The 288,358-nt window shown below is 35.8% G+C and overlaps 1 protein-coding gene, 1 non-coding gene and 1 pseudogene across 3 annotated transcripts; 2 read left to right on the forward strand and 1 right to left on the reverse strand.

Annotated features, from left to right (window-relative positions):
- Positions 1–12,171: 12,171 nt before the first annotated feature.
- Positions 12,172–128,979, forward strand: KLHL4 (kelch like family member 4). 2 transcript variants are annotated; one of them, XM_063084049.1, is made up of 11 exons: positions 12,172–12,593; positions 84,866–85,033; positions 85,422–85,558; positions 89,125–89,321; positions 94,370–94,582; positions 97,252–97,438; positions 102,259–102,483; positions 103,911–104,073; positions 105,851–106,063; positions 124,874–125,045; positions 128,914–128,979. In XM_063084049.1, the coding sequence occupies exons 1-11, from the start codon at positions 12,172–12,174 to the stop codon at positions 128,977–128,979; spliced, it is 2,163 nt and encodes a 720-aa protein (XP_062940119.1). The 2 variants fall into 2 exon arrangements, with proteins under 2 accessions (XP_062940119.1, XP_062940120.1); XM_063084050.1 differs by lacking the exon at positions 128,914–128,979 and adding an exon at positions 126,483–126,542.
- On the reverse strand, positions 98,942–99,152 carry LOC134368718 (U2 spliceosomal RNA; annotated as a pseudogene).
- A 63,739-nt stretch (positions 128,980–192,718) lies between the features above and the next one.
- On the forward strand, positions 192,719–192,826 carry LOC134368801 (U6 spliceosomal RNA). The gene has a single exon (XR_010022503.1). It is a non-coding gene; the product is annotated as a U6 spliceosomal RNA (small nuclear RNA).
- The last annotated feature ends 95,532 nt before the right edge of the window (positions 192,827–288,358 follow it).

Genomic DNA, 288,358 nt, shown 5'->3' on the forward strand with positions numbered 1-288,358 from the left:
CTGCATGTCTGTGGAAGAGGACCAGAAATCTGGAGCAGAGCAAACAAATGTTGGAGGGCGATGGAGGGAGGCTGGGTTGCAGGCTTCATTCATTTCCTCACTTTGCCTTTGGCCATCGCCTACCAGGCCAGAGCAGAGTCCTGCAGACCTTTGTTGAGTTGGCCTCACAGCCCTTGCTCAATCCTTGCCCTTCTCCCTCAACCCGAGGTAATAACTCATCTGCTTTCTGTCACTGTAGAGTACATTTGTCTTTTCTAGAGTTCCACGTAAATGCAATCATAGTGTTTCCTCTTTTGTGCCTGGTTTCTTTTGTTTAGCATAAGTTTATTTAAAAATTATTTATTTTTTTGGCCATGAAACAAGTCTTGATACATTTAATAAGACTAAGATCGTAGAAAATATGTTCTCTGACCACAAAACAGAAGAAAATTTAGAAAGTTCACAAATGTGTGGAAATTAAACATCTGTGAAGGTTAATTCTAAGTGTCAACTTGATTAGATCAAGGAATGCTTAGAAACCCGGTAAAGCTATCTTTTTAGGTATGTCTTTGAGGGTTTTTCCAGCAGAGATTAGTATGAGAGGCTGAGTGGACTAAATGGAAAAGACCCTCCTCAATGTGGGCAAGAACCATCCAATTCGCTGGGGGCCTGGAGAGAGACAGAAAATAAAATGTGAAGCTCTCTGTCTATCTCTTGGAGCTGGGACACACCCTTCCCTCCTGTCCGTAGATGTCAGAGCTCGAGACTCTTTGGCTTTTGGTTCCAGGACTTACACCAAGGACACCATTGGCTTCCCTTTGAGGCATTTGGACTTCGAATGAGCAATGCTATTGGTATCCAGTTTGCAGATGGCCTGTCATGGGACTTTTCTTCATAATTGCGTGACCTAATTCCCCTAATAAAACCACTCATATATTTATAACATATCCTATTGATTCTCTCTCTCTGGAGAACCCTGACTAATAAATACAACATCACTTTCCTAAATAAACAATGGATAAAAAGAAATATCATAGGGAAATTAGAGAGTACTTTGAGATCAAAATGAAAGGGCAACATATTAAAATTTATAGGATGCAGGGCTCAGGCAGTGCTTAGAGGAAAATTTATTCTTGTAAACACCTATATTAAAATGCTACGTTCTTTTTTTAAGGTGTTAATCTTTGTGTAAATTTTCTACTTCACATCCTGAATTTTGTTTGTTTGTTTGTTTAATTGTGTTGTCTAACTGAGTCTTCTCCTATCTCAGTGAGTTTCCTTAAAATTGTTGCTTGGAAATCCTTTTCAGTCATTTGAAGGTTTCCTGCTCTATAGGACCTGGTATTTGAGAATTACTGCATTCTTTTGGTGGTAGCATATTTTCTTGGGTTTTCATATTTCTAGTATCTCTACATTGATGTCTGGTCATTTGGTAGAGCAGTTGCTTGCTCTATTACTCTGGAGTGGGCTCTGAGGAGAGAGACGTCCTCTTCTTTTTCTAGTCTCCACTGGTGACTCTCCTTGTATCAACGTACTTGAGTGTCTGGTGGGAGGGTCATCCGCCTCCACCCAGATGCAGGCAAAAAACAGAGCATGCTCAACGTCCTTAGACAGGAGCTGAGAGCCAGCCTCCTCCACCTGGAAATGGGCAAGAGAGCATACACTGAGTCATTAGGCAGAAGCTTAGGCCAGCCCCTCTTCTTGGAACCAGGCAAGAGAGCGTTGCTGGGGTCTTAAAGCAGGAGCCAAGGGCAGCATCCCCATGAGCACACCAAAAATACCACTTATGCACAGGCGGTCCACAACAGCCACCACCACTCCCATGGCTGCCACAAAAGCAGTAGATGCTGTGGCAGTAGCCACAGCCACTATGCAGGTGGCCCACTAGACACTCAAATACATTATTCACCTTTTATATGAGATAATTATAACCCCCTTTTAACCATTATAACTCTTAACCACCCTTTCAATCATCCCAATATGTCTGCCCAGTCCATTAGCCAGCAATTTACTTAGCATTGAGGATTATGGATTTTCTCTATTTTTTTCATAACAATCCATGACATATATAGATGAGTTCAAAGAAATCTTTCCAACAATAAAAATCCTCTGAAATAATGGTTTTGCAATGAGAAATTTTATTTTTACATTGCCTATTTCTAGACGGTTATAAACACCTTATAGATTAAATTGCTTTTATTCACAACATCTCACAAGCTCGAGAAAGGATATATTGTTTGTTTGTTTGTTCACTTTCTTTTATAAAAGGAAAACCTGAGGTACAAAACAGTTTTTATGATATTTCTCACACAAGAAGTCAGTAAGGGAACTGAGAATAGGATCAATTCAAAGATGTCCCTTTAGATGACTGTGCTGCTTCCAATTTATGTCATTTTTTATTGTAGAAATATCCCTAAAGCCAGATGCTGTGATAAACTTAGGCTGTTTGTTTTCAAATGGAATTTTGCTCAGAACATTTCAACTATAATCTATAAGCCTTCCATAGAGTTCATTATTTCTGCATGACCAAGTAGGCACTAATCAGTTTTGAAAGAAATAAAACTGTAAATTGAGCTCTTAAATTATTACTAACTTCAATATATAAATGTTTGCTCAGCCTTGATTTTAATTGACGTTTCCAGTTACCTGTAGAAAGCTTCAGGTAAGTGTTTGCATTTGTGCACACAGTTTCATCTGTTGTCACAATTTATATCTCCAAGGCAGCTAGCAATGCTGTTTACATAATGTGTAACTTGTGAGATTTCTTCAGTCTGTACCTCAGTATTTTAATAGGTAATTAGTATAAAAAATGACTCATGAAATGTGCTTTACCTGTTGCTATTTAGATAAAACAATGTAATATCTAAGCAGATACTAAACACAGAATTATCCTTAAAGCCTCGGACCTTGCAGCCATGAGCTTAGTGTTCTGTTCTATGTAACCGTATAATTTTAAATTGTATTGAAACTACTTCAACTTTTACTATGCCTAATTCATCTAGATTTTCATATAACAAATTTAATCTGCCTTTTTCCTAATTCTGTATCACTTTAACTTTACAATCTAGGCTGAGAATCCTAGCTTCTTACTAAACACATTTCCTAAACTCTTCTCACTCTCTCGCTTTCTTTTTCTCTCTACTCCACCTCTGACAGCCATCTTCCTGTGAGCTGATCCGCTCACAGACTTCTAATTATCAACTCTACTTTGACAATTCGCAAATCTTCAATTCCACGCTTGATCTCTTTATGGAACTCCAGATCCAAATTCAAAAAACAACTGAACATATTTATGCTGGTATTTCACTGAGATATCAAATTCAACCTATTCCAAACTGAACTTATCATTTTGAAATCTCCGCTTTCTCATTCCACCTGAAAAGTCATTCCTACTTCTGTATCTCATACTTCCTCATCGACTTCTCAGTTACTAAGAGAAAAAATCAAATCATTGTTTTTGATTCATGTCTTCATATCAGCATACATATGTAATCAGTCGTCAGAACCTGTTGATGCTGCCTCATGATTTCTTTCACGTGTTTATTCAGCTTCTTATTTCTGTCAATCTGGTTCAAGTCCCTGTCATCTCGTGTCTATGCTATTGCAGCAGCCTCCTGATTTTCAATTTTCCTCTTTTCTCTGTAATTCATTCTTTACATAATTACTATGTTTATATTCCTAAATTCAGGTTTTAGGAAGATTTGAATCTTCCTAAAATATTATTCATGGACGTATTTCATGTTGCTTTTTATTGTAGCTATTGTTTTTTGATGTTTTCACCTATTTGGTCACAAGCCTTTTGAAAAAATGGACTATAAATATTTTTTATTACCCAGCAATGCTTTATTTATAATTGATAAATATTAACGTAGTTTTGAGGATCCATGGAATGAAAATATTTATAGAGATAGTGAATCGATTTATACTCAATTTTTCTGAAGTTATTTATAGTAAACTTTTATTCTTAATTGAACTGCCAAATATAAATCTAAACATATATTGGCAACTTTTTTGTGAAAGACAAATTGCCAAAATGAAGTCGGATATTAATGTAAATGTCTTCTGTATGTAATGACTATGAGAATGTAAAAAATACATGTGCATATGTGTGTATTCCTTGAATAAATTTCTTAATTCATTTAGCAAAGTGTGTTGCTAAACAGACAACCATCATTTTGAAGACCTGGCTTGTATGTTTATACAACTGAGATAGACTTTAGTAGAGACTCTAGTTTTTTTACTTTCTTAAATTTCTCACTATCTGAAATCAATGTGTTTGTTTGACTGTGTTTATGTGCGTGCCTATTAGCATATAAATAAGCCTATGTGCTTGTGTTTGGGTCTCTGTGCTTATATGTGTACTCCTGTAATGGTGAAAAATTATCAAATTATCTTATTGACTATTTGACAGAGAGTTTACTACTTGAAGTTTTGGGGTTTTTTTTAATCTAAGAGACATGATTGAGTTTATGTTATATGTATGTATGTCTCTGCATTTTTAAAAGCACATTCACACATGAAATCTGCATTGCAGCATTTGTATTTATGAAAGACTATATACTGTTCTATACAGTATGTTGTATATCTTTTTATTATATTGGAATTTCTAAATTGTCATTCAATTTTTCCCAGGAATTTTCTTATTTTCCAAAAGTTTTATAAATTAACTTTAATTAAAATCCTTGTGGAATTCAGGCCTTGACTTATCTGTAACTGTGGATATATTAACCCAAATTATTATATGTAATTCAAATCCAGCATTTGCCTGCTTCAGTTGGATCATATGTTGTTTTTCATCAAATATGAAGTATCCAGCATTTGGAAGCAGACTTCTAAAAAGGGTAAAAAACAGCCTTCAAGGGAAAGAGCTCTGTTGAAAATAGCATCCACCCTCCCCCCACACCACACACACACACACACACACACACACACACAACTGCTGTTCTGAAATTGTATGCTACATTCTTCTTTTCAAGTTTTTATTTTGAAATGAAGAGACATTCTTCAGTTTAAAATAGCAAAAATTATCCCAGTTTTATTGCTTATGATTAAATTTAATGTGTACAATTAACTAGCTTTTTAATGAATTCAATCTTGATGGTAGACAATTTTGGATAATTTGGATATTCTTTCCTCCATAACAGGTCTGGTAGGTTTGGAGATTTAGTACTTCTGGGTGATGTTCTCAGTTTTCCATTTGATTTGGTCTTGGAACTGAATCTAAATAATTTTAATATGAATTTTTGTCTTAGCAAATCAATATCTTTACATTTTACTTTCTTATAACGTGATAAAAAATGAATAAGAATAAATTATTTTTCTTTTTACTGATTTTATTTTTTTCTGTGTGCATAATTTTTTATACCTACTCAAAAACTAAGCATTTAGAAAGGGTAGGAATAAAGGATTATATTTTACTGAACATTAAAGTGGGTTATGACTACATGTACAAATATTTGTGATATTGAAAATGTGTTTATTTATGATGGCAAACATTAAAAGATTTCTTAAATTTATATAATTTAATAACAGTGTCCATGTCTACATTTATGCTCAGGTTCACATTACTGAAAGCCAAGATAATTATTTTAAAAAACATTTATTTTATTTTGTCAATATACAATGTGGTTGATTATTGTGGCCCATTACTGAAGCCTTCCTCCCTCCTCCCTCTCCCCACTCCCTGCCTAACAACCTCATATCTGTTTGCTTGTGGTATCAAATTCAAGGAATTGTAATTATTGTGTCTTCTCCCCGCACCCTCCCCAGTTTATTTGAGTATTTATTTATTTAATTTTTAGCTCCTACAAATAAGTGAGAACATGTGATATTTCTCTTTCTGTGCCTGACTTGTTTCACTTAATCTAATTCACTCTAGCTCCATCCATGTTGTTGCAAATGGCAGTATTTCATTCTTTTTTTTAGCAGAGTAGTATTCCATTGCATAGATATACCACATTTTCTGTATCCACTCATCTAATGATGGACATTTGGGCTGGTTCCAACTCTTAGCTATTGTAAATAGTGCTGCAATGAACATTGGAGAACAGGTATACCTTCGACTTGAAGATTTCCACTCCTCTGAGTATATTCCCAGAAGTGGGATAGATGGGTCATATGGGAGATCTATCTGAGATTGTTTGAGGAAACTCCATACCATTTTCCACAGAGGCTGCACCATTTTTCAGTCCCACCAACAATGTATGAGTGTTCCTTTTTCTCCACAACCTCTCCAGCATTTATCATTCACAGTCTTTTGGATATTAGCCATCCTAACTGGGGTGAGATGGTATCTCAGTGTGGTTTTGATTTGCATTTCCTGAATGCTGAGTGATCTTAAGCATTTTTTCATGTGTCCGTTGTCCATTCACATACCTTTCTTTGAGATATGCCTATTTTTCTCTTTTGCCCATTTTTTAATTGAGTTACTTGTTTTTGTTGTTGTTGTTGATGATGTAAAGTTGTTTCAGTTCCTTGTATATTCTGGATATTAATCCTTTGTCAGATGTATATTTCGCAAATATTTTCTCCCACTCTGTTGGTTGTCTTTTAACTCTGTTAATTGTTTCTTTTGTGCAGAAGCTATTTATTTTGATATAATGCCATTTGTTTATTTTTCATTTAGTTGCCTGTGCTTTTGGTGTCATATCCATGAAGTCTGTGCCCAGTCCTACTTCCTGAAGTGTTTCTCCAATGTTTTCTTTAAGAAGTTTTATTGTTTCAGGGTGTATGTTTAATTCTTTAATCCGTTTTGAGTTGATTTTAGTATATGGTGACAGATATGTTTCTAGTTTCATTCTCCTATATATGGATATCCAGTTGTCCCAGCACCATTTGCTGAAGAGGCAGTTTCTTCCCCAGTGTATAGGCTTGGTGCCTTTGTCAAAGATCAGATGGCTGTAGGTGTCTGGGTTGACTTCTGGATTCTCTATTCTATTCCATTGATCAGTGTCTGTTTTTAGGCGAGTACCATGCTGTTTTGGAATTATAGCTTTGCAGTATAATTTAAAGTCAGGTAGTGTTATGCCTCCAGCTTTATTTTTTTTTGCTCAGAATTGCTTTGGCTATTCATGGTCTTCTGTTATTCCACATAAATGTTAGGATAGTTTTTTCCAGTTCAGAGAAAAATGTCATTGGAATTTTGATGTGGATTGTATTGAATTTGTAGATCACTTTGGGTAGTATGGACATATTCACAATCTTAATTTTCCAATGCAAGAGCACGGGATATCTTTCCATCTTCTTGTGTCCTCTTTAATTTCTCTCAACAGTGGTTTGTAGTTCTCATTACAGAGATTTTTCACATCCTTGGTTAACTCAATTCCTAAGTATTTTATTTTTTTTTGGTGGCTATTGTAAAGGGCTAACTTTCTTGATTTCTTTTTCTGCATGCTCAGTGTTGGAGAATAGAAATGCTACTGTTTTTTGTGTGTTGATTTTGTATCTTGCAACATAGCTGAAATCATTTATCAACTCTAAGAGTTTTTTTGCAGAGGGCTTAGGATATTTGATATACAGGATCATGTCATCTGCAAACAGGGACAGTTTGACTTCGTCTTTTCCAATCTGGATGCCCTTTATTTCCTTCTCTTCTCTGATTGCTCTGGCTAGTACTTCCAACACTATGTTGAATAGGAGTGGGCATCCTTGTCTAGTTCCTGTTCTTAAAGGAAATGCTTTCAGCTTTTTCCCATTCAAGGTGATATTGGCTGTGGGTTTATCATATATGGCTTTAATTACATTGAGATACTTTCCATCTATACCTAACTTGTAGAGAGTCTTTATCATGAGCAAGTGTTGAATTTTATCAAATGCTTTTTCAGCATCTATAGAGATGATCATATGGTCCTTGTGTTTAATTTTATTGATATGGTCTGTCACATTTATTGATTTGCCTATGTCGAACCAACCTTGCATCCCTGGGATGAATCCCACTTGATCATGCTGTATAATTTTGCATATGTGTTGCTGGCCAAGATATTTTTATAAACTTTTTTCTATGGCTAAAATCTTGATTCTCAAAACACTGGAAACAGTCCTGTTTAACTGAAAGTTTAATTTAATGTAAACAGAAAAAATTTAATTCAAGGTAATCAGTTTTTGGAATAACTGGTATTTTCCTTCTCCTACACACTGCTACCACAGCATAAAGATAAACTCTTCTTTATACGAGTAAGATCTTGCAGGCAGCTAAAGATCTGAAACTAAAATATATATTAAAATATGGCTCACCAGAAAGATTTAGGAATTACGAACACAGAGATCACTATTCAAACCTATAGGTAAAGAAAGCTTATATGGCGGTTATTATAAAGGGGTAAAGCAGTGGGACAAGGCTGAAACGTGGCACCTTCCCATAGGTAGATATCTGGTTGGGTAAGAGAGAGTAATGGAAATTAATGCACTGACAGAAGGATAGAGAGCTACGGTACAAGTATATGATGAAAGATATAAAGGAGGTTTCAAAAAAGATGGGATGGTCAAGTGCTGAGCCCAGCACATAGTAAGCATTCAATAAGTCTGTGTTGAATGAATGAATGTATGAATTAATGAATAAACAAACAAACAAACAAACAAATAAATAAATAAATGGGAAAAACTCTGTCAAGGAAATAAGAAATGAGAAGAAATAGTTGTATTCAACTAAGGCCACATTGTTGGTTACTTTAAAACACAGTTTCTTAAATTGTCTGTGGGCCACCTACAAAGGGTGACTTAAAGTGCTCACTGGATTTCCAGACCCTACCTCAAAACCAGTGAATCATAATCTGCATTTTTAACAAGTAACTGATGTAAAGCCTTGGCTCACTAAAGTTGGAGAACAGTTGCATTAGAACGAACAGTTTCAATATTGAGATAGAGACGTCATTCAGATTTAGTGGAAATTAAGAAGGTAATAAATGGGGAGGATTTGGGAAATGCTACTGTACCACACTCCTAATTAATTATGAAATGGAGTGAAAAGGGGATTAAAATCAAGTGATGATCTTTCAAACTTGGGTTAGCCTTCAAGCAGGTGTCTTCAAACATTGTTGCTCCGTATACCCATGTACAGCCTGATATGATAGGGAATTCACATCTGAAATAGTCAATCTTAAACAGGATGCAATTCCTACAATAGGTGAATGTTCATATTTCAAAATTAATTTTTAAATAACTTTTCCAAATATATTCAATAAGATCTAAATATTGTGGTGATTTGACACACTTATAATTCATTTAATAACACATGAAAACATTTTTTAATTAGCAGCAGAAATTTTAAATAGTTCATTTTCTCCTTGAAGTTGTATTTTCATTCTGCTTTTCTAGAATGATCGTTGCCTAATGTAATATATTTTTGCTTAGAAGTGTTTTATTGATTACTTTATTGTAATTTCTGCAACAAAAAATATAAATTGAAATTTTTAAAAAATTTCTTTGATGCTAAATATTTTTATTGAAGAAGCATTACAGTTATTAATATGCAATTAAACAAAACAACATAGATGTATTTTATATTTTGTAAAAACGTCAAACAAATAGTAAAATTTTATTGGGAATGCATCATTAATGAGACAGATGGAGACAATTTTCTACTCAGTTTATGTATTAATAATTAATATTACTTTTTGTTAGAATAGGATAGAAATCAGCATCAATTAATTTATTTTTGTTTGTTTGTTTTTACATATGTGTGCTATGAGAAAATTTGTTCACCTAAATAAGTGGACGAAGTTTTATTATAGCAATGTCTCTCCATTCTTTGATTTCTTTTCTCAAGGGTCAGGATATTGCCTGTGACCAAGAATCGACATTAATATTTCTATTTCTTTCATCATTTTGCTGTAATTTCTGGTGCCATGATTTAGGACATGGTTGTTCTAAAGTCGTGTGTTTAGTACACAAGCTTTTGAAATCAGACACTGGTTTTGTTTTGCCTGTTTTAATGCTGCCCAGTGTGGCTCATGCCAAGTGAATAGTTCCACCAGAGGATCATGATAGGTTCTTTATGTGCAGCTTTTAATGCACGAAAGCCTACGACTATGTTATTTTTCTTTAGTTGTGTGAGCAGATAATATGCGAAAGAAATAAAGTATTCCCAAGTACATTTGAATACTGTTAGGTGCTATAGCATCCTAATAGCTGACTAATTTAGTTTGCTGGCAAGGATTTTGGTCAGAATACAACATTAAGAGAAGTCATGGCTATTAAGTTGCCCTGAATATTCAACTGGCTTGCAGGCTTGTTCCCCCATCTGCATAATCAGTAGTTATTTAGACGGGTATTTTAGCTCTATTGCTATTTTGCATTTTTCTTTCATTTTAAAATTCCAGTATTCATTGAGAAAGTAATTTCAGTAATTTCATGTGATAATAAATTCCATTAGAATTTGTCATTCATTAATTCTATATAGATTAAATATTATTAAGTGCAAGGTACATAATAAGGCAATGGGAAGGAAATGATGGATAAGACATGGTTCCTATCCCCAGACATTTTCTTCATTTCTGATTGAATATGCTTAAATCTTTCCGTCACGCTTTGTGAGATATTCTCTTCACTTTTTTTCTAGGATTTCTATATAATTTCTTAGTCATTCTACAATTCTGTGCCCAAGATCATGAAAAATGGCCATAAATGGCATACTTTTTTTTAAAAAGTACATTCTCATGAAATTCATACAGAGTATTGTATTGTCAAAATTTAGATCTTGACCAATATTAGTTAATCTTCATCATATTGTCATAGGTACACTGACAAATACACAATTATATCAAAATCACAACAAGCTCAGGGAACATATAAAATGAGATTATAGACTACTAGTATCCCATCTATTGCATGTTGGTGCTGGTGGAAACTTAGAAATCCATTCAGCCTCTTCATATTGTATATAAAGAAACTGAGATACAAAGAAGCAAAGTGACTTGTCTAAGGTAACATAGCTCGTTATTAATAACGCCAGACTATTTTTCCCCTTATCACCTACCTGTATGCATGACATGAGAGCTAGATAGAGTTCAAACTAAATTTCAAAATGACATTGGTAAATGCGTTCCTGATACATGACTGTCTGTTGTAGAAGCATTTACCTCTGTACAAAGCAGTGATTCTGATTCATATCTCAAAGTACTTTGGACACAGTTGTTACTGAACAGTGCAACTATTTGGAGTTAAATTAAAAACATGCCCTGTTGCATCCTCTCCTACAGACTTTTGAACAAAGAAAATACACCTTTAACACTGCCTGTGAAAGTAGAGGTCATGATAAGGAGGTGTTTATACAGGCACAGAGCCAGAATGGACTATTCGTTTTCAATTTTTGATCACCAAGAGAAAACATTTCTTTTAACTTAAAAAGCTTAGAAAAGCACTGTTCTCTTCCTTCATATGTAGGCTTAAAATATCATTTCTACATCCCCTAATGGTGTGTTTGTGCATGTGTGTGTTTATTCATGGGTAATCAACACCTATATTTCTGAAATTGTTCAGGTTTTCAAGTAAAGGTTTATATAGAGACATTTACATATTCAGATGAACCTCGTAAATAATAACTAAAAACCTTCACACCTGCACGAGGGGGCTGATGACAAGATGCTTTTCCTTAAAGAACCACTTTCAAAATTTCCATAAGAAGAACCCCAAAATAGATCATAATGAATTCTTCTGTCACAGATTCTCCTAGGACAAAGTGGCACATTTTTAGAAGTGAGCTGCCAAGAAATGAATCTGGCAGAGGGAGGGGAGAGTGGAAGAAATCTAGAAGGAAGTGAATTTAAACACTTTGCTTTTGCTCACTTGCCTGGATTTAAGCTGCAGCTGCTGTACTTAGTGTACAGTACTGAAGAAGCTGGGTTAGATATTTGCAAGTCCAGATTGGGGGGCTACGAGCCTGCAAATCTAGCAGCTGGAGTGTGTTGTGGTAGCTGCTTTCCTGTGCTAAGCTGATTTACTTGTTTAAAGTCTGACCTCATCATCCTGTCAGTATGGGTTCCCACCTACACTGTTAGCTGCAGCTTTCTGCTTTAGCTAGAAGGCTAGAAGTATACACAGTATACCATAGGCAGCGGGGGAGGGGAGAGAAAGCAAGAAAGACTGCTCTCTCTGCATTTGTGCTTTTGTTAGTTCTACAGAAGAGGCAGAGTAACACAAGATAACAAAGGCTCCGTTTCCTTTCTATGAGAGAAGGCTTTTGTCTTTCCTCCAAGAATGTCAGTGTCCCGCAAGAAAGAGTTTGATGTGAAACAGATCCTCAGGCTACGTTGGAGGTGGTTTAGTCATCCTTCTCAAGGTTCGCCCAACACTGGAAGCTGCCTTCAGCAGGAAGGATATGAGCATAGAGGGACCCCAGTTCAGGGCAGGTTAAAGAGCCACTCTCGGGACAGAAACGGACTGAAGAAAAGCAACAGTCCTGTCCACCACAACATACTGGCACCAGTGCCAGGACCGGCCCCTGCTCATCAAAGAGCCCTTCAGAATTGGCACCAACAAAACCTGACAGAACATCTTCAAGCAAATGAAGATACTCCTAAAGAAGTTCCAGAAAGGAATTTGTTCAAAGAAGCTTCTGAGAAACACTCACAAGATTTGGAGATGATGGCTGACAACAAAACAGAAAATTCTACAGCAAGGTAGGAGTTTTTGGTCGCATAATTGAAAGCTACAGCCTAGGTTAACTTGTTTAGTGCTTAGAGAGTGTTATAATAATCTCTGAATTTGTATGCAGCCAAGAAACCCCGTCTCCTAAATTTACAAAGAAAAATAGCAATAATACATATATTTTGATAGTTAATAGGAATTTATTTTTAGGGTTGTGAGTTTACTTCTGTAAAACTGCCCTTCCATTAAAATTCTGTTTCACTTCTAAGAGATGTTTATTATACTTACGTTCTGCAGATATCCTCTGTGACTTATTGTTGCACAAATATAGTTGTGATTGCTGTTATCCAAATAGTTGTGATTCTTTATGCCAGTGTAATGAATCACACAAAACTCTTTCTGACTTAGTTAGGCCAACTTTGACAAAATAGAAGCTCTGAGTGCTCAGCACATGCTTATCTGTTCCTTTGTACATAGTTGCTATATTGACTCTTGAAACTGTTATTTTTATGTTAGACTATGAAACACCTTCTTTTGGCATTTGAGGTTCATTCCAAGTTGTGTTACTTTCATAGTTTGCAACCATGAAAATATTGCATGTAAAACGAGTAATAAGATGCTGCCTACAGCAGTGAGATCTTAAAGTAGGAAATGGAACACGTCAGCTATTTCAGGATATTAAAATGGAATAAGAAGTGATAGTATAGTGTAGTTTGGGTTAATTCATAAAGTATTTAATTTTATCTTTATTTTTATGTCCATAAGTGTTGTTTGAGTGGAAGAACATTATGTTCTCTTCTCTAATATTGTCAAATATATCTTAACCTAGTGAAACTTTACTTGTTTTTTCTTTTCCACTATAGGAAATTTTTATTTTCCCCATATGTTTTAGACACAATTGATGGTCTTAGTAATGTAATTAAATTGTAGAAGTGCTACAGAAAAAGAAGTATTTTTAATTTGTTTTAAATCATCTAACAGTTCAACATAAAGCTATGCTAATTTATTTGGAAATCTGGATATTTGGCATACTATGTCTCTAAATAAGGATAGAGGAGAAGGACTGGCAAATTTGCTTCTTGATGTAAGTTCTCACAATTCATCTGCCTGACAGTGTCTTGCTTCCATAAATTCAAAACAATATCAGAAGAAAAATCAGCATAACAACATTATGGCAAAAGACAAGTCTGTGTGAAATGATGTCTTTATAGGAACTTAGTCTTGTTGAAATGTAAACTTGCAGAAGATTTTGTAAAATAACTTTAAGTATAATATTACATTGCCTGTGATATAGGTTTCTCAAGAAATAAAGCTTGTGTTTGTGAATTTTCCTAAATATTTTGTGATTACTTAAGAAAATTCTATATAACTGTTGAGATTGCAAGTTGTATTTGGCCCAGCTAATAGGACTTTCAAAGTAATATAGAGTCCATACTTTTAGATTCAGCAGAATTTCAATTATCTCTCCTTACAATGAACAACAGTTTTAAAAACTGCTGAATTTTGACGTTAATAAATTAATTTAAGTCTGTTGTAGAGAAGTTTAAATTTCCCACTGTGACTTCCTAATAAAATTATTTAAGGATCCATGAATTGATTTTCCAGCATGGGAATATTTACAATAAATTAAATACTAGAAAAAAATGCTGGATAAAATGTCAAAGGTAATGAGTCACCAAGTGACATTTTTAAAACATATATTTCTGTTTTGATTTTATCTCTGACATTTTTCATGTTGTAAAGAAATTTTCTGTTAATTATCCTAGGGTTTCAGTGGAAAGTTAATATTTTCTAAAAGTAAATGCATGAAGTGTTTTTATAGATGTGCCAAGGATATCTGAAGCATAAGGGAAGGGGCAAATTGAGGACCTTATTAATTCAAGTATGATGGTTTATTATGGTCTCTTTCATTACCCATTCTGAATCTCCATGTCTTTGTCCAGAAGAGGGTGAGAAGGAGCTTTCTGATGTCTTGCTTCTCTAATGCTAGGAAAGGGTCTTGACAAATTGGCAGCAGCCTGACATCTCCTCAATATAACTGTTGTTGTTTAAAAAGGAAAGAAAACAGTAGTTAGAGTGGAGAGTTATCACACTAATACAAATGGGCTCTGATACCGGGGTCAAAGCCATCCCACTTTCTACAAATATTAAAAGGAATGAATAGAAAGTGGACTAAATTCCAAACATGCGTGAAGACAGAGTCACCCACCATTAGTCCTCCAAAAGATATTAATGCCAGTATATTAAAGTTATATTAATATGTTGGCTTGGGGATTTAAAAATCCAAATGTATTCCTATGCAATTGAATTATAAGTAGTATGTAGTGCATTTAGGAACAGCTCTACATCATGGTCCCATGCTGTGACTCTGCACATGCCAGTATGACTGTCTTCAGGGACCTGGGCTCAATTATCATTTTCTTTTTGTCCTAGTGATCTACTAACTGTATCTTTGCTTCCCTATAACCACCTTGCTCAAGTGTCCTTTCCCTTTCTTTATTTTAACTATAGCACTTCAACAAAAAGAATACATATTTTAACAATATATTATGGCCATGATTTCTATATGACAAAATATTTAGTTACGGAATATATGTGTGTGTATTTATATGTAATTGATCGTAAATAAGTTATTGCATAAGTACACAGGTGGATGTCATAGTGTTTATGCAACATTATGCTAAATTGCATTTGCTAAAACACATGCACTTATCTCCTCATTGTGTTTGAAGACACTGAATAAAATGCAGATGACCTGTTTTTTGTTTTTTTTTTAATTTTATTATGTCGATATACATTGTGGCTGATTATTGTTGCCCATCACAAAAACCTGCCTCCCTCCTCCCTCCCTCCCCCAACAATGTCCTTTCTGTTTGCTTGTTGTATCAAATTCAAGTAATTGTGGTTGTTATATCTTCTTCCCCCGCCCCGGGTTTTTTTTTTTTTTTTGTGTGTGTGTGTGTGTGTGTGTGTGTGTGCGTGTGTGTGAGTTTATATATTAATTTTTAGCTCCCACCAATAAGTGAGAACATGTGGTATTTCTCTTTCTGTACCTGACTTGTTTCACTTAATATAATTCTCTCAAGGTCCATCCATGTTGTTGCAAATGGCAGTATTTCATTCATTTTTATAGCTGAGTAGTATTCCATTGTGTAGATGTACCACATTTTCCGTATCCACTCATCTGATGATTGACATTTGGGCTGGTTCCAACTCTTGGCTATTGTAAAGAGTGCTGCAATGAACATTGGGGAACAGGTATACCTTCGACTTGATGATTTCCATTCCTCTGGGTATATTCCCAGCAGTGGGATAGCTGGGTTGCATGGTAGATCTATCTGCAATTGTCTGAGGAACCTCCATACCATTTTCCATAGAGGCTGCACCATTTTGCAGTCCCACCAACAATGTATGAGAGTTCCTTTTTCTCCGCAGCCTCGCCAGCATTTATCGTTCAGAGTCTTTTGGATTTTAGCCATCCTAATTGGGGTTAGATGGTATCTCAGTGTGGTTTTGATTTGCATTTCCCGGATGCTGAGTGATGTTGAGCATTTTTTCATATGTCTGTTGGCCATTTGTATATCTTCCTTAGAGAAATGCCTACTTAGCTCTTTTGCCCATTTTTTAATTGGGTTGCTTGTTTTCTTCTTGTAAAGTTGTTTGACTTCCTTATATATTCTGGATATTAATCCTTTGTCAGATATATATTTTGCAAATATTTTCTCCCACTCTGTTGGTTGTCTTTAACTCTTTTAATTGTTTCTTTTGCTGTGCAGAAGCTTTTTAGTTTGATAAAATCCCATTTGTTTATTTTTCCTTTGGTTGCCTGTGCTTTTGGGGTCGTATTCATGAAGTCTGTGCCCAGTCCTATTTCCTGAAGTGTTTCTCCTATGTTTTCTTTAAGCAGTTTTATTGTTTCATGGTGTATATTTAAATCCTTAATCCATTTTGAGTTGATTTTAGTATACGATGAGAGGTATGGATCTAGTTTAATTCTCCTGCATATGGATATCCAGTTATCCCTGCACCATTTGCTGAAGAGGCAGTCCCTTCCCCAGTGAATAGGCTTGGTGCCTTTGTCAAAGATCAGATGGCAGTAAGTGTGTGGGTTGATTTCTGGATTCTCTATTCTATTCCATTGATCAGTGTGTCTGTTTTTATGCCAGTACAATACTGTTTTGGTTATTATAGCTTTGTAGTATAGCTAAAAGTCAGGTAGTGTTATGCCTCCAGCTTTATTTTTTTTTTGCTCAGCATTGCTTTGGCTATGCGTGGTCTTTTATTATTCCATATAAATGTCTGGATAGTTTTTTCCATTTCTGAGAAAAATGTCTTTGGAATTTTGATGGGGATTGCATTGAATTTGTATATCACTTTGGGTAGTATGGACATTTTCACTATGTTGAATCTTCCAATCCAAGAGCATGGGATATCTTTCCATCTTCTTGTATCCTCTCTAATTTCTCTCAGCAGTGGTTTGTAGTTCTCATTATAGAAATTTTTCACCTCCTTGGTTAACTCAATTCCTAAGTATTTTATTTTTTTGGTGGCTATTGTAAATGGGCAGGCTTTCTTGATTTCTCCTTCTGCATGTTCACTATTGGAGAATAGAAATGCTACTGATTTTTGTGTGTTGATTTTGTATCCTGCTACTGTGCTGAAATCATTTATCAATTCCAAGAGTTTTTTTGTAGAGGTTTTAGGCTGTTCGATATATAGGATCATGTCATCTGCAAACAGGGACAGTTTGACTTCATCTTTTCCAATCTGGATGCCCTTTATTTCCTTCTCTTCTCTGATTGCTCTGGCTAGTACTTCCAACACTATGTTGAGTAGGAGTGATGAGAGTGGACATCCTTGTCTACTTCCTGTTCTTAAAGGAAAAGCTTTCAGCTTTTCCCCATTCAGGATGATATTGTCAGTGGGTTTGTCACAGATGGCTTTAATTATGTTGAGATACTTTCCCTCTATACCTAACTTATAGAGGGTCTTTGTCATGAATGAGTGCTGAACTTTATCAAATGCTTTTTCAGCATCTATAGAGATGATCATATGGTCCTTGTGTTTGACTTTATTAATATGGTGTATCACATTTATTGATTTGCAAATGTTGAACCAACCTTGCATCCCTGGAATGAATCCCATTTGATCGTGGTGAATAATTTTACATATGTGCTGCTGTATTCTGTTTGCTAGTATTTTAGTGAGGATTTTTGCATCTATATCCATCAAGGATATCGGCCTGTAGTTTTCTTTTTTGGTTATATCTTTACCTGGTTTTGGTATCAGGATGATGTTTGCTTCATAGAATGAGTTTGGGAGATTTGCGTCCGTTTCAATCTTTTGGAATAGTTTGCAAAGAATCGGTGTCAATTCCTCTTTGAATGTTTGGTAAAATTCTGCTGTGAATCCATCTGGTCCTGGGCTTTTCTTCGTTGGGAGCCTTCTGATAACAGCTTCAATCTCCTTTATTGTTATTGGTCTGTTCAGATTTTCTACGTCTTCACGGTTCAGTTTTGGGAGCTTGTGTGTGTCCAGAAATTTATCCATTTCCTCCAGATTTTCAAATTTGTTGGCGTATAGTTGTTTATAGTAGTCTTGAATGATTCCTTGTATTTCAGATGAATCAGTTGTAATATCGCCTTTTTCATTTCTAATTTTTGTTATTTGAGTCTTCTCTCTTCTTTTTTTTGTTAGCCATGCTAATGGTTTGTCAATTTTATGTATCTTTTCAAAAAACCAACTTTTTGATTCGTTGATCTTTTGAATTGTTTTTTAGTTGTCAATTTCATTCAGTTCTGCTCTGATCTTAATGATTTCTTTCCTTCTGCTAACTTTAGGTTTGGAATGTTCTTGTTTTTCTAGTTCTTTAAGGTGAAGTGTTCTGTTGTTCACTTGCCATCTTTCAATTCTTCTGAGGTGAGCATTTAATGCAATAAATTTCCCCCTTAATACTGCTTTTGCAGTATCCAACAGGTTTTGGTATGATGTATCTTTATTTTCATTAGTTTCAATAAATTTTTTGATTTCCTGCTTGATTTCTTATTGGACCCATATGTCATTAAGTAGAATGCTGTTTAATTTCCATGTTTTTGCAGAGTTTCGTTTGTTATTAATTTCTAGTTTTAATCCATTGTGATCTGAGAAAATACATGGGATAATTCCAATTTTTTAAAATTTATTGAGACTTGATTTGTGACCTAGTATGTGATCTATCCTGGAGAATGATCCATGTGCTGATGAGAAGAATGAATATTCTGAGATTGTTGGATGGAATGTTCTGTAGATATCTGCCACTTCCAATTGGTCTAGAGTCTTGTTTAGATCTTGTGTTTCTCTACTGATTCTTTGCCTAGATGATCTGTCTAATATTGACAGTGAGGTGTTCAGGTCCCCTGCTATTACGGTATTAATGTCTATTTCCTTCTTTAGTTCTAATAGAGTTTGTTTTATAAAACTGGCTGCTCCAACATTGGGTGCATACGTATTTATGATTATTATGTCTTCTTGATGGATCAGTCCTTTTATCATTAAGTAGTGTCCCTCATTGTCTCTTCTTATGGTTTTTAGTTTAAAGTCTATTTTGTCAGATATAAGAATAGCTACTCCAGCTCGTTTTTCTTTTCTGTTTGCATGGTAAATCTTTTTCCATCCTTTCACTCTTAGTCTGTGTGAATCTTTATGGGTGAGGTGGGTCTCTTGAAGGCAGCATATAGTTGGGTCCTCCTTTTTAATCCAGTCAGCCAGTCTGTGTCTTTTGATTGGGGAATTTAAGCCTTTTACATTAAGAGTTGTTATTGAAAGGTGTTGATTTATTCCTAGCATTTTATTGGTTGTTTGGTTGTCTTAGGTGTCTTTTGTTCCTTGCTTTCTGATTTACTGTTTGGTTTCTGTGTTTGTTGGTTCCTTAGGTTGTAGATAGCATTTTTGTTTGCTTGTTTTCTCTTCATGAATGCCATTTTAATTATACTACTGGGTTTTGATTTTTCTTGGGTTTTTATGGCAGTGGTAGTTATTTTTCAGGAACCAAACCCAGTACTCCCTTGAGGATTTCTTGTAAGGGTGGTCGTGTGGTAGTGAACTCCCTCAGTTTTTGTTTGTCTCAGAAATATACTATTTGCCCTTCATTTCGGAAGGATAGCCTTGCAGGGTAGAGTATTCTTGGCTGGCAATCTTTGTCTTTTAGTATTTTGAAAATATCATCCCATTCCTTTCTAGCTTTTAGGGTTTGTGATGAAAAGTCTGATGTTAGCCTGATTGGGGCTCCCTTATAGGTGATTTGACGCTTCTCTCTTGCAGCTTTTAAGATTCTCTCTTTGTCTCTGAGTTTTGCCAATTTGACTATAACATGTCTTGGAGAAGGCCTTTTTGGGTTGAATACATTTGGAGATCATTGAGCTTCCTGGATCTGAAGATCTGTGATTTTTCCTATACCTGGGAAGTTTTCTGCCACTATTTTGTTGAATATGTTTTCAATGGAATCTCCATTTTCCTCCCCTTCTGGAATACCCATGACTCGGATATTTGAGCGCTTAAGGTTGTCTGATATCTCTCTCAGATTTTCTTCAATGTCTTTGATTCTTTTTCTTTCTTTTTGTCTGCTTGTGTTATTTCAAACAGCCCATCTTCAAGTTCAGAGGTTCTCTCTTCAACTTCGACAAGCCTGCTGGTTAAACTCTCCGTTGTGTTTTTTATTTCGCTGAATAACTTCTTCAGTTCAGCAAGTTCTGCTACATTTTTTTTCAGGACATCAATTTCCTTGTACATTTCCTCTTTCAGGTCCTGTATACTTTTCCTCATTTCATCATGATGTCTAGCTGAGTTTTCTTGTATCTCATTCAGTTTCCTTAGAATTATCACTCAAAATTCCTTGTCAGTCATTTCAAGGGCTTCTTGTTCTATAGGATCTAGAGTTTGAGATTTATTAACTTTTGGTGGTGTACTTTCTTGATTTTTTGTATTTCTGGTATCTTTTTTTTGATGTTTATTCATTGTGGCAGGGGGTTTCACCGTCCACTGGTTTGAGACTATTGACTAACTAAGATGTTGTTGTGGTTGCCAATTTCATATGGCTACCTCCGTGACTGCTCAGTTGGCCTTTAGTGCCTTGTGTGTATGGTTGCCTTGGGTCTTGGGCCTCTCCGGGGAGCCACCTTTCTGGTCAGGTTGGACTCTGCTGGGCTGCTGGATCACGTACCACAGGGTGTGTGATCTCTGTTGAGCTTTCACTTCCTGTGCAGGACTTCTCCCTGTTCCGTGTGCTCTGGCCCAGACTGTTGGATCATGCAGTTGCGACCCCACAGGGTGTGTGGTTTCTGTCGAGTCTCTGCCTCCCTGGCCGCACGTCTCCCCGCTCTGTGCACACTGTGCTGGGCTGGGGCGTGTCTTCTGCAACCCTCGTCTATCAGCTGGGCCTTCAAGACCCTGCTCGGCACCTCCTCGCCCAGGAAGTCTACCAGGTTTCTGGTAGGCACAGACAACTGGTCGCTCTGGGTGCCTTTGTAGCACTGTGTAGATCTTTCTCGGGACTTATCACCTTCCTCCTGGTATCACGGTTATTTGTGTACTTGTCTTATCTCCCACACCAGAGCGTGAGCTTCTCAGGGGAGGAGCCCGCAGCACACGGTTCACCTTTGCATCCCCCCAGCCCGGACGAGTCCAGTGCCCGCCTGCAGACAGCTCTCCGGCAGGTTTAAGCAGACTTGGGAACTCTCCTACCACACTGTTCCCAACCAGAAATTGGTTAGGCGTTTTTCCAAACTGGTGGCCACAGAGATGGTATCTGCCTCCCTGTAACAGGAAGTTTACCAGGGGCGGTGTCCAGGGTGTGGTGGAGTGACAGTCAGCCCCGCCCATACTTCCTTGCCTTCCCGACACTGGCCGGGGACGCTCCACACCACCAGCCCCGCCAGAGAACCGCAGGGGGAGTGGGAGGGGAGGCCAGCCCTCAGGCCCCGGGAAGCCCCGTGCCGGGGCAAGCAAGTGGGAAGGCTCAGTGAGGAGCCGAGCCAGGCCGAAGCTGCCACCACCTGAGAAAATGGAGGCAGCCCTGGGGCGGTGAGTGGCCCGGTGATGCAGGCGGAAGCCGGGTGAGTGTCAGCCTCCCGAGCAGGGCCGGGCCAGGGGTCACTCACAGGGCTGTGCCAGGTCAGGCGCTCACTCTCTGCCTCTGGTTTGTCGCCGTCCCCGTTCTCGGTTCCCGCCGCCTCGGGCTGCTTGCTCGGTCCCGCGGTGCGGCTTGGGCGCTCCCAGGAATCTTCTTTTATGCCGGCCTGAAACCTCGAATCATGAATAGGGCAGCTGGCCGCCTTCAGCGCGGCCTCGGCCTCTGGGATCCTGTCTGGATCCACAGCAGCCCTGGCGCCGTGTTCCCTGTTTAGAGACTCGCTTTTGCAGCTACGAAACAGTTCTTTTCCTGCTCCATACTTCAAAGCTGTTGCCTGTAAATGAGGCAGCCTCTCCCGCCGAGGGCAAAGTGGCGGTCAGCCCCCACGACCGGCCACCAGCAGCGGTCCTCCCTTAAGAGATGGCGAGAGGAAGGTCCACAAGTTTCCCAGCTGCCTGAGTCCCAGTGGCCACCTTTTCCACCTCAGCTACTCCGCGCCAACCGCCGCAGCCACCGCCATCTTGAAACCGCCGAGCCAGATGACCTGTTTAAGGGCCCAGGACATGCCCCAGTTCAAAATTGGAGGTTTACAAATCTCTTTTGTTTTAAGGAATTGGCAGGACTGGGAATCATGCTAGCATCCTACTTGCTTTAGATTTTCGCATAACCTACCAACTGTACTGATATGTGACTTTGTATATATTTGTCAATGTTGCACTGTTAGACAAGACTCAAAATTCCCTCTCCTCTTGAGCATTTTCCAATTTTCAAATAAGGTTTGCCTAGAAAAAGAGCAAGTGTCACTGTATATGTTGATATCCCAAAGAAAAGAGGATTGGACGGATAAGACTTAGAATTTATTAATAATTCATTCCATAAATATTTTGCACCCACTGTGTGCCAGGCACTCTTTTAAGTGTTAGGGATAAAATGGGATCAAAACAGAAAGCTGTCTTCATGTAATACACATTATAATGGGGAAAGAGAGGCAAAAAATAATAATAATAATATTTAAGTAGCTGTGCATAGTATGAAGAAAAATTAATTAGAGGGAAGAGAGTGAGGGAGAAGTGGTGCTCTTTCAGTTAGGAAAAGCTTTTCTGATGAGTTTAGCAGAGATTTAAATGAAGTGAAGGAAGAAGCCAGTATGTCTGACTCAAGAATTTGAAGTGACAGTTTACTTCTCATGTGCCACAAAGGAGTACTTAACTACCATACATCTTTTTCTACAGAAATCAATGCCACATGTCACCACACAGTCCATTGATTAATGTCCAAAACATCCTTTCACTTAACTGATGAACTCAAAATATTCCCTGCCCTGTTGTTCATTATTGTGATTTTATGATCACATGCCTGGCCCATGGCTACAGAGGTGACTTTCCAGCCATCCTGTAATCATAGTGCCATTTTGTCCTTTAGAAATCTGGCTATTTAGCCAGCAGACCGTGTGCCTCATTAACAGAGGCCTATGCCCTTTGTGAAAACAGACATGATAATGTATTCGCCTTCTTAACAAAATTATTCAGATAGGGCAGAATGTATTATGGGTCTTCATTCTCAACACAAACCCATCTGTAATATGGAATCTGCTTGAGAAATATTTATGCCTAAGGGAAATCCTTAATCTAAAGCAGTGAAACTTATTGTAAGATTCTCTCTCATGAAATATAAAATGAGCTATGAGGGTATTTGCACAGAGCACTTTCCAAGAAGAACAGCAATTTCAAGTGCCGTGAAATGGGACTGAGCTTGATATCTTCAAGCACAAGGAGGTCTATGCATCTGGAGTAGAGTGCTCAGCAGAGACAGTGGTAGGAGACGACTTCGGAAAAGATAGTAATACAATACTGAAAATAAAAAGTACCTTTCACAAACACTTAATTTGTGCCAGGCACAAAGCACTTTACATATATTTTTTCATACTCCCAAGGAAAATCTTTGAATGTGACGATAGTATTCACATCTACATTTGGTATTTCTCCAAGTATTATTTTGTTGGATATCTGTTGTCATTGTTACTTATCTTCTTACAAGGAAAAAATAATGTGGTTTTCTAAAGTTCAGAGGTAGTCCTGCTTTTCTTAACTTTATACTGCATTATTTAATATAGACTGCTATTTCAAAGGAAAAAATAAGGAACAAACTATAATTTTATTGTTGTTTATAGAAAGGTTAAGGTTAAATCTTTGCCTATGGTTTAAAACATGCCATGTGAAGTTACATAAGTTATTCAATTGCTTTACTAAATTTAGAACATTTAGAAATAATTTAAATATAGTGCAATGATTTCTAACCTTTATAGAGATGGAACCTCTGTTGGTTGATTTTTTTATTGAAACATAATTGATTATACATATCTGTGTGGTACAGAGTTGAATATCAGTATCTGTGTACAATATGTGATGATCAAATCAGGATAATTAGTATATTCATCACTACAAATGCTTGTTACTCATAGCCTCGTTTCTGAGAGTGAGGCAGCATGATCCTTATGTCATTCCTTATAGTGTGTTATTGCATATGCATTTTAGTTAAAACTAGTTAAAATATATTTAACATTTGAAAAAAATTGAGATTCCTTTTCAAATCTGGGATCTGGTGATACTTTAGAGTCACGTTTCTTTAAATATTATACCTACAGTTTTATTTCTGATATTTGAAAGGCAAGTATCATTTTATGCTATTTGATATGTGACTTCATGGGCAACATATGAATTATGTTGACCTGTTGCAAATTGCACAGATGTTCAGTCACTTAGCACTTTACTTTGAAGTTTATTTCTTAAATTTTCATGTTTTCTTCTTGACTCTTATAAAACATCTGCTCCTTAATGCTAATCTTGTTGCTATATTTCCTATGACTTTATAAGTGAAAATAGTTGGAATATTTTATACATATATATACACACACACACAATATGTATATTTATATGTATAATATAAGCATATCAGTGTGAATTTCTTATATTTAAAGGAAAAAGTAAACTGAAATTAAGGGGGAAGACTGGGGAACACTCAATCCTCAATAAAGAAACTTAAGTCAAAACATAATATTCTGCAAGGTGAACTTGGAACATCTTGCAGAGTCAGAAAATAAGAAGTTCTTAAAAAAAAAAGTAATGATGATGGAGATATGTCAAAGGGATACAGAAGCCAACTGAAAGAACTCCCAGTGGCCAAAACTGGAAGAATTTGAACAACAAAATAGAGAGTATTGGATCATAAACCAAAGTACAAAATAAATATCCATGAGTCCATACTGATATAAATAAATGATTAAATAATTAAATGACAGAGAAAATACAAATATTTCATGCAGAATAATTCTGAATGGTTTATATGGATACTCTGCACTCAAGAAGGTGGAGCAGAATATTGGGCCTGTAAGTGGGGGCTGCACATAGTGACTTCTTTCCAAAGAGTGAGTATGATATGGAAGAGGGTCAGGAAAGTGTAAATTTATATTGATAGTGGAGAATCCTGACAAACATTACATTAGGCAAGTAAGCAAGATTAACCTCAAAAGTGTTCAGTCAAGTCAACAGTATGTACACTTGGTATGATGTAATGAGAATGACATTTTACTTCTGTCCTCTTCCTCCTCAAAACGCATCACCCCAATCTTTTTTTTTTTGCTAAAAGGAAAATTTATTTAATGTAAGTGTGTACATTAATAAAAAGAAAAGATCTCAAATCAACAATCACCTTTGTACTTTAAGAAACTAGAAAATGAAGAGCAAACTAAGCAGAGACCTAGCAAATGAAGTAAAAAATAAAAATTAGAGCATAGATAAAAGAAATAGAAAGTAGAAAAATAATCAAGAAAATCAATGAAACCAAAAGTTGGTACTTTGATGAGATCCACAAAATTGACAAACCTTTACCTAGATGGACTAAGAAAAAAGAGAGAACACTCAAAAAATTAAAATCAGAAATGAAAGAGGGGTCATTACAACCAAATTTACAGAAATAAAAAGGGTTATAAGAGAATGCTATGAGTAATTGTTGGTCAACAGATTAGATCATCTAGATGAAATGAATCAATTCCTAGAAACATACCACCCACCAAGACTGAATTATGAAAGAAAAAAAAAAACAGTTTGAATAGAACTATAGCTAGTAAGATGAGTAACATTTTTCAGATTCCTGATTCAGGACTCCCTTGAGGATTTTTTGCAGGCTGGTCTTGTGGTAGTGAAAACTCCTGAAGTTCTTGTTTGTCTGGAAAATACACTATTTCTCCCTCATTCCTGAAGGATAGCCTTGCAAATAAGTTCTTAAGAAAGGGTGATAAAGTGAGAACATTTAAATCAAATAGTTTTCAGTCATCTGATGTTTTAGGATAGAACATGTATTACTGAAATATTAAGCAAACAGCATTGCATAATGGTTTACTCTGGAAACACCATAAAATATTTATTTCCTAAATCAATATATAAATATAATATATATATATATATATATATATATATATATATCACTATCATTTGTACTGGAAAAGAGAATTACCCATGATCATGTTTATTGAAACTTTTAGAAATTAATCTATAGTCCTTTATTACTCCTGATTAACTTTTCTTAGACTTTCGCTATTAGTCACAATAACTTATCCCTTACATGCTTTCAAATATTACGCTACAAAATGTACCTCTTGCACTCCTCATCCCTTGTCTATTGTTACTGCTTCCTTAGTAGCCATATTAAACACCTTGCATTTTTTTTCAGCAGGTCTTTAATGCAGGCAATTGGTTTTTGGTCATGCCATGGCGAGCTTACTAGATGGAAGCTGTCTGTTAAATCTCTTGTCTAACTTTTCCCTATAAAACTAAACTGCTGTCAGCACATTGAGATATACGTGTTCTTTTCTGGTTAATGTTGATTACAGAATGTGTAACAACCCTAATAAACAACTTCATAAGTAACAGACTGTCACAACTATCTAATTTAAGCAACACAACTATCTAATTTATTCTGAAGTCTGTTGCAACACTCAACAAGCCAGTTGTTTAACTAAGACACTGGTATTCTTTTACTTTTACCTTCATTCAGTGTCATTCTTTTATTTTTACCTTCGTTCAAGGAGTGTTTATTGAGCCTCTATTTATATTCATTATGCTTTCATAGGTACTCAAAAGGAATGAAAAGGTAAATAATACATGCCGATTCCCACTAGAGGCTTACAATATTGTTGGAGAGATAAAGTGTATTCACTTGGAAGGTTTCATGGCCATAAAAAGAAGTACATTATAAGAACAGTTTAAATTGCTTAATCATTGAGCGCTATAGGCATTTAAAGGCAAGAAAGAATCCTTCTGGCTAAAGCAACCTTGGAATGCTTCATCAAGATGATATGATTTAAGGTGAATCTTGAGGAATGGATAGCATTTTGATACAGATATGGGGAAGAATTAATTCTAGGTAGAAGGAAAAATATGGAGCATAAAAAGGCAATGAAGCAGGGAAGTTTAAGGTGTGATCAAATGGCAGATTTCAGTTTGGTTGAAGTGAATGATATATGTTGGAAAATAGTAAAAAATGAGGCTGGAAAGGAAAGTCAGAGCTAGATTATGGAGGATCTTAAAATACAGGATAGGAACACTGACTGGACTTTATTTTAGAATTCAGGATTTATTAATCTCCAGGAAATATCTGAACTATTTTCTGTACGTGAATACTTTTAGAAGAGGTTCCATTCACTTTCCTCAGATTCTCAAAAAGTTCCATTTTACAATAAGATATAAGAGATACTATTGTAGAAAATCAAGAATCAGTAAAAGCTATCAAACTGTCGAATGAAATAATGAATATAATGCAAAATTTGTCATTGAATTTCCTGAGAAACAGATAGAAATAACCTGTAATTTTTAGTTGATGAGATTTTCGCAAGAATGGTTTCCTAGGTAGTCAGAAGCATCTCACTTATCTTTGGGCTAATTGTCATCTTGACTCATGTTACTTAGTCTACCAAAAAAGATTCCAAGCTCCTGAAAACTTTTTTACAAATATTCTTTTAAATCATAGCCCAATAGCTGTTCATATTGTAAAATAATAAAATAAAGTAATAGTAATGAATGGTGAGAAAGAAAGCACGTTAATAGGTATAGTACTTTAGGAAAACAAAAAAATGTGGCAAGTGAAAAACCTAGAAAATACAGGACCTGAAATGTGGAATGTCCATTTAGGATGTTTAGATGTAAAAAGTATGATATATTTTATCAATGTCAGGTTGGATGGGATTCCAGGACTCTGGACAGTTCACTAAGACATTTGAGTAAGTGATGTTTTAGAATTTTCATAATCTATTATCATATTTCCGATTTACTGTAATAAGATAGATATTTGCATTATCTAGCTATTAGCAAACCATTTGCATTTTCAAGATTCCGTAAAAATGGTATATTAATCACATTAACAAAGGAAAAGCCAGTTTTAGTATACTTATATTGAGTACAATTAATATCGTACTGAAGAATATAGTACCGTAACTAGAAGAGAAAAGCACTTCTTTCTTCTGAATTGGTCATGAGAACTATCAGAGAAACTGCTATAGTTTCCTAGGATAATGTCATTAATCTTGAGCTTTTATTATTAAATTCTATAAATGTGAATTCTACAGTACACACTAAATATGCTTGAGAAGTCAAATGTTTGTTTGTTTCTAGAGCAGTCATGATACTGCAGAATTATACAGAAGAAGCCTGGATATAGCAGACAATCTCAGAAAATATTTAGAGACATAAAATCATACACTATTAATCTTTTCTTTGAATAGAGACCAAACTAAATGTATTAAATGGAATATATCTTGGTAAGACAATGAAGGAGTTAATTCCCTCTAGAGAAGGATTGTCCAATTATAAAACCTCCAGATCAGTACAATTTAAATACCTTAATTCTAAGGTACTTCCTTTTCCAGATTAATTAGGCAACTAGGATACTACATTAGAAATTTCAGCAAGAATAAGCAAAGAATTATCACAATAGCCAGTCCAGTGTAATAAAACCCATCTCCTTAAAACAAGAATGAAACTTAGAGCTTAAAACTTACTCAAATTTCCCATTGTTCGTATTAAGCCCTTATTATTTTTACCCCCAAAATGTATTAGTAAAAACCTTTTAAGAGGGAAAGGAACTTAAGAGCTTCTTGTTAAGCCACAACAAATAAATTAACCAAAATCAGGGTATATATAGTTTAAAGGTTAAGAATATTAAAACCATGTCGTTAAATAAAGGTAACTTCCATTAGGAGTTACAGTCAGTTCATCTTGTCAAGTCCACAAAACTAGAGGTCAGAATCTTGGATAAAGGTGACACACACACACACAAAAAGAATGCAAAGCTAAGCTTAGAAACTCAAGAGGAGTAGAAGAAAGCACTCTTGTTAAATCTCTAAGGTTACAAATGTTGTAACAAAATAGAGTGAGGGAGGCAGATTATTTTCAGAGACACTAGTAATATGAGCTATTCCTGATGCAATTCTCTTCCATGATAGTGCTAAACATAAACAAGACTTTGGACTTCACTATGCCCAAGAATAATCTGGGCAACTTGTTGAAAATGTGGTTACTCAGCATCCACCAACAGAGACTTTGATTTATTGGCTTTGGGGTGGAACATAGGAATTTAAGTTTTTAATAAACTTCATAAGTGATACCGATTCAGGAACCAAATTTTAAAAAGCACATAGTCCACTCATGAAAGCCCAATTTATCAAGATTCCTACAGAATCTTAGCACTTGATATATTGATAAAGGTAAACATAAAAGAAATAAAACACTAAGGCTTGAATCTGTGATTTACATTGACGCTTACAAGTTGACCAGGATAATGTTTAAAAAATATAGAGTCAACTGTATTAATTTAGCCTTACACCCCTCCCATGTGTAACGGACTTTAGTAGGCTCTGTGGAAGAATGACAAAGGAATAACAATATAGAGCCCACCCTTAAAGAGTTTATAACCCAGTTGGAATGGAAAAATGCACCTCCCCATACAAGCTTTAAGAGCAATCACAAAGCAGCAACTTGGTTTAGATCTCCTGGTGTTTAGTATAGAGGTTATCCAGGATAATTAAAATGGAGGTAGGATTAATGATTCAAGACTTCTTGAAATATAAACCTAGAAAGGTTAATCCAAGAATAAAAGCAAATTCCAGCTACATGAAAAATTTTTATTTAGTTTTAATTTTCCAAACTCAGAAACAAAATAACAAATGATAGTCTACCATCACTAGGGCTGTTCTCAACTCTCAGGTGAGCAATTTTAGGGGTTGGGTGATAATTCCTAGTGTAATACTGTATGTGCTGCAGATGTTTATTGAAAATACAGATTATATTCTGCTCACAGACCTGCCTTCCCCCCAGTCATCCTAATTAAATCAGCTGCTCCTCTCTTACTTTCTGTTTACTTTTTGTTTTTTTGACTTTGGAGTTGTTGTTCTCTTTACCTAGGTTTTCTTTGCTTTAACATGGGCTTGCACATTAAAAGTATATATATCTGAAAAAGCCTAACTCCAAACTGGAAAACAATAAAAAGGAAAAAGGGTTTGCTGTCGTTTTTTAAAAAGCTAGAAAATGAGATGAAAATTAAGCCTTTCTCTACAAATTATGAATCAGATTAAGAGATTTCATATGTTAAATTATCACCTTTCAGAAGCACTTAGCTGATCTTAATAACATGGGGAAGGAAGTTTGATAGCAATTAACATACATCTTGCAAGTGATCAAGATGGGTTTTATTTCTATATAAAGTATTGTAGATTCACTTGAATTTGCCATAAATAATCAGAACAAGTATGGATGCCGTAATAATTTTCGAAACTAGTACGTATCTGAAGATAAAGAGAATTTCTGCTCAGAAATTTTTTCATCCTTTTTATTTCCCTTGCATTGTGTCTATAATTATTGCATATTTACAGATGTCTTAGCATTTTAGGAAAGTGAAGCCTAAAATATAGGATGACTAAAGCTAATTAGTGGCAAAACTGGGACTATAAACCAAATTTCCTAACTCCTAGATTCTCATCACACCAACTCCTTCAACAGTGTGTTAGATTCCATTCTTCTGATAAAATTATGAGTGTTCAATCATCTTGTAGCTGGCGTTAAAAAGTACTTAGATTAGTCTGATCACAAAATTTCTTGGAAATAAATACTTGAAATAAGTGAGCAATTTTGAATCAGATAAGTGCCACATCAAAGATATAAATTAGGCCATTTCACAAACCTTAGTGTTAAATCACCTTGTTTATTTCACTGTTTGCAGAAGATATCTAAAACATGTAGTCAATTCAGGAGTAGATGTTATGCTCAGTGAACTGTCTCTCACCACATGGGGGCTTAACTAAACTTTCAGAAGTTCAAGAGCAAGACAAGAAGGGTCTCTTGGGGATTCACTGCTATTTTGGCTTCTATCCATTTGTAGTACAGGTAACCAAGAATGAATGGGTTACCTTTTATGCTGTTATTATTCTTAAGTAGATAAATTTTGCAACTTTATTCAAGAAAATACTACTGACAAGTTCTCTGAACACTAACCAACAATTACCCTAAAATAATTTAGACCCTATTCTCTTATCCTCTATTTAGCAATATAAAGCTGATGATAAATTTATCTATGTAAAACCTCTAGGATAACTTTTAAAGTTATCCTGCAGTTTCTTCCTCAAGCCAAATTGCCAGAAGTAGCATAAGATTTTTTAAATCCCCTTTCTCATCCTCTAGATAATTTAGTTAATCTTCTGTTGATGGCTATACACTAGTAAGGGCCTGGCTATCATATTATACTCTTGTGTTGGAAGTGGCTTGCAAAAATAAATGAAAAAAAAAAAAGAAAAACAACTGCTGGTTCTATTCCAAGTTTTAGGTCATTAAAGGAGAAGAGAATACTTGGAAAAACAAGAAAATTCATGAAACATCTGGTGCTGCTTCTACTGAGGCTCAAATAATAGACATTTCCCCTTGCGTAATATCCTTTCCTTTCATCGTTCTAGCATAGGATAGATGTTTACAGGTGTATGAGAATTCTAGTCATTTTATTTTTTTATTTTTTTGACATAATTTTATTTTATTTTTATTTTTTTCTTCCAAATTTTATTTTATTTTGTCAATATACAATGTGGTTGATTATTGTCGCCAATTACCGAAACTTCCCTCCCTCCTCCCTCTCCCCGCTCCCTCCCAACAATGTCCTTTCTGTTTGCTTGTTGTATAAACTTCAAGGAATTGTAATTGTTGTGTCTTCTTCTCTCCCCACCCCCTGCTTTTTCTGCGTAATTATTTATTTATTTTTAACTCCCACAAATGAGTGAGAACATGTGATATTCTGATATTCTCTTTCTGTGCCTGACTTGTTTCACTTAATATAATTCTCTCTAGGTCCATCCATGTCATTGTAAATGGCAGTATTTCATTTTTTTTTATAGCAGAGTAGTATTCCATTGTGTAGATATATCACATTTTCCATATCCACTCAGCTGATGGACATTTGGGCTGGTTCCAACTCTTAGCTCTCGTAAAGAGTTCTGCAGTGGACACTGGGGAACAGGTATACCTTCGACTTGATGATTTCCATTCCTCTGGGTATATTCCCAGCAGTGGGAGAGCTGGGTCATATGGGAGATCTATCTGCAATTGTTTAAGGAACTTCCATACCATTTTTACATAGAGGCTGCACCATTTTGCAGTCCCACCAACAATGTATGAGAGTTCCTTTTTCTCCGCAACCTCGCCAGCATTTATCGTTCAGAGTCTTTTGGATATTAGCCATCTTAACTGGGGTGAGGTGGTATTTCAGTGTGGTTTTGATTTGCATTTCCCGAATGCTGAGTGATGTTGAGCATTTTTTCATATGTCTGTTGGCCATTTGTATATCTTCCTTTGAGAAGTTCCTATTTAGCTCTTTTGCCCATTTTTTAATTGGGTTGCTTGTTTTTTGCTTGTAAAGTTGCTTCAGTTCCTTGGATGTTCTGGATATTTATCCTTTGTCAGAAGTATATTTCATTCTAGTCATTTTAAAGCAAAAACAGAAATCTGAAAAAAGCATGGAGAAAGTTCATGTGGGTATATATTGTGCAAAATTAATATATAGTGTTTCATTGTCTTTTCATTTTGAGTGAACAAAATATAATGATAGTCCACCTAAGGTTAATTTAAGACAGAACTGTATAGATAGTTTATTAAGTCACTCTTAAATTGCTGGTCACACACTTATAATTTAATTTATAAGTTTCTGACAAACAGAATTTAGTTATTTGTATCTTTTTAATAAAATTTCACATTGAATCACAAATATTAATTTATGTTTAATAAATAAACAGAAACAGAATTGCTTTTGCTTTGTTGAGTGAAAATTGTTTATATTTTAAAAATATCTAAGAATCACTTATACATTAATGGACCATTAATTATTTTTACTGATTAAACCATTTGCATCTCTAGTACTTGTAAGGCTTTCCTTAATTTTTTCTGATGGATGAAAGATCATTACTGAATCACACTGCAGACTCTGAAGCACTGAATACATAAAATGGTTAGTAGTTTTAAGCATAGCATACATTGTGACATCAGGGAAAAAAAAACAAAACACCACATTGACTCAATTCAAGCTTGTTATTCAATTTATGCAATTTGTAAAGCATCTTTATGTTGAACCACCTTAATCTCTCATCTTTGCTACCAGTATGTGATAGTGCTGTTTCCCAGAAGGCATACATTGATGCTGTGTGGTATAAACAAAAAAAAAATGAAACATATGGAACTCATTATTTCTAATAAGATAATATTTCTCCTCCTCACTATGCCCATTATCCTGAAAAGAACATGGCTCTGAGATTTACAAAAACAGTGTTCACATCACTAAGAGAGCTATTATGGTCAAGAATACATCTATAGTGTTAAAAAAGTATATTTATGAGTAAAAGAGTAAACTAAAGATGTTTCAATATATTCCCTTCTTGTTTTCTTTGGTTTTTTTCTTTAGGTTCTCTTTAGGAAATCAAGAAATCATTGACTTGGAGTGATTTGTCCTTTAAAAACACATTTATTTGGCAAAATAAAGAAGATATAATAAAACAGATTATTTTTATTTATAGTGTAATATTAATTTGAAAGCGAAAGAATGTTTTTTCCAAATGATTTTCATTTTATACTAATTTTTTACTTTTATAAGGTTTTGTTGCTTATAAAATTTGTTTATTTTTATTTATTTATTTTTATTTTATTGATTATGCATTTTCAATGAGTACAAAGCTGACCGTCACCACCCATGCCCAGCATGTGACGGTCAGATCAACACTATCAGGATGCCTATTACCCAAAATTATGATTATTCCCCATGTCCTCCACCCAGTTATTCCCTGCCCCTCCTCTGCAATCCAGTGTATGCTTTCTACCTCTGCAAGTCCAACATGCCACTGTGGTGTTTCTTTCCTTCCTTCTTTCTCTCTCAGCTCCCACTTATGAGTGAGGATATGCAGTATTTTTCCCTCTGTGTCTGACTTATTTCTCTTAACATAATTTTCAACAAGCTCATCCATGTTGCTGCAAATAGCAGACTTTCATTATTTTTTATGGCACAGTAGTATACCATGGTGTATATATACCATATTTTCCTTATCTAGTTATCCATCAATGGATATTTAGGTTGCTTCCATATCTTGGCTATTGTAGATAGAGCTGCTATGAGCATGGGAGTGCAGTTCTCCTTTCAACCTGATGATTTCCATTCCTTTGGGTATATATCTAGAAGTGGGATTGATGGATCATGTGGAAGAACTGTCTGTAGTTGTTTGAGAAACCTCCATACTGTTTTCCATAGTGGTTGTACTAGTTTACAGACCTACCAACAGTGTAGGAGCATTCCCTTCTTCACCAGCATTTGTTATTCTCCATCTTTTTGAGAATAGCCAGTCTAACTGGGGTGAAGTGATATGTCAATGTGGTTTTAATTTGCATTTCCCTGAGGATTACTGTAGAGGTGATTAATAATTTCAGTAAGGTTGCAGGATACAAAATCATAGCCCCAAAACAGTTGTGTTTATACCCTCCAATAAGGAACTAACAGAAAGAGAAATCAAGTAAGTAAGCCCATTTAAAATAGCCACCAGAAAAGAAAACAGAATACCTAGGAATCAATTTAACCGAGGAGGTGAAAGATCTCTACAATTAGAACTGCAAATCATTACTGAAATTAAAGAAGACATGAAAAGATGGAAAGATATTTCATGCTCTTGGATTGGAAGAATTAATTTTGTGAAAATGTTCATACTACCCAAAGTGATCTATAGATTCTGTGCAGTCCCCATTAAAATACCAGTGACTTTCTTCACAGAAGTAGAAAGAACAATCCTACCATTCATGTGGAACAACAAAAGACCCTGAATAGCAAAAGCAATCCTGAGTGAAAAAAATTATGCTGCAGGCATAACACTTCCTGACTTCAAATTATACTACAAAGCTATAGTAACCAAAACAGCATGGTACTGGCATAAAAATAAGCACTCAGGCCAGTGGAACAGAATAGAGAACCCAGAAATCAACCCACAGAATTACAGCACTGATATTTGACAAAGGCAACAAAAACATACATTGGGAGAAAGACTGCCTTTTCAATAAATGTTGCTGGGATAATTGGATATCCATATGCACAAGAATGATACTAGACATGTATATACCAAAAATATAACTGCACCATATACCAAAATCAACACAAAATGGATTTATGATTTTAGTATAAGGCCTGAAACTGTAAAACTGCTAAGGGAAAATATAGGGCAAACACTTCATGAACCAGGACTGGGCAAAGACTTTTTGAACAAGCACCCAAAAGCACAAGCAACAAAAGAAAAAATAAATAAATGTAATTATGTCAAACTAAAAAGCTTCTGCACAGCAATGGAAACAACAGAGTGAAATGACAAACTACATAATGAGAGCAAATATTTGCAAATTATACATCTGACAAGTAATTAATATCCAGAGTATACAAAGAACTCAAGCAACTATACAGTAAAAAAAACAAACAAATAACAAATAACCCAATTAAAAAATAGGTAAAGGAGCTGAATAGACATTTTTCAAAGGAAGTCATACAAATGGCCAACAGGCACCTAAAAATATGCTTTTCAACTTTTAATGGAAATTACAAAAATAATTCTTTGACCTTCATCTCATAAGTTTTATAGTACTATTCAACCAATGCATAGATAGACTGACAGACAGATATAGGTACATAGATGGAGATCCACACATACACATGCACACTTCCTAGAAAAAGTCAAACTTTCAAAAACCATGCCTGTCCTCAAGGTATAATTAACTAAGTATATTTTGTTTTATTGAGGAAATGCTTAAAATGAAACTTAGCTATCATAAATATCAATGGATGTCCTTTAAATTTTACTTACGTTTTAATTTTTGTCCATATTTATTTAACTATTAATGTCAATAGCTATAATCTCATTCTTCTTACTTGATCAAAACTAAGAACACATGGCCAGGAAAAAGGGGACATGACAAACTTTTATATTGATTTTGTCCTTATAATTTATGTCAAGTGTTTTAAGAATTGGAGACAATCTTAAATCTCTTACTTGGTATTTCATTAACAAATGTTTATTAGGGCATGCATTTAACTGTAGGTGAGTCTGGTGTGCTCTGATGTTACAGTCTTGTACTTATGCCAAATAATAATGTAGGAATCAAAAGACTGAGAGTCTCACTCCAGACTCCCCTTCTATATTAGATACAGACAGTGCCTAAGCTCCTGTTATTTTTCAAAGGCTGAGATTTTCTCTTTCTCCCTTTCTTAACTTTCTTTTTTCACTATTTTAATTCCTTTCCTAGGAGAGCATGCACAGAAGTAAGGATTGATGTATTGAGGGTCATCTCAGCTGTATTTTTGCCTCAAAGAAATGACTCTAGGGTGTAACAGAAGTCAACATAAATTAAATTGGGTTGTTCATCTGAACCCCATATATACTAGAGGTGACTATTCATGAAGTCAGAGTTGCATCAGGAACTGATCATATCATAAAGATCAAGCCTAAATACCTGGGTATGAATTATGAAGATTATTGATATTTGATTTTGAAAGCTGCTATATTTATGCCACTAGTTTTTGCTAGGTGTGTTAATTTTAATGACAGGGAAAATATCATTTAAAGTGACAGAATTGGCCTTCAAGAAGTGGTAATTAATTTCTTAGAGGAATATTACTATAATTAAAATGTCTAATTAAATGAGAAAATGTTCTTTAGAAGTTTCTAATTAGTAAATTCCAGTTGTACTGATTACCTTGGAAAATTACAATTTGAATTCACTTTATTTTAGTTTTTTTGTTTTGTTTTGTTTTTTAATGAGCTTTACATTGTGGTATCTTGCTAGAATACTATGGTGAAATATAACAGAAATCTCTAATAACTTCTGCCACCATATATTGCTCATGCAATTTTGAATATGAGCTCTGCCTAACTCTACATCCTTCACCCTATTCCTTTGCCTTCCTCCTCTTAAATTTCAAGGATTTACTGTAAGAAAACTTGAAAGGAGAGAGACAATACCACAGATCCCCAACGCTGCACTGAATCTTGTAGCTGAGTTGCTTCTCTTGCTGGACCTTGTTGCCAAAACTCTTTGATTTTCTCATATTTCATTCAGTAGCATAGACTCTTTAAATACTAAATAAAGCAAACCACATGAAACTCTTTTCATTTTATTTTCCTATTTTATGAATATTTATGGTTAAAATAGACTCACATTTGAAAAAAGAGTACTGAACAGTAGATAAGACAATTTGGGTGATGTCATGAGATTAGTAAATTCAAAATATATCAAGAATATAAGGATTATCTTCTGAGCATTATATGAGGGTGCTTCAAAAAGTTTTTGGAAAAATAGAATTAAGCGATAACACAAATCTTTCTATGAACTCTTTGAAGTACCCTCATATATACAGTAACATACAATATATAAGTCACTTTTGACTTGCTAGTATCTCCAGAATCTTCCAGTCCTGAGGCTTCTCATCATTATTCAGTGTCTGCTGCATTATTTGAAGAGTAGTGAGGAGGAAATGAAACTGTTTTTCCTCAGTTCAATCTTTTTTTTTTAATTGAAACATAGTTGAGTATACATACTTGTGGGTAAAGAATTGAATATCAATACCTGTGTGCAGTATGTGATGATCAAATTAGGATAAGTAGTATATTCATCATTACAAAACATAATCATTCTTTGTTATCCTTAACCATTTCCTCACTATTCCCCTCCCTCTCTCCCTTTCTCACCTCTAGTAATCACAGTTCTGCTCTGTCCTTTGGAGAGCTCAAAGTATTTTTGTGACTGTTACATCTTTCCCTTTCTTTCTTTCTTTCTTTCTCCTTCCTTCCTTCCTTCCTTCCTTCGTTCCTTCCTTCTTTCCTTCCTTCCTTCCTTCCTTCCTTCCTCCCTTCCTCCCTTCCTCCCTTCCCTTCCTTTCCCTTCCCTTCCCTTCCCTTCCCTTCCCTTCCCTTCCCTTCCCTTCCCTTCCTTTCCTTTCCCTTCCCTTCCTCCCTTCCTCCCTTCCTCCCTTCTTCCCTTCCCTTCCCTTCCCTTCCCTTCCCTTCCCTTCCCTTCCCTTCCCTTCCCTTCCCTTCCCTTCCCTTCCCTTCCCTTCCCTTCCTTTCCCTTCCCTTCCCTTCCCTTCCCTTCCTCCCTTCCCTTCCCTTCCCTCCCCTCCCCTCCCCTTCCCTCCCCTTCCCTTCCCTTCCCTTCCCTTCCCCTTCCCTTCCCTTCCCTTCCCTCCCCTCCCCTTCCCTTCCCTTCCCTCCCCTCTCCTCCCCTCCCCTCCCCTCCCCTCCTCTTCCCTTCCCTTCCTCCCTCCCTCCCTTCCTTCCTTCCTTCTTTCCTTCCTTCTTTCCACTTATGAATGATGACATCTGTGTCAAGCTTATTTCACTTAACATAATTTTCTCCAAGCTCATCTGTGTTTCTGTGAATGGCAGAATTGCATGCTTTTTTACAGCTGAGTAGTATTCCATTGTGAATATACATCACATTTTCCTTCTCCAGTTGCCCTTTGTACAGATAAACCTAGAGACTGTACCAGAAAACTCTTAGAGCTAATAAACAAATTCAGTAAAGTTGCAGGATACAAAATCAATATACCAAAATCAGTATTGTTTTTGTACTCCAACAATGAACTAGCAGAAAAAGAAATCAAGAAAGCAAGCCTGTTTATAATAACTACCAAAAAATAAACTACCTAGGAATAAATTTAACTAAGGAGGTGAAATATCTCTACAATGAAAACTCCACATCACTGCTAAAAGAAATTAAAAGGACACAAAAATGAAAGACATTCCATGCTCATGGATTGGAAGAATGAACATTGTGAAAATGTCCATACTACCCAAAGCCATCTACAGATTCAGTGCTGTCCCCATCAAAATACCAATGGTAGTCTTCACAGAAATACAAAACCAATCCATATGGAACAATAAAAGTCCCCAAATAGCCAAAGCAATCCTGAGCAAAAGATAAAAATAAATAAATGAAGCCAGAGGCATAACACCACCTGACTTTGAATTATACTATAAAGCCATAGTAACCAAACAGGATGGTACTGGCATAAAAACAGATACATGGACCAATGTAACAGAATAGAGAAACCAGAAATCAACCCACATACTTACACCCAAATGATCTTTGACAAAGGCACCAAGAACATTCACTGGAGAAAGGACACCTTCTTCAGTAAATGGTGCAGGGGAAACAGGTCAGTCTTTTTGTTATCATTTTATTTTAAATGTAAGATATGCTGAATTAAAAATAAATTAATTTAAAAACATGTATCAATTTTTTTCCCTCCAAGTCTCTAGTTCCTTTAATGTTTCTTCCATATCTGGAACACAACTTTATCTTTTTTGTTAAAACATCATATTCTTGTTAATTTCTTCACCTTTTTAGACTCAATTAATACTAAACAACCTGTTGTATATTTTTTCATAATTTGACATTTCTCAGATTATTATTATATACATGCAATTTTTCACATTGAAAATTCACATTGTAACAGTGTATTTATCAGATGTTGGTAATGGTTATAATCTGCCTCACATCCAGCATTGCACCATTTAATAAATTCTTCACTAAGAAATTGATTATTCAATCATCTCCATCCATATTTCCATCAATCAAGAAACATTTCCTCATTACTTAATATTCAGTTTTGGTTTCCATGGGTGGGTCGGGGGGTAGCTCTGAGGTTGCCAGTAGTACAGGCTGAGTTTGGCAAGTTTGTTGAGGAGAGACTAAAAACAAAAAATAAAAATTAATAATTTTATGTTCTTGAATTTTACCAAGTGGAAATAAGGAAATAAGAATACAATTATTATAATTTGACTTAATGCAATCTATATGTTATCAATTAATTATTACTTAACAAGACATTATACTAGGAATTCTATTGCATGTTAATCTATATTTATACCTTGGCCAAATCAAAGTATTGGCAACCTTTGCAATTTGAACACAGCCTGATTATTCCCAACTATAAACTCCAGTCAAGTACCAATTTTTGCATTCTGGGTATTAGGATGTCCATGCATAGGTAATTCCCAAGATGAGAGTAACTTAATTCTAACATTGCTTTCTCACTAAGTGGCCTCTGCAGTGGTGAAAAATTATTTTTGTTTCAAGAATCTGCCTTCCTAGTCCTTAAGGGGATATGCATTACACACACACACACACACACACACACACACACACACACACACACACACACACACACACTATTGGTTTATTTTCTCAAAGATATATTTTGTAAGGATTTTTTATTGGTCTCATTTTTGTAACTTCAATGGAATAATAGGATGGCATCAAGTGACAACCTGAAATTTTTAAACCTGGACAGCTTCACATTGGACTTCCCTCGGAACCATCCTGCGATCTTGATAAAGTGCTTTTTACCATCTCACGTGGCAGAGGAACTTATCTCTTCTCCTAGTCAGTCGTTATAAATGTGGCTATTTTTTGATAATGATCATGCAGAATTTTTTGATATTGGAGGGACACTCTAAGAGAAACCAGGTGGCCAAGAAGGAAATGGAAAGAAAGCCAGATGGACTTTTATTATGACTGACAATTGGTTTCACTGAATACATATTTTCTGTTCTTTTCTAGAGTATAAGCAGCAGCTTGAAAGCGGTTGTTTTATACATCTTTCTCTGTGTCAAGTTGCCTTGCATCTATTATGCAGAAAATCCCCTTACATTTTATTTTATTTCATTTTTAATTTAATTTAATTTAATTTTGTCAATATGCGATGTGGTTGATTATTGTGGCCCATTACCAAAACCTCCCTCCCTCCACCTTCTCCCTCCTCCCTCCTCCCTCCCAACAACCTCATATCTGTTCACTTTTTGTATTAACTTCAAGGAATTGTAATTGTTGTGTCTTCTTCTCTCCCCGCTCCAGTTTGTGTATTTATTTATTTATTTTTACCTCCCACAAATAAGTGTGAACATGTGATATTTCTTTTTCTGTGCCTGACTTATTTCACTTAATATAACTCTCTCTAGGTCCATCCATGTTGCTGCAAATGACAATATTTCATTCTTCTTTATGGCAGAGTAGTATTCCATTGTGTAGATATACTACAATTGATCTCCTAACATTTTAAACTAGCAAGTGGAAGTTCCCTAAGGGCAGCTTAAATGGTGGCAAAGTGGAAGTAACCATGGTGATATAAACTTGGCCTATACAACATCTAAAATAATATGCCGTTATAAAAATATTCCTGATTGATTTTCAGAGTGAGCTGTGACTGAAAAGCAGCAATGGAAATTTTCCAAGATTAGTTTCTTAATTCGGTATCTATGAATTTTAAGCACATATGACTGACAAATATCAGACCTGAACTTGTACATGATATTTTCTTGCACTGTGGAAAATGCAAACCTATTTTCCTCCTGTCTTTCGATCTTTCCTATGCTGTTGACTTGTAGAGAATAATTGGTAAGTGTTGTGGATAGCAGGCAGTGTGACTTTGTAGTTTATGGTTTGTTCTCCTTGAAGAATCATTATTTTCTTAGTCTATGTCAGTTTTTATTCAATCTGCTCAAAATAACAGGCATCATTTCTTTTATAAAATTATTGGGAATGAGAAATCACTCTGATGAAATGTCAAATGTGCTGAAGGAATTAATTAATTAATTAATATGAACAATGGAACTTATCTTTAAGTCATGCTAACCATCCTAAAACGTCCACTGTTTTTGAAAAAAATAAATAAATAAAGTTATTTATGGATTTATGGCCCCAGGTCCACCATGAGTAAAATGTGTTTGTGTCCTGTGGCATTTTCCTACAATACCCTATATAAAAAGACACAATAAGGTACATTCTGGATTCAGAGTATCTGAGTTCAAATGCCACTTCTGTCACTTATTTGCTGTTATGACATTGAGTGAACTCTTTAACTGCTTTGAGCCTCAGTTTCTCTCATTTGTAAAATGGAAATTACTTGTATCTATCTTACATGACTGTGTGGAAGATTGTCTGAGGCAATAAATACAAAGTTTTTGGAACAGTGCCTCACATCTGTGTTCAACAAATGTTAGCATCATTTTACATTTTTTAACAATTTTTATCATACATCATTCATCTTATGTGATAATCTAGTTGTACAGGTGCTTAGGGGTGATAGAAACTGCCTCCTAATTATTTAGTTATTGCTTATTAACTCCATTAATAATTTTATGAGATTTAAGTCATTTTTATTTTACTAATCCCTTCATTTAACTTCTCATTTGCAGAGATTTCCACATATCTCCATAATCCAGTCAATTACAAACATCCTTCCCTCATTTGCTAAAGTGGATTTTTGGAATGGTAATGTTTAGAAGCTAACATTTTCTAGTAATCTAAGCAGTGGATGGAATGTAGAAATCTAAGAATCTATTTAATACATTATTGTCTTATTTGGATTGTGGTATAATCAAATTAACAAAATGTAGAAAATAAGATAACTGAAAACCTTCAAGTTTTTGTTGGATGTTCTAGGAGCGCATTGTGAGGTGTGAATGCAATGAATGTTCTAGAACAGTGGTAAGTATACTTTTTCCATAAAGGGACAGAGAGTAAATATTTCAGGCTTTGCAAGCCATCCATTCTCTGTTACAAGTACTCAACTCTGACTTTAGCTCGAAAGCACCATAGATAACATGTACATGAATGAGTGTGACAGGGTTCCAATAAAACCACGTTTATGGATATTGAATTTTGAATTTTATAATTTTGAATTTTCCTCTGTCCTTTCAATTTTAACCATTTAAAAAAGTAAAAGCTATTTTTAGTGAATGAACTATATAAAATGAATGCCTGGCTGGATTTGGCCTATAGGCTATAGTTTGTCCACACCTGTTTTGGAAGCACTTTGTGAGACATGAAGGGAATGTTCTCTGCAACTGAAAACCATGAAAATCCTGTCATGTTGACAGCCTTAGTTGAGATTCTTTGAACTTCATACCCTCCCATTGGCTCAGTCTTGCTCACTTTACAGAAGTGTTTTGATTCGACACTCTTTAGATTCAATTTTCTTGGTCAGGATGCTTTCACTACTGTTAAAGAAACTAAAATAATTCTGGCTGCAAGGTTTTTACACTGATACAAAACAAAAAAGAGTCAAGAAAGTGAATTACTGCAAATTCCTCATATTTAGAAAACAAAAATTACATGAAAGCAAAAATTCCTCAAAAATTACTACTTCATTCATATATTCAATAAACATTAAAAATGCATAGTAGGTGCAAGACACCTTGACACAGAGAAAGATGCATAAAACAACTGCTTTCAAGTTACTGCTTACACTTTACAAGATATAAAATATGTATACCAATAACTATAATGCAAGAAAGAATGTAGTAAATGCTATAATACTCATAGTAGTATATAATAGTAATATATCAAATAAGCCATAGAGAATGCTACTATTTTGTATATAGTAGTATAATACTAGTATATCCAATAAGCCATAGATAAAATAATTTGTAAAGTAAATGAGAAAAAAATTACTTGCAAAAATAAGGGTACAAAACTGTACCTTTAGTCCCAATATGATAACTACTGATGCATAGTGTGTGTATGTGTGACAGACACACTTATTTTTCTGGGCAATAATTATGTACCTAGTAGTTTCATAAATAGCTAGCTGCTCCTCCATATGTACAGGAGAAATATTTATGTTAAGGTAAGGTCCAGATACGTAAAGGTAGTGTTGCCATCCAGCATTTGCTTTTAGAGTCCTGTGACAATAATTTTTCAGTTTTGCTTTAGAACTCTTTATGATATGTCCCTTAAGTCGACAAATATAATTTAAGAAGTATTAGAAAAACACCTCTTGGTCCAAATATTCTGTCCTTATCCATCTTTCCAATTTCCACATTTATTTTTGGAGAATACTTCACTTTTTTCGTGATAGTCATTGTCTTTTGTTAAGCTATAAATGGTGGTGGCTTCTCTGCTACTGTTTTCAATAGGAACAAGTTCATTTGCAGGCCTCTGATATAGTTTTCCATATGTTGTTAGTTTTTTGGGGGGGTGAGGGGAAGAACACTTAAAATGAGATCTTCTCTCAATAAATTTTTAAGTGCACAGTGTAGGATTTTGTTAACTATAGGCACAATGTTATACAGCAAATCTCTAGAATTTGTTCTTCCTGTACAACTGAAAGTTTATACCCATTGAATAGCAATTCCCCATTTCCCCTAGCCTCCTGTCACTGGCAACCACCTTTCTACACCCTATGTCTATGAGTCTGACTATTTTAGGTACCTCATAAAAGTGGAATCATGCAGTATTTTTCATGCTGTGACTAGCTAATTCACTTAGCACAGTGTCCTCCATGTTCATCCAGGTTGTCACATGTGACAGAACTTTTCTTTTTACCATTCCAAGGAAAATTTATTTTTTGTAGAAGTAAAATTTATTTTAATTTTTTAAGTTTTATTTTTTATTTACTTATTTTTTATTTTTAAAGGCTATACATATTCATAGGGCAAAGAGCTGACCATCAGCACCCGTGCACAAGATATGGTGATCAGATCACTGATATCAGCATGCTCACCACCTCAAATTGCAATTATTCTCTGTGTCCCCCACCCACCTTCTCCCTAATCCCTCTCTTCCTCCCCCCCAACCCCTAGCAATCCTAGGTTGGTTCTCTCCCTCTGCGAGTGCTCTCCCACTATGGTCTTTCCTTCCTTCGTTCTTTCTCTCTTAGCTCCCATTTATGAGTGAGGACATGCAGTATTTTCCCCTCTGTGCCTGGATTATTTCGCTTAACATTATTTTCTCGAAGCTTATCCATGCTGCAGCAAATGGCAGAATTTCATTTGACTTTTTTTATGGCTGAGTAGTATTCTGTTGTGTATATATACCACATGTTCTTTATCCAGTTATCAATTGATGGAAATTCTGGTTGGTTCCAGATCTTGGTTATTGTAAATAGAGCTGCAAGAAACATGAAAATCCATGTATCCCTTCAAAATGAAAATTTCTATTCCTTTGGGTTATATACCCAGAAGTGGGATTGCTGGATCATATTGTAGATCTATCTGTGGTTGTTTGAGAAACCTTCATACTGTTTTCCATAGTGGCTGTACTAATTCACAGTCCCAACAATAATGTTGAAGAGTTCCCCTTTCCCTGCATCCTTGCCAACATTTGTTATTCTTTGTCTTTTTAATTACATCCAGTCTAACTAGGGTGAAATGATATTTCAGTGTAGTTATGATTTGCATTTCCCTGACGATTAGTGATTTTGAGCATTTTTTCAAGTACCCGGTGGCCATTTATTTATTTTCCTTCAGAAAATGTCTATTCAACTCCTTTGCCCATTTTTCAGTTGGTTTATTCATTATTTTACTGTGTAGTTGTATGAGTTTCCTGTATATTGTGGATATTAATCCCCTGTTGGTTGTATAGTTTACAGATTTCTTTTCCCATTCTGTAGGAGGTATTTTCACTCTGTTGATTGTTTCCTATGCTGTGCAGAAGCTTTTTAATTTGATATAATCCCATTTGTTTATTTTTCCTTTTGTTGCTTTTGCTTTTAGGGTTCTACTTCTGGAAGTGTTTCCTCTTTGTTTTTCTTCAGTAGTTTTACAGTTTCAAGTCTTATACTTAAGTATTTAATCCATTTTGAGTTTATTTTGGTATATGGTAAGAGGTACAGGTCTAGATTCATTCTTCTGCATGTTGATGTCCAATTTTCCCAGGACCATTCATTAAAGAGGCAGTCATTTCCACGATGTCTGTTCTTGTTGCCTTTGTCAAAGATCAGTTGTCTGTAAGTACGTGGGTTGATCTCTGGGTTCTCTATTCTGTTCTATTGGTCCAAGTGTCTATTTTTATGCCAGTACCATCCTGTTTTGTTGATGGACATTTAGATTAATTCCATATCTTGGCTATCTGTGCCCTGTTATAGACAGAGAAGGTACTACATCAAACTAAAAAGCTTTTGCACCCAAAGGAAACAGTCATAGCAAAAAGACAACCTACACAATAGCAGAATATGTCTGCAATTTATACATCTGATAAGGGGTTAATATCCAAAATATGTAAGGGAGCCAACTCTTATTTTTGTTGTTATTTTCTATTGTTTTTCTATTCCCTATTTTATTTATTTTTGCTCTAATCTCTATTATTCCTTCCTTCTGCTAACTATGGGCTTAGATTTTTTTTATTTTTCCTAGTTTCTTGAGGAGTAAGGTCAGGTTTTTTTTATTTGAGTTATATCTTCTTTTTTATTAAAGGTGTTTATAGTTATGAACTTCCCTCTCGGTACTGCTTTTGCTGCACCTTGTAAGCTTTCTTATGCTGTGTTTTTATTTCATCATCTATTCCAATTTCTCTGTGATTTATAATTCCCCTGTAAGTTCTTATCTGATCCATTGGTTGCTGAAGACTGTGTTATTTACTTGCCTCATATTTGTGAATTTTCCAGGTTTCTTTCTCTTATTGATTTCTACTTTCATTTCTTTATGGTCAGCAAAGATAGTTGGTATTATTTCAACCTCCTCAACTTGTTAAGACTAGCTTTGTGACCTAACATGTAATCTCTTCTGGAGGATGTTCCATATGCTCTTGAGAAGAATGTTTATTTTTCTGCTGTTGGGTGAAATGTTTTGTATGTGTCTGTTAGGTTCATTTGGTCTATAGTATTGTTTGAGTTTGCTGTTTTCTTATTGATTTTCTGTCTGAATGTTCAATTTGTTACAGAATATGTGGCATTGAAGTCTACAATTGTTATATTGCTTTCTCACTTCAGATCTTTTAATGTTTGCTTTATATATATATAGATGCTCTGATATGTCCATATATACTTATAATTCTTATATCTTATTCATAAATTGATCATTTTATCACTATGTAATCACCTTCTTTGTCTCTTGTGACAGTTTTTGACTTAAAGTCTCTTTTGCCTGAAATAACTATGTCAATTCCTGATCTTTTTTGGTTACCGCTTGCATGGAATATCTCTTTTCATACCTTCACTTTCAGCCTATGTGTGTCCTTAAAGGTAAAGTGAATCTCTTCCAGGCAGCATATGGTCGGACCTTGCTTTTTGAATCCATTCAGCCACTCTGTCTTTTAATTGAAGGGTTTAATCCATTTATATTTAAAGTATTATTGGTAGTTAAGGACTTACTATTGACATTTCATTAATTGTTTTTGTCTGTCTTGCAGTTCTATTGTTCCTCTTTCCTCTTGCTGGTTTCTTTTTGTTTCGTTAATTTCTTTATAGGAGTATGCTTTGATTTCTTTCTGTTTTTCTTTTGTGCGTATCTTCTATAGGTATTTTGTTTGTGGTTATATGAGGCTACAAAAAATATCTTATAGTTATAGCTGTCTATGAAGTTGATTACAATTGAACTTTAATCACATACAAAAACTCTACATTTTTACTTCTCCACACACACATTTTGTGTTATTGGTGTCACAACTTGCATATTTTTATATTGTGTATTCATTAATAAATTTTTGTAATTGTAGCTATTCTTATACTTTTTTCAATTTATACTAGAATTGGAAGTGATTTACACACCACCAGCACATTATTACTATGTTCTGTATTTATATATTTACCTTTACCAAACAGTTTCATACTTTTTATGCTATCATGGGATGTTTAGCATCCTTTGTTTCAAGCTGAAGAACTCTCTTTAACATTTTTTTGTAAGGCAGGTCTGGTGGTAATGAATTCCCTCAGTTATTGTTTGTCAGAAAAATCTTTATCTCTCCTTCATTTTTGACAGCTATGCCAGGTATAGTATTATTAGTTGGTTGTTCTTTTATTTCTGCACTTTTTATATGTCATCCCACTCTCTTCTGGCTTGTAAGGTTTCTGCTGAGATATCTGCTGTTAGTCTAATGATGTTTGCCTTGCAGGTGACAAGTTGCTTTTCTTTTGCTGCTTTCAAAATTTTGTCTTAGACTTTTCACAATTTGATTGTAATATGTATTGTTGGAGACTTCTTTTGATTCCTCTTTTTGGTACCCTTTGGGCTTTGTAAATCTAAATGTTCATTTCCTTCCCTAGATTTGGGAAGTTTTAGGTCATTATTTACTTAAATAAGTTTTCTGCCTATTTCTACTTTTCTTCCCCTTCTGGAATTTCCATAATGTGTATATTTATTCACTTGATGGAGTTCCATAATTCCTGATGGTTTTCTTCAGTTTTTGTCATTTTTTTCTCCTGAATATCCTGGAAGACTCTGAAATCTTTATGGGTCTGTCTTTCCTGTATTCTGTGTGTAAATTCCTAATTAGAGGAGATTTACTGATTTCTTTTTTTAAGCATCCCATAATCTCTTACTTTTTTTGGTGTCTGACTGCTGTAACATGGGCCAGGATATTGGGTGCATGCTTCACTCCTTGTCCTCCTTCTCCTGAAGAAACCTCAAGTTCCACAACTTCTTCTAATCTCACAGAGTCGCGTGGAGTGCAGTTAAGTCATCTACCCCCTTTTCTTAGTTCTTAGCTGCCTCCACTAAACTCTAGATTCTTTCAGTACTTACAGCTGAGGCAAGACTGAACCCAGAACCTCAAGCAGTGCACTGAAAAGCCAAGGTGTTGAAAGCATTCTCTACTTCTCTCCCTCCTGTAGGAGAAGGCTCAGGTTCTGGGCCTTTTTTTAAATATCACAGAGCTCTGGAATCCACAGTAATCCACCCCTTTTCCTTTGTTATTAACAGCCCCCAGGCATCCAAACTATGCCAGTTTCTTCAGCACTCCACGTAAGACAAGACATAAACTGGCTTGGGCAGCACACCCAAAGGCCAGGACATTGGAGACACACTCTACTCTCTTGTTTCCTCTAAGAAAGAAGTTGCAGAGTTAGGTAATCTCTCTCAGTGCTGAGCTGTGCTGGCTTGGGGGAGGGGCTGAAGCAGCTAAATTGAAATTGCTTCTGTTATGCATTTCAGTGCAATTGTTCTCAGTGTTTTGTTCATCTGGAATATTATATCTTCTTAACCGGATTATGATCTCCTCATAAAGGCATTTTGATCCACATCTTATTAACTTGGTGTTTCTGTAAAGAAATACGGCTGGGACTTCCTATTCTACCACATTTCTTTTCTTTCTTTCTTTTTTTTTTTTTTTTTACCGTTAAGGGGATCGTAACCCTCGGCATGGTGTGGTCCACACCACGCTCAGCCAGTGAGTGCACCGGCCATCCCTATATAGGATCCAAACCCGCGGCCTTGGCACTACAGCACCATGCTCTCCCGAGTGAGCCATGGGGCCGGCCCCTATTCCACCACATTTCTAACATCACTCCTTGTTGACCTAATTTTACCTTAATCCAGAAAAGGGAATGGTGTATGAATGCGGATTCTTAAATTTCTTGCATCCCATGCAATGTTTAGATTACTGGAATATATTGCCTTGTAACCATTACTGTTCCAGGAATCTCCTTTAGCAAATGAGGGAAGGATGTTTTAATTTAATTTATTCCAGAGATAGGCATATATTTGGAAATACAATTCAAATATATGAAAAAAAAAAAAAAACTTTATCAAGAAGAATAAATTCCAGGAATTACCACCACATTTTGAAAGTCGGAAAACTTTACTAAGAAGCATTTAATACTATGCTGGTATTTAAATACAGGTATTAGGCATAGGTGTTTCATCAAAGTAATTATTTTGTTGTATTGCTTTCACGGTCAAATAACAGAAACATTAATATGCACTTTTTAAAGGATTTTCTACCATAATTTTTTTATAATCACCTTATCAAAGTAAGATCAGTTGAGTTCTTGATTAAGACCCTTAAAAGCCTTATATACTACTAATGTTATTTTAATGTTCACTTGTTTAATAGAGAGGTTTATTTATATTTTAAAAAGTTACAGGAATTAAGACAATATAAATATATTTTCTTTATAGCTAGTACAGTTGTAAACTGAAACAAGGCATGATTCTATTACGTGAAAATAGCTAGAGTTATTGATTATACTTTTTTTAAAAAAAAGTTTAAAACATATTTAATGTTTAAACATACCCTGTATGTTTTAGTTTTTTAGCATATACCTACCTGTATCTTGTAACCTAATGCAGTATAATGTAATTTGTGGTGAAATTCCCTACTGAGTAACTTTATAACACTACTTCAAAATGTTTAAGAAGATGGCATTTAAAAAGCCTTTTATATCTCATGAGGATTCAATCAATACCGTGCTTAAAAGCCAGTTACTGCTTTTTCTCATGGACTACAGTTTTTTTAAAAAAAATATGATATTTTATTTTGAACTAAAGTGTTAAACTAATTGGTTTCTATGTTTTTGGTAAATATAATTGAGTATATACTGAAATTATCAAATGTATTTGCAGTTCTTTATTGGGCCCAAAGTTTTACAATGCCTGCAGGTGTTTCTACAGATCATTTCTATGAAAATTATGCTTTTCTCACACCAAACAAGAATAAAATCAGTCTCAATCTTCACCAAAGAAATTAAACCCAACATTAGGTATTTATTATTTAACCAAAAACATATACTATTAATACTTTAGGTATTAATAGTATCTGCCCGCCATCAAATAAATCAATTCCCAACTGTCCAATTCTTCTTCATCCTACATTACCTTGTTCTCTTTCTTCATAAATACTAGTCACTATTGAAATTATTTTGTTCATTTATTTATTTATTTGTGTGTCATTCTCTCTTACTCCAGAATATAAGCTCAAAAAGGGCTGAAATTCTACCCATCTTGTTGACCTCTGTTTCCCATTGTTTGGTACATAGAAGGTGCTCAATAAATATTTGTTGAATTGTACTTTATTAGATAACTAATTAATTATCATCATCATGAATTAATTATCATCTAGTACTTTACAAGTTTAATTAAAACCAGTAATATTTGAGAGATAAAATATAGTATATGAAAATCACGTAGAGATCATTTTAAATAAAGGAGTTCCTGGGCTGTGCACTAGGCCTACTGAATCAGAATATCTGGGGGTGTGGCCCAGGGATCTATGCTGTATGAGAAGTTCACCAAGTGATAGTGATGTGATAGTTCCAATGGATAGATCTGAGTGGTGTGTGAAAACGGTTGGTCTAGGGCACATGCTAATTTTCCATTCAGAGTTTTGTAAATTCTGTCACAGTGTTATGTTTGCTCATCAAAAAGTAGCAATCCTGCATGGCAGAAACAGAGAGAGAGGAAGAGAGAGAAAGAGAGAGCTGTGAGAGAAGTTCTTTGTGTGGAGCCTTGCATATATTAAGTACTTATTTTGTTAAATGAGTGACTACATGTGTAGACTAATGTTCACATTGCAATTTATATCCAAGAGGGAAGAGCAGGTAGACAAATCTGTGAATTTTAACTCTGCATGTGCTTTACTTTCCAATAACTCTTTGAGTAATATTTTATACCTTATTTAGAACTGTGTGTATGTGAAAGTTTTGCAGAACCTGGTTCTTTGATATGAAATGCAAGAAGAGGTTAATTAAAATACATTTTGTTTACCAAGAACCACAAGTCTTCATGTTAAAGCTTACTCTTGGAAAGAGAAATACAAACAAAATTTCAAGTTACTATTATCTAACTATTATTTCCTGCTGTTGTAGTAGCAAAACTTTATTCTTTAGCCAGTGCATCTACCTGCCACCTCAAGTCTAATATTAGATTTTATATTCTACTTTTCAAGATGTTATTTTGGTTTATTTATTTTTTTCATAATTATTTTTATAAATTCTGAAACCATCTCAAACTTACAAAAAATTTGTGAGTATAAAGAGCATTATTTTTCCTGAACCATGAGAGTAAATTGACATGATGCTCCATCACCCCCAGATACTCCAATGTGTCTTCAGTACAAATAAGGACATTCTTCTACTTCCACAATACCACCACTGAAACAAGAAGATTAATGTTGGTACCTTACTTCCAGCTAATCTTCAGAACCCATTCAAGTTTTGCAAGTTGTCCCAACAATGTCTTTTATAACAAAAACACCCAAGCCAGGATCAGGTGTTGTGTTAAGTTGCCATGTTTCTTTACTTTATTTTTTTAAGTGGCTATAATCAATTTTATTATTCTCATAACTTTTCCTTACCACCTTCTCCCCCATAAGATTATAGATTCACATCCTTTACCATGTAACTTGCCTGCCTCTGGTGGGTGGAGTGTACATCTCCACCTCATTGATTTTAATGAAAACTGAGTGGAAGTATCAGTGTATCAGTGTTAAACAGAAGCTTAATAAGCACTGTGTACTTGCACCACTCCTCTGGAGATCCTGCCTGCTGCCGTGGGAACATCGTACAATTGATAGAGGTTCCTCTTCCAGCTTCATAAAATGGATCACAGAATATGAAGACAGATAGAACAGACTGATGTCCACATGCAGCTGCAAACAGAGTTAAAGAGCCTTATTTATATTTGAGCACTGGTAAATTATGCAGTAGTCAGTGTGAAACGAATAGCTTCCCTAAAATAATCAATGCTTTTCACACAGCACAAACAAGAAAAATATATCCACTACTCCACTGGGGATAAAGGAAAATGTCTTTACACCCAAAGGAAAATGTCTCTGTAAATGTTGACTTCTCTGAGAAAATACATAACACATATTTGTTTCACAAGGGATGACTAGATCTTAGTAAAATAATAAAAATAAAGGATTAAATGAATAAGTTTTATGTGCTGTAGAAAAACTAGAAAAAAATGTGTTTTTTGAGGCACTTAAGCATTGTTAATATTTGAAATATTTTTTACTGCTTTCATGATCCTATTTTATGTGGTGATTTCTTGTTTAAATCAAATCAGTGAACCACATCTTTCACAAGACTGAGGCCAAATATTTCTCTATACTGTTAAATTATTTGACTCATAGCAGACTTTGTGAAACAATGAAACAGCTTTGATTTTCTATCTACTCAATAAATAAATTTGAGTTTTTAATGATCTTGACATCTTTTGAGTTTTGATCAATTGGCAGGAAAATGTTAATCATGGAGCTTAAGGGGTATTAAAGAACATATTTTGTTGTAGCAAGGTAAAAAAATACAGTTTAAAAAGGTATCCTTTAATCTAGAAATTTAATAAGATTGATGGAGGACATATTCAATATTATAAAACCATAAAATGCATAGATACTTTATTACAAATTTATTCATAAAGTACATTTTAACCCTTGAAGCTAAAAGAAATATAATACATGGAAAATAGCAGAATATATTTTTAAGAATCGTGAGTTCTAAAATAAAAAAAAAAAAAATGTATCCTGAGAGTTGGTGCAGGTTAAAAATACATACTGATAAGAGTTTACTTAAATTTCTCGATAGCTTATCCCTAACAATTAAATTATTATTTTTTAATTTTATTTTATTTTATCAATATATAATGTAGTTGATTTTCGTGTCCTTTTACCGAATCCTCCCGCCCTCCTCCCTCTCCCCATTAGATTATTAAATTTGCGTAATAGTACTGCCCTTCTAGAAAACTATTAATGAATCCCAATTTCCGGCTCAATTAAGCATGAAATTTGAATGTAAGCATTCGTCATCAGTAGTACGCCACACCCTATCTTCCCAGACCAATTTGCCAAATTCTATTTATCCTACATCCTAAATATTTTCAAATCCTTGAACCTCTGTACTTATTTCACGATATCAGACTTTAACCTCTTCTTCACACTACCAATAGGATATTTAAAGACATAAATGCAGTCACACTATTCTTCTTTGTTAAAATCCTTCCCTTTGCCCTTGAGAAAACATTGAAAATAAGTACCATTTCCTACAAAGGAATTGATCTGGCATAACCTTGAATTTGCGTGCCAGTTCCCTCCTTTTGCTCTTTCCAGCTACACTTGGGTTGATTCTATGTCCAGATTCTCTATGGAGTTTGTTCCTGTTGTCCTGGCATAATTACTGATCACAGCTCCCGTGCAGTCTAAAACACGTTCATGATTGGAAGATAAATGATATCGTCACCCTGATTTTTCTCTCGGTTCCATGAACCTGCCATGTTCTGTCAGGGCCTTCTTGCTCCCTCCGTCAAGAATGCCTGCTCCCACCATCCCCACCAAGCTCCAGGAATAGGTGAAATCTCTGCTATATTCACAGAGCACACTATAGTTTTCCTTCATAATGCTCATCATATTCATAATTGTTTTGTTAATGTCATTAGATTTCCATGACAATGTAGGCCTGGGAAATGTCTCTTGTACTCTTTTTCAGCACCTAGAACACTACAGTACCTTACTCCCAGCAAGTAGTCTATACATATTTATCAAATAACTGGCCCCTACATATACCTGACACATGCCTGTATACTAACACATTGTTTGAGGATCATGTCATCTCTTTCTGTGAAGCCTTCACCAGTACTTCTAAACTAGGCATAATGTCCTCTTCCTCTTAAATTCACATATTTTATTTGTACCTCTGTTGCATTATGTTTTTGTACTTATCTTCTTATAAGATTATAAATTCCTTTAGGAAAGGAACTGTATCTTAGTCTGTTCTCCTCTCCAATGTATCTAGCACAGAACCTTGAACATATTAGATGTGCGCAATAAAAAAAAAATCATTCTGTGAGAAAATTCACATAACATAAAATTCACCATTTTTAAGTGTAAAGTTCAGTAGCATTTAGGACAGTAACAATGTTGTGCAAACATCATCACTATCTAGTTCAAAAACATTTTCATAACCTGAAAAGGAAACGTCATAACCATCAACAAGCAATCAGTCTTTTTCACCTCTCCTCTCTCTCCTGGCAATTGATACTCTGTTTTCTGTCTCTGCAAGTTTGTATATTCCAGATATTTCACATAAATGGAATTACACAATATGTGGCCTCTTGTATCTGGCCTCATCACTTAGCATAATGTTTTAAAGTTTCATCCATGTTTTAACATTTATCAGTATTTCATTCCTTTATATGGCCGAATGATATTCCATAGTATTTACCACATATTTTACTGATTCATGGGTTGATGCATTTGAGTTGGTTCCACCTTTTGGCTATTGGGAATATTTTCAGCAGCAGCAAATATTCCTGTACAGGTTTTTGTTTGTAGACCTGTTTTCAATTACTTTGAGAATATACCTAGGAGTGGAATTGTTGTGTAATATGGTAATTATTAGTTTACCTTTCTGAGGAGCTCCCGAACAATTTTCCACATTGGCTGCACCATTTCAAATTCCCACCAATAGTGCATGAGAGTTCCAGTTTCTCCACATCATTGCCAATACTTATTTCCTTTTTGTAAAACATTATAGCTATCCTAGTGGGTATGAAGTAGTACCTCACTGTAGTTTTGCTTTGTGTTTCCCTGATTATTAATGATGATGAACATCTTTTCGTGTGCTTTTTTGACCATTTATGTGTCTTCACTGAAGAAATGTCTATTCAAATCTTTTGCCTATCTATGAACTATATTGTTTGTCATTTGGTTATTTAGTTGTAAGTGTTCTTTATATATTCTAGACACAAGTCTCATCAGATAAATAGTTTGAAAATATTTCCTCCCATTTTGTGGTCTATTTCATTTTCTTATAGGATACTCTGAAGCAAAAACATTTTTAATTTTGATGAAGTCTAGTTTATCAATGTTTCATTTGTTGTTTGTACTTTCAGAGTAGTATCTGAAAACCCTTGTAAAATCCAACGTAATGAAGACATTTTCTTCTAAGAATTTTATAGTTTTAGTTCTTATTATTACATCTTTGATCCATTTTGAGTAATTTTTATTATATAGTTTGAGGTAAATGTCCAACTTCATTCCTTTGCATTTGCATATACAGTTTTCCCAGCACCATTTGTTGAAAAGACTATTCTTTCCTTATTGGATGGTCTTGTCACCCTTGTAAAAAATCAATTGACCCTACATGTATCAATTTAATTCTGAACACTCAATTCCATTTTGTTGATCTATGCGTCTATGCTTATGCAAGAACCATACTGTTTCAATTACTGTAATTGTACTAAGATTTGAAATCAGGACATATGACTCCTTGAACTTTGTTCTTCATTTTCAAGATTGTTTTGGATATGCAGGGGCCCTTGCTATTATATACGAAATTTAAAGTGAGGTTATCTATTTCTGTAGAAAAAAAAAAGCTGTAGGGATTTTGATAGGGATTGCATTGAATATGTAGATTGCATTGAGGAGTACTGCCATTTAAAATATGTTAAGTCTTCCATTCCATAAACAGAGGATGTCTTTCCATTTTTTTACATCTACTTGAATTTCTTTCAGCAATGCTTTTTTTAATTGTGGAAAATTATAAATAACACAAAATTTACCATTTTAACAACTTTTTCACTGTAATAGTTCTGTGACATTTAGTAACTTAGACCATACTACTATCCATCTCAAGAACTTTTTCATGATCCCAAAATTAAACTCTATATGCATTAGACATTAATGCCTCATTCCCTCCGTCACTCAATCCCAAATAATCACTGTTATACTTTCTGTCTGTATGAATTTTGGTCCTCTAGGTACATTATATAAGTGGAATCATACAGTATTTGTCTTTTTTGGTCTGGCTTATTTCACTTAGCATAATGTCTTCAAGGTTCATCCATGTTGCAGCATGTATAAAAATTTCAACCCTTTTTAAGGCAAAATAATACTCCATTATATGTGTAAGGTCACTGAGGAAGGAGACGCTAGCCAGGTAAAGGAAGAAAAGAAGACTTTATTAGCAAGCAGCAAGCGGACCTGCTAGGCTGAGCCAAAAAATGGTGTCAGTGCCAAGCGGCAGTTGGGTGTCTTCTTTTATAGAGTTAAGATTGGCATCTGGCCTAGCCTAGGAAGACAGTCATAATGTTCCACTGCAGATACAGTCTGCTCATGGGAACAGAGACATGGGGAGACAGAAACATTGGGCTAACCAGGGGAAGCAGTTACAATGTTACACTCTAGGTACAGCCTGCTCAGCCTGTTCCAGGGAACAGGGACGTAGGGAGATAGAAACTTACAGGAGTGAAACTTAGAGAAATGAAACCAAAGTGTGTGGGCTTTCTAAAAGTCAGGTTTTCAGTTCCAGGGACCTAACAGTATGTATAGATCACTTTTTATTTATCCATTCATCAGTTAATATATATTTGGGTTGTTACCACCTTTTGACTATTATGAATAAGATGCTAAGAATGTTAGAAATATCTGAGTCTTTTCTTTCACTTCTTTGGGTATACACCCAGAATTATAATTGCTGGATCATACAGTTTTCTATGTTGAAATTTTTGGGGAAGTACCATACTCTTTTCCTCAAAGTCATCATTTTACAAACCCACCAGCAATGTATAAGGGTTCTAATTTCTCCACATCCTTACTGATACTTGTTATTTTTGGTTTTTGTTTTGTTTTGTTATAATAGCCATCATAGTGAGTATAAGGTGGTATTTCGTTGTGTTCTTTTCACCATTAAGTATGATGTTAGCTGTAGGTTTTTCATAAATGCTCTTTTATCAGGTGAAGGAAGATCCCTTTTACTCTTAGTTTGTTGTTTGAATCATAAAAGGGTGTTGGATTTTGTCAAATGCTTTTTCTGCATCAATATTGCCATGTGATTTTCTTCCCTCATTACATTACTACGGGTTATTACATTGATCAATTTTTGAAAGTTGAACCAACTTTCCCAGGATAAATCCTAGTTGGTCATTGCATATATGATCTTTTTAATAGGCTGCACAGGATTTAGTTTGCTACTATTTTGTTAATGATTTTTGTATTTATATTCATGATGGATTTTTTAAAATGTTTTCTTTTCTTGTGATGCCTTGTTTTCGTTAACATAGCAATACTGGCCTTATAGAATGACTTGGGAAGTATACCTCTTTCTTTTATTTCTTGGAAGAGTTTTGAGAAACATTGATGCTAATTCTTTAATAAAGCTGGGGGCATAACACTACCTGACTTTAAGCTATACTACAAAGCTATAATAACCAAAACAGTATGGTACTGGCATAAAAACAGACACACTGATCAATGGAATAGAATAGAGAATCCAGAAATCAACCCACACACTTACTGCCATCTGATCTTTGACAAAGGCACCAAGCCTATTCACTGGGGAAGGGACTGCCTCTTCAGCAAATGGTGCTGGGATAACTGGATATCCATATGCAGGAGAATGAAATTAGATCCATACCTCTCACCGTATACTAAAATCAACTCAAAATGGATTAAGGATTTAAATATACACCCTGAAACAATAAAACTTCTTAAAGAAAACATAGGAGAAACACTTCAGGAAATAAGACTGGACACAGACTTCATGAATACGACCCCAAAAGTATGGGCAACCAAAGGAAAAGTAAACAAATGTGATGATATCAAACTAAAAAGCTTCTGCACAGCAAAAGAAGCAATTAACAGAGTTAAAAGACAACCAACAGAGTGGGAGAAAATATTTGCAAAATATACATCTGACAAAGGATTAATATCCAGAATATATAAGGAACTCAAACAACTTTACAAGAAAAAAACAAGCAACCCAATTAATGGGCAAAAGAGCTAAGTAGGCATTTCTCTAAGGAAGATATACAAATGGCCAACAGACATATGAAAAAATGCTCAACATCACTCAGCATCTGGGAAATGCAAATCAAAACCACATTGAGATACCATCTAACCCCAGTTAGGATGGCTAAAATCCAAAAGACTCTGAATGATAAATGCTGGCGAGGTTGCAGAGAAAAAGGAACTCTCATACATTGTTGGTGGGACTGCAAAATGGTGCAGCCTCTATGGAAAATGGTATGGAGGTTCCTCAAACAATTGCAGATAGATCTACCATATGACCCAGCTATCCCACTGCTGGGAATATACCCAGAGGAATAGAAATCATCAAGTCGAAGGTATACCTGTTCCCCAATGTTCATTGCAGAACTTTTTACAATAGCCAAGAGATGGAACCAGCCCAAATGTCCATCATTGGATGAGTGGATATGGAAAATGTGGCATATCTACACAATGGAATACTACTCAGTTACAAAAGCGAATGAAATACTGCCATTTGCAGCAACATGGATGGACCTTGAGAGAATTATATTAAGTGAAACGAGTCAGACACAGAAAGGGAAATACCACATGTTCTCACTTATTTGTGGGAGTTAAAAATAAATAAATAAATTCACACACACACACACACAAAAAAAAAAGCTGGGGGGTGGGGGGAAGAAGATATAACAACTACAACTCCTTGAAGTTGATACGACAAGCAAACAGAAAGGACATTATTGGGTGGGAGGGAGGAGAGGGAGGAGGGAGGGAGGTTTCGGTGATGGGCCACAATAATCTACCATATTGTATATCTACAAAATAAAAATTTAAAAAAATAATAATAATAATTAAATAAAATAAAATGTTTGGTAGAATTTACCAGTGAAGCCACATGTACCCAGCTTTTTCTTTGTTGGTGAGTTGTTTTATTAATAATTCAATTTATTTAATTCTTGTATGCTGTTGGGAAAACAGAATAGTTTGGTAAGGGCCCCCACCTTGGGTCAAGTTGGGTGTGGTTTTAGCACATCCTTTGTAAGCAAATTGAGTGTGTGTGTGTGTGTGTGTGTGTGTGTGTGTGTGTGTGTGTGTGTGTGGAGTTAGTGTACATGCATGCCAATGTATCTTTTTAGTTTTGTTGCTATTCTTGTGTTCTTGAGAGAGAGAGAGACAGTTTTAATGAAGCAGGCAGGCGAGTGTCTGCCTTGGGCGTCCGCCTGGCACAGCCATGCTTTCCAACCTGTGGCTCCAAGGACCTTTTGGTTGGTTTCCTAGCTCATAGACCTGTGTTAAGGGGTCTTGTGACCCAGCCTGGCATGTGTGGAGTCTGGGGACCCAGCCTAACATGTGAAGGGTTTGTGACCCAGTCTGTGAAGGGGCTTGAGGGGTCTTTGGGCCCCAGACCCAGTCTTAGCTTGACAATTGGCTCAGTCAGTGCAGGATTACCAGCAGGTAAAAGAGCCTGACAACTACTGTGGTCGTGGAGCTACACAATTGGCATCACGAACAGGATGAAGAGCGGTACAATTGGCATTATGGGCAGGATTCCAGACATTAGCAGTAGCCCAGAGTTTTACATATGCTTATACAGATTTTCTGTTTCTTTGAGTCAGTTTGGTACTTTGTGTGTTTATACAATCTGTCCTTTTCATCAAGGATACCTAATTTGTTGGCATACAATTGTTCATAGTCTACTTTTATAATCCTTTTCATTTCTGTAAGATCAGTAGTAACATCCCCTATGTCATTTCTGACTTTAGTGAGACTTCTCTTTTTTACTTGGTCAGTTTAGCTAATGGTTTGTCAATTTTATTGATATGTCAAAGAACCAACTTTTAGTTTCATTTCTTTTATGATTTTTCTATTTTTATTTATTTAACTCTGCACTGTGATCCTTATTTTCTTCTTTTGCTAGATTTGCATGTACTCTGCCATTCTTTTTCTATTTCTTTGAGATGTAAAGGTAGATTATAATATAAAATTTCTCTTCTGTTTTGATGTGGGCATTTACAGCTATAAGATGCCATCTGATCACTGCTTTCACTGAATCCCATAAGTTTAAATATGTTGTGAATTTTTTAAATTTATCTTGAGATATTTTCCAATGTGATTCCTTGTGCACTGATTTTTCATGCATGTATTGTTTAATTTCTACATATTTGTGATTTTTTTTCAGTTTTCCATCTGTTACTGATTTCTAGTTGTATTTCATTGTAGTCATAGAAGAAACTTTCTGTATTTTCAAACTTTTAAAAATTCATTAGTGCTTGTTTTTTGTACTGCCGTATGGTCTGTCCCAGAGAATGTTCCATGTGCACTTGAGAAGAAGGTATATTCTGCTGTTGTTGTGTGGCAAGTTCTGTATATGTTTGTTAGGTCTTGTTGGTTGATGGCGTTAATTAAACCTTCTATTTCCCTAGTGTTTTCTGTCTAGTTCTATTATTGAAAGTCCATATCAAGTGGATATTGAAGTCCTTACTGTTATATCAAACTATCTCTAGACAGATTTTTCCATCCTTTCAGTTTCAAATTATTTGTGTCATTGGATCTAAGGTGAATCTCTTGTAGGGAGTGTATGAATGGATTATTGCTCTTTAACTTATTCTACAAATCTTTGCCTTTTAATAAGAGGTTTTAGCACATTTACATTTAAAGTAATTACAAGTAAGAAAGGACATACTTTTTCCATTTTACTACTTTTTTCCCTTATGTATTATACCTTTTTTGTTACACATTTCCCCCATTACTGTATTATTTTGTGTTTATTTGACTTTTCTATTGTACAGTTTTGATTTCCTTCTCGCTTTCTTTTCTATATATATTTTTAGTTACTTTATCAGTAGTTACTCTGGAGATTATAACTGACATATGAAATATATAACAATCTAGTTTGAATTAATACCAATTTATCTTCTATAATATTAAACACTCTGTTCTTTTACAGCCCCCCCTTTTATGTTGTTGTTGTCATCAAAATTTATATCTTTATGCAATAGTGTTCCCACTAACATAGATTTGAAATTATTATTTTATGAATTAGTCATTTAAGTCATATAGATAAAAGTAGAAGTTATAAACCAGAAATACAATAATACTGGATTTATTTTTACCTATTTAGTTACTTTTACCATTGCTCTTTATTCCTTTTTATGGCTTCACATTACCATCTATGGTCCTAACAATTCACCCTGAATGACTCTCTTTTGGATTTCTTGAATGGCAGGTCTATTAGTGACCAACTCTTTTAGCTTTTGTTTTTCTTGAAATGTCTTAATTTTTTCTTTCATTCTTGAAGGATGGGTTTTTTGTATACAGAATTCTTGCTTGACAGTTTTTTCTTTTAGCACTTTCAATATGTTATTCCACTGTCGTTTGTTCCCCATGTCTCTGATTTGATGGGAAATCTGCTGTTCATATTATTGAGAAATGCTTGTATCTGACAAGTTATGTCTGTCTTGGTGATTTCAAGATTCTTTCTTTGTCCTTGCTTTTTGAATGTTTGACTACAATGTCTTTCATTGTAGATTTCTTTGAGATTATTTTACTTGAAGTTTGTTGTTTCTTCTGTGTAGGTTCAGATTTTTTATCAATTTGGGTAACAGTATTTATTTTAATATTAATATTAATTATAATTTAATATTTTAATTAATGTTATTTAATTATTTTAATTGATATTTTAATATAATTTAATGATTTAATATTAATTATTTGATACATTAGTTCATTTTTGTTGCTTATAACAGTATACCTGAAACTGCATAACTTAATAAATTTATTTTTTGAAATTAAAATATGATCTTACTGCTAAATAAAATAAAATTGATTTCTTACAGTTTCAGAGGCTGGGAAGTCCAAAGTCCAGGGAACATGTCTGGTGAGGGCCTTCTCGTTCTCAGTGGTGATGCTCTACAGTGATTCAGGGTATCACATGGAGAAATGGCTGAGCAAGAGAGAGCTAAGTTACTCACTTGCTCTCCTTATAAAGTGATCAAAACCACACCCAGTACCACCCATCAAACCATCAACTTAATACTCCATGAATGGATTAGTCCATTCACTAAGGAATAATCCTCAGAATTTAACTGTCTTGTAAAAGCCCCACCTTTCGATTACTGTAATAGGATTTCCCATCCACTTAACACTATCACAGTGGGGATTAAGTTTTTAATACTTCAAACTTTTGGGGGACACATTCAACCAAGCAAGTTGTTTTTGTCTTTTTACATCTTTTCCCTCTTCTGGGACTTCCATTATTTATATGTTGGTATGCTTAATGATGTCAAACAGGTCTCTTAGACTCTGTTAATTTTTCTCCATTATATTTACTTTCTTCTCTGACTTGATAATGTCAATTGACCTATACTCAAGTTGACTGATTCTTTATTCTGCTTGCTTATATCTGCTGTTGAACCCATCAATTAAATTTTTCATTTTAGTTATTGTACTTTTCATCTCCAGAAACTTAGAATTTTTTCAGAATTTATTTTGGTCCCTGGCTCTTTATCAATATTTTCAATTTGTTGAGGCATTGTTCTCCTGTTTTCTTTTAGGTTATTGTCCATGGTTTCCTTTAGCTCTTTGAGCATACTTAAGACAGCTGATTCTAAGTCGTTGTCTAGTAAGTCCAACGTCTGGGCTTCCTCAGAGACAGTTCCTATTGATGTCTTTTTTTTTCTCTGTAAGTGGGCCATACATTCTTGTTTCTTTGCATGCCTCCTAATATTTTGTTGGATACTAGACACATTGAATATTTTAATGTAGCACCTCTACATATAAAATAATACTTCTCACCAGTATTTGTTGTCACTGCTTGTTGTGTTTGTGTTTGTTTCCTTAGTGAATTTCTCGATTAGTTTTGTAAAGACTGTATTATTTTTTATATATGGTCACTGAAATCTCTGTTCTGTTAGCTTAGTGGCTAGCTAGTAATTTGAGAGACATCCTTAAACTCCTGGATAAAACAAATAATACACCCTTGGTCTTTGCAGATTGACTATGTGTTGAGGCCTTCCTTCAACACTCAGCAAGCCTGTTTACAACTTTGCCTTAGCCATCACTGCCTGCTTTCATGGATCTTATATGTCAGCCACAGGTAAAAGCTTAGGGTCATCTTAGGTCTGCTCTGAACATGCACCCAGCCCTGGGCTTGTGATTTGTCTTGTAGATTTCCAGGCATATACTGAAACTTTGTAAAGTCCTTATTCCCCCATGTTTCTCCTTTCCTAGCCTATTCCTTACCAGACTTTTTGGTCTATCTGCTCCTTGATCCATCTCTTGTCCCTTGCCCCAGGAAGCTGTGGTTAGGATATTTGTCTATAAATGCCTTAGACAAACATCACTGTGAGGCTGCTCTAGCCCTGAGAAATCTCTGAAGCAGACTAAATGAAGGAAAGCCTCTGAGTCTATCCATCAAGGAGTCACTGGAGAGGTCCATGTCCAAAACTATAGTTCTCTGAGATCAATGTCCACATTATCCTTGTGGTACCAGCAATCCCAACCAAAAATGTGAGCTACCATCTTCACAGTCATAACCTTGCTGGAGAGCAGGGGGGTTATTTGGAAATAATAATGATCCTCTGTGTTTCATAAAATAATATCTCAAAGCATATGGATTATGCATTCATTCACTTAAATACAACAAACATGTGGCTTTGATATACTTCACCTATTCAATGATCACAGAACTGAAATGCCCATTAAAAGAAATATGAGGGTACTTTAAAAAGTTCATTAAAAATAGGATTAAAAGATAATATGAATATTTTCATGAAATTTTTGAATGCCCCTCATACTTTTAATTTCTGTGACACCAAGAGAGTGGTAAGGTATCAAATGCCATATTTAATCTGTCTTTCTGTGGAATTGAAGACAATTTTATTTGATACCTTTATGTGGTCTGTGTCATTCTGGGTACCCGTAAACAGAATGGATATGTTCACACAGTTAAACCAACTTTGTCAGTTTCAATTATTTACATTATATTCTCATACGAAATATGATATGTTTATGCATCCTGTTTTATAGGCTTTGTTTATATAGAAAATAATAGTAGGGGAATTTAATTATAGCCTTTCTACTATATATTGACATTTAAAGGCCACAAGGTGAAAGTGAATGTAAATCCAAATTCCTATACAGTCTCAAGGTACCTGTGAATGATCCAGTTAAACAACTGCCAAATCAGGAACTTTTTGGAATTGACCTAATTCTTCAGCCTCCATGTGTTAAGCTGGAGAGTGTGGAGACTTGCACTCCATCTCTGCTCACTCATTTCTCCCTATGCCCTTCCTGCAATGACTACTTTTAGGAGGATAAAGGAGACAAATCTCTGTCAACACAGCTGACTAGAACAGGCCCTTCCCTTTGTCTTGTCTTTTTCACTGTGGGTTATCACACACACGAGTCTGTGTGATCTCCAATTCCATCCCTTTATCCCAGAAACTACATATTTTTGTTGCAATAAAGATCCACTAGAATCAATTTGTGTTTGTGCCATCTAGAGATGGCTCCTAAAAAATGTTGTATCTGGAATCTCTAACTACAAATAACATCCCAAGGTTTTTCTATTATTTCGTGTTTATTTTTTCCTTACTGGCCTTCAAAGCTACTGTGAAAACTTCTGTTTTCCCACCAAAATTGATCTTGTTTGCTTCGTGTTTAAGAAATTACCAAAAATTTCTAGGCATCTCTGGGCTTCTAAATAGTTTTATTTCCCAATGCTATGTCCAGATCTCCAGCAAACATGGGCTTACATCCCTTCTTCCACAAAGTCTCTGCCATGGGGTTTTGCCCTCCTTTACGCCTTCCTTGCATTTAATCAATGGCCATGTTCTGCAGTGGTATTACCCCAAACCTGTTGACTTCTTTACATTTCTATTCCTCTGCCTTAGTTTTGGCCTATTATCTCTTACTTTGATTATTGAAACAACTTCTGTGTGGTTGCTTCGATTCTAATCTTGCTACTTTACAATAAAACGGTCCTTCTAATGCACAATCTTGTCATGATAGTTCCTGTTTAAACATTTTAATGGCTTCCAGTGCCCACAGGATTAAGTATCAACTCCTTAAAAAGGCAAACAGAGTGTTGGGTGACCATAGATGACTGATAAAACTTGAAAGATAAAATGAATGTGTCTCATCACTGTGTTTTTTTGTTTTCTGTTTTTTTTTTTTTTTTTTTTTTTACTTTTTATATAACAATTTGTATGTATGCCCACCTCACTACAAATTAAACTCTCCTCTAGGACAAAAAAAAAAAAAAGGAAAAAAGGAGAACTAATCTTCACAATGTCATGGTGTTAGATTAGATCAGGCTCTGTTGCAGGGGCCAATAAAAAAATGTCATTACTCATTTTTCCTTCTATTCTCCTGTATGTGGGTTCCTTGTTAGGTGACAGTACTAAACTCTCATTATCCTTTGGTATTAGTCCATTTTTGTGTTGCTATAATAATATTTGAGAAGGGTAATTTTAAAGAAAAGAGGTTTATTTGGCACATGATTCTGGAACAGCTGCATCTGGCGCAGGCCACAGGCAGCTTCTACTCATGGCAGAAAGCGGCAGGCAGCAGGAGGGTACAAGCAGATCACGTGACAAGAGAAAGCAAGAGAGAGAGAGGGGAGGTGCCAGGGTCCTTTTAAACAACCAACTTTCATGGGAACTAATAGAGTGAGAACTCACTCACTACCCACCCATCCCCCAGGGAAAGCATTAATCCTTTCATGAGGGATCAGCCCCCATGGCTCCAACAGCTCCCAGCACAGCCACATTGTTAATCAGATTTCCACATGAGGTTTTAGGGTACAATAAGATCCAAACTCTATTATCTTTACACACTAAGAGTCTCACACCTTCTTTATAAGCATTGATTTGTAGAGATTCACTTAGGCACTTCTACTTATACCTTTGACACTCTATCCCTGCATAGTATGTGTGCACAGTCTCCAAAATCTGTGGAGTGGCATTCAAACCAGCCCACCCCAACTAAATTCAGACTTATGTACTTTTTGAAGAATGCCATTAGTTTAAGGGTAAATTCTAAATTATATCCTTGTCTGAATTCTTAAGTAGACTCCTTCATTATTTTACCTGGGTGCATGAGTATAATACCTTCAAACATTCAGTCATACATTCCCTACTTTAATTTTCTGTAGGACAGAAATGCTCAATTTTTCACCAGGTCTTGTCAGGCATATTCTTCAGCCCTTACATTACTTGGCCATATAAGGACTAGTTTCCCAATGAAAAATGAATGGCCTTTGAATGATACATTGTCAATTCATACTCATTTCTGTATTTACTGTATCAGAAATTACAACCATATATTTACTTTTATTTTTAAAATTTTTTATAGAAACATGATTGTACACATCTGTGGGGTACTGCTTTGAATAATAATACCTCTGTGCAATATGTGATGCTCAAATCAGGATAATTAGTATATTCAACATCACACAATGTAATCATTTTTTTGTGGCACTTTGCGAATTTCTTGTTAATCCCCCTTCCCCTTCCCCATTTCTCACCTTTGGTTTTAAAGTAGTACCCAATCAGATTGCTGGGAAATAATTGCTAATTATAGCATAGTAATGCTAACTAATAATACAAAATATAGATTTAAGCTTTAATGTAATGTCTCCTTTTCAAGATATTTGTATATAAACTATAGTGTTGTAAATTAAATTTGCGGGTTATTTATAAAAATAAGAATTTTGTTTTATTCTCTCATTTTAACTACAAGTGGCACAATATTTCATCACATAAAACCATTGATGAGGGAAAACCCTGCATGTATTCCTTCCATTTTGAGTAGGCAGTCAATAAATATTTGTTAAATGGATGAATGAATTTCCACATTCTGTTTAGTAAATCACTTAGTTAACAAGAAGCTAGATAGCCTTCAATGAAGAAATTACCTAAATGTGTCTCCAGGGAGTTTAGGAAGTAAATTATACAAAAGTTTAGGGGGTAGTTTACCTACAAATACAGTATGGATACATACCAGTTTCTTTGCAGCTGAGTTAAAACACTACTAGAGGAAGGCAGTGAAGAACCCAGTGGGGCTTTTGAAGTTGTGCTTCTCTCCTGTAGATTTCTGTAACTATCAATTCTAATCTGTATGTAAGAAAATTTGAACCACAAACAGTCTCTTGGGAAACCTTTTAAATTCTAGGATTCCTGAAATAGTCTGGCATATGCGAGCTGTTATAATCATTCAAATCCAGACAAAAATTAATATATGGTTAATCATCATTAATTTGCATTTGATCTCCAAAATTAATCAAGGAAAAGACAAATTAGACAAGATTTTCTAGAAAGAAAGGTGCTTTTGTTTAGTAGTTAAGATTCTGGTTCTGTAGAGTAAGACCACCTGGATTCAAACCTTGATTGTTTTGTTCAGTAGCTTTTTGACCTTTCAGCAGTTGACATAACCACTCTGCACAGCCTGTTTCCTCATCAATGAAATTAGTACAATAAGAATAGAGTTGCTGAGAGGATTAAATGAGTTGCTGTATACGGACTACTTTGAGAGTTACTTGTTACATAGCAAGTGAGAACTTAGTATTAAGTATGATTATTATTGATATTGACACTGTAGCTAGAATTCATTCCAGCACAGAATTTTTTTTTTTACTATTTATTTATTTTTTACAAGCCTTTCTATTTTTTTTAATTGAACCATAATTGATTGTACATATCTGTGGGGTGTTGTACCATGTTGTATATCAGTCAAGTCCTATGTACAATATGTGAGAAATAGGTAAAGGGCCACAAAAAATGATTACCTTGTATAATGTTGAACATACTAATTATCCTGATTTGAGCATCACATATTGCACACAGAACAGAAATATTGCCTTGAAATAAGAAATGGAAATTCTCATACCCGATTCTTACCTTTTTTTGATTAAGGAGAACAATAAAATTAATGCTTACCTAAGTCTCTGCTTACATTTCTAGGTAGCACAGATGTTAACATGGACTTTTCTGATACAAAATTTCTTCAAAGGAGCCATGGAAATTCTAGGCTTAAACTTTATCAAACCTTATTCCTCTTGAATTTGTTCCCAATATTCAAAAAGTTATTTTAATTGAAATTCATTGAGGAAAATAAATTATGCTATGTTTTAAGCATATAAAATACATATGAAAAAGGGACAAAATAGTGGTTACCTTAAGGTGACAGTATTCTTTTTGGTTCATATGTGTTTTAGTATACGTAGAAACTGAGGACAATACAAAGCTGTAAGCATTGTATTTTCTTTTTGTCAATCTGACTGTAAGACTTTCTATAGAAATTGGTGGGCTGTGTTATGTACATGGTATATCAGCACACTGCCTTGTACATAGCAGGATCTCAAATAAATCAGCATTGTACATATGATTTTCTAGTAGTATTTAAAAATTGCCATGCTCCCATCATTTGATATTTGGCACAGAGGGATCATCCCATAGATAAGAACATTAACTTTATAATGCTTTTCCAATATAGGAAAAGTCAGTTTGTTCATTCAAATTTTATTTCTTTTCATTAATTGGTCTTAGGTGATAGGACAATATAGTAATGGAATTCTGATTTCTATATTGTTTTGAAATAAGATTGTATTAAATGCATATGGCCTAGTAGGAACGTTAATTTAATATCTATTTAAGGATTACCTGTACTGAATATATCAAAACTCAAACTTTTCTTCTCTGCTCATACTAGGATTATATTTTTGGTTTGTAAATTAATGTTTTACTATACTTTAAAACTGTGTCTTCTCTTTATTTCCCTTTGCTCTTAATTAATTTGTTTGGTAAACTTGTTTCAACAGTATCAATCTACTACCTATATAAATTACTAGAAATACTGAATTAGTAAATTCCAAATTAATGAGTTTTGACAGGGCTATGATAATAGTTAATGTAAATATAGAATGGGAATATAGAATATACCAATATTTTGGTATTTTATGTTATTACTTCTTAAAACACAACTAGAGGGAGGCAGGGAAGACCCCAGTATGGCTTTTGAACTTTTGCTTCTCTCTGTCGGTTTCTGCAACTATCAGTTCTAGCTTAGAAAACTTTTAGAACCACCATGAGTAGATTAATTAAATAAAGCAGTTCAACAATTTAATGAAAAGAAGATAACTCAGTTTTATTATCTACTTCCTTAAATGGCAGCTTATTTAATTTTTGCAAAATAATTAGAAAGGAGATAATGTACTGATCTATAGATGTGATAAAAGTGAGTAAAATCACTAAGCATAATCGTAAAAACATAGATATTTTTGAGAACTAATAAAACTCAGTTTAGCTTTTGACCAAGTCAAGTGAGGGGGAACAAAATTGAAATTCCCACTGTTATGGGAATTAGAATTGAGAAATGTCTGACCCTAACGTAACAGAGTCTGATTTCAATATTTTTTTTTCCATCAGAGGATTAGCAAAATGCTAGATCCTTCTTTACTTTCCTGTGACTAGTAGTCAGTTCTGAAAAATTTATGTAATAGAAAAGTAAAACTTCCAAAAAAAAAAATGTACAGTGGAACATTTTATACCTTTGTGTGAGATCCAGAAAGAGTAACTATCTTATGACTAAACCATGGGAAATAAAACTCACCCATATTTAGTAATTATATTTTTAGGTAGCATAATTTTCTCTATGGATTATCAAAATCAATATATTATTTTACAATATGGTATGATTTATAATGGTATTTGTTGCAACATTACTCTTTCCATTGGTTTCTCCTGAGTACATGCTCAGACTTTTGACTCCATTCTTTGTCTTTCCATATATATGAAGCTCTATTTACAAAAGCTCTATTTACATGAGCTCTATTTACAAGACCTAAATGTCCATTGACGGATGACTGGATAAGGAAACTGTGGTATATATACACCATAGAATACTACTCAGCCATAAAAAAGAATGAAATTCTGTCATTTGCAGCAACACGGATGAGTTGGAGAAAATCCGTGTCTATTTAATTCTCATCTATCTGCCTGGATAGGCAGCTCTTTGCTTTCTCAGACTTTCATTTGATTTGTTCTCCTGAAGTCCCTATTGCCTGACTGGATCCTGATACATTGCCTTACCTAGATATCTAGGTGGCAAATTCATAAATACTGTGAAAGGATTAAAAGCATTCAACCCAGCCTAGAGAATACATTTTGCTTTTCTAGATTCAAATGTAGTCCATATCTGAGAACAGAAATAACCTATTATTATGCTTTTCAGAAACATATGTCTCTTGTATGTACCATGTGTGAATTACATTTATCTTTTAGTTCTGCTTAGGTACAACCTTTCTGAAAAATACACTTGTGTTCCTTTTTCTACAGTCATAGGCCCTGAATGTTTTAAACATCTGGAGTAAACATATAATCAAATTCACTTATTATAAATGATTTAGAAATCTGAACAACATAAGTAGCAAACAAAACAGTGATATGATTTTCAGATAGTGCTAAACACAGGCTTGGAGGATTGTACCACCTGAGCGGCTTTGAATGGAGAGCACGCCCACGTGACTGAGAGGGCACAATGACTTCCGTTCAGCATTTCTACTTCCATCACTTTCTCATCAACGGATCCAATTTGTGCTTGACGATACTACCAACTCCCTGAAAAAAGAACCAAAAACACTGCACATGACCTAAGTATTCAAATAAACCATATATGGAAATTGCAATAAAGCCATCCAACTCTATTAAACTAAGAGGAAACCCACTATTCTGCTTCTGTATCTTCCTGTAGTTTCAATTTTTCAAATACACTACAAATCAAAGATCTGATACAGGAGTCTGAAAAACATTAAATCAAAGTCAAAAGACTTCATCATCAATCTGAAAATATTATTTCCAAAAGAAACGATTACTTTCATGTATCTCCTCCAAAATCTGATTGTGAAGAAGACAGTTTTTTTTTTTTTCTTTAAAAACATCCATAGAAAAGAGGGCAAAGTTTAAGTTAGATAGGAGGAATAAGTTCTGGTGATTTATTGCATAGCATGGTGACTATAGTTGATAATGTATTGTATATTTCAAAAAAGCTAAGAGAAAGATTTTAAGTATTCTCACCACAAACAAAATCTGCTGTGATGTATATGCTAATTAGCCTAATTTGATCATTCCACAGTGTATGCATGTATCAAAATACCATATTGTACCACATAAATTTATACAAATATTATTTGTCAATTAAAAATAAGTTGAAATAAATTAAATAAAAAACTAATATATCCATAGATAATATTTTTTTTAGAGAATAGTAAGTGGCATAGCTTAAGAGCCCTCTCTTTTTGAAACAAGTTCTGAAAGCAAAGAATATAAAATGCTAAAATTAGTAGGTCAGCCCAGGAAACACGTGCATCTCTCAAATGACTTCTAAGCCAAGTGATCCCTAAATCCCTTCCTACTTTGAAATACCTTGAGCTAAAAATGTGATTTCCAGGTCAATAAATTATAATCCTCTCATTTTGTCAATATAATGAGCAATTTAAGAAGCTTTCAGTAGTTAATATAATTTATCTGTTATCTCAGTCAAATTTCTCTTTTCTAAGATTTTTTTAAGAATATATAGTTATCTTTACCAGCCTAAATTAGAACTGGTTAGAAGACAGCACAAAGATTCTAACATCCTGTAAATTATCCAAGCAATGTAATGTAACTATTTAAATGATATTGTGGAATACTGAATAGAACACAACTTTAAGATTATACAGACCTTGGTCTGAAACCCAACTCTATTTACTAGCTATGTAATATTGGGCAATTTTTTAATCTTTCTGAGCCTGCATTTCCAAATCTGAAAAATGAAGATAAAATTTAACTTACAGTCTGTGAAGTTTAAATGGCTTAATATATAAGAAAATATCTAGCATATTGCCTGTCTCATAACCTACACTCAATAATCTATTATTATTGCTATTATATTGGTAATATAAGAAGATGTGTAAGTCTTCCTTTTTTGATAAGTGTAAAGAAAAATACAAGATTGTGCTATATTTGCATGGGAACCTTGTACCAGAGCTAAAGTAAATTATAAAGCATACTGTTCATTATAAAATGGATTTAGATACACTGCTATTCAAATTTGTCTCCTGATACTGTTAACAAAGTTTCACTTAGGAATTTGGAGATAAAGAGAGACTTTATTTGGCAAACGGTTTGCAAATCAGGGAGACACAACCTTCTGTGTGAAACTAAAGTGTGCTTCACCAGAACAAAGAGAAGGACTGTCTTATATAGCCAGAGTTCCCACCCAGGTTCCCACTCTGGCCTTCTATGCAAATAAGGGATTCAAGTTTTTTCAGTCCTGATTGTTTTGGCCTGTTATGCAAAAGAAGAATTCTGCCTTGCTGAGTTCTGGACAGTTAACATTTGACAGATTACAGTCCATAGGTGTCCAAGTAAGGCTTCTGCAGCAGTGGACTGACGGCATAAACAGGGACAGGTGGCTTGTGAAAGTCTCAAACAGGGTATGTGTTTAACCTGTAATCAGCAAATGACTATTTGGCTCCATTCAGAATTTAGACCCAGTTAGCCACTCAGGATTCGTCTCGAGAAATTGGCTCTTTCAGAGTCTGTATTATATTGCAACTCTGAAGAAAAATAAGTCATAACTTCTGTACCTGATAAGGCAAGTACTGGTTATACCAGCCCTCACTTCATTCTGAGGGCTTTTTGGTTTTGTTATTTTGGCAAAAACTTTTTTTATAAATATAAATTTTCATTTGGTTAGCAGGTAGATGTTTATTTTACTTTGCTTAATGAATAGATATTTGAAAGACATTAAAACATTACCTACAATAAATATATTAGCATGACATCTTACTTTTCACTGTTACTAATTCAATTATAGTTCGTTCTGGCATATACAATGGATTGAAAATCTTTAACTGTATCCCAGAATGAAGAGAGAGGTCACAAGTACAACATGAAAGACAAGATTTTAAGAACGAACATTTTTCTATAGTATTTTATCATTAAAATGCACTATCAATAGCTTTTCTTACTTTGCCCTTTGATTCTTTCTCTCTCACGTAAAATTTTATTCCAAAACTAAGAAAGACAACAACAGCAAATAGTATATAGAGTACAAGACAAATTGAAGATTCACTTTGATTAGGTGACAACACTTGTTTACAGCATTCTTTTGAGAAAACTTCAAAAAATATATTATTTTGTTACTATATGAAATGTTGTATTAGCCTTTGTGCTATATTACACAAATATGCCTTAGCCTTACTGTTATATTACACAAATACGTCTTTATTACATTCTCCATCTAGTCTTCACATGGGGCATAAACGAGAATATATATTTTTCATTTTACCTTTAGATCTATATCTAGATCTAGGACTTGATCTAGATATAGACTGAAAATACTTGGTAAAATGTTTTCACCTAAGATGAACAGATCTATGATGGGTTATAACAAGAAAGCATGTGAAAGCAGGGTGCTAATAAGTCTATATCTATCTATCTAGCTAGCTAGCTAGCTAGCTAGCTGGCTATCTATACATGTCCTTCTGTGGTAATACCAAAAAGGCAAAAAAATGCATGCACACCTTGCAGATTCACAAACACAGTGTAAACAAGTATAGCTCTTCACATTTGAAACACTTTAATATATTCTATTTTTAGCTCTAACTGCTTTTGTGGTTATGTTAAATGTACACTTGATAGACATAATAAATCCAAAATATTATGGGAAATGTGGAAAATATACTTTAATTATGAGAATCTATCCAGAATGAATCTTGTATCAGTGTGTAGCAATACATAGTGATTTGTCTTCATTACTTGTAAATGATTTCATAAGTTAGTAGTTTTCTTATTAGTAGCTTAAAATTATTATTTTGAGTAGAAATACATGCATACATAATATGACAATCTTGGATAGGTTTATAGATGAAATTTCTATGAGGAAAATCAAGATATATTTTAGGATATAATTAATCATGGTAAAATATGTTTTTATCTTTTAAAAAATAAGCCTTCTTAAAGGAATCCTGTCTTTAATGTAGAAGTTGGCCCCTATATTTAATAAAAATCACCCCCAAATTTATTGGATCTTATAAAATAAATGAAAAACAGTAACGTTATGACAAAATACTATCAACAGTCTTTAGAAAACTAAGTGTGTTGTATTTAAAATGTTGCCACGTTAAAACAATAAATAAGCAAACATTTTAATATCATATTAAAAACTGGTTGGAGGACTGCTTACCTCCTTTTACTTTGCCCTCTATTCCCATTGGAAAACCCAAAGCTTTAGCAATTATTGCAGAAGTTTTTCGCCATTCTCAAGCCATCTTACATTAATTTTCACATCTAAGGAGCTGTCATTTATGTGTAGATTGTGTGCATGTATCATCATTTTGGACTTGTTAACTTTTTTTCAGACATTTTTGGCCCAGCATGGTATAACAAAAAAAAGCATGAGGTTTTTGCCTGCTGCTGCTTAAATCACAATTCCCTATCACTCTTTCTAGTCATTGCTGTGTTTTATTAAATCTAATACTTGATTGTTATTTGTTGCTTTCGCTTTTTTTTCACATGTAATTTGTATACCCCAGTGAAGTTGATCGAATGCTGGTACTAAATACGGTGTGAGCTTTTCTGCTATCAGCCATTGGTCTAATAATTGCCTTTTTTTACTGAAGGAAGGCCTTCAAATGTGACCTTACTGCAGCCAAATGCTAACTACTTTCACTCTCCTTGCTTCTTTGTTAAGTCATTGTCAGTTGTAATTTCTAATGGCCCTTCAGACTGACTCATTCTGAGCAACCCATTGCTATTGACTCAGTTCCTCACCCCAATTTTCTTTTTTTTCTTTTTTCTTTTTTTTTGTCAGTTTCAGGTTGCCTGCACCAGATTTGGTAAATGGCATATGATTTTCTTGGTGTTTGAACTCTGTTCATAATCTATTTTTGACTATGTTGCTTCCATGTTCCTTCTAACATCTAAAAGTAACCTAGCTGGGGCAAATAACACCAGTTAAAAAACTTACATTCTTTTGATCCTCCTGTTCTCCATTCTTCAATTGCCTTTCTTACTCTTTACTACTCATCCAGGCCATACCTGTCCTTCAAGCCTAAGCTCACTTGTATTCGTTATGTATCCTTCTAAAGCTACCCTGTATTTTTTCTGTTGCCTTAACTGATTATGCCAGCCTTAAAAGGAGATGATGATAATTATGATGATGATGATGTGGTGGTGGTGCTGGTGCTGCTGGTGATAATGATATCTAGTATTTAATGAATGCTTCCTGTTGCATTAAAAAAAAATTCCCATATGTGGAATCTAAAAATATTGAACTTACAGAAGCAGGGAGGAGAATGGTGGTTACCACAGGATTGGCTAGGGGTGTACGTGTAAAAGGGAGATGTTGGTAAAAGGGTACAAAGTTTCACTTAGGAGGGATAGATTCTGGTGATCTATTAAACAGCATGGTGACTATAGATAATAATAATTTATTGTATATTTCAAAATAGCTGAAAGAATATACTTTAAATGTACTCATCACAAAGAAACTATAAGTATTTGAGGTGATAGATATGTTAATTAGCCTGGTTTCATAATTCAAGAAACAGCAGTAAATCTGTTGTATACATGTATCAAAACATCACATTATGCCCCATAAATACATACAATTCTTATTTTTCTATTGAAAATAAAATACAGTAGTTTCCCTTGTCTGTGGCTTTACTTTTCATAGTTTCAGTTACCAATGATCAGCCATGGTCTGAAAATATTAATTGAAAAATGCCAGTAATAAACAATTTATAAGTTTTAAATTGCACGCCACATACTCTGGTTACCCTTCACATTGTATAAATCTTTCGCCTTTTAAATTGTACGCTTTCCAACTCTTGGCTATTGTAAATAGAGCTGCAATAAGCATGGGAGCATAGGTATCCGTTCAACATGATAATTTACATTCCTTTGCATATATACCCAGCAGTAGAATTGCTGGGTCATATGGCAGTTCTATGTGTAGTTCATTGAGGAACCTCCATACCGTTTTCCATAATGGCTACACCAATTTACAGTCCCACCAACAGCACAGTAGGTTTCCCCTTTCTATGCATCCTTGCCAACATTTCTTATTCTTTCTTTTTGATAATAACCAGTCTAACTGGGGTGAGATGATATCTCAGTGTGGTTTTGATTTGCATTTCCCTGATGCTTAGTGATGCTGAGCATTTTTTCATGTGTCTGTTGGCCATTTGTATATCTTCCATTGACAAATGCCTATTCAGCTCCTTTTCTCATTTTTAAATTGAGTTATTTGTGTTTTTACTGTTAAGTTGTTCAAGTTCCATGTATATTCTGGATATTAATCCTTTGTCAGATGCAGAGTTTACAAATATTTTCTCCCACTCAGTAGGTTGTCCTTTTGCTCTATTAATTGTTTCTTTTGCTATGCAGATACTTTTTAGTTTGATATAATCCCATTTGTTTATTTTTCCTTTTGTTGCCTATACTTTTGCGATCATATTCATAAAGTCTTTGCTCAGTCCTACTTCCTGAAGTGTTTCCTCTATGTTTTCTTTTAGGAGATTTATAGTTTTAGGATGCATGTTTAGGTCTTTAATCCATAATGAATTGATTTTGGTATGTGGTGAGTGGTACGGGTCTAGTTTCATTCTTCTACATATGGATGTCCAGTTTGCCCAGCACCATCTATCCAAGAGTCAGTATTTTCCCTAATGTATGTTCTTGGTACCTTTGTTGAAGGTCATTTGACTGTAAGTCTGTGGACTGATTTCTGGGTTCTCTATTCTGTTCCATTGGTGTCTGTGTCTGTTTTTCTGCCAGTACCATACTATTTCATTTACTCCAGCTTTGTAGTATAATTTGAAGTCAGACAGTGTTATGCCTCTGGCTTTACTTTTTTTGCTCAGGATTGCTTTGGCTATTCAGAGTCTTTTGTTGTTCCATATGAATGTTAGGATTGCTTTTTCTATTTCTGTGAAGAATGTCATTGGTATTTTGATGGAGATTGTGTTGAATCTGTAGATTGCTTTGGGTAGAATAGACATTTTCACAATGTTAATTTTACCAATCCAAGAACATGGAATACCTTTCCATTTTTTGTATCCTCTTTAATTTCTTTCAACAATGATTTGCAGTTCTCATTGTAGAGATATTTCACCTCTTTGGTTAACTTTATTCTTAGTTGTTTTATTTTTTGTGACTATTGTAAATGAGCTTGCTTTCTTGATTTCTTTTCCTGTTAGTTTTTTGTCAGAGTATAAAAATGCTAGTGACTTTTTTGTGTTGATTTTGTATCCTCCTACTTTACTGAAATTGTTTATCAACTCTAAGAGTTTTCTTGTAAAGTCTTTAGGCTTTTCTATTTTTAGGTTCAAGTCATCTGCAAACAGGAACAATTTGACTCCATCTTTTCCAATCTGGATGTGCTTTATTTCTTCCTCTAGCCAGATTGTTCTGACTAGTACTTTCAATACAATGTCAAATAGGAGTGGTGAGAGTGGGCATCCTTGTCTTGTTCCCCTTCTTAAGAAAAGCTTTCAACTTTTCCCCATTTAGGATAATATTGGCAATGGGTTTGTTCTATATGGCTTTTATTGTGTTGAGATACTTTCCTTCTGTACCTCATTTGCTAAGAGTGTTTATCATGAATGGATGTTGAATTTTGTCAGATGATTTTTCTGCATCTATTGACATAATATGGCTTTTGTCTGAATTTGTTGATATGGCGTATCACATTTCTTGACTTTGTATGTTGAACCATGCTTTCATCCCTGGGGTGATTCCCACTTGATCATGGTGTGTTGTTTATGTGTTCCTGTATTCTATTTGCTATTATTTTATTGATGACTTTCACATATATGTTCATCAAAGATATTGGCCTATAGTTTTCTTTTTATTTTTGTATTTTTGTTTGGTTTTGGTATAAGGGTGGTTCTGGCCTCATAGAATGAGTTTGGGAGAATGGCCTCTGTTTCAACTTTTTAAAATAGTCTGAAGAGAACTGGCATTAATTCCTCTTTAAAAGTTGGTAGAATTCAGCAGTAAAGCCATCCAGTCCTGGGATTTTCTGTGTTGGGAGACTGCTGATTACCACTTCAACCTCATTGCTTGTTATTGATCAGGTTTTCTATGTCTTTTTGGTTCAGTATTGTTAATTGGCATGTGTCCAGAAATTTGTCCATATCTGCCAAGTTTTAAAATTTGTTGGCATATAGTTGTTTATAATAGTCTCTAATGATTCTTTGTATGTCTGTGGTATCGGCCGTAATGTCTCTTTTTTCATTTCCAATTGTTCTTATTTGATTCTTCTCTCTTCTGTTTTAATTATCCTTGCTAATGGTTTGTCTATTTTGTTTATCTTCTCAACAAACCAATGTTTTGTTTCACTGATCTTTTGTGTCATTTAGGGGGTTTCTATTTCATTTAGTTCTATACTGATATTAAGTCTTTCTTTCCATCTAGTAATCTTTAGATTGGGTCGTTTTTGTTTTTCTAGTTCTTTGATGTGTAGCATTAGGTTGTTTATCTGAAATCTTTCTATTCTTTTGATGTAAGTGTTTATTGCAATAAACATTCCCCTTAGTATTGATTTTTCAGTATCCAACAGGTTTGGTTATGATACCTCTTTATTTTGATTAGTTTCAAGAATTGTTTTTGTTTTCCTGTTTAATTTTTTCTCATCCAATAAGTCATTCAGGAGCATGTTGTTTAATTTCCATGTGTTTGTATAATTTCCAGAGTTTTGCTTGTTATTGATTTCTAGTTTTAATCTGTTGTGGTCTGAAAAGATATGTGAAATAATTTCAGATTTTTAAAATTTGTTGAGTCTTGTTTTGTGACCTAACATGTGGTCTCTCCTGGAGAATGTTCCATGTGCTGATGAGAAGAATGTGTATTCTGTGGTTGTTGGATAAAATGTTCTGTAGACATCTACCAAGTCCAATTGGTCTAAAATGTGGTTTAAACCCTCTGTTTCTCTGTTGATTTGTTTCCTAGATGATCTTCCCACTGTTGATAGAGGGATGTTCAGGTCCCCAACTATTTATGATATTTGGGTCTATCTCTTCTTTGCCTAATAGTGTTTGTTTCATATATCTGGGTGCTTTGGTATTGTGTGCATATATTTATTATTGTTATGTTTTCTTGCTGGATAGATCCCTTTATCATCATATAGTGGCATTTTTTGTCTCATTTTATGGTTTTTAGTTTAAAGTCTATTTTATCTGATATAAGAATAACTACTCCTGCTCGTATTTAGTTTCCATTTGCATGGTACATCTTTTTCCATCCTTTCACTCTTATTCTGAGTGTGTGTTTACAGGTCAGGTAAATATTGCAGACAGTGTATACTTGTGTCTAGCTTTTAATCTAATCAGTCAGTCTGTGTCTTGTGAGTGGAGAATTTAATCCATTTACATTCAAGATTATTATTGAAAGGATTGACTTGTGATATTTTATCGATTTTTGTTTGGATGTTTTAAATATATTTTGTTCCATTCTTCCCCTTTTATTATTTTTCTTTGTGTTTGTTGTTTTTTGAGGTGGTTAGATAAATTCTTTCTCTTTCTCATTTGCATTTTTGTCCTACTAGTGGGTTTGTTCTTTCTTGTGTGTTCAATAGTGATTGTTGTTTTTCAGATCCCAGATGCAGTACTCCCTTGAGGATTTCTTGTAGGGCTGGTCATGTGGTGGTGAACTCCCTCAGTTTTTGTTTGTCTTGGAAAGGAAAATGTGGTATATTTACACAATGGAATTCTACACTGCCATAAAAAAAAAAATACTGCCATTCACAGCAACATGGATGAACTTAGCAATAGTTATGCTAAGTGAATTAACCCAGACATAGAAAGAGAAATACTGCATGTCCTCATTTATAAGTGGGAGCTAAGAAAAAAACTAAACAAATAAATAAATAAAGATACAACAATCACAATAATATATTGAACATTTAAAAGAAGATAACAGAACTGATGTTACCAGAGTTGGGAAAGTGGGAGGTAGAGGGGGTTAAGGAAGGAATTGGTAAAGAGCCACAAAAATTGATTGCATTATATAACATTGAATATACTAATTATCCTGATTTGAATATCACATATTGCACACAAATATTGATATTCAAAGGTGTACCCCACAGATATGTACAATCAAATGTATTCCAATAAAAAAAAGAAATTAAGAACTGGCATCCTGTTACTACCTCCTGAACTGGTAAAGGAGGAGGAACAGTCACAGCTGACAAGTAGGGAAGAGCATTACTATCAAAGGAGACAGCAGCATGAGTCAAAGTAGGAAATAAAGGAACAGAATGATATTGTGGGACAAGTGAACTGCTTGAGCCTAAAGCAGGGGGCAGTGAGCATCTGGAAGTGAGCCTGGAGAAGGAAGCAAAACTGAGATAAGAAGAGTTCATACTTTCTATGTAATGGGAAACCATGCAAGAGATAGTCTTGAAATTCAGATAGAGCCCTGGCAGCTTGTGGGAGATATGATGGTGTGGGGGGTGAGTGTTTGAGACTTAAGTTAGGTTGTTGTTGTAGTAGATGATAGTAAGAGTAAGGAGAAAAAGGATGGACTTAATAAATAATTTGGAGATGCAATCAGTAACTGAAAAAACAAAAAAAAAATTAAAAATTGCATGCCTTTCTGAGTACTGTGATGAAATCTTGCACGGACCCACTCCTTCCTGCCTGGGATGTGAATTATCCCTTTATTCAGCAGATCCATGCTGCCTATGCCACACCACTTGCCTGTTAGTCACTTGGTAGCCATCTTCGTTATCAGGTCTTTTATCACTGTTTCACAGTGCCTATGTTTAAGACACCCTTATTTTACTTAATAATGGCCCCAAAGCACAAGAGTAGTGAAGCTGGCAATTCAGATATGCCAAGGAGAAGCCATAAAATGCTTCCCTTAAGAGAACAAGTGAAATTTGTAGTCTTAATAGGAAAATAAAAAAATTGTCTGCTAAGTTTGGTAAGATCTACTGTAAGAAGGACTCTTCTATCCATGAAATTGTGAAGAAGGAAAAAGAAATTTGGGCGAGTTTTGCTGTTGACCCTCAAACTGCAGAAGAACAGACAATGTATAAATTCTTAGTTAAGATGGAAAATGCATTAAATTTGTGGGTGAAGACATGGACAGAAACGTGTTCCCATTGATAGCAATCAGGTTCTGTACTATCCAGGGACACAGACATCCACTGGGGATTTTGGAATGTATCCCCTGTGGATAAGGGGAGATAGCTGTGAAGCTTAGAAAAACAAAACAACAAAAACCTTAGAAATTGGCACTACTTTACAGAAGGAAGGAGTTGAACATTTAGAAAACTTAACTAATTTTTTTAACATCACTTAAATAAGTGTTGGGACTAAAATTAAATATCCCAGTCCAGAGCCTAAGCTCTTAGTGACTATGCCACACTGCTTTTTCTCAAATTTTACACAATACAATTAACACAATATTTAATAATAGTTTTTTGACATATCTTGTGATTTTATCATTTATTTTATTAAATACATAAAGTTGCTTTTAGCAAGTAATTATAAGCTAATGGAAACATATTATGTGGCCTTATCACATTTAATTTTATATGTAGCTTATATTAATCTTCTAGGGCTTCCACAACAAACTACCACAGACTGCTTGACTTAAAAAACATAAATTTATTTTCTCACAATTCTAGGGACTGGAAGTCCAAGGTGAAATAAATTTTAGAGTCCTATATGAAAGTAATTTATTTTTTTCCTTTTTTTTTTTTTTGTGACCGGTAAGGGGATCACAACCCTTGGCTTGGTGTTTTCCGCACCACGCTCAGCCAGTGAGTGCACCAGCCATCCCTGTATAGGATCCGAAGCCGCGGTGGGAGCGCCGCTGTGCTCCCAGCACTGCACTCTCCTGAGTGAGCCACGGGGCCATCCCTGAAAGTAATTTAAACTTTGATGCCATCATCATTTTTTATAAGTAAATAAGAACTATTTTTTGAATATATTTTCCTAAATATTAATAACATATGCTTTCATACCTGGCCATATGCCTTGGATTAAATGACAATATTATAGTATTTTACATTAAATTATTCATATATATTTCCTTCCCTGTGCAGATTATATGAGCCTATATATAGAAAAACCTAAAGACTCTATCAAAAAACTCCTAGAGCTGGTTAATAACTTCAGTAATGTTGCAGGACACAAAATAAATGCCCCCAAATCAGTTGCATTTATATATTCAAATAATCAACCAACAGGAAGAGAAATAAAGAAAGTAAGCCCATTTACAATTGTTACAAAAAAATAAAATAAATAGGGATCAATTTAACCAAGGAAGTGAAAGATGTCTACAATGAGAACTACAAACCACTTCTGAAAGAAATTAAAGATGACACAGAAAGAAGGAAAGATATTCCATGCTCTTGGTTTTTAATAATTAACATTGTGAAAATGTTTATACTACCCAAAGCAATCTACAGATTCAATGCACTCCCCATCAAAATACCAATGACATTCTTCACAGAAATGGAAAAAACTGTCTTACCCTTCATACGGAACAACAAAAGACCCTAAATAGACAAAGCAATCCTGAACAACAAAAAAAAAAAAAAATGAAGCTGGAGGCATAACACTACCTGACTTCAAATTATACTACAAAGCTATTGCAACCAAAACAGCACAGTACTGGTATAAAAATAGTCATTCAGACCAGTGGAGTAGAATTGAGAACCCAGAAATCACCCCTCAGGCTTTCAGCCATCTGATATTGGACAAAGGTGGCAAAAATCTACATTGGGGACAAAACTTCCTCTTCAAAAAGTGGTGCTGGGAAAACTGGATATCCGTATGCAGAAGAATGAAACTACATATGCATCTCTCACTGTACGCTAAAATCAAATCAAAACGGATTAAAGACTTAAGTATAAGACCCAAAACTGTAACATTACCGAGGGAAAATGTAGGTGAAACACTTCAGCAAATAGGCCTGGGTACAAACTTTATGAAGAAGAGCCTGAAAGCACAAGCAGTGAAAGAAAAAAATAAACAAATGGGACTATATCAAGCTAAAAGGCTTCTGTGCTGCAAAGGAAATAATCAAAAGAGTGAAACAACAACCTACAGAGTGGGAGAAAATTCTTGCTAACTATGCATCTGACAAGGGATTAATATCCATAATATACAAGAAACTCAAACAATTATACAGTAAAAAAAACAAATAACCTAATTTAAAAAATGGGTAAAGGACCTGAATAGACATTTTTCAAAGGAAGACATACAAATGGCCAACAGGTGCATGAAAAAATGCTCAACATCACTATTCATCAGGGAAATGCAAATTAAAACTACATTGAAATACCTTGCTGGTGAGGGTATGGAGAGAAGGGAACACTCCTGCACTGTTGGTGGGACTATAAATTAGTACAACCACTATGGAAAACAGTATGGAGTTTTCTCAAACAACTACAGATAGATCTTCCATATGATCCAGCAGTCCCACTTCTGGGTATATACCCAGAAGTATGGAAATCATCATGTCCACAGGATACCTGCACTCCCATGTTCAGCGCAGCTCTGTTTACAATAGCCAAGGCATGGAACCAACCTAAATGTCCATTGATGGATGATTGGATAAGGAAACTGTGGTATATATACACTATGCAATACTACTCTGCCATAAAAAAGAATGAAATTCTCCCATTTGCAACAACATGGATGAGGTTGGAGAAACTTATGTTGAATGAAATAAGCAAAGCACAGAGGGATAAATACCACATGTACTCACTCATAAGTGGGAGCTAAGAGAGAAAGAAGGAAGGAAAAAAGTCCATAGTGGTGCATTGGACTTGCAGAAGGAGAGCACATACCTTGGGATACAAAGCAGAGTCAGGGGGGAAAGGAGGAGGGAGGAGGGAGGTTGGCGATAACTGGTTGGGGGACATGGGGTGGAAACACAATTTGTGGTAATATGCATGCTGCCATTATGGATCTGGCCTTCACATCTTGGGCATGATCGGTAGGAGTCAGCTTTATATCTCATGAATATTCATGACCAATAAAACAAACAGACAAACAAAACAAAAAATTGATGATACACCTAAACTTTCACTGGACATTGTAAACACTCACTAGAATGAAAATCGAAATTCTTACAAAATGATGTGATAAACTACATTTTCCCTCTTACTGTCCTTTCAGATTAGATACACAACCTCCTGAAGAAGTGAATATCGTTAGATCTGAGGAGCAGTTCTGTGCTGTAAACCATGCAGAGCAAACTCTCCAAAAAATAGGGGACTACTTGAAAGAAAAACAACTATGTGATGTGCTACTCATTGCCGGAGACCTCCGAATCCCAGCACATCGGTAAGAATCCGTATGCAGACAGAATGTTTGGTTGGTAGGGCAAGTATGAATGAGAGAGAATCAGTATATTGATTACAAATTGGAATATTAGAAAAAATAGACTTCATTTTCCTATGTTGAAAAAGCATAAGCATATATGATCCATTTCTCTGAATGATGTGTAGAAGAGCCAAACTTTGGAGAGATTGATGAAGAAAAAACAGCACAGACCCTCTTAAAGAAGATCAATTTACTTATTTCACCTTTCTAACCTCACTCCACCTTATGGAATTGTGAAAGTTTCGTGTGGAAAACAGGTTCACCAGCGTTACAAACTTACTAGACTTATTTCATGCTTTTACTGAGATTATGAATTGACTTAAGTTCTTATGAAACATTCTATTTCCAGGTTGGTTCTCAGTGCAGTGTCTGATTACTTTTCTGCAATGTTTAGTAATGATGTGATCGAAGCCAAACGAGAAGAGGTCAGGATGGAAGGAATAGATCCACATGCACTTAATTCCTTGGTGCAGTATGCTTACACAGGTAAGTGCTTAACATACATTAACTCACGGTAACCCTACATTATATAACACACATTGTTATTATTTCCACTCTGCAGATGACAAAACTGAAGGACAGATCAGTTAAGTAACTTTCCCAAGGTAGTAAGAAGGCAGAGTCATGATTTAAACTCAGTCATATAAAAGAGCAAGAGGTAAATATTTATGCTATAAAATATTTTGACCATAAGAGCAGAGAGCTATTTTAACACAAATAGACAAGAACATGTTTCTCTAGAAAGGTGTGGGCACATTCTTTTTAGTAAAAAAGAGAGGGAAAGTGGTATCTTCCAATTCTAAAGTAGAGATTTAGTCTGTCTCATCCTTTGGAATAATAAAGTTATATCTGCTCAAACTATGGAACAAAAGTAATAGGATGAGTTTGTGTGCCAAAAAGTATTCTGATCTTTTTTTTTTTCAGAATAATTGTTTAATCTTTAGGGTCTCCTAGTATTTGGATATATTTATTTAATTATATATGCTTAGGCTGTTCTAAATACTAAAAGCTTAACCTCCTAGCTTTCTCCATAGTTGTTTTTAAATATTTAAGTTTGTGTTGTCCCTAAAGGAATTTTGAAAAACTGTGTGCTCCCTTTATATTTTTCCATTAATGACTGAAATCTGTTGTAATTTTTATAGTCGTAAAATGTATAATTCCCAATATATTATAAATATTGATATCTTTTAAAAAGCACTAATGCATTTGCATTTTTAAGTGTATCTAACCAATCTCAACACTATCAAAATGTGATACGAACAACCATACGTTTAAAAATATATGCATATGGCAGTTCCTCAAAAGTTAGACTTATAGTTACCTTATAACTCATCAACTGTGCTCCTAGGTGTATGTCCAAGAGAACTGAAAACATGTCTACACAAAAATGTGTACACAAATGTTTGTATCAGCATTATTCATAATAACAAAAAAGTGGAAACAACCCAAATGTTTATAAACTGAAGAATGGATAAATTAAATGTGGTATGTGCACACAATGGGATATTAATAGGCAATTTTAAAAAAAGGAGTAAAATACTGATAGATGCCACAACATGGGTGAAATTTGAAAGCATTATGCCAGGTGAAAGAAGCTCATAACAAAACACCACTTACTGTTTGATTCCATTTATATTAAAAGTCCAAAATAAGAAAATTCATAGAGACAGAAAGTTGATTAGTGGTTACAATAGTGTGGGGGGAATAGGAAATGAGTTAACAAATAAGGGGTTCCTTTTGGGGGTGATGAATATATTCTGAAATTCAATAGTGATAATGGTTGTACAATTTTGTGAACATACTAAAAAGCACTGAATTATACACTTTGAAAGGGAGAATCTTATGTGAACTAGATACAATAAAATTATATATGAACAAACTTTTAATGGGTGAGGAATGTGGCTTTCTTTTTATGGGGTGACAGAAGGCAATTGTGGAAGGGACACTGAGGAAAAAAAAAAAAAACCTCTGTTGTGATACCTGTTTGGGGAGCAGACCATTTTTAAGGACGAATACATATGGAAGTTGAGGCTCTGAAAATTGTTTACCTAAAATTGATCTGTAACTTGTAAAGTTTTTATGTACCTCTAGTGGGATGCATACTGTTTGAAGACCACTGTTCTAACAAAATTACCTCCAAATTTCACCTTTCTCAACCCCTCCCTTCAACTCCCACCTTTCCTCTGACAAACCTTTAAACAAAAATGTTTCCTAAACTCCCTTTATGCTCTAAAATTACTATAGATTTCCTTAAGTCAGGGGGGTAGAATAGAGTGTTCTTGAATCCTCATAGAGACTTCTGTTTTTCTTTTTTCCAGACTTCCAGACTTTTAAGGACTTTATTTCTCTTATGTGATACATTTTATTTATTTATTTATTTTTAATGAGAGAGTATTTTTATGTTTTTTACCTGATGCATTTTAATCCATCCTTAGAAACATATTTTTGTTCCCATTGAACGTCTTCTTCTGATCATGTGTAGACCAGGATAACTCAACCAGCTGGATTGTCTGTACTTTAAATCTTTAATGCAATAAAAGCTGTACCCAGCTATAAGCAGCCTTTCTTAAGCATTTTTGTAACTGAATACGCTATAACATATAGATGCTTTCCTAGTGCATGCTAGATGTTTATAAATGAAATAGTCATCAGAATGAATATTCCTCTTAATAACCACGCCAAATTTCAATGTCTGTAGCAGGTGAATATTTATATAAGAATATGAGAATAGTACATACTTCTCTGAGTCTCATGAGATATAGGCAGGGCTCTTCCTTCAAAATCCAGGACAAGAAACAACACAAGAAAATTTGCTGATGGACCAGATCCCTTTACAACATATTTTTACAGGTTGAACTAAGTACAGAGCACCTCACAGTATGTATTACTCTTTTCCTTATGTTTATGCAACCATATAAGGATCCATAGTAAGGTACTTTAGAATGAAAAACTTTAAAGGAATAGTTTGTAATTTGTATAAGCCATTTGAAACATTCTTTATAACTTATCTATAACTTGGCTAAAACAATAAAAAATAAGAATATATGTCATGAAAATAACTTACAATGTTTGCAATAAGTCATTAATGATACTTGCTCCAAAAATAATACAGATATATCATTATAATGAAAATGACTTAAATTGCTTCTGATCCCATTTAAAAAAATTCATTACATGGCTGTCCATTTAGCTCAGCTGGTTAGAACAGAGTCTTTTAACACCAAGGCGAAAGGTTTGGATCCCCATATCGTCCAGCCTCCCTCCCCCCACCCAAAAAAAAAAAATCATCACAGATATTTTTAAACAGAGCCTGTTTTTATACCAAGGCAAACAATAATATATACAATGTTTCATCTATGGACTCTCGGCAATATTTTCTTCCTCTTGAGACAGTGCCAAGGGTCAATCCCAGGCATGATATTTATTCAAAGACACCCTTACCTGCTAATAAGTACAGATACAAAACAATGGACATATAAGCTCAATGTTCTTACCAAAAAAGTGGATGTGTAGTCTCAATGATCTTATTTATTGAGTTGTTTAGCTCCACTCAAATGACAGTTACCTGTATGGCCTGTTGTATGAACCTTTATACAGTATGTCATAATGTTCCTTGAGTTATAAGGTAAACAGTTTTTTCCAGCTTCATTTAGGTATGTTTGACAAATAAAAACTGTGCTGACAAATAAAATTTAAAGTGTGCTATGTGACATTTTCATGTATGTATACATTGTAAATTGATATGAGATTTAAACACAGGCCTAAGATGATAAAGAAATAACAAGTTGTTGTTCTTTGCAATGATTGTCTTCACTGTTCATTTGGTACAGTCATTTTTGATAATCTAATCTGTCTCCCTTCAGCCATCTTATTAATGTTTATACACAGACTGCCTTGTGTATGTCAGACTCAAAACGCGTTCCCAGAGTAGCTACTGTGTACTCAAAAGCATAGCCTTACTAGAGAGGGAAAAGGAAAAATTCAACTAGCCACCATATTTGTGTCTCACTTTACATAACATATATTAATTCTTTACTTTTAAAACCATCTAGGTGTCCTGCAACTGAAAGACGATACCATTGAAAGTTTGCTGGCTAGTGCTTGTTTCCTGCAGCTGACTCAAGTCATTGACGTCTGCTCCAATTTCCTCATAAAGCGGCTCCATCCTTCAAACTGCTTGGGCATTCGATCATTTGGAGATGCCCAGGGCTGTGTAGAGCTCTTGAACGTGGCTCATAAGTATACCATGGTAAAATCAATTGTTTCAAATTAACTTGTAGTAATAATATATTAATGCTGGGATAAAATTAATAGGCAATATAAACTTATAGAATTTGCATAGAATTTGCACACGACACGCACATAATATGTATTAGGAAAAAATAGTTGGTTGAGCTATACTCAAGCAAGTTTTTCATTTTGGGAACTAAAAAGGTTTAATTAAATCTCAAACTTGAAGAAATAAAAATAGTGCCAAAGATGAAATTGTACAGTGTATATTTCAAGTAGAATCTACAGTATTAAGAAAATATTAATTCCCTGATATTTTTGCAAGTTAGAAATTTAGTTTGGAAAATTGTACAAATTATGATTTCTCATGAAAGTTAAATATCATCCAATAAAGGAAAAGCTAATATTAATGGATCAATATTAACTGGAAAAGTTACTAACTACCAAAATTACTAAGTCAAAAATTTTATTGGATGGATTTTTTTGTGTGTCAATAAAAACTTGTGCTTTGGTTAAAAACAATTTGCAGTTCAATCCTTTACCTTAATTAACTGAATATCCCTCTCAATTCTATTAGTAATCATAACAAACAAATGAACATGTCTGTATTTGGTAATTATTTAAAAGTTGCCTAGGATAACAGGATCGTTATTATCGGGTGACAATCACATAAAATATGAACGTACTTCAAAAGGTTTGTGGAAAAATAGAATTAAAAGATAATACAAATTTTTCAATGAACCTTTGGAAGAGCCTCGTATATACTGTAGGGAGGCAAGAAAAATTGGACAGAGAATATTAAATGAAGCCTTATGCAAAAACAAATTCTTCCCTAATACAAAGAAAAAAAAAAAAACATTTTTAACCTGTGAAACAGAAGATGGATCTTTCCAGTCATATGATGAATATTTCTCTTTTTTTTTAAAGATAATTTATTATACATACATGTGGGGTACAACATTGATTTTCAATAATCGTGTACAATGTGTGGTGGTTAGATCAGGATAGTTAGCTTATTTATCATTACAATACACAATCATTCTTTGTGTCTGTTAACCAATTCCTCATCAGCCCCCCTCCCTCTCCCCTGTCCCCTTTTCCACCTCTAGCAACCACAGTTCTTTTCTCTCTGTCTGAAAGTTCAACATATTACTGTGATTGTTGTTTCTTTCTTTCTCTCTCTCTGTCTATCTTTATTGTTTATTTGTCTATTTATGGATTCAGTTCCCGGTTATGAGATCATGCAGTATTTCTCTTTCTGTACCTGTGTTGTTTCAATTAGGATAATTTTCTCCAGGCTCATCCTTATTGCTACAAATGGTAGAATTTCACTGTTTATTATGTCTGAGTAGTATTCAATTGTGTATATATACCACAATTTCCTTATTCAGTCATCCATCAATGGACATTTAGGTCAGTTCCATTGCTTGGCAATTGTAAATAGAGCTGCAGTAAACATGGGAGTGCAGGTATACCTTTGACCCAATGATTTCCAGCCCTCTGGACATATACCCAGTAGTGGGATTGCTGGATCATATGGTAGTTCCATCTGTAGTTGTTTGAGGAACCTCATACTGTTCTTGATAACAGCTGTACTAATTTACAGTCCCACCCACACTGCAAAAGTGTTCCTCTTTCTCTACATCCATGCCAGCATTTGATATTCTCTGTCTAATAAATAGCCAGTTGAATTGGGGTGAGGTGATATCTCAAAGTGGTTTTGATTTGCATTTCCCTGATGATTAGTGATGTTGAGCATTTTTTTCATATACATGTTGACCATGTGTATGTCTTCCTTTGAGAAATGTCTATTCAACTCCTTTGCCCATTTGTTAATTGGATTATTTGGTTTTTTTGCTATAAAGTTGTTTGAGCTCTTTGTATATTCTGAATATTAATCCCTTGTCAGATACGTGGTTTGCAAACATTTTCTCCCATTTTGTTAAACACACAAAAATTGTTCCCATTATTTAAGATTAGAAAACGAAAGGCAATTGCATACAAGTGAATGATAATGAATCTATGTAAAAATGATAAGTAATGGTAGCATTATTTTTAAAATAAAGATTGCATATAAATAAAGAGTATTGTTCTAGAGTTTTAGATAGACCTTGGTTTTTTCAAATTTCTAAAATTTGAATTCTTTAAAGTTTTTTGTAAATCTTTCTCACTCCTTTTTACTACCCTAGGTCATCATTCAAATTTGAAATTTCAAACATATTCTGGAAACAATGTCATTATGTGGAGAATCACATTATAATGGATTGGCATTTTAAAACATGTCATTTAATTATGCTATTTATATTTCTGTGTCCTAAATAGAGATCCATCTAATCTAAAGGAACAACAGTTATGTAGTTCAAAGGTTAATCCTACCACAAAAGCCAAAAATGAAAACTTCCTGTTAAATTACTTAAATTCTTGAACTAAGTATTAACAGTTTCCTGTCTGGTATCTTGGTCTTGCAGACAAAATACATTCTGATAAACAGCTTGAATTATTTTTGTTGCTCAAAATGAACTTGTCTTCCTTTTCCCATTATGTGACTGTGACTGAAACTGTGTGTTAAAACAGGATGTGCTTAAAAATGCAATACTATTGTCTCTCTTAATCTTCCTCCTTTAGTTGTTTTAGTATTTATTGTGAATACAGTAAACTGGTAAAGGTCTTGCTATAATGATGCTTTTGCAATACTATATTGATAGTATAAGGATGCAAATGATTTTAATGTTTAAGAATAATGTTAAACAATTTAGGGATTCGATTAAAATCATGTGAATTGGTAGATTGAGTAAGGCAAATTGCCCTTCCTAATGTGGATAGACCTCATCCAGAAACAACCTCACAGACACACCTAAAATAATGTTTGGCCAAATGTCTGGCCACGCCATGATCCAGTCAAATTGACAGATAAAATTGAAATTAGGAGCAAAATAATTTTAAAATCGAACTCAAAATTAATTTTTAAATTAACTAATTATTTATCTGCAGAACTGGATACTGCAGTGTCATATAGAGATACTTTAAACCAATACATTTATTTTTTATTTAGATTAATCTATTATACTGTCCAGCAATTTTCAAAAGACTCATCAGGCAGCAATTCTGAAGTCATAACAAATTATATCAGAAAATCTCATTTCTGGCTTTATCTAAATATGACCACCATATAAAATATTTTTAATTATTTCTTAACTCTCTCAAATGCATAGTCAAATTTAATAGACTGCACTATGATCCACATTGGCCATTGAGTAACTATAAGTTTTATATTTTTCTTAACCCTTTCATAAAAATTATATCACTTATAAAAGGCAGTTGCAGTACAGAACAAAATGCAGTGAACATGATGTCAGAGGCTTATGTTTTGAGTCCAGACTTCCCCACTTGCTGCATAAGACATCAAACAACTCCTATTGCTTGTTTTTTCTTTGGATTAATTCTATGTACTCACAAGATCACACTGGCAATGTCCTAATGCTTGTGAAAGAATTCAGTAAAGTGTGAGGTGCTGTACAAGTATAATGTGGGAGTAGTACCATTACCATTATTTGCTGTAAGTGAGAGGATTTTCAACCACAAACATCTGCTACAATAAGAACAGAAGTTCCCTCTCAATTGCTTTCCTTAATCATAAAAGGGTTCTTTGTCTAACTAGGCAAGTTATTTTGGAACATATGGCATCAGAGCTTGCTGATGGATCTATCAACCTTGATGAGTGCTGTATGGATAATTTTGTTATTAGGCTAATTCAGTTCCACATTGACTAAGCTAAGAATAGAGCTGAGGTAGTGATTTGAACTATCCAGATCCCCCAATTATTCAGAGGCTGCTCCCATAGTATTTATTTATTGTGCAACATAAATTGTCATGTGGACATGTATATCTTCATTTCAGAAGTATATTTTATTACGTTTAAAATTTGAGATCTTCACTATGAAAAATGTTTGAAATTACAGTTGTGTTTTCAAAGAAAAAATTTATGATATTTATAATACATAAAAATATGGTATTATTCTGAAGAAAAAAATTGAAACACAGCTGTCTGAAAGTTGATACTTGACAAAATATATGACAACACAATGACAAAAGGGAGAATTGAGGTATAATACATAAAAATTGAAAAACAGCCTCATTCCCTCCTGGAAAAACAAAACAAAACAAAACAAAACAAAACACCATAGGAATCCCTTTTAGATTGTCCTGAATCTGTAAATTGTGATCCATTGTAAAAGGTTACATTTCCATCACTCAATAGAAGATCATACTTTTCCATAAGAAGAAAGAGTTTTTTATCAATCTTTTTCACATCTCAAAGGAGTTCAGTCTGTTGCCACCTCAAATACATAGCCAGAGTTAAGTCTTTCAAGCCTTCAAGATAGTCTCCACTTTGAAAACTTTCAGCCTTTCTCTTAGGGCTTTTGGCTAAAGACCAACTTGACAGTCAAGTCTTGAGTCATGAATTGCTGTTGTCATGTACAAAAGCTGAGAGCCAAAAGCACTGCTATTGGCTCCAACACTCTGGCCATATGGCACGTGAAGCAGCTAAGGGCTTACCTTGTGTTCGATAAATAATTCCCAGTGGAAGCATTTGGCCCCTAAGCTTCAGAGGGCTCCTCATTCTCCTGTATGGGGCCAGCAATAGCACCTATTTGTTATGAATGGATGCATTTGTCTCTCTAGCCTTTTTTTTAAAAAAAATATTCATGTATTTTAATTGACACATTGTAATTGTACATACCTGTGGGGTACAATCTGATGTTTTTATACATATATGTTGTATAATGATTGTGTCAGGGTAGTTAATGTATCAATCACCTCATGTATTTATCATTTCTTTGTGGCAAAAACATTCAAATGCTTCTCTTCTAATATGTAATATGCAAAACTTAATTCGAAGTACCCTCATAAGCGGGGAAAATCATATTCCACCTCATATGTTATGAAGATATCATAAGAATTAAGTCAAAACATGTGAAGCCCTGTAAAGTGAAGTGCTTTGATATGCTTATTTTGTTAAGAAGTTTCTAAAGTGCAAAGTTTCAGTAGATGACCTTTCTTTTCTAGGAACATTTCATTGAGGTAATACAGAACCAAGAATTCCTCCTGCTTCCAGCTAATGAAATTTCAAAACTTCTGGGCAGTGATGACATTAATGTGCCTGATGAAGAAACTATTTTTCATGCCGTAATGCAGTGGGTGAAGCATGATGTGCAGAGCAGGCAACGAGACCTGGCAATGCTGCTTTCTTACATCAGACTGCCATTACTTCCACCACAGGTGTGGAAATTTACCCAGGCAACGTAAAGTATAGTTCTGTAATACCACTAGGCACTAATTCATTCCTTATTGGCTTATTTTTTTTTTTTTTAATTTAGAGGATTTCTGGTAATTGGAGTATACAGGATTTGTCTGGCAAAAAGACATATCCATCCTTCAACTAGAGGTATTAATAATAGAGAGAAGAAACACGGGTAATAAAAATGAAGCAAAAACCTTACAGATAATCTCTAAACGTCAGAATACTCATTAGTTTCAGTTTTCTTTCTCATCAAATTGCACTTGTAACAAGCAGGGAAAATGACTAGGCTAACTCCTTTTTTTTTTTCTTTTTTTCCTGCCCACCTTTAATAGCCTCCCAGTGGAGACTCTAGGAAGGAGTCAGATCCTGGATAATACTTACTAACATGGGTAATTATCTGCTATGATTGAAAGCATGCTGTCATACTTTCAGATGCACAAGAGCATCATTATAATGGCATTTTCATCATGCATGCTTAACTGAAGGATTATAGCAAAGGAGATTCTGAAAGCAAACACCCTTGATTAAGATCCAGGATTGACTCACCTCGTGAATTTTAGTACATGAAGTTTAGTGAGGCTGGAGTGCAGTCCCACTACAGAATTCCACCATTGGTGATAACCACAATTTTTTCTCTGTAGCAAATTGATCAATAGTAGATATAATTATAATAGATATATGCATATATTGCATATATGCATTTCATTTTTTTGAACCTGCGGCTGAAGTCATCAAAATCATCCACGTTGAAAAGAGCGTCCTTGTCTGGAATTAGTAGATTAATAGTTTCATTAATATTAAAAGTAATTTATTTTTCAACACAATCACTAATTAAACATTAATGTTGAAAAATAAATTGTTAATGTGCTGATGATTTCTCCACTTTTGTTTTTTTTACTTTTAGCTATTAATTAAATCTTATGGAACTATATACTTGCTCTTAAAAGTCTATACATATGCAGTGAAAGAACACTGACTGCCCTTCTGGGTATAGCAAATTTATCTAAAGGGAAAGGCTATAGTAATGCCAGAAAGAGAAATGTTAAAATATATATGCAATTTTAGACCCTAGGTTCTAAACCTGGAATTGGTAGAAGAATCTATAGAAATTCTTTGTATGAATGTGTATACACTTGGGTATTCTCAAGGGGGATCTATATTATTTATCAGATTCTCTAAGACAGTGACATTCAAAATGTCCCTGGACCAGCAGCATAGCATTGCCCATGAGCTTGTTAGAAACACAGTTTCTAAGACCCCACTCCACACTCACTGAAACAATTACCGAGGATAGGCTGAGGAATCACAGTTATAACAAGTTCTTTAGATGATGCTTAGATATGCAAAAATTTGAGATGCACTGTTTTAAGAGATCTGAAGCTCTTAACTTTACACTACCTTAAGTCTATATGACATTCTACCAGCAAAGTGCTTAGTTTTAATTTCTCTTACTTTATTGGAATGAAGGAAAATTTCATAACAAGTGGTACCTTGGCCTCTCATCTCTGAGTATACCTTATAAGAATATGGAGTGTGTGAACTCTTCCTGATGATGGTAATGATGGGCAGTGGCATGCAAATATAGGCTTTCCAAAACAATTTTAAAAGTAACCTTAAACAAATATTTTAGATATTAAATATAGTAAGAAGATTGTGATTAATCTCTGAAGAATATTTTCAGAAAAAAATTACATAGCCCAATTTTCTAACTTGTTTCTAGCAGCATATGCATTAATGAAACTCTTGGGGTCTCATCAGAGGAGCCAAAATAGTGATACATAAGAGATTACAGGTGAAGTGAGAACGGAGCTAGAATTAACCAAGAACAGGAAACATCAGAGGAGTATTATGGAAAGAGATTAGTGCTTTCATTTCAACAACCTGCTTGCTATTCCTCTTAATGTCATATGATAACGTGGACCCAAAACTCCAAGAGAACCAATCTAATATAACCCCTGATAACGTTCCAAAACACACTCTTGATTTCTGTCCAACTCATTTCAAGAAAAACACTTTACCTAAGTTTTATCAATGTCAAGCAGGGTCTTATTGTCTGCCAGGTAATGATGGTTAGAAATGATTTACCATCTACTTTTGCTTATGTGTTGGCTAGTTGCTAATGCATGTACCTTAACCTACTTGAAAAGCACCTGTTTTCAGAATACTCAACAGAAGTGATTTGATGGTAAAGATTCAGTCCCCTATGGGTGATATTATTTTAACTCGGCATGTTTGCACAACCACTCCAACCCTAAATCTACCAAAAAGGGGGCTGCTTGCATTAGTAACATGCAGTAGGCTAGGAGATGCTTGTTTGTGCAGATACAACCATTCTCTTTAACTGCTTTCAGTACTCTTTTTATAGATGCTTTTTTTATTCTCACTACTTCAGATTATATGTGTACATATTCAAAAGATGAATAATGTATCAATTAAATCTGCATAGATCATTAGCTACTACTATGAGGTTTTTAGTCATTTTACATGATAAGTGAAAATAAATATCTTATTAATTAACTTAAATATTAAATTATAAAACTTACACAATTTAATTAGCTTCAATTTTTTTACAAAGTTATATAAACAAAAATATGTTCTTTCTAATGGTGGACTCTTCATTTATATGCCATGTATCATTACTTCTCAGTTACTGGCAGATCTTGAAAACAGTTTCATGTTTACTGCTGATCTTGAATGTCAGAAGCTCCTAATAGAAGCTATGAAGTATCATCTCTTACCTGAGAGGAGATCCATGATGCAAAGTCCTCGGACAAAGCCTAGAAAATCAACTGTGGGGGCGCTTTATGCTGTGGGAGGCATGGATGCTATGAAAGGTAAGAGGAACAAATTAATGACCAAGTCATCCCTCCCAATCCACAGGAGATTGGTTCCAGGACCCCTGAGGATACCAAAGTCCACGGATGCTCAAGTCCCTTATATAAAATGGGGTGATATTTGTATATAACCTACACATAACTCCCATATATTTTAAATCATCTCTAGGTTATTTAGAATACCTAATAAAATGTAAATGCTATGTAAATAGTGGTTATGCTGTACTTTTTATCTTGTGCTATTTTTATTGTTGTATTATTATTTTTATTGGGGTTTTTTTCTCTTTTTTTCAAATACTTTTGACCCTTGGTTGGTTGAATTCACAGATGCAGAACCTGATGGTAATTTAGAAAGTGTCTTTATTCAAAACAAAAGATATATTCTCAACATGCTCCAAATTATGAAGGTTGCATTAAAGCCATGTGAAATGAATGCTTCTAAAGCTAATTTTCATAAATAAGATACTTTATGTTATTTTTTTGACCTTGTTTTTCTTCCTGTCTTCTGAGACATAACCCTTTAATTAGTGTTAACTAAACTCTTAGTAGGCACTTTTACTTTGTGGAAGCAATTTTTAAATTTGAATATTTGTTTTGCAATATTAGATATTTTCGGGGAAAACTTATTTAATGCTTATCATAAAGGTAAGGGATGAGGTCCTCCAAATTTGTTTTTTGACAGAAACAGAAGAGTATCCTCTAACTCTTCCTGTCACTTTTCTGTTAGATGCTAAAAGACCAGTTACAAAGAGTCTTGAAATGTTGATAGCAAGATCAGCAATTCAAACCTGGAATAAAATGATTTTAAGTAAGAATTTCATCAAATGGAATAGGAAACAGCTTCTGAAGCCGTCATCCCTACCCTGAACCCTCCTTAGAACCTGTTTTTCTTTAGCTCTGCCTTTTTACACTTCTCAGTCAGTGAACCCATGTTGCTAGAACAGTGAGGCAAAGATTTTTTAATTAAGAGTAGGCTGTGTACAAAATAAAATCAAACCACGTAAAGGTATTGGCAAATCATATACAGAAATGTCATTTAACATCTTGTAGAAAATGATGCAAAAGTCAAAGTTTTGTGCTACTAACAATCTATTCTTTCCTTTGATATGTATAATTGGAAATTGGGAGACTATATAGGAAATGTGCCAATTAATCATAACCCTGTATAATAGGAGATTGTAAATGGAACTAATTCCAAAGTTGTAGGGTTACTTCATGGGACTGGTGTTCTTCAAAAAATAAATAAAATGGTATCCTATAATTAATTTCAAGTTCAGCAACTTGATATTTTATTACATTTTGTTGAATATCGTAAATATTAATAGCATGTTAGAAGGTTTCTTGTTTGGTATTTAAATTAAAAGGGTACTAAGTATAAATTGCAAGTCCAGTTATCTTGGATTCCTGATTTCTTTAAAAATTCTAATCTGCAATATGAGAAATGGAAAATTTTGTGCTTATTTGTTTGAATTTTGTGGTATTTTTCCTACTTTTGTCATTTTTTTTCAGTCACGTCTTGTTGAAGTAATCATTACATAAAGGAATGTGTTACAAAGAATGGCTATAAGTATCTACAACTCCTTATCAGTTTTTAAAAATGAGTGAAATGTATGCCTATAATCCCTGTACTCTATTAACACAGTTTGATATGAAAGGAAGTGAAGCCATTATTTTGATACTACACTTGATCTTAGCCAAAAGGCCGAGAAGCGATGAAGCCATTATTTTGAGACACTTTTTGAGTTCCTGGTGTATGGAGACACTATAAAAGGCTCTATGGGAAATTGCAGACTACTGGAAGAATAATAAAAACTACGATTTTTGAGTACCTGATCCTTGATTAACATTTTGTGAACATTATTTTTAATCTTCAAAATAATGATACAAGATAAGTTTTATTACCCCTACTTTGCACATCTTAAGTTTGGGTAGCCAATCCAAAGACAAACATCTAGAAAGACTGGAAATAGAATTTTTACTTAAATTGTATGTTCCTTTTTCTACATTGCCACTACTACAGAAGAAAGAACAAGAACAAACTGTCCCCTCTCTTTGAGGGTCTTAGAATCTATGAATGAACAAGGATAAGTACTTAGCAACAACAAAAGAGAAAATGAAAGAAAAAAGAAAGTATAACAAAATACTAAAGGGATAGCATTTATCTGCACATATCAGTATTACATTGATAAAACATACCAATTCACATTTTTTCACAAAAGTATAAAACTAATTTTTATACACATGCCTTTTCTTATAATGTGTTGCTTCAGTTTTTTTTTTAAAGTTACTTTTTGAACTTTAATCTGTTGAGGTCTAGGAAATACAGTACTTCCTCAGTCTTTAATTTCCTCTCTGACTCATACAATACTCTTGAAGTTAGTTGTTAAATATAGATACCACACAAGTGGCTACAATTAACTATAACTCCTACAGTGTATTTGATAGTGTGATCACAGAGTCAAAATTTAAAAAATGATCAAACAGTAAACTTTGGATGTCTTGTGTATACAAGGTATTCAGTAACTTTTCACTTATTAAAAACAGTGAATTATGAGCGACATTATGGCAGGGGACAAAGTAAAGGCTTATAGAGTCACTTTTTGATCATTTTAGAACTACGTGGAGGAAATCAATAAATCAGTTATATTCACAATTTCAGGAACTAGTGTTCCCAGCAATACTACAAAGTTCGGTGAGTTTTGTTCACTCTTGAATAGATCATAAATGAGGATCAAGTAGGAGCTTAGAAATTCACTGAGAAAAAAAATATTTGCAATATCCTAGGGCAAAAGTTTGATATACACAAAAAAATTCTAAGAAAGAAATAAGTAAAAAAATCTAATTTATATTTTTTGATCAAATATAGGGCTTCCATAGTAAGCCTATTAGAGGATTTACATTTACATTTTGATTAATTGGAGCATTGGTGGGAGTGGGTAAGGGGCTGAAAAAGTCTTCATAATTCAAGATACAGAACTACTAGTTATATATGTTCATGGTTGCAATAAAGTGATGTGGGATAATTTTATCTTCTATATTTAGTCTAATGCATGGAAAAAATTTAACCTGACAAAAAACAGACATCTACATCTTTCAGTGCAAGTATTCTACATACAGCTGAACAATATAACTTTGTACAATTTCCTAATCACCTCACCATTAATATCTACATAATATTAATAATTAGTGCAGCCTAGCTTTCATTTTCTGATCTAAATTGACTCTTTGGTAAATCCCACTAATGAAAAAAGTTAGAAGTAAAAAGTTAAAGTCAAAAGAAGCAGATAGGAAGACAGATTTGGAAAGACTGGAATGACAAAATGGAAAAAAAACGAAAACATGCAGCGAAAACTGGTTAAAGCAAATTGAGTCAAAGTACATGTGAATTTGTGTGTAGATATTCCAGTTTTAACAGTATCATCCGAAAATACTTACTATAGAAAAAGTAGTCAGATGCTATAATCTGACCTCTCAGCAGTAATATAATGAATAGATCAATCGCTGATCTGTATATATCAGCATTCAGCCAAATCCATGCAATAGTGAAAGATGCAGCAATTAAAAAGAATGAATAAATAAGTTCCTGTATGTTCACAAAATTTTACTGTGCAAATTCAAATTCTTGGGTCATAATCACTTATAATGCATATTTACCAAAAAAGATTTAAAATGAGAGGAAACAAACACTGTTTCCCTTAATCCAGTTTAATCCGAGACAAACTTGCAGAAGCAGCTATAGATCTGATAGATAATCTGCTTAAATTTAGACTAAATATGACTGTATACGATAGCCTTATTAACTGCCAGAGTGGATACACTTCAGGTTTTAAATATATTTTAATTATAACTAATGGATTGCATTTTCTCCACAAATCTTCCAGTAGAGGAACAATTGAAAAGTGTTTTTCCTTATTCCTATGGTTGGCTTTGTTCAGTTGGAATGAAATTTTCCAAACCTGCCCCCAAGCTGTCTTAGGTACACTATACGGGTGAATAATAATTCTATCATTTTCCACCTTGGTTATTAGTCAGAAGCTTCTCTGTTGTATAAAATCAGCTACTACTAAAAATAGCAGGAGCTATTATGAATGAACGGTATGAAGCATTGCCTACAAAAGTGACAATTTATTACAATAATGATTATTTATTATGGCAATAGTGACTGTAGAGTATGGCAGTAAACTTGATATTTCAGAAATTGAGTAGAAAATTAAACTTTATTAACACATAAAGGAAGTAATACCTCAAAATTCTATACTTTTAATTATAATCCTCTGTGTTATGATCATGGAATTTTGTGTGAATCAACACCAAAGGTTCATTTAAAAATTGTCATTTCTGGTCCTTTAGTCATTTATCTTTCAAATCAGCACACACATATATACACACACACCCTAAACTGAAAAATATAAAAGGGCATAAATTAACATATGGAATGGTCAAAAGTAATTAAAACTATAATGGATGTGTAAATATTCAATAATAAAATTCAAGGTATTTTTTGTTGTAAAATATGCTGTTTGACACCTGTGTTAGTGCTACTAGTAGCATAGTATAGCTAAGAAGGCCTTATGAGGGTATAAAGCATATATAACAAATAAACCGTTTTATTCTGATTCTTCCATTTCAATCCAGAAGTGTCAAAATTTTATGTTGCCTTATCTTTCAAGTTATGGAATCATCTGAATTACTTACTTTAATTTGAGTTGCAATCACTGACACTGTGCTGTAAGTTATGGTACATAGATATAATGTGAATGATGCCTATTCAAAATTTTAATACAAGTGCTTTTGACTGTTGTTCAATATTCCTTTAACAGGTACCACTACAATTGAAAAATACGACCTCAGGGCCAACAGTTGGCTGCATATTGGCACCATGAGTGGCCGTAGACTTCAATTTGGAGTTGCAGTTATTGATAATAAGCTATATGTTGTGGGAGGAAGAGACGGTTTAAAAACTTTGAATACTGTGGAATGTTTTAATCCAGTTGGCAAAATCTGGACTGTGATGCCTCCCATGTCAACACATAGGCATGGCTTAGGTAAGAGCTTATATATAGTTACTGAAGAATGCATAGTTAGCAGACCTTCTTAAAAATTAAATTTAACTGTACATTATTGAGATTTAGCCAAACCCTTAGTCAAAATGTTTCCAAAATGCTGAAAAGCTTAATCAAATGGTAAAGGCCTGTAAAACTTTTTTCTTGTATCAGATGTCATACTTGTTAGTCCCGCCTCCCTTGCACTAATACTTTAAAGGGGTTCCATTTGAGGAAGGATAGCAAATTTTAGAAGAGATATGTTATTGAGGAGCATAAAACTACATGAGGAAGCTTTCTTCTAAGCTCAATTTAGGGAGCAGGATACTTGATGGAAAGGCACTGTGGTTCTAGTTAGATGAATCATGTCCCTTTCCTCAAGAAGCAAATGTACATTTCAGCAAAAGCCTTAGGATGCAGGTCCAAGGTGGAGATATTTAGGAAAACCATTTTGGCTGAGAGCAGCTCTAAAGTATACTTAAGCCAGACATTCCCAAGAAGTTTAAGAAAGATGGAATAGGGGCTTCTGGAATAGTGGGGAACTTTGATTCTCCCAAATATTTGTCAGGGTACATCTTTCTTCATACTAGGCTCTATATGTTTTCAATTTTGGAGATTTTGTTGAAAAACAGAAGAATTGATTTTTTTCAAAGATTAACTTTTACACAGCTAAAAACTGGCAGATTCAGGGCTGCTATTGTTTGCCCCCAATTATCCTGATAAACTGTCTTTGTCAAATGATACACTATGTAATTGTTTAGCTCAGTTATGTCAGTGTAATTCCTAGACATAACATAGAAAGCATGTCCTACGGAGAAATCAGAGCAAGCTTTTTTTTAATTTAATTGATAGTAAAGAAGGAGGAGAGGTGATGAGGATATACCACAGAGAAGGTGACTGGGATGGTGAAGAAAGTAGGGGAAATAGCCAATTATGTGAATTCCCAGAGCAGATGAGAAGCAGAACAGGGCTATTCATAGTATCTAACAAAACAAACTTCTAGCTAAACCTCAAAAATCCCGGTTGAGTTAGTTACCTCATTGGAATCTTTTTTATTCCTATGTTAAAAAGCAGGGGATATAAAGAACTACCATAGTCAGCCTATAATTGTAAAGTTTATCTAAGATTCAATATCATATCTACCTTTACATTTAAAAAAACAGCATCAGAATTATACCAGAAAAGAAGCAGCTTCTCATTTCTATTACGTACCTAGAAATGGTGCATTCCACTATATTCTTTGACGTCATAGTTGCAACGATACTGTTCTATTATACAATAACACCGACTGACACTTTCCTAGGGTTTGAAGGCCATATTTAGCTTTCTATCAGAATCACAAATTTTTAAGCAACTGCATACAAAATGAAACAATAATCCATTGTGTGTGTCATACCTAGGTAAGCCCTCATACTATTTTTATCTTTTAGGAGTAGCCACACTTGAAGGACCAATGTATGCTGTAGGTGGTCATGATGGATGGAGTTATCTAAATACTGTAGAAAGATGGGACCCTGAGGGACAACAGTGGAATTATGTGGCCAGTATGTCAACTGCTAGAAGCACAGTTGGTGTTGTTGCATTAAATAACAAGTGAGTAAGTCCAAACACACATACCCTTTGCTCTTGGGTCATATGGTACAGAACATCAGTGACGTGATTCATCAGTCAATAAGCATTCCCTATGGCCAGAACATCCTTGTTATCAGTAATGACAGGCCTTTGTTGGAACCCTATCTTCCCTATGATGGAAAATACTTGTCTAAAATAAACATTTTCTTAAATATTCTGTAGGCTCTTGCTAAACAAGGTGTGGTCCTGGGATGAGCGGCATTAGCATTCCCCACAAAATATTTAGAAATGATGAATTTTAGCCCTGACCCCGATCTCCTGAATCAGAATCTGCATTTTAAACAAGTCCCTCAGATGACTTGTGTGCATATTAGATTTGAGAAGCATTTTTGTAGAAAAACTAGTTCCAATTTCACCTTCAAAAAGCCACCGCTTTTTACATTATGAATTATTCTTGACTTATCAAAAGTTTGGTTTGTCCATGTTTGTAACAAAGCAAGTCTTTTATTTCTTTCATCTGTCCCTCTCCTGAGTGTTCAAGGTTCCCAACTATAGAATCTCACCTAGTCTCACCTTTCCTGAATATTTGCCTCTGCCTGATCACTTGCCTATGAGAACAAGCTAATATATTGAAACCTGATGATGTTACAGGTTTCCAAGTCTTTGGAATGTTACCAGGTAATCATGTGCTTTCTGACAAGGGACCTTTGGAGACAATGTCCAGCATATAGAAGGGGCTTGAATTATGAGAATTTCAGACAATAGAATGGGTCAGTGGCAGGAGACATCCTTGCCTGTCTATACTGAATGTATAAAGCCAATACCTCATCACTGAAATGGACTCAATAGAAATCTTGACACAGGTGGATTTTAGCACCTTACACAAGAAGAAATCAGAAATGTCTACAGTTAAGACGAGATCCGGATTTGCAATGTTTTAGAGCTTAAAGTACTCTTTAGTCCAACTATCTCTAGCCTGACCTATATGATGTCAGGTGATTTAGTAACATAATTCCCTACCTATTAAAGAACAGGCTGAAATCATCAAATTTAGCTCATTTAATTTTGTTTTGCTGAGTTGCTATTGTTCACAACTCACCATGAAGGATAGTTATAGGCATATGGTTTAATAAATGTTTATCTTTATGGGTGTATAATGAAGTTTAAATTAGATTTAAAATAAGGTCACAGGTTTGGATACTCATACTGGCCAGACACCAAAAAAAAAAAAAAAAAGAAAGAAAGAAAGAAAGAAAAAATGCTTCTCATCAGATGAATTGGCATGTTAAATTTTATGGGAGAAATACCATAGCCAATATTTCTTTCTAGCAGAATTCAGTTTCTAGGTTCTATCCTACCCCCTTTGTTGTTTACTAAGTGAATACCTTCTTACTGACACATGTTTTTATACTAAACAAAGTAGTACATAAAAACAACAGGGGCTCTGATGCTAGGCAGTTGGACCTAGCTAAAAGTGTTAAGGTTGTTGGCACTACCCTGCAAAATCTTTTTGATATCTCCCTCAATTTTTTGGCACATCATTTCTCATGGTATCTTTTAACCTGTCAAAGTCACTTTAACAAAAATGATGAAGGAGGGAGGTTTGGGGTACAGTAGACCTTCACAGGTTCCTTCGGATAACTATCCATTCACAAGTTCAAGCAATTCACTGCAAAATAGTGAGAGAGTAGAATTCATAGTCAGTAACTTCAGAAACTTGAAATGCTTTGTTCCAGGTTCTCTTACTCTCATTCTATACACACACACACACATCATACAATTTTATCTTTTTTCCTAGGTTGTATGCTATTGGTGGACGTGATGGAAGTTCCTGCCTCAAATCAATGGAATACTTCAACCCACACACTAACAAGTGGAATCTGTGTGCCTCAATGTCCAAAAGACGTGGAAGTGTGGGAGTTGCAACATACAATGGATTTTTATATGTTGTAGGGGGTCACGATGCGCCTGCTTCTAACCGTTGCTCCAGTCTTACCAACTGTGTGGAACGGTAAATTGTTTCTATTCATTTAAGTATGTGTTTTTTTGGTTATTTTTTTTCAGAAATGAGAAAGATTTTTAATTTAGCAGAAAGTAGTCTTCCAAATAAATGTTAATTGTTTCAGTGGATTAAAACTTCAAAAAACTGTACATTTACTCTTAGTCTCAAAATATTTTGATAATATTCTCCTTATGCATTTCAGATCCAGCATAAAAAATATATAAAAAGGATATGCTGTTTTATTGTTTGACAGTCATGCTATAAAATAATAAGACAAAAGGGATGAAATAAGAAAATTTTATGCCACACTGTACCACTCAACCAATTCGCCAGACTCAAATAAAAATAAACTTACTGTTTCTAAAATCAAATCTATGTTTGAAAGAATGAAGACTTACAGCCACAAAAATATACATTACAAATTACCAAAGTGAGACGTGAATAATGCTCTGAACACTGACTCTATTGCAATAAGTACTTGTATTTTGTTTCCGAAAGGTAACTTCTTTGATGAATAGACATTCGTTTGGGTAAATAGTATGATATGTTGTTTAAAATAAGTGTCATATGACTTTGCAGTTATACCATTCACGTTTTCTTTTAAGATAGAAAAAGTGTATACGTACATAAACTAGTTAAATAATATTAACCTAAGACCAAGTGACTAATTTACAGATAATTTTGGACGGTGTCCTCAAGAGAAATGTATGGAATAGGTAAAATTTGTAGTTTGTAAGCACACAAAAGTAAGAGGGAATTTCAGGTCTAGAAAAAAGTGCAAACAAAACCAAGGAGGCAAAGAAGTAGAAAGTTTTGTAGAAGAAAGCAGGCACTTTGGGTTTAAATATAATTTAGAAGGGCAATTAAAAACACAATTAAGGACCTGATTGTATGATGCTTGAAATGCCAAAGATGAATCTTTGACATTTTATCTTGTAGGCAGAGGAATAATTGAATTTGGGGAAGTTGGAATATCCCAAAGAAAGCAGTTTGGGGGAAATTGATCTAACAATGATATATAGGATAGAATGTAGGAAGAAGAGACTAAAGGAAGAAAATGAATATTGTTTATCTTCTGAGAAGCACACCACTGAATTATAATTGATAATTAAAGCTAATAGCTTCTTACAGGGAATATTTAGTGTGTGATGATTTTTTAAATATTTAATCCTAAATGAACAATTCCCTACTACTCAATGTATACCCAGAATTCTTCTCTTGAGGTCAGTTCTTAAGAGATGCAAAGTCATTTTCCTTTAAGATTATGCAGACCATAAATAAGAACAACCACTGCCTCAAATGTATAATGTACTATAGTTGAATATATGTGACAATGAGATTATCCACATTATTTCTTTCCATAGTTACCATAAGTAATATTCAATCACTCCTTAATGATGCTACATTTTTTTATTATGGCAAAATATACAAAATATGCATAACAAGAAATTTTTTCTTTTATTTATTTTAAGTGTACAATTTAGTGACCTTAAGTGCATTCACATGTTGTACAAACATCGCTACTATCCATCTCTAGAATTTTTTTCATCTGTTCAAACTGAAATTCTGTACCCATTGAACAATAAATCCCCATTTTTACCGCCCCCCCCCAGTCACTGGCAAACATCATTTTGTTTTCTGTTTCTATAAATTTGACTATTCTATGTACCTCGTAGAAGTGGAATCATATGTATTTCTCATTTTGTGGCTGGCTTATCTGACAGCATAATTCTTCAAGGTTCAGCTATGTAATAGTATGTGCTATGGGTCAAGTGTGTCCCCTAAAGTTCACGTATTGGAAACTCGATCTCCATTGTAATAGTGTTAGGATGGTAGGAAATTGAGTTATGGTATTTCAAAGGTGGGGCCTTTGAGAGGTGATTGGATCATGAGAACTGTGCCCTCCTGAATGGATTAATCCTTTCATGAAGTAATGAGTTGTCGTGGGTGTGGTTCTCATGGCTTTATAAGGAGAGCAAGTGAAGTTAGTTCTCTTGCTCAAGATGTTCTCGCCATGTGATACCCTGGTCACTATGGGAATCTGTAGGGAATCACCATTAAGAAGGCCCTCATCAGATGTGTTCCTGGGACCTTGGACTTCCCAGCCTCTGAAACCGAAATTGCCCAGTTTCTGGGATTCAGTTACAAGCAAGGGAAACAGACTAATACAGCATGTGTCAGAATTTCCTTTCCTTTTTAGGTTGCGTAATATTACATCTTATGTATATAACACATTTTGTTTTTCCCATTCATTCATCTGTGGGCCTTTGGGTTGCTTCCACCTTTTGGCTACTGTGAATAACACTGCTATGAACATAAGTATGCAAATATCTTTTCAAAATCTTGCTTTCATGGCTTTTGAATATATGGCTGGAAGTGGAATTTTTGGATCATATGGTAGTTCTACTTTTAATTTTTTGAGGAAGCACCATACAGTTTTCCGTAATGGCTGCACCGGTATTTTTATTCCCACCAAATAAGCAGAAGGAATCTAATTTTGCATATTCTGGCTAACATGTCTTTTTTTTTTTTTTTTTTTTTTTAATTTTTCAATGATAGCCATCCCAATGGGTGTAAAGTGGTATTTCATTGTAGCTGTGATTTGCATTTCCCTGAAGATTAGTGATGTTGAGCATCTTGCCAGGTGCTAATTGCCATTTCTATATCTTCCTTAGAATAATGTTTACTGAAGTCCTTTGCACATTTAAAAATTTATATCTATATTTATTTGTATAAGATAATTTAGTGTACATATACTTGGGGCACAAAGCTGACTTTCAATAGTTGTGTAAAACGTGTGATGGTCAGATCAGAATAGTTAGCTTATTTGTCATTACAATGCATACTCATTCTTTGTGTTTGATAACCAATTTCTCATTAACTCTCCTCCCTCTTCTTCTCCCCCTCCCCTGTCCTTTTCTATTTCTAGTAACCACACTTCTTTTCTCTCCTTCTAAAAGTTCACCATATTATTGTGATTGTTGTTTCTTTCTTTCTTTCTCTCTGTCTTTGTTGTTTGTTTATGTATTCAGCTCCCACTTATGAGTAAGGACATACAGTATTTCTCTCTCTGTGTCTGGCTTATTTCATTTAACATAATTTTCTCCAGGCTCATCCATGTGGCTGCAAATGGCAGAATTTCATTCTCTTTTTATTACTAAGTAGTATTCCATTGTGTATATATAGCATATTTTCCTTATCCAGTCATGCATCAATGGACATTTAGGTTGGTTCCAAAGCCCGGCTATTTTAAATAGAGCTGAAATAAACACGGGAGTGCAAGTATCCCTTCACCATGATGATTTCCAATCCTCTGGACATATACTCAGCAGTGGGATTGCTGGATCATATGATAGTTCTATTTGTAGTTGTTTGAGGAACCTCCATACTGACCTCCATAGTGGCTGTATTAATTTACGGTCCCACCCACAGTGCAGAAGGGTTCCCTTTTCTCCACATCCTTGTCAGCATTTGTTATTTTCTATATTTTTTATGATAGCCAGCCTGACTAAGGTGAGGTGATATCTCAAAGTGGTTATGATTTGCATTTCCCTGATGATCAATAATGTTGAACTTTTTTTGTATACCTGTTGACCAGTTGCATGTCTTCCTTTGAGAAATGTCTATTCAGCTCTTTTGCCCATTTTTTAGCTGAATGATTTGGTTTTTAACTGTAGAGTTGTTTGAGCTCTTTGTATATTTTGAATATTAATCCCTTGTCAGATGTGTAGTTTGCAAATATTTTCTCCCATTCTGTAGGATGTCTGTTCATTTTGCTGATTGTTTCCTTTGCTGTGCAGAAGCTTTTTAGTTTGATATAATCCCATTTGTTTATTTTTTTATTTCATTGTTTGTGCTTTTGGGGCCTTATTCATGAAGTCTTTGCCTAGTCTTAGACCTTGGAGTGTTTCCCCTATGTTTTCTTCTAGGAGTTTTAAAGTTTCTGGTCTTATATTTACGTCTTTAATCCATTGTGAGTTGATTTTGGTATATGGCGAGAAGTATGGATCAAGTTTCATTCTTCTACATATGGATATCTGGTATTCCCAGCGCCATTTATTCAATATGCTCTCCTTTCCCCATTATAAGCTCCTGGTGTCCTTGTCAAAGATCAGTTGGCTGTAAATATGTAGGTTGATTTCTGAGTTCTCTATTCTATTCCATTGCTCCACATGTCTGTTTTTCTGCCAGTACCATGCTGTTTGGGTTACTATGGATTTGTAATATAGTTTGAAGTCAGGAAGTGTAATGCCTCTGGCTTTACTTTTTTTGCTGAGGATTGCTTTGGATATTACAGGGTAAAGTGTGATATTTCAATACATATAGAAAATTTTAAACAATATCAGTTAGGGTAATAGGCACATCTATCACCACAGATAGTTATCATTACAGAAGAGATGCTTTTGCACATTTTTTAAATCAGGGTATTTTGACTTTTTCTTGTTGAATTATAGGAGACCTTTATATATTCTGGAAATTAATTCCTTTTCAGATAGATTATTTTCAAATAGTTTCTCCCATTTCATATGTTTCCTTTTCACTATGTTGATAATGTCTTGTGATGGACAAATGTTTTTAATTTTGATGAAGTACAATTTATTGATTTATTTTCTTGTTGACTGTACTTTTGGTGTCACATCCAAGAAATGATTGCAAATCCCATGCTATGAAGTTTTTTATCTACGTTTTCTTCTCAGAGTTTTATAGTTTTAGCTCTTGCATTCAGATCTTTGATCCATTTGAGTTAATTTTTGTATATAGAGTAAAGATCCAACCTTATCTTTTTGCATGTGTATATCAAGTTTTCCCATCAGCATTTATTAAAAAGACTTCATTCTCCATGGAACAGTTTTGACAAAACTTTCAAAAACCATTTGATTATACATGCAAAGATATATTTATATGCTCTCTACTCTTTTCCATTGGCCTTTTTGTCTGTCTTCTGGTACTGCATAGGTTTGATTAGTATAGCTTTGTACTAAGTTTTAAAATTGGGAAGCATGAGACCTTTAACTTTGTTCTTTTTCAAGATTGTTTTGGCTGTACTGGGTCTCCTTAAATTTCATATGGTGTTATGATGGATTTTTCTACTTCTGGGGAAAAAAGTGCCATTGGAGTTTTGATAGGGATTGCTCTGTAGATAACACTGTATAGTATTGACATTTTAACAATATGAAGTATTTAAATCCATGAACAAGAGATATCTGTCCATTTATTGGTATCTACATGTTTTCCTTTTCACTTTGGATACCATTTATTCTTTTTCTTGCCTAATTGCTTTTGCTAGGACTTCCAGTACTGTGTTAACTAGAAGTGGTGGATGTGGGCAAATTGTCATATTCTTGTTCTTAGAGGAAAATATTTTTTCCTATTAAGTATGATGCTAGCTTTGAATATTCCATATGCAGGCTTTTTATTGAGTAACTTTCATCTATTCCTAATTTTGTTAGTATTTTCATCATGAAAGTTTGATTAATTTTGTTGCATACTTTTTTCTGCATTAGTTGAGATGACCATGTGTTTAATTAATAGGTTTTTGTATGTTAAACTTTCCTGCAGTCCAGGAGTAAATCATACTTGATTATGGGTTGTAATCCTTTTTAACATGTTGTTGAATTTGGTTACCTAGTATTATGTTGACAATTTTCACATAATATTCATTAGAAATATTGTCCCATAGTTTTCTTTTAGTGTCTTTTTTTGACTTTATAAAATATAGAACTGATAGAATGCATTTAAAATTGTTACTTACCCTTCAATTTTTTGGAAGCATTTGAGGCGGGTTGATGTTAATTATATAAATGTTAAGTAGAATTCACCAGTAAAACCACCGGGTCCTAGGCTTTTCTTTCTTGAGTGGTTTTTCATTGTTGATTCAATCTACTTTCTTGTTATTGGTTTATTTTTTCATGGCTCAATCTTTGCAGGTTTTTCTAGGAATTTGCTAATGTATCTAGTTTATCCAAATTGTTGGTTTACAATTGTCCATAGTAATATGTTATATTTTTCTTTCTGTAAAATTTGTAGTAGTCTCCCTCTTTCACTTCTGATTTTAATTATTTGAGTTTTCTCCCTTTTTTTCCTATTCAGTCTTTCTTAAGGTTTGTCTGTTTTGTTGATCACTTTACAGAACCAACCTTTTTTGATTAATTTTTATATTGTTTTTTCATATATATATATATATATATACACACACATATATTATTTACTTTTGTTCTAATATCTATTGTTTTCTTCCTAATGCTAGGTTTACTCTTCTTTTTCTAGTTTCTTAGGTGTAAATTTTGTTTGTTGATTTACAGTCTTTCTTCCTTACTAATGTAACATTTACAGCTATAAAATTTCCTCATAGCACCACTTTCTCTGTATCTCAAAATATTTGGTGTGTCATGTTTTTGTTTTCATTTTTCTTAAGATATTTTCTATTTTTTCTCGTGATTTCTTCTTTGATCCATTGGTTAAGATTATGTTCTTTAATTCCACATATTTGTGGATTTTCCAGTTTTCCTTCTGCAATTCAATTTCAAGTTTTTTTTTCCATTATTATCAAAAAAGATACCTTGCATGTTTTCATTCTTTTAAATTTTATTAAGAGTTGTATTGTGACCTAACGTATGGTCTGTCCTGAATAATGTCCCATGTCTACTTGAGAAAAATGTGTTCTGTTGCTGTTGGGTGAATTTTATATGTATATACATTTGTTAGATCCAATTGGTCTATAATGCTGTTCATTTCCTCTATGTACTTATGGATCTTCTGTCTTTTTGTTCTATTATTGAAACTGGGGAATTGAGGCCTCCTACTGTTATTGTAGAGCTTTCTAACCAATTCTGTTATGAATTTCTAACAAATTCATATATTTAGGAGCTCTGATGGTTGGTTCACATATGTTTGTAATTTTATAACTTTCTTGTGAGTCAACCCTTTTATTGTTATGTAGCATCCTTCTTTGTTTCTTGTGACAGTTTTTATCTTTAAGTCTACTTTGTCTAATATTAGTATAGCCACTAATATTGGGTACTATTTGCATGAACTATCTTGTTCCTTACTTTCATTTTAGACCTCTGTGTGTCTCTCATAGACAGCATATAGCTTAATACTTTTTTTTAATCAATTCAGCCAAGGCATGCCTTTTGATTGGAGAGTTTTAATTCATTTACATTTAAAGTACCTACTAATAGGGAAGAACTTATTGCCACTTTTTTTTGTTTTCTGTTCTTTTATAGCATTTTTATTCCCCATTTTTCCCCTTCCAGCCTTTCTTTGTATTCAGTTGTTTTTTCATAGTGACAGGTTTTGATTACCTTCTCAATTCCTATTGTGTGTATTTTATAACAATTTGCTGTATACTTATCATGGAAATTGCGTATAGCATTCTAAAGATTTACCAGTCTATTTTAAATGATGCCAACTTCTATCATATCAAAATACTCTACTCCACCTCCCCCATATTTATGTTATTGGTGTCACAAATTATATCTTTATATTTTGTCTACTTATTACCATAGATTTATATTTATTTTATGTTGTTGTCTTTAAAATCCTGTAGGAGAATAAACTAAAATTACCATAATGCTGCTTTTTATATTTGTTCATGTATTTACCCTTACCAGAAAATGTTACACATTCATATGATTTCAACTTATTGTCTAGGATTTTTTCATTACAACTTGGACTACTTTTAAAATTTCTTATAGGGCAAGGCTATTAGTAATGAACTCCTTTACCTGCTGTATATCTGAGAACATATTCATTTCTCCCTCATTTTTGAATGATAGTTTAGACAGATATGGAACTCTCAGCTGACTGATTTATTTTTCTTTCAGCACTTTATATCTTCCCATTGCCTTTCGTCTTCCAACTTTTCTGCTAAGAAATTCACTGAAAGTCTTATTGAGAATTCCCTGCATGAGACAAGTTGCTTTTCTCTTCTTGCTTTCAAGATTGTCTGTTTGTCTTTGACTTTCAACAGTTTGATTATAATGTGTCTTGGTGTAGGTTTTCAGCTATTATTTCTTCAAATATGTTTCTGCCCCTTTCTCTCTCTTCTTTTCCTTTTTCTAAGATTCCCACAATGCATATATTGGTCTACTTGATGTTGTCCCATAAGTCTCTTAGCCTCTGTTCACTTTTCTTCATTATTTTTTGCTCCTCAGACTGAATAATTTTAAATGACCTGCCATCTAGTTTACTTACTCTTTTTTATGCCTCTCGAATCTCCTATTCAAACTCTGTAATGAGCTTTTCCACTCAGTCATTTTATTTTTCAGCTACAGAATTTCTATTTTATTTCTTCATATAAATCTTCTCCTTGTTGATGTTCCCATTTAGTTCATATATTATTTTTGTGAATTCTCTCCATTCCTCATGTTTTCCTTTTAACTTTAAGCATATGTAAGATAGTTGTTTTAATATCTTTGTCTTATAAGTCAGATTCCTGTGTTTCTATAGGGCAGTTTCTGGAGCTTTATCTTGCTCTTTTGAATGGACCTTGTTTTCTTGTTTATTTGTATTACTTGGAATCCTTTGTTGAAAACTGAGTAGTTGAGAAAACTGACACCTTTTTAGATTGGTTTCATGCATGAGAAGACCTTCACTAATTTGCAACTCATGTTCTGTGCCTGGGATCAGCCCAGCATGAAGGCTTGAGGTGTTCTCAGTCCTTTTCTGGCCATGCACATTTTTGGACCTCTGTGTGGGGAGTTGTGTGTGTGGATATGCGTGTCTGTGTGTGTCTCTGTGTGTGTTTGTGTTTTCAATTCCCCAGATACAGGGATACTTTTAAATGTCTAAATTTCCCTAATAGTTTGAACCCTGTTGATTTTTAGGGCCTTAGCTAGTCTATTGTATTCCTTTATCAGTAATCTCTTGCTGTAGTTGTCTGCAAATCTGTAGTCTCTATAAAGCTTTCATGAGCCATGTGTGCTGCCTTCCACAGCTTTTCCTAGCCTGAGATCTGAGCTCTGCCATCTGAGTTAGATGACATAGAAATTAATTCCTTAGGCAGTACCCAGACGGTTTGATCACTGTGTATTAGGTCTGCTCTTTTCTTTTAGGTAAGAAGAACGGAAGTGGGGTTGGGCTACTGCTTCCCCCAATCTGTATCACTTCATGCTGGGAAGATGTGGGGCAAGGGCAAGTAAAACTTCAATAGGTTTTCTACTGATTTGAATGTGACTTTTTCTTGACTGGGCATTCACTTGGTTGCTATGTATCTTGGACTGATTTACAGAACTCTTAAAAAGTAATTTTAGCTAGTCTCTTGTTCGTTTAATGTTTCTATGGAGAAATAAGGTCCTGTAGCTTCCTAGCCTGCCATCTTGCTGACATCTCTCCCCAGATTGAGACCAAGGTTAAAACCACATGAAGGTCACTTTAAGTTGCCTGTGTTTAGAGATAAAGCCGATGTCTCCCTGCCATTTATCCATATGCAAAAGCACAGTACTGCAAATATATGTAATTACAACTGGAAAACACCATGAAAATCTAGTGCATCCTTATTACTTTACAGAAGTGCTTTAACCTCTCTGGTTAAATTGTTAGATTGTAGCAACAGAAATTTTTTTCATACTTGTGGAGTTTGTAAAATTATGAAACCATTCATATTTTACCATTCATATTTATATCACTTTAAAGTCAAAAGTTTGCTATATCACATTGGGACAGTTGACAGAATTAAACTTCAAGTCAGTAGCTTCTACTTTTATTCATACAAGATTTCGTCATGTGTACCAAATTCTAAGCACTTTGTGTGTATGTGCGTGGGTGTGTGCATGTGTGTGTGTGGCTAAGAGTAATCATATTTTCTTTTGAAAGACCCAAAGAATTTAATAAGCCCAAAGGTTGTTGCAATAGCACTTCAAGAAACTGAGAAAAGTAGATTCCACTGAAAATTTTAATTGCCTATATAATTTGTTGGTGCCTTCTGTAGACCACAAAAAGTTATAGAAAGCACACAATGCACAAAAGTTTTGGTATACACCTGCCTGTCAGAGAATGTACACTCAAAAAACCCATACTTCTACTCAAAAACGGTAAATGCAGTTTTGTTATTAAGTAATGGTACCTAAAGGCATTGAGTTATTTTGTTATGCCTATAATAATATTTATGGTTCTATACCTAAGAACCAATATACCTATAGCCTCCTTATAAGAGTCAATAGCGGACAAGACAAAATCACCTTCTATAAAGTAAGTAGAAAGTATCAGTAGATATTATATTTAGGAAAACATGATTTGATCAAAAGTGCAAACAAATTCATGTAAAAAATAATTATCTTAGGGTTATATTAATACTTAAAAATATATTGGAGTGATAAATTCATGGGAAGATGAGGACAAAAAGTAAGATTGATATGGAGAATTCACATTGTTCTTTGCAGAATTATTAAAAGCAGTCTAAAAGGATTATATGAATTAACACCATACCATACAAAGTTAAATCTAGTAAATAAGAAGCCATGAACTACGAAAATCACAACTGACTTCACAAAAACTCCATCTGAATTAGAAGTAAACCATGTAACTATATTTAGAGAAAAATAATACTCTAAGCACTTATAATAGTAATTTTCTTGTAAAGATCCAAATTAGAATTTTTCATTATGTATACTAGAGTCCATTTCTGTAGCAGTTTTGGAGGCTTTTTGTTGAAACTTTATTTTATTTTATTTTGTTTGACATTATTTTATTTTTTTTATTAAGTCATAATTGATTATACATATTCATGGGGTACAGAGTTGAGTATCAATACTTGTGTATAATATGTGATGATCAAATCAGGATAATTAACATATTCATCATTACAAAACATAATCATTCTTGGTGTCCATTAACCAATTTCTTACTGACCTCGCTCCGCCTTCCCCTTCCCACCTCCAGTAACCAGAGTTCTGATCTCTTCTTCTGAAAGTTCAACATATAATTGATTGTTCTTTCTTTCTTTCTTTCTTTCTTTCTTTCTTTCTTTCTTTCTTTCTTTCTTTCTTTCTTTCTTTCTTTCTTTCTTTCTTTCTTTCTTTCTTTCTTTCTTTCTTTCTGTTTTTCTTTCTCTCTCTCTCTCTCTCTCTCTCTCTCTCTCTCAGCTCCCATTTATGAGTGAGGACATGTGGTATTTCTTCTCTGTCTGCCTTATTTCACTTAAAATAATTTTCTTCAAGTTCATCCATGCTGCTGTGAATGGCAGAATTTCGTTTTTTGTTATGGTGGAGTAATATTCCATTGTGTATATATACAACATTTTCCTTATCCAGTCATCCATCAATGTATCTAAATATACAGAACTACATAAGAAGATTTAGTCACAAAAAAGTACATTTCATAAGGAAAAAATGTACACTACACAAAAATATTTTAAATAAGTCACATTCTTCTCTCATTATTATGTCAACATCTTCCTAGCTTTACATTGTGAACCCCAGAAATTGTGGAATTCTATATTAAGACAAAGGAGAGAGAGGGATTGGGCTACAGATTTTAGCACTGTAAAGTGTTCACAATAAAAGTGGCCTTACAATGACTTAAAATGTTTATATCAATATAAATAAGCATTTACACATGCCACTAAAAAATATAAACTCAATTTATATTTTCTTCTGATTTAGAAAAGTTTGTGGTACAGACTGCAAATTTAAATATTTTAAAACATATAATGAAATGTTTAACCTTATTTGCTGACATAATTACATTCCCAAATTCATGGATTTTTAAAATTCACATCTAAAATTTTCTTTAAATGGGAAAAAAGAAAACTTCACACATACTTAGAAAATGTATAGTACAATACTTATAAAGTATTTAATTAGGTGTCAGATCTGGGTTCAAATCCCAGGTTAACTATTTACTAGTGATGTTACTTTGACCTGGTTGCTTTACATCTCGAAACACAATTTTCCTCAGTTATAAAATGAGAATAGTAATAGTGTCAGCCTCACAGAATACAAGATAAAAGACTGTAATGCACTTAACATATTGTCTGCTATATATTAAATACTCAGTGCAAGTTAGTTGCAGTTATTGTTTTTGTTAATATTATGTTTGGAATCAGTATTATTACTATTACTACCATTGCCTTCTTATTCTCATTTTCCTTGAGAGGAATTTGAGAAAATGGATAGTGCTTAAGTATAATTTTCAAAAAGTTAAAATGTGTTGATTATTTCCTTTGCTGTGCAGACACTTTCTAGTTTGGTACAATCCCATTTATTTATTTATTTATTTATTTATTATTTATTTATTTATTTCTTATTTTGTTGCTTGTGCTTTGGGGCTCTTATTCATAAAGTCTTTGCCCAGTCTTACATCCTGAAGTGTTTTCCCTATGTTTTCCAATAATAGTTTTATAGTTTCAGGTCTTCTACTTAAGTCTTTATTACATCTTGAGTTGATTTTGGTTTGTGGCGAGAGGTGCAAGTGTATTTTCATTCTTCTGCATATGGATATCCAATTTCCCTAGCACCATTATTGAAGAGGCACTCTTTTCCCCAGTATATGTTCTTGTTGCCTTTGTTAAAGATCAATTGGCTGTAAGTATGTGGGTTGATTTCTGGGATCTCTATTCTGTTCCATTGGTCCAAGTATCTGTTTTTTATGCCAGTACCATGCTGTTTTGGTTACTCTTGCTTTGTAGTATAATTTGAAGTCAGGTAGTGCTATGCCTCCTGATTTGGCTATTCATGATCTTTTCTTGTTCCATATGAATGTTAGGATTGTTTTTCTACTTCTGTGAAGAATGTTATTAGTATTTTGATATGGATTGCATTGAATCTGTAGATCACTTGAGGTAGTCTGGACATTTTCACAATGTTGATTCTTCTAATCCAAGAGCATGTAATATCTTTCCATCTTTTTGTGTCTTCTTTTATTTCTTTCAGTAGTGATTTGTAGTTCTTTTTGAAGAGATCTTTCACCTTCTTGGTTAAATAGATTCCAATAGTTTGGAGAAAGTATTTGCAAACTATACATCCAACAAGGGATTAATATCCAGAATATACAAGTAACTCAAACAACTATCCAGTGAAAAAACAAATAACACAATTAAAAAATGGGCAAAAGAGCTGAATAGACATTTTTCAAAGGAAGACATATAGATGGCTAACAAGTACATGAAAAAAATACTCTACATCACTAATCATCAGGAAAATGCAAATTAAATCCACATTGAGATATCATCTCACCCCAATTAGACAGGCCATAATCAAAGACTAAGAATAACAAATGCTGACAAGCATGTGAAGAGAGGAGAACTCACTTACACTGCTGGCAGGATTGTAAATTAGTACAGCCACTATGGAAAATAGTATGGAGGTTCTGAAAAAACTACAGATAGATCTACCATATGATCCAGCAATCCCACTTTTAGGAACAGAAATCATCATGTTGAAGGGATACATGTATGACCATGTTCGGCATTTACAATAGCAAAGATATGGAACCAACCAGAATGTCCATCGTCGGATAACTGGATAAGGAAAATGTGGTATATAGACACCGGGGAATACTACTCTGCAATAAAACAGAATGAAGTTCTGCCATTTGCAGCAACATGGATGAGCTTAGAGAAAATTATGTTAAGTCAAATAAGCCAGACACAGAGGAAAAAATATTACATGTCCTCACTCATAAGTGGGAGCTAAGAGAGAGAGAAGGAACAAAAGAAAAACCACAGTGTTGTGTTGGACTTGCAGTAACCCTTAACTAGGGTTACTGGGGTAGAGGCGAGGCAGAGAGAGCTTGGAGAGAGTTTGGCTGAGAGGCACAAGGAATAATTGCAATTTGTGGTAATGGGCATGCTGATAGTATTGATCTGATCATCATGTCTTGGGCACAGGTGGTAATGGTCAGCTTTGTACACTATGAATATGCATAATCAATCAATCAATAAATAAAATGGGGTAGACAAATAAGTTAAAATCATGATTTGAATACAAATATAAAATGAATATGTCAGACATTCTATGTGACTTATTGATTAATAAAGTAACCCTAAGATGTTAAAATCAGTTTAAAAGAGTGTTTGAAGAAAAGACATTTAGACAATTAGGAATATTGGAATAAAATTCTTATTTAATACTAAGATAGTTAATATCATATAGGTAAATAAAATATAATCTTTGGGAATCATCATTTCCACCTAATGGAAATTAATTCTATCTCTGTCAGGCAAAATTCACTTGTGTTGTTATAGAAAAGAATCACAAGAAAACTCGGTTTTCTACAACTTAACTTCTACACAGGCAGAGTTGTAAAACAGCATTGTGACTTAGTGTGTTTGCAGTTTAATACCACGTGCTGGGTAATTTACAAAAAATAGAGATTCATTTAGCTCACAGTTCTGGAAGTCCAAAGTTGATGGGTCAGTATCTGGTGAGGGCCTTAGTGCTACAACACCCGATGGCAGAAAGGAGGAAGGGCAATTGAGTGCCTGTGAAAAAGGGAAGCATGGGGGGCCAGACTTACATTACAACAAGCCACTCTCTTGATAACTAACCCACTCCCACAATAGTCACATTAATCCGTTTATGAGGGTTCTGCACTCATAAACTAATCATTTCTTAAAGGCCCCAACTATTAATACTGTTACAATGGCAATTAAGTTTCAACATGAGTTTTGGAAGTGAAAATTATTCAAAACATAGCATTCCACCCCTGCCCCCCCAACTCATGTCCTTCTCACACACATAATTCATTCATTCCATCCCAGTAATCACAAAGTCTTAACTTGTTCCAGCATCAATTCTAAAGTCCAAAGTCCAGAGTCTCTTCTTAATTAGACATATATGAAATGCAAGCATGATTCATCCTGAGGCAAATTTCCGCCAGCTGTGAGCCTGTGAAATCAAAACTAGTTGTCTTTCCACAATATATTTGTGGGACAGGCACAAAACAGACATTCCCATTCCAAAAGGGAGAAATAGGCAAGAGGAGAGTAATACCTGTTTCCAAGTAAGTCCAAAACCCAGCAGGGAAAACAATCTTAAATCTTACACATGAAGAATGATCTTTCACTATATGTCTTACATCTTGGGCACACTGGTGTGGGGGTTGGGCCCCCAAGTCCTTTGGCAGCCTCACTTTGCTTGGCTCAGTCCACACTTCAGCAATTCCAGGCTGGAATTTCATGCTGATGATCCTACAGTTCTGGGGTCTTGAAGGTGGTCCCACTTCTATGGCTCCACCAGGCATTGCCGTACCTAGTCAGGATTTTCTGTGGCAGCTTTGACCCCATGTTTCTGCTTGACATTGTTCTAGTAGGGGCTGTCTATGGTGGCTCTACCCCTGTGGCAGGTTTCTTTATGGGCTTGAGTAAAGGCCATCCTTATCATACAGTTGTAAAGGACTTTGTGGAACTGTGTCCATGTCTTTAGACTTTATGGAAAGAAGAACTAAAGAGTAATGGACTAGGATATCTGGCAAGAGAAATACCTAAGCAACAAAGTATTCAGGCTTAAGAGTAATGAACTAGGATATCTGGCAAAAGAAATACCTAAGCAGCAAAGTATGGGCTTCCAGTGGTCCATAACATTCTTTGAAATCTAGGCAGAGAGAGCCATGCCTCCACAGCTCTTGCAGTCTGCACACCTATAAAATTGGCACCATGTAGGTGCTTCCAAGGCTTGCCACTTGCACCCTCTTGAGTGGTAGGTCGAGCCACAGCTGGTCCCACTTGACCCACAGCTAGGGCAGCCAGGTAGTGCTTCACCAGAACACAGGAACCAGAGTCTGAATGTGGCCCTGGGCAGCAGGTCTGTGGAAGGCACCACATGCCTGTCACCCAAAAGCATTCCGTCCTCCTAGAGCTCTGGGCCTGCGATGGGAGGGTCAGCCATGAAGACCTTTAAAATACCTTCAGAATTTTTCTCCCATTGTCTTTATGAACAGCACATGGCTCCCTTCTATCCATGGTAATCAATTTAGCAAACAGTTGCTTGGTCGCACCCTTGGTTTTCTCTCCTGAACACACTTTTTCACTCTTTGCATAGCCAGGCTACAAATTTTCCAAATCTTTTCATTCTGCTTCTCTTGTAATTATAAATGGTGTCTTCAAATTATTTCTTTCCTTTCACCACCCAGCAGCCTGAATACTTTGCTGCTTAGGTATTTCTTTTGTCAGATATCTTAGTTCTTTACTCTTAAGTTCTGCATTCCATAAAGTCTTAGGACATGGACACAGTTCCACCAAGTTCTTTGCAACTGTACTATAAAGATGACCTTTACTCAAGTTTCCAATACTTTGCTCCTCATTTCCATCTGAGACCTCATCAGAATGGACTTTACTGTCCATATTTCTACAAACATTCTGGTCATGAGCACTTAAGTAATCTGTAAACAGATTTAGACTTTCCCTCCAGCTCTCATCTTCTTCTGAGCCCTCACCGATATCTTTTTTTTTTTTTTCTTTTTTGCTAGCTGGTACAAGAAACCAATATCACTCTTAATGTTTCACTTACAGCAATACAGGGTCTTTCTAGCCCTCTGCCCCAAATTCTTCCCGCCTCTACCTATTACCCGTTTTCAAAGCTGCCTCCACATTTTCAGGTATTTGGTGTAGCAACACCCCCAGTTTTCAGTACTAATTTTCTGTCTTAGTCCATTTTATGAATACGATGGACTAAGTAATTTATAAAGGATAGTGGTTTATTTAGATTATGGCTTTGGAGGCTGAGAAGTCCAAAATTGATGCGGCAGCATCAGGTGAGGGCCTACCTGCTATGTCATTCCATGGAAGTAAAGTGGAAGAGCAAGTAAGTGCATGTGAAAAAGGGGAGAATGAGAAGCCAGACTCAATTTATAACAAGCTGGTCTTAGGATAGTTAACTCACTCCCATGATAATGGCATCAATCCATTCATGAGGCATCTGCCCTCATGACATAATCACCTCTTAAAGGTCCCACCTCTTAATACTGTTACAATAGCAATTACATTTCAGCATGAGTTTTGGAAGAGACAAATTCAAATCCTAGCACTTTGTCAGTAGAAAGTCAATGAAAGATACACATTCTATGAAATCAGATCCTAATTTTTGTCTTCAACAATTTCCTGACCCTATTTTCTGTTAAAACACTGATGACCTACCCAGTATCTTAGGAGTCTCTTATCCAATTACTTAAGATAATAACTTGAATTAAAGTTTTCTAAAACCATCACACTGGTTGGGTCAGGTATTATTATTTCTATAATGTTAATGAAAAAATTAAGGCAAAAAAGTTAAGAAAATTATCTCTAATTATTCTAAGTGGGAGACTATGGCCATGACTTAGTCAAGAATATATCCATGACTTAGTCTTGACTTCAGGCTCAATTTTACTTCCACCAGAATATGTATAGTTACATTCAAAATAAGGGGAGATGAAATAGCAAAAGAGAAACAAAAAGAGACAGAATTGAGGTTATTTTAATTTGAATGTTACGTGGTGGCTAGGTTTTTTAAATAAGTGCTGCTATGTGCCTTTACAGATGATAACCATATTGCCAATTATTTTTTCTTCAAAAGCTTCAACATTCCCCATGCTCCTCTTTTTAATCAAGCAGTATACAGGTAATAAAAACTAGCCAGATGTTGAGCATTAGTTTTTATGCACATGCACAGAAGTCTTGGGTCTTTGGATGAACATCTGTAAGGAAATCTTTCTGTGAGTTTTGATTTACCATTCATGTATGTGTGTACCCCTCTTGTTAGCTGAGTGCAGGCATCAGTCAACAATATTTATTGGTTTGAAGACTCAGCTCAGCTAGAGCATATGGGTATTGATTTTCTGGTTCTGGGTTTTATTATAACATCAGTATTTAAAGTGATATACTATCCGACACTCTATAATGTGTAACAGGTACTGAGGTTGTCTTAATTGCTGTTACTTTCAGATAGTATGAAAAATATTCCTGGAGTTAAGGCCAAGTTCAGATGAAGGCTGAGATCAGATGATTCAGAATATGATTGAAGAGATAAAAATAAGAGGGAGTGATAGAAATATAAGTAAATTAGTAGAAGTTGATAAATGAAGATATCTTTTGTAAAATAAATCTTTTTCATCATGCTTTTACAAATAAACCAATAGAAAATTAGGGAATTTCCATGTATAATTATGTTTTCTTTATTGTTTACCCTTTTAAAATTTTAGTTTTATCTATTGTTTTTAAAATAAACGTCAACGTTTAGGACAGAATTCCTGGAAAGGATGTTGATTAACAGTAATTACTGAATTCTTTTTTCATTTTGCTTACTAGAAAGGTTTGGGGATAAGGAGTCAAATTCAAATTCAAATAGAAAAAAATTCTAAGATTCTGTGAAGATGAATAAGAACTCTCAGAAGGGAAAAAGGCAGGATAAGACTATGATCATTATAAATGCAAATAGTATTAAAACCAGGGTACTACATTCCATAAAGCAAAGCTAAAACAAAAAGATAATTATATTCAGGTTTACTTTAAAATGTGAGCTCGCATATAAACAGCAACAAGCATCTCATGTACAATTTCAGTGAACAAAGAATAAGAGAAAAACAAAAGCTCTCCAACCAGAATACTAAATGAGAGAAGAGGCATTTTTTACGTGTTCAGATCCCAATATGTGAAATTTCTTCTAGGAGAATCAGAGAAAGATGGTATCTTAGAAAGGAAATCGTGTTTCATTATGCTTTGACTGACCTCTAGTGGCTGAAGAGAATTTTGCCCTGTATTTATCTTTAAGTTTATTAGCCAATCTGCACTTTGTATTTATAATGTGTTTTTAATTCGGTGTTTTAGATTTTATTAATGCCTATTATTTTCTTTCGTAAGACTGTTAAACGTTCTGTCTCAATTATCTTCCTAAACCTCTTCAGGTACAATCCAAAAAATGATTCATGGTCAACCATGGCACCTCTGAGTATTCCTCGAGATGCTGTTGCTGTGTGCCCCCTGGGAGACAAACTCTATGTAGTTGGAGGATATGATGGACGTACTTATTTGAAGACTGTTGAGTCATATGATACACAGAAAAATGAATGGAAAGAGGTACTGTCATAAAAATATTAAAATTTAATAAAGGATTTTAAAATGTATTTTTGGAATTAATTTCATTCTCTAACAAGGTCTTTTAGTGACAGTTACAGCATGTGCTTTATCTAGTCCTTAGAGAATTACTAGTTGATCTAGTTGGTCATTAATAGTACCAGTCAGGACTTATATGAATTAGGATAGACCATGCTCTTGAAATGAAAGCATTCTCTTCACAGAAAAGTGAATCAGATTTAATAAATAAAGAATTTTACCCTGCCCACATTTCAATGTATATACTTTGATTTCAGAACCAAAAGGTGATGTCCTCTTCCACAAATGTCTGCCCTTATTGGCTGGTGCCCAGGAGAAAAGCCTTTAATTTTCTACTTAGAGAGACTGTGTAAACTGCAATACTCCTAACTTCTTCAGTCATTCAAAAAATCTAGTGCACTGTAAGAGACCAGACTTAAACTCTCTCAAAAGTGCTCGGCATCTAATACAACAAATTCAAAGGAGGGCACCCAAAGAGCACCAAAAGGACATACTGGAGATTCTAGAGAAAAAGTTGACCATGACAGTTTTGCCGGTGGTAGCCCTGCATTTATTCCAAAATATCTAATGGTATTTTGTCCACTAAATGATGGGTTAATAAGAAGTGAAGTATGATTAACTCCTCACCATATCCAGAAAGAGGCAAACCTTGTATTTGGTGCCTAACTTCACCTTCCCTTATACTGGTGTCATGCTGCTCTGCGTTCTACAGAGTACAGCTGACTATTGTTCTAAATAAGTAGGTGTTAATAATATAATGACTACTGATGATGGGTTCTTATCTTTCTCCTCCAACAATCTGATTCATTAAGACTCTCAGAAACCCTCAAACTCTACCATGTAGGTAGCTCCTTACTTTATCAATGATTATGACCAACCCAAAATAAAAGAAAAACGTATAGCAAATGGGTGAGGTCAAATACGGTCATCAAAATGTTTGACTAAGCTTCTGGGACTTAGTTTTCTAAAGATTGCAGACCAGTAGCTAAGACATGTAGATTCTATTCCTGGCTCTATCAGTTTCTGTGGCAATCTTGGAAAGAGTGAAAGAGAATAGATTAGAACTACTACATGCCAAATTCTTGTCATTCATTGTCTCACTTAACCCTCATGGAAACTTTGAAGGATGAATAATAATAGCTGTAATTTTTCAAGTGAGAAAATCACGAGAGTTGAAACTTACTCCACATCACCTGATACTCAAATTTGGCTTTATATCATTCTAAAGGTTATTTTCTTTCCGTCACACTACACTGTTATCTCAGCCACAGTTTCCTTTATCTTTATCCAAGGTTAAGGTTGGATAAAAATAAGTAAGAACTTTTTCAACTCCAGCATCTTATATTATGTCAAAGGCAGGGTTAAAACAGTTTTTTGTTTTTGTTTTCGTTTTTGTTTTAGGAAGTTCCTGTTAACATTGCGAGAGCTGGTGCATGTGTTGTGGTGGTGAAGCTACGCTAAAGCTACCTTTGTCAAATAAAATGAAAATGGATTCCAGAAACGAAGTAGGAAGAAGAGAGAAAGTAGAAACATGTTCTTTTCTGCAATTAGTAAACTCAAAAATTGTATCATTTTAATATGTAGTTAAATTGTGCTCATTTTGTGAAGTCAAAACAAATTTTTAAACATAAATTACATGAGCATTAAGCTTATGTGTTGTCACAGCTGATAATATAAAGGCAAATTCAGTAGTTCAGGTTTGGCCTCATTACTATAAAATGTTAAAATATTTAATGAAAATTGATAGTAGCCAAAGTGTGAAGGTTATAAAAGCTTTAGCAGTGTTCAAGTTAAGAGCCTGAGAAGTTTGAAACATTTCCTATTTCAAAAAAAAAAAAAAGTACTCTGTTATCTGGAATGTAACAATATAAAAGAGAACATTTAAAGCTTAAAATACAAAGTCTGATTTTCAGTAAGACATCATTCCCTTATTCAAACAATAAATATCCCAAATAGCTAAGTAATACCTAACATTTACCAAAGAAAAGTTTTTATTGTGTTGAGGCTAAAAAAAAAATAAGTGGCTCATTGACATAATTTGTTATGCTGACCACAGTATGTCAAAATTTTCACAAGCTTACCCTTTCAGAAACCATCTGGCAGAGAACTCATATAAATTGGATGTATCTTAAAATATTGTCCTATTAGATTTGTTACCAGTAAAATAGTATTGTAATTTCATATACACAGTCTATACAGTAAAATAGTGAATATTTATCATATTGATACAAACTGTGACCTCAGCTCCACAGTGCCAGGGCCTCACTTATATAGAAAGTACTATCTTCCTCAAACATTTATGTGAACTCTGTAAACACCTACCATTAAGTTAAACAAATTTTCAAAAACAAACGTTTTTAAAGTGCATTAAAATTGAGATGTTACACCATGTTAATACATGGAAACACCAAAATGTTCAATATGAATTGTCAATTCTATAATTATCTGTTATGCACCAGTACATACTTTGCTGTTAATGTTACATTTATCCAGTAGAAAATGTTACGATATATGTTCTATGCAAAAAAAAATTTTAATTAAAGAAACAACAATAAAGACTAGTTGAGTAGTATTTTAGCTTTGGATTTGTACTTTCATTTATTCCATTTAATTATAAAATTATTTAAGATAAAATATTGAAAAAACCTTTATGAAAGTAACTTCAAGTAAATATAATTTTGGAATTTCTACAATAAGTTATTTTAAGCATACTTTGTATTGCAGATTGTGAAATCAACAAATAAATTCCAGAGAGATGCTTATAAAATGTACTAATACCTTTTACATTTTAAGAAAGAACAACAAATATTATATAAAAACATTTGTACTTTGATGAATTTAAATAAAATCTATTTCCTCTGGTTGTAAAGTTTGTGGCTTTAGAATATATCAAGTGCAGTCTGCATGGACTTTTTGATACTAATTGCCCCAATAGCTAAAATATTTAAATAGAAAAATAAAATTCCTCTCCTTTGTTTCTTGCATGTGCCATTATCTCTAATTCTAAATAGATGGCTGTAGACTTCTCCAGTTCTAGAGGTGGAGATGAAGACATAGAAGGGTTGTTAACCATACATACAACCCTGTTGGATCTTTTGAATTCACACCTTATCCAAATCAGTGTACAATTAGAGTTTCTAAACCTTTATCCCCAGTGCACAGCTTGGCCAGTCAAGTTAAATGGGGGTATGAGCCCGTAGATAAGGGAAAGGTCAAAGGACCTATCACAGCCCAGCTTGCCAATGCCTCAGTGACAGCTGGATGATACCAATAGGCAGACTGGGTCCAAGCAAGTGGAAATTAAATACCATATTCTTGATGGTCTCACTGGGCTTGCTTCAGTTTAAGTATTGACTTGTAGGAGAGATACCTATGTTGCCAGGGTTGCCACTGCTCAGCTGCACTTGAAAATTATGTTCAGGTCACTGTGGCCTAGCTAAGCTGACAAAATCTGAGCATATCTGAGCAATCAGAATGGAGATCTGCAGAGGACCAGGGCACTAAAACATAACAGCTTTTCTCAGTCAAACCTAGTTGAGAAAAGGAGGGATGGCGCAGGGCCCTTGCTGCCATGCCTTAGTGGAGATAACTTATCAGAGCTAGTTTAAGCAAGCAAGGGTAGGGAAGAGAGGTATTAATTTATATATTCTCTCAACAAGTGAAAAGGTGCACACATTCAGACACTATACTCAGATTGCAAAGAAAATATTGCTTCTTGACGTTTCTATAATCAGTACGATCATGCTCGAGAACTCCTACCCTGCAGCCCTCAGCCTGCATCATGATGATTCTCCAGACAACACCGTCAGCTACCTTCCCTATATTTCCACAGGGCATGCAGGACCTTTCAAATACCTTCTATACCACACGGGAGCTGAAGGAGACTCTGGGGCATTAAAATTGGGTCCCCCCTCTGCCTAACTATGCCATTCATCAACGTGACTCAGATGTGGCTACTGCCCCATTTCGATGTGGACGGAACATTGGAAGCCAGTTTCCTTGTGGAGTCACAAATGTGGTTGTAATATTGTGAAATATATATTTAGTCTTTATCCCCATACCCTGGCATCCAACTCCTAAAATCCTTGGAATCTCTCAAGAGGTAAATGTCTTTTTGTACGCTTGTCAGTTGATTGGCAGCCCCTAGGTAACTTCAGGATGGGGTCTGGTCACAGGAAAGACCAAGGCAGTATTACAGGTTTGGGACTTTCAGCCTTATTCCCCCAACCTCTGGGGAAAGGAGATGGACTGAAGGTTAAGTTAGTCACCAATCACCAGTGATTTAATAAATGATGCCTACATAATGAATATTCCATAAAACCCCAAAAGGACAAAGTTTAAATGAGCTTCAAATAACTAACCATGTGGAGGTTCCTAAAGGCTGGCATGCCCAGAGAGAGCATGAGGCTCCGTGCTCCTTCCCCCATACCTTCCACTACCCGTCTCTTCATCTGATGTTCATCAGTATCCCTTGTAATATCCTTTAAAATAAACCAGTAAACATAAGTGTTTCCCTGATTTCTATGACCTGCTGTAGCAAATTAATCAAACCCAAGGAGGGGATCATGGGAACCTCCATTTTATAGCTGGTCCATCAGAAGCATAGATAACACAACCTGGGGCTTGCAATTGGCATCTGCATTGGGGGTCAATCTTGGGGACTGAGCCCTTAACCTGTGGGATATGGCAGTCTTCTCCAGGTAGATAGTGTCAGAATTGAATTAGAGGACAGCCAGCTAGTGTCCACTGAAGAATTGATTGCTTGCTTGGTGTGTTTGGGAAACCCCTCACACATTTGGTCACAGAAGCATTCTGTGTTGTGAAAATATAGTAGGAGGAAACTTTTTTTTCTATATTCAGAGAGCAGTATAGAACAAAACCCCTTGATTTTAGATTTCCTCCTAAGTTCTCTAAGAAGATTCCTTGAAACATATATTTTTTAAGTTCTATAACAAGATAACATGAAAGATATGTTTCCTCAGCTGTGTTACTCTCTGTACACTTTCTCTTAAACCACATTCATCTGAGGTAGAAGGGACACTTACTCTTCAAGTTACTTTTCATCTTTGTAATGGTCTTCTTTTACATCATACCACCCTAGCTGAAGACACAAAGCCCAAACCTAAATGATGGAAAGAGTGACTCTCTTTAGTCTGTGGAAGATACCACATGAACTACCTAATCCATAAGAGTGGTTCTCCATATATCACAGGAAACTTTTTTAATGTTTTTTAATTTCAAATGTCTCATCCAAAAAATAATGAATGAGGGGATGAATGTGATAATTAGCTTGATTTAATCATTTCACACTGTATACATATATCAAAACATCTCATTGTACCCTATAAATATATACAATTATCATTTGTCAATTAAAAATAATATTAATAAAAAAGATTTTTTAAAGATTTTTTCCCCTCTCATCATTGTTTGTTTTTCACGGTGATAGCCTGCTACAGACTATGAAAAATCCTATTCTAGGTGCTATAAGTTTAATATTGACATCTTTTATTTTTGCATTCTTGTCCCCTCCCTTACACACACACACAAACACACACAAACATGCATATATACAAATCAGAATTTGAAGCCCTTACCTCTACAAGAGCAGCTAAATTTGTTATGTTTACATTTCATCTAAGGCCACGGAGACCCTCACTCAAACAGCCCTGTTCATTATGATGAATTCAGTGTATATCTCAGTGGTTAAACAAGCCTACCTGGACCAGAACGAATCAGATATTACCAGAATTAGGATACAGAAGTTCTGGCCCTCAGGTTGTGTTAAGGCTGCAGGCCAGCAGGACGTGAGAGCAGTGGAGGCGTGGCAGCCTCCAACCAGATTCCAGAGGATATATGGAAAAGCCTGGAAGCCCAGGCAGAGACCTGCCACAGGGGTGGAGCCACCACAGAGGTCATCTACTAGAGCAATGCTGAGCAGAAAAGTGTGGTCGGAGCCCCCACAGGCAGCCCCCACCAGGGAAATGTCTAGTAGAGCCAAGGCAGTGGGGCTGCCACCAGGACCCCAGAACTTCAGGACCATTGGTAATGTGCAATGCAGACCTGGAAAAGCCACAGGCACTAGCGCTGCCCACTGGGGTGCACCTGGCAGAGATGTGGAAGCGAGGTTGCCCAAGGCTTTGGGGGCCCAGATACCCAATTATGACCAGGATTCAGGACTTAGAGTCAAAGAACATTATTTTGGAGGTTTAAGACAAAATGTCTGCCCTGCTCGGTTTCAGACTTGTTTGGGACCTGTTTTTCCTTTCTTCTGGCCTGTTCCTCCCTTTTGGAATGGGAATGTTTACCCAATGACTGTTCCACCATTCTATCTTGGCAGTAGATAAATTTGTTTTTGTTTTTCAGGTTCATAGCTGGAAGGACTTTTGCTTTTGGTCTCAGATGAGACTTTGGACTTTGGACTTTTAAGTTGGTGCTGGAGCAAGCTAAGACTTTTGGGACTGTTGGGATAGAATGATTGAATTTTGTATGTAAGAGTGACATGAGTTTTGGAGGCCAGGGATGGAATGATGGAGTTTGGTTATGTTGTCCCCTCCAAAACTCATGTGGAAATTTGATCTCCATTGTGGCAGTGTTGGAAACTGATTGAGTCATGGGGGTGGATCCCTCATGAATGGATTAATGCTCTCCCTGGGGGAGGGGTGATTAATGAGTGAGTTCTCGCTGTATTAGTTCCCATGAGAGCTCGTTGCTTAAAAAGACCCTGGCACCTTCTCTCTCTCTCTTGCTTCCTCTCTCTTGCTTCCTCTCTCTTGCTTCCTCTCTCTTGCTTCCTCTCACCATGTGATCTGCTTGTATCCGCCGGCTGCCTGCCACTTTCTGCCATGAGTAGAAGCAGCCTGAGGCCCACGCCAGATGCAGCTGTCTCAGAATCGTAAGCCAAATAAACCTCTTTCCTTTATAAATTATCCAGTCTCAGGTATTTCTGTTATAGCAACACAAAATGGACTAAAACATCCCCCCAAACTGAATCCCCACTGTTGCTGCTTTGCCTCCCACTAATTTGTCACCCTTCTTCCCCTGGTTGACGGAGCTCCAAAAGATTACTCAAAGCCCATCTCTTTTGAGCAATGAGAAGCCCCAAAGGGGTTAATTTCCCAGAATCCTCAAGAGCAAGGCATTCCTTCCATTTGGGAAATTAACCGTGAATTGGGGTTCTCTTCCCACATTTATTCTCCAGACCAGGAAGTTACAGGAAGAGAACATAGGTGGGGTTATAGTTTAACAATATAGGCTGGTAACATCCAGTAAAACAAGCAAAGTGACATTCCATCAGGCAATTTAAGTGATCCACCAACAAAAGCTTGATTTTAGCAAACATTCCTTCTCCCTACAGAAGCTTCCCAGTATCTTTACATATCGATCAGTAACCAGTCTGTCTTTGAACCAGCAACCTTGCTGTGTTACAATTCTTTATCTTACAACAGAGACTGTAGCCTGGGGAAAATTTCCTGTTTTTTGCAACGTCAACATTTTGTACTTTTAAGAAGTTAGACTAAACCTGAAAGTACCAGAAACTAGGCCTTGGGAAATATATTTGATTTATAGTATACTCCACAATGGTTAACTGTTGAGGGCAGGAAATCCCATTATGGTAACTGAAAGGTGGGGACTTGAAGAGGTGATTAGATTGTAGGACACACGCTGCAGTGAATGGATTACAAATGGTGGTCAGGGGTGTGGTTCTAAGGGCTTTAAAAGGAAAGCACACAAAGAGTTTTTCTCTCTCTGCACATTTTTACTGTCACTGCCACCACCACCAAAACCCTCACCAGATGTGTTCCCTGGACTTTGGACTTCCCAGCCTCAGAAACTGTAAGCAACAAATTTTGTTTTCTCATAAATTCACCAGTTCCTTGTATTTTGTTACAAGCAACAGAAATGGACTAATAGAGGATATTGTACCTAAAATACCATAGACAAGTCACTTCTAGAAAACAGAAATTTATTTCTCACAGTTCTGGACGCTGGAATTCCAAGGTCAAGGTGCCAACATGGTTGGGTTCTGGTGAGGCCCCTCTTGCAGGTCGCAGGCTGCCATTTTCTCCTTGTATTCTCACAGGGTGGAGAGCAGAGAGAAGCATGCTTTCTCAGGATTCTTACAAATACACTAATCCCATTCGTGTGGGCTCTGCCATCATCTAGTTCTAATTACCTCCTATAGGCCTCACCTCCTAGTATCATCACATTGGGGAGTAGTGTTTCAACATATATATTTTGGGTGGCATAAACATTCAGTCCATAATACTTGGCCCCTGGCCACCTCAAATTCATGTCTCTCTCACATAATAAATACATTCATTCCATCCCAACAGCACCAAAACTCTTAACTCTTTCCAGAATCAATTCAAAATTCCAAAATCCAACATTTAATCCAAATATCTTAATTGGACATGAATGAGAGTCAAGGTATGATTTATCTTATGGCAAATTCCCCTCCAGCTGTGAACCTATGAAATCAAACATGTTAATACATTTACAAAATGTAAAGGTGGGACAGGCATAAGAGACACAGTCCCATTCCAGAAGGGAGAAATAAGAAAGAGGAAAGGAGTGACAGGTCTCAAGTAAGTCCAAACTATTAGAGAGACTCTGAAATATTAAGACTTAAGAATAAACACCTTTAGCTGGATGCTTTGCCCTCCAGGACACAGGGCATCATCGAAACACACGGGGGCAGAAGTCCAATCTTCCAGGTCCACTTGGGCAGAGGTCCCACCTTCCAGACCCAGTAGGGCAAAGGTCAGGCCTTCTGGACTTTTTATTATGGTAGTCCTGCTCCACAGCTTTGCCAGCAGGGATTGGGCCTCCGAGGCCTGATATTATATGATTTCACTTAAAAAATATATGTATATAAAGTAACATATTCATAAAGAATATTAACAATTTTCAAAATATTAACTCCTGTTTATCCACCTATGACATGTAACACAGCAAATCAGAATCAGTGGAAAGAAAACAGGTCAAATTATTAACACTACCCACAGAAAACTTTCAATTTGTAAGAAAAAATAATCTGTTCATGAATAAGTTATTACATCATGGAAATGTGCAAGAAGAACCTTAGGGTTACAAAAATTTCCTTGAAGTTCAGGGTGGCATGATGCCACTTTTGTTTGGCAGTGAAGAGGGGAGGCAAGAGGTAGAGAACATAAGGAAACTATGAGAAGAAACATCAAAAGTAGAATGTGACACAAATAATCCAAGAGCACAAATAGTTTTAGCTAGTTTGGCTAGAATAGCTAATAGATGGCATAATACCATGGAAATAAAATATTTAAAATTAATAATCCAAGTTTTGGTTGTTTGTTTTAAATCAATTCTGTTACTAATTATAAAAGTAATTTATCTCTCTGACTTAATTAACTTCTTTCTTATTAAAACAGAGTGGTTGACCATGAAAAAGACCAGGTTTAAAGGTTTTATTTTTTTTAATATAACATCATAGAGTAAATAAACCCCCTTCTAAATAATCCTTCAGATAGCAGCCAAGTCATAGTGACCTTTGCAAAATGCAAATCTTATCAGAGCATCATCCAACTTAAATTTTTAAAAATTATTATACATATATGTGGGTTATAAAGTTTTCAATAGTTGTGTACAATATGGGGTAGTCAGATCAAGATAGCTTATTCAGGGCCGAGCCCGTGGCGCACTTGGTAGAGTGCTGCGCTGGGAGCGCGGCAACGCTCCCGCCGCGGGTTCGGATCCTATATAGGACTGACCAGTGCACTCACTGGCTGAGTGCCGGTCACGAAAAAACGACAAAAAAAAAAAAAAAAAAAAAAAAAAAGATAGCTTATTCATACGATTCATTGATAGACACTTAATGTAGATTACTGATTGCCTAGGGCTGGAGATGAGGGTTGGCAGGAAATGGAAAATAAGTAATTATTAATGTGTATAGGATTTCTTTTCATGGTAATAAAAATGTTCTAGATTGTGGTTATGGTTACACAGCTCTATGCATATAATTTTAAGAAACATGAATTCTAAAATTTAAATGAGTTCATGTTACAGTATGTGAACTTATATTTAAATAAAAATGTAAAAATGTAAGAGTTGCACCATGTCTTATATTGCAAACCCTAGGGATGTTCTCCTTCTAGTTGTTCTGGGTGTCTTAGTCCAAATCTCTAAATGATAACAACTTTGCTCATTAGCATGACTTGTTAACTCAGACATCTTTGCCCAATTGTCACCAATTTTGTTAGAGGTAAGGGAACATTTTTTGCTTCTGCTTGTAACAGTGTAATGAATTGATATATTAACTGGATGTTCTTTACTTCTCTAAATTCACTCTCATCCTGTAACCATCTGCAACTTGGACCATTATAGAACCAGTCAAAGTTGTAAGAATAAAATCTCAATATTATAAGCTTAAAAGCCATTCATGTAAGTATAAGAAAAAAGAATTTAACAAAAAGGTATATTAAGTTAGAAGCAAGTTTTCCTGGTTCCCCACCAAGATTAGATAAAGGTACCATGGGCTTGGAGGGAAAGAGACTTGGGAAGAGGCTTGGTGATAAGGCAAGTTAGATGTGAGTGTGTGTTGGGTGTGGGGAGAGTTTTCCATGTCCCCATCTTGTTTGACTGAGTCCTAGGAGCAAACTGAACCCCCAGATAGAATTAAGGATCCCAGAACAAAGAGGAGGTGTGCCTCATTTTCCAAGGTAAAGCCAAAGAAGACAGCAAGCTTCAACACTGTGGGGAAAATAGAGTATTTTAATCAGGCACTCTCTCCTTGGGTACAGTTGGGGGTGGTGCAGTGCATTCTTTGTAAATGAGTTGTGTGTGGGTGGAGTTAGTGTGCATGCACGGCACTGCCACTTGGTTGGCATTGACTGCCTCAGGCATCGACCATGCACGGCCATGCTCCCCATCCTATGGCTACCAAGGACCTGTTTGCTGGTTACCTAGCTCATAAACCTGTGTGTGAGGGCTCTGGGGACCCAGCCTGGCACGTGAAGGGTTTGTGACCCAGTCTGTGAACAGGCTTGAGGGGTTTGTTAGCTCCAGACCCAGCCCTAGCTCAACATAGACCATGCTGAAAGAGTGGTAAATCAGAAATAATTGTGTAATATGTCAAGGTGTAAAAGGGCTGAAAATAGCCTCTGAATTTTTGTGGCCATAAATTGGGTAGGGGAGTGTCCAGGAGTTCACATGGCCTCCTAAATGAAGCATGGAAATTACCTGTGGACCTGCAGGGTGCCATTGTGGCTGGAACAGTGGCATGCCTGTTACAGGGGATAGGGGAAGAACCATGAGTTCACAATCAGATGAGGAAACCTTTACATTTCTGTAGATGTCATGACTGAAAAGGAGCACACTCAAGGGTTGGATAGGATGGTCGTTTCTCAAAAAGGATGAGACAATAGGATTCCATTTCTGTTAACTTTAAAAAATCACTATAATTTCTGTAAAGGTACAAAACAATGGACTGCAGGGATGTACAGTATACTATATACTGTATATAGTCATGGTAGTATATACATGAGTATTGGCTCTGTACCATATATTCATGGTAGTGTTTGGTTCTTTCACAGAAAAAAAAGTGGAAATAAGTATAGCAAAATGTTAACAGATACATACTGTTGTCAGTTTTGAATATCTATACCTTTTTTTTTTTTTTCTCTAGAAAGGTGAGTGAAGCAATGCCTACAACTTTTACCAGGATAAAATAAGATGTTTTTTATTTGTTTTGAAATGGAAAGTAATTGCAATTGTACGTGTCCATTAGGTGTGAATTTTATTCCATTAAGTCAGATATCATGTTTCTTTATTTTTAAAAGGTAAATCAAATTCTACTCTGAATTGGCAGAAGTTCGTAGTCTCTGTTGAGCCTTCAGCCAGCCCCTCTGAGGTCTTACTCCCAATGGAGTAAGTTCATGTAGTAGCACCTCTGTATGCTTTTTGATTTCAGCTTCTCTACCACCTTCCTCTTATGCAATCTTCAGAGACTCAAGCCTTTGGGAAACAAAGGTCATATGTTCTTTTTTCTTGTGTTGTCCTTCCAGATCCATTTCTACCGTTTTCTACTTTTCTCTCTGGGCTGAGAGGCTGACTTCTAAGGACTGTACCAGCCCAGTTTCTTGCTCTTTGTTCTTTGACTCCCATTTAAAGAACTAGTCAATGAGAGTCATTGGCAGGAGATAAGAGAATAAAAGGAGAAAGGGGATGGGTTATTTATTCACCTGCTCTCTTTTGGCCAGGGTGCAGTATGGCAGTGTCTGTGTTTTATAAACAGCTACAACTTCTGCTGGGCATCTCTATTCTACAGCTATGACTCTCTCTGGGTTTCAACAACTACTCTTTCTCCTTGTATGTCAGGTTTAGGACTATTTGAGTTAACTTATTGTTAGTCCTGGGATCATAAAAGACTACTATGAGCAACTATATGTGAACAAACTGGAAAACTTGGAAGAAATGGATAAATTCCTGGACACATACAACTTACCAAAATTGAATCATGAAGAACTAGAAAACCTAAAGAGACCACAAACAAGTATGATGAGATTGGAGCAGTAATAAAAATTCTTCCAAGTAAGAAAACCCAGTAAAATGTGGCTTTACTGCTGAATTCTACCAAACATTTAAAGAAAAAACTAATACCAATTCTTCTCAAACTCTTTCAAAAAACTGAAGAGGGAATACTTCCAAACTCATTCTATGAGGCCAACATTAACCTCATACCAAAACCGGAAAAAGATACAACAAAATGAGAAATCTGCAGACCAATATCCCTAATAAACACAGATGTGAAGTTCCTCAACAAAATACTAACAAACAGAATCCAACAACACATTAAAAGGATCATTTACCATGATCAAATGGTATTCATCCCAGGGATGCAAGGATGGTTAAACATATACAAATCAATAAATATGATACATCAAAATACCAATGATATTCTTCACAAAAATAGAAAAAAAAATCTTAAAATTTGTATGGAACCATAAAAGACCCCATATAGCTAAAACAATCTTGGACAGAAAGAACTAAGTTGGAGGCATCACACTCCCTGACTTCAAAATATACAATAAATCTATAGCAACCAAAACAGCATCGTACTGACCAATGAGATGTAATAGAGAGCACCAAAATAAACCCTCACATTTATAGCCAACTAATTTTTGACAAAGGTGCCAAAAATATACAATGGAGAAAGGACAGCATCTTCAGCAAATGATTCTGGGAAAACTGGATATCCACATACAGAAGATTGAAACTAGACCCCTTTCTCTCACCATATGTAAAAATCAACTCAAAGTGGATTAAATACCTAAATTTAAGACTGAAATCTATGAAACTACTAGAAGAAAACATAGAGAAAATGTGACATGAAATAGGAATGGGCAGTGCTTCTTTGAGCAAGACTACAAAGGCACAGGCAACTAAAGCAAAAATACACAAATGGGACTACATCAAACTAAAAACTTTCTTCACAGCAAGGGACACTATCAACAAAGTGAATAAATAACTTACAGAATGGAAGAACATGTTTGCAAACTACACATCAGACAAGGGGCTAATATCCAGGATGTATATGGAACTTAAACACCACAACAGCAAAAACACAAATACCCGATTAAAAAATGGGCAAAGGACCTGAACAGACATTTCTCCAAAGAAGACCTACAGATAGCCAACACACACATGAAAAAACGCTCAACATCAGTAATTATTAGGGAACTGCAATTTAAAATCACAATGAGATATCATCTCATTCCATTTAGAATGGCTATTATCAACAACAACAAAACAATAACAGATGCTGGTGAGGATGCAGAGAAAAATAAACTCTCCTACATTGCTAGCTGGAGTGCAGATTGGTACAATCACTGTGGAGAACAGTATGGAGGTTTATCAAAGAACTAAAAATAGATATACCTTAGTTGTACAAGTACAGGGTACATACCCAAAAGAAATTAAATCAATACATCAAAAAGACATCTGCATTCCTATGTTCATCAAAACGCTATTCACAATAGCCAAGAGAAGGAATCAACCTAAAAGCCCATCAATGGGTGAATGGATGAAATAACCATGGTATATATACACAATGGAATTCTATTCATCTATAAAAAGAATATCCTGTCATTTGCAGCAATGTGGATGGAACTGGAAGCCATTATGTGGAGAAGAAAGTTGGGCACAGAAAGACAAACACCACATGGTTTCACTCATATGTGTAATAAAAGATGGTTCTCATAGAAATAGAGAGTAGAATAATGGTTACCAGAGGCCAGGATGGGATGGGGGGATAAAAAATGATGGACTAATGGGTATAAAACTATACTATCTATTCTAAGTGAATCATTGTGCAGTATATGCATATATTGAAACAATACACTGTACCTCACAAAAATGTATAAGTAAATGTTAAAATAATTTTTAAAAGATATATAAAATAAAATAATCTGGGGAAGAACTAAAAGACAAAAGAACCAATTTCATGACACCAATAACTGGAATAATTGGAAAGGGGTAAGAAAAAATGGTCTTCTTATTTGTTCAGGAAGGAGATAGGAAATGAATATGGGCGAGTATTAGCAACCAGTACTTTCTACCATTCTCCAGTGATCTGTGGGTCAACAGATTTTAAGTTCTTATTACATATCCACATTGAGAACCACATGCAAATATCAATGTAATATACCATATTAGCAGAATAAATGAAAAAATAAAAACATGATTATGTCAATTGATCCATAGAAAGCATTTGACAAAATTCAACCCACTCTTATGATAAAAAATACTCAAAAACTGGGAATAGAAGGGAGCTACCTAAACATAATAAAGGCCATATATGAAAAACACACAGATAACATCATATTCAATGATGAAGATTGAAAGTTTTTCCTCTAAGATTAAGAACAAGGCAAGGATGCCTGCTTCTACTACTTCTATTCAACATTGTACCGAAAGTCCTAGCCAGAGTAATTACTTAGGAAAAAGAAATAAATGGTATTCAAATTGGAAAGGAAGAAGTAAAATTACCCTTGTTTGCAGATGACATTATCTTATACGTAGAAAACCCTAAAAATTTCACACACACACACAAACAAAAACAAAACAAACAAACAAACAAAAAACTTATGACTAATAAACAAATTCAGCAAAGTTCCAGGATACAATATCAACACCCCAAAATGAATTGCATTGTACTAAATACTAACAGTAAACAATAGGAAAAGGAAATTAAGAAAACAATTCCATTTGCAATGACATCAAATAAATAAATCTTTTAGGAATATATTTAGTCAAGGAGGTGAAAAACTTTTATGCTAAAAGCTACAAAACATTGCTGAAAGGAATTAAATGAGAAACAAATAAATGGAAAGACATACCATGTGTATGTATTTTAAGACTTAATATTAAGAGGTCATTAATATCAAAAGCATTCTACAAATGCAATGCAATCCCTATCAAAATCCCAAAGATGTTTTACGCAGAAATAACAAAATTCATTCTGAAATTCATATCAATCTCAAAGGATCCTGAATAGGCAAAGTAACCTTGAGCCAAGTAAAATAAGCCTGGAGATATCACACTTTCTGGTTTCAAAGCTTGCCACAAAGCTACATTTATCAAAAGAGCATGGTGCTGGCACAAGTACAGACATATAGACCAATGGAATAGACAAGATAGCCCACAAATAAAACCTCACATATATGGTCAAATGCTTTTTGACAAGGGCACTGATTCCATTCAATAGGAAAAAACAGTCTTTTTAAAAAACGGCGCTGGGAGAATTGAATATCTGCATTGAAAAGAATGAAATTGGATGCATATCTTAAACCTTACATAAAAATTAACTCAAAATTATCAAGGACTTAGTGTAAGCACTAAAACTATGAAATTCTTAGAAGAAAATATATGGGAAGAGCTTTATGAAATTGGATTTCATGAAGTCTCAGATATGATACAGAAAGCACAAGTGTGATGGCTAAATTTATGCATCAAATTCACTGGGCTAAAGAGTACCCAGATAGCTTATAAAACATTATTCCTAGGTCTATAAGAATGTTTCTGGAAGATATTAGCATTTAAATCAATACAGTGAGTAAAGAAGATCACCTTCACCATTGTACATGGGAATGATCCAGTCCAATGTGGGACTGAATAGAACAAAAAAGCAAAGAAAGGGCAAAATTGCTTGAGCTGGAACATCTGTCTTCTTATGCCTCTAAACATCAGCAATTATCATCCTTAGGCCTTTCACTTAGACTGGAATATACACTATTGGCTGTCCTTTGTCTCAGGCCTTTGGACTCAGACAGTGTTATACTATTACCTTTTCTGGTTCTCCAGCTTGCAGATGGATAATCATAAGAATTCTCAGGTCCCATAATTGAGTGATCCAATTCATATACAAACACAATGTGTCCCGTTTTTCTGAAAAACCCTGATTCATATAGATTTTGGTACTTTAAAGAGTGGTTCTTTAGGAAGAGAATTTTAAGGATGAGTTTTATGAATTATTTCTGGAGTTTGTGGGATTTGCTCTCTAATGTGATTAGATTTAAAGATGCTAATGATGCTATTTCCAGTAGTAAAGAGAGCAATAATCTTTTTTTGTTTGTTTTTGTTTTTTCGCTTTATTTCCAAGTTTTGTATGTTTATTTTTTTAAAAAATTATTTATTTATTTTTACATTCTAAGACGTGAAGCAATTAGTGGGGGAGGGGAAAAGGGAAAGGGGTACAATGGGAGAAGGAGGAAGGAGGGAGGTGTGTTCTAGGCTCATAGCACCCCCTAAATCTGGCAGGGGAGTCGTAGGCACTTCCAGTGGTAACTTGGTCATCACTGGTTTGCATGCAGACGTAGTGGGGGCATGGTTGAGGCCTTTAGCTCTCCACCATCCCAGCTTTGGAGCCCAGGGTGCTTCGGCTGGTGGCCTGGTAGTTGTTACTGGGCTGTATGTAGACGTCAGGGGGGTGTGGCTGAGGCCCTCAGCCCCCTACCACCCTGGCTCAGGAACTTGGAGCACTGCCAGCAATGGCTCTGTGGTTGCTGCTGGGCGGGATGTGGCCATAGGGGGATTGTGGCTGAGGCCGTCGGCCCCACACTGTCATGACTCTGGAGCCTGGTACAATTAATGCAGTGTCTCAGTGGTTGCCACTGGGCTAGATGTGGATGTTGGGGGTAGGGCATGGCTGAGGCCCTTGGCCCTCCCCCAACCCTGGCTTGGGAGCCTGGGGTCCTCCAGTCCTTCTAGGTTGTATAGGTTTTCTTTGGTGGTGTCAGACCTTTACTGGTTAATATCAGAACTTTGTCTGTGATCTGTGGGTTTTTGTTTTTTCTTTCAGTTCTGTGTTGGATTATTTGCTGTTCCCACCACTTAAACTCTGCACCAGAACTAATTTGTTGTCCTTTTGTTACTTCTAAAATTGGGGAACTCCCTTTGGGAACCAGCACTTGAGCCCTGTGGTTGTGCTAAATTGCTGCTTTGCTGCTAATTCCCTGAGGAAGACTTTTTGTGCAGCTCAGGTTTTAATTTTTGACCTTGTAAGCACTTCTGGGTCTTGTGAGGTCTAGTACACTGGCCTCTGAGGGGCTGCTTTTTTCAGTCGTTCTGGCTCCTCACTCTTATGTGGGTCCATGGGAGCCCTATTAGTGGTCTTGCTGGCCTAGGGGCCACCAAGGCCCTCTTCTCCCCTGCAGCCTCCATGTAACTTCATACAAAGGGCACAGCAGCAACTTTTGTCAGCTCTTACTCCATGTGCTCACCACGGCCACACTTGAAGTTCTCAGGGCTCGAAACAGTCATGGTGATCCTTTCTTTCTCTCATCGCAGCTTCTCCTGCCTTCATGAACTCTGTAGGCCTCTCTTCCTCTTCCCCTGAGCTTTAGCAGCCCTGGCTTGGCAGTCTTTGCTTTTTATTAGTTGTAAATTGGTTGACTGTGGGAGAGGATGACGCCAGCATCTATTCTGACATCTTGATTGGAAATATAAACCAAAGATTTAACATCAGTAGACTCAAGTTCTCATCCAGCTTTTCTACAGTTTAGGCAGTTGGCCTTAAATCTTGATTAAGTTGTAGTTTGTTGCTGTTTTTTATCTGCACAGTTGAAACTAACCTTTCTCACCTGTCAGGGAGGTTGTGAAGATCTGAGAACAGCTCGTGTGAGGCAGCACTTTATAAACACTGAAGTCTGATTGTTATTGGTTTTATTCATTCCCTTTCATAGATGTAACTGGCAGATCTTTTGGTTTCTGAGAAACTTAGCTTTCAGGGCTGGCAGGTTAAATCAGTTGGATAGAGTGCAGTGTTATAACACCAAGGTGATGGGTTTGGATCCCCATACTGGCCAGCCATGAAAAAAAAAAAAATAGCTTTCATTGGAATGGCTAGACAAGCCACTAAGGCTTATGCCACATGGTAAGTTCAAAGACCTTCCTGGAGCTCAGCTTCCATTCCTCCAAAACAAGAAAATGATTCAACTTCAATCACTGAGAATTTTTAAAGTGCACCATACATTCTGGGAGTTTCTCTTGACTTGGCTTCCAAGGTACCCCATGCTCTTCATTTTCCTCTTACCATACTAGTTGCTCTTTCTCAGCCACCTCTGCTAGTTCTTTCTCTTCTCCCTGATCTTTTGATGTTGAGAGCACTAATATTTCCTGGCATAAACTGTTTATAGAGATATGCAAAATATCTGCTTTGGATAATCCTAGTAAACTGCTTATAAGAAACAAAGAGCTAAGTGACTCTGCATATGAAACTTTCAAACATTTTTAGAAAATATAAAAATGTAATAACATTGGTTGATTGCTTCTAATGGTGCTGGACAAAGTGGTGAAAGAAAAGAATAAACTCAGGGAATTGAATTCCCAGTTCAAGTGCCACATGAATGACCTAAGAGTATCTGGGTGTATACCCTTGTCTCCTGTAGCTACAGGGCTAGAACTGCTGAAAATCAAATGAAGAAACTCATTCTGTGACTGGCTGAACTACAATGAAACATAAATTCCCACCCTTGCAGGGTGTCTACTATTTAAGTGAAGGGCATTGATTGGGAAAGAATGACACCCTGAAAGTTGGGGGGTGGGGGATGGGTAGGGAGATCCTGATGAAGCTGAAGACATTGGGCCCTTAAATTCTGGTAACTCTTCTTTAGCAGTGAAATAGGTCTCCCCACTCCCGGTGGAAGTGCTCTACATACACCCAGCAAAATTGGCCTCCCCACCTCCAATTGCAGGGGTAGCCCCACCCCCAATAGTAGCAAACTCCCCACCCAAAGTGGTATCATCCTATCCACCTCCATCTGAGAAAATTAACCCTGCATTGCCTGAGGAAATGGTAATGGATTCCCCTGAGATATTTGCCATGTAAGACAGTGATGATTCTCTTCAGGACCTTCCCCCAACACCTTCCTTTGCTTCTAGACCGGTAATTAGACTCAAGTCTCAGCAGGCTCCAAAGGTGAGTTACAAAGTGTGCCTTGTGAGGAGGTGTGCTGCACTCTAAAAGAACTACTTATGTTTTCTAATTTATACAAAATTAAATCTAAGGAACATGTGTGAGAATGGATAATAAGGGAGTGGGATAATGGTAGAAGAAACATAAAGTTGGATCAGGCCAAATTTATTGATATAAGCTCACTAAACAGAGATTTGATGTTGCAGATTGGCGGGTTAGAAAGGGCTCTAACAGTTTGTTGGGCTGATTGGTTCAAACATGGACCAAAAGATAGACCACTATGAGCAAATTGGAAATGCCTGACCTCCCTTGATTTAATGTAGATAAAGGGATTCAAGTCTTAGGGATATTGAAATGTTGAAGAGGATTGGTAATTTAAGACCTTTTCACCTGAGGTGGGAGGCTATAGAAGACACAACTTTCTTGAATTCTTTGAGAAATATATTTATGAGGGGAGCCCCAGCAATCTTGAAGAACTCTGTGATCACTCTTCTCTGTAGGCCAGACCTTACAGTGGGAACTTCAGTCACTCAACTGGAAAATCTAGAAGCAATGGAAGATAATTGATCCCAGGATGACAGGGGCCAAGTGGTGGCACTCAACTACCAATAACAGGTGGGTGTGGTTATTATAACAGACATCAGTCAAAACAGCAATCAGAACAGTATGACTCAAACAGACCTATGATGTTTGTCTAGTTAATCATGCTGTTTGTCTTAGTCTGTTTGGGCTGCTATAATGAAATAACAAACTGAATAAGCTTATATACAACAGAAACTTGTTTCTCACAGTTCTGGCGGCTGGGAAGTTCAAGATCAAGGCCCTGATGGTGTCTGGTAAGAGCCCACTTCCTTACAAGTGGTGCCTTCATGTTGTGTCCTCATATGGTAGAAGGGGCAAGCAAGCTCTCTCTGGCTTCTTTTCTAAGTGTACTAATTCTATTCATGAGGACTCAGCCCACATGACCTACTAACCTCCCAAAGGCTCTACCTCCTAACACCAACATGCTGGGGATTAGGTATTAACATATGAATTTTGGGGAGACACAAACATTCAGATCAACACTGTGTTCCTAGAAGTAAAATACAAGGAGTCTTCAAAAAGATCATGGAAATATTGGAAAGATTTGTATTATCTTCTATTTTTTCACAAAATTTTGAAGAATCCTCATAGTTGGGAAACATACTGAATTCTTAGTTGACCTGTATAAGCAGAAAAGTTCTATGCCATATGAACAAAAGTCTAACTCCAATCATAAAAACTGAGAGTCATGACCCCTCAATTAATTCCCAGATTTGAGCTAGTTTACAGATCAAAAAGCAGAATGCTATGGTTTGAATTTTTGTGTTCCTCTGAAATTTATATGTTGAAATCTAATCATCAAACTATTGGAATTAAGAGGTGGGGACTTTGGCATGTGATTAGATCATGAAGGCTTTGTCCTCATTAATTGGATTACTGCCCTTATAAAAGAGGCCTCAGAGAACTGCTTTGCTCTTCTGGCGTGTGAGGACATAGCTAGAAGATGCCATCCATGATGAAGAGGGCTCTCACCAGACAACGAATTTTCTGGCACCTTGATCTTGAAATTCCAGGCTGCAGAATGGTGAGCAATATGTTTCTGCTGTTTATAAATTACCCAGTCTAAGGCATTTTGGTATAGCAACCCATACAGAGAAAAACACTCAAGATAGATAGTTGTTCAAATAGATGTTTCTATGAGAGGAAAAGTGCTGGAAAGTCCTATTTTACCATCTTGCTGACATTTATGTAGGTCAACTTTTTCTTATTATTATAACTTTGTAGTATGAATATCCTTTCTGGTTTATTACCTGTTTAATATACTTCTCTATACATATGAGACATTTCACAATAAAATACATGTTTTCAAAACAGTAAAGCATTGTGATTACTTAAGAATCAGACTCCACTGGAACTGGAATCACAGACAAAAATACAGGTAAGGAGGAGACCAGGAAAATGTTAACCTACCTTCAGTTCATTTTGTATAAAAATAATATGGCATGGATGCTACAAGATACAGTAACAAGGAGAGATGCTTTTTACCATAGTACCTTTTCTTCCATGAATATAAATTTTATGGGAGCATCATAGCATTTTGCATTACCTTACCAAACTGGGAGCAGACTCATTCCTACAGTCTTGGCAAGGGGAAAAGAAATGGAAGCTTTCAAATGAGCAGTGTTATATACATTGCCTGCCTTTCCATGTTGCCATTTCTAAGACAGACAGTCAAAGGTTTACTATTGACCCCCAAGACAGTGGGGTGAGGCCTCCTGGGTCTTCCTCTAATGATGGCAAGACATTCTGACACCATGCTGAATGTTCTCTTTTGCTTGGTGCCTTCGCTTATACACCAGGTACATCAATATGCTTTTTTACCCCTGACTGTTTGGTATCAACCTGGTTGTACCTGGTTTATACAGAAAAGCAGTTGCCTCCTCAGTGTAAGGCACTGAAGTCATCCAGGATGTCTCTGCAGCATGTGAGAAACAGCTTCCTTCATTTTATCAGCACAAACATTGTCCATGAATTATCTCTGAAAGGTTAATCTCCAAGTTTGGAGAAGCAACTTGACCAAACAGTCTCTTGTCTTTCACCCTCTTTCCAAGTTTTGCCTTTCCCTTTACCTTCTCACTTAGCTGACAAATGCCACCACTACCATGCTGGCACACAAGGATAAGATCTGAGTCCACTTAAATGTGATGTTGTAAGCACAGCTCCTCTATATTTCCAGAAATCACTTTCTAAACTGTGAGTTTAGCAAACACTGCGGATGAGGCACAAGATACTAGATTGCATAGAGAAAGATGACCATAATTCCACCATGAAATTGCATCACAAAGCCTTAAGTTTCTGATCCTGACACATTGTTTATTCACAAGGCTCTGTAGGTCCTGTACTACTGTGTAGATGCCACTGTGGATATTTATACTCTAGCTAAGATTACCCGATTGTATTAGTCAGGGTTCTCCAGAGAAACAGAACCAACATGAGACAGATATAGAGATAAAGATACAGAGAGAGAGAGAGAGAGAGAAATTGGCTCATGTGATTATGGAGACTGAAAAGCCCCACAATCTGCTGTCTGCAAGCTAGAGACCCAGGAAAGTTAGTGATGTAATTTCAGTACAAGTTTGAAAGCCTGAGAACCAGGAAAGCCGATGGTGCCGATTTCAATCCAAAAGCATGAGACCAATGTCGCAGAACAAGCAGTCAGTCAGAAGGCGTGAATTCTTCCTTCCTTTGCCTTTTGTTCTATTTAGGCCCTCAATAGATTGGATGATGGCCACCTACGTTGGAGAGGGAAATCTATTTTATTAATCCACTGATGCAAATGCTGATCTCATCCAGAAACACCTTTACAGACACACCTAAAAATAATGTTTAGTCAAATATCTGGGCACTCTATGCCAGATATAAAATTAACCACCACACTGTTTTAGCAAATAAAGATATGGGATGACCAGTTAAATCTGAATTTCAGACAAATAACAAATAACGTTTTGTACAAGTATGTTCCATGCAGTACCTGGGACATAATTATAGTAATGTATTCATTGTTTATCTGAAATTCAAATTTGATTGGGTCTCCTATATTTTTCTGGCAACTGTAACTCTAGTCCTGAAGGGCAGGCACATATTCACGGTTATGCTGCCTCAGTCCCTGGCCAGCCTTCTTGAAGAGGGCATTATCATTCCACTAGGGTACCCTCTTATACGTCCAGACATCCTAGCACTGAGGGAGAACTTAATACAAAAATGCAGCTCATTATAACTAGTCTCCTAGGCACATCGCTCTCTTTACAACCATTGTCTATGGGGGAATTACAAGAGTTACATAGCTACCTAATGAGGAATTTTCTCTCCCAAGATATGCAGTACCAAGAGGCAAAGGCCTGGAGACAAGGCCACCGATGAACTATATTTCATATTTCAGGAGAAGATGAACAAAACAGGAATAAAATCAGAATGGCTTTATTGGTATCAGCTGCAGGGGGCAGGGTGATTATAAAAGGAAAATCACATAGCACTAATGACCCCAGGATCTATAACCTCCAGAAGCCCAGACACCTGAACTTCTGTGCTTTCCTGACTAGAAGAATGAACAACCATGCTCAACAATTTCTCCTTTACAAAGGCATACAGAAATCATAGGTGAAGACATACACTAGATGGCTCCACTTCTACATATTTATTTAGAGAAGTACAGATTTTCTTCAAGTTTTGAAAGAGTGGACTTTTACTATTGTCATTTCGAGGTCAGATGAGTCACTCTTGTGTGTCTCATTAAATTTTATTGGTTATCATTTTCAGCAATGGATGAAACATAACATTTCATATTGCAGAGGTGTATAGTAATAGGGGTCAAAAAGTACTCTCAGGACAAAAAGCTGTTCTTAATCAGGAGATTTTGAGAGATGCTTCAGTGATGAAATGAAACAAATTAAAAAAGAGAACTCTGATTTTGACACATAATTAGGAGTTAAGAATAAGAATATCAGATTTAGTAGTCTAAGTTTGTCATCTATGCATATTTGAGCCTCTGGAATGGTTGATAAAAATGTAACTGAAATGAGTCCCTTTCAAAGTCATATGCATTAAATGAGACCGTGAGGTTATTCAGTGCTGAAGAAGCAACACTCTTTTGGTCATATCAGCTTTCCATCACCAGCTTTTTGGTTTTTGTTTTGTGGGAACGCAGCCATGCTCATTCACTCACATATTACAGTGAAAACAGAGACTGTAGTTGCAACAGAGGCTGCAGTCCACATAGCATCAAATATTTACAGTTTGGCTTTTTACATAAAATGTTTGCTGACATCTGGGCTATGTTTTGGGGTAAAATTTTCTAAATTCTACCCCTCATTTACCACATAATAGGATGATCCCAGAAGAATCTGTTCCTACAGTTCTCCTGTACTGTAAAAAAACAAACAAACAAACAAACAAAAACAAAAACAAAAACAAAAAACAAAAAAACAATTCCTTTCTAGGTCAGTGTGACTTTGAAGCTTACTGCTCAATGATAAAAGGAGTACATGACTTAGAGACAGTTTTAAAATATATATATATTTCCATTCTTTTTCTAGTCACCGGGAACACTGCAATGGAAAAGGAAGAAAGGTTGTAAAGGCATGAGTTCATGTCTCTTCACTTTTTCTCTCTAAGCTTTGGAAAACAAGGGTGGAAGGTTAGGGAGAAAAGACAATATGTCTTCACCTTTCCAAGAAGTTAAGCTATAAACATTTTCTGGATTTATGATCTGGCTGGCTCCTCCATTTAGTAGCTGGGCGACCTTAACAGTTTTTTATCCTCTCTGAGATTCAATTTCTCCATCAGTAATGTGTGACTTTAATAATAATATCTACCTCAAAAGTGTCATACATCCTAAATTTACCACATGAGAAAGAAAAGTTAGCAGTGCCACTGCTATGATTGCCCATATTGCTTGGCCACTACTGCCTTCTCTTACCTCTCCTAACCAGCTTCTCCCATCCGCTGCTTGGTAATTCTGTCTCAGGACTGCCAAGGAAGGAACTTAGATGAACACACACATGCACACGCATGTACAGCCCTTATAGCACCCTAATGTACACTGGAAGTTGGAGAGCAAGCTGTTGCAGTTGTTGATTCATATCAGAAAATTCATGGTGCATTTATGATGCCTTCAGGCCACAGCCCCATACTCCTGAGCCAATAAAATATGGCAAGATCAGCAATAGATGCCTTGTTAGGGGAATTCATCAGATTCTCTCCTACCGCCCACATTACTCATCCTGCTGTTGTCTGAATTACCTGACCCTGCCCTCTGGTTTCTGGCTTAGCACAGCTACAGTAATCACCCCTTCCATGTAAACAACTGTCACTGAGACTCAGTATAACTGAGATCAAGTCCTGAGGCCTCCCTGATTCCAACCAGCACATCATTGGAGTGTTTCTCTACCAAGTCCATTTATTTCTCAAGATGCAACTGACCTGAGTGAACTAAATACATAAAATGTGAGGACATGTAAAGGGTCATGTATCTGGTTTCCCTCAGGTATGAGTTTTGTTTTGTATCAATATCTGGGAGGAAAGTGATCCAGAAATCTGTATATCATACCAAGAATCCATGTGATGCTGATGCATAGAAAAGTTGAGAGAAACTGGTCTTGTCACATTTTCTGTAATCTCATATTTTCTCAGTAGATGGTGTTATTTAACCATTTTTCTCTGTATTTCTCTCATCATATTAATAGTTTGCTATCAGCATCAAGAAGGCGGCAAATTGTGTCTTTCCATACTCTTGTCACTGATAAGCTCACATTTTCTTAGCCTCCCATATGCTATTTTCTCAAGGCACGTGTGTGAATGCACTCACACACAGACTCAGTATGGAAATGTAGTCCAAAGTTAGGATAATAGGTAATCAGATCAGAGATTGGCAAACATTTTTTATAAAGGGCTAGATAGCAAATACTTTGGTTTTTACCAGCCACACAGTCTGCATGGCAACTACACAACTTTGTTGGTGTAGCATGAAAACAACTACAAACAACATGTAAACAAAAGAGTGTGAATCTGTTCCAATAAAAGTTAGCTACAGGCACTGAAATTTAAGTTTTAAGTACTTTTTACATATCACAAAATAGTATTCTTGCTTTGATTTCTTTTAACCACTTAGAAATATAAAAACTGTTAGGTCCCTGGAACTGAAAACCTGACTTTTAGAAAGCCCCCACCCTTCGGTTCTGTTTCTCTAAGTTTCTTTCCTCTAAGTTTCTATCTCCCTAAGTCTCTGTTCCCACCAGCAGGCTGAGCAGGCTGTACCCAGAGTATAACATTGTAACTGTTTCCCCAGCTAGCCCAAGGTTTCTGTCTCCCCATGTCTCTGTTCCCATGAATAGGCTATACCCAAAATGGAACACTGTGACCATCTTCCTAGGCTAGGCCAGATGCCAATCTTAACCCTGTAAAAGAAGACACACAACTGCCTCTCAGTGCTGATGCCATTTTTCTCAGCTCAGCCCGGCAGGTCTGCTTGCTAATAAAATCCTTTTCTACCTTTGTCTGGCTAGCATCTCCTTCCTCGGCGACCTTACAAAAACCATTCTTAGCTCGTGGGCCATACAAAAACAGAGGGTGGGCTGGATTTGGCCTGCTGCCTATTGTCTGTAGTTTACCAAGCCCTGATCTAGATCCTTGTATTTGTTCAAAGTAAAGGCACAGTAGTTAAGAGCTTGGGTTCTGATTTCTGGCAGTCTGAGAACAAATACTGGCTTAGGAAGTTTAGTTCCCTAACCTTTCCAAACCTTAATTTCTTTATCTGTAAAATGGGAATAATAATAGCAAAGGCATTTTAAGATTATTGTGAGGAGCAGCTCAGAATAACATTGAACTATAGAAATCAACCAGTATACGATAACTGCTGCTGTAGGCTAAGTCCTTTTCTAGGTGTTTTCAACACATCAACTTCATAATAACCCTTGGATATAGGAATTATTACACCTCTTTAAAAGGTAAGAAAACCAAAGCTCAGAGAGGTAAGTGATTTGCACAAGGCTACATAGCTAGTAAGCAGTAGGGCCTGGATTTGGAGTGTCAGACTCATGTTTGTCTCACTCCAGAGTTCATGCTTTGCCACTGTGCTTACTTTGTCCTTGAGCTCATGTGTGTGATGCTTTGGATTAACTCTAGAACCCTATAAATTTGTTAAACAGTGTTAGTCACAAAATTTCTATTTTCAAGAATTTTTTGAGATTCACAATCTACATACTAGTATGTGTGTTTATAAAAAATACTTTGTGAAATTCAAAAATATAGATGGTGTGACAGTTTTATGTATCAACTTGGCTAGGTTATCATACTTAGTTATTCAACCACTAATCTAGGTGTTGCTGTAAAGGTAGTTTGTAGATGTGACTAACATCTACCATAAGCTGAGTTAAGAAAAGGAGATTACTTTGATCATCTGGGTAGGCCTCATCCAATCAGTTGAAAGGCCGTCTGAGAAAAACTGATGTTTCCCTGAGAAAGAATAAATTCTGCCTCAAATTACAACATCAGGTTCTGCCTGAGAGTTTCCAGCCTGCCTCCTGCTCTACAAATTTCAGACTTGCCAGCACAATCGCATAAGCCAATGTCTTGAAATAAATCTCTACTGGTTCTGTTTCTCTGGAGAGGTTTGGCGGATTGAGATGTATAGTTTTGACACATGTGAAAAATGCTAGGTGCATCTTCATTTGTACTTGTAACCTAGGTTTCTCAGGCTCCTATCTTTTAAGGGAAAACTTACATGACAGCAACAGTCACAAACCAAGATTTCTCTGACTCTGACTTCTCCTTCTACAGCAGCATTTTTCAATCAAGGACAATTTTGCACAGCCAAGGAGCATTTTGCAATATCTGGTTGTCATATTTTTGGTTGTCGTAGCTGATGGGTACAGGTAACATCTAGTAAGCAGAGATCAGGGATGCTGCCAAATATCCTACATTGCACAGGTTAGTCCCCCACAACAAAGAACTACTCATCCAAAAATGTCATAGTGCCAAAATAGAAAATAGCTGATCAGCAGTAATATAGTCCCTTCAAAATCTTCTCATAGAGTTATTGAAGTTTCCAGGTGGGAGCAGAGAGCAACTGTTTCCCACCCTAAACCCTCTGTTTCTTGGTTCTCCCACTTTGACTTTGTTGCTGCTGATACCCAAAGTAGCAACTATGCCATCATTGTCTGAGAAGTGTTCAACACTGGTGTCAGGGTATGCCAAAAGTAGAGATCCTGTCGCCAATGCCTATTGGTACCTACAGTTTTTATGTCAGTGCCTAGGCCATCATCTCTCATCATTGCTGAAATTGCTGGAACCATTGTTGCCAATACCAGGGACTTCTGGTCTCTCAGCATCTCTATTCTTCTCATTTTTATCTGCTGTTTTATTGCAGCCCTCTCCTCCTGAAACTCCAGACATTCACCATGCTGTATACTCAGAACAACTTTTTACATTTAACTGACCCATTTTCCTAGAACTAGGTTAAGTTTTCAACTACTATTTCCTTAGGATGAATTCTCTCCCAAGAGCATTCTAAATCCCTGGTTTTAATCCACAATGGACACACATCATGAACTCTCTAAATATGCTAAGATGTCCCACACCTTAGTTTGAGCCACTTTTTGCTCAGACGAGGATATTGTGCTACATAGACACTCGATTACTTTATTCAACTACTACACACATATGTATTAAGCACCATTCATTTATTCAAAAATTTTATTGAGCAGCTAGCATATGCTAGGTAGTTTTCGGAGAAATGAGGATATTGCAATGGCAAGATAAAATGAGCCCTTTGCCCCCGTGGAGCTCACATTATAGCTGGAAATGACAGAAAAAAGTAAATAAACAAATGAAAATATTTCAGAGAGCAATGATTACCCTGAAAAAACAAAACAAAGCAGTATAATGTGACTTGTAATGGAGAGAGGGTTCTTTGGAATGGGTGCAGTCAGAAAAGGCTTCTCTGAGGAGCAATATTTAACCTGAGACCTGAGTGATGCAAAATGTCTAGAGAAAACAAATTTCAAGCAAAGCTGTTAAGTGGAATCAAGAAACAGAAAAGAAGCCAGTGTGACTGAAACATAGTGAGCAAGGGAGAGTATGGGGCAAGATGAATTCAGTGTCTGGCAGGCTCCAGATCATGCAGCTCCAACTAAGTTCTAAGTAAGCTGATATGTACCAGAATATTTTGGTAGCAAATATATTATGGATCTCACAGCACAGTTAAAAAGATTGTATTAGTCCATTTCCTTTGCTTATAGCAAGGTACTCGGAACTGGATAATTTATAAAGAAAACTAAATTTATTGCTTACAGTTTCTGAGGCTGGAAAGTTCAAAGTCCATCTGGTGGTGGCAACAGTGACCCAGCGGTTTCACATTGCAAGATGGTGGAAGCAGAGAGCAGCAGAGGGAGTGAAAGACAGACTCTTCTCTTAAAGCCCAAAGAACCATGCCCCCGACAACCATTTCTAATCCATTTACTACAGCATGGTCCTACAATCTAATCACCTCTTCAAGGCTCCACCTTTCAATTAATATAATATAGGATTTCCCACCCTCTCAACAGTCACAGTGGGGGCTAAGTTTCTAATATATAAAACTTGGGAACACAATTCAAGTTTCAATGAGTTTCAGGGGGAAATAATTCAATCCTTTACAAAGATATACACTAACCAAAATTCACACAAATAAATATGCAATCGCAAAGTGTAGTCAATGCTAAGAAGAAAATTACCTAAGGCTATGAATGTATATAACTAAAGTGCACAACTTGGTCTGATTAAAGAGAAGGTTCCCCCCAAAATAATGATGGGCTGAGATCTGATGGATGAGTAGTTGATAAGAAAGAATGAGATAGATGCTAACCTAAATAACAGAGAGAGGCTCTCTAAAAGAACAAGTTTAATTGGGAATGCAGCATTGCAATGAGAATATGTATGCCATAGTAAACTATGTGCATATTCAGGGAAGTAAAAGAAGACAAAGGGTTGTAAAGGAAAAGTGTTGGAGTATTACGTAACTATTTGGGGATAATTAACCTTGGCTACAAATATCAATAACAAGGGTGACACTAGTTTGAGGTTCGACAGACAGTTGATGGGCAGTTATCTTCACAGAAATAATTTTTGTGTAAGTTTGTGATGGACTTTGTGCAAGGCTGTGGTTTTGCAGAGTCCTTTGTAATAATTTTTATTAGGTATTCGTGCATGAGGAATCTCCTTATGTGGCCCTCCCCTGCTCTATTTCTCAGGCTTTTTAAATTTTTATTTATTTTTGTTTTAACACAAGTGACTCCATTTTGATTCTGACAACTTCCACAGAAATACCCGCATTACGCAGACAAAATAAGTTAACTTGTTCTACTTTTTAATAAATAGTGAGAAAGGAAACAGATACCCTTTTAGAGAACTAAGGTTATTTTTCTTCTTTCACTTGGAGGTACAAAATAAGAAAGTTTAGATTAAGAAGAAACAAGTAGTTTGAGAGTGAAAGTCTACTTTAGCTAATGATATAACAATAAAATCTTTAAGCCTGAAAGGCCTCACTCCAGGTTTCTAGTGGCTGTTGATTTCTCACTCTGTTTTGCTGTGACAGCATGACTCAGAAGAGAAAGCTACACTTAGATCAGGTGAAATGAGACTAATGTAAGCTGAGCTGCAAACTACTGCTGCAATCTCCCAGGGAAAGTAGGTGAATAGTTAATTTGGGGAAGACAAAGTGTTATCAGCTTCTAAAAAAATATTCTTAGTAGTCAGGCTGCTGTATTTTTTTCTGATTTGTTCTTGAGGTATCTCCCTGAAGAATGGCTGTTAAACTCTAGCCCTGCTCTATCAGGGCTCCCAGGGGTTTGGCTGTGGATATTTACAATGTGCCTTTCACAGGATACTTCTTTATCCTGGTGAACAACCTAATTAATGCTGAAGTGTCTGATCATGACCAGGTGTCACTCTCTCAGGAAACTCATTTATAATAGCAGACTCCCTTGTGGCTCTTTTATGATCTGTATCTAGTTTATTCCTACCGAGATAGCCAGTCTCAAAACAAGCCCTACCAGGAGGAGAGTTAGGTCAGGGTGTGTCTGTCAGGTGAGACACAGAGGAGGCAACTCAACAAAACACAAAGAAAAGAAGCAGAGTACTACTTATAAATCTCAAAGAGAGGAGGGCAGCATGTTTCATTTGGCTGATGGGAAGTGGGGAACCATCCGTGACATGAGCCCTCAACTAGTGGATGGGGAGCAAAACAGAGAGAACAAGGAACCTGTGGGTCAAAGCCTTTATTGGGATCCAGGGTGTTACCCAAGCCGGTTTCCCACAGGGAGTTCAAACTGGTGAATTTAGACCAAGCAGGCATGAGTTCCATGTGGAATCACACTGTGACTGAGAGGCAATCTTTGTGGCGTATCTGCACAGTCCATGTAGGATGTGGGGGTCAGTGAGGCAAGTCAAATGGGCTCTATGTAGCTGTCTGGTAGCAAGGTGGTCACCAGGAGGCAGTTGGATAAGAGAGATATCTGGATCAACCACATTAAGGAACTAGGAGGAGGTGGAAGACTGGAAACTGTGTCAAGGGTGACTAAGCTCTGCTTCTGGTAGGAAAGTTAAACCTATATTCAGAATGGATGCTGGAGAAACATAAAACTATAAGAATTTACTATACTTTCACCATAAAAATTTACACAAAACAGACTATTCTAGCAACCTGGAGTTCTGGAACTGTTGTTTATGAAGCAAACAGAAATGGGAAAGCAACGTTAACCAATGAAGATTCATATGTATGAACCAAAAGATAATTTTATAACACATTAATGTGGGTGTATATGTCAGTAAAATGTCAGCTTGTAAGTAACAAAAAAATTGAATGAGTAGCCTATGCTGAAATTTTAAATTTATCACATAAAAAGAAATGAAAATGTAGATAATCCCTGACCTGGTTCTGTGCCAGAGTGATCTTTTAAAGAAAAAAAAAAAATGGTCATGATAGTCTTTAAAATACTTCCTACTCTGAATTTTTAAACACCTTATAATTTCCTGATGTTGGTATTGATGTTTCCCAATACGCAAAGCTATCATTGCTAATATTTATTTAAGAAATAAGACAAACATTGACCTGTTATCTGAAAAACCTCAGATCCTGAGAGACGTTAGGAAGAAGTCCGAAAAACTAAATATTTTCTCCAAAGTAGTTCTAAGCAGTACTTCTATACATGGCAAAAATTTGAAAGCTCTCAGGTGCAGATTAAAGTCAAAGCAGATAAAGCATTATATTCTGAAATCTATAAACACAGTTTTAAGATTTTGCTGATGCCATTTGATTTTCAAAAGGTAACATAGTTGACACTGGAGAAATTAAAAAGAAAATTGAGATTCATCAACTGGATGTAAAACACTTTCTACGGTTGGTATGAAGACAAACAAAATATATTACCATAAAAATATATGCACTGAAATTTAAACACACTCTTTCTGGAAGACCCAAATGAAATATGAGAAATACAATGTATATATATTGTATAAATGTTCCATGTCTAGGCCCAGAAAAATTCAAATTAAGACCACAAATACTAATTTGGTGACTAAGAGGCTTATTGTAGCCATTTCTGAAAATATAGTGGGAAGGGGAGTTATATTGCTTTTGTTTTTCTATTGTCATTGCAGTTGAAATGATTTATGAGACCCTACATAGGTTCCCAGAACCTGGAACTTTTCTAAGGGTGCAGTAGAAGGAGTAACAAGAACCGGCATTTCACCTAAGGAAGCTCTTATTTAATGGTAACTGAGAACAAGGCAATGTGGCAAGCTCTAGAGCAGTGTTTCTCAAAAAGCAGTTCATAAATCGGTCCAATCTGACTTAGTTTTTTTCCTCAGATTTTTCATTTTAACACAATAGTGATATTATTAATAGGTACATTAAAATAAACTTGGATGTTTGATTAACCCCCATTTTGTACTTCCAGTTTCTGCCATTGTCTGGTCTGGCAGTGCATAAGATGTATGTGCAGTGAATAGAGTCTCGCTTTACCATGTGGGTAAATCTGAAACAGCCTGTCCAGACTCAGTGTTACTCCTGTCTCCCTTTCAAGGACAGCAGTAAGAATTCTTACTGATAAAACAAAATACATAGGAAAATGAGCAGCTAGGGACTGCTCACTCCTTCTGGCCTCAAGTATATTACTCAAGCCTGTCAGATGTACAGATCTACCAGACTGCCATTTGTTGGGGTTAGTGAGAAACATGAGAAATAAAATTAGGTGGCCATGATATATATGCTGGACAAAGCTGAGCAGTCATGCCATAGAGCCGTCCTCTAGATTTTGTAGTAGTATGGTACTCTCTCCACGGTGGATTTGTCATTTATTGTATGGTCTACAACTATTTATTAATTTTATTGTTTGACAACACTTTTGTTATTCTACAACAAGCACATTTGTTAATCAATAAACTAAAAAAAAAAGTATGTTTAATGAAAAATAAGTAATACAAATTTCTTAATAAGTCTGCAATAAATGTGTGCCTTTCCCAAAATGTGCTGTTCACCTAGATCGAATGACTGATTCTAAATTAATATAACTCATTTAATTCTAGCTCTCATATAAACAAAAACTAAAGTGGTAACTTTAGAAGTTTATTCCATTACCAGAAGAACTTTGCAAACTATTATATGATAGCAATTTTAGATTGATGATATTAAGCACTTAAAATACAAAATGTTATTTTTAACAAAGGCTTGATTTTTTTTAACTAATTATGTAGTCAACATAAAGTCTTTGAAAGTTCTGTCAAAGCTGAAACATTTGAGATTACTGTGAATGCTATTTTAAATTCAGTTTAAAAATTAAATATGTAAGTAAAATTATTTTCATAATCATTATATGAATACAAATATTGATAGAGCAAAATGTAGTAAATTATTTTCTTATTAATCTAAGGAATCTATGAAGAAATTTATTTGGGATTGTTTGTGGCATGTGTATAATTTATAGTTGCATCCTAAAATGCTGTGATATTCTACCAATTAATGTAAAAAACATAGTTGTCAACAATTACAAATATTTATAATTGGACAAGCAATAATTGATAGAACTATAAATTTTTGTGTGATGAAGGTGGTGTTCAATAATAATTAAAAAACAAGCTTCTGCATGTAATTACCTACTTTCTTTGCTTTGCTGTCCATTATCAATTAGAGTTTAGAAATGTTTGAAGAACTATTTTCAAAGAACTAAGCCTTTAGGTAACTATTTTGTAAATTAACCCATCCTGTAATTGTAATGAATTACTTTTTGTAAACGAGTTCTTCAAATTTTGGTTGAATTTTTACCAAGTTCAGTTGGAAATCTTTAATGTACAACAAATGAAACATCAATTTTTTTCTCAAGCTTTTAATAAATTAATGATTAAAAAAAACCTTGAAAATAGGAAGATATGGAAATTTATTATTACAGAAGAAAGGGGGGGCCTAAATTAGATGATTAACACTCAAACTGTGTAAAAAACTTAATTTTGAAATTCTATAACTGCGCTTTGAAATGTTTTGATTTGTGATTTTTTTTCAATTTTATTTATATTTATTTTTTGGGGTACAGTGTGTTGTTTCAATCCATGAATATACTGCACAATGATTAACTTATGGTAGATAGCATAGTTTTATGTCTATTAGCAATTATTTTTAATTGGTTAAATTTGTATTCTCTATCATAATGGAATAAAATAAAGAAGTCTGTAATTTTGCAACATCTAAATTTGGTAAAACACCTGGAAGATTCACAAAAAGAGGTAACTTACCAATGAATTTTGTCTTGTAATAAACGTTTGTTGAAAAAACATACTCTAAATAGATGCAAAAATAATATTTTTCAGGTAAAAGATATACACAATTTAATAGAAACAAGAGAATAGGTAATATACTCCATTTAGCAGAATTTTCTTTGAATTTCACAGGTACCTCAAGACCTATACACAGTGTTTTCTGTATGTCATAGTTTGGAGAAAAGAATCAATTGATGGTATAAAAATTGTCAAATTTATCAACTATAAAATGCAGGTTTGAAGAATATTTGAGGGAAAAATTAAAAAGAGTAAGACCATATTTAAAAATATACTTAAAAAATACAATAACCTGATACTACAGACAGATATGGCTAATAAACTGATTTAAAAAGACCAAGTGTTCTGCGTATGTTGTTTTTTAATAGTCAGGAAAATTATATAATTTTTTTAAATGTTGCTTTAATGTAGACAGATATATGTTACTTTATTTTTGAAATAATGTCACTTTTGAGAATAGTTTTTGAATAAAACTAGTTTATATGTCTACCAGTATAGTGAAACTAATTTGTCAGTTAATACATAAAAATTGTTTAATTAAATACTTCTAATTATTTTGGCACTTCATTTCAATCTCTAACATGCTACAGTTTGAATTATATATTATAAATCCAATAGTCAGTCTATCCTTAGACCACATGCATCAGAATCACTGGAAGTGCCTGTTTAAAAAATAATGCAGATTTTGAAAACAGAATGAGACTTTTCTGGGGTGGCCAGGAATCTGAATTTTTTTTATTGGTTATGAATATTCATGAGATACAAAGCTGATCATCACCCCTTCTGCCCAAGATGTGAAAGCCATATCCATACTAGCAGCATGCCCATTACCACAAATTGTGTTTGTACCCCATGACTCCCACCCAGTAATCCCCAACCTCCCTTCCCCTCCCCCTTTCCCCCTCCACTCTACTTTGTATCCCTAGGTATGGTTTCTCCCTCTGCAAATCCAACGCACCACTGTGGACTTTCTTTCCTTCCTGCTTTCTCTCTTAGCTCACACTTATGAGTGAGAAGACACAGTATTTATCCCTCTATGCTTTGCTTATTTCACTCAACATAAGTTTCTCCAGGCTCATCCATGTTGTTGTAAATGGGAGAATTTCATTCTTTTTTATGACAGAGTAGTATTCCATGGTGTATATACACCACAGTTTCATTATCCAGTCATCCATTGATGGACGTTTAGATTGGTTCCATATCTTGGCTGTTGTAAACAGAGCTGCGGTGAACATGGGAGTGAAGGTATCCCTTCGACATGATGATTTCCATTCCTCTGGCTATATACCCAAAAGTGGGATTGCTGGATCATATGGAAGATCTATCTGTAGTTGTCTGAGAAATCTCCATACTGATTTCCATAGTGGCTGTATTAATTTACAGTCCCACCAACAGTCCAAATTTTATAACACCTCTTGTGATTATTAAGTATAGTAAATTTTGAAAAGTGCTTTAGTAATGAGGTCCAACTTATATTATTCAAAAACTCATAAACCAAAAGAAGAAACAGAAGTCTTGTGGGCACAGCAGCAGGGAAATGGTGTAGCAGTTTGACAACTATCATACATAAGAACACAATCTTCCTCATTGCAGTATTGATGGTATGTTTTTAAATAAACAATAACTTCAACAGTTTTTCTTCTTATAGAATCAATTCATTTTTATTATAGAAAAATGGAAAATACAAACAAGCAAGAAGAAAATCAACATCCACACCATCTCCATCTGAAGAAAACTACTGTTGAGACCATGACTGATTTTATTTTCAAGTCTTTTTTTTTTTTATGTTGGGAATTCCTTGACATTACATTATTCATTGAGTTTTAATTTCAAAGAGGATTACCTGCTTTTCTTTTGACTACAATATCTCTACTATAGCTGTAAAAAGAGAAAAGTGTGTGCATGAAGATATGATGGCTATCTTGCTGGTTGTGTACTGCAATGGCTGAGAGCTTGAGCTATGGCGTTAGACTGCCTGGGTTCAAATTCTGCCTGAATCGCTTCCCTGCTGTGTGGCCTTAGGAAGTTACTTTTCTTCTCTGTGTTTAAGTTTGCTTAGCTGTGAGGAGAGGTTAGTAATAGTACCTACCTCATATTGTTGTTCCAAGCATTAAATAAGATAATACATAGAAAGCAACTCGCCTACTGTGAGCACTCAGTAAATATTAGCTATTATTCTTTTAAGTTCTGCTACTGCATAAATATCATCTAGATTAACTCAGTGAGGAACATCTGATCTTCTTTGAAGATTAACTTCTACATATCTTCCTCAGAAGACTTATTAACTCTCTATGCCAGCAGTGGATATTTGACAAATATCGCATTTGTTCTCCATAAATATTTGTCTGTTTATTTTGACTTTTTGAACTGAAATTTCCTACCAACTTTCCAGGAACAGATTTCATCCTGGAATTTAATGTCACAACCTCCATTACTTATCACTCTACACCCTTTAATTTTCTGTTAATGGCCTACTCCATAGGCACAAAGGCATACACACAGACAGCGTATACTGAGGAATTTTTTGTCTTATTTAGCATTCATTATAGCAGCAATCATGGGATAAAAAGAAGCAGAATATTAATTTAGTCTTATTTTGGCAGAAGTCTTCAAAACTGATTGTTCTTATACTGAAAAATAAAATAACTCATGTCATCTGTCCACTGGCAAATTAGTCTGTGTTATCAACTTAGATGGCCTGCGTATTTTATTTCAACAATCATATTTTCAAACATAACATTATTATCTGATGTTAGTTTTGTGAAATAAAATAAAAATCCAGACTTAGGTAAGGGCAGACTTTATCCAAAAGAGATGCCATAAGAGGAAGGTGACTGTGGCCCTTTCTGTCTTCTTCTCCTTCCATAACATCCATGATTCGGATGTTTTCGTGCTTAAGGTTGTCTTACAGTGTTCACAGATTTTCTTCTTTTTTAAAAAATTCTTTTTTCTTTTTCTTTTGTCCACATGGGTTATTTCAAAAAGATTGTCCTTGAGAATAGAAATTATTTCTTCTGTTTACTGTTGCCTGCTGCTTATGTTCTCAATTATACTTTTTGACTTTGTTAAATGAGGCTTTTTGTTTCAGGAGTTCTGTTTTTTATGGTGTTTATCTCTTTCTAAATTTCCTCTTTCATATCCTGGATTGTTTTTCTCATTTCATTGTGTTGTTGATCCCCCTTTTTCTCAATGAGTTTCTTTAAGATTGTGACCTAGAACACCTTGTTAGAAATTTCAAGGGTTTCTTGTTACTTGGGGTCAGATATTTGAGAATTATAGTATTCCTTTGGTGGTGGAATATTTTCAGGCTGTATTTTTAAATTAATTTTTATTATTGATTATTAGCATATTCATTATTACAAATTGTATTTTTCTTTATGCCATTTACGCAACCTATCACTCCCCAAACCCCAGCCCTCCATCTCCTTCATCTCTAGTATCCTTAGGTTTGTTTTCTTCTTCTGAAAGTTCAACATATTGTTATGGTCTTTCTTTCTCTCCCTCCCTCCCTCCCTCCCTCCCTCCCTTCCTTCCTTCTTTTTTGGCACCCAGTTATGAGTGAGGACATGTGGTATATCTCTTCCCTTCTCTGGCTTATTTCACTTAACATAATTTTCTCCAGACTCACCCACGCTGCTTCAAATGGCAGAATTTCATTCCTTTTTATGGCTGAGTGGTATTCAGATGTGTATATATACCACATTTTCATTATACAGTCATCTATTGATGGACATTTAGGTTGGTTCCACATTTTGTCTGTTGTAAACAGAGCTGCAATAAATGTGGGAGTGCAGGTATCCATTCAACATAATGATTTCCATTTCTTTGGATATATACCCAGTACTGGGATATGACAGTTCTATCTGTGCTTGTTTGAGGAACCTCCATACTGTTTTCCATAGTGCCTGGGCTAATTTACAGTTCCACCAACAGTGTAGAAGAGTTCGCCTTTCCCTGCATCCTTGTCAGCATTTGTTACTCTCAGTCTTTTTAATAATGGCCAGTCTAACTGGGATGGGATGATATCTCAAAGTGATTTTGATTGTCATTTCTCTGATGACTTGTGATGCTGAGCATTTTTTCATGAACCTGTTGGCCATTTGTATGTCTTCCTTAGAAAAATGTCTATACATCTCTTGCCCATTTTTTAATTAGTTTGTTTTGTACTGTATATTTTCTTTGAGTTTTTTGAATATTCTGGATATTAATCCCCTGTCAGATGTATCATTTGCAAATATTTTCTCCTATTCCATAGGTTGTCTTTTATCTCTGTTGATTGTTTCCTTTGCTGTGCATAATCATTTTTGTTTGATAAAATCCCATTTGTTCATTTTTTTCACTTGTTCCTTGTGCTTTTGGGGTCTTATTCATAAAATTGTTGCCCATTCCTACTTCCTGGAATGTTTCCCCTATATTTTCCTTTAGTGATTTTATGGTTTTGGGGTCTTATATTTGACTAATCCATTTTGAGTTGATTTTGGTATATGGTGAGAGATGCATATCTAGTTTCATTCTTCTACATATGGATGTCCAATTTTCCCAGCACTACTTATTGAAGAGGGAGTCTTTTCCCCAGTTATGTTACTGTTGCCTTTCTCAGGTAGTGTTTTGCCTCTAGCTTTGTTTGTTTGCTCAGAATTGTTTTGGCTATTCAGGGTCTTTTGTTGTTCCATATGAATTTTAGGATTTTTTTTTCTATTTCTGTGAAGAATGTCATTGCTATTTTGATGGGGATTGAATTGAATCTGTTGATTTCTTTGGATAGAATGGAAATTTTCATGAAGTTAATTCTTCCCATCCAAGAATATGGTATGTCTTTCCACCTTTTTGTGTCCTCTTTAATTGCTTTCAGTAATGTTTTCTAGTTCTCAATGTAGACATCTTCGCCTCCTTGGTTAAATTGATTCCTAGGTATCTTATTTTTTTTGGTGACTATTGTAAATGGGCTTGCTTTCTTGATTTCTTTTTCTGCTAGTTCGTTACTGGAGTATAAAAATGCTATTTATTTTGGGATGTTGATTTTGTATCCTGCAAGATTACTAAAAATGTTAATCAGCTCTAAGAGTTTTTTGGTATAATCTATAAGTTTGTCTCTATAAAAAATCATGTTATTTGCAAACAAGGTCAGTTTGATTTCATCCTTTCCAATCTAGGTACCCTTTATTTCTTTCGCTTGCCTGATTTTTCTGGCTAGTACTTCCAATACTATGTTAAATAGGAGTGGTGAGAGTGGACATCCTTGTCTTCTTGTTCTTAAGGGAAAAGCTTTCAGCTTTTTTCAGTTAAGGATGATAGTGGCAATTGGTTTGTCATATACAGCTTTTATAGTATTGAGATAATTTCCTTCTATACCTAATTTTCTGAGAGTCTTTATCATAAAGGGATGTTGAATTTTGTCAAATGCTTTTCTGCATCTATTGAGATAAACATATCGTTTCTGACCTTGGTTTTGTTGATTGGTTTATCACATTTATTGACTTGCGTATGTTGAACCAACCGCACATCCCTGGAATGAATCCCACTTGATCATGGTGTATAATTTTTTTGATGTATTCCTCTATTCTGGTGGATAATATTTTGTTGAGGATTTTTGCATCTATATTCATCAAGCATATTGGCCTGTAATATTCTTTTTTTGATATATCTTTATCTGGTATTGGTATCAGGCAATCCAGTACTAAGTTTTTCTTGTTGGAGATTGCTGATTACTGCTTCAATGTTATTGCTTGTGCTTGGTTTGTTCAGGTTCTGTTTCTTCTTGGTTCAGTCTTAATAGTTTGTATGTGTAGAGAAATTTATCCATTTCTCCGGGTTTTCATATTTGTTAGTATACATTTGTTTATAATAATCTCTAATGATTCTTTGTATATCTGTGGTATCAGCTGCAATGTCTCACTTTTCTTTTCTCACTTTTGTTATGTAGGTCTTCTTGCTTTTTTATTTATTTATTTATTTTTGTTAACCTAGCTAATGGTTTGTCTATTTTATTTATATTCTCAAAAAAACAACTTTTTGTGTCATTGATATTTTGTATTATTTTTTGCTCTCTATTTCATTTAGCTCTGCCCTGACCTTAATTGTTTCTTTTCATCTACTACTTTTAAGATTGAATTGCTGTTGTTTTACTGGTTCTTTGAGGCATAGTATTATTGTCTTTTATTTGAAGTCTTTCCATTCTTTTGATGTAAGCTTGAATTGTAATAAACTTCCTTCTTAGTACTGCTTTTGCTGTATCCCACAGGTTTTGGTATGATGTATCTTTATTTTCATTAGTTTCAAGAATTTTTTTGATTTTCAATTTAATTTTTGCTTGGACCCATAGGTCATTCAGGAGTCCATTGTTTTGTTTCCATGCACTTGAGTAATTTCCAGAATTTGGCTTGTTATTGATTTCCACTTTTAATCTATTGTAGTCTGAAAAGATACTTGGAATGATTTCAATTTTTAAAATTTTCTGAGACCTGATTTGTGAACTAAATATGGGCTACCCTGGATAATGTTTTATGTGCTGATGAGAAGAATCTATACTCTGTAGTTATTGGATGAAATATTCTGTAGATATCTTCCAGGTCCAGTTGGTCTAAGGTATAGATTAAATACAGTGTTTCTTTGTTGATTTGTTGCCTGGAAGATCTCTCCAATGATAGGAGTGGGGTGTTAAGGTCGCACACTATTATTGAATTAGGGTCAGCCTCTTTTTATAGGTCTGAGAGTGTTTGCTTTACATATTGGGGTACTCCAATGTTGGGGACATACATATTTATAATTATTACACCTTCTAACTTGAGAGATCCCTTTTGTCATTGTATGATGTCCTTCTTTGTCTCTTTCTATGGCTTTTGGTTTGAAGTCTATTTTGTCTGATGTACAAATAAGTACTCCTCCTCATTTTTGGTTTCCATTTGTATGTTATATAGTTTTTCATCCCTTCACTTTTACTCTGTGTGTGTCTTTATAGGTGAGGTTGGTCTCTTGGAGACAGCATATAGTTGGGTCTAGCTTTTTAATCCAATCAGTCAGTCTCTTTCTTTTAAATGGGGAGTTTAATCCACTTACATTTAAGGTTATTATTGATAAGTATTGCTTTACTCTTGTCTTTATATTGCTTTTGGTTTAGACATTTTAAATGTCATTTGTTCCTTTTTTCCTCTTTTATTTTTCATCTTCAATGTTAGTTGGATTTTTAGGTGCCATGATTTAGCTTCTTTCTATTTCTCATTTGCATCTTAGTTTTAATGGTGGATTTTGCTCTTTCTTGTAAATCTTTGGTAGCAACTATCATTTCTCAGATTCTGGATGCAAGAATCCTTTGAGAGTCTCACAGGGCTGGTCATGTGGTAGTGAACTCTCATAATTTTTGTTTGTCTGGGAAATACACTCTTTTTCCCTCATTTCTGAAGGATAGCCTTGCTGGATACAGAATTATTGGTTGACAATTTTTTTTTCTTTTAGTATTTTGAATCTATTATCCCATTTTCTTCTGGCCTGTGAGCTTTTAGTGAGAAGTCTGCTGTCAGTCTAAGGGGAGCTGTCTTATAGGTGACTTGACACTTTTGCTGCTTTGAGAATTCTATCTTTGTCTTTGAGTTTTGTCATTTTGAGTATAATGTGCCTTGGAGAGGATCTTTTTGGGTTAAATGTTTTTGGAGATCTTTGGGCTTCCTGGATCTGAAGGTCTGCATCTTTCCCTACACCTGGGAATTTTTCTGTTATTACTTCCTTGAATAGGTTTTCAGTGCCTTTTCCTTTCTCCTCCCCTTCTGCAATACCCATGATTTGGTTGTTTGTGCATTTGAGGTTGTCTGCTACTTCTCATAGATTTTCTTCAGGTTTCAAAATTCTTTTTTTCTTTCTTTTGTCTGCCTGGGTTATTTCAAAAAGACCATCTTCAAGGCCTGAGATTCTTTCTTCTGCTTGGTCTAGCATGATGCTCAAGCTTTCTGTTCTGTTTTTTATTTTTTTTTATTTCAATGAGTGAATTCTTCATTTCTAGGAGTTATGCTGCATTCTATTTTAAGGTATTGATCTCTTTGTAAATTTTCTCCTTCATATCCTGGATATTCTTTCTTGTTTCATCATGTTCTCTAATTGATTCTTCTCTTATCTCTTTGAGTTAATTCTTCAGATCAGTGCTTGGAATTCCTTTTCAGACATGTCAAGTGTTTCCTACTCTATGGGGTCTGGTACTTGAGAATTACCACATTTCTTTGGTGGTGTCATATCTTCTTATTTATCTGTAGTTCTAGTATTTTGTTTGTCAATGTTTTGTCATCAGGTAGGACACTTGTTTATTCTATTACTCTGGAGTGGGCTATGAGGGGAAAGACTTTCTCCTCTATTTGTAGGCTCTGCTGGCGACTCTTCTCATATCAGTGCAGTTGAGTGTGTGGTGGGCTTCCACAGCTCCTGTGGCCAGCTGCTGTGTTGGTGTCAGTGTGTGGGATAGCACTCACCTAGGTGCTTGCTTGGTTGGTGGACTGCACCTCTGGGGCTCAGGTGTGGGCTGGTGGCTGCTTTGGTGTTGGCATGCAGAACTGACATTCACCTAGGCACCCACATGGTCAGTGGGTGGGCCACTCGAGGCCTCAGGAATCATTTTCTCTTTCTTTTTTATTGTATTTCTAATATATCTACATTGACATCTGGTCATCTGGGGAAGCAGTTGTTTCTTCTATTAACCTAGGATGGCTTTTGAGGAGAAAGACTCCCTCCTATAAATTTGTTATTTATCACCCATTGGGTGGGATGTTTAAGTTTTAGTTCTGGGTAGACTCGGTAGTGTCAGTTGTTCTGGGTAGACTCAGTTGTTCTGGGTAGACTCAGTAGTTCGGGATAGACTCAGTAGTTCTAGGGGGCACTGGCAACTACATCTGTGGCTGGGGCCATGTGCACAGCTATGCCAGCCTGAGTGAGGTTAGGAGCTGTGTGTACATCTGGGGCAGCTGGATGGCTGTGCCCACACAAGGGGGTGAGGCCATGTAGGTGGTTGTGCCAGCTGGGACAACACAGGTAACTGGATGTCTGGGGCTGTGCCAGAGGTGAGGGTGGTTGGGGCTGTATGGGTGGCTGGAAGGCTGGAGCTGTGCAAGTGGCTATGTGGGTGGCATGGGCCATGCAGTGGGGTGTGCTGCACTGGACAAATTCTTGTGTGGGGAAAAAGGCCATGGCTCTGGGACTAGACGATGGTACAGGTGACCACAGCAGTAGTGAGAGCAGGCTAGGGCAGAAACAGGAGGGGAGTTACTGCTGGGACATGCTCAGAGCCAAGCAGTTTCTTTCATCTGCAAAGGAGAATTCCTTCCAGCCCATCCTGATGTCAAAGATGTTGCAGCAGCTAAAGCCACATGTCTCTTTTTCCTATACACCACGTTGCTTGGTTTTCATGCTCCACAGGGTCCTCACCAGGCTCTTGCTGCCCTTCCACATTCTCCCTCTGATGCTCTCCCCAGTACTCAGCTGTCCATTTCTTGCTCTGGTCCTTTTCTGTGGGAGGGTTGTGTGTTGAGCACCTCTGGTCCACCATCTTGCCCTGCCTCTCCATATTTCTAGACAACATAGATATAAAAATAGCCTTTTCTTGGTTCATTAATTTTGAACATTTTCAGGTAATCTTTATTGACTTCTTAATAAAAGAAAAAATATTTAACTGTCTTGTACCTCCTCTCCACTTCTAACTGTTCGTCATCTCCATGTGTGTGTGTGTTTATATATAAACACACACACACATGAGGGATCTTCAAAAATTTCATGGAAAGATTTGTATTATCTTTTTGTTTGTTTGTTTTTAAAGATGACCAGTAAGGGGATCTTAACCCTTGACTTGGTGTTGTCAGCACCACGCTCTCCAAAGTGAGTTAACTGGCCATCCCTATATAGGGATCCAAACCCAAGGCCTTGGTGTTATTAGCACCACACTTTCCCAAGTGAGCCATGGGCCAGCTCTTGTATTATCTTTCAATTTTTCCTATTTTCCACAAACTTTTTGAAGTACTCGCATATATATACATATAGACACAAACACACATTGAGTATATGAAATGTAAATATTACTATATTACCTTAATCATTAATCAGCATATACATTATTATTATTTTGTCAATATTATTCACTGAATATATCTTCTCATCAATTGTTTTTATATTTTTCATTTCTTCAGGGTTTTTATCGCTCTTTGTTCTCTGGCATAGTTTTCCAGTACTCTTAATTCTTTCCAGATGCACCATCATATTATTTACTATAGCATCAGCTCTCCTGAGTTTAATTTTCTGTCACACCTTCCTCCTGGAGCCCTCCATCATTCTGCTCTAATGTGGACAGATTGCTTTCCAAGCTCACCGTAGAGTTGCCACTCTGGGACTAATCTTTATACTCTCTTGAGTGAGACAATAGTTTCTAGCCCCAGGACTGACATGTAGCTGGTACACTCCTTTACAACGGGGTAGCCAGCCTCCCTGTTTGTTGGTTGAAAATCCATTTGCTTTAGCTTTGCAACACTTGTTGCTGAGTATTTTTAACATATCTTAATGAACCCAGTGTCTTGTTCTTCCTTACTATAAACCCCTGTTTTGCTGGAAAACATGTTCTCTTGATAGATTTTCTAAGGACCTTCCTGTTTTCCACCCTTCACTTCTACTTTAAATGCTTCTTCCAGAAGATGGCGGCAGCTGCGGCGGCTGGCGCGGAGTAGCTGAGGTGGAAAAGTAGCCACTGGGCCTCAGGCAGCCGGGAAACTTGTGGACCTTCCTCTGGCCATCTCTTAAGGGAGGACTGCTGCTGCTGGCCGGTCGTGGGGGCTCAACGCCACTTTGCCCCCGGCAGGAGAGGCTGCCTCATTTACAGGCAACAGCTTTGAAGTGTGGAGCAGGAAAAGAACTGATTCTTAGCTGCAAAAGTGAGTCTTGAAACAGGGAACACGGCGCCAGGGCTGCTGTGGATGCAGCCAGGATCCCGGAGGCTGGGGCTGCACTGAAGGCGGACAGCTGCCCTATCCAGGATTCGAGGTTTCAAGCCGGCATTAAAGAAGACTCCTGGGAGCGCCCGAGCGGCGCCGCGACTGAACAGCCCGAGGCGGCAGCGCCGAGAACACGGAAGGCAACAAACCAGAGACAGAGCGAGCGCCCGACCTGGCACAGCACTGTGAGTGATCCCTGGCACAGCTCTGTTCGGGGGGTGGATGCCCACGCGGCTCCCCGCCTGCACCACCAGGCCACTCACTGCCCCGGGGCTGCCTCCATTTTCCCAGGTGCGGGCAGCTCCGCCCTGCTCGGCCATCACTGAGCCCATTTGCTTGGCCTGGCGCGGGGCTTTCCGGACCCTGCGGGCCGACCTCCTCTCCCACTCCCTCCACGGTTCTCTAGCAGGGCTGGGGGTGTGGGGCGTCCCGACCAGTGTTGGGAGGGCTAGGAAGTACGGGCGGGCCGACTGTCACTCCACCACACCCTGGACTCCGCCCCGGTAAACTTCCTGTTACTGGGAGGCAGATACCATCTCTGCGACCACCAGTTTGGAAAAAAGCCTAACGAATTTCTGGTTGGGAATAGTGTGGTAGGAGAGTTCCCAGGTCCGCTTGAACCTGCCGGAGAGCAGGCTGCAGGCGGGCACTAGACTCGGTTTATACCGGGGGGATACAAAGGTGGACAACACCCGAGAAAGATCTACACAGTGCTACAAAGGCACCCAGAGAGACCGGTCGTCTGTGCCTAGCAGAAACCTGGTAGACTTCCTGGGCGAGGCGGTGCTGAGCAGGGTCTTGAAGGCCCAGCTGATAGACGAGGGGTGCAAAAGACACGCCCCAACCCAGCACAGTGTGCACAGAGGGGGGAGACGTGCGGCCAGGGAGGCGGAGACTCAACAGAAACCATACACCCGGTGGCGTCGCCACTGCACGATCTAACAGCCTGGGCCAGAGTACACGGAACGGGGAGAAGTCCTGTACAGAAAGTGAAAGCTCAACAGAGATCACACACCCTGTGGTACGTGATCCACCAGCCCAGCAGAGTACAAGCTGACCAGAAAGGTGGATCCCCGGAGAAGCCCAAGACCCGGGGCAACCACACACACAAGACACTAGAGGCCAACTGAGCAGTCACGGCGGGAGCCATACCAAATTGGCAACCACAGCAACATCCTAGTTAGTCATTAGTCTTAAACCGGTGGACTGTGAAACCCCCTGCCACAATGAATAAACACCAAAAAAAAGACACCAGAAATACAAAAAATCAAGAAAGTACACCACCAAAAGTTAATAAATCTCATACTCTAGATCCTATAGAACAAGAAGCCCTTGAAATAACTGACAAGGAATTTCGAGTGATAATTCTAAGGAAACTGAATGAGATACAAGAAAACTCAGCTAGACATCATGATGAAATGAGGAAAAGTATACAGGATCTGAAAGAGGAAATATACAAGGAAATCAATGTCCTGAAAAAAAATGTAGCAGAACTTGCTGAACTGAAGAAGTTATTCAGCGAAATAAAAAACACAACGGAGAGTTTAACCAGCAGGCTTGTCGAAGTTGAAGAGAGAACCTCTGAACTTGAAGATGGGCTGTTTGAAATAACACAAGCAGACAAAAAGAAAGAAAAAAGAATCAAGGACATGGAAGAAAATCTGAGAGAGATATCAGACAACCTCAAGCGCTCAAATATCCGAGTCATGGGTATTCCAGAAGGGGAGGAAAATGGAGATTCCATTGAAAACATATTCAACAAAATAGTGGCAGAAAACTTCCCAGGTATAGGAAAAATCACAGATCTTCAGATCCAGGAAGCTCAACGATCTCCAAACGTATTCAACCCAAAAAGGCCTTCTCCAAGACATGTCATAGTCAAATTGGCAAAACTCAGAGACAAAGAGAGAATCTTAAAAGCTGCAAGAGAGAAGCGTCAAATCATCTATAAGGGAGCCCCAATCAGGTTAACATCAGACTTTTCATCACAAACCCTAAAAGCTAGAAAGGAATGGGATGATATTTTCAAAATACTAAAAGACAAAGATTGCCAGCCAAGAATACTCTACCCTGCAAGGCTATCCTTCCGAAATGAGGGGCAAATAGTATATTTCTCAGACAAACAAAAACTGCGGGAGTTCACTACCACAAGACCACCCTTACAAGAAATCCTCAAGGGAGTACTGGGTTTGGTTCCTGAAAAATAACTACCACTGCCATAAAAACCTAAGAAAAATCTAAACCCGCTAGTACAATAAAAATGGCATTCATGAAGAGAAAACAAGCTAACAAAAACACTATCTACAACCTAAGGAACCAACAAACAAAGAAACCAAACAGTAAATCAGAAAGCAAGGAACAAAAGACACCTAAGACAACCAAACAACCAATAAAATGCTAAGAATAAATCAACACCTTTCAATAACAACTCTTAATGTTAAAGGCTTAAATTCCCCAATTAAAAGACACAGACTGGCTGACTGGATCAAAAAGCAGGACCCAACTATATGCTGCCTACAAGAGACCCACCTCACCCATAAAGATTCACACAGACTAAGAGTGAAAGGATGGAAAAAGATTTACCATGCAAACAGAAAAGAAAAACGAGCTGGAGTGGCTATTCTTATATCTGACAAAATAGACTTTAAACTAAAAACCATAAAAAGAGACAATGAGGGACACTACTTAATGATAAAAGGACTGATCCATCAAGAAGACATAACAATCATAAATATGTACGCACCCAATGTTGGAGCAGCCAGATTTATAAAACAAACTCTATTAGACCTAAAGAAGGAAATAGACACTAATACCATAATAGCAGGGGACCTGAACACTCCACTGTCAATATTAGACAGATCATCTAGGCAAAGAATCAGTAGAGAAACACAAGATCTAAACAAGACTCTAGACCAATTGGAACTGGCAGATATCTACAGAACATTCCACCCAACAACCTCAGAATATTCATTCTTCTCATCAGCACATGGATCATTCTCCAAGATAGATCACATATTAGGTCACAAATCAAGTCTCAATAAATTCAAAAAAATTGGAATTATCCCATGTATCTTCTCAGACCACAATGGATTAAAACTAGAAATTAATAACAAACGAAACTCTGGAAACTATACAAACACATGGAAATTAAACAGCATTCTACTTAATGACATATGGGTCCAAGAAGAAATCAAGCAGGAAATCAAAAAGTTTATTGAAACTAATGAAAACAATGATACATCATACCAAAACCTGTGGGATACTGCAAAAGCAGTATTGAGGGGAAAATTTATTGCATTAAATGCTCACTTCAGAAGAATGGAAAGATGGCAAGTGAACAACCTAACACTTCACCTTAAAGAACTAGAAAAACAAGAACAATCCAATCCTAAAGTTAGCAGACGGAAAGAAATCATTAAGATCAGAGCAGAACTGAATGAAATTGAAAACCAAAAAACAATTCAAAAGATCAACGAATCAAAAAGTTGGTTTTTTGAAAAGATAAATAAAATAGACAAACCATTAGCATGGCTAACAAAAAAAAGAAGAGAGAAGACTCAAATAACAAAAATTAGAAATGAAAAAGGCGATATTACAACTGATTCATCTGAAATACAAGGAATCATTCGAGACTACTATAAACAACTATACGCCAACAAATTTGAAAATCTGGAGGAAATGGATAAATTTCTGGACACACACAAGCTCCCAAAACTGAACCGTGAAGACGTAGAAAATTTGAACAGACCAATAACAATAAAGGAGATTGAAGCTGTTATCAGAAGGCTCCCAACAAAGAAAAGCCCAGGACCAGATGGATTCACAGCAGAATTTTACCAAACATTCAAAGAGGAATTGACACCGATTCTTTACAAACTATTCCAAAAGATTGAAACGGACGCAAATCTCCCAAACTCATTCTATGAAGCAAACATCATCCTGATACCAAAACCAGGTAAAGATATAACCAAAAAAGAAAACTACAGGCCGATATCCTTGATGAATATAGATGCAAAAATCCTCACTAAAATACTAGCAAACAGAATACAGCAACACATACGAAAAATTATTCATCACGATCAAGTGGGATTCATCCCAGGGATGCAAGGTTGGTTCAACATACGCAAATCAATAAATGTGATACACCATATTAATAAACTCAAACACAAGGACCATATGATCATCTCTATAGATGCTGAAAAAGCATTTGATAAAGTTCAGCACTCATTCATGACAAAGACCCTCTATAAGTTAGGTATAGAGGGAAAGTATCTCAACATAATTAAAGCCATATATGCCAAACCCACTGCCAATATCATCCTGAATGGGGAAAAGCTGAAAGCTTTTCCTTTAAGAACAGGCACTAGACAAGGATGCCCACTCTCACCACTCCTATTCAACATAGTGTTGGAAGTACTAGCCAGAGCAATCAGAGAAGAGAAGGAAATAAAGGGCATCCAGATTGGAAAAGATGAAGTCAAACTGTCCCTGTTTGCAGATGACATGATCCTATATATCGAACAGCCTAAAACCTCTACAAAAAAACTGTTGGAATTGATAAATGATTTCAGCACAGTAGCAGGATACAAAATCAACACACAAAAATCAGTAGCATTTCTTTTCTCCAATAGTGAACATGCAGAAGCAGAAATCAAGAAAGCCTGCCCATTTACAATAGCCACCAAAAAAATAAAATACTTAGGAATTGAGTTAACCAAGGAGGTGAAAAATCTCTATAATGAGAACTACAAACCACTGCTGAGAGAAATTAGAGAGGATACAAGAAGATGGAAAGATATTCCATGCTCTTGGATTGGAAGAATCAACATAGTGAAAATGTCCATACTACCCAAAGTGATATACAAATTCAATGCAATCCCCATCAAAATTCCAAAGACATTTTTCTCAGAAATGGAAAAAACTATTCAGACATTTATATGGAACAATAAAAGACCACGAATAGCCAAAGCAATGCTCAGCAAAAAAAATAAAGCTGGAGGCATAACACTATCTGACTTTAAGCTATACTACAAAGCTATAATAACCAAAACAGTATGGTACTGGCATAAAAACAGACACACTGACCAATGGAATAGAATAGAGAATCCAGAAATCAACCCACACACTTACTGCCATCTGATCTTTGACAAAGGCACCAAGCCTATTCACTGGGGAAGGGACTGCCTCTTCAGCAAGTGGTGCTGGGATAACTGGATATCGATATGCAGGAGAATGAAACTAGATCCATACCTCTCACCGTATACTAAAATCAACTCAAAATGGATTAAGGATTTAAATATACACCCTGAGACAATAAAACTTCTTAAAGAAAACATAGGGGAAACACTTCAGGAAATAGGACTGGGCACAGACTTCATGAATACGACCCCAAAAGCACGGGCAACCAAAGGAAAAATAAACAAATGGGATTATATCAAACTAAAAAGCTTCTGCACAGCAAAAGAAACAATTAAAAGAGTTAAAAGACAACCAACAGAGTGGGAGAAAATATTTGCAAAATATACATCTGACAAAGGATTAATATCCAGAATATATAAGGAACTCAAACAACTTTACAAGAAGAAAACTAGCAACCCAATTAAAAAATGGGCAAAAGAGCTAAGTAGGCATTTCTCTAAGGAAGATATCCAAATGGCCAACAGACATATGAAAAAATGCTCAACATCACTCAGCATCCGGGAAATGCAAATCAAAACCACATTGAGATACCATCTAACCCCAGTTAGGATGGCTAAAATCCAAAAGACTATGAACGATAAATGCTGGCGAGGCTGCGGAGAAAAAGGAACTCTCATACATTGTTGGTGGGACTGCAAAATGGTGCAGCCTCTATGGAAAATGGTATGGAGGTTCCTTAAACAATTGCAAATAGATCTACCATACGACCCAGCCATCCCACTGTTGGGAATATACCCAGAGGAATGGAAATCATCAAGTCGAAGGTATACCTGTTCCCCAATGTTCATCGCAGCACTCTTTACAATAGCCAAGAGTTGGAACCAGCCCAAATGCCCATCATCAGATGAGTGGATACGGAAAATGTGGTACATCTACACAATGGAATACTACTCAGCTATAAAAACGAATGAAATACTGCCATTTGCAAAAACATGGATGGACCTCGAGAGAATTATATTAAGTGAAACAAGTCAGGCACAGAAAGAGAAATACCACATGTTCTCACTTATTGGTGGGAGCTAAAAATTAATATATAAATTCACACACACACATACACACATACACACACAAACCGGGGGGGGGGGGGAAGAAGATATAACAACCACAATTATTTGAAGTTGATACGACAAGCAAACAGAAAGGACATTGTTGGGGGGGAGGGGGGGAGGGAGAAGGGAGGGAGGTTTTGGTGATGGGGAGCATTAATCAGCTACAATGTATATCGACAAAATAAAATTAAAAAAAAAAAATAAATAAATAAATAAATAAATAAATAAATGCTTCTTCCAGGTCTTTAAATTTTCTGGGGATCTGTGGAAATGTAACAGTTCTTTTATCCGTCTCACTATAATTTTTGTTATAACCTATTATATGCTGATGTCCCTTCATCTTTATTTTAGACTTTATGTGACTTTTACTTTTTTATTTATTTAATTTTAAATTTAATTATTAAAATATGGCCATAATGCAAAATGTTGTTAAAGCATAAATAATAATATTGACCTAACTTTAGAGAAAAACATTACAAAATTTTCTTGTACATTCTTATTTAGAGAAGCTTTTTGCTCTTATAGCTCATTTTTTCCATTATGAATTTAAGGTAAAGAAAGTTATTAAAAATATTCTTCTTGCACCAAAGTTTGTAGTTAGTTAAGTTCTCTGTACAGAAATTTCTTGTTTTAACATCAAATATTCTAACAGAATTATAAATAACTTGGATCCAATCTCAGGTTAAAACCGGATATAGATTGTCTGGAAGGTATTACACAGACAGAGAAAATACTTCAGAAACATCACATCTCAGTGCTTGGTATATGACCCATAAAATCATGGCTTTAGGAAGACTTCTAAGGATTTGGGAAGGTTAAACAGTGTAAGTACAGAAAAAAGAAATCTAAAAATATTGTCAGTACAATACACAATTATAATTCCACTTACTGAATTGGACAAGATTTCAGAAAAGTTTTAAAATGGAGACTGATTATCATTTTCAATAGAGGAATGTCTTATTGACAGCTATTTGTACTTGTTTTTTTGTTTTTGATTTTTTGTTTTGTTCTGTGAGTGGTCCTTATAGACCACTAATGTGGACCTGTTCTATCTCTTGTTTCTTTCCTCTCTAACTTGGGTAATCAACTCCTAATGAAGACTATCTTAATATTTTTAGACTCAAGGAAAATGTCCTTTCTCAACTGATCCTTCTACTTACCAAAAAATACCAGCGCAACTCTTCAGAAAACCTCAATTTTTAAGAATATCCTAAAATATTATTTTCAAATAAAGTGTGATATTTAACTTGTGATTCTCTATACTACTGTTTGTGATAGATATTGTTTATGATGGCTCTTTCCAAATAAGCTGTAAGTTTTCTGGGAGCAGTTATCATTTATTCATTTATGGAGTACTTATTGAATATCTACTATTCATCACCAGGCACTGGGAGATACAACAGTGAATAAAACAAGCACAACCTCTCATGCATTCCTAATAATACGTGTGCTGGAGTCACATAAACCTGGGTTTGAATCTCTCTCCCACTGTCTGTGTGACATTAAGGGATAATAATGACATCTACCACATAATTTTTACCTATATGAGGTTCCAGACAAATAATGAACTCTCAATAAGTGCTAACTGGTACTATAATAATACATTTTATTACTGTTATTATTAGTTTTTTGTGTTATGTATCTTGGAGTATCTATGTGTGTGTTAAATGTATTAAGTAAATAAGTAGAAATTAGTTATATACCTTAGCAGTAAGGAACAAGTGAGGAGAAAACTATGTAATCAGGAAGTGGGTCTTTTTCCCACTTCTAGGTTATGTTTCAATTGAGAATGATTCTTAGAGAAAAGAAGGATTAAATTGAAACTTTATGAAAGCACAATTATTGTAAACAATGTTCCTAAAAAAGTAGTTTTAGAATACACTGTGTCCTTCTGTTTATACTCAAGGGAAGCTGAGGTCTTGATGCCACTTTAATAACAAGCTCTCCTAAATATATACTTTTTTGGTAATAGCTTTAGAAGTGCTCATGAGACTATTTGATGCAAAAATCAAAGAGTTTCTGATGAATGAAAAAGGTTCCATTTGAGATACAAGTGACAGTTTAAATGATGGTAAAAAGAAATTAGAGATGAGATGAAAAAATATTTTACAATTTGTTAAACTTTAGGAACAAAAAAAAAATGAAATATTTCAAAATAAAGTAATTTGAGACTAGACTGTTCCAAAGAGGAAATGGTCTGATTCTGAGATTGATTTAAGTGTTTCTCATTCTACTCAGAACTTTTTACTGGAGTATCTTGATGTAGAAAGTGTTTTTGTGAATATCATGTTATATGCTATTTTCTCATATGAGGATCTTTGAGTTCTTTATAATGTAATTTTATAAATCCAACAAGAACAGGATGGACAGTCATATCAATATATAGCCAAACTGTTAAGACTTCTGTAGATTAAGTGCTGAACAGCTAGGTCGAGTTACAATGGAATGGAATGGCTCTAACACAGCTATTGTATTTGATTTAACAAGAGAACTGACAATAAAGAAAGAAATCTCTTTCCGTGTGGAAAACTACAAGTCTGTCTGAATATTACACTGCATCAGGTCACGGGAGCCTTCTTATAGCCAGAAGATGCTCAAAAATTTATCAACACCCAGAGGTTTTCCTCAATGTGATGTAATAAAATTGATTTTCCAAAGAATATATGAAAGGACCATTGAAGGGGAAAAAGATTCCTTCTTCAAAAATGAATGACTATAGCCAAGATGAATTTGTTTGCTACCTGACTGCAAGTTCCTAAGAAGATTTTGTCTACTGTCAATTCCTTTTCAGGGCCACTACTAACTCTACCAATAAAGGAAGGCAATTTCTATATAGCAATTTCATTTTACCTCATGAGAGAATAAAACCTCAAAATGTCAATGACTTTTTTCCTCTATAATCATCCAATCTTTTCTTATAGATTGTTTTTTATCAGAAGAAAGTGCGTACACATAGATTCATAGGAGATATTAAGTTAGATCAGATCTCTAAAGGATACCCTAATCCAAATGCTCCAATTAGCCATGGGTGTGACCCAAGAGAAAGAAAAACTTTCATAAGACTCTGGGCAATTTGTTCTAAGTCCAGATTACAGTCAAAGAAAGTTGAACATTTTAATTGCACTATTAAGGGATTAAAGAAATTTCAATTGCACATCAAAAGAGACCCTTTATACATGAAGCCTGCAAGGCATTCAACAGGAACTTTCTAATTCAATTTAACCCTTTTTATGCACCTTACACTTTTCCTCAGCTTTAATAGTGCATGGATCTATGATACTCTGAAATTTTCCCCAAACCACCATGCTAGCAAGTGATAAATATAGCATGAAAACTGAAGTTATATGTCCAATGATTTTCCTATAGAGTCGTGGAAAGAGTTTGTAAAATAAGGATATAGGAGTAAAATTAAGAAGAAAATAGCCTATCAATATGAAGATTAAATGTGTTTGCAGAGGCTTCCAGTCAAGATGGTGGAATAGACGGTCATCAGCATCACTCTCTCTCACAAATCAACCAATTTACAACTATTAAAAAGCAATGACTGCCAAGCTGGGGCCACTGGAGCTCAGGGGAAGAGGAGGAGAGACCTAGAGACTGCACAAAGTTGGGAGAAGCCACGTTGAGAGAAAGAAAGAACTGCTCTGTTTTGAGCCCCGGCAGCTTCAAGATTGGGGCTGGTGAGCACACAGAGCAGGAGCTGTCAAAAGCTGGAGCTGTACATTTCAGATGAAGTTGTTTGGAGGCTCCAGGGGAGAACAAGGCCTTAGTGGCCCCCAGGCCAGCAAGACTACTAACAGGGTTCCTGGGGACCCACATAGGAATGAAGAACCACAACAACTGGTAAAATGGAGCCACTGAGAGGCTGGTGAGTCATTGCAAGGGACCTGTGTACAGCCCACCCCATGGGATGTGTTTGGAGTGTGGGCAATGAGGGAGATTGACCCACTGGGTGAACACTGGGGCAGAGCAAGGACAGCTGAGCTGCCCCAGAATCAGCATAGGACCACTCAGTAGAGACTGGTCAGGAATATAGGACTACAGGGGGTGCAGTTTGCTGAAATGACTCAGGCCCAGACCAGAGTTTCCACACAACCCAGGTGTGCCAAATCTCATGAGAGATGGAAGTACCTATAAAGTTAATCATTAAAATCTGAGCTGCACAAAAAGCTTTCTCCAGGGAATCAGCAGCAAAGTGGCAATTTAGCTCAAACACAGAGCTCAAGTGCTGGTCCCCACAAGAAGTTTCCCCATTTTAGAAACAAAGGACAACAAATCAGTTCTAGTGCAGAATTTAAGTGGTAGGAACAGCAAATAATCCAACACAGAACTGGAAGAGAAAACAAAATACCCACAGACCAGAGATGAAGCTTAATATTAACTAGTAAAGGTCTCATATCACCAAAGAACACCTATAAAGCCTAGAAGGACCAGAAATCCTTTGGGCTGCCAAGCCTGGGAGTGGGGAGGGTTGGGGGCCTCAGCCATGCCCCCCGACACCTGCAACCAGCCCAGTGATGACCACCAAGCTGCTGCAGGAAGTGCCCTGGGCTCCCTTAAGCTGGAGCGGTGGGAGGCCTTGGGCTTTGGTCACACACCCCCAACACCCACAACTAGCCCAGCAATGACCAAGACACTGCTGGAAGCCTCCTTGTCTCCCCTGCAGGACTGAGGGGGGTGCCATAGGCCACAACCCTACCCCTCCTCCTTCCTCCTCTCCCACCCTATTTCCTTTGCCCTTCCCCTCTCTCCATCCCCCACAACTGCAACAACACCTTAAAAAATAAAAAAAATAATAATATTAATAAATAAACTTTAAAAAAACTAAAAAATAAATAGTGTTCTCACAAGCTTTATCAGGATTCCTGGGAATTCAACCCATCAGGTTTGGTCAAGAAGTTGTTCTTTTGCTATTTCTCCCTCCCCTTAGCCAAGGCTTATTCTGACTGGGGTCAGGGGAACAGCTAGGGGAAATGTGGGATCTGTCCACCAGTTTCAGCTTTATAGATTTAGCCTATACATTTAGGCCTACAACATATCTCAAATTATTTTTGTATGTGTTTTCTTCACAGAAATATCCAGTTCTCCCAACACCATGTGTTGAAAGAAAGCTTCTTTTCCACATTGAATAGACTTAGCACCTTTGTCAAAGATCAGTGCGTGGAGCGACATCAGAGAAAATAGTCATGTAAGGAATTCCAAGAGTCTGCCCCTGCATAAAAGCAGTGAAAAATTGGCAAAATTGTCAGAATCAACTTTTCTGGAGCCCTGCGCATAAACCAAAAGCTTATATTAACCCATTGAATGCTTATTCAAGATAATCAGCCTGAGTCTTAGTAAGAATAGAAAGATTTGTGACATTTTAACTTACGCTAGTTCCATCCCCAACACCCCAGCTCAGTAGTAGCCTTGAAAATAAGAGCCCACATTCCTAGTACTGTTACCCAGGGAGAGCAGAACAGACCTCATTTGTTATCCTTATTTGATCTGTCTGGTGGCTCCCTGGCAGAACTTCTCAAAGGACTTGCCTTTATTTTGCTTAACTCAGAACTATCCCACTGCTTAGACAGCTAGCTGGGGAAAGAAAGGAGGTATTTATCAAAAAAATTTACACGTAAATGTAATAGTTAATGCTGTCGGGGGCAATGCATATAAGTTCGAGTAAACAATAGACTAACCAAAAGCTTAAGAAGAAGCAATCTAATTGCCTATTGATGGATGAACTGATAATAAAAAAGTGGTACACACACACAATGAAATATTATTGAACCTTAAAAAAAATGGAAAATTTGACCCATGCTACGACATGAATGAACCTTGAAGATATTACAATAAATGAAATGAGCCAGTCAGAAAAGAACAAATATTTATATGTACTAATTACCTTGATTGGTTAAATTCACAAAGACAGAATATTGACTAATGGTTGCTAGGGGCTGCTCAGAGGGGAAAATAGAAAATTATTGTTTAATTGAATGGAGTTTCAGTTTGGGAAGAGGAAAAAGTTCTTGTGATGTATGGTGGTGATGGTTGCACAAGAACGTAAATGTACTTAATGCTACTGAATTGTACACTTGAAAATGGTTAAAATGGTAAATTTCTTGTTATGTATATATCACCACTGATAGAAGTAGAGAGTAGAATAATGGTTACCAGAGTCCAGGAGGGGAGAGGGGGCAGAGAGGAGGAGAAGTGGTGGACTAATGGGTGTAAAGCTATGCCATCTTTAAGTGAATCATTGTGCTGTATATGCATGTATTGAAGCAACACATTGTACCCCACAAATATGTACAAGTAAGTGTTAAAATGAAAGAAAGAAATAAAATTTCAAAAATCTCTCTTCTTAGAGCCTTCTCTGATGAAGTCCATAAATTCTGGCTGTTATGTTACTCCTAAGCCTCAGAATTGTATACTTTACATTAAATTGTAATAATTGAATGATACTTTGTAAATGCTCTTAACCTTTAAAATGTGTTTCTGTATATGTGTTTGTGACTCATATGTGCATTGAAAGTACCATGACTCCTATAGGCAAGAATATGAAGTGAGCACTCAGGTTTATTGCTTTGTATAATACATACAGTTAACATTTTGTCAGAAGTTAAAAAATATTTGACACTCCAAAATGCTATGGAGCATCAGGAGGAAATATAGACAGTAGGTATTTTGAGAATTCTGAGGAATAAAAATGTACTCAATACATTTATAGTCATAACACTCTGTTCAACTATCTTGTTATTCAGGAGTAAAAGACCATTTATTGAAAGCTGCAAACCTCACCTTTGGGTTGATAACAAATGTCAGGGCCCTAATTCAATTATAATCGTATTTATTTCAGTGTGTCTCTCTGTTCTTAAATTTGAAATGTACATAGTTACTATCCTCAAACTAAATATGTGCCAAAATGTAAAATTAATTGTTTGGAAGTATATACTAACATAATAAACAGAAACAAAACGGGTATTTTAAGAATGACAGGGAATATCCAATACACCTTGGCATTCAGAAACATTTTATTTGTACAATATATTTTTTCAGATGGAAATATAAATTTATGGTTTGTGCTTTGATTTTAATGCTTCTCTAACATGAAAGAGTGAAAATGGGATACATTATTTGCATACCTGCTTGAAGAGTTAGAAATCCACGTCTGATGACACTTCAAAAGCTAGAAAATTTTGTTCTCCTTTTAGTACCTTCTAATGGAGTGTACAATCTATTCACAGAGGGAATCTTATTCTTGTAAAAGTGCAAAGAGGAAGAAACAAAATATGAAGTGGATTTCTGTAACATATTTTAGAAGGAGGACTTGCAGAAGGTACCCTTTATGTATTCAGAATATTCCTGCAAAATCAGTAGTGACTATGTTTATCTTACTATGCTTAAATCTTTGCAATTTCTCCAAAACTTTTCAGGGTCTATAAAAACATAATCTAATTAGTTGTATCCTCTAATTCTGCAGAGGTTGAAAATGGTAAGGGTAATCACTCCTTTGACTAGTTTTACAGTGAAGAAGGGAGTGCGGTATGAAAAAGGCCAATAAGTTAGTGACCTTAATATCAGATGGTCTGTAATCTGTTACCAAACCCTGTTCTTATTCCTTCTCTCACAGCTAGAATTAGGGCCTTCCCTTAATATTTATAGCATATATTTATCTCTCTTACCTAACTTTCTGCTTCCTCAACCACCACTTTTGATGTTGTCACTATTCAGTAACTCAGCAGATATCTACGGAGTGTATATTAAGTACTGGATACTGTTTTAGACATTGAGGACATAGCACATACAAGAGAGATGTGGCCCTCCTAGGGCTGATCATCTAGTGAGAGAGCACATAAGTACATAGTTTGTCAAAACCATCATTCTGGGTATCCAGAAACTTCCTTAGAATGGCCCAGACTACTTCCATGTCTTTGTAGAGCCATTCATAATGGCCCTGGGACACATCTGAGTTCTTAAAAACAAATAGTAGTTTCTTTCAGATGTTGATGATACTTGCCTTTCATAGCTTAGGTTGGCTTTTTAAAATACTTTTTTAAAAAGAAGGAAAAAATTTAGATATTGCAGCAAATGTAATGAAAATATAATTCTTAGGTAATAAACTAGAGGATATTAGCAAGTCCATAGGAAGATTCCACTATGGATTGTTATATAAATAATTTGATATATGCTTCAGATTTAAGCACAGTATGACTTTATCTCAAAAAATAATGATGAAAAAATTATTGGATAAACAATTAAATTCCCATGAAAAATGTCATGTTAACATTAAACAAAATTCAAAAAAAAAATCAAGCTGCATTTTAAGTAAATTGCTATTTTTCTATTTTGCAAATAAATTCACCAGAGAACTACACAGTAGGTTACTTTTTCTGAAATAGGGATTATTTTGTACAGGTTCCTCATTTACATCTAGATAGTAGTTCAAGCCCTATAAAAATCAAGTTATATGTGAGATCCACCAAGTTCTTTGGAGAAAAATAGTACATATCTAAGGTATTCTTAACAACTTCCTTTTACTTACTCTTCTTTCTCTATAGAGATATCTATGTAGAGAAATTAGCTTTTTATCTATGAATCTGTCAACTATCGTCTATCTATCTATCTATCTATCTATCTATCTATCTATCTATCTATCTATCTGTCTATCATTTCTATCCTATTGGTTTTGTTTCTCTGGAGTACCCTGACTAATGCAACAAGCAAAGCCTGTTTCTTAGTAAGTTATCTCTAGCTAACTATTGAACTTATTCATAAAACAACAGTATAGTTTAATGGGGATTAACACAAGCTCTGGAGTCAGACTGTCTGGTCTTTAATGATCTCTTCTGCAGGTTTAGCTTTACAAAGACAAAAAAGAAGGATTGAAAATTAAAAATACTTATTTTCTTAATTCAAGAAAAAACTATTCTTCGGCCAAAGTCCCAAGTGGTGAATAAGTAACCATCACTAATTAGAGATAAGTTGGAATCAGAAGACATGCGTGGAATATGAGCAAGTCAGTGACAGTCTCACTGCAGTGGTCTTATTTTTGAAAATGAGTCATTCAACAACAGCCTCACCCCCATAACTATGCCTTTGAAATTTATTGATTCAATCACAGTTCCTAAAAGTCAGCCACCAGTGACAGCCTCGTTCTTCCAGACAACAGCGAATCAACAAATGCCTCACTCCAGTGACCATTCTGCTGAAAGTCAACCAGTCCACAGCAGCCTGAATCCAGTGACCACAGAAAGTGGGCTGAAAATTCAGCAATCCCTAAGCACTTCTGCTGAAAGTCCACCAATACCTGAACCCCCTGGCTAAACAAAACCTTATATAAAAATCAACTCTGGAATTGTTTGGGAAGACTATGCTTTATAAGTACAGCTCTTCCTTCAGGCAAACAGAAAGTTCACCATTTTTACATCAGATATTTCAATTTATTGCTCATTCATTAGTTCATGATCATGTCGATGTTCAACTCTGGTTTATGATTAGTTATAAGTTTGGACATATGAATGACAGACATACTGATGTGGATGTAAGATGAGTTTATTAAATTCAGTCTTTTAATTCTTGAAATGGTTGCTATCACCTACTTTTTATTTGTGTATATTTGAACCCAAATGCCAAAATGCAAATGTAAATTGTGTGATGAGTTTTCCAAACAAAGAATATTTATTAAACAAGGAAAAGTCTTCATGAAGCTCTTTGTGTAGTATGCAATTGTTCATTCATTATTAAATATAAAATAGTGGAAAGCCATATATAAATCAGCAAATACTAAAAGCTAAGCATAAAAGATATATGATTTTCACAGCAAGTACCAAAGAAAGTAATAAAATAATAATTTTTTTGATTAAGAGAAATTCAGATGAAGAAGATAGAATAATTACAACAGAAGTTGTAATGGCCTGCTGCACTGTATATCATCATCAGTCTTTTAGCACAAATGACTGAACATGCTGCTACCAGAAATATTTTCTGATTCTGGAATTGCAAGCAAATTTTCAAGTGCCAGAACAAAATCTACTGTGATAATTAAACAAATAAATAGCTCCACTTAATATTAAAGAGATTATCAAAGATCCAAATGCCTCACCTTTTTTACACAGCATAGTCATAAATGCAAGTAATCACAATGCAGGAAAAAATTTCCCTTTGCTAGTGCCATATTTTCTCATGTAAAAGGCTTGTTTATATGGCTTTTGCAAGTAAAATTTCAGAAATGATAGAAAATTTTTTCATAAACTCTCCTGTTGGTTTAGAGTTAATAAAAAATATTGTACTGTTTTTGGTGAAGATAATAAAAATACAAAGTTTGGCGGATGTTTGTATAAAGGTGCAAACAATCTGTATTCAAAATTGATGAAAAGCATGAATGATTCTGGGGAAGGTGTTGGCTGTCCTGCCCATATTCTACATAATGGTGCTCAAATAGCATCTGATGTTCTTTCTACTGACAACTATCATGAAATAGTTCTGTTACTTTAGCATTTATACTCTGAACTAAGTGATTAAAAATATTTTATTTTTAATTTTACTGGTATTCATTATTCTTCAATTCTCTCGCATTCAAAAACCTATTGACTTTCTTTAACAAATGCAGTTGAGAGAATCCTCAGCCTTTTTGAAACACTGAAATCATACTTTCTTCTGAAGAAAAAGCCTCAAAAATTTTTGACTTTTTCAATAATCTACTGAATGAAGCCTACTGACTTGTTGTTCACAGTTTTCAATATCTCTTAAGCAATAGAATCATTCAAATTGAAAAAACAATAGTACTATTGAATTACTCCATTGTTAAAGAAATTGTTAAATTTGTTAAAGTAAGAATTAACAAAAAATTTTATTTCTTTTGATATCAAGGCTGTTCTTAAAAGGCACAACATTACTTATTAACAGGAGAAGAAATTTCAACTTGAAGTGGATAATATTATGACACTTTGGCAATTTTTTGAAATAGGTAACATCCTTGAATAATTTGATCGTTTTATATGGATATTATTAAATATTTTTCCTACATGGGAACAAATAGAATTGTCATGTGTAGTGTTGAAGAAGAGTGGAAAAAATTGACAGTGATGCTCTTTTGTCAATGGATGGAATTTTAAAAAGTTGATCAAGTGACGTAAGATAATGCTGAAGAAAGGGGGGAAAAAAAGCTATGCCATGAAAGATGGTATAAAGTGCTTCAAAAAATTAAATTTGAAGAACAAGTCTCAGAGTTGTTAATTTTATGTCAATACAAATTCTGTGTACCGGCTAATAATGCTGATATTGACTGTATTTTCTCGTTCACTAATGAATGTTCAATGGACAAAAGAACAAAGTAAGTTGGATGGAACCACTGTAGAACCTACATTACATTTTAAATGGAACACAGACTGTAACTGCAAGGAATTTAATATGCAAATTCTGAAAAACTCAGAACTCTTGAAAAGAGCCAAATTATGAGGAAAATATAATTAAATAGGTATTTAACTTAGATACTTCTAATTAATTTCAGGTAAACCTCAAATAATGTTAACATAGGTCCTATTCAATATTTTTATCTCAATTTTGTTGCTTTTTAAAAATTTTTAGGTGTCTGTTATTTATCGTGCATATCTTTCTTTTATTTTTACACATATTTTAAACTTCTTAGAAATTAAGTTAGATCATTAATTCATATAAATATCAAGATCATTTCCAGAAAGATTTGAGACATATGTAGAAAAATGAATACTATAAAATAACTAAAACATGAACATTTATCCAATCATAAAGTAAGAAAAACATTCCTTGCCAGTTATCATGTTAAAGTTGAGCTATTGCTGTTCTATTATTCACTCTGCATTGAAACATCAGTACCAAAGATATTCTTGTATTTGACTAAGAACCTTCATCCTGTCACTCGCCACAGTTGTTAAATTCTTCGCTGCAAGCAGTTACAAAAGGCCTAGTGTGGCCTTCCATTTCTACCAAGACATAATTGTTTGATCGGAGGGATCTATCCATCCCCAAATCATACTTAATTCTTCTGTCATGTTTTAGGGATCAGAAGGGTATCTTTGGCTTTTTCAGTTTTTTCTTTGCTTGGGATGTTCAACAAACTGACTATATCTTTGCCACTTTTTCTACTCTGAGAAACTGTGAAGGGTCTGGGATTTCACCCTACTGGAAAGTTACATTTTAGCTTGCAACAATTTCATGGATACTGGCAGAAGACACAAGACTCCTGGGTCAGAAAAAAAGGACTTTATTATCATGGCATAACAGTTAGCATGGGCTTCATGTTTACATCAATTTCCTTTTCTGATCAAGTCACATGGATGCTGAGCACAGAGCGAGTTTGTGTCACAGGTGAGAAACCCTGAGCTTAAGAAACCTTCAACCTTATAAGAGGGCTGCTAATAAACCTGCCCAATGTTTTCCTTGGAGAGAGTTGTTATTTTATATAATGGAAAGCAGACAAATGCCTTAACAGGATTGCTGTATTAAATGGCGAAATACATGTAAAAGATAATTGTCAAGTGTAAAAGGTTTTATAAATGCTATTTGTATGTGTAAATTCATTAATTCATTTGTTCATTTATAAATTTATCTTAATGGCTGAATTTTTAAGTTCATGCCTCAAAAAGGTAAATATGTAGCACCATTAGCTTCAAATGTTAAAATGAATAAGTTTATTTAGTAAAAGTTACAGTGCCATAGTTACCTGTCTTTTTATGATTCGCAGTTAATGCTGAGGATTATGGAAAACTTAAGGTGATTCTACACTTGCAACTGAAATTTTTAAAAGGAGAATTCTAATTCTCTGTAATTATTAAGTTGTTCAATATAACTCTAAAAACATGCATCTCAGTCTTTTGGGGATATTGGAATGAACAACAAAAATACTACTGTCTAAGTAATTCCATCTAGGCTTGAAAAAACTTCAGTTCCAACTTTCATGGTCATACATCATTACCTCTTGAACATATCACTGGACGCTTCTGTATCTAGAATTGGTTCCTATAGGCAAAAAACATCCGGGATCTATGGGTCAGACTTAATGGTCATGGGAATCAACTAAAATTGTAATCAAAATATTGTATGTATGTGCATATCCACATTTTACAGAGGCAAAGACCCAACATTTCATCAGATACACAAGGGCCCATGAAAAGGTTAAGATCATCATCTTACCGTTTTACAAATATACTGATTTATTCAATCTCCACTTTTATTATACTTGTAACAATATTTATCTTCAGTTTCACTTTGTACTACAGGGAGAGTAATTCTTCAGAAAATATTAACTATTTTATCTTCAATTATCCTTTCTTCCTGGAACACAAACATTGTCAAAGATTTATTTCAGTAATAATACTTAATTTTTCTCATTTTTGACCCTCCTTCTAATTTCATATGCTCTTTGAATCAGCAAACCCACCCTTGAACCTACTCAGTATTCTGTTCAAACTAATCCATATCTTCTAGGATTTACCTAATTTTTAATTTCCATATTTCATATTTGGCAAACTCAAATGTTTTTTAAATTTATATAACATTAACTTTTTAACTAATGTGTGTCATCTATTGACATGATATTGACATGGTTAAGAAAGCAAGAGTAGATAAATGTTTTGCATTTAGATATTGGAAAAGTTTCAGGGAAGGTAGATCAAAGTTATGTTTTAGGCAAGTTTGCCTGTTCCTTTTGGAGCAGCTAGCTATATTCTTTCTGTGTTACCACCACATGTTGAGAAAATAATTTTTACTTAAAAATAAAATAATCAATCTTTTAAAATCACAGAATGTCAGAGATAGATGACACCTTAAGGCAATCTTTTAATTCAAAACTCACCTAACTGAGAAAAGTTATTCAATTGGCCAAAAGGCATACTTTCTGTGAGAATTTCACCTTTGAAAATGCAATGTGGGCAATTTGGAAACTTACTTCTGGTAAGTAAGCAATAAAAATATGCTTTTCAATAAATATTTTATATCTTATTGATACTATTCTATTTATTTGTATTGTGCATTTTTATGTGGATTGTATCCATGCAGATGGAATAGCCATTCTCCTTCTCTTAAAAAGATACCACCAGATATCAGCAAAGTGGTGGAATTAAGATCTCTCAAAATTTGTTCCTCCATTAAAATCAATGAAAAAACTGGCAAATGAACGGCAGAATCAACATTTTCAGAACTCTGGAAATTAATCAGAGTCTTGCAGTACCTCCAGCAACTGTTTATTCAAGAACAGTGGCTGATTCTTGGTAAGAACAATGAGATTTGTAGCATTTTAACTTGCAGTAGTCACATCCTCCCCAGTTCCTGGCTCAATGGCAGCCTTGAAAATAATTCACATTCTGGATCCTACAAGATGCAAGGTAGAGCTGGAATTCTTTTAAAGCCTCATTCTCAATCATTGTCATTATTTGACCTGCCTGAGTGTTCCCTGGAAAACCTTCACTTGAAAGTCTTGTCTCTATTTTACCTGAATGGGAGCTCTCTCAGTGCTTAAAGCCTTTCCCTGAGAGGTGTTACAGGCAAGTGTCTTTAACCACATAACTGCATGAAGCAATGGATAGCAGTTGAGATAAGCAATAAACTAACAAAAACAATTTTAAGAAGCTAAAAAGGAAAACTGAGGAATGAGATGTCCAAAAGAGTTTTGAAAAACTCCAAATTATTTCTGAAAGTTTCTAACACCATGCACATGCCAAGGGATATGCTCATGCTCAGAAAAGATCTGAGAAGACCCTAAACTCTCATATTTTCTGCTGACCTTCAGGGTCTATCAATGCAGGAAATAAAATCTAAGGGGGACTTGTATATTGCCTGACTGAGTAATGAAAGTATGCCCCAACATGTACACAGAGAACTTGTTAAAGACTTGGAGACATATTGGTTTCAGTCATTTTAAAAATCTGTTGAATCATTAAATGAACACTAAGCCAACTGAGTAGATATTTTAGTGGCAAAAAATAACAAATAATACGTACTTTAAAGAATTAGTTCAGAAAATTACAAACAATAACTATAAAAAGCAGCAGGAACAACATATCCTGGGAAGGGGGTAGAATCTGATTTTTACAGTTGCCACTTACCATTATTGAAAATATCCATTTAACAACTAAAAAATAAGAGAAGTGCAAAGAAACAGGAAAGTATGACCTATACCCAGGGGGAAAAAAATCAATAGAAACTATCTATAAGGAAGCCCAGGCATTGAATTTATTAGACAAAACTTGAACTCAGCTTTTGAAAATAAAATCATAAAGCTAAAAGAAAACTATGTCTAAAGAATTAAAGGAAACTATGAGACTGATGTTTTACAAAATAGAAAATATCAACAAAAATAGGTAAAAGAAATGTATCCTTTGAGAAAAACAAAACTCTAGTCCTCCCATTTTCTTGAATCAAGCTGGGAAAGTTTTAGTTCTAACTCAAAATCTTTTTTCTACAGAGTATTTGCATTTCAACCATAATACATGACTTCCCATTACCAGATTCTATGTAATTAGAAGTTATAGAATTTAACCTACCTACTCTTTGTACAAATGTTTGTTTGTTTTTAATATATTTTCCTTCAAGACAACAAAAAACAAAAGAAAATATCAACAAAAAATAGAAATTTTAAAATTGAACCAAATAGTACTCACTTTGATAGCCCATATACTAAAATTGGAATAATACACAGAAGATTACCACAGCTCTGATTCAAAGAAAGACCCACAAATTCATGAAGTGTTCCATAATGTTTAAGTTGTTATTAATCCAAACTGGATTTTTAGGAAGTAAAAGGTTAACACTGATCCCAAAGACAAGCACTAAGGAAATAACTGAAAAATAGGGATTAAAAGAAATGACAAGATAATTAAAATGTTATATTAGCAAATACTTAGTACAAAAGAAGGCAGTAATGAAAGGATTGAGAAACAAAAAAAGGCATAAGATATATAGAAAAAATAGCACACTGGTAAGCATAAATTCTACCTCATCAGTAATTATAATAAATATAAATGAATTAAAATCTCAAAGACAGAGAATGGTAGAATTGATTTTTTTCTTAAAAAAAAAAAAAAAAAGAACCAGCTGTAAGTTATCTGCAGGTGATTCACTTTAGACTCAAAGACACGTATAGGTTGAATGTAAAATGATGGGAAAAGTACATCATACAGACAGTAACCTGAGGAAAGCTGGAGGGTCTATACTATTATCAGGCAAAATAAACTTTAGGACAAAAAGTGTTGCTACAGAAAAAAAATGTTTTATAATAACAAAAGGGCCAATTCATCAAGAATATATAGGAATTATTATAATATATGCACCTAACAAGAGAATCTCAAAATATATGAAGTAATACTGACAGAATGAATACAGAAATAGAAAATTTCAATATGAAATTTGGAGAATCCAATATCCCACTTTCAATAATGGATGGAACAACTAAACAGATCATCAAGGAAATATAAGATCTGATCAGCATTATATAACAGCTAGAGCTAACAGACATCAATGGAATATTCCACCCCCAAACAACAGAATACACATTCTTCTCAAGTGCACATAAAACATTCTGCAAGATAAACCACATGTTAGACCACAAAATATGTCTCAATAAATTAAAAAGGACTAAAATCATGCAAAATATGTTCTCCAACTACAATGGAATGAATTAGAAATCAATAGTAGAAGAAAAATGGGGAAATTCACAATTTTTAGGTGAATTTGGAAAAGGCATGCTTAAATAACCAGTAGGTCAAAGAATAAATCCCAAAGAAAATTGAAAAATACTTTAAAACAAGTGTAGACACAAATACAACCTACCTAAACATATGAGATGCTGTGAAAGCAGTACTCAGAATGAAATTTATAACTATAATAACCATTTTAAAAACAATCTCAAATCAATAATCTAATTTTCCACCAAAAAAAATTAGAAAAATAAATGCAAAGTAAAATCAAAGCTACCAGAAGGAAGGAAAATAAAAAAATAGGAGAAGAAATAAATGAAACAAACAATATAAATGGAAAAAATTAACAAATGCAATCATTGGTCAGCAAGAAAATGAAATAAAAAGGATCCAGATTGGAAAGAAAAAAGTTGCACTATCTCTGTTTGCAGATGACATGCTCTTATATATATAGAAAATCCTAAAGAATCCACAAAAAGCATTAGAGCTGATAAACAGGTCCACCAAGTTATAAGATACAATATCAATATAAAGAAATCAGTTGAATTTCCATGCAATATTAATGAACAATTGAAAAAATAAAATTAGTAAAAAAATCCATTTACCATAATGTAAAAACACTTAGGTACAAATTTAACTAAGGAAGTGCAAACTTGTACACTGTAAAGTATGAAACATTATTGAAAGAAACTAAAGAAGATATGCAAATGGTCAATAAGCACATGAAAAGCTTCTCAATATCACTAATCATTAGGGAAATGCAATTCAAAACTAAAATGAGATGCCATGTCACACCCACTAGGATCTCTATCTTAAAAAATGTAGAACAAAGCAAATGTTGGTGAGGTTTTGGAGAAAATGGAACCCTAATTCATTACTCGTAGGAATGTAAAAATGGTGCAACTTCCAGGAAAACAATTTGGCAGTTTTTCAAAAAGTTAAACATAGAGTTACCACATGATCCAGCTGTTTCACTCCAAGGTATAAACCCAAGAGAACTGAAAATATATATTCATACAAAAACTTGTATGCAGAAGTTCATATCAGCCTTAGTCATATTAGCCTAAATGCAGAAACAACCCAAATGCCCATCAATAGATGAGTGGATTAAAAACATGTGGTATATTCATAGAATTAAATGTTATTCAGCCATAAAAAGGAATAAAAAAATGGAAAAAGAAAATCAATAAAAACAAAACCTGGTTATTTGAAAATATCAATATCATTTATAACCCTCTGGCCAGATTAACTAAGATAAAAAAGGGAAGACACAAATTATTAATATTAGAAATAAAATAGGGACCATCACTCCTGATCCCATGGATAGCAAAAGATGATAAAAGAGTATTATGAACAACTCTATGCCCATAAATTTAACCTAGACAGAATTGACTAATTCTTTGAAAAACACAATATGCCAATACTCACATAAAAAAATAAAAAATCTGAATATGCATACATATGTTAAAGTAACTGAGTCAATATTTAATAAGTTTTCATAAAAGAAAGCACCAGGACCCAAAGGGTTGACTGGTGAATTCCACCAAACAGTTAAAGAAAAAAAAATTATACTAATTGTCTACAATCTCCCCCCAAAAGAAAAGAACCAGGGGTAATATTTCCTAACTCATTTTATGAGGCCACAATTACCCTAATACTGAAAACAGACAAAGACATTACAAGAAAGAAAAGCTAAAAACCAACATCTCTCATAAACATAGATGCAAAAATCCTCAACAAAATATTAGCAGATCATACCCAACAGTTTATAAAAAGCATTCTAACCATCACCAAGTGACATTTATTCTAGGTATAGAAGGCTGGTTCAGCATTTGAAATCAATCAATATAATCTATCACATCAACAGGTTACAGAAGAAAAAGTCATATGATCACATCAATAGATGTAGGAAAAACATGTGACAAAAATCCAAAACAATTCATGATAGAAACCTTCAACAAACTATGAATAGATGAGAATTTTCTCCACTTGATAAAGAACATATGCAAAAAAATCTATAGTTAACATCACACTTAGGGTGAGAAACTATATGCTTTCTGGCTAAGATTGGGCCAAAGGCAGAAGTCTGCTCTCACTACTCCTATTCAACATTTTACTGCAAGTCCTAGCTAATGTAATACAAAACTGAAAGGAAATAAAAGGTATATAGATTGGGAAGGAGGAAATAAAACTCTCTTTGCTCACAGATTACATGATGATCTACACTGAAAATTCCAAGGAATCAACAAAAAAAATTATGAAACTAATATGTGATTATAGCAAGGTTGCAATGTATAAGGTCAATAAACAAAAGTCAATTGCTTTCATATATACCAACAATGAATAATTAGAATTATAAATTAAAAGCATAATATAATTTACATTAATGCCCCAAATTTAAATACTCAGTTATAATTCTAATGAATATGTACAAGGTCTATTTAAAATAGCTACAAAACTTTGATGGAAGAAATTTTTAAAAGATCTGAGTAAATTAAGCTATTCCAATTCATGGATAGAAAAATTCAATATTGTCAACATCTCAGTTTTTCCCAACTTGATCTATAGAATCAATGAAGTTACAATCAAAATCCCTCCAAGTGATGGTGTGGATATTGACAAACAATATAAAGTTTATGTGAAAAGTCAAAAGACCCCAAATAGATAATTTAATATTGATAGAGAAAAACAAATTTGTAGAACTGGCACTACCCAACTTCAAGACTTACTATAAAGCTACGGTAACAGAGACAGTGTCATATTGTTGAAAGAATAAACAAATAGATCAATGCAACAGAATGGAAAGCCCAGAAATAGACCCATAAAAATATAGTCAACTAACATTTACCAAAGTAGCAAAAGCAATGCAGTAGAGAAAGGATAGACTTTTCAACAAATGATGCTGGAAAAATTGCAAATGTTCATGCAAAAAAATTAATCTAGACAAAGACCTTACATCCTTCACAAAAATTAACTCAAAATAGATCATGCATTTAAATGTAAAATGCAAAATATGAAAGTGCTAGAAGATAGCACAGGAGAAAATCTATTTGACTTTGGGCTTGATGGTGACTTTTTAGATACAACAAGAAAGGCACAGTCTATGAAAGAAATAATGATGAGTGGAACTTCATAAAATCGAAACCTTCTGCTCTGCAAGAGACACTGTGAAGAAAATGTAAAGACAAGCCATAGACTGGTAGAAGATATTTGCAAGTCACATCTGTTAGAGGAGTGTTATCTTAAATATACAAAAAACTCAATACTCAGCAATAAGAAAAAAAAATGCAAGTAAAAGGGGGACAAAATCTGAAAAACATTTGAAGACACTTCACAAGAGAAGATGTACAAGTGTCAAATAACCATATAAAAACATGCTCAACATCATATGTCACTAAGACATTTCAAATGAAAACACTGAGATACCACTACACACCTATAGGAATTGCTAAAATTCAAGTCACTGACAACACCAAGTGCTGTTGAGAATGAGGAGTAACAGGAATGCTCTCCAGTGCTAGTGAGAGTGCAAAATGGTACAGCTACTTTGGATGACAATTTGGCAGTTTCTTACAACCTTAAACATTCTCGTATCATATGACCCAGCAATTGCACTGCTTGGTATTTACCCAAATAAATTAAAAACTCATGCTCAAAGAAAAACCTGAACAGATGTGTTTATAGCAGCTTTATTCTTAATTACCAAAACTTGTATGTTAAATGCCAAAACTTCTAAGCAACCAAGATGTCCTCCAACATGTGAATGTATAAACAAACTGTAGTACATACATACAATTGAATATCTTCGTCAATAAAAAGAAGTGATCTATCAAGCTATGAAAATACATGGAAGAACCTTAAATGCATATTGTTAAGTAAAATAAGTCAATCTGAAAAGGGTATATGCTATATGATTCCAACTATATGATATTCTGGAAATAGTTCTGTTAGGGAAATAGTAAAAAGATCAGTGGTTGCAAGGGGGTTGGGGACAGGGAGGGATGTATGAATAGATGAAGCACAGGGTATTTTTAGGTCAGTGAAACTATTCCATATGATGCTGTAATGGTGGTAACATGTCACTATACATTTGTCAAAACCCACAGAATGTAGAACACAAAGAGTGAACTGTCACACAAACTGTGTACTTTAGTTACTAATAAATGTCAATACCGGCTCATCAATTCTAATCAATTGTAGCACACTAATGCAAGAGTTTAACAACAGAGAAAACTGGGGGGAAAGTGTTAGGGGGTTATATGGAAACTCTACTTTCTGCTCAATTTTTCTTGTAAACTTAAATCTGCTCAAAAATAGTCCACAAATTGAAAAAAGAAATTAAGTACAGATGCATACTACAGCAACCTTGAAAAGATTATGCTAAGTGAAAGAAGCTAAAAATTAATATATAAATTCACACACACACACACACACACACACACACATACACACACACACACAAAAACCGGGGGGGGGGAGAAGATATAACAACCACAATTATTTGAAGTTGATACGACAAGCAAACAGAAAGGACATTGTTAGGGGGGAGGGGGGGAGGGAGAAGGGAGGGAGGTTTTGGTGATGGGGAGCAATAATCAGCCACAATGTATATCGACAAAATAAAATAAAAAAAAAAAAAAAGAAACAAAAAAAAAAAAAAAAAGAAAGAAAGAAGCCAGATACAAAACCCCACATATTATATGATTCCATTTATGCATGTCAAGAATAAGAAAATCCATGTAGACCAAAAGCAGATTAGTATTTGCCAAAGTATTGAGGGAGGAGGAATGAGAATAACTGCTAACAGGTATGGGGTTTCTTTTGGAGGTGATGAAAATATTCTGGAATTAAATAATGGTGGGTGGTTTTACAAGATTGTGAATATAACAAAAATCACTGAATTATACACTTTATTGTGGTGAATTTTATGGCATGAGAATTACATATCAGAATAATAATAATAAAGATACCACCAGATTATGTCCAGCATCATACAGAGACAATAAATATAAAATTTGATTAAGGTCCCCATTCCTCAATCAGTGTGGATGTTGGGTCTCTAATCTAGATCAAACAAAGGCCATGTTTTAACACTTTTTTACCACTTCCTGAGTGTGAAACTTTGGGTGAAATATTTAATGTACCTAAGCTTTAATTTAATCAACTGTAATAGCAGTTCTTGCATCATAAGATTGTACTGAAGATTAAATGAAATCATACTTGTAATGGGCTCAGCAAAATCTCTGAACAAAGCAAATGCTCAATAAATATTAACTGTTATTGTAATTACATGGTAGGAAAAATTGATTATTCCATCCACAGCAAAGAATCAGTCTACCTTGAAGGGGAAAGAAGAAATGAATTTGGAGAAATTCTATAGCTATTTGGAACCATTTGAAGACTAGAAAGAAGAAATAAAATTGGATGGAATCGACAATACATATATATGTAATCTGTTTTGCTGGCACACATCAGTCAGTATTAATATTGACACTCTCCATAATCTAGGGCGTTTTCTCCATCTCACTGGGCAATTCAGCAATAACAAAAAGCCAACTTGCCACCAGCAGCTTAACAAAGCACATTGACCATGGCTAATGCCACTCTGCTCAGTTAAAACAACAACAACAAAAAAAAAACCTCATGAATCTAAGATCTGAGGTTTTAAAAATTTCTGTATTATTTAGGGTAGGCTAATCTGTGATAACCATTAGGCTAAAACATCTTAGCACAATTGATGCCTCTGCACATTTGTAGCTTTTTGGTTTTTGGGGGGAGGTGTTTTTTTGTTTGTTTGTTTGTTTTTCACTTAACAGTCTTAGGCAGCTTCCCTTCAGGTAGTCATTTAGGGACTTATGTGAAGGATGCTCTGCCATATTCAGCACAGAGATTCCTGGATTTCCCTAAAGATTGCCATTGCTGTTGACTGGATGGGGAGCAAATGAGGAGGACCTGACATAGGACAGTGGATGGGCCAGGTCTGGTTGTGGTATGAATGCCATCCACTGACATTCCACTGGAGAAAGCTCAGTTACATAGCCACACCAAATTCAACGAAGGCAGAGAAATGTAGTCCAGCTGAATGCTAAAGAAGAGAACAGATTTTGAAGCACAATTAAGAGTTGCCATGATTGCCAAAATTGGGAAGAAATTTTCCATGTCTAGGAGACAGCTGAATAATCCTGGTTTTACTGCACCAAACTGGCATATTCATTCTGGGGGTATACAGAGCTAGATTCAGTGCCTGGTACATAGTTGGCAGTCAATAAAGATTTTTTAAGGAAATGAATGAATGAGTGAATGAATGAATGAATGAGAGCCTGGGAAACTAATATTTAATTTCTCAAGGAAAAGGATGGGTCTCTGAGTACAGCTTCATGACTAGTAGATATCTGTATTCAGACGGACTTGAATTCAAATCTTGGCTATGCCATTTAATGCTTTTGTGGACTTGGAAAGTGATTTAATCTTATTAAGCCTCAGTTTCCTTATCTGTAAAACACAGATACTGACAACAGCATCTACCTCATACTATTGTTGTTTTCATGATTAAATGAGATTTTTCATGTAATGCAAGAGACACAGTAGAGAGCTTGGCTCATAGCACGTGTTCAAAAATAGATAGTGATTATTATTACTACTACTTCTACTACAGACTTTCAGATGAAAGACTGAGTGCAGAACCAATTTTTTAACTAGAAAATTAATGCTAATATTGAATGCCTTTTTATCAAAAACAATTACAGATCCAATTTAGTTTTAAAAATAGCCTCATTCCTATTCTAAAATCTAATGACAGATTTTTTTTTCCTATCTGGCATATGTTGCAACTTCTGTTACGTGATCTTTGAAATGTCTAGAGCTAGCCCGTTTGGTTTGTGAGCAACAAAGAGTCCTCTAGCACTGCCAAGGTCATATCATTAGTAGCAGAATGATGTTAGTCAGAACAAATCAATCTTATTTTCCATGAAAATAAATGATCTCGTGTCTATACTATTATTAATTAATGTTGATTTAATAGAGGCTTATTCTTAATAAGAAAGGTGCAAACAACAAACTTAAAATGAATTTAATTATTCTTGCCTGTTTCCTATTATTTTGTAAAAAATTATAGCATGAAGTCTGTATGTTGTTTTAACAAGGATATTTGACTGCATAGCAGTGCATTACAAGTTTTGTTGTTCAAAGGCTCCAAAACCTCTGTAATCTTTTCTGCAAATTGAGCTGAATGTCTGGTTCCATTTTAATATTATATCAAATTCAGCATTCAAGTCGAAGAAAAACAATTTTTTTTTAAAAAAATGGAGAATAAGATGTCCCATGTCTGCTAGACGTAATTTTCAGTCAATTTTTTTGTGTGTATGTGTGTGTGCTTTTCAAATAGCTTGTCATGCTAAAATGTTTTAAAGCCTCTAAAATTTGTCAGATTGTTAATCTCTATGGAAGCCTGTATAACAGTACTTCTACCTTCCCTGACAACTTCTCACAAATTCACAGTGTCTAGGGACACAGGATTTATTCCTTATAGCCATTAGGATTTAGAAACTTATTCAATAATTCTAACTGCTTTAAAGTGTTTAAAATCTCAAGGGTAACACAGAAAATTTAATAACTTTCTGGTATACAAGCTTCAAAATATACAATTTCTTAGTAATATAGCATCTGATACGTCCAGTTAATCATCACCAGGGACTTGTGGATTGCTGCTTTGTAATAGAAAAGAGATCGCATTCTAAACACAGATGTTAGAAAAGGTTATTTTGCAAGCAGTCAAGAATGCTAGCCTGGTGTTTTCTCCACAAGTATATTTAATAAGCAATAACTCTTTGGGGACGGAAACACCATCTCAGAAAAATAAAGATGTCAGAGTAGAACATTAATGTGCTTTTCATATTCTTTAATTTCTTCAATGCTATGAAACAGATGAATCATGTGACAACCATAACTGAGTTGAAATCATAATAATCATATACATTTATAGAGCAATTTTCAATTTATAAAGTGATTTTACATGCAGTTTATAAAGTATTGTTCACAGTTTTTCACTTAATTTGTATAATTTTAAAAAATAAAACTAAAAATTAATGCTAATATCCCTATTTATAGATAAATAAACAAAGGCCTGGGAGGTAAAGGTATTCTCCCCAAATCCTATGCTTTGTGTCAGTATATGAGCCACAACTTAATGAATCATGTAATGGCAGTTATTTAAGCATCGAACAGGTTCCATAGGAAAAGACTGCTGCAAAAACCTTCCAGGAAGTGAAGGGTGTGTTACCGAACCAAGAAGGGGTCTGTCACCCATTGTGTGAAATGGTTAAACAGTCTCTCACTCCAAAGTTTACAGTGATAAAGAACAGCATTTATTTGATTGATCAAAGGAGACTGAGACAGCTAAGGGAGCTCAAAGACTTCGACTCCCAGATAGCTTAAAAATCACAAACATTTGTAGAGCAAAAACATGAGTAGGGGTCTTGGGAATAATGTGAGAATTTGATTGCTTCAGGGTGAAGCCAGCACAATTATCCCTGGTACCTTGACTAAAATCTTCCTGGCTCCTTCTATTCTGGGGTATTGTGCTTCAAAGCAGGTTTATGGTTGATGGTCAACTGCAAAACAGCTCAAGATTAGAGTCACAGATATTGTCTTAAACCATTCTGCCAAGGAACAAACATCTTAGTCTAGGGAAGTACATGTTTAATGAACTGTTATTAAATGAATTTTATTTGTACCCCTAGGAATCCTGCCTGTCCTGCTTGGCCAAGCAATTTTCCTTTTGCTATTTCCCTTTCTCCCTGCCAAGGCCTGTTCTGACGGGGGTCGGGGGATCAGGGCAAATGCTAGGGGAAATCAAAGGTCTGTCCCCTGGTTTCAGGTGAAAAAATAGAATGGACAAGAAATAAAAATAAATCAACAAATTATCACTAATTTCCCAAGTGGCAGACTTGGTGACAGTTTTAGTGGAATCAAGTATTGTAATCAAATATGACTGATGAAATACGACGTGTGATGTATCTGGTGAAATGTGTCTAAAGGGAAATAATAATCATAAGGAAAACCAGCTCTCTACAAAAAAAAAGAAAAAAAAAACTTTTCAAAGCTTTTTTGCATGATGTTTTTAATACATTTTCCTATGTATAGAAAATTTAACTGTGAAGGTCCATCCATGATGTGAGTCAGTCTTTGTATATATAACCAACTATTTTATTCTCATTTTTTTTTTTTTTTATTATGTGTCCTGGTAGACTGTTGCTAAATAATCAAAGAATACTGTTGCGGACGTGATGCAAATCATTCAATTCTTCTAAAACCCTCAACCAGACATTTTTCAATTTGGGCACAAATATAAATATCTAGCAAGAAGAAATATTCATAAAGCAAAATGAATATCACTTTACAAAGGATTTTGTATATAACTTTAGGAATTTTCATTCAAAGGTAATAATTATCCTTATATCAACACTTCCATTTCTAACCCCTTTTTAAGGCTGTCACATTCTAGCCAAAGGGAAACCCATCCTTTTGAAGAAAGATTTCATGCCTACATTTGCATTAAATGTTTTTAAAAGACTTTACTCATGTAGATAATACAAAAGAAACAATAAACATGTCCAGTTACCTTTCTTATGACCATAACAACATGTAAATCTTGATAACTGACAAATCAAGTTGTGAAAGAATGCTAAGAACATAGAAGACAGCCTCTGGAAAGAAACCTGAAGTAGATTGATACTCATTTAACAAATACTCCCTAAACTGCGTGATTTTGAGAATACATATTGACCCAGAGGTTTTGAAAAGTTTCAAAGAATAAGTAGATATTAAAGCAAGTGGATAAAATATTGTGTGTGTCTATACACATTCTTCTATACTTTCTGTGGTAAACACTGTTGGCTATCTACCCAACAACCACTCTCTCATTTTTCTTCCTCAGAGGTATCAAGTTTAATCCTTTGATCTCAGGGAAAGTGGGCCTATGCTTAAATTAGAGATGGGCATGTGATCCAGTTCTGCCCAATAAAATATGAGGATAAGATTGCTGCAGGAGAAGCACTTTTGACGAATCATTTCCTCCCAGATACATGATAGGCATGGGAGAAAAAATTCTGCTCCACACCACTCCCTCTATCCTGCCTATCAGAGCAGTCATTGTGACCACATTATGGTTAAGACAAAAGAGCCAAATAATTATACAGAGAACTATCCAAAGTTCTGACTTCATTGAGATATTAAACCAGTGTCAGCATTTTATTCTCTGCTCTCTGACGACTTATTATTTGGAAAAAAAAAACACAAAAAACCTCTTATTTAAGTGTTCTGTTTCTTATAACCAACATATTCCTAAATTATACTATGTTCTGGTCTTTCATTTTAGTTTTTACTCTGTGTGTGTGTGTGTGTGCACGCACAAGGGGTCTTAGAAAAGTTCATGGAAAGATTTATACTGTCTTTTCATTCTATTTTTTCACAAACTTTTTGAAGTACCCTCATACATTCACACACACACACACACACACACACACACACACACACACACACACACAGTGTATTTGTGCATTTAAGATTACCAAGATAAGGCAAAAATACCCAAACATGGCTCCATTCTAGTTGGAATGAAGCCAAACATTTGTGATGAGAGTAAGAGGCCAGGATGTCGAAGGAAAAGAACTGTAAAGAATTAAGAATGGGTGTGAACATAGATGTGTCAAAGGGAGAGAGTAGAATGGAAAAGGTTTGATGTTTTGCTATTGAGCTGTCTTTGCTGTAAAATTTAGGAGAGTGTGGCAGGGATAATTTTCTGTTAGAACACCCTGGTAAAAGCACAGGTTGTTTACAGCATCTGTTCCAAGTAATTGGTGCTCAGGCTGTTTTGATTGTTAATTATTTTGAGTATCAACAATGAAGTGTGGCAACAATTTACTAAATTGAATCAAGAAGTGTCCAAACCAAGGATTTTACTACAGTTCAGTCTTCAAAGAAAATCTTAAAACAAAAGAGTAATGACATTTGCTATTCCTTGCTTTATATTCAGTTACTCATGATTTGGGAAAAACAATATTCCTGCTCTTGTGAAGTACAAGTACCTACAATAAATTACTCTAAAAAGTCAAGTTTAAATGGCCAAAATAAGTGGGGAAATCTCGAACCAAAATTATCACATCAGCTCTTTCCCCTTCTTTCAACTTTGCATTGGCAAACATAGCAATAGCAACCTGACTTTACAAATTATTTCTAGTCAATCTCAGACCTACTGCCTTCCATGAACCATTAGGTAGGTAAATGATGTCTTCTTCAGGACCAGAGTTGCGTGTATGCCTTTGGTTGTTACGCAATAAATACCAACTGTATATATTTCTGTTCTAGTTCTTTCTGCCTTACCTTGACCTACATTACAACATAGTACCTCAAAATTAACATTAATAGAGTCAAACAAAACAACAAAAACTGATGTCATTAAATGTAGATGAGCAATAACAATCTTACTCTAATTACTCTTGTTACAGTTCTCACACATCATATTGTATAAAACCATGACTTTGTGGGATTCTAAAATACCCAATATAATTTGACATTTTAAATGGAAAATTATGATAAATATAGATGTTATAATAATTTTCTGTGTTTATGATTTTTTTTTCAGAAATTGCATTCCAAATAAACTTAATGTGCTTTGGCAGCTAATGCTGTTCTATTCTGTCAAAAAATTTCCCAAAGGAATAGAGTCAGTATATAGCAATATTCATGTTCAGATAGATAATTCAATCATTTTCATATTGCTATTTGAATATACCTTTGGCTTACAGAACACGGTTATTAACTGTCACATATATAGTAAAGAAATTGCAGAAATAATTGTTAGGTGAACTCACTTGGGTTATTTCCTTAAAAACACTCCTAAATTGGATTATATAATAGAAAGTTAGAATGGTTTTATTAACTTGAACAAAGCTGTTAAAACTCAGGGTACCTGTTAAGTATAAAATGAACAATAGCTCAAATACATGGAAAATTTACAATGAAAACATAGTATACCAGAACACATAGTTAAGTTACCTCATAAAGTAATTCAAGTCCTAGATAATATCCCCTATACCATACATATTTAAATATGTCTTCAAGGTATTATTTTTTTTGTTTGGTGACATTTCTCTGTGGGTAGCTGAAATATGAATTGACTAGAAAAATTAAATTCCATTTTTTCCCTAAAAGGGGATATCTCGGCTTATAACTAATCTATTATTATTTCACTTCACAAAAGAAAGATTCATTTGAATATAAGTGCATATGGGTCTTGACGACATATCAAAATGGTAGGAAGTCACGCAATCCACTCTTTACCAGTGCTACATCCCAACCAAGCACACCCCAAAATACTCAGAAGTTTACCATCTGATCTTTTGTCCTCAAAACAAACTTGCCATATGCTAAACTTAGTTTCAGTCATAGATGGGCTTGCTTATTTCCTCTGGCTCTCCCAGGTGACCAGGAATACTTTCAACTCTATCCTCAACATCTGGCTGGCTTCAGAGGTTCCTAGAAATCAGTTAAATAATGCACATCTGTTCTTATTTTCTACATCAGTCAATTAACTGCATTAATCCCCAAAGACTTCTTGGGCAAAAAGACTTGTTCAGTTTGTTTTGGAGTGTATTTTACTGCTCATTAAAGAGAACATTAAAATTTAGTAGTCTCATTACCAAGATATAATTGGATTTATTCAAATTAAATCCTTCAGAATGTAATAATAATGGACCCTTCATGTCATTGAAATTCTTATATTGAGGGTTATATTGTCACAAAGGGAGTGGCATATCCTAGTCCTAGATAGATTTAAGACAGTGCTGGAGGAGGCACAGGCTGTTGCTATATAAGTGGATGTCAGTAGACAATTGTCAAAATTCATTTACCACTTGGTGAGCAATAAAGTACCTGTTTCTCTGATGACAGAGTGAGCTTGTGGTTGTTCCTCTCTCTCAGCTGAGGAACTGATAATGTTCTGCTTCTAAGTCCCTGGAGCACATTCCAGAACAGAGCTGGAAGGAAGTGAAATCCCTTTCAGACCTCTTTTGATAGCTGGTAATGCTTTGATGTACATGATGGGAAAAAGTTGGAATTAGAGTAGTAGAGCATGCAAAAATCTAGAGCAGCAAAATAATTACTTGGAATCCAAGTAATTAAGATCTTCAATCATTCAGATCATTTTTTTCCCACACACTATTTTGAGAAGAAAATTGATTTTTCTTTTTAAGAAAGAAAACAAAAAGCTCACATTAGGGTTTCTTGAATAACAGGCATGACAAGAAGAAAATAATACTTTGGGAAGAGCAATCTGGCAGCAGAGAGTGCAATGTAGATGGTGAGTGACATATGGCAGGAATAGAGTAGGAGAACATTACAGCAATCCAAGTACAAATTTATAAAGGTCTGGAGTAGGATGGATAGTAGAAAAATGGAGAAAAAAGAAAACCTGATAGATATTTAAACAACAGAAATAGATAACTCAGCGAGACATTGAACATAGAAGGAAAGGAGATGAATGAGTTAACATAGCTTCAAATTTTCCAACTTTGAAAACTGAAAGAATGACAGATACAGTCTAGATAGAAAGCTGAGCCACTTTTATGAAGGAGTTGATTTCAGTTTCAAACATATTGAATTTGACATACTGTGATATTCGGTTGGATATGTCCTGTAAAGTACTGCAATGCATGTTCAAAGATATGTTGATTTGGGAATCATTTGCATGGAGTGGTAGCTTGAAGAAATAAGAAAGTATAAACAATAGTGAACTAGGTGTGAAGTTCAGGGTATACTCAAATTAGGTGATAGAATGAGGAGAAGATATAAGTAAGGATGAAGTGGCAAAAGAGATAAGAGTATCAGGAAAGTAAAATGCCATCAAAGTCAAGAAATGTGAGTATTTCTAGGAGAAGTGGAAATGACTAAAAGCATTAAAAAATACAAAAACATTCATTGTATATAGCAAGACCACTGGTAATTTTTTGAATGAATTGGGGAAGAAGTCAGACAGCTGGAACTTAGGGAATGAGCGTATAGGGAAAAGAGGAGACATGAAGTATTTGGCAAGAAAATGAATGAAAGTTTGAATAAACAGAAGAGGCAAGAATTGTTTTTGTCATTACGGCCATCACCAAGTGAAATCCTTAGAAAAATAAGTTAGTATATTTTTTGTTAGACCACCACATTCCAGTAGAAGACAAAACGTCAATGACTTGTTTTGTTTAAAGTTTTTTTTTGGAGAAGTTAAAAGCACTTACCTTAAGTGCACTGCTGTATGATAAGAAAAACCAAACCAAAAAAATAAAACTCTGCATTTCTTTGAAGTAATAGCTCTGAGGAAGATGGTTTCCTATGTTAAGAGGGCAGAGTAGAAAGAATGAAGGAATGAGCCAAGAGGAGAAAAGGCACTGCATAGAAGAGATATATAAAAATTTAAAAACAGTTTGTTAACACATGCACACACACACACACACACACACACACGAATGAATAAAACCTGATAAATTGCATCTTCATAGATCATTGAATGTCAATCAGTGTGTGGCTTTTCCTTTCTTTAGTTGAACTAATTTAATACTAATAAGCAAAATTTTCCCCCCAGATCAAATTGTATTAAAAGGTTGATACTCGACTTTAGAGCTAAAGATTCATCTATCACTTTGAAGCAGCTGGGATTCTGGCATTTGTTATCTCATTTACTAGTGAGAAAATTGAGAACCTGGAAAGTTAAGTAGCTTCTTCATAGTGCCGCAGTGAGTCAGGGAGCAAATTATGGCTCAAACCCAAGTTATGTGCCTTCTAATGCCACAAGCTCATGAAGTCCCTTTGACAATTCTTAGTGTAATCTTATTTCAATATGAGTCATAGCCCTAATTATCAAACACTATGCAGATTTTGGTATCAGGAGTCTTAAATGTGGATTGTAGCTCATATTAATGTTCAGAAATTTGATTAATCTGCCTGATTTAAGGTAATGTTTCCTTTTAATAAAATTTACTAAAACATTGTAAAATAGAGTACTTCCCTCTTTCTCTTTTTTATATGACATCCAACTGATGGGGAACTTAAATCTAATTCATAGTGCCAAGGATAAATCCTAAGATGCTTTCTTAAACAAGATTTCAAAGAATCATTTGGTTATATATGAAAGTTTCCATTATTTTAAATAAAATTAGCTAGCATCATTGCATAAGATCAAGTTTAAATTAATAAATATGAATTTTTAATTTTACTGTAATTTTTGCTCTGTTGCTTATGCTGTTGAAAGCAGATGTAATGCAAAATAGGTAAGCATGGAAACAAAGACCTTGTCAGTCAGACTCACATTCACACATGAAGTTGTTCATAATTAGCTCCACCTCTGATAATGCTAAAGAAGCGATGCCATCATAGTGCCATCACATCGTTCCCAAGCATCACCCATAAGATGGTCTTTATTTTGATTTTTTGCACCTCTACTCCTGTTGCAGTGTCTAAGATCCTGCCTCCCACATTCTGTTTATGCAAGCATGCCCATCATCTGTCTTTCTATATCCTTTATATTATCCTGGGAACAACATCTAAATTCTTGCTTCCATGCTCTTGTTCAGTCCATTCCCTCGTGTGCAATGCCTATCACAATTTTTCTTCAAGGCTCATGTAGAGGTCCCACCTCTCTCATAAAACACTTTAACCACTCTTAAATTCAATGATGTCTCCCTCCTCTAAATTTCTACTATTTAATTCAACTCTTCATTTAACAATATTGTATTTCAACAGTCATAACACAACAAATTGTGTTGTTTCCTTCAAAGTATTCCCCTTGTTAAAGGATAATTTTCACAAAAAAGATAAATCCATGACTCATATAGATATGAAATGAATATATGTTAAAGATTTTATTTAACTCACTGATAAAGAAACTAGTAAGATGTTACAACCAATTCAAAGGAGAATTTAAAAACATTCATAGATCAAGAATATTGAAATGAATGGACAAATGGAGGCAAAACTAACTTCCACAGTGGGGAAGGGAATTAAAATGTAATACTAATGAGTGAGAATTTGCATGACTATAGACAATAATTATTTCAATTTTATCAGTTATCTATAATTCCGAAGGTTGTAATATAGCTCCCATTCAATCAGAATCAGATAGCTCAGAATGGTGTACTCTAAAAATGCTTAATTTCCCTAATTTATGCTTTAACACAAATTTTTCCACACACCCTTTAGAGTTTGGACTCTAGCTCCAAAATGCTGTGATTATTCAAAACAGTTTTATAATCTCTCCTTTGAATTTAACAAGAAACCAAAAAACATTTTTTAGAGTATCATTGCTGATCTCATATTTTTGTCATTTGAGGGTTTATATGGTTACTGAAAAAAGTAAATGTTATAATGTCGTGTCTTTTGAAAAACGCACATTATCAAACTTGAAATGCCCTGTATCTGGTTACAAAGAAATGAGTTAGAGTGTTTTGGGTGACCTATACAATGATTTGTTTATTTATTTATTTTAATTATTTATTTATTACAAATATTCATGAGATACAAAGCTGATTGTTCTCCCTCCTGTCCATGATGTGAGGGCCAGATCCATAATGGGGACATATCCATTACCAGAAATTATCTTTGTACCCTTTGTCCCCTCTCAATTATCCACCAACCTCTCTCTGCCTCCCCCTGTCCCCTCCAGTCCAATTTGTAGCCCTAGGAATGTTCCCTCCCTCTGTTGGATCATGGCATTACTGTGGTCTTACTTTCCTGCCTTCCTTTCTCTCTTAGCTCCCGCATATGAGTGAGCACATGTGGTATTTATCCCTCTGTGCTTTGCTTGTTTCACTCAAAATAAATGTTTCCAGGTTCATCCATGTTGTTGCAAATGGGAATGTTTCATTCTTTTTTATGGCTGAGTAGTATTCCATAGTGTATATATACCACAGTTTCCTTATCCAATCATCTATTGATGGACATTTAGGTTGGTTCTGTATCCTGGCTATTGTAAACAGAGCTGTAATAAACATGGGAGTGCAGGTATCTCTTCAACATGATGATTTCCATTCCTCTGGATATATACCCAGAAGTGGGATTGTTGGATCATATGGAAGATCTATCTGTAGTTGTTTGAGAAAACTCCATAATGGTTTTCCAAAGTGGTTGTACTAATTTACAGTCCCACCAACAATGCAGTAGTTTTCTCTTCTCCCCATACCTTAGCCAGCATTTGTTATTCACTGTCTTTTTTATTATAGCCAGTCTAACTGGAGTGAGGTGGTATCTCAATGTGGTTTTAATTTCATGCAGTGATTTAAAAGCAAGTTTCAAATGAAGAATATCAAAAATATTTTAGTATGCTTATATAAAAGTTCCTCATTATTCCGACTCAATTTAAACAAAAAATCCTGGCCTCATAATAGGTGCTCAACAAGTATGTGTGGAATGAAAACATAAATTCATACTCAAACCTTGGAAAATAAAATCAAGCCCTTATCAGTGACATTATACCTCCCTCTGTTTCTTCTCTATCTACAGTGCGTACCTGAGATTAGTGGCAATGTTTTACTAGTGGGCATAAAGAAACCATTCAATTGATATTCCATGACATTTCTTAGGAGAAAGACAAATATTATTAAATAACTATTTTCTTACATTATTGCTGTCACCTCCTACTGTTAAATATAGTACGGCAGTTTGCAAATAACTCAGGGAATATTGAGTTACAAAGAATATTGTAAGCACTGACTTCCTAATTTTCATTCATTTCAATTTCCATAATTAAACTAAAAGCTTTTTTCTGGGTAATAACTATATCTGTTTACTCTACTTTTGAATTTATGAAAAAAAAACTGTAATTATGAGGCAAATGAAGCTTAGACTTGTCATTCAACTATTTCATAACCATTTATTGATTTCCCATGATTTGTACTCTACTATGTTGGATGAGGCATAACAAAACAAATAAGAAAGAAAACAAACAAACAAGAACCCCTCTAATTCATGGTCCCCAATCTTAATGAGCAACAAGTTCACAGTCTTAGGTGAAAAAGCTTACATACATCCAATATTTGCCCAGTCACAGGACCCAGAATAATCATCCTGATATTTAAGACACTACCACCAAGTGGCACCAAATTTTAGGCATAATAATGGCAGATTTGGATACTGCAGAAAGACCCTACATTACCTTCCAGGTAGCTAATCAGGCTCCCATCATTGGTGGTCATGTATTAAGCTCCCAATAACAGAACATTCATTGTGAGTGACTGAATTTTGTACATGTCCTATCTTGGAATGGTGAGATTTTACTATATTTGCAAAAAAATACCATCATAAAAATAAAACCAAATGTGCTTCAAGGTAAGGGCTCACAGGAAAGTCACCTTTGGGTAGCACTACATACTGAGGTTCTTTTCTATGTCCCAGGTCTCAACTTTTTACTTTGGAGCTCTTTTTCTGGAGACTTAGTCAGTGAAATTTCTGAAGGAAAAAAGTGTACATGAAAGGAATGAAGGGGACCTGCCTGTTTACCCCATTGGGTCCAAGAACCAGATTGGAAAGAGAAAGCAAACAAAGCAGGCCAAAACCACCATTGTGTCTCCTGTTTCTACTTTTGGCTATAAAGACAATGTAAAACCATTATTTAGTCCTGGTCCTGACATATGAGAGTAATAGTAAATATTTATTTTATTAAGTCTTAATGTGAGCCAGGCACTACTCTAAATACATTTCACATGTTAACTTATTCAATCCTCTCAATAGCCCAGTGAGAGAGGTACCATTATTTTCCACATGTTTCAGATGAAGAAACTGAGCCACAGAGACACAACTAGTAAGTAGAACCAGAATTTAATCCCAGACAATTTGTCTTTACATGCTTCAAATCCTTCACCTATGATATACATCTTTGGATTGTGTTTTTTTACTTAAATTTTGAAGTGAGTATGACTTCTGTTCCAAGGAGTTTTTCAAACAATGTAATGATGGCTTCATCTTGACCCATGTCTCAGAAGAAGAAGTCATTCAATAACAGTACTTTTCTAACATTTGGCTACACAACCGTCTTTCCAAAGAAAACTTTTATAGACCTTTCCTACATTACTGGAACATCTTGAAACTGAGCACATACAGTGCTAGTTTTCATAAACGTTTGCTTTTCTTGCTTTGAATATAATTCTTCACCCTGCCTGGAATTAACCTTAACTATTTTTTTGAAGTTGCTTTCTGTGTTCTGCCAAACATACAAAAATATGCTTCCTGTTCTTCAGTGACTTCGAATCTTGATGGGAAATATAAACATAAATGCAACACACATCTTAACTACATGTAATTAAATGCTGTGACTGGGCTTTTAAATGTCAAGTATTCATAAAGAAAAACTAGACTTAAAAAGGCCAAGAGTGAGCTTCTTAATAAAGGTTGGTGACATTAGATTAGAGCCTTCAATAGTACAAAAAACATGTACAGTTGGAAATTCTCTAGCAGGTTCAAAGAAGAGTTGCTGAATTTATCTACTCCTCAAAATAAATGCACCCAAAAGAGAATGCTTTCCTTCATAGTCCATTGGGTTTAATATGTTACCTTCTGAAAATTAGAACAGGTGTATTGTTCTGCTCAGATGTAAGGTAAGAAAGAAGGTCATTTTATATTGTTCCTCAAACCTACCATTGATATAACCCTGCTACTTAGTTATTAATTCAACTCAAAAAACAAACAAACAAACAAAAAACATGAATTGCATTTCATTCATCAAAAGGATAATAAAAGTTTCCCATTTTTCTAATGAGGATGTAAACTAGTACCTCCTTTCTGGAAAGGAATCTAGTAAAATACCACGAACCTTAAAAAAAAAAAAAAATTTTCACCCAGCAATCTTCCTTCTAGGAATCCATTTCTAAGAAAATAATTGGATGTACATAAAGTTTGCATTCATTGCTGCTGATTGCAATGTTATTTTTAATAACACATGAAAAGCAATATAAATAGGTGACTAGTCAAACAAATTAGAATGCATTCATACCACAGAATAATATGCAGCAATTTAAATAAAGTTTTTAGAGCCTATGAGATGGAAAGTATTTATGATATAATGTTATGTAAAACCTTCGAGACTCAGAAGTATATACACACTGTGATCTCAACTTTGTAAATATATGTGCACCAAAATGACTAGAAGGAAGCAAACAAAATGTTAACAATGGTTATCTCTCTTTGGAGTGCAATAACAGGTAATAATGTTCTTCTTTTTATCTTTTTTAATAAAATGAATATATTTTACTTTTATAATCAGAAATCAAATTCTGTTTTAACTTTATAAAAAGTGATAGTAATGGGCTGATTCAGCATGCAAGTGACTAAAGGAAAAGAAAAGGGATAAAGCAGAGAAGTGAGCATGCCTGTGGCTTCCAGATTAAGGTGAGTAAAAAGGAGAAAGGGGAGGCACCAATAGAATGAAATTAAATGGACTGAAACAGACTCACTTTGAGTGATAAATTACAAGTAAAGTAGCATTTCATTTCATGCATGCCAAATTTAACTCTCTTTATAGTGAGTGCTGGTAAGGATTCAATTGAGAGACGCCGGATTTGGGCAATCAATCAGTCAGGAGAGACCCTCCCAAGGAACAACGAGACCACGGCTCCGGATGCAATTAGCAAGAGGTTTTATTGAACATACGGGTACCCGGGCGGCTCAGTCTCTCGGTAGACTGGCGCGCCGAGCAGAGTTTTTGAGCTTGTTTTATAGCAAAAAGCGCGGGTACAGAAGCGAGAAGCAAGGTAATTGGTCGGTTTAAACAAAGCCAGGGAAAAAGCGCGGGTCATGTGGGAGTTCTTGAAACAGCTGAAGGGCGCCCTGGAAACTGCTCTGGGAGGCCTAGTGCAAGCTGATAACAGAAGCTGAAAGAAGCGAGTTAATCACTTAGGGACAGCAAAAACTTTCACAGGGCGGTTTCTTCCTTAGGTTGTCTAGATACATCCAGATACAGCTCTTGGTGTTATCAGTCAGAGACAGCATAGGTGGGAAACAGCAAAGGCAGGCAGAACTTAAAATTTTTCTAAGTACAGCACAATTTTTAACCTTCAATTTTCACCACAGGTGTTGGGGGGCTTTTAAACAAGAACACTTTTCAAACAGTAAAAATGGCATAAGCTAAATCAGTCTACCTCGCACACCCCTTTATGAATTTCTTGGCCTTGCGGAATGGCGTTACTGCGGCTAGCTTGGAAAACACTTCTTTCATTCCCCCATTTCTCTTGTGGGAAGCTCTAATCTTAGAGCGAATTTAGAGGTTGTCTTCGTTGTCTAGGGTCTGATACTTTTGTCTAAGGACCAGAATTTTTACTGCACTTACCCTGTCATTGATGAACTGGACTAACCTATTGATGATGCAGGGCCCGAGGGTGAACAACAGAAGGAGGAGCAATAGGGGCCCGGCGAGGGTTGATAGGAGGGTAGTGAACCAAGGGGAGCTATTGAACCACCCTTCATACCAGTTTTGGTTTTTCTGGCGCTCCATCTGTCTTTTATCTAGTCTCTCTTTGAGTTTTCTCATGGAGTCTCGCACCACACCTGAGTGGTCTACATAAAAACAGCACTCCTCTTTTAGGGCCGCGCAGAGGCCTCCTTCTCTTAGGAACAGTAGGTCAAGGCCTCTTCTATTTTGGAGTACTACCTCCGATAGGGAAGTCAGCGAGTCCTCCAGCTTGCTGATTGAGTCCTGGAGGACCCGGAGGTCAGTATCCATGGCGGTCTGGAGGCTGGTTAGGCCTTGTTGGAGGTCTATGGGCCCTTTAACTAGGGCGGATGCGCCAGTACCTATACCTGCTGCGACCCCCAACCCCAGAAGAACAGCTAGGGTAAGTGAGACAGGCTCTCTTTTAACCCTGGGGTGAGGATCGTCATAGGCCTGCAACAAAGTTTCTTCAGAATGGTAATAGATGCGAGGGACCAGCTGGATCAGGATACAGAAATCTTTAGACTGATTAAAAACTGAGGTGGAGAGGCAGGGGGTGAGGCCGGTGCTACAGGCCCACCAGCTATGGTTGGTGGGGAGCAGGTACTGATGTTCCGTGGAGGAGTTGATGGGTAGGGTCTGGTTGCAAAGATGCTGATGGGTAGAGGGCACCTTGCCTATGCACGACCCGTGTCCTGAGACCTCAGTGAGGGTAAGTTTTCCTTGGCTCTCCCAGCGGCACTGGGTATAGTTGGAGGTATAAGTGAAGGCCCCTCCTAAGGAGGCAACTCCTTCATAATAAGGGGGACCCAAGGCCAAACAGAGCCAGCAAGACTTCGTGGCGTCTGGGTCGGTGGCATTTAAGGCTAGGAAGGCCCCCCTCACAAGGCCAAAGAGTCTGTCGCCCGTGGTGGGAGACAGGGTGTTCAGGACAACACTTCCCTCCAGTACCGTGGGGACTTGGCTAGGAGCCGCCGAGGGTTGAGAGGTGGGCGGCGCTTCCCTCGTTGGGGAAGGGGGGTTTTTGTTAGGGGGTCCTTGTTTCGCAAGGACGGAGTTGGGGCCCACTGTCTCAGCTGGCTTGCTGGTGATTTCTAACCGAATGGTCAACTGTACGCCCGGATATCTAGACACATAGAATCCCAATCCCCAGGTTTTTCCTATTATCCACTCTTTGGATTGCCGTCCTTGTTCTGTGAAATTTATTTTAAGGGGGTTACACCAGCCGGTTTTTTCACAGGTTGCCAGTAGGGCACCCCATGATCGCTCTGTGTTATTCCAATTTACAGTTATGAGGTCCCAGGAGGACGTAGGTTGCCAATAAACATTCCCCGTGGTTTCACAACCCCATTCTTTACAATACAGGGATTCTAGCCCTCCACACCTTCTAGCTTCTGAAAGGGACCGGCCATCCCGGGGACACACGTAGAAGGTGGAACTTGCCATTCTGGTCCTAGCCTTAGGGTAGCTGCATCCTATGGCTCCCCAGGTGATCTGTCTATAAGCACTTTCATAGTTTGAGTCAGGGGGTCTGACTCTCTTAGAGGTTGATACATCGGTTCCTGGGATATCCCAGGCTTCAAGACCGGCCGCCAGGGCACATACATCAGGTGTAAGAATGGGCCACCAAGTCCAAGGGGGCTGGACTTTCTCTGTCTTCCAGACAACGTTCCCAGTTTGGGACAGTACCTGCCAGGTGAGGGTCACAGGCTGGTGAGGGTTTTCACTCCAACCCGTTCTGCCGCCGCCGAAAACGCAGCTTAAGAGGATGATCAGTCTTTTCCAGCTCCCAAGACTCATCTGGTGCCGAGGGTGGTGCAGGCTTGAGGTGAGAAGCATGGACCCAGGCAGCGATACCGTCGACTTTTACTGCGGTCGGGGTGGTCAGCAACACCAGGTACGGGCCTTTCCACCGAGGCTCAAGGCTGCTGGGTCGGTGGCGTCTGACAAGCACTCGGTCTCCGACCTGGAACGGGTGGGGGATTGTCACGGTGCCGGGCTTGTACACCTCCTTGATCTGGTCCCAGATCTGGGTCCTCACAACTTCTAAAGCCTTTAAATGAGTAAATAAGACAGGGAGAAAATTATCATCGGGACCCAATGTCCCTCCAGACTCGAGTATGGGGGGTGGTCCCCCATAGAGAATTTCATAAGGAGTTAGACCAAACTGGCCAGGGGTATTCCTGGCTCTGAGCAGCGCTAAGGGAAGGAGGGCCACCCAGTCTTTTCCACCGGTCTCTAAGGCTAATTTGGTTAAGGTCTCTTTGATTGTCCTGTTCATTCTTTCTACCTGACCTGAGCTCTGGGGTCTATACGCACAGTGTAATTTCCAATTTATCCCCAGTTGAGTGGCCAGTCCCTGACTTATCTGAGCAACAAAGGCTGGGCCATTGTCTGACCCGAGTACCTTAGGGATCCCGAAGCGGGGTAGAATTTCCTCTAATATCTTTTTGCAGACGGTCAGGGCCGTTTCAGTTTTGGTAGGAAAAGCTTCTACCCATCCGGAAAAAGTGTCTATGAATACCAGCAGATACCTGTTTCCATACCGGCCAGGCTTTACCTCTGTGAAGTCTACCTCCCAGTACACGCCGGGTCGATCTCCTCGTTGTCTCTTTCCGATCTCTCGGTAGGTTGGGACCGCATTAGTCATGACACAAGCCTGACACCGACTGGTGACCTCGCGAACTACAGACTGGAGGTTCGGGATGAGGAGGCTGGTGCGGTTTACTAATTGGAGAAGCTTTTCTGGTCCTAAGTGTGTCAACTGATGCAACCGCTGAATAAATTCTTTCCCCCGGTCAGGGGTGAGCTCTCTTGGCTCGGCCTTAACCTGGGCGGGTTCGATTAGCTCTTGAGGTTTTGTAGTTTCTGCCAGCACTCTGGTCGACAGGGCGGCTTGTTTTGCAGCCTCGTCGGCCCTCCGGTTCCCGGTGGCCACAGGGTCATTTCCCCTCTGGTGGCCGGGGCAGTGGATAATGGCGACCCGCTTAGGGAGGTGAATGGCCTCTAGCAGGGCCAAAATTTTTTCCTTGTTTTTAATGTCTTTTCCCGCAGAAGTGAGCAACCCCCTCTGTTTATATATTGCCCCATGAATGTGAGCAGTGGCAAAAGCATACCTGCTGTCGGTGTAGATGTTGATGTTTTTTCCTTCGGCCAGGCGTAATGCCTGCGTCAAAGCCACTAGTTCGGCCTTCTGGGCTGACGTACCTTCTGGCAGGCTGCTTGTCCACACCGTCCGCTTGCCATCTACGATGGCGGCCCCTGCTCTCCGCTTACCCTCCGTGATGAAACTGCTACCGTCCGTATACCAGGCTGGCACCCCGGGCAATGGCTGGTCCTTCAGGTCTCGTCGAGTTCCAGTTTCTTCGGCGAGGATCTCTGAGCACCTGTGTACTGGGGTGGCTTCCGACTCGACTGGTAGGAGGGTAGCTGGGTTCAGGACGGCAGGGGGTGCAAACGATATCCTTTCATTTAGCAGCAGGCTCTGGTAATGAGTCATCCTGGCATTGGTCATCCACCGGTCGGGGGGCTGCCGCACAATGCTTTCGAGGCTATGGGAAGCAATCACAGTCACATTCTGTCCCAAGGTTAACTTATCAGCGTCCTTGAGGAGGAGTGCCACGGCTGCAACCGCTTTCAGGCAGGTTGGCCACCCGCTAGCCACCGGATCCAATTTTTTTGATAGGTAAGCTACTGGCCGCCGCCAGGGTCCTAAAGTCTGAGTAAGCACTCCCCGGGCCACACCGGCTCTCTCATCTACGTATAGAGTAAATGGTTTGGTAAGGTCTGGGAGGGCCAAAGCGGGGGCTGACAGCAAGGCTTTTTTTATGTGGTCAAAAGCTTTTTGATGTTCCTCAGTCCAGATAAAAGGGATGCTTTCCTTTGTTAAGGGATACAGGGGTGCAGCTAGGGAAGCAAACCCAGGGATCCAGAGCCTGCAGAATCCTGCAGTGCCCAGAAATTCACGGACCTGTCTGGGGGTCGTGGGAGCGGGGATCTTCATAACAGTAGCCTTTCGGGCCGGGGTCAGCCATCTTTTTCCCCCCTTGAGTAGGTACCCCAGATAGGTGACCTCTCTTTGGCAGAGCTGGGCCTTTTTAGCCGATACCCGGTACCCTAATTTACTCAATTCCTGTAGGAGCTTTTGTGTCCCTTCTTTGCAGTCTCTATATGTGGGGGCTGCCACCAAGAGGTCGTCTACATATTGGAGTAGCACTACCTGAGGGTTGAGGGCCCTAAAGGGGGCCAAATCTCGGTGGAGGGCCTCGTCGAAGAGAGTGGGAGAGTTCTTGAACCCTTGGGGCAGCCGTGTCCAGGTCAACTGACCTGCGTTACCTTTTTCTGGGTCTTTCCACTCGAACGCGAATAGCGGCTGGCTGCTGGGGTGTAGCCTGAGGCAGAAAAAGGCATCCTTGAGATCTAAGACTGAATACCAAGTGTGGCAGGGCGGAAGGGAACTCAGAAGGCTGTAAGGGTTTGGGACGGTGGGATGAATATCCTGTACCCTTTTATTAATTTCTCTCAGGTCTTGGACTGGCCGATAGTCATTGGTCCCTGGCTTTTTTACAGGTAGTAGAGGGGTATTCCAGGGCGATTGACAGGGCACCAGGACCCCTAGGTCTAAGAACCTCTGGATGTGGGGTCTGATACCTTCCCGGGCTTCCTTGCTCATTGGATATTGTCGAACAGCCACCGGTGAGGCACCTGATCTTAGTTCCACTACCACTGGTGGGACTTGATTGGCCAGTCCCATGCCTGCCCTCTCTGCCCATACAGTGGGAAAAAGTTGGAGCCAGGATGGGTCGATAGAGGAGGGACCTGGCTTTTCATGTAGCCGGTATTCTTCTTCTAGGTTCAGGGTCAGGCACAGTGTAGGGCGGTCTTCCCATGTTACTTGTGGGCCCTCAGCAGAAAACTGGATCTGGGCCTTTAGTTTGGTTAAGAGGTCCCTACCCAACAAAGGGGAGGGGCACTCGGGTATGACCAGAAAGGAGTGGGTCACCTGTTTATGTCCAGCCTTTAAAAGTCTCTTTGTGGTCCAGGGGTAGACTTTGCTCCCTGTTGCTCCTTGTACGACTGTCCGTCTGGACCCTACCCTTCCCAGGGGTTGGGTCAAAACTGAATGTTCAGCCCCGGTATCGACCAGGAACTCAATGGGAGTCCCCTCCACAGTCAGCGTTATCCTAGGTTCGGGGAGGGGGTCCGAACCTTGACTCCCCTAGTCATCTAGGGACAGAACTTTGGCTTCTCTGACGTTTTTCTTTCGGGGACATTCTCTTGCCCAGTGACCCTTTTCTTTACAGTATGCGCACTGGTCTTTGTCCAGAGGAGATCTTTTATCCCTAGGTGTCTTTCTTGCCCGGTTGCTCAGATTCCCTGTCTGCCTATCCCTAAAACCTTTTTCACTTACTACTGCGGCCAAAATCCTAGTCAAGTTTTTCTCTTGGCGCTTATCGCGCCGCCTTTCTCTCTCTTCTGCCTCCTTTTTTTCTCTTTCCTCTCTTTCTTCTTCTGTCTCCCTTTTGTGGTACACCTTTTCTGCCTCCCTCACTAAATCTTGCAAGGAATAATCTTGGAGCCCCTCTAGCCTCTGTAACTTTTTTCTAATATCTGGGGCTGACTGTCCGATGAAGGCCATGGTAACTGCAGCCTGCTGCCCCTCAGAAGAGGGCTCAAACGGAGTGTATCTCCTATAGGCCTCCATTAGGCGTTCTAAGAAAACCGAAGGGGGTTCTGCCGGTCCTTGTAAGACCTCTCTTACCTTAGCCAAATTGGTGGGGCGCCGAGCTGCCCCTTTGAGACCTGCCACTAGAGTCCGGCGGTAGACCAGGAGACGCTCCCTACCTGCGGCTGTGTTGTAGTCCCACTGAGGTCGATTGAGGGGGAAGGCCTCATTAATGAGGTTGTCGAGTTGAGTAGGGGCCCCGTTGTCCCCCAGGACATTCTTGCGGGCCTCAAGGAGAATCCTTTCTCGTTCCTCCGTGGTGAAGAGAATCTGTAGGAGCTGTTGGCAATCGTCCCAGGTGGGCTGATGAGAAAACATAAGAGACTCAAGGAGCCCCGTGAGTCCTGCTGGATTTTCAGAGAAAGAAGGATGATTAGATTTCCAATTATAAAGATCTGCTGAAGAGAAAGGCCAATATTGCAGAGGGACTAGGCCGTTGGGTTCGGCTGGGGGTCCTATGGCTCGGAGGGGTAAAATCACAGTGGAATCAGGACCCGAGTCGTCTGCCGGACTGCGGGCACGGCGACTCCTGGTCCCTGCGGCTGGTCCCTCAGGATCGGAAATATCAGGCGCCTGGACCGGCGCCGGTCCGACCGCCTGAGGGGCCAGAGGAGGTGGCGGGGCTGCCGGATAGGGCGGGGGCTCAGAGAGAAGGAGCAAGTCGTCTGTTGCCGGGTAGATGGGGGGTCGGGGAGGAGCGGATGGCCCCTCTGGACTGGAGACGACAGCGACCTTGACAGAGGGCGGCATCCATGGTGGGGGACTCTGGGCGAGGTCTTGCCACACCACGATATATGGAACTTGGTCCGGGTGTCCCCCGATTTCCTGAAAGACAATCCTTTTAACTGCGGAAATGACAGAGACATTAAAAGTTCCTTCCGGCGGCCACCCGACACCGAACGTGGGCCACTCGGAGGAACAAAAGGTCCGCCATTTTCCCTTTCTGATTTCTACGGACAGATTGTGAGCCCTTGCTCTCACGTCCCTCCAGTGATCTAGAGTGAGGGAGAGAGGGGTAGAGTTATTTTGTCCCATTTCGAAGAGAGGGACCACGACACAGAGGCCTATCAGGAACAAAACAAAAAGAAACCAGAAACGGCGGCGAGATCGAGTAGCGTAGAGACAAAAGAAGGAGTCAGATGGCAGAGCGCGCCTCTCTAGACGCGGCAGTGGGATCAGAACGCAATGATCCTCTCCTGAGGGGTCCACCAGGCGTCCCTGGTCCTCCCCTGATCCTGGGACGTCTCCCAGGATTACCGGACGGTGAGCCCCCGAACACGTCTGTTCGCTACTCACACGTCGCTCCCAGAGCGATCAGCCCGGAACAAACTGAAACCAAAATGCGCGCACTCAGAGGGACAGTCAGAGTTACGGAGTCAGACACAGAAACGAGACAAGGAGCGATCGCTGGCCAGCTTACCTCCCGTTGGTGGGTCGGTGGTCCTTGGGTGGGGGTCTAATCCCGGACGAGCCCCCAAATGAGAGACGCCGGATTTGGGCAATCAATCAGTCAGGAGAGACCCTCCCAAGGAACAACGAGACCACGGCTCCGGATGCAATTAGCAAGAGGTTTTATTGAACATACGGGTACCCGGGCGGCTCAGTCTCTCGGTAGACTGGCGCGCCGAGCAGAGTTTTTGAGCTTGTTTTATAGCAAAAAGCGCGGGTACAGAAGCGAGAAGCAAGGTAATTGGTCGGTTTAAACAAAGCCAGGGAAAAAGCGCGGGTCATGTGGGAGTTCTTGAAACAGCTGAAGGGCGCCCTGGAAACTGCTCTGGGAGGCCTAGTGCAAGCTGATAACAGAAGCTGAAAGAAGCGAGTTAATCACTTAGGGACAGCAAAAACTTTCACAGGGCGGTTTCTTCCTTAGGTTGTCTAGATACATCCAGATACAGCTCTTGGTGTTATCAGTCAGAGACAGCATAGGTGGGAAACAGCAAAGGCAGGCAGAACTTAAAATTTTTCTAAGTACAGCACAATTTTTAACCTTCAATTTTCACCACAGGTGTTGGGGGGCTTTTAAACAAGAACACTTTTCAAACAGTAAAAATGGCATAAGCTAAATCAGTCTACCTCGCACACCCCTTTATGAATTTCTTGGCCTTGCGGAATGGCGTTACTGCGGCTAGCTTGGAAAACACTTCTTTCACAATTTTCCAATTACTGTCCCAGCATTTTTTATATCGACTATCAAATTCTCTTTCATAACCTTATTCAATTTTTTCCTCTATTGAGCTATAAAAGTGCCTTCTTCAACAAACATATCATCTCAGAGTATGCAGTTTTGAGCCCTTACCTCTGAAATTTCAGATACTGTTAATTGCATTCCATAATACAGATTTTTGTAAAAAAAAAAAAAAATTTTCTCCCCTTATCCCTCTAGTTGTATTAAATAAGTTTTGGCTCAAGTGGCACCCTGTAGAGTAAGTCCATTGCTCTCACTGAAGCTGTAAAAATATTTATAAATTAATCATATGTTAGAATTCACTCCAAATTTATAAGCCTGTGTTACTGACCAATAGTAACCTGATAACCCTGTGGATTAATAATAAAATGGCACATGAAGTGAAATGTCAGAGTTATCATTTTAAAATCAAAGAGAGAGAAATGCTTCATAATAAAACAAATCACTATTTTTCTCCTGTAAAGATCAAACAGTCCCTTTTTATTCTTCAGATACTTCAATTTTACATATTAACTGAGGGGTTTAAGAAATTCGTCAGTGTGGTACACATTTTTTTTCAGCAGCTATCAAGATAGATTCAAAAAGAAGAAATAAATAATTCATTATATACCTATGCAAACCCCTGAAACATTTTAGGCATGAACTTTTAGTTATATGGAAAAAAAATAATTCAAATAGATATTTTGAAGAAACTTTTAAAATGTTGTACAGACTTTTCTTCCAAATTCCCAATGTACTTCTGAATATAGATGCTTTATGTGCACACATTTTTTTTCTTTTAATTACTATGCCCTTTGGAAGAAATTTATCATACATAAATACTTATACTATTAAAGATCATATACCTCATAGACCTCAAGAACAGTAATAGGACAGTGAAAATAATTCACAATGTATATGACTACTACAAATGTACAAAACATTAAATTCTCATATCTCTTACCAATTGAAATTCATAGAAATTGTTTTAAAATAGTGAAAATTATTACCAAGTGATAAGGCTTCAGACTAAGGGTCTGAAGTTAATGAATTTGTAATAAAATTGAGGATAATGATTGAAAGTGGATTTTTCATACATGAAGTTTTCTCAGGTTTAAGTTACCTAAAATCATTATCTGATTTTGCCAACATTTTTTCATGTTAGACTTTTACAGAGGATCTAGTATCTCCAAGTATCCTTCATTTTACCTTCCTAATGGAATCTTAGAAATTGATTTCCAACCCATCCTTTCATGGGAAATGGGATAATTCCTCACAACATTTTATTTTACAAGCAGAACCACAGTTCTTACACATCAAGTCAGCGTACCAGGAATCTTAATCAACTAGGCTGCTATAACAAAATAAACACAGTAAACATGTATTTCTCACAGTTCTTGCTGAGTCTGCACAAGACAGAAAGAGAGCTAGCTAGCTGTCTGGCTTCTTCTCACAGGGGCGCTAATTCCCCTCTTGAGGGCTCTACTCTCATGACCTAATTACCTCCCAAAGTCCTCATCTTGAAACGTAATCACATTTGGATTAGGGTTTCAACATGTAAATTTGGAAGGGACACAAACATACAATCCATTGCACCAAGTAATGATTGTATATCCTGGATGGAAACGCTGCACTGTATAAACACCATATTACACCTGCTTAGCATAACAGACATTTAGCTGTGTTTCCATTTATTTATGGATCTATACTTCATTAAAAAGCTTTCACTGTTGTTTCCTTAAAAATAAAGAAAATATTTTCATTTTCATTCTCTTTATTTCGAATCAGTAGAAGTAAAATTGTAACAAATTTAATGATTTTTAAGACCAAACATTTAAAGTTTATCTTATCTTTAGTATCTCATAATTAGAAATTAAACTTGATTATAATTCTTTTCAAACTCCATGAATGAGTCACTCGACTTTATTTGTATTTAGGAGACAGCAGGCATAGTACTTCAGCAATAATGTACGATTAGATTAGTGACAAGGTGATTCATTTAGGTGATACAAGTCCAAATCCTATTGCATAAATGCTCAGGTATAATTCTAATTCTGTGTGTCGTCTACCAATTGAAATAAAATTATAAAATATAAGATTGTTATTATTTAATTATTATTTCCATTAGATTTGCTACCCCAATATCAATTACATTCATTACAGGCAATGTTAATTTTATAATTCATACAAAATGTTTTATGTGATCAGTGGAATGATGGGGTAAACAAAAGAATAGATGAGAAAAGAAAGGATCAGAAGTACATGCCTTATATTTGATATTGGAAATGCTATGTTGTAGTGGTTGTTCTGGACTGGCTCAGGGCAGGTTAACTCTAGATCAGAAGATGAATAATAGAGTATCTGATTGGTTTGGATCAATACGGGTAATTTGGACTCTAAATAACCCAGACCCGTAGGCCTGTTTTGACAGTTACATGAATCCCCAAATCACCCCAAAACTTCAAAATGGAAATTATCTACTAAAAGTAATAGGGAGTAGCTAGGTTGAGGGCTTCAAGGCTAGGCCAGGATGATTGTTAGGGAGCCAGTCAAGCAATTTATTCATTAGACCACACTTCATTCCATGTTGGACTTCTTCAAAATGCTATACTAGTTCAGAGTAAATCCAAGAAGATACTAACGACAGCTTCTTAATAGATATTTTATTTTTCCTCTGTAGTGTGAATCAGGAGAGATAACGTGTTTTCTGAAAGACAAACTACAAACAAACAATAGCAAAGAAACCCCCTTTAGAATATAAAGAAAAATGATGAGTCAAAACGATCAAAGGAATGTGTTAATTAGATGTAGGAAAGGGGTTAAGGACAGATTAGTTAACAGACACAAAGAATGATTACATTTTGCAATGATAAATATGCTAATTATCCTGATTTGATCATCACATATTCTACACAAATACTGATAGTCAACTCTGTAACTCACAAATATTCATAGCCAATTATATCTCAATAATTCTTAAATAAAGATATAAATACGACAGCAAACAAAACATATATCAAAGGACTATATATCTAGGTAGTTTGTTTTCTACCAACTGTATATGCAGGGAGGATTATGGTAAAGATGTTGGAGGACTTCAAAAATTTGTAGTAAATGGAATTACAAATAAAAATATATAAACTTTATTTTCAACATAGGTGCCATCAAGCTCCAGACACTTTTGTAAGTGATAATACCAGCCATTTAGTCCATCCTTAACAAACGAGGGTCCTGGGAATTTAAGCATATCAATGCAGTCTTTTTTATAGTATTAACTGAAAAAATAGATGACCTTTAAAGACTTTTTAACATTAGGAAACAAAAAGAAGGCAGAATGAGCCAAATCAGACTGTAAGGTGGATTCCTTATTGATTTACTATCCACACTCTCACAATATTGCCCTTGTTTTATGAGGGGAGTGAGCAGGAACATTGTCATGGTGGAGAAGGACTCCCTGGTGGTTTTTCTGGGCATTTTTCTGCTGAAGCTTTGGCTAACTTTCCGAAAACACTCTCCTAACAATCAGATATTATTGTTCTCTTGCCTTCCAGAAAGTCATCAAGCAAAATTCTTTGACTTTTGCTTTTGATTGGTCCACTTTTGCTTCAACTGGACCCCTTCTACCTCTTGGTAGCCATGGCTTTGATGGTGTTTTTTATTCAGGATCTCACTGGCAAAGCCACATTTTATCTCCCATTACAATTTTTCAAAGAAATGCTTCAGGATCTTGATCCCCCTTGCTTAAAATTTCCATTGATAGCGCTGCTTTTATCTGCAATTTATCTGGGTGCAACTGTTTTGGCATTCATCGGGCAGAGATTTGCTCAACTGTAAATTTTCATTCAGAATTGTGGAAGCTGACCCAATTGCGATGTCCACCGTTTTGGCTGTTAATCGTAGGTCCTCTTCAATTAGAGCATGAACAGCAGTAAGTTTTTCTTCATAAATTGATGTGGATGGTCTGCCACTGCAGGCTTCATCTTCAACATTTTCTCATCCTTTATTAAAACAAGTTATCCATTTATAACTGCTGATTTCTTTGGGGCATTGTCTTCATAAGCTTTTCATGAAGCCTCCATGATTTCACCATTCTTCTACCCAAGCTTGAACATAAATTTGATGTTTGTTCTTGCTTTAATTTTAGCACAGTTCATGTTGCTCTGATAAATGTTCTTTTCAAATTGATGTCTTATCCTTCTTAGTGACTCAAACTAGATCCTGTTCAGACATGTTACAACAGGTTAATACAAGTTTATTTGGTACCACAAATTTTGAAATCCATGCATAGTTTTTTCATAGTACGCATTTTCTATAGATTTTTTGAAGACTGCTTGTATTTCTCCAACAATAGGAGATTAATGTCAGATTAAAGTGAATGGAAGCAAATTTTCATTAGCTCAATAAATGCTACTTGGAAATATCTAATTCCAAAGTCCTTCAACTTTTCTGTTTCATTCCTTGATGAGCATGCTGATCCTGCATTTTAAAGAGAACTGCATTGATAAGCACATGTACTCATTTTAACCTCACTTTTAACATCAGTTTTAACATCAGCTAATCAGAACTTTCAGAGGTGAAATGCCATGAGCAAACAGAAAGGACATAGTTGGGAGGGAGGGCGGCGAAGAAAGAGGGAGGGAGGTTTCAGTAATTGGCCACAATAATCAACCACACTGTATATTGACAAAATAAAATAAAATAAAATAAATTTATATGGCAAAAAAAAAAGAATTTTGTGAAAATAAAGTAGTTTTTCAGGTACTGCTGATATGTAAATATTATTGTCTTAAAAATTAAATTGATGTCAACATCAAATGGAATTAAAACAAATAAAATTAAATACACTGAATGAAAAAATGAATGCTGATGCTAGCAATTATATGGATGATCTGTAATCAAGAGTCTAGAGCAATTTGGGAAAAAATAATAAAGCAGAAGAGAACCTTATCTGACCTATAAACTAGGCATTCTCTTTCTATTTCTTTAGAATTACATCTTCAACCTACCCTGAAAAGAATTAATAAAGGAACAATGAGATTTCCACACTTATTAAAGAAATTCTGTAGTTATTCATAGCTGGTCTTGTGTAGTTTCTTAAGGCAATGCTCCACTTTAACTCTTTCAAGAGTATGAAAGCTATTCAATGCCATAATCAGATATATTTTAATGTGGTCAGCTAGTTTACACTTACCTTACACATTTTCCATCCAATTTCATTCCACTGGTTTCAGTTTTTTATAGCCATGCTGAATGCTTCTTCACAAAAATGAACTTTTTTTTTTTTTTTTTTTTTTTTTGTCCTTTTTGTGACCGGTAAGGGGATCGCAACCCTTGGCTTGGTGTCGCTCGCACCGCACTCAGCCAGTGAGCGCACCAGCCATCCCTATATAGGATCCGAACCCGCGGCGGGAGCACCGCTGCGCTCCCAAGAGCTGCACTCTCCCGAGTAAGCCACGGGGCGGGCCCCAAAAATGAACTTTTTAAATGAACATTTTCATCCAATAATATCACCCTAAACCTCTGCATTTTCGAAATGGGAGAAAGGGAGAAAGTAAATGGAAATAGTAAAAAAAAAAAATTTTTTTTTTAAAAAGTAAAAGACAGACATGCAGACATGAATTCCATTTGCAATCTAAGATGCTTTAGACTAGCACTTCTCAAAGTTTAATGTACATATGAATCATTTAGGGATCATGTTAAAATGTAAACTCTGATTCAGTAGTACTAGGGTGCGGCCAGAGACACAGCATTTCTAACAAGCTCCCAGGTGGATACTGCTGGTACATGGACCACACTTTGAGTACCAATAGTTTATGCAGCATTAGAGTGGCTATAAAAACAACTGATGAGTTATAAAAATAATATTAGCTGCCACTTATGAAGTGCCTGCTGTACTCCAAGCACTATGCTAAGCATTTTGCAAGAATTATCTCAATTAATCTCTTCAAAATACTTATTAATTATCATTATCTTCATTTTACAAATGTGAGAACTGAGGCTGAAAAGAGAAGTAACTGCCCAAGTCCCTACAAATATTAATTGGTAGAAATGAGATTTAAGTGAGACTTGTGTCACCTCAAAGAGTAGATTTTTTCTTAGAATTACATCTTCAACCTACGCTGTATAGTTTCCCTTTAAAATAAAGAACAAAGGCACAATTAGCATTTCTATTAATATCAAAGAAATGATCTGTAGCTATTTTTACGTGGGCTTGAGAAGCTTTCCAGGGCAGTCTTCCAGTTTTAACTGCTGTGATAATATTTGCAGGACCATCTAAGACTACACTGAAAAGTGAGTTCAAGTTGAAAACTGAAAGAAACAAAATAGAAAATAAAAAATCATAAGGGAATATTGTAATTTAGCACACTGCCTGGCCTACAGGAGCTCATTGTTAAATGAAATAAAGGAAGCTTATGCATCATCCTTTATAAATAAACGTGTGTGTGTGTGTGTGTGTGTGTGTGTGTGTGTGTGTGTGTGTGTGAAGCATGAATGCTTTTATATATATATGCATACATATGTGCTTATGTATGTATATGTATATATGTGCATTGTATATACATTATATATAATATAGATGAATGTATTTATATATATATATATATATGTAAAGACCAAATGCAGTTGTATTAAGTATATTGTTCAATACCACAGAGTTAAAGAAAATATATTTTTCTTAAGATGATAGATACAAACTAGAGAGCATGGTGGTATGATGAAGGGAAAGATCCAGTTAAAGAAGAATAAATTAAAGATGCATGATAATGAGAGGAGAACTTCAGGAGTGAGTTCCTTGAGAAGAAGAGAGGGGAATACCATCCAGAAGACAAAAATTTCACTTACAGTTATAAGAAAAGGTTTCTATTACATGAGAGAAGACAGAGAATAAGCATATAGACAGTAGATTTTACAGTCTAAGTAGTAAGAAGTTAAAGAAGTTCCATGTGATTTCTTTTTTCTATTTTCTCAGTAAAAGATGATACAACATCATCTGTTTACATTAAGAATTTATTAAGAACTTTCTATTTATAATAAGGTTCAATTTATGTCCTGCCAACTTTCAATTATTTTCTTGTCACTGTAAGTATTGTTAAGCATTTATTCAATGTTATCTGCAATAAAAATAATTATGAGCTCCTTGAAGGTATCTATGGACTATATATTCTTCATCTTTGAATATCCCACTGTGCTGAATATTGTACTTACCACCTCACAATAGTTAATTAATGTGTAGAACAAAGAGATGAACTTTGGAATCAGATGCATTTGGAGTCTAATCATGGCTCAGCCACTCACTGGCTGTAGGTGACAATGGATAACTTATTTAACATCTCTGAGCTCTAGTTTCCACATTTGAAAAATGTAAATAATAATATTATCCTCATAAACTTATGTGGGGATTAAACAACATAATGAATTTAAGTAAATTGTCTAGCATATTGTATGATATGTAATAAGAGCCCAGTGCCATGCTGGTAAATGTTTAACAACCAGCATTCTGGGAAAAAAGCAAACAAACCCAAGTTGTACAGTTTTCCAGTTTCCATGGTGTGATTATTCCCATTCCTACAATGTAAAAATTCTTACCATGTGCAATTTCAAGTTATTGAAGTGATGTCACTGAACAAGAGAGCTGAGTAGAGATGTGCACAATCAGCTCTCAGAAGCTAGTGGCAGCTGGCTCCAGCATACCACTGAAGAGGCACGATGGATGGCATCTACTATTACAATTGTTAAAGATGCTCATTCTCTGTTGAAAATGTAATCAAGAACAATACACTGTCATTTTTATTTAGCACTATGTGTGCATTTTATCAGAAGTTTTATGATAGTTATGTCAAAGGTGTAATGTGAAATTTAATGAGAGGTAAGCATGTTTAACTAAAGGCTTCTGTTACAAGAAAAAATGACTAGTGATCAAGCAAGGGTTTGATGGAGCAACAAAGTAGAACTGATTATAAAATACAGTCTCATAGTAGACAATTTGGAAAATACAAGATATATATTTAAGGAGGTCTTTATTTAAAACTGAGCAACAGAAACTTATAGTAGAACCAAGTTTGCTTTGATTTGTGAAAGATGTGATGTATAGTACCATAGGCAGCATCAAAAGGCACTTTATGTAAATTTATGAGAATTCAAATGGGAGGTAAATAGTTGAAAAAACATGTTAAGATAAATATTATTTTTTATATTTTTCCATCTAATTTACTAATTCAATATTAAAATTACACAACATAAAGGAACTTTCAGAAGTATTCCTCAAAATATAAACAGTTAATGTCGGATTTACATTTCATAATCATTGAATAAGCATTTAATTGGCATCTTCATTTATTTACCTCATAGCATGAACAATCCCTTTCCCCTTTATTTAAATAAAATTTATTAGTGGGTAGAAAAGAAGAGGCCTTTTAACGTACAGAATTACTATTACTTGATGTAGAAGTTATGTCTCACCATGACCACAGCCATCAATTGCATTTGTGGCAGAACTCATTATTTGTTATCATAATATTTCTCTTGCTGTGTCTAGCCTCTTCAAATAAAATATTCTCAGAAATAGTAACATGACCTTTCATTCATCCCAAACCTTTCATCATAGGATTTCAGGTATTACACGTGTTTTACTGATGCTTAGAGATGAATTTTTGATTGATGAAATATTCTTTCAACTCAAATCCTTGATGGACTTTAAAATGCCAAGCCTACTAATAAAAGAGATGTTCTCTTTATTGCTAGAATTGCTCTAACATGTTTCTCAGAGTGTCTTATCTTATAGAGGATTTTCAGTTATATATCCTAGAGCAGAAGTATTGGTTTTACAATCAAAGCATAATTGAGAAATATATATGCACAAAGTTTATGCACTTGTTTGTTTTCTCAAAGTTAAATGGCAGAAATCTAAATCTGATTATGTGTACCACCTCCAGGTGGTGATGAGCCGTGCTTCATCATCCTGCAGTGATGCAGAAGTTATTAGCAAATAGACCCTGAATATATACTGAAGCTTGTTAAAAATGCAGAATCCAGGCCCCACTCCAGACCTGCTGAACCAGAATCTGCATTTTAACAAGACCCCAGGTGATTCATAAGCACGTTAAAATTTGAGAAACACCAGGTAGGTGAATGGATTTAGCTATTTGAAAGAGATATCAGATCAATCTTTCATTGCAGAAAACTGTAATAAAGCAAACACCTCACTGTAGAAGCATAATTTAACTTCCTGGAATACAAACTCTAGATCTCTTAAGTGATTGCTGAGTAGCCTCTTTATCCATCTCTTGAATGAATTCAAATGGTTTTTCCTGTTTTTCAGCCCTAAGGTTTTTTTATATCATTTGGGAAAGAGACTGTCAGAGCTTTTTAACATGCACTGTGATGTCCTTTGACCACATCAACATTGGGTTCACAGCTGAACAACTTTGGGCTCTCTGCAGGCATAAGTGCAATCAAGTGTTATTTTGTTGAAGTTAGCACAGAGAAGGTTCTCTATCTTCTAAGCCTCCATAAGGTATATCAGTGGGCTTAAAAGAACTGGGGCAGAATCAGGTAACCCTGTCTTTCTCAGATGAAGTGGTGAGACAGAATTTTCCCCTACAATCTTTGCTACAATTTCCTCTGTTCACAAGGCAGACACAAGACATTCCACATGCCAAATCATGTATGTGGAAAATAGAATAATTGGTCTGATCTTTCCTAATCTGTAAATATTCTGTTCACAGTAAAGAGATCTGTTGCCAGTATTAAATAACATTCTTTGTAGTATACGCTTGCTTCTTGGGCTATATCTCACTAAAGCTACTTCAAAAAATTGTCTTTTCATATTATAGGATCATATATCAAAATGCATGATTACATGGAAGCAAAAGAGCATGACAGATTCATCAAATAAGCTATTGCTATACATTTTAACTTTTTTTCTGTGTGTATTATACAAATATTATTGCAACCTAAAAAAATTTTGTATGAATGATGACATATGGTTTTGGAAGTTTGAATGACATTACCTGAAAAAAGTAAATTAAACCTTTAAGTTTGAGGAATGTAAGCAGATGAAGATGTAATTCAAATCAAAAGAAGCGTTATGCTACTCATAGGAAGCTGAAGAGCACTAATTTGCATTTTAGTAATCAGAAATAGGGGTTATGAGGTGTCTGTTATGTTCCACATATAACCTTTTTAAGTTTCTGCATAATGTACCTCAATTAATTGTCTGTGGCATCATAAAGAACACTTTTCATTGCAGCATGACCATGAAAAGCAATAAAATTCTTTCTATGCAGCTGAAGTATGAAATGCACAACTGACCTTAGCACTTAGCAGTAGCTCATGGTGTTAATGCAGATTTTCGATTGTCATAAATTACAATGTGGTCAAAAATCTCATTAGCTCAACTAATGCTTTCCTACAAGACATTCTGAGTTTTGTGAAGTCATAGAAATGACCATGCTTTTAAATTCACATCTCATTACCAGATATCTAAATGTACACTGCAAACTAATTAGAAATTTTAGTACTAAGATAATGAAGAAATCGGAAGGTACTACTGATGAAACAACTTTATATCTTATTGAGGGCTTTTCTACTTGTCTCTGGGTTTGCCACAAATCATAATAAAAAAAGGAATAATTCATTCATTATTCATTTATTGACTAGCTACTATTTTCAAATCAATGTGTATATATTTGTAGATAATAGGTAATGATAACAAGAGGTAGATAAGACATAGTTCTTGTCCTCAAGGAGTTTACAGAATAAAGAAGGAATTTACAATTATTATAGGAATTTAAATATCTCTCCTCCAGATATAGATAGCAATTCTGAAAACAAACAAATTAGGAGTGGAGTATGGGCCTAAGCATATGCTGGTATTGGAGGTGGGAAGAAGTGGTGGGAAACTAGAATGACTTAAGATTTACTTCCTGAGTGAGAAACGAAAAATGGTAATACATGACTTAAATGAAAGCACTTATAATCCAGGAGCATCCAGGCCTGTAATATCCTGCTTCAGGAACTCCACTGTATTCCAAGTGAGGTGCATTAGCACCTTTTCTGTGGCAGCAGTTTGCACAATCCATTCTCCAATCTACCATACACTTTAATTAAAATTATAGAAGACTGTATCATGTAGCAAAAAGACAAAACTTGATTTCCATTCCTGGGGATCGCATTTCATGCACTACAGTTGGACCAAAAGATTATGTTTGACCTGGCATATTCACTGTGGCAAAACTGAGTTACCATCTATTACAACCCTGAAATAAATGGTCTTACCATTAGGAAAGCTTCTGAGCCATAGGACTATTCTTTTCAGCTTTCTCATAATTCAAGATTCTATTTTGGTAATCCCAAGAAAGTACATGTGTATGAGTGCAGTGCATGCACACACGTGCATGCAAGCACAAACACATATTCATGTGCACACACACACATACACACAGAGAAATAGATTTTATTAAGTTTGCATTCACACAATTATATTTAAGATTACATCAAAAAACTCTTCTTTCTTAAGTTATCAAAAGCATAATGATAATTGTGTTACTCAGCCATACGGTGGCTGGTCTATATGGGGAAGTGATTCATTAAAATTTTATGTACAAAATACAAAATACAAAAAGGTATAAGTAATAACATAAAATGACCTTACTTATACCAGAGATAATCACTATTACTTTATTTCTTTCTGAATTTTTCTTTGCATATGTATCTTAGGGCAACACTATACATATAACTTTACATCCTGCTTTCTTGTGTCTCACCTTGCCTTTTCAAAGTCAATTTAAAATAAAATTTACTGAGCTTTTTGAGGCCCACATTTTAAAACTGGGTGTCATTATTTGAATTATCATGTTATGAAACTTGAAAGCATGCCCTTAAATATGATCCTAAATAAGTTGTTAATTTTAAATTATGGCATTGCCAAAATTATTATGTAAACAAATACTTCATTAATTCATTCTTACACACTAGCCTATAAACAAACAAATAAAACAAAATAATTAGAGGTTCTCTAGATAAACTTTGAAACTATGGAAGGGAAATATAAGTTTGGAACCTTGCATTCATTCATAAAAAAGTGCCTAAATTCATCTGAAGATGGTGCAATAGGAAGTCACAGCCTTCATCCCCCTATAGAAACACTAATTTGGAGATCATATATTGACCAAAATGCCTTTGTGAGAACTCCAAAATCCAGTGAAGAAGTTGCAGCACCCCCAGGAGAGCACAAAACTGAAAGCAAATATATTTAAATGGGTAACATGATCAGTTTCATTTTATCTACATTACCCTCTCCTATGTGCCATCACAGCTATATGCCTAGAGAAATTCCCTCAGCCCACAATTCATCTTCTGGGAAACAGAAAGAGCTAATTATATGTCCAACTTCCCCAGTTTTTTGTAGCACTTCTCAAGAAACCCATTTCTGTCTCATCTCATCTAGAGTATTAAGAAAATCTTCATAGTTGTAATGCTTGGGAGAACCTGAGAACAAATAAAAGGGGTGGGGGCTCTCAGAAGCTGGTGCATGGCCCTCAGAAGTTGGCATGCAGATCTTCACACACATATCTCAACAGCCTGTGCAGATGCCAGCAGCTGGTGCAGATCTTACCACTTAGCATGGCTCTCAGCAGCCAACACTGCTCTCAGCAGCCAGCTTGGCTTTGCAGAATTGGAAGAAAGTACACAATCCTGAGACTTCCCCCAGATGGAGGGAGAGAAGTGGAGCTTGCATTCAATCTCCCAGCATCTCAGTGTACTGCCCTGGGGAAAATGGACAGGCAGCTCTCAGCACCTAGCATGGCTCTGTGGAATCAGGAGAAGGCATATAATCCTCAGACTACTCTCTCATGAAGGAAGGGGAAGAGTAGAGTGGGTATGTCCAGAGAACAAGATAGATCCCCAGAATAACTAGAAAAATTGATTGGTAAAGATCTTATGCTGGTAAAGGCAGTCTATATAGACTGGAGGATATGACTGCTTCTTCAAATGTGCAGACACCAACACAAAGCTAGAAGAAATATAAAAATTCACAAAAATACAACACTACCAAAGGAATAAAATAAATCACCAGTAGCCAAACCTAAGGAAAAGAATTCAAAAATATTAATATTAAAAATGCTTAGTGAGCTATAAGATAGACAACTAAAACAGATGAATGATACATGAAAAAATGAAAATATCAATAAAGGGATAGAAACCATATAAAAGAGCTACACACAAATTCTGGAGCTGAAAAATACAATAACTGGACTGAAAAATCAACAGAAATATTCAACAGTAGACTAGATAAAACAGAAGAATCAGCAACCTTGGAGACAGGTCATTTGAAATGATTGAATCAGAGGAGCAAAATGAAAAAAGAATTTTTTAAAAATGAAGAAAGTCTACAGGACTTATTGGACACCATAAAGTAAACCAATACTTGTATATGCACTATGGAAGTCTCAGAAGGAGAAGAGAAATAAGGAAATGAGCATAATAGCTAAAAACTTTCTAAATCTGGGGAGAAAAAATGGACATCCAGATTCATGAATCCCAATGAATCCCACACAGGATGAATCCAAAGAAGTCTACACCTAGACACAAATTATCAATAGTTAAAGATTTTTCATCAAAAATATGGCAGGTCAGTGGGAGTGGGATATATTCAAAGGACTGAAAGAAAAAAAAGAAGCCAACCAAGAATGCTATAGCTGGCAAAACTCTCCTCTAAAAATGATAGATAGATAAAGACCTTCCCAGAAAATAAAAAGCTAAGAGAGTTCATCACCATTAGACCATGCCTTATATAAAATGATACAAGGAGTTTTTCAAGTTGAAATGAAATAAACTAAAAAGCATCACAAAAGTATATGGAAGTATAACACTCACTACATAAAGGCAAACATATAGACAAATACAGAATGTTGTAGTAATGTAATTATGGTGTGGAAACCAATCTTAATTTAAGTATAAAAGTTAAATGACAAAGTATTAAGAATATCTATAAATACAAAAATCTATTAATCAATGCATAATATAAAAGGATGTAAATTGTGATATCAATAACAAAGTGTAGGAAGGGAGAAGTAAAAATGTGGGTGCAGCTGAAGGTAAGCTGTCATCAGCTTAAATTAGAGTATTATAACTATAAAATGTTTTATGTAACCTTCATGCTAATCACCAAAATAATACCTACAGAAAGTACACAAAAGAAAAAAGGAAAGGAATCAAAGAGCATGACTACAAAAGAAAAAAAAAAAAAAAAGCAAGACAGCAAGAGAGGAAAAGATAAAAAGAACTACAAAACAGAAAGAAAACAAAAACAAATAACACAATTGCAGCACTAACACTTGTTTTTATCAGTAATTACTCTAAATGTAAATGTATTATATCTTTTGGGTTCTTTTTTTTGGTAATATTCATCCTATATTTTATTGTGGTTTTGATTTACATTTTTTGATGATTAATGATGATGAGCACCTTTCATATACCTGTTAGCCATTTTTATGTCTTCAAATGAAGAAGAAATGAAGCCCAACGTTAGGAGAAAGTAGGAAATATAAAAACTAGAATAGAAATAAATGTATCAGAAACTAGAAAAACAATAAAATAGATCAATGAAACTAAGAATTGGTTTTGAAAAAGATCAACAAAGTTGAAAAACCCTTAGAAAAAGAGAAAAAGAAAACAGACTAAAATAAGAAAAATCAGAAATGAATGAGGAAACATTTCAACTGATAATGCAAAAATAATAAGGGTTATAAGAGACTACTATGAGGAATTATATATTGAAAAATTAGACAACCTAGAAGAAATGGAAAAATTCCTTTAAATGTATAACCTATGAGGAGTGAATCATGAAAAATTGTCTCTGTTTGCAGGTGACATAATTTTTTTTTTTTTTTTTTTTTAATTTTATTTTGTCGATATACATTGTAGCTGATTATTGCTTCCCATCACCAAAACCTCCCTCCCTTCTCCCTCCCCCCCTCCCCCCCGACAATGTCCTTTCTGTTTGCTTGTTGTATCAACTTCAAATAATTGTGGTTGTTATATCTTCTTCCCCCCCCCCCCCGGTTTGTGTGTGTGTGTGTATGTGTGTGTGTGAATTTATATATTAATTTTTAGCTCCCTCCAATAAGTGAGAACATGTGGTATTTCTCTTTCTGTGCCTGACTTGTTTCACTTAATATAATTCTCTCAAGGTCCATCCATGTTGCAAATGGCAGTATTTCATTCGTTTTTATAGCTGAGTAGTATTCCATTGTGTAGATGTACCACATTTTCCGTATCCACTCATCTGATGATGGGCATTTGGGCTGGTTCCAACTCTTGGCTATTGTAAAGAGTGCTGCGATGAACATTGGGGAACAGGTATACCTTCGACTTGATGATTTCCATTCCTCTGGGTATATTCCCAACAGTGGGATGGCTGGGTCGTATGGTAGATCTATTTGCAATTGTTTAAGGAACCTCCATACCATTTTCCATAGAGGCTGCACCATTTTGCAGTCCCACCAACAATGTATGAGAGTTCCTTTTTCTCCGCAGCCTCGCCAGCATTTATCGTTCACAGTCTTTTGGATTTTAGCCATCCTAACTGGGGTTAGATGGTATCTCAATGTGGTTTTGATTTGCATTTCCCGGATGCTGAGTGATGTTGAGCATTTTTTCATATGTCTGTTGGCCATTTGGATATCTTCCTTAGAGAAATGCCTACTTAGCTCTTTTGCCCATTTTTTAATTGGGTTGCTTGTTTTCTTCTTGTAAAGTTGTTTGAGTTCCTTATATATTCTGGATATTAATCCTTTGTCAGATGTATATTTTGCAAATATTTTCTCCCACTCTGTTGGTTGTCTTTTAACTCTTTTAATTGTTTCTTTTGCTGTGCAGAAGCTTTTTAGTTTGATATAATCCCATTTGTTTATTTTTCCTTTGGTTGCCCGTGCTTTTGGGGTCGTATTCATGAAGTCTGTGCCCAGTCCTATTTCCTGAAGTGTTTCTCCTATGTTTTCTTTAAGAAGTTTTATTGTCTCAGGGTGTATATTTAAATCCTTAATCCATTTTGAGTTGATTTTAGTATACGGTGAGAGGTATGGATCTAGTTTCATTCTCCTGCATATCGATATCCAGTTATCCCAGCACCACTTGCTGAAGAGGCAGTCCCTTCGCCACTGAATAGGCTTGGTGCCTTTGTCAAAGATCAGCTGGCAGTAAGTGTGTGGGTTGATTTCTGGATTCTCTATTCTATTCCATTGGTCAGTGTGTCTGTTTTTATGCCAGTACCATACTGTTTTGGTTATTATAGCTTTGTAGTATAGCTTAAAGTCAGGTAGTGTTATGCCTCCAGCTTTATTTTTTTTGCTGAGCATTGCTTTGGCTATTCGTGGTCTTTTATTGTTCCATATAAATGTCTGAATAGTTTTTTCCATTTCTGAGAAAAATGTCTTTGGAATTTTGATGGGGATTGCATTGAATTTGTATATCACTTTGGGTAGTATGGACATTTTCACTATGTTGATTCTTCCAATCCAAGAGCATGGAATATCTTTCCATCTTCTTGTATCCTCTCTAATTTCTCTCAGCAGTGGTTTGTAGTTCTCATTATAGAGATTTTTCACATCCTTAGTTAACTCAATTCCTAAGTATTTTATTTTTTTGGTGGCTATTGTAAATGGGCAGGCTTTCTTGATTTCTCCTTCTGCATGTTCACTATTGGAGAAAAGAAATGCTACTGATTTTTGTGTGTTGATTTTGTATCCTGCTACTGTGCTGAAATCATTTATCAATTCCAACAGTTTTTTTGTAGAGGTTTTAGGCTGTCCGATATATAGGATCATGTCATCTGCAAACAGGGACAGTTTGACTTCATCTTTTCCAATCTGGATGCCCTTTATTTCCTTCTCTTCTCTGATTGCTCTGGCTAGTACTTCCAACACTATGTTGAATAGAAGTGGTGAGAGTGGGCATCCTTGTCTAGTGCCTGTTCTTAAAGGAAAAGCTTTTAGCTTTTCCCCATTCAGGATGATATTGGCAGTGGGTTTCTCATATATGGCTTTAATTATGTTGAGATACTTTCCCTCTATACCTAACTTATAGAGGGTCTTTGTCATGAATGAATGCTGAACTTTATCAAATGCTTTTTCAGCATCTATAGAGATGATCATATGGTCCTTGTGTTTGAGTTTATTAATATGGTGTATCACATTTATTGATTTGCGTATGTTGAACCAACCTTGCATCCCTGGGATGAATCCCACTTGATCGTGATGAATAATTTTTCGTATGTGTTGCTGTATTCTGTTTGCTAGTATTTTAGTGAGGATTTTTGCATCTATATTCATCAAGGATATCGGCCTGTAGTTTTCTTTTTTGGTTATATCTTTACCTGGTTTTGGTATCAGGATGATGTTTGCTTCATAGAATGAGTTTGGGAGTTTTGCGTCCATTTCAATCTTTTGGAATAGTCTGTAAAGAATCGGTGTCAATTCCTCTTTGAATGTTTGGTAAAATTCTGCTGTGAATCCATCTGGTCCTGGGCTTTTCTTTGTTGGGAGCCTTCTGATAACAGCTTCAATCTCCTTTATTGTTATTGGTCTGTTCAAATTTTCTACGTCTTCACGGTTCAGTTTTGGGAGCTTGTGTGTGTCCAGAAATTTATCCATTTCCTCCAGATTTTCAAATTTGTTGGCGTATAGTTGTTTATAGTAGTCTCGAATGATTCCTTGTATTTCAGATGAATCAGTTGTAATATCGCCTTTTTCATTTCTAATTTTTGTTATTTGAGTCTTCTCTCTTCTTTTTTTTGTTAGCCATGCTAATGGTTTGTCAATTTTATTTATCTTTTCAAAAAACCAACTTTTTGATTCATTGATCTTTTGAATTGTTTTTTGGTTTTCAATTTCATTCAGTTCTGCTCTGATCTTAATGATTTCTTTCCGTCTGCTAACTTTAGGATTGGATTGTTCTTGTTTTTCTAGTTCTTTAAGGTGAAGTGTTAGGTTGTTCACTTGCCATCTTTCCATTCTTCTGAAGTGAGCATTTAATGCAATAAATTTTCCCCTCAATACTGCTTTTGCAGTATCCCACAGGTTTTGGTATGATGTATCATTGTTTTCATTAGTTTCAATAAACTTTTTGATTTCCTGCTTGATTTCTTGTTGGACCCATATGTCATTAAGTAGAATGCTGTTTAATTTCCATGTGTTTGTATAGTTTCCAAAGTTTTGTTTGTTATTAATTTCTAGTTTTAATCCATTGTGGTCTGAGAAGATACATGGGATAATTCCAATTTTTTTGAATTTACTGAGACTTGATTTGTGACCTAATATGTGATCTATCCTGGAGAATGATCCATGTGCTGATGAGAAGAATTAATATTCTGAGGTTGTTGGGTGGAATGTTCTGTAGATATCTGCCAATTCCAATTGGTCTAGAGTCTTGTTTAGATCTTGTGTTTCTCTACTGATTCTTTGCCTAGATGATCTGTCTAATATTGACAGTGGAGTGTTCAGGTCCCCTGCTATTATGGTATTAGTGTCTATTTCCTTCTTTAGGTCTAATAGAGTTTGTTTTATAAATCTGGCTGCTCCAACATTGGGTGCGTACATATTTATGATTGTTATGTCTTCTTGATGGATCAGTCCTTTTATCATTAAGTAGTGTCCCTCATTGTCTCTTTTTATGGTTTTTAGTTTAAAGTCTATTTTGTCAGATATAAGAATAGCCACTCCAGCTCGTTTTTCTTTTCTGTTTGCATGGTAAATCTTTTTCCATCCTTTCACTCTTAGTCTGTGTGAATCTTTATGGGTGAGGTGGGTCTCTTGTAGGCAGCATATAGTTGGGTCCTGCTTTTTGATCCAGTCAGCCAGTCTGTGTCTTTTAATTGGGGAATTTAAGCCTTTAACATTAAGAGTTGTTATTGAAAGGTGTTGATTTATTCCTAGCATTTTATTGGTTGTTTGGTTGTCTTAGGTGTCTTTTGTTCCTTGCTTTCTGATTTACTGTTTGGTTTCTTTGTTTGTTGGTTCCTTAGGTTGTAGATAGTGTTTTTGTTAGCTTGTTTTCTCTTCATGAATGCCATTTTTATTGTACTAGCGGGTTTAGATTTTTCTTGGGTTTTTATGGCAGTGGTAGTTATTTTTCAGGAACCAAACCCAGTACTCCCTTGAGGATTTCTTGTAAGGGTGGTCTTGTGGTAGTGAACTCCCGCAGTTTTTGTTTGTCTGAGAAATATACTATTTGCCCCTCATTTCGGAAGGATAGCCTTGCAGGGTAGAGTATTCTTGGCTGGCAATCTTTGTCTTTTAGTATTTTGAAAATATCATCCCATTCCTTTCTAGCTTTTAGGGTTTGTGATGAAAAGTCTGATGTTAACCTGATTGGGGCTCCCTTATAGGTGATTTGACGCTTCTCTCTTGCAGCTTTTAAGATTCTCTCTTTGTCTCTGAGTTTTGCCAATTTGACTATGACATGTCTTGGAGAAGGCCTTTTTGGGTTGAATACATTTGGAGATCGTTGAGCTTCCTGGATCTGAAGATCTGTGATTTTTCCTATACCTGGGAAGTTTTCTGCCACTATTTTGTTGAATATGTTTTCAATGGAATCTCCATTTTCCTCCCCTTCTGGAATACCCATGACTCGGATATTTGAGCGCTTGAGGTTGTCTGATATCTCTCTCAGATTTTCTTCCATGTCCTTGATTCTTTTTTCTTTCTTTTTGTCTGCTTGTGTTATTTCAAACAGCCCATCTTCAAGTTCAGAGGTTCTCTCTTCAACTTCGACAAGCCTGCTGGTTAAACTCTCCGTTGTGTTTTTTATTTCGCTGAATAACTTCTTCAGTTCAGCAAGTTCTGCTACATTTTTTTTCAGGACATTGATTTCCTTGTATATTTCCTCTTTCAGATCCTGTATACTTTTCCTCATTTCATCATGATGTCTAGCTGAGTTTTCTTGTATCTCATTCAGTTTCCTTAGAATTATCACTCGAAATTCCTTGTCAGTTATTTCAAGGGCTTCTTGTTCTATAGGATCTAGAGTATGAGATTTATTAACTTTTGGTGGTGTACTTTCTTGATATTTTGTATTTCTGGTGTCTTTTTTTTGGTGTTTATTCATTGTGGCAGGGGGTTTCACAGTCCACCGGTTTGGGACTAATGACTAACTAGGATGTTGCTGTGGTTGCCAATTTGGTATGGCTCCCGCCGTGACTGCTCAGTTGGCCTCTAGTGTCTTGTGTGTGTGGTTGCCTCGGGTCTTGGGCTTCTCTGGGGATCCACCTTTCTGGTCAGCTTGTACTCTGCTGGGCTGGTGGATCACGCACCACAGGGTGTGTGATCTCTGTTGAGCTTTCACTTTCTGTACAGGACTTCTCCCCGTTCCGTGTGCTCTGGCCCAGGCTGTTAGATCGTGCAGTGGCGACCCCACCGGGTGTGTGGTTTCTGTCGAGTCTCCGCCTCCCTGGCCGCACGTCTCCCCCCTCTGTGCACACTGTGCTGGGCTGGGGTGTGTCTTCTGCACCCCTCGTCTATCAGCTGGGCCTTCAAGACCCTGCTCAGCACCGCCTCGCCCAGGAAGTCTACCAGGTTTCTGCTAGGCACAGACGACCGGTCTCTCTGGGTGCCTTTGTAGCACTGTGTAGATCTTTCTCGGGTCTTGTTCACCTTTGTATCCCCCCGGTATAAACCGAGTCTAGTGCCCGCCTGCAGCCTGCTCTCCAGCAGGTTCTAGCGGACCTGGGAACTCTCCTACCACACTATTCCCAACCAGAAATTCGTTAGGCTTTTTTCCAAACTGGTGGTCGCAGAGATGGTATCTGCCTCCCAGTAACAGGAAGTTTACCGGGCCGGAGTCCAGGGTGTGGTGGAGTGACAGTCGGCCCGCCCGTATTTCCTAGCCCTCCCAACACTGGTCCGGACGCCCCACACCCCCAGCCCCGCCAGAGAACCGCGGAGGGATTGGGAGAGGAGGCCGGCCCGCAGGGTCCGGAAAGCCCCGCGCCAGGCCAAGCAAATGGGCTCAGTGATGGCCGAGCAGGGCGGAGCTGCCCGCACCTGGGAAAATGGAGGCAGCACTGGGGCAGTGAGTGGCCTGGTGGTGCAGGCGGGAGCCGGGTGGGCAACCACCCCCCGAACAGAGCTGTGCCAGGGATCACTCACAGTGCTGTGCCAGGTCGGGCGCTCGCTCTGTCTCTGGTTTGTTGCCTTCCGTGTTCTCAGCGCTGCCGCCTCGGGCTGTTCAGTCGCGGCGCCGCTCAGGCGCTCCCAGGAGTCTTCTTTAATGCCGGCCTGAAACCTCGAATCCTGAATAGGGCAGCTGGCCGCCTTCAGTGCGGCCCCAGCCTCCGGGATCGTGGCTGCATCCACAGCAGCCCTGGCGCCGTGTTCCCTGTTTCAAGACTCGCTTTTGCAGCTAAGAATCAGTTCTTTTCCTGCTCCACACTTCAAAGCTGTTGCCGGTAAATGAGGCAGCGTCTCCTGCCGGGGGCAAAGTGGCGTTGAGCCCCCACGACCGGCCAGCAGCAGCAGTCCTCCCTTAAGAGATGGCCAGAGGAAGGTCCACAAGTTTCCCGGCTGCCTGAGGCCCAGTGGCCACCTTTTCCACCTCAGCTACTCCGTGCCAGCCGCCGCAGCTGCCGCCATCTTGAAACTCACAGGTGACATAATTTTTTAAAGATGCTACCAAAATGCTGTTAGAGCTCATTAACAAATTTACTAAAGTTGCAGGATACAAAAAAAAAAAAAAATAATCACTTTCATTTCCATACACTAACAACAAACTACCTGATAAAGAAATTAAGAAAACAATCCCATTTGTGCATCAAAATGAATAAAAGATGTATGTATAAACTTAACCAAGGTGAGTCCCCTTGCACTGCCGTGAGCAGTAGCCAGCTGAGGGAGTGACCTGCATGACCAGGCAACCAGCCAGAAGCCACCACCAGCCCCCTCCTGCTGCCCCAAGCAGGAGCCAAGGGAGTGACCCCTATGACCTGGCATCCAGCTGGAAGCACCTGACAGCCTCCTCCCACTGCCTCAAGCAGAAGCCAAGGGAGACTCTGGCAACCCAGCAACTAGCTGGAAGCTCCTGGAAGCCCCTCTTGCCACCTGAACAGGAGGTAAATGACAGTCCTGCAACCAGGCACTGTCATATCACACATTTCCATGCAGGCAGTCAACCACAGCCAACACCACAGCTACTGCCCACACAATGATGGCCCACTGCCACAATAACAGCCAGGACCACCCTGCATGCAGCCCAGCACACACTTGACTACATCAACATGAAGAGAGTAACCAGCAGAGCCTGCAAATAGAGGGGGAAGTCCTTCTCATCAAAGCCCACTCCAGAATAATAGAAAAAAACAACTGCTCTACCAGATGATGAGGCATCAATGAAGAGACATTAGAAATACGAATAAACAAGAAAATATGACACCACCAAAGGAGTACGTGAATTTTCAAGTACCAGACCCCATAGAGAAGGAACTTCTTCAAATATCGGAAGAGGAATTCCAAGCAATGATCATAAAAAAACTCAAAGAAGTAAAAGAAGACTCAATCAGAGGACACAATGAAACAAGAAAAAGTATTCAGGATATGAAGGAGGAAATTTACAAAGAGGTTAGTACCTTAATAAAGAATGTAGCAGAACTCCTGGAACTGAAGTATTCATTCAATGAAATAGAAAAATAAAAATTTTTAAAAAATTTTTTAAAAAACCAACCAATAGCTGAAGCAGCAGGCTAGAACAAGCAAAAGAATTTCTGATTTTTAAGATAATCTTTTTGAAATAACTCAGATGAAGGAAAAAAAAGAAAAAATAACTTTAAAAAGTGAAGAAAATCTAAGAGAGTTAGCAGACAGCATTTAGCACACAAATATTTGAATCATGGGTTTTCCGTAAGGGGAACAGAAAGGAAAAGGCATTGAAAACCTATTCAAGGAAATAATAATGGAAAACTTCCCAGGTATAGGGAGAGACACAGACCTTCTGATCCAGGAAGCCCAAAGATCCCCAGATTCAATCCAAAAAAGATCCTCCCAAGGCACATTATAGTCGAGCTGGTGAAGCTCAAAGACAAAAAGAGAATTCTAAAACTAGCAAGAGAGAGAAAAGAATCAAATCACCTATAAGGAAACCCCCATCAGACTAATAGCAAACTTCTAAAGAGAAATACTATAGGCCAGAAGTAAATAGGATGATATATGTACAATACTAAAAGAAATAAATTGCCAACCAAGAATTCTATACCAAGCATGGCTACACTTCAGAAATGAAGGAGAAATAGTGTATTTACAGACAAACAAAAACTATGGGAGTTCACCAACATGTGACTAGCTCTGCAAGAAATTCTCAAGGGAGTCCTACCTCTGGAATACAAAAAATGATAATCACTATTACAAATACAAAAGAAGGAAGAGCACCCACTGTTAAAGCAAAAATGGAAACAAAAAATAAAAAGAAAGTAAATCATACCACCTCAGATAATCAACAAACATTGAAAACAAAAGATAAAAGGGGAATAAAGGAACAAATGATATATAAAACATCTAATCAAAAAGCAATAAAATGTCAGGAGTAAAACAATGCTTGTCAATAGCAACCCTAAATGTAAATGGATTAAGATCCCCATTCAAAAAACACAGACTGACAGATTGGATTAAAAAGCTAGACCCAACTATATGCTGTCTTCAAGACACTCACCTCACCTGTAAAGAAACACACAGACTAAACGTGAAAGTATGGAAAATGGTATACCATGAAAATGAAAACCAAAAACAATCAGGAGTACCTATTCTTACATTGGATACAATAGACTTTAAACCAAAAACCATAAAAAGAGACAAAGAAGGCCACTATATAAATGATAAAGGGATCTATCCAGCAAGAAGATATAACAATCCTGAATATGTATGCACCCAACACTGGGAACACCCAGATATATAAAACAAACTCTATTAAACCTAAAGAAAGAGATGAACCCCAATATGACAATAGTGGGCAAACTGAACATCCTTCTCTCAGCATTGGGCAGAATATATAGGCTACAAATAGACATAGAAACACAAGATTTAAACTATACCTTACACCAGTTGGAACTGGCAGATATCTACAGAAAAAAAAACCATCCAACAACTAAAGAATATACATTCTTCTCATCAGCACATGGAACATTCTCCAGGATGGACCACATGTTAAGTCACAAATCAAGTCTCAGCAAATTTAGAAAAATTAAAATCATTTCAAGTAACTTTTCAGATCATAACAGATTAAAACTAGAAATCTATATCAAGCCTAGCTCTGGAAACTATACAGATACATGGAAAACAAACAACAAGCTCCTGAATGACCTATGGGTCCAAGAAGAAATTAAACAGGAAATCTAAAAATTCCTTAATACTAACAAAAGTAAGCACACATCATACCAAAACTGCTGAGATACTGAAAAAGCAGTACTAAGAGGGTAGTTTAGTGTAATAAATGCTTATTTCAAAAGAATAGAAAGACTTCAAATAAATGACTGAATGCTACACCTGAAAGAACTAGAAATAAAAGAGCAATCCAATATGAAAAGTAGTAGACAGAAAGAAACAAGATTAGAGCATATCTAAATGAAATAGAGACCCCCCAAAATGATACAAAAGACCAATAAAACACAAAGTTACTTTTTTTCATAATATAAATGAAATAGACAAACCATTAGCTAGGTTAACAAAAAAATGAAGAGAGATGACCTAAATAACAAATTCAGAAGTGAAAAAGGAGACATTACAACCAATACCACATAAACATGAAGAATCATTAGAGACTATAATAAACAACTATATGCCATCACATATGAAAATCTGGAGGAAATGGATAAATTTATGGACACATACAAACTGCCAAGACTGAACCAAGAAGAAATAGAAATACTGAACCGACCAATAACAAGCAATGGGATTGGAGCAGTAATAAGCAGTATCCCAACAAAGAAAAGCCCAGGACCAGAAGGTTTTACTGTGAAACCTTTAAAGAGGAATTAATACCAATTTTCTTCCAACTATTCCAAAAAATTGAAAGAGATGCAACTCTCCCAAACTCATTCTATGAGGTCAGTATAACCTTGATAACCAGATATGATAATGACCCTCAGAAAATTAGGTATGGAAGGAAAATGTCTCAACACAATGAAAGCTATATACAGCAAACACACTGCCAATATCATACTTAAAGGGGAAAAGCTGAAAGCTTTTCCATTAAGAACAGGAACAAGACTATCGTCACTCCTACTTAACATAGTACTGGAAGTACTAGCCAGAGCAACCAGGCAAGATAAAGAAACAAAAGGGCAACCAGACTGGAAAGGATGAAGTCAAACTGTCCCTGTTTTCAGATGATATTATCCTGTACATAAAAACACCTAAATGCCAAAAAACTCTTACAGATGATTAATAATTTCAGTACTGTTGTATGATAAAAAATCAATACCCCAAAATCAATAGCATTTTTATACTCCAATAAGGAAATAGCAGAAAAAGAAATCAAAAAAGAAAGCCATTTACATTAGTCACCAAAAATAAATAAATAAATAAATAAATAAATAAATAAATAAATAAATAAATAAATAAATGAAATACTTAGGAATCAATGTAAACAAGGAGGTGAATGATCTGTATAATGAGAACTATAAAACAGTACTAAGAGAAATTAAAGAGGACACAAAAACATGAAAAGATATTCCATGCACTTGATTAGAAGAGTTAACACTGTGAAAATGTCCATACTACCCAAAGCAATGCACAGATTCAGTGCAATCCCCATCAAAATACCAATGATATTCTTCACAGAGATAGAAAAATGTAAGAGACTACTAAAAAAACTCTTACAGTTGATAAACGAATTCAGTAACATTGCAGGATACAAAATCAATATACAGAACTCAGTAACATTTTTATATTCCAAAAACAAATTAGACAAAAAAGAGATCAAGAAAGCAAGTCCATTTACAATAGTCACCAAAAATATAAAATGCCTAGGAATAAATCTAACCAAAGAGGTGAAAGGTCTTTACAATGAGAACTACAAATTACTTCTCAAAGAAATTAAAGGAGACACTAAGAGATGGAAAGACATTCTGGGTTCTTGGATTGTAAGAACAAATGTAGTAAAAATGTCCAGATCACTGAAACCATCTACAGATTTAGTATGATTCCCATCAAAATTCCAATGACATTCTTAACAGAAATACAAAAAGAAATCCTAACATTCATATGGAACAACAAAAGACCCCAAATAGCCAAAGCAATTCTGAGCAAAAAAAGTAAAGCCAGAGGCATTACACTTCATGACTTCAAACTATATCACAAAACTATAGTAACAAAAACAGCATGGTATGGGCTTAAAAACAAACATGTGAACCAATGAAACAGAATAGAGAACTCAGAAATCAACCTGTGTATTTACAGCAAACTGATCTTTGACAAAGGCACCAAGAACATACATTGGGGAAAAGGCTGCCTCTTCAATAAATGGTGGTGGGAAAACTGGATATACATTTGCAGAAGAATGAAACTTGTTCTGTACCTCTCACCATATACCAAAATCAACTCAAAATGGATTAGAGACTTAAATATAAGACCTGGAACTTTAAAACTCCTGGAAGAAAACACAAGGGAAACACTCCAAGATTTTGGACTGGGCAATGACTTTATGAATAACACTCCAAAAGGACAGGCAACAAAAGAAAAAGTAAGCAAATGGGATTAGACCAAACTAAAAATCTTTTGCTGAGCAAAGGAAACAATCAATAGAGTGAAAAGACATTGTAGAGAATGGGAGAAAATATTTCCAAACTACGCATCTGACAGGGGATTAGCATCCAGAAAATACAAAGAGCTCAGACAATGTTACAGCAAAAAGAAAAAAAATAATCCAATTAAAAAATGGGCAAAGGAACTGAATAGACATTTCCCAAAGGAAGACATAGAAATTGCCAACAGGTGTATGAAAAGATGCTCGACATCACTAATCATCAAGGAAATGCAAATCAAAACCACTTTGAGATATCACCTCACCCCAATCAGACTGGCTATTATAAAAAAGATGGAGAATAAATAAATGCCTGCAAACACATGGAGAAAGAGGAACCCTCCTGCACTGTTGGTGGGACTATAAATTAGTACAGCCATTATGGAGAACAGTATGGAGGTTACTTAAACAACTACAGATAGAACTTCCACTTGATCCAGCAATGCTGCTACTGGGGATATTTCCAGAGCATTGGAAAACATCAGGTCGAAGGGATACCTGCACTCTCAAGTTTACTGCAGCTCTATTTACAATAGCCAAAATAGGGACCCAACTTAAATGCCCATTGATGGATGACTGGATAAGGATATTGTGGTATATATTAACAATGGAATACTACTCAGATATAAAAATAATGAAATTCTACCATTTGCAGCAATGTGGATGAGCCTGGAGAAAATTATTCTAAGTGAAACAACACAGGTACAGAAAGAGAAATGCCACATGTTCTCCTCATAACTGGGAGCTAAATCCATAAATAAACGAATGAACAATAAAAAGAGACAGAGAGAAAGAAAGAAAGAAATAACAATCACAGTAGTCGTCGGACTTTTAGAAAATTAGAGGTGGAAAAAGGGAAGGGCAGGGGTAGAGGGAAGGGGGCTAATGAGGAATTAGTCAATGGACACAAAGAATGATTGCTATTGTAATGATGAGTAAGCTAACAATACTGATCTAACTACCACACATTGTACACAATTATTGAAAATCAACATTGTACCCCACATGTATGTATAATTTTAAAAAAGAGAGAAAGAAAAAAGAAAACCAATCCTAGCGTTCATATGGATCAAAAAAAAAGACTACAAATAGCCAAAGCAATCCTGAGCAAATAAATAATTAAATAAAGCTAGAGGAATAACACCACCCAACTTCAAATTATACTACAAATCTATTGTAACCACGACAGCATGGTAGTGGCATAAAAACAGGCATGTGGATCAATTAAACAGAATAGAGAATTCAGAAATCAACCCATGCATTTAAAGCCATCTGATCTTTAATAAAGACAACAAGAACATACACTGGGGAAAGGACTACATTTTTAATAAATGGTACTGAGACAACTGGACATCTATATGCAAAAGAATTAAATTAGACCTGTACCTCTTGCCATGTACCAAAATAAACTCAAAATGGATCAAAGACTTAAGTTTAAGAACCAAAACCATAAAGATACTAAAATGAAACATAGGCAAATCACTTCAGGAAGTAGGTCTGCGCAAAGACTTTATAAATAAGAGCCCAAAAGCACCAGCAACAAAAGAAAAAATAAATAAATGAGATTATCAAACTTCAAAGCTCTGCACAGCAAAGGAAACAATCAACAGAGTGAAAGAGAACCTGTGGAATGTGAGAAAATATTTTCAAACTATACATCCAACAAGGGATTAATATCCAGAACATAAAAGGAACTCAGACAAGTTCACTGTAAAAAAGCAAATCATCCAATTAAAAAACTGGCAAAACAAAGCAATCCAAGCAGCAAAAGAAAAAATAAACAAATGTGATTATATCAAACTAAAAAGTTTCTGCACAGCAAAAGAAACAATCAACAGAATCAACGGAGTGAAAAGACAACCTACAGAGTGGGAGAAAATTTTTGCCAACTATGCATGTGATAAGGGACTAGTATCCAGAATATACACAGAACACAAGCAATTATACAGTAAAAAAAAAAAGACCCAATTTAAAAAATGGGCAAAGGAGCTGAATAGACATTTTTTAAAGGAAGACATACAAATGGCCAACAGATACATGAAAAAATGCTCAACATCACTAGTCATCAGGGAAATGCAAATGAAAACCACATTGAGATACCACCTCACTCCAGTTAGACTGGCTATGATCAAAAAGACGGTGAATAACAAATGCTGGTGAGCATGTGGAGAGAAGGGAACACTATTGCACTGTTGGTGGGAATGTAAATTACAACCACTTTGGAAAACAATTTGGAGGTTTCTCAAACAACTACAGATAGATCTTCCATATGATCCAGCAATCCCTCTTCTGTGTCTATATCCAGAGGAATGGAAATCATCATGTCGAAGAGATACCCGCACTCCCACGTTTATTGCAGCTCTGTTTACAATAGCCAAGATATGGAACCAACCTAAATGTCCATCAAAAGATGATTGGATAAGGAAACTGTGGTATATATACACTATAAAATACTATTCTGCCGTAAAAAAGAATGAAGTACTCCCATATGCAACAACATGGATGAAGCTGGAGAAACATATGTTGAGTGAAACAAGCAAAGCACAGAAGGATAAATACCGCACGTGCTCACTCATATGTGGGAGCTAAGAGAGAAAGGAAGGCAGGAAAGAAACACCACAGTAGTACTGTGATCCAACAGAGGGAGGGAACATTCCTAGGGCTACAAATTGGAGTTGAGGGGAGAGGGGGAAGGGGACAGACATTGGGGGATAATTGGGAGGGGACAAAGGGTACAAAAGTAATTTCTGGTAAAGAATATGCCCCCAGTATAAATCTGGCCCTCACATCATGGACAGGAGGGGGAACAATCAGCTTTGTATCTCATGAATATTTGTAAATAAATAAATAAATAAATAAATAAATAAATAAATAAATAAATAAACCGGGAAAAGAGATGAATAGACATTCTTCAAAAGAAGATATACAAATGGCCAACAGGTACAAGAAAAAATTCTGAAAATTACTAATCATCAGGGAAATGTAAATCAAAACCATATTTACATATCATCTCACTTCGATTAGACTGGCCAGTATTAAAAAGACTTAGAATAGCAAATGCTGGCAAGGACGTGGAGAAAGGGTAAACCTTATATGCTGGTGGTGGGACTGTAAAATAGTACAGCATTTATGGAAAACAGTATGAGGGCTTCTCAAACAACTACAGATAGAACTACCATATGATCCAGCAGTCCCACTTCTGGGTATATGCCCAAAGGAATGGAAATCATCATGTTGAAATGATACCTGCACTCCCATGTTCATCACAGCTCTATTTACAATAGCCAAAATATGGAACCAACCTACATGTCCATCGCTGGAAGACTGGATAAGGAAATTGTGGTGTGTGTGTATATATGGAATACTACTCAGCCATAAAAATGAATGAAATTCTGCCTTTTGCAGCAACATGGATGAACTTGGAGAAAAGTACATTAAGTGAAATAAGACAGACACAAAAAAAGAAATGTCTCATGTCTTCACTCATAAGTGGGAGCTAAGAAGCAAAGAAAGAAAGACCATTATAAAACATTGAAGTTTCAGAAGAACAGAGACCTATAGTCACCAGAGGTGGAACAAGAGGGGAGGGGCGATAGGGAGTAATTGGGTAAGGGACACAGAGTAATCATGATTTGTAATGATGAACATGCTAATAATATTGGTTTGATCATCACATACTATACACAGATACTGATAGGCAACTCTGTACCCCATAAATATGTATAAATAAAACAAAACAAAGAGACCAACAAAAGATAATATGAATCTTTCTGCAAACTTTCTGAAGACCCTGGTATCAAAAGCAGTACTCACAGAAATCTTTTAGTTTTTCTTGGAAATAATGGTACCTAGAAGCTTTACTGAACCCATTTTTGCAATAAATTAATTGCCAATTTTTTTGTAAATATTGTGTACATATATAAACCATAAACATATAACTTACGTATGCATATGTATGTACATATCTTACAAATTTCCAAAAGGAATGAATTACCCATTTTATGGTTTTATAATTATAATTAAGTAAACCAAAGTATAATGAAAAAAAAAAGTTTATTTCTGAGCAGGATTGTTTGGAATATATGTTTGTTTTTTTGAGTAAAATATATTTTTGTAACTAAAATGTGCTGCAGGATTTACAAATACACTTTAAGATATAGTCTACCTCGCTTTATTGCCACATTTCTTACCTGCATTTCAGAGGTTCAGATAATCGATGGAAATAAAGGTATTTATTTTAATTTCTAAAGAGGATAAAGGTGTCTATTTTAGTTTTAAAGTGTAAATAAATAAAATTATTTGAACTTATTTCTTTGTCTCTCTTTGAGAGCCTCTGAATCTATTATTGAGTAAACATGTACAATAGTTAGTGAAGATTAGTAGCTGTTCTCATGACACACTCACTTTTTTTAAATCACTCAGCTGGACCCTGCTGGCTTTCCTGGTGATTTTGACCATTATGTAATTGTAAATTACTTTGCTTATTATTTTAATATATTTAATTTGCATTCATAAAGAACATTAATATTGAAATACAAGGTAATCTCAGAGACACAAAATGATAAACATGTAATTTAAGACAACCTTCATCAGATCCAAAAATGTATTAATCTGATCAAAATCATATGCAACGCATAAAAGGATTTCTAGCATTTTTTAAAAAGTTACAAAAAAGTGAAAATATACTGAAAAAGAAAATTATATAGCATCTCATTATTTTATTAAATTAAAATAAATATGATTTATACCCGTAAGAGATATAACCTACTCTTGTATCTTATAATTCGGAAATAAAACATGATTATATAAAAGTAAATTAATTAAATTCTTAAAATATCAAATATATGAATGTCAGACATCAAATCATAGAACAATTTTATCTATTGTTGTTGCATAACTCAGTTAACTTTTTGTCTCTTTGTTACTATACATTCAGTCCCAAAAGCAAACATGAGTTTATTTTTCAGGAAATCATGTTCGTGCTTACATGCAAATTAAACAGCATGTGAATGATGGTTGTTGTAGACTGACTTGCTCATTACCTATCCCAACCTCTTTCTAATGTTCCTTGCTGCACTGCAGAAGCTAGAAAGCTACAACTTTTTCCATATTCCCTACAACAGAGAGAGGATTCTGTTCCTCCAAGTCAGATACACTCACACGAGATTTAATTTGAAAATGAGGTTAGTGGAGAAAAAGATGCAAGTTTTAAGGCATCTATTTGGCAGTGAAAATTATAGAATAGGCAGAACGGGTCCCTGGTTATCAACCTTCTAATTCAGCAGCAATGGCATCTTAAATGAGAGAGTTTATGTCTCATCGAAAAGAAGACTGAAGGTAGGCATTTCAGGGGTGTACTGGCTTCACAAAGTCATCAGGGACACTGACTCTTTCTGGAGCTTCCATTATTATCAGGTAGCTTTCACCTTATTATCCAACAAGTTTATCCATCACATCATTCAGCGAGCAGGAATGAATCGGGGGAAAAGAAAATTCATGGTACTTCCCTTTAAAAACGGTCTTAGTTACATGGCCACACTTAGCCACACGAAAGGCTATGTGCCCAGCTCTTTCAAAAATAAGAGAACAGATATTAAGAGAAAATTTCCAATTGCTGTCAAAATGAGTCACTTGTTTTTAAATACATGATAATTATAGAGTGTATTTGAATAAAGTGTCTAATCTAAAATACCTTTAACATAATTTCTGTATCATATACCAAGACGAACTTTTACAAAGTGATTTTTACTTTTTACTTTTAAAAGGTAATTAAGTAATTAATTCCTAAAAGCTTCTCAAGATTATGTACTACTTTAAAAGAGATTCTTGAGTCCAAAAGGGTTAGGAAACACAGACTGATTCAAAACACCTGATTTAAGTTCCAATTCTTGACATATACTTTCTGTGTTACATTTGATAAGTAATTTAACCTCAGTGGGACTAATTTTCTTTTTATGTTTCAATAAAGATAATGATATAACGATTATTGCCAATATTCATTATTTAAATGATGCATGCTAAATTACTTTCTAAAGCACATAATACAATGTACAAATAAGATTATGTTATTATTAGGATTGCTATTAGGTAGCAAATAAAAATACAGAATGCTTAGTTAACTTTGAATTTCAGAAATAACAACTAGTAACTTTTTAATGTAAGTTTGTACCATACAAATATTTTATTTATCAGCCCTAGTTATTCTTGAACTAGTTAAGAAAGTAAACCAATGATAACAACTTCATACTTGTTTATTTTATACTTTATAAAGCATTTTCAGGTCTATCATTTCATTAGATTATCACAACAAATTTGTGAGGTTAATAGTGAAGGTATAAGTAATCTCCACCCAAGGGGGAAAAAAAAAAAAAAAAACAGTAGGAATTGAAGCTCAGAGAAACTAGGTAATTTGCCCAAGATCAGATAGCTTACTGAGGAATTAGATCCAAAGCCCAGTACTCATCACATTGTCTCCAGTCTTCTCCAGCCCTAAGATCATTTAACTGGGATTGTCATTTTGGTAGCTAATCAGGCTTTCTTATAATTCATCATTGCTGCTCATAGATCAACCACGGAACTGAGACAGGAAGCAATTCTTAGGATATTCTGAAAAAGAATTTGCTTTTGCTTCCTTATCAATGTCTGAGTCTGAGATGTTGGATTTTTATGTCCAGTGGTGGTATACTCTAAGTCTGAAAGAGTTGGCAAACATTTTCTATAAAGGACCGACCGCATAGTAAATATATTAGGTTTTTTGGCTACGTGAGGTTTCTGTCACATATTATTTGCTTCTCATTTATAGTTTAAAAAAAAATTTAAAACAACATTCTCAGCTCTCAGGCCTGCAAAAACAGGCTGAGAAGGGTTAGGGGATAAGGAAAATGCAGAATCAATGCTAATGGCTATGGGTTTCTTTTTGGAATAAGGAAAATATTCTAAAATTGTAGCTATGGTTGCATAAGTCAGTGAATTAAGCAAAACCTATTAAATAGTACTTTAAAAGCATGAATTGTATGGTATGTGGATTATATCTCCATAAAGTAATTATCTAAATAAACTTAAGCAAGTTTAAAAAAATAAATGAGGGTTGGATTTGGCTTTAGGGACATAATTGCCAACCCCTGGAAGACAGTGGTTCTCAAAATGGAATTCCCCACTACCAGCAGCAGCAAGTGAGAATGTTAGAAATCCAAAATCTCAGGCTCCACCTCAGTTCCATTGAATCAGAAACTCTGGGGGTAGGGCCCAGCAATCTTTGTTTTAACAAGTCCTCCTGATGATTCTGATGCTTCTGAACATTTGAGAACCACTGCTTAGGATAATTTTGTAGTTGTGATTTTTTTCACCATTCATAATAGAAATTCAATATCAAAACAATGGGAAGAATATTCAGGGCAGAGAGCAAGGTTTCCAATGACAAAACATAAGATCGCCAAAGGATACCAAAAAAAAAAAAAAAAATTTTAATTTAAAAAAAAGGAGAGAGAGAAAGAAAGAAACAAAGTTCTTGTCCTTGAGAAACTCATAAGGAGGATAAAACAAACATACCAAAACTGTAACATGAGGAAAAATATGATACATTGTTAAGCCATGAGTGGGTTCAGAGGAAAATAAATCCTATCAGAATAGGCCTCATAGCCACAATGAGGGGTATCATGAACAACAAATAGCATTTCAACAAGCAGAGATGATGTAATATGTTAATTTGCAGGCCTACATTCCCTTTCTACAAAAAGCTACACATTTTTTCTCATCTTGTTAATAATTTCAGGGGAAAATCAACAGAATTAAATGTCTAACAAAGTCTGCTATGACATTTGCCTTTTATTCTAAGCATATTTGTAATCTCTTTTATAATGGAATTAACGTAGAAGTTTTAAGTTAATAGCCGCCCTAAGGTTTTGTTTTCCTTTTAAACCACCTGAGAAGGACTTACAAATTATAGCCTTTAGTTTGGCATCTGTGTGAGTGTGTATGCACACGTATATATGCATGTATGCATGCGTGTGCATATTATAGGCCTTTACATTAACTTGTTAACCCATGTTTCACTCAGTCTAGACATTGATCTGGTCAGCCCTGTACTTCTTATCTCCCTTTTCTTGTTTGCAGATGCATCTCTTTTCTCAAGTTAGTTTGGCTACTTGGTTTATCCACCTCCTAGTTGCCTCTTTTCCCGACACTACACTTCCTGTTCCAGAGGGCTGTTGTCACTAATTGTGGGCCAACATTACAACTTAACCCCATTTCTATTTTCCTACTCTACCAGCAGACCATGAACTAAAATTTCTAGTACCCTTTCTGATCCAAAATGCCAGAGGCATTTAGAAAATGACCCTCTGTTTTTCAGTGATGTTATTCTTAATTACCTTAAATATGTAATGTTTTAAAATTCACTTTTATAAAACCTGTTTTATGTTTAATTCCTAGAAATTATCTTTTCTTGTACCTTTGAGCATTATATAAACAATGACTTTTTCTAAGAAAAAAATGAATGAATGAATGAATTATTGAATGACTTGGAAAATCCCTTGAAAAGTAAAAAAAATACACTATTGAATTCAGTTTTTTTTTATTAAGTTTCATTGAGAAATAATTGATATATACTAAAAACTGCACATGGTTAATATATATACAATTAGACCAGTTTGGACATATGCTTATACACATGATACCATTACCACAATCAAGGTAATAAACATATTCATCACCTCCAAAAGATTCCTTGTGTTCTTTTACTATTATTATTATGTCAAGAACACTTACTATGAGTTCAACACTCTGAACAAATTTTAAGTATGCAATACTGTTTTGTTATCTATAGGTAATATGTTGTACAGCAGATCTCTAGAACTTATTCATCTTGCATAACTGAAATTTTAGACACATTTAGCAACACCTCCCCATTTTGTCCTCCCACCAGGCCCTACCAGCCACATTCTGTTCTCTGCTTCAATGAGTCTGACTATTTTAGATACCTCATATAAAGTGGAATCATGCAGTTTTTGTCCTTCTGAGAGTGGTTTATTTCACTTAGCACAAAGTCTTCTAGGTTCATCCACATGGTTAAAAAGGGTAATATTTCCTCCTTTTTAAGGCTGTATAATATTCTACTGTGTGTATATAACACATTTTTAAATCCATTTATCTCTCAATAGACATTTGGTTTGCTTACTTATTTAGGCTATTGTGAATAATGCTTCAATGAATATGAAAGTACAGTTAACTCTTCACAATCCTAATTTCAACTCTTTTCTATATATACCCAGAAGTGGGATTGCTAATTCATATGATAGCTCTGTTTTTATGTCCTTTGGAAAACCTCAATATTGTTTTTCTTAGTGGTTTCACAGATTTACATTCCTGTGAGCAGTATGCAAGGGTTCTAATTCCTCCCCATCCACCAATAATTGTTGTCTTTTGTTTTTTATATAATAGCAATCAATATTTCATTGTGGTTTTGATTTACAATTCTCTGTTGATTAATTGTGATGAATTCTATTTCATATGCCATTGGGGCTACTTGTATGTCTTCTTTGGAGAAATGTGTATTAAACTCCTTTGTCCATTTTTAAATCAGGTTACTTGTTTTATTGCTATTGACTTATAGTTCTTATATATTTTGGGTATAAACTCCTTATCAGACAAAAGGTTTGTAAATTTTTTTTCTATTCTGCAGGTTGCCTATTCACTCTGTGGATTGGTTCCTTTGATGTGCAGAAGATTTTTAGTTTGATGTACTCATGCTTGTCTATTTTTGCTTTTGTTGCCTGTGTTTTTGATATCATATCCAAGAAATTTTGCCAAGATCAATGTCAAGAAGCTCTTCTCCCATGTTTTCTTTTAGGGGTTTTATAGTTTTAGGTCTTACATTTAAGTCTTTGATTCACTGTGACTTAATTTTTGTATATGGGGTAAGATAGGGTTCCAATTTAACTTTTTTGCATGTGGATGTCCAGTTATCTGAACACCATTTGTTGAAGAGACTATCCATTCCCCAGTGTGTATTCCTGACACCCTTGTCAAAGATTGGTTGACTTTGCATGCTTCGTTTATTTCTGGACGATTACATTCCATTGTTCTGTATATCTGCTGTTATGCCAGTACCATACCATTTTAATTAATGTAGCTTTGTAATATATTTCAAATTCAGGAAGTGTGAAACCTTCAATTTTTTCTTCTTTCTCAAGATCACTTTGGCTATTTCTAGTCCTTGGTGGTTCTACATAAATTTTAGAACTTTTTTTTTTTTTTCTATTTCTGTAAAAAACGCCATTGGGATTTGGATGGAGATAGCAATGAATTTGTAAATCACTTTGAATAGTATAGGTAATTTAACAATATTTAGGTCTTCAATCCATCACCATAGAATGTCTTTCCAGTTCTTCATGTCTTTAATTTCTTTTACTAATGTTTTATATTTTCCAGTGTACAAATCTTTCACTTCCTTGGTTAAATTTATTTTTATTGTTGTTTTTATTGTTTTTGCTGGGAGCATAGTTTTATTTTTAATTGAAGCATAATGAATTATGCATATTTGTAGATTGCAATGCTGATTCCCATCTCTGTCACCTCTCTCCCCCTGGGTGATGGAGATGCAAAAGATTACTCAAAGCCCATTTCTTCTGAGCAGTGAGAAGCCCTGAAGGGGTTAATTTTCCAGGAACCCTCAAGAGAGAGGCCTTCCTCCTTGGAAAAATAACACAGAACTGGGGCTCTTTCTCATTATTTATTCTCCAGGCCAGAAAGTTACAGAAAAGGAACATAGGTGGAGTTATGGCTCAGTATATTTTAACAATAGAAGCTGGTAACATCACAGAAATAACAAAGTGACATTCCATAATGCAATTTGTACAAAGTTAAGTCAATCCACCAACAAAAGCTTGTTCTTAGCAAACACTTTCTTTCTCTACAGCAATTTCCTAAGCATATTTACATAACAATCATGTAACTTTCTTATCATATCTATCAGTAGGTTAACCAAGGACATCTGTCCTTGAGCCAGCAATTTTGCTGTGTTACAATTCTTTATCTACAACAGAGACTTTAGCCTGGGGAATGTTTCCTGTCTTTGGCAAGCTTAACACTTCTATGTATAATTTTAAAAAGTTAGTCTAAACCTGACTTTGGAGGATAGGCCCTGTGAAATACATTTGCTTTATTAATTTTAGTGCTCTCTACACATCACCTGTGTACAACATTTTTTGATCAAATCAATATTATTAGCATGTTCATTATTACAAATCATAATTATTCTTTATTCCCCTTACCCAGTCTACTCCTATGCCCTTCTCCTGCCCCCCCCCCCCCCATAACCATAGATTCGTTCTCTCCTTCTGAAAAGTCATTGTATTATTGTGGTCTTTTCTTTCTTTGTTTCTCTCTTTCTCTCTTTCTCTCTTTCTTTCTTTCTCTCTTTCTTTCTCTCTTTCTTTCTTTCTTTCTTTCTTTCTTTCTTTCTTTCTTTCTTTCTTTCTTTCTTTCCTTCCTTCCTTCCTTCCTTCCTTCCTTCCTTCCTTCCTTCCTTCCTTCCTTCCTTCCTTCCTTCCTTCCTAGCTCCCACTTATTATTGAGGATATGTGATATTTCTCTTTCTGTGTTTGGCTTATTTCACTTAAGATTATTTTCTCCGAGTTCATCCATGTTGCCACAAATGGCAGAATTTCATTCATATTTATGGCTGAGTAGTATTCCACTGTATACAATTTCCTTATCCGGTCATCCATCGATGGACATTTAGGTTGGTTCCATATTTTAGCTACTGTAAATAGAGCTGTGATGAACATGGGAGTGCAGATATCAATTCAACATGATGATTTCCATTCCTTTGGGTATATACCCAGAAGTGGGATTGCTGGATCCTATGGTAGTTATATCTATAGTTGTTTGAGAAACCTCCATACTGTTTTCTATAATGGCTGTACCACATTTTAATTCTATTTTTCATGAACTTTTTGAGGTACCCTTGTTTTGTAATTGATTTCTTGAATGCAGCCCACCTACTCTCTTTATAAATTCTTAAGGCATCTGGCAAAATGAAATAATAGTGCTCTCTATCATTTTGGAAGAGAGTCTCTACTAAGTGCTAACCACAGCATATGACTCAGTTAAAATTTGGTTAGAACTAAATATGATAAACACTATGCCTCTCCTTAGATATAAACAAAAATATAAGACATCAAAATATTAAACTATTTTAATAGGTCGAATCTTTATAAAATACCACAAACAGCAAAATATGTAAAGAATGTTTTGTTTCAGAAATGCTTCCCAGAGGTTTTAGAGTATCTCTATGAGTGTACTTCAAAAAGTTCATGGGAAAATGGAACTGAAAGATAATACAAAATTTCCCATGAACTTTTTGAAGTGTCCTCATACCTTGTGAATATTTTTATATCTAAAACCTGCTCCAGATATAGTGGCAAAATATAATAATTTTTCTAAAAGTATTATTTGCCAATTAAGCAGTTTTTAAAGTTAAGCATTAAGCATTAAGAAAATCTGTAGTTTGTATTGTATAAAATACTGTTTAATCTATAGCTCATATTTAAGTTTTTTTCTCATTTTAATACCTAATATTTATTTTAATTCATTTTGATTTTTATTTTGTAATCCAAATTGCTCTATGGATTCATTTTTCCTAGAACCACCTCACCAACAATCTAAAGTAAGATTATCTTTAAAACCAATAAAGACTTTATGTTACAATTTGATAAGTGTAGATACTAGCTAGGCTATTTTTATGATAAAGTAACTTTAAATTCAAATTCTCTAAAACAAAATCATTATTATAATTTACCAATGAATGTAAAAAAATGTGATCAGATAAGATATGGATAGTTACCATATAAAGACTCCCAGTGACTGGATATAAAATTGAGAACAAATAATTACTAAAAAATAGACAGATAAATAATATAACTATAATAATGAAAAAACAGTTGAGGATTATGAAAAGCAATATAAAAACAGTATTCACCTCTGTTTATAAACTACTGATATTATTGATATTGGTTTCAGTGCTTTCAAATTAGAAATTTTTATTTTTAAGCAACATTAGGTAGATCGAATAGAAAAATTATTTTAATGAGTATAACAATATACTTACAAGACTATTAAATTCACAACTGATATAAAGTAAATGAAAATAGTAAGAATATAAACCAATTATTAGTATGCAACTTTTTTACTCAATTCTAAAATTCTAAGAAAACATGTTTGTTAATATTTCCATTCATAAAGTGCCTCTGTCATCAACCTCTGAGCGTTTACCTCTCTTGAGTTAAGATTTAACTTTTTGCTGCTTTTCTGTTAGAGAAGTTTTGGGGGAAAAACAGTATTTTTAAACTTCCTTAACAAACTGATAATTAAAGATCCAGGTTTTAAAAATAATCAAAATTAGAACATCTATAACATTTATTAAGTAGGTTAAAAGAGCACCAATTTATACCCTAAAATTCACCCATGGCTTAGTTTGAAAAACTCAGTTGACTTACAAAATAACTTTGATTACTAAATACTATCTGGTGACATTGGAAAATGTCCATTTAATGGAAGAATCAATGTAAACACAGCAAATGTTGCATAAAATTGAATAGAAAGATCTTTACTTTTTTCTTTGTGTTTATTGTCACCACCTTTTCCTGGAAAGGCATGAGGGTAGTGAAGCATTAAACAGAGACTTCCATCCATCTATGATTTGTTCTCATTAAAAAGCATAATTTTACATCAAAACAATTTACACTCAAGTCTGGCATGAATTTAATAAAATGTTTTTGATCATCCAAATTTGAGAGTTATTCATTTATTCCTTCTACTTTACTTAACCTGGAACTGCCCTTCAACTGTTTTATAATGGCAGAACTATTTTTCCATCAAATACAAGTTGTATAATACCTCTTACTAAGACCATGCCTGATTTTCCCACAGAAAAGTTTGGATCTTATTAGTAGATAATATGTTTAAAAATTTTAATTGTGGCAATCTTAATAAGTTAATGTAAAATGACTACTAATAACCACCCTATTAGGTGACATATTTATATAGTTGTTTTAAGTGAGACTGGAAAGGCAAAATGAACCGTTTTCCTATGTTAGAAATGTAGGCAAGTATGCACATTATTTAACATCATAACTTTCACTATGCTGCATTACCAATAATATTTAGGATTTAACAATCAAATTAATAAATAATTAAAATTCAAGTTTTCATCTGGAACGTTATACAACACATGAACAACAATCTGAACTGTTTTCTGCATTGCCCACCCTTTGTACAAGCATTTGAAAGATATTTTTGTTCTTATATTTGTTCTTTAGGCAATTCGACTATATTATTATAAGTGATTATTCTGACTGAAGTCATTAATAGCTTTATTACAGGGCACAGTGATCAAGTCTCCTAATCCAGTGATTGCCATATGCTATTTAGAAAATGTTATTTAATTTTAATAGTATTTAGTACTATTCATTAATAATCCTATAGTCATTATTAATATGATATAATTCTATCTCACTTTATATTTCCAATTATGCTGTCCTCTACCAATCTATAAGATGTTATTCTCAGTTCATTGCAAGTCAGTCCATCCCACTAGTTCATTTGGATCCTATTTTCCTCAGCAAACACCCAAACTATTGTTAACTGGTCATAATACCATAGCTATTTATAATATTTATGACACTTTTATAAACCATATACAGTTTTATAAGCTTGCTAGAGTGATTCTGAAAATATTAATAGTGATGGTGAAAATTTAAAAATCTAACTAAAATATTTCCATCAACTTGTAGCTTCAGCCACACCAGAAAGTCACATTTCTCTTTTATCACAGCTTTATTGAGGTATAATTGACAAAAAATTATATATATTTAAAGTGTACAGTGTGGTGTTTATATGTAAGTATACCTTGTATAATGATTCTAACAATCAACTAATACATTTATCACCTCACATTGTTATTGTGTGTGTGTGTGTGTGTGTGTGTGTGTGTGTTAAGAACACTTAAGATATACTCTCTTAACAAATTTTCGGTATACAATACATCATTATTAACTATGGTAACCATGCTCTACATCAGAACTCCGGAACTTATTTATCTTATAATTGAAAATGTGTACCCTTTGAACAATATCTCCCCATTTCTCCCAGCCCCCAGCTCCTGGCAGTCATCATTATATTCTTTGTTTCTCTAATTTCAACTATTTTAGATTCCACATATAAGAGTACTTCAAAAAGTTTGTGGAAAAATGGAATTAAAAGATAATGCCATCTTTCTATCAACTTTTGGACGTGCCCTTTGATAAGTAATAATATGCAATACTTATCTTTCTGTGTCTGGCTTATTTCCCTTAGTTTAATATTCTCCAGGTTCACCCATGTTGTCACAAGTGGCAAGATTTCCTTCTTTTCTAAAGCTGAATAATATTTCATTGTATGTGCGCATGTGTCCATTTCTGTTGCTTTTAACAAAATGCCTGAAACTGGGTAATTTATAAAGAAACAATATTTATTGCATACAGTTTCAGAGGCTGGGAAGTCCAAATAGCCAGGGAACACATCTGGTGCGAGCCTTGTTGGTGGGTAGTGACTCTTCACAGAAAAGCAGGGTATCACATGGAAGATGGTGGAAACAGAGAGAGAGAGGTAATCTCCTCACTGATTCTCTTTTTTATGCCCTCAGAAGCACACCTATGATTGCCATTAAATCATCAAATTATTAATCCATTTACTATTGCATGGTCTTCACAATATAATCACCTTTTCAAGGCCCCACCTTTTAATTATCATAATAAGATTTCCCATTCTCTTAACACTGTCAGTAGGGATTAAGCCTCAATGGGCTTTGGGGGAACATCCAATCCACAACAGTGTGTGTGTGTGTGTGTGTGTGTGTGTGTGTGTGTGTGTGTGTGTGTGTGTGTGTGTCATAATTTCTTTATCCATTCACCTATAACAAACACTTTGATTTGTTTCCATATCTTGGCTATTGTGAATAATGTTGCAATGAACATGGGAATGTAGATCTTTCTTTGAAATGTTGATTTTACTTTCTTCAGCTATATACCAAGAAGTTGGATTGCTGGACACCTTTTCTTAAACACAGTAAATCATCATCTTAAGAACCTCAATTATACCTCTTTTCTCAACCAGTAGTAGTTATCAGAGATTTCCCTTTCTTTGAGATCGAAAGGTCGGGGCCTGCAGTTTCCTTTGGACAGAAAAATATTTATATGGACATTAGCCCAGGGTTTGTGTATAAAAGTGACTTTCTTTGTTGTTTAAATATTATGTGATTCTATGTATAGCATAATCTTCTTTTTGTAAGCTCACGTTTTGATCTTTGGTTCTTTTCTCTTTAAGATTCACTTCAACCTCCATCATTAGCCAGCAGTCCTTGCTAAGCCATACACATGTATGTTTATGATCTTTGTGTCCTATGTGGTAAATGGCTGATTTGATATTTTATATAGGCATAGTGGCAGAAAACTAGAGAACAAGGCTAGTGATTTTTAAGTAGTTTTTAAAAGTTGAGTATAAAAAATTTTCCCACATGAAAATGATATTGAACCCACATATTAATGTTCTAGTTTAGTTCAATTTCAATTTTAAAAGTTTGCTTCCATCTTTACTTTCCATGTCTCAACAGAGCTAAGAGATTATAATTGAAAAAGAAAATATCAACACCTATAAGGATGTTCTAAGACTAATTCAAAATGGGTCAGAATCCAGATAAGTTGCAGCCTGCTAAGAGAAAAATAAAAGCAAAAGATGAAATCAGAATATCTCATTATGTAACCGCTCATCTCAATTTGTAACACTTGAATAGTCTGAGTTCTATTTTACTCTTGATTTGCCAATGCATATTTCAGTGTTCTGAAAATTTTCTTCATGACACATGCCATTATAGAGAAATAAGTTCCACAATGTTTTTCATAACATAGTGACATTTTTATCTGAAGGTGGTAATACAGTCTCCTGGGATTTATATTAATAATAATCATCAAATGCAGTCCTAGAGGAAGCTTGATGCTTTAATATTCTTTTCCGTACGCCCCTCGAGGCACCCACGCCTGACCAGCTAGGCACTGCCACGGGACACCCCCAGACCAGGCCAAGTGTGCACCACCAAAAGAAGGCCCCCAAAGAGGCCCCAAGAGCTGCTGGGCACACACAACCCCTGAGGCACCTGTGGCGGACCAGGTAGGGACTGCCGTGGGATACCACCAGCCCAGGCCAGTGCATGCCACCCAGAGAGGGCCCCCAGAGAGGCCCCAAGAGCTTCCAGGCCTACATGCCCCTGATGCACCCATGCCAGACTAGGTAGGTTCCACAGCAGGACCCACAGCTCTGGCCAGTGTGCACTGCCCAGAGAGACCCTAAAGCTGCCAGGCCCACAGGGCCCCAAACCACCCACATTGGAACAGGTAGGCACAGCTGTGGAGCTCCAGCCTAGACAAGTCCCTGCAGCCCAGAGAGGCCCAAGCCTCCCACCCAGAGGCACCAATGCAGGCTGCCAATATGGCAGTCCTGGCAGTATCCTAGCCAGACATTAGGGATGAATGAGTGGACCATGAAATCCCCTGCCACAATGATTAAACACCAAAGAAAAGATACCAGAAATATAAAAATCAAGAAAGTACACCAGCAAGGGGTAATAATAACTCTCAAACTCTAGATATTATACAATAGGAAGTCCTTGAATGACTGACAAGGAATTTCTAGTGATAATTCTAAGAAAACTAAATGACATACAAGAAAACTCAGCTAGACAACACAATGAAATGAGAAAAAGTATACATGACTTGAAAGAAAAAATGTACAAAAAAATCAATGCCCTAAAAAAGAATGTAACAGAGCTTGCACAGCTGAAAAATTCATTCCATGTAATAAAAAACACAAAAGGGAGTTTAACCAGCAGGCTAGAACAAGCAGAAGAGAGAATTTCTGACCTTGAAATGGGCTGTATGAAATAACACAGGCAGATAAAAAAAAAAAAAGAAAAAAGGATTAAGAACATTGAAGAAAATCTAAGAGAGGTAACAGACAACCTTAAGAGCTCAAAAATCCAAATCATGGGTATTCCAGAAGGGTAGGAAAAAGGAAATGGCATTGAAAACATATTCAATGAAATAATAGCAGAAAACTTCCCAGGTATAAGGAAAGACACAGATCTTGAAATTCAGGAGCTCAAAGATCCCCAAACTTATTCAATGCAAAAAGGTTCTTTCCAAGACATGTTATAGTCAAATTGAAAAACACAAAGACAAAGAGAGAAGCTTATAAGCTGCAAGAGAGAAATGTCAAGTTACCTATAAGGGAGCCCCAATCAGACTAAAGTCAGACTTTTCATCACAAACCATAAAAGCCAGAAAAGAATGGGATAATATATTCAAAATACTAAAAGACGAAGATTGCCAGCCAAGAATACTTTACCCAGCAAGGCTATCCTTCCAAAATGATGAGTGAATAGTATATTTCTCAGACAATCAAAACTGTGGGAGTTCACTACCACACAACCAGCCTTACAAGAAAGTCTCAAGGAATTGCTTGGTTTGATACCTGAAAAACAACCATCACTGCCAAAATTATTCAAGGAAAAACAAAACCCACTAGAAAAATAAAAATGCTAACAATAGACAGAGAAAAAACTTTATCCACCACCCCAAGAAACCAACAAATACCAGGGACAAACAGTAAATCAGAAAGAAAGGAACAAAAGATACTTAAGACAACCAAGCAAAAATGAATAAAATGCTAGGAGTATATGAACACATTTCAATAACAACTCAATGTAAAAGAATTAAATTGTCCACTCAAAAGGCATGGACTGACTGACTGGATTAAAAAGGTGGACCCAACTATATGCTGCCATAAAGAGACTCACCTCACCTGTTAAGACACACATAGAGTAAGAGTGAAAGGATGGAAAAATATATACCATGCAAACAGAAATGAAAAACAAGCTGGAGTAGCTGCTCTTATATCTGATGAAACAGACTTTAAACCAAAAACCATAAAATAGATAAAGAAGGACACTATGTAATGAAAAAAGGATTTATCCGTCAAGAAAACATAAAAATCATAAATATATACTCACCCAATGTCAGAGCAGCCAGATTTATAAAGCAAACTCTACTAGACCTAAAGAAGGAAATAGACACTAATAAAATAATGGCAGGGGACCTAAACACCCCGCTTGCAATATTGACAGATCATCTAGGCAAAGAATGAGCGGAGAAACGGAAGATCTACACAATACTTTAGACCAATTGGACTTGGCAGATATCTACAGGTAATTCCGTCCAACAACCTCAGAATATTCATTCTTCTCATCAGCACATGGAACATTCTCCATGATATACCACATGTTAGATCACAAATCAAGTCTCAAGAAATGTTCAAAAATTGGAACTATTCCATATTTTTTTTCAGATCACAATGGATTAAAATTAGAAATCAATAACAAATGAAACTCTGGAAACTATACAAACGCATGGAAATTAAACAACATTCTACTTAATGACATATGGGTCCAAGAAGAAATTAAACAAGAAATCAAAAAAAATTATTGAAACTAATGAAAAAAATGATACATCATACCAAAACCTGTGGGATACTGCAAAGCAGTACTAAGGGGGAAATTTATTGCATTAAATGCTTACTTCAGAAGAATGGAAAGATGGCAAGTAAACAACATAACACTTCACCTTAAAGAACTAGATAAACAAGAACAATCCAAACCAAAAGTTAGAATATGGAAAGTAATAATTAAGATCAGAGCAGAACTTAATGAAATTGAAACCCAAAAAATGATGCAAAAAATCAATGAATCAAAAAGTTTGCTTTATGACAAGATAAATAAAATTGCCCAACCATTAGCAAGGCCAACTAAAAAAAGAAGCGAGAACACCCAAATAACAAAAATCAGAAATGAAAAAGATGGTATTACAACTGATACAAAGGAAATACAAGAGATCATTAGAGACTATTATACCCAACTATATGCCAACAAATTTGAAAATCTGTAAGAAATGGATAAATTTCTGGACACACAAAATCTGCCAAAACCGAGCCAAGAAGATATAGAAAATCAGGACAGACCAATAACAATAAAAGAGATTGAAGCTGTTATCAGAAAGCACCCAACAAAGAAAAGCCCAGGACCAGAAGGGTTCACTGCAGAATTCTACAAACCTTCAAAGAGGAATTGATAACAATTCTCTACAAAATATTCAAAAAATTGAAACAGTGGCCATTCTCCTAAACTAATCCTATAAAGAAAACATCACCCTGATACCAAAACCAGGTAAAGATAAAACAAAAAAGAAAACTACAGGCCAATATCCTTGATGAATATAGATACAAAAACCCTCAATAAACAGAATACAGCAACACATAGACAAAATAATAAAGCATGGTCAAGTGGGATTCATCCCAGGGATGCAAGCTTGGTTCGACATGCACGAATCAATAAATGTGAAACACCACATCAATAAAATCAAAGACAAAGACTATATGATCATCTCTATACATTCTGAAAAAACATTTGACAAATTTCAACATTCATTCATGATAAAGACTCTTTACAAGTTAGGTACAGATGTAAAGTACCTCAGTGTAATTAGAGCCATATATGATAAGCCCACTGCCAATATCATCCTGAACAAGGAAAAAGCTTTCAGCTTTCAGCTTTTCCCTTAAGAACAGGAACTAGACAAGGATGCCCACTGTCACTACTCCGATTCAACATAGTGTTGGACATACTAGCAATCAGAGAAGAGAAGGAAATAAAGGGCATTCAGATTGGAAAAGATGAAGTCAAACTGTCCCTGTTTGTAGAGGACATGATCCTCTATATTGAACAGGCTAAAGCCTCTACAAAAAGCACTTAGAGTTGATAAATGATTTCAGCAAAGTTGCAGGATACAAAATCAACCCACAAAAATCCATATCATTAATATACTCCAACAGTGAACATGCAGAAAAAGAAATAAAGGAAGTTAACCCATTTACAATAGCCACCAAAAAAATAAAATACCTAGGAATAACGTTAACCAATGATGTGAAAAATCTCTATGAAGAGAACTACAAACCACTGTTCAGAAAAAGTAAAGAGGACAAAAGAAGTTGGAAAGATATCACATGCTCTTGGATTGGAAGAATTGACATTGAGAAAATGTCCTTACTACCCAAAGTGATCAACAATTCAATGCAATCCCCATCAAAATTCCAATGACATTTTTCTCTGAATTGGAAAAAGATACCCTAACATTTATATGGAATAACAAAAGACCATGAATAGCAAAAGCAATTCTGAGCAATAAAAATAAAGCTGGAGGCAAAACACTACCTGAGTTTAAACTATATTACAAAGCTATGATAACTGAAACAGCATGGTACTGGCATAAAACCAGACACACAGATCAAGGGAATAGAATAGAGAATTCAAAAATGAACCTATGCACCTGCAGGCATCTGATCTTTGACAGGCACTGACTCTACACATTGGAGAAGAGACTGTCTTTTCAGCAAATGGTGCTGGGATAACTGGATATCCATATGTAGGATAATGAGACTGTACCCATACCTCTCACCATATACCAAAATCAACTCAAAATGGATTAAATAATTAAATATACTCCCTGAACCAATAAAATTCCTTAAAGAAAACATAGGAGAAACACTCCGGGAAGTAGGATTGGGCACAGACATCATGAATACTACCCCCAAAGCAAGGCAACCAAAGGAAAGATAAACAAATGGGATTACATCAAACTAAAAAGCTTCTGCACAGCAAAAGAAATAATCAACAGAGTAAAAATACAACCAACAGAGTGGGAGAAAATATTTGCAAAATATACATCTGACAAAAGATTAATATCCAGAATATACAAGAAACTCAACCAACTTTAAAGCAAAAAATCAAGTAACCCAATTAATAAATGGGCAAAGGAGCTGAATAGACATTTCTCAAGGGAAGATATATGAATGGCAAACAGGCACATGAAAAAATGCTCAGCATTACTCAGCATTCGGGAAATGTAAATCAAAACCACACTGAGATACCATCTCTCACTCCAGTTAGGATGGCTAAAATCCAAAAGACTGAGAATGATAAATGCTGGTGAGGTTATGGAAAAAAGGAACCCTCCTACACTGTTGGTGGGACTGCAAAATGGTGCAGCCTTTGTGGAAAATGGTTTGTAGTTTCCTCAAACAATTACATATGTTTGAGGTCTACCATATGACCCAGCTATTCCACTGCTGGGAATGTGCCCAGAGGAATGGAAATCATCATGTCGAAGACATACCTGTATGCCAATATTTATGGCAGCACTATTTATATTAGCCAAGAATTGGAACCAGCCCAAATGTCCATCACCAGATAAGTGGATAAGGAAACTGTCATATCTAAACAATATAATACTACTCTGCTCTGAAAAAGAAAAAAAAAAAATGAATGAAATACTACCATTTGCAGCAACACGGGTGGACTTAGAAAAAGTCATATTAAGTTAGATAAGTCAGGCACAGAAAGAGAAATACCACATGCTGTCACTTATTTGGGGGAGCTAAAAATAAATAATTATTTCATCAAACAAATTATACACAAACAAATGGGGGCGGGAGGGAAAAACACACAGCAATCAAAATTCCTTGAACTTTTTAAGACAAGTGAACAGATATGATATTGATGGAGGGAGGAGGGAGGATTCAGTAAAGGGACACAAAAATTAACTACATTGTATATTGATAAAATAAAATTAAATTAAAAAATATTCTTTTACTTGCTTTAGTAAATTTAAACCAATCACCATCATCAAAAATATGCATATTGTGTCTCAAAATTGGAAAATGGAAATGGGGGTTAATTTTAATTTCAGTTAAATTAGTCACCAGCATTGGGTCATAAATGTTAATTAAAAAATTTATTAGTAAAATTTAGTTATGCCAAAAGCTTCATTAAGTAATTACAAGCAAGGCACTTGCATATGGCCAGTAAACCAAGAGGTCAGATATATTCTTCTTATCAGACAATGTCATTTGTGGGTGAGGATTATTGTCTCATATCTAATTTGATGAACATGAACATCAGCTGTGCACAATAATATGGCCTAAAAATATCATGAAAAGGCACAAATCTATACTGTTTATAACGGATTGTCTCCTAAATACTTCAATTGAAAATGTATCAAGATGACTTCAGGTTTCTGGTCCAGCATGTAAAAAGCTTAAAGGTCACCACTCCATCCTAAAAACGAGTAAAAAACTGAATAAACTAAAACTTCAACTACTCTTAGATTTATCAGACATCTGAAGTCACAGGGCAAACTGGTGCACAAAAAAATGGAGAGACAGACAGGAAAACACACAGAATAACAATTTGATAGAGCAGAAACTCACCAGCAGAAACCTCCATAACAACCAGTGTCTGCAGCAGGTACCAAGGTGAGCTGAGACACGTGCAGTGCTGTGGGCTTATTCTACAGCCACAGATTCTGGAACAGGAGCCAAAGTGGTGTAATATATCCACTACCACACCTACTGTCACCACAAAGGCAATTCACCACCACAGTAGCAGCCAGGGCCACTCTACAGGCAATCTGCTGCTCACCAAACTACACTGATGTGAGAAGAGTCACCAGTAAAGCCTGCAAATAGAGGAAGAAATCTTTATCTTCATAGCCAAACTCAGAGTAATCATAGAAGCAAATCCTCTACCGGAAGACCAAACATCAATGAAAAAATACTAGAACTACAAACAAACAAGTAGATATGACACCACAGAAGGAATACAGTAATGCTAAAATTTCAGATTAATGAAACAGGAAATACTTGAAATGTTTGAAAAAGAATTCTGAGCAATGATCTTAAGAAAACTTGAAAAGATAAAATAAGACTCAACTAGAGAACACAATGAAACAAGAAAAAATATCCAGAAAATGAAGGAGGAAATTTACAAAGAGATGAATACCTTAAAAAAAGAGTGTAGCAGAACTCATGGAAATGAAAGATTCACTCAATGAAATAAAAAACACAACAGAGAGCTTCAGCAGCAGGCTAGAGCAAGCAGAAGAAAGAATTTCAGATCTAGAAGATGGTCCTTTTGAAATAACCCAAGCAGACAAAAAAAAAGAAAAAAAAGGAAAAAAAGAATTAAAAATAATGAGGAAAATATAAGAGAGATCACAGACAACTGCAAGCACTCTAAAATCTGAATCATGGGTATTCCAGAAGGGGAGGAGAAAGGAATCCACATTGGAAACCTATTCAAGGAAATAATAACAGAAAGGTCCCAGATGTAGGGACAGATACAGACCTTCACATCCAGGACGCTCAAAGGTCCCCAAACAGATTCAATCTGAAAAATTCCTCTCCAAGACACATTCTAGTCAAATTTGCAAAGCTCAAAAATGAAGAGAGAATTCTAAAAGCAGCAAGAGAAAAGAATCAAGTCACCTGTAAAGGAAACACCATCAGACTAACAGCAGACCTTTCAACTGAAATCTTACAGGTCAGAAGAAAGCAGAATGATATATTCAAAACACACACAAAAAATTGCTAGCCAAGAATTCCTTACCCAGCAAGGCTCTCTTTCAGAAATGAGGGAGAATTAGTGTATTTCCCAGAGAAACAAAGATAGTGGGAATTAACAACCACACAACCAGCCCTGCAAGAAATTCTCAAGGGAGTCCTTCATCTGGAACCTGAATAATGATGACCACTATCACAGACACAAAAGAAAGACAAAAACTCGCAGATAAAACTAAAATGCCAGTGAGAAAGAGAAGAAGCTAAATCATGTCCCCTCATATTTCTAGCTCAAATTGAACAAGAGAAATAACAGGGGAAGTAATGATCAAAAGACATTTAAAACATCTAAACAAAAAGCAGTTAATGACAGGAATTAAACAATACTTGTCAATAACTACCCTAAATGTGAATGGATTAAACTCCCCATTCAAAAGACACAGATTGACTGGATTAAAAAGTTAGACCCAAGAATATGCTGTCTTCAAGAGAACCACCTCACCTGTGGAGACACACACAGACTAAAAGGGAAGGGATGGAAAAAGATATGCCTTGCAAATGTAAGCTAAAAATGAGCAGGAGAAGCTATTTTTATATGGGATAAAATAGACTTTAAACCAAAAAAAACCAAAAAACAAAAAAAGAGACAAAGAAGGCCACTATATAATGAAAAAAGGATCTTTCCATCTAGAAGACATAACAATCATAAATATGTATGCAACCAATATTGGAGCACCCAGATATAGAAAGCAAACTATCTTAGACCTAAAGAAAGAAATAGGCCCTAATACATTAATAGTGGTGACCTAAACACCCCTCTGTCAGTATGGGACAGATCTTCCTGGCAACAAATCAACAAAGAGACAAAGGATTTAAACTACATGTTAGACCAATTGGACCTGGCATATATATACAGAACATTTCACCCAACAACTAAAGAATATACTCACATCTCATCAGCACGTGGAACATTCTCCAGAATAGGCCACATATTAGGTCACAAATCCAGTCTTAGCAAACATAAAAAAAAACTGAAATCATTCCAAGTATCTTTTCAGGCCACAATGGACTAAAACTGGAAATTAATAACAAGAAAAACTCTGGAAACTATACAAATAGAGGTGAACTAAACTATAGACTAATGAATGACCTATGGGTCCAAGAAGAAATTAAACAGGAAATCAAATATTTTCTTGAAACTAATAAAAATAAAGACACATCATACCAAAACCTGTGGGATACTGCAAAAGCAGTACTAAGAGGGGAATTTATTGAAATAAACACTCACATCATAAGAATGGAAAGACTTCGAATGAACGACCTAATGCTACACCTCAAAGAATTAGAAAAACAACAACAAACCAATCCTAAAGGTAATAGAAAGAAATAATTACAATCAGAGCTGAACTAAATGAAGTAGAGATCCCAAAAATGGTACAAAAGGTCAATTTAAAAAAAGATGGTTTTTTGAGAAGATACATATAGACAAACCATTAACTAGGTTAACAAAAAAAAAAAAGAAGAAGAAGAGAGAAGATCCAAATAACAAAAATCAGAAATGAAAAGGGAGACATTACAACTGATACCAAAGAAATAAAAAGAATTATTAGAGAATAATATAAACAGTGGTATAACAAAAAATATGAAAACCTGGAAGATACAGATAAGTTTCTATACACATACAAACTATCCAGACAGAACCAAGAAGAGATAGAAAACCTGAACAGACCAATAACAAGCAATGAGATTGAAGCAGTAATCAACAATCTTCCAACAAGCAAAAGTCCAGGTCCAGATGGCTTAACAGCTGAATCCTATCAAACATTTAAAGAGGAGTTAATACCAATTCTCCTCAAACTATTCCAAACAATTGAAACAGATGCTACTCTCCAAACTCACTCTATGAGGCCAACATAACTCTGATACCTAAACCAGATAAAGACAGAATAAAAAAAGAAAATTATAGGCCAATATCCTTGATGAACCTAGATGCTAAAATCCTCAACAAAATATTAGCAATCAGAAAACAGCAACATGTTAAAAAAAATATACACTGTGATCAAGTGGGATTCATTCCAGGGATGCAAAAATGATTCAACATAAGAAAGTCAATTAATGTGATACACCACATCAACAAACTCAAGGACAAAAGCCAAAAGAGTTTCTCAATAATGCTGAAAAATCATTTGACAGAATTAAACATCCCTTCGTGATAAAGACTCTCAAACAATCGGATACATAAGGAAATCATCTCAACACAGTAAAAGCCATCTATGACAAATCCACCACCAGTATCATTCTGAATGGAGAAAAACTGAGAGCTTGTCCCTTAAGAACAGGAAGAAGAAAAGGATGCCCACTCTCACCACTTCTATTTGACGTAGTGCTCGAGGCACTAGCCAGGGCAACCAGGCAAGAGAAGGAAATAAAGGGAATCCACATTGGAAAAGATGAAGTCAAACTGTCCTTGCTTGCAGATGATATGATCCTACATATAGAGCAGCCGAAAGCCTCTACAAAAAAACCCTTAGAGCTGATAAATGGTTTCAGTAAAGTTACAGTGTACAAAATCAACATGCAAAAATCAGTAGCATTTCTATACTCCAACAAGGAAATAACATTAAAAGAAATCAAGACAGCTAGACTATTTACAATAGTAACCAAAAACTGAAATACCTAGAAATAAAGTTAACCAATGATGTAAAAAATTTCTGTGATGAGAAATTCAAACCACTGTTATGAGAAATTAAAGAGGACACAAGAAAATGGAAAGATATTCCATGCTCTTGGATAGGAAAAATTACCATTGTGAAAAAGTCCATACTACCCAAAGTGATCTACAGATTCAATGCAATCCACATCAAAATTCCAATGACATTTTTTTCTCAGAAATGGAAAAAAACAACCCTTACATTCATTTGGAAAAACAAAAGACCACGAATAGCCAGCAATCTTGAACAAACAATATAAAGCTGGAGGCATAATGATACCTGACTCTATACTACAAAGTTATAATAACCAAAACCACATAGTACTGTCATAAAAACATGCATGGATCAATGAAACAGAATAAAGAATCCAGAAATCAACCCATACACCTACAGCCATCTAATCTTTGACAGAGGCACCAGGTCTACACACTGGGGAAGAGACTGCCTCTTCCACAACAGTCACAACAATTCCTTGAACTTTCCCAGGAAACGGTGCTGGGAAAACTGGATATTTACATGTAGAAGAATGAAAATAGACTCATACATTTCACCATATACCAAAATCAACTCAAAATGGATTAAAGAATTTAATATACATCCTGAAACAATAAATGTTCTTAAAGAAAACACCATTGAAACACTTCAGGAAGCAGGATTGGGTACAGACTTCATGACTGTGACCCCAAAAGCACAGGCAACCAAAGGAAAAATAAACAAATGGGATTATATCAAACTAAAAAGCTTCCACACAGCAAAAGAAACAATTAGTAGAGTGAAAAGACAACCAAAAGAGGGTGAGAAAATATTTGCACAATATACATCTCACAAAGTATTAATATCCAGAATATACAAGGAACTCAAACAACTTTACAGCGAAAAAAACAAGTAACCCAATTAAAAAGTGGGGAAAGGAGCTGAACAGGCATTTCACAAAGGAAGATATAAGAACGGCCAACAGACACATGAAAAATGCTCAACCTCACTCAGCATCCGCGAAATGCAAATCAAGACCACTTTGAGATACCGTCTCCCTCCAGTTAGGATGGCTAACACACAAAAGACTGGGAATGATAAGTGTCAGAGAGGTTATGGAGAAACAGGAACCCTCCTACACTGTTGGTGGGATTGCAAAGTGGTGGAGTCTTTATGAAAAATGGTATGGAGTTTCCTCAAACAATTACAGATAGACCTACCATATGACCCAGCTATTCCACTGCTTGGTATAAACCCACAGGAGTGGAAATCATCATGCTGAAGGGATACCTGTTCTCCCATGTTTTTTGCAGTGCTATTTACAATAGCCAAGAGTTGGAACCATCCCAAATGTCCATCATCAGATGGGTTGATAAGGAAAATGTGGCATATCTGAACATTGGAATACAATTTTGCTGTAAAAAAAAAATGAAATACTACCATTCACAGCAACATGGAGGGACTTAGAAAAAAATAAAGTAAAATAATCCAGGCACAGAAAGAGAAATACTGCATGTTCTCACTTATATGTGGGAGCTAAAAATAAATAAATAAGTAATATACAAACAAATAAATGGGGCAGGGGGATAGAAGACAGAACAATTCCTTGAACTTGTTAAGACAAGTGGACAGATATGATGTTGATTGGCAGGAGGGAGGAGAGGGAGGGGTAAGGGAAATTGGTTAAGGAACACAAAAATCAACTACATTATATATTGATAAATTAAAATAAAAGAAAATAAAGTTATCTCAATAGATGCAGAAAAAAACATTTAACAAACTTCAACATCACTTAATGATAAAGACTTGCAACAAATTAAGTACAGAAAAAATGTATCTCAAAATAATAAAAGGTATATATGACAAACCCACTTCCAGTCATCTCGGGTGGAGAAAAAACTAAATGAATTTTCTTTAAGAACAGGAACAAGACAAGGATGTTCACTCTCACCCCTCCTACTTAAAATAGGATTGGAAGTATTAGCACAATCAGGCAAGAGAAAGAAGTAAAGGCATCCAAATTGAAAAAGATGAAGTCAAACTGTCCATATTTGCAGATGACATGAGACTATAACCCAAAAAACCTATAGACTCTACCAAAAAATTCAGAGCTAATAAATTCAGTAAAGTTGTAGGATATAAAATCAATATGCAAAAATCATTAATGGTTTTATACTCCAACAATGATCTAGCAGAGAAAGAAATCGAGCTCTCTCACAATAAGATACTTAGGAATACATTTAACCAAGGAGGTGAAAGATCTCTACCATGAGAACTACAAGTCACTGCAGAAAGAAATTAAGGAGGACTCAAAAAGATGGAAAGATATTTCATATTTATGAATTGAAAGATTTAACATTGTGAAAATGTCCATTCTATCCAAAGTGATATGCTGATTCAATGCAATCCCCATCAACATACCAATGATACTCATCACAGAAATAGAAAAAAACAATCCTAAAACTCATATGGAAAACAAAAGACCTCCAATAGCCAAACTGATTTTGAACAAAAAATAAATAAAGCCAGAAGCATTACACTACCTGACTTCAAATTATACTGTAAAGTGATAGTAACAAAAATAGCATGGCAGTGGCATAAAAACAGGCATGCTGAACAATGGGATAGAATAGAGAAATCAGAAATCAATCCACATACTTACAGCCATCTGATCTTCAACAAAGGCACCAAGAATATATATTGGGGAAAGGACCGCCTCTTCAATAAATGGTACTGAGAAAACTAGATATCCACATGTAAAAGAATGAAACTAGACCCATTCCTTTCACCATATACCCAAATCAACTCAAAATGGATTAAATACTTAAATATAAAACCTGGAACTATAAAATTCTTAGAGGAAAACATAGGGGAACCACTTCAGGATGCAGGACTAGGCATCTTTATGGATGAGACCCCAAAAGCATAGGCAGTAAAAGAAAAAGAAACAAACAAACAAAAAAACCAAGATGGTACTATTTATTTATTTTCCCCCATTAATTTATTTTTTTATTTTACTTCTCAATATACATTGTAGTAGATTTTCATGCCCCTTTACCCATTCCTCTCCACCCCTCCCTCCCCCCACACATCATATCTGCTCACTTGACTTACATAGTTCAAGGAATTTTTGTGATTATTCTGTCTTCTTCCCCACCTCACACTTTACTTGTTTGTGTGTTTATTTATTTATTTTTATCCCCCACAAATAAGTGAGAACATGTGGTATTTCTCTTTCTGTGCTTGACTTGTCTCACTTAATATAATTTTCTCTAAGTCCGTCCATGTCGTTGCTAATGGTAGTATATCATTCTTTTTTATAGCAGAGCAGTATTCCATTGTGTAGATATATGAGTTTCCTTTTCCACTCATCAAATGATGGACATTTGGGCTGGTTCCAACTCTTGGCTATCATAAACAGAGCTGCAATAAACATTGGAGTACAGGTATCCCTTTGGCATGATGATTTCCATTCCTCTGGGTATATTCCCAACAGTGGAATAGCTGGGTCACATGGTAGATGAATCTGTAATTGAAGAACCTCCATACCATTTTCCATAAAGACTGCACCATTTTGCAACCCCACCAACAGTGTATGAGAGTTTCTTTTTCTATGCAACATCTCCAGCACTTATCATTCTCAGTCTTTTGGATGTTAATCATCTTAACTGGAGTGAGATAGTATCTCAAAGTGATTTTGATTTGCATTTCCTGGATGCTAAGTGCTGTTGAGCATTTTTTCATGTGTCTGTTGGCCATTCTTGTATCTTCCTTTGAGAAATGACTTTACAGCTCTTTTGCCCATTTTTTAATTAGGTTACTTTTTTTTGCTGTAAAGTTGACTGAGTTCCTTGTATATTCTGGAAATTAGTCCTTTGTCAAATATATATTTTGCAAATATTTTCTCCCACTCTCTTGGTTGTCTTTTTACTCTGTTGATTATTTCTTTTGCTGTGCAGAAGCTTTTTGGTTTGATATAATTCCATTTGTATATCTTTCTTTTAGTTGCCTGTGCTTTTTGTGGTCACATTCATGAAGTCTGTACCCATTCCTACTTCCTGGAGTGTGTCCCCTATGTTTTCTTTAAAGAGTTTTATTGTTTCAGGGTGTATATTTTATTCTTTAATCCATTTTGAGTTGATTTTGCTATATGGGGAAAGGTACAGGTCTAGTTTTATTCTCCTACATATGAGTATCCAGTTCTCCCAGCACCACTTGTTGAAAAGGCTGTCTCGTCCCCAGTGCATAGACCTGGTGTCTTTGTCAAAGATCAGATGGCTGTAGGCATATGCATTGATTTCTGGGTTGTCTATTCTATTCCATTGATCCATGTGTCTATGTTTATGCCAGTACCATGCTGTTTTGGTAATTAAAGCTGTGTAATATAGCTTAAAGTCAGATAGTGTTATGTCTCCAGCTTTATTTTTTTTTTTTTTGCTCAGGAATGCTTTGGCTATGCATGGTCTTTTGTTGTTCCATACACATGTCTGGATAGCTTTTTCCATCTCAGAGAAAATGTCATTGGAATTTTGATGGGGATTGCATTGAATCCATAGATTACTTTGGGTAATATGGACATTTTTACAATGTTAATTCTTCCAGTCCAAGAGCAAGGGATATCTTTCCATTTTCTTGTGTCCTCTTTAATTTCTCTCAACAGTAGTTTGTAGGTCTCTTTGTAGAGATTTTTCACATCCTTGGTCAGCTTTATTCCTAAGTACTTTAATTTTTTGGTGGCTATTGTAAATGGACTAGCTTTCTTGATTTCTTTTTCTACATGTTCACTGTTGGAGTATAGAAATGCTACTGATTTTTGTGTGCTGATTTTGTATCCTGAAACGTTGCTGAAATCATTTATGAACTCTAGGAGTTTTTTTTAAAGAGGCTTTAGGCTGTTCAGTATATAGAATCATATCATCCACAAAAAGGGACAGCTTGACTTAATCCTTTCCATTGTGGACACACTGTATTTCCTTCTCTTCTCTGATTGCTCTGGCTAGTACTTCAAACACTATGTTGAATAGGTGTGGTGAGAGTGGGCATCCTTGTCTAGTTTCTGTTTTTAACGGGATGATATTGACAGTAGGCTTATTGTATATGACTTTAATTATGCTGAGATACTATCCATCTATACCTAACTTGTAGAGAGTCTTTGTCATGAAAGAATGTTGAATTGTGTCAAATGCTTTTTCAGCATCTATGGAGATGATGATATGGTTTTCATCTTCACTTTTATTGATGTGGTGTAACACAATTTTTGATTTGCGTATGTTTTTTTTTTGTCCTTTTTCATGACTGGCACTCAGCCAGTGAGTGCATATATAGGATTTGAACCCACGGCGGGAGCGTTGCCACGCTCCCAGCGCCGCACTCTCCTGAGTGCACCACGGGCTTGGCCCTTGATTTGCATATGTTAAACCAACCTTGCATCCTTGTGATGAATCCCACTTGATCATGGTGCATAATTTTGTGTATGTGTTGCTATATTCTGTTAGCTAGTATTTTATTGAGGGTTTTTGCATCTTTATTCATCAAAGATATTGGCCTGTAGTTTTCTATTTTTGATGCATCTTTGTCTGGTTTTGGTATCAGGGTGATGTTTTATTTATAGGATGAGTTTGGGAGAATGGCCTCTGTTTCAATGTTTTGGAACAGTTTGTAGAGAATTGGTATCTGTTCTTCTTTGAAGGTTTGGTGGAACTCTGCAGTGAATCCATCCAGTCCTGGACTTTTCTTTGTTGGGAGCCTTCTGATAACAGTTTCAATCTTTTTTATTGTTATTGGATTGTTCAGATTTTCTATATCTTCTTGGCTCAGTTTTGGTAGTTTGTGTGTGTCCAGAAATTTATCCATTTCCTACAGATTTTCAAATTTGTTGGCATATAGTTGTTTATAGTAGTCTCTAATGATCTCTTGTGTTTCTGAGGTGTCAGTTGTAATATTGCCTTTTTCATTTCTAATTTTTGTTATTTGGGTCTTCTCTCCTCTTTTCTTAGTTATCTTGTTAAGGTTTGTTGATTTTATTAATCTTTTCAAAGCACCAACTTTTTGTTTCATTGATCTTTTGTATTGTTTTTCGGGTTTCTAATTCATTTACTTCTGTTCTCATCTTAATCATTTCTTTCCATCTATGAACTTTAGGTTTGGATTGTTCTTGTTTTTCTACATCTTTAAAGTGAATTGTTAGGTTATTTATTTGCCATTTTTCAATTCTTCTGAAGTAAGCATTTAATGTGATAAAGTTCCCCCTTAATACTGCTTTTGCAGTATCCCACAGGTTTTGGTATGATGTATAATTATTTTCATTAGTTTCAAGAAATTTTTTGATTTCCTGTTTAATTTCTTCTTGGACCCATATGTCATTAAGTAGAATGTTGTTTAATTTTCATGTGTTTGTTTAGTTTCCAGAGTTTTATTTATTAATGATTTCTAATTTTAATCCATTGTGATTGGAAAAAATACATGTAATAATTCCAAATTTTTTGAATTTGTTGGTTTAGTTTCCAGAGTTTTATTTATTAGTTTCCAGAGTTTTATTTATTAATGATTTCTAATTTTAATCCATTGTGATTGGAAAAAATACATGTAATAATTCCAAATTTTTTGAATTTGTTGGTTTAGTTTCCAGAGTTTTATTTATTAGTTTCCAGAGTTTTATTTATTAATGATTTCTAATTTTAATCCATTGTGATTGGAAAAAATACATGTAATAATTCCAAATTTTTTGAATTTGTTGAGACTTGATTTGTGACCTAAAAAGTGGTCTATTGTGGAGAATGTTCCATGTGCTGATGAGAAGAATGAATATTCTGAGGTTGTTGGATGGAATGCTCTGTAGATATCTGCCAAGTCCAATTGGCCTAAAGTATTGTTTAGATCTTCTGTTTCTCTATTGATTTTTTTGCCTAGATGATCTGTCCAGTGATGAGAGTGGGGTGTTCAGGTTCTCCACATGTATAGTGTTAGTGTCTATCTCTTTCTCCAGATCTCATAGTGTTTGCTTTATGAATCGCCTCTCCAACATTTGGTGCACATGTGTTTATGATTGTTATGTCTTCTTGATGGATAGATCCTTTTATCATTATATAGTGGCCTTCTTTATCTCCTTTTATGTTTTTAGCTTTAAAGTCTATTTTATCTGATATAAGAATAGTTACTCCAGCTCGTTTTTCATTTCTATTTGCATCATATATCTTTTTCCATCCTTTCACTCTTAGTCTGTGTGTGTCTTTACAGGTTAAGTGAGTCTCTTGAAGGCAGCATATTGTTGGGTCCATCTTTTTAATCCAATCAGTCAGTCTGTGCCTTTCAAATGGGGAATTTCATCCCTTTACAATTAGTGTTATTATTATAAAGTGTTGATTTACTTGTAGCATTTTACTGATTTTTGTTTAGATTTCTTAAGTACCATTTGTTCCTTTCCGTCTAATTTTCTGTTTGTCTTCTGCATGTGTTGGTTTCTTTGGGCAATAGATAAACTACATTTTTCTCTTTTGTTAGCATTTTTGATTTGTTGGTATGTATTGTTCTTTCTTGAGTATTCATGGCAGTGATGGTTGTTTTTTGGTATCAAAACCAGTACTTCCTTGTAGTAGTGAATTCCCACAGGTTTTGTTTGTCTGATAAATATACTATTTGTCCTTCATTTTGGAAGGATAGTCTTGCCAGGTAAAGTATTCTTTGCCAGCAATTTTTGTCCTTTATTATTTTGAATACATCATCCCATTCTTTTCTGGCTTTTAGGGTTTCTGATGAAAATTCTGACGCTATTCTGATTAGGGTTCTCTTATAGGTGACTTGTCCCTTCTCTCTTGCAGTTTTAAGATTCTCTCTTTGTCTTTGAGTTTGTCAGTTTGATTATCACATGTCTTGGAGAGGAACTTTGTGGGTTGAATGTGTTTGGGGATCTTTTGGCTTCCTGAATCTGCAATCTGTGACTTTCCCTATACCTGGGAAGTTTTCTGCTATTATTTCATTGAATATGTTTTCAATGCCATTTCCTTTTTCCTCCCCTTCTGTAACACCCATGATTGGGATATTTGAGCACTTAAGGTTGCCTGTTGTCTCTTTATGATTTTCTTCAGTTTTTGGATTCTTTTTTTTCTTTTTTCTGTTTTCTTGTGTTAATTCAAACAGCCTTTCTTCAAGGTCAGAAATTCTCTCTTCTGTTTCTTCAAATCTGCTGGTTAAACTCTCTGTTGTGTTTTTTTTTAAATTTTGTTGAATGAATCTTTCAGCTATACATGCTCAGCTACATTCTTTTTCAAGGCATTGATTCTTTATACATTTCTTCTTTCAGATCCATTATATTTTTTCTCATTTCATTGTGTTGTGTAACTGAGTTTTCTTGTATCTCATTTAGTTTCATTAGAACTGTTACTCTAAATTCCTTGTCTGTCGTTTCAAAGACTTCTTGTTCTATAGAATCTAGCACTTGAGAGTTATCATTTTCCTTTCATGGCCATATACTTTCTTGATTTTTCATATTTCTGGTATCTTTCCTTTGGTGTTTTGTCATCGTGGCTGGGGTTTCACAGTCCACTCATTCCACCCTGATGTCTGGCTTGGATCATGAAGGGACTACCACTTCTGGGCAGCAGAAACTAACCTGGGCTGGGAGTCCCACTGCATCTGCCTGTACTGGGACAGCTGGCTCAGGGTGTGTGGGTCCCAAGGCCCTTAAGTCTCTCCCAGGGGTGCTGATTGGCCTGGGCTAGAGGTCCTGCCCTGACTGCCTTTTCTGGCATGGTTGGGTCAGGGTGTGGAGTCCCCAAGTCTCTTAAGGCTCTCCTGGCAGTGGGAACTGGCCTGGGCCAGAAGTCCTACCCCACCTGCCTTCTCCAGAATGGCTGGCTCAGAGCGTGGGAGCCCCAAGGCTCTTATGTCTCTCCTGGCAGCAGGACTGGCCTGAGCCGGAAGTCCCACCCCACCTGCCTTCTCCAGTCTGGCAGGCTCAGGGCACAGAAGCTCTAAAGTCTCTGTATGAAATGGAGAGCACCCTGAACTGGGGTCCCATGGCCCATGGCTCCCACCCCTTCCAGCGCAGATCTTGGGTCCTTCATTGCTGCTCCTCAATAGCTGCAAATTGGTTGCTCTATGGGAGAGAGGGTTACAAAGAACCAACTACTCTGCCATCTTGACCGGACCAATCTACCAAATAGTATTATATCAAACAAAAAGCTTTGCCCAGCAAAGGAAACAATCAACACAGTGAAAAGACAACATAGAGAATGGGAGAAAATATTTGCAAACTATATTTCTGACAAAGGATAAATATCCAGAATGTTTACAAACCTTTAACAACTTAACAGTAAAAAAAAAAAAAAAAAAAGATTAATCCAATTTAAAAATGGGCAATGGAGTGAATAGACACTTCTCAAAGGAAGACATACTAATGGCCAACAAGTACATGAAAAAATGCTAAATATCACTAAGCATCAGGGAACTGAAAATCCAAACCACATTGAGAAATCATCCCACCCCAGTTAGACTAGCTATTATCAAAAAGACAGAGAATAACAAATGTTGAGAAGGATGCCAAGAAAGGAGAACCCTTATACACTGTTGGTGGGACTATAAATTAGTACAGCCATTATGAAAGACAGTATGGAGGTTTTTCAATAACAGATAAAACTACCATATGATCCAGCAATCCCACTTCTGGTTATATACCCAATGGAATGGAATCATCATGTCAAAGGGATACCTGCACTCCCATGTTTATCACTATTCTATTTACAATAGCCAAGGTATGGAGCCAACCTAAACGTCCATTGATGGGCAACTGGATATGGAAAATTTGGTATATGTAAACAATGGAATACTACTCAGCCATAAAAAATTATAAAATTCTACCATTTGAAGCAACATGTATGAGCTTGGAGAAAATTCTATTAAGTGAAATAAGTGAGACACAGAAAGAGTGATACCACATGTCCTCACTCATAAGTGGGAGCTAAAAAATAAATTAATTTTAAAAAAGAAAGAGACAGCAATCATAATAACAGTTTGAATGTTCACAAGGAGAGAATAAAACTGTGGGTACTAGTGGTGGGAAAGGGGGAGAGGAAGGGGGGTTACAGAGAAGTTGGTTAATGGATACAAGGAATGATTATGTTTTGTAGTAATTAATATGCTAATTATCCTGATTTGATCATAACATAGTGTACACAGGGATTGATATTCAACTCTATATCCCATGAACATATATAATCAATTGTGTTTCAATAAAAAAGAAGTAATAGAGAATCTTAAAAGGTCTATATTTATTAAAGAAATTGAGTAATTTATGAACAACCATCTAAAAAGGAAAGCAGAAGTCTCAAATGTGTTCACTGGTGAATTCTACCAAATATTTAAGGAAAAAAATATACCAATTCTCTACAGTCTCTCTCAGAAGACAGAAGCAGAGGCAATACTTCCTAACTCCCTCTAGGATGCTTAATTTTTCCTCATAGATTGAGTTAGGAACTCAATACCAAATACCTAATACCAAAACCAGAGAATAACATGACAAAGAAAGAAAACTACAAGGCAATATTTCTCATGAACATAGATGCAAAAATCCTCAACAAAATACTAGCAAACAGAATCCAACAATGAACAGGTTAAAAAGAGAAATTTTATGCCCATATCAATACGACATGTCCTTACTCATAAGTGTGAGCTAAAAAAATAAACAAATAAATAAAAGAAAGACAGATTCAACAATCACAACAATACATTGAACTTTGAAAAGTAGAGAACAGGACTGAAGTTATCAGAGGTGGGAAAACAGGAGGGGGAGGGAAGGTAAGGAAGGAACTGATAAAGGGCCATGACAAACAATTACATTGTATGATGCTGAACATACTAATTATCCTGATTTGAGCATCACATATTGCACACAAGTATTAATGTTCAACTCTGTGTCTCACAGATATGAACAATGAACTATGTTTCAATTTAAGAAAAAAAGATGCAGAAAAACATTTGAAAAAATCCAAGACCCATTCATGATAAAAACTCTCAGGAAGCTAGGTATACAGGAGGAGTTCCTCAACTTGATAATACAGAGGAAATTCCTCAATTTCTTTTTCTTGATAAAGAACCTGTACAAAAATCCTACAGCTAACATCACACTTAATAATGAGAAACACAAAGCTTTCTTACTAAATCAGGAACAAGGCAAGATGTCCCTCTCACCACCACTTCTCAATTTCATACTAGAAGTTTTAGCTAATGCAATAAAAAAAGAAGGGGAAATAAAAGGTATA

This window comes from Cynocephalus volans, chromosome X (assembly GCF_027409185.1).
Source record: "Cynocephalus volans isolate mCynVol1 chromosome X, mCynVol1.pri, whole genome shotgun sequence".
Lineage (NCBI taxonomy): Eukaryota > Metazoa > Chordata > Mammalia > Dermoptera > Cynocephalidae > Cynocephalus > Cynocephalus volans.

Excerpts from the sequence above, each read along its gene's own strand:
- KLHL4 (XM_063084049.1), top strand. The coding sequence starts at position 12,172 with ATGTCAGTGTCCCGCAAGAAAGAGTTTGATGTGAAACAGATCCTCAGG. Across the intron at positions 85,559-89,124 it reads GGTGCAGTATGCTTACACAG|GTGTCCTGCAACTGAAAGAC; the intron begins GTAAGTGCTTAA and ends AAAACCATCTAG. Across the intron at positions 94,583-97,251 it reads TGCCATTACTTCCACCACAG|TTACTGGCAGATCTTGAAAA; the intron begins GTGTGGAAATTT and ends ATTACTTCTCAG.